Source organism: Rattus norvegicus, chromosome 1, assembly GCF_021556685.1.
Source record: "Rattus norvegicus strain SHRSP/BbbUtx chromosome 1, alternate assembly SHRSP_T2T, whole genome shotgun sequence".
Classification (NCBI taxonomy): Eukaryota; Metazoa; Chordata; class Mammalia; order Rodentia; family Muridae; genus Rattus; species Rattus norvegicus.
In genome coordinates, this window is record NC_141534.1 from 215,565,922 (window position 1) to 215,814,011 (window position 248,090).

The 248,090-nt window shown below is 49.7% G+C and overlaps 18 protein-coding genes, 1 long non-coding RNA gene and 1 pseudogene across 95 annotated transcripts; 10 read left to right on the top strand and 10 right to left on the bottom strand.

The window, feature by feature from the left end:
• Positions 1–417: 417 nt before the first annotated feature.
• Sart1 (spliceosome associated factor 1, recruiter of U4/U6.U5 tri-snRNP) lies at positions 418–9,082 on the bottom strand. 2 transcript variants are annotated; one of them, XM_087551785.1, is made up of 19 exons: positions 8,712–9,064; positions 6,499–6,556; positions 6,113–6,168; positions 5,357–5,524; positions 5,152–5,257; positions 4,781–4,858; positions 4,576–4,675; positions 4,344–4,486; positions 4,023–4,229; positions 3,532–3,659; positions 3,178–3,451; positions 2,648–2,821; positions 2,422–2,532; positions 2,129–2,216; positions 1,712–1,802; positions 1,472–1,607; positions 798–887; positions 581–702; positions 418–490 (listed from the first exon to the last, which is right to left on the bottom strand). In XM_087551785.1, the coding sequence occupies exons 4-19, from the start codon at positions 5,434–5,436 to the stop codon at positions 472–474; spliced, it is 1,947 nt and encodes a 648-aa protein (XP_087407911.1). In that variant the 5' UTR covers positions 5,437–5,524; positions 6,113–6,168; positions 6,499–6,556; positions 8,712–9,064; the 3' UTR covers positions 418–471.
• Positions 9,083–9,155: 73 nt separating this feature from the next.
• LOC147997030 (uncharacterized) lies at positions 9,156–11,677 on the top strand. Its single transcript, XR_015652813.1, has 2 exons — positions 9,156–9,589; positions 9,718–11,677. It is a non-coding gene; the product is annotated as an uncharacterized LOC147997030 (long non-coding RNA).
• Positions 10,518–24,749, bottom strand: Tsga10ip (testis specific 10 interacting protein). Of its 11 annotated transcripts, none has more exons than XM_087574101.1 (9): positions 24,413–24,749; positions 22,699–22,838; positions 21,923–22,617; positions 21,604–21,751; positions 20,797–20,847; positions 16,655–16,825; positions 11,388–11,487; positions 11,081–11,199; positions 10,518–10,653 (listed from the first exon to the last, which is right to left on the bottom strand). In XM_087574101.1, the coding sequence occupies exons 1-9, from the start codon at positions 24,605–24,607 to the stop codon at positions 10,545–10,547; spliced, it is 1,728 nt and encodes a 575-aa protein (XP_087430227.1). In that variant the 5' UTR covers positions 24,608–24,749; the 3' UTR covers positions 10,518–10,544. The 11 variants fall into 11 exon arrangements, with proteins under 11 accessions (XP_087430227.1, XP_087430209.1, XP_087430200.1 ...); XM_087574083.1 differs by having other exon boundaries at positions 11,081–11,160; positions 24,404–24,640; XM_087574074.1 differs by having other exon boundaries at positions 24,404–24,627.
• Positions 24,750–41,702: 16,953 nt separating this feature from the next.
• On the bottom strand, positions 41,703–44,379 carry Drap1 (Dr1 associated protein 1). Of its 2 annotated transcripts, none has more exons than XM_087548156.1 (7): positions 44,112–44,379; positions 43,808–43,880; positions 43,629–43,722; positions 43,230–43,349; positions 43,017–43,131; positions 42,788–42,876; positions 41,703–42,409 (listed from the first exon to the last, which is right to left on the bottom strand). In XM_087548156.1, the coding sequence occupies exons 1-7, from the start codon at positions 44,151–44,153 to the stop codon at positions 42,304–42,306; spliced, it is 639 nt and encodes a 212-aa protein (XP_087404282.1). In that variant the 5' UTR covers positions 44,154–44,379; the 3' UTR covers positions 41,703–42,303. The 2 variants fall into 2 exon arrangements, with proteins under 2 accessions (XP_087404282.1, NP_001071136.1); NM_001077668.2 differs by having other exon boundaries at positions 41,708–42,409; positions 43,017–43,110; positions 44,112–44,358.
• Positions 44,380–44,487: 108 nt separating this feature from the next.
• On the top strand, positions 44,488–46,742 carry Bles03 (basophilic leukemia expressed protein BLES03). Of its 2 annotated transcripts, none has more exons than NM_001243534.1 (2): positions 44,488–44,718; positions 45,361–46,742. In NM_001243534.1, the coding sequence occupies exons 1-2, from the start codon at positions 44,597–44,599 to the stop codon at positions 45,764–45,766; spliced, it is 528 nt and encodes a 175-aa protein (NP_001230463.1). In that variant the 5' UTR covers positions 44,488–44,596; the 3' UTR covers positions 45,767–46,742. The 2 variants fall into 2 exon arrangements, with proteins under 2 accessions (NP_001230463.1, NP_001019404.2); NM_001024233.2 differs by having other exon boundaries at positions 45,375–46,742.
• A 17,736-nt stretch (positions 46,743–64,478) lies between these two features.
• Positions 64,479–72,992, top strand: Fosl1 (FOS like 1, AP-1 transcription factor subunit). Its single transcript, NM_012953.2, has 4 exons — positions 64,479–64,807; positions 67,166–67,363; positions 71,476–71,583; positions 71,965–72,992. Exons 1-4 carry the CDS (start codon positions 64,703–64,705, stop codon positions 72,379–72,381), a joined length of 828 nt encoding a protein of 275 aa, NP_037085.1. The 5' UTR covers positions 64,479–64,702; the 3' UTR covers positions 72,382–72,992.
• A 587-nt stretch (positions 72,993–73,579) lies between these two features.
• On the bottom strand, positions 73,580–74,595 carry Ccdc85b (coiled-coil domain containing 85B). Of its 2 annotated transcripts, NM_001400780.1 has the most exons (2): positions 74,373–74,595; positions 73,580–74,217 (listed from the first exon to the last, which is right to left on the bottom strand). In NM_001400780.1, the coding sequence occupies exons 1-2, from the start codon at positions 74,428–74,430 to the stop codon at positions 74,018–74,020; spliced, it is 258 nt and encodes an 85-aa protein (NP_001387709.1). In that variant the 5' UTR covers positions 74,431–74,595; the 3' UTR covers positions 73,580–74,017. The 2 variants fall into 2 exon arrangements, with proteins under 2 accessions (NP_001387709.1, NP_001387708.1); NM_001400779.1 differs by having other exon boundaries at positions 73,580–74,595.
• Positions 74,596–78,010: 3,415 nt separating this feature from the next.
• On the top strand, positions 78,011–82,333 carry Fibp (FGF1 intracellular binding protein). 2 transcript variants are annotated; one of them, XM_087643217.1, is made up of 10 exons: positions 78,011–78,174; positions 78,347–78,545; positions 78,748–78,874; positions 79,770–79,870; positions 80,520–80,674; positions 80,968–81,076; positions 81,152–81,215; positions 81,498–81,584; positions 81,675–81,772; positions 82,206–82,333. In XM_087643217.1, exons 1-10 carry the CDS (start codon positions 78,090–78,092, stop codon positions 82,273–82,275), a joined length of 1,095 nt encoding a protein of 364 aa, XP_087499343.1. In that variant the 5' UTR covers positions 78,011–78,089; the 3' UTR covers positions 82,276–82,333. The 2 variants fall into 2 exon arrangements, with proteins under 2 accessions (XP_087499343.1, NP_758837.2); NM_172334.3 differs by having other exon boundaries at positions 78,013–78,174; positions 80,520–80,653.
• A 171-nt stretch (positions 82,334–82,504) lies between these two features.
• Positions 82,505–85,905, bottom strand: Ctsw (cathepsin W). 2 transcript variants are annotated; one of them, NM_001024242.1, is made up of 10 exons: positions 85,810–85,895; positions 85,195–85,279; positions 84,372–84,485; positions 83,886–84,040; positions 83,692–83,788; positions 83,534–83,614; positions 83,327–83,452; positions 83,093–83,157; positions 82,818–83,018; positions 82,505–82,739 (listed from the first exon to the last, which is right to left on the bottom strand). In NM_001024242.1, the coding sequence occupies exons 1-10, from the start codon at positions 85,888–85,890 to the stop codon at positions 82,629–82,631; spliced, it is 1,116 nt and encodes a 371-aa protein (NP_001019413.1). In that variant the 5' UTR covers positions 85,891–85,895; the 3' UTR covers positions 82,505–82,628. The 2 variants fall into 2 exon arrangements, 1 of the variants encoding a protein (NP_001019413.1); XR_015619521.1 differs by lacking the exon at positions 83,093–83,157 and having other exon boundaries at positions 85,810–85,905.
• Positions 85,906–91,610: 5,705 nt separating this feature from the next.
• Efemp2 (EGF-like fibulin extracellular matrix protein 2) lies at positions 91,611–99,337 on the top strand. 9 transcript variants are annotated; one of them, XM_087548216.1, is made up of 11 exons: positions 91,611–92,108; positions 92,705–92,822; positions 93,053–93,101; positions 93,741–93,947; positions 95,171–95,293; positions 95,534–95,650; positions 95,762–95,881; positions 97,557–97,676; positions 97,761–97,887; positions 98,075–98,270; positions 99,039–99,336. In XM_087548216.1, exons 2-11 carry the CDS (start codon positions 92,712–92,714, stop codon positions 99,198–99,200), a joined length of 1,332 nt encoding a protein of 443 aa, XP_087404342.1. In that variant the 5' UTR covers positions 91,611–92,108; positions 92,705–92,711; the 3' UTR covers positions 99,201–99,336. The 9 variants fall into 9 exon arrangements, with proteins under 9 accessions (XP_087404342.1, XP_087404350.1, NP_001264270.1 ...); NM_001277341.1 differs by lacking the exon at positions 91,611–92,108 and adding an exon at positions 92,319–92,415 and having other exon boundaries at positions 99,039–99,337; XM_087548220.1 differs by lacking the exon at positions 91,611–92,108 and adding an exon at positions 92,343–92,584.
• Positions 99,338–100,390: 1,053 nt separating this feature from the next.
• On the bottom strand, positions 100,391–106,505 carry Mus81 (MUS81 structure-specific endonuclease subunit). 12 transcript variants are annotated; one of them, XR_015619541.1, is made up of 16 exons: positions 105,400–106,505; positions 105,175–105,304; positions 104,486–104,547; positions 104,008–104,109; positions 103,806–103,874; positions 103,586–103,671; positions 103,033–103,170; positions 102,807–102,902; positions 102,588–102,709; positions 102,408–102,505; positions 101,796–101,912; positions 101,613–101,708; positions 101,319–101,349; positions 101,139–101,242; positions 100,646–100,729; positions 100,391–100,567 (listed from the first exon to the last, which is right to left on the bottom strand). XR_015619541.1 is itself a non-coding variant. In XM_087548264.1 (16 exons), exons 1-16 carry the CDS (start codon positions 105,532–105,534, stop codon positions 100,501–100,503), a joined length of 1,635 nt encoding a protein of 544 aa, XP_087404390.1. In that variant the 5' UTR covers positions 105,535–106,505; the 3' UTR covers positions 100,391–100,500.
• Positions 106,506–107,721: 1,216 nt separating this feature from the next.
• Cfl1 (cofilin 1) lies at positions 107,722–111,254 on the top strand. The gene is made up of 4 exons (NM_017147.3): positions 107,722–107,801; positions 109,671–109,978; positions 110,343–110,419; positions 110,615–111,254. Exons 1-4 carry the CDS (start codon positions 107,799–107,801, stop codon positions 110,725–110,727), a joined length of 501 nt encoding a protein of 166 aa, NP_058843.1. The 5' UTR covers positions 107,722–107,798; the 3' UTR covers positions 110,728–111,254.
• Positions 111,255–111,988: 734 nt separating this feature from the next.
• On the bottom strand, positions 111,989–128,685 carry Snx32 (sorting nexin 32). Of its 29 annotated transcripts, none has more exons than XM_087574206.1 (13): positions 128,503–128,685; positions 115,799–115,903; positions 115,359–115,421; positions 115,148–115,269; positions 114,865–114,988; positions 114,609–114,713; positions 114,384–114,489; positions 114,227–114,302; positions 114,004–114,043; positions 113,367–113,453; positions 113,112–113,271; positions 112,952–113,037; positions 111,989–112,247 (listed from the first exon to the last, which is right to left on the bottom strand). In XM_087574206.1, the coding sequence occupies exons 1-13, from the start codon at positions 128,560–128,562 to the stop codon at positions 112,185–112,187; spliced, it is 1,197 nt and encodes a 398-aa protein (XP_087430332.1). In that variant the 5' UTR covers positions 128,563–128,685; the 3' UTR covers positions 111,989–112,184. The 29 variants fall into 29 exon arrangements, with proteins under 29 accessions (XP_087430332.1, XP_087430404.1, XP_087430321.1 ...); XM_087574278.1 differs by having other exon boundaries at positions 115,375–115,445; XM_087574195.1 differs by having other exon boundaries at positions 115,359–115,445.
• Mageb10 (MAGE family member B10) lies at positions 120,002–121,009 on the bottom strand. The gene has a single exon (NM_001409280.1). It carries the CDS (start codon positions 120,957–120,959, stop codon positions 120,102–120,104), a length of 858 nt encoding a protein of 285 aa, NP_001396209.1. The 5' UTR covers positions 120,960–121,009; the 3' UTR covers positions 120,002–120,101.
• Positions 128,686–129,096: 411 nt separating the features above from the next.
• Rpl37-ps2 (ribosomal protein L37, pseudogene 2) lies at positions 129,097–166,475 on the top strand (annotated as a pseudogene). 2 transcript variants are annotated; one of them, NR_203089.1, is given in 4 exon segments: positions 129,097–131,302; positions 136,228–136,267; positions 149,195–149,313; positions 165,759–166,475. The product of NR_203089.1 is annotated as a ribosomal protein L37, pseudogene 2, transcript variant 1 (transcript).
• Positions 165,199–176,709, bottom strand: Ovol1 (ovo like transcriptional repressor 1). 2 transcript variants are annotated; one of them, XM_087562940.1, is made up of 4 exons: positions 176,299–176,709; positions 169,283–169,515; positions 167,634–167,823; positions 165,199–167,380 (listed from the first exon to the last, which is right to left on the bottom strand). In XM_087562940.1, the coding sequence occupies exons 1-4, from the start codon at positions 176,396–176,398 to the stop codon at positions 167,085–167,087; spliced, it is 819 nt and encodes a 272-aa protein (XP_087419066.1). In that variant the 5' UTR covers positions 176,399–176,709; the 3' UTR covers positions 165,199–167,084. The 2 variants fall into 2 exon arrangements, with proteins under 2 accessions (XP_087419066.1, NP_001101042.1); NM_001107572.1 differs by having other exon boundaries at positions 165,207–167,380; positions 169,283–169,500.
• Positions 176,710–186,204: 9,495 nt separating this feature from the next.
• Positions 186,205–190,236, top strand: Ap5b1 (adaptor related protein complex 5 subunit beta 1). The gene is made up of 3 exons (NM_001271032.1): positions 186,205–186,263; positions 186,642–186,812; positions 186,916–190,236. The coding sequence occupies exons 2-3, from the start codon at positions 186,663–186,665 to the stop codon at positions 189,394–189,396; spliced, it is 2,631 nt and encodes an 876-aa protein (NP_001257961.1). The 5' UTR covers positions 186,205–186,263; positions 186,642–186,662; the 3' UTR covers positions 189,397–190,236.
• Positions 190,237–204,548: 14,312 nt separating this feature from the next.
• Rnaseh2c (ribonuclease H2, subunit C) lies at positions 204,549–205,598 on the top strand. Its single transcript, NM_001401703.1, has 4 exons — positions 204,549–204,738; positions 204,852–205,033; positions 205,109–205,228; positions 205,483–205,598. The coding sequence occupies exons 1-4, from the start codon at positions 204,567–204,569 to the stop codon at positions 205,507–205,509; spliced, it is 501 nt and encodes a 166-aa protein (NP_001388632.1). The 5' UTR covers positions 204,549–204,566; the 3' UTR covers positions 205,510–205,598.
• Positions 205,599–205,675: 77 nt separating this feature from the next.
• Positions 205,676–212,991, bottom strand: Kat5 (lysine acetyltransferase 5). Of its 10 annotated transcripts, none has more exons than XR_015655394.1 (14): positions 212,964–212,991; positions 212,798–212,864; positions 212,409–212,477; positions 212,184–212,320; positions 211,742–211,897; positions 211,578–211,652; positions 211,220–211,294; positions 210,594–210,842; positions 210,429–210,518; positions 208,479–209,504; positions 208,312–208,405; positions 206,492–206,651; positions 206,299–206,380; positions 205,676–206,211 (listed from the first exon to the last, which is right to left on the bottom strand). XR_015655394.1 is itself a non-coding variant. In XM_087610341.1 (14 exons), the coding sequence occupies exons 1-14, from the start codon at positions 212,973–212,975 to the stop codon at positions 206,077–206,079; spliced, it is 1,569 nt and encodes a 522-aa protein (XP_087466467.1). In that variant the 5' UTR covers positions 212,976–212,991; the 3' UTR covers positions 205,676–206,076. The 10 variants fall into 10 exon arrangements, 7 of the variants coding, with proteins under 7 accessions (XP_087466467.1, NP_001005872.1, XP_087466515.1 ...); XR_015655391.1 differs by having other exon boundaries at positions 211,742–211,924; XM_087610341.1 differs by having other exon boundaries at positions 208,479–208,619; positions 211,742–211,924.
• A 21,945-nt stretch (positions 212,992–234,936) lies between these two features.
• Rela (RELA proto-oncogene, NF-kB subunit) lies at positions 234,937–245,416 on the top strand. Of its 2 annotated transcripts, NM_199267.2 has the most exons (11): positions 234,937–235,004; positions 235,591–235,617; positions 235,709–235,860; positions 236,016–236,164; positions 237,037–237,128; positions 237,455–237,586; positions 238,293–238,397; positions 238,580–238,792; positions 242,725–242,805; positions 242,913–242,987; positions 244,068–245,416. In NM_199267.2, exons 1-11 carry the CDS (start codon positions 234,998–235,000, stop codon positions 244,685–244,687), a joined length of 1,653 nt encoding a protein of 550 aa, NP_954888.1. In that variant the 5' UTR covers positions 234,937–234,997; the 3' UTR covers positions 244,688–245,416. The 2 variants fall into 2 exon arrangements, with proteins under 2 accessions (NP_954888.1, XP_087419085.1); XM_087562959.1 differs by lacking the exons at positions 234,937–235,004; positions 235,591–235,617 and adding an exon at positions 235,097–235,309 and having other exon boundaries at positions 235,680–235,860.
• Positions 245,417–248,090: the final 2,674 nt, after the last annotated feature.

Here is a 248,090-nt window from a genome sequence, read left to right on the forward strand (position 1 = left end):
GTGACCAGTCTAAAAAGAGCAATGACTTGGGAGCAAGAAGGCAATCTGATGAGAGTATGACAGGGCCCACACCACCGGGTGGAGGGGCTTCTGTTAGAACAGTCAGCTCACAGGCATGTCCTTTGAGGCCATGCTGGTGTCTTCTTACCTCCTCTGTTCATTAAACGGCCAGTCTTACAAGCAGGGATCAGACCTTAAATCATACAGGTTCAAGGGTCAGCCCCATCTTGCTCCTGTATAACCACTGAATGTGAATCAAAGAACGCACAGGCGCCTCACATGAAGCAGGTGTTCTGACTGCTCGAATGGCAATGCTGAGGGGCTGGAAGAGGCTCAATGACTTGCCAGAAGGCAGAACTGACCATGAACTGAGACCTTGATCCTAGGTCAAGCCTTAGACTGCAGCACAACCAAGAGGAAAAAATAAGGCGGGAACTTTATTTAACATTACATCTGGGACAGGGAGGTGCTTCATTTGGTGATGGTGTTCCTGCAGGAAGAGGGCAATGAGAGATGTGAGACTGGAGAGAAGGGGTACAGTCCTCCGTCCGCCCCAGCCCCAGGCAGGCCTCCTACTCACGCATTCATGCTCTTGCCACTGCCACTGAGCACGATGTACGGTGTCTTTTGGGCCTTCTGCTTCTCCTGGAGCAGTGCCACGGTTCCCAGGGGCGTGTCACTGGAACTCATTTTCTTTAGGAGCTGTGGGGCCACAGTAGGTCAGAACAGGGGAGCAGACCCAACTTATCACACAACACCCAAAAATGCAGCACCCCCACTCCCCTCCCAAGACCCACCGCCTCCTCATCCAGCTTCTTCATCCGCCGCTCAGTCTTCATCTTCCCTGAGCCCTTCCCATGGAAGCGGTGGGACAGCTGCCGGAATGCCTGGGGACACAGAATGCGCAGAAGCATCAGAAGTGCCAGGCCAGCCAGAGCCACATGTCTGTCCACTGAGAGCTTTGCAACAGTGTCTAGGAGTGCTGAGTCACCCAACCCAGGATTAGACTCCACAAATGGTAGACAGAGAAGAGGATGGGACAAGGATCCAGACCTGCACACCTTCAGGATGGCCCTGGGATACATGGGTCATGTGTGCAACCTGTGTGCTAAGAATCCAGGGTGAGCCTGCCTCTGGGAGCTGGGGCTAAACCCAGTAAATGTGGAACTGGCATATATAGTAGAGATGGGAGGCATCAGCGGAGTCTGGATGTTGCCCCCAAGGATGGACACCCTCAAGGCACAGGGCTTCAGCTCTGGCAGTCAGCTCAGGTGTATAACCTTCCTGACAGCCTGTAGAAACTGCTGTTCTATGCCCACCAAAGTCAGCAACAGAGGCAGAGTTCACAAGGCTCTAACTGATGGGCAGTAAGGCCCCTGTACTCCTACCTCCCTGGAGGGGGAAGAGTGTCTTTGGCTGTACCCTGACCTAGTCACCTGTGGTCTGACCATCTCCACAAGACCCTGCTCACCTCCTTGGGAGTCAGTTTCCTGCCCGTCTCATCCACATATTCAATCTTAACATCGGGCTTGTAGCCATCCTTCTCCTTGAAGTCCTGGGTGAAGCCCCTGTACTCCTCACGTCGGCTGTACTTGTCATCAATGGCCCTAGACCAAGGCAGAGGGGCTGGGGGTGAGCTGCCTACTACCTACCCTGTGTTCACAGCTTTGCTCACAGCCGCCCCTGCTTCATGTCCCCAGGCCACACTTACATCTTATCCTCGATGCAGTACACTGCTGAAGGCAGTGACTTATTGGGAGCCTTTACCCGGGCCACCTTTTGTACCGTGGTCTCCAACAGTCCTAGGGACAAAGAAGTTGTGATGCCCAGCTTCATGCAGGTGGGTCCCTCAGAGCCCTGCTCAGGAGGTGTGGACCCCAGGGTATTTGTTCAGGTTAGCCCACATCAAGGACTTAGAGCCTTAGAGGCAAAGAAGAGGGACAGACCTTCTACCCCACAGCAGAGAGAAGCAGAGAGAGGCTCTGGGTCTAGGAAGCTGCTCACAGCACTGAGACTGAGGGGAGGGGCAGCAGTGGAAACCCAAGACCGTGCAGCACCCATGGGCACCTATCCAGCCCTTCCCTGCTATAGAACCCACCCTGCCCAGGCTCCCGCCCTGAGCCCACACCTTTGTTCTGACACAGGAGCAGGGCAGCCGCCAGCCCTCTGTTCACAATGGGCTCTTCATCCAGGATGGTGGTAGAGGAAGCGGAGAACTGGAGATGAGAAAAAAGTGTGAGCAGCTGCCCCATCTCCTCTATCCAGTGGTCCTCCCCACAGGGCACTAGGCTGTGGGCCCAGTTTTAATGGATTCCGCAGCTGGCTCTTGAAGGGTTGGTGCCCCTTCTATGGATAGGTGGAGGCTCTCGAGCACTGGACAACTGGCTTGCGTCCCCACACCCATGCCCCATTGCTGCTCACATCCTGATGTTGCTTCTCCTCATCCAGGTTGACGGTGCTCCAGCCAATGTTCTCTTCGCCATCTGATTCAGAGCCACCATTGGCCGAGCGCTCTTCATCCCTTTCAAAGTCCTGGGACCAGAAGTCATTGTAAGGATGGGCAGGCTCAACCCTCCCTGCTACCTTTAAGTACTAGGACCAGAAGTCACCAGCCTAAGACCGCACGCCAGGGTAACAGTTGACCTACCATGAGCTCCTCCTGCTCCTCTCGGTTGCCAGCTAATCCGTAAGTGGGGATTTCCCCCAGAGTGCGACAGAACTCAGAAGTGGCATTGAACACGATGGTCCCCTTCCGCTCAGGATCCTCTTCCTCTTCCCAGCCACGTTGGCGAGACTCCAGTTTCTTCACAATCTCCAGCACCTGGGGGAGGCAGTGGCTGTGGGCAGACCCGAAGTTTCTGGGGTGATACCACAGAGACTCAAGAACCCACAGATCTTCCCTCATAGCAATAAATAAGCAATTCCCACAACCCACAATGGAGCTTCCAACTGGGCTCTATTTCCACTCTGGCCTCTGTAGGTCCACTCTGTCCAAACCCACAAATGGCTGCCTACTGCCCAGGGAATCAGTCCCGCACAGAGATGCTGATGAAATCTAGAAACCTGGTCCTAACCTGCTGTGAAGCAAAGGCGCCCTCTGCGGGAACGTGGACACTGCTGGTGATGACAGCGTCACATGCTCAGACAGGTCCCACACCATCCTCCATGCTCACTCACCTTCTCACCGCTGTCCCGCAGCTGCTGCAGTTGCTGCAGCTGCCGCAGCCGGCGCCCCTTCTCCAGCTGCTTCTGCAGCTCCAGCTCCGCTTCGTCCTCCTCCAGCTCTGGGGGCCCCGAGGGAAGAGCCCCCCCATCCTCCTCATCACTGATGTCCATGTTCTCTACGCGAGTGTCATCTGATGGTGGCGGCTGGGCCACAGGGTCCTTCTCTTCATCCTCAAGGGCCTCCTCCTCCACTTCAGGAACTCGGCGCCGACCCCGGCCCCGAAGCCTAGGAGAATGACACGCTTTCAGTAACTGTCTCTCCTAAGCTGGCCCAGCCCTCATACCCACCACTGTGTCCAAGCCAACCTGGATCCAAAGTCCCCGTCCTGAGTCTGGTCTTCGCCAAGGGGCAGCAAGTCATCTGCCCGCATTATTACCTCCTTCTCCTTCTTTCGGATTTTCTTCACTCTCCGTTTGGTCTTTTTGAAAGTCACCTTCAGAGAAGAGCAGAGGACTGTGGAGCATACAACGCCACCTCCATGTTCCTATCCCTCGCAGCGAGCCTCCCAAGGTGGCTGCTGGTATCATCGTTCCACACGGGTGCCCCAAGCTCAGTTCAGTGCTCACCCAAGGCCCAAGCTGGCGTGGGAACAGAACTGGGACATAAACAGGTCCATCTGGCTCAGCGGCCCCTGTTCATCGGCACTAGCCTACTTCCTTGGGCTGCCATTTACTGCTCACCCAGGAACTGAGCACTGTGTTAACACTCAGCTCCCACCACCCCCAAGCGCATGCATGTCAGCAGCTTTGACCTGAAGTGGCAGAACTGTCCCATCACAAAGCAAAGAGAGACTCACCATCTCCTCCGGACTGAGGTACTCAGAGGCAAGCCGGGGCCCTACAGTGTTCAGAGACTGAGCCTGCAGCCGTAGCTTGGTCCGGATTTCTTCGAGCTCTCGTTCTCTCAGGCCATCGGCCATGCCACCCTGCTCTAAACGGAAGGAATGTGGCCGCTCGCCCTCCAGTTCCTCATCATATTTGGCCAGGATAGAGCGAGGTTTTTGCTGTAAGACAAGAGGAAGCCATCCTCTAAGACCTTGGCCAACTCATGAGAAGCCATGAAACTCTGGATTTCTTAGCAAACACCATCTGCCCCAGCTGCTGCCCCTCAGGCAAACCTGTGCCAAGTCATCCACACTCTCATCCTCCGCATAGGGCAGGTAGTCAGGCTTCTTCTTCCGAAGTTCCACGTTCTTGTCTGCTCGCTCCTTGTCCACCATGTTCACATTCACCAGCACATCCTCCCCCTCCTGCAGAACCCCTGAGACAGCAGAGCAGAGCCAGCGTCACCACCTCAACAGTGTCCCAGCTCAAAAGTGTCTTGTCCCACAGAGTAACCAGCTCAGTCACCTTTGTCCTTGAGAGTGAGGACCACAGTCTCCCCTTCTCGAAAGGAATCGATTGCATGTTCCACGGTGAGGCCTTGCAAGTCCCGGGCGCTGTACAGGTCCTACGGGGAGAGAATGAGCCAAGTCAGAAGCAGAAGCCACCCAACCCCGGGACAGCCACAGTTAAGCTGTGTCTACCAGGTGTTCTCTGGAAGCTGGAGCCTCACCTGTCGCCTCTGCTCAAACTCCTCCTCCACTAAAGTGCTCACACCAAACTCTTGGTCCATCTCTTCTAGCAGCTTGGCCTGTGGCAAAAGAAGGCATGACCAGTGACCTCATCATCAGTGTCCCAAAACACCCAAGATGCTACCAAGTAGCTACACAAAAGGACAAGCTCTGCAGTGAACCACGGAGAGCACATATATGCCTAAGCACAGACCCCTCCCCACAACTGCACTTGAGCACAGACCACCCCCCCCCGACCCCCGACAACTGCCCCTGAGCACAGACCCTCCCCTGGCATTTACCACTGAGCACAGACACCCCTGGCAACTGCCCCTGAGCACAGAAGGGGCCCTACAGTGCCAGGTACTCTCACCCGCTTCTCCGCCAAGTCCTTCTCTTTCTGTAGCTGCCGGCTCCTCTCTATCCAGGCTGCAGTGTCATCAAGCCAGGGGTCATCCTCCCCCAGTGTCTTTATTTTCCTGAGGAGGAAGACACTTAGGAGGGAGCCCAGATGTGTCCTCTCAGCCCAACCCAGGAATTAGGAAGCAAGCCTCTGTCCTTGACCAGGAAACCCTCACCCCAATTTTTGGTTCAGCAAGCGCTTTTCCTTGGCAGCTGCCAGCTTCTCCCGTAGTTCTTCACGCTGTCGCAAGGCCATGGGGTTGATAACATCGGCTGCCACGGGCTCCTCCTTGGTGCCCGCCTCTGGAAGGGGGGCCCAGACGTGAGGCTATGCTTGCCCATGGCTGGTGGGGAGAGGAGGGAGCCACTCACCCTGCTCCTTCCAGCTGGGGGGCCAGAAGGGGCCAGGAGAGGGCAAAGAACCCTTTCACCCCCCCTTCCTACCTCATCCTCCCACTTTTATCACTCTATATCATATGACAGGAACTTCCCCATGCTGCCCAAAGCTTCTCAGATCATGTGGGGTTTTTCCTTGTTTTCTGGCATGTACATTTGCTTTTAAAAAACAAACTAGGGGCTGGGGATTTAGCTCAGTGGTAGAGCGCTTACCTAGGAAGCGCAAGGCCCTGGGTTCGGTCCCCAGCTCCGAAAAAAAGAACCAAAAAAAAAGAAAAAAAAAAAAAAAAAAAAAAAAAAAACTAACACCATTCAGACAGACTACAGCAACTGTGCAGATCCCTTAGCCTGTCTACAGCCAGGATGCAGGACCCAGAGAAATCTCCTCTCAGATCCCCACTAAAATACAATTGAGCATCTTGGCCTCTGACAAAATACACATAAGGCCACTAAATGAGGTTGCCTCTGCATGCTAAGACCCACGTTCTTCCCACTTAGAAGCCCCAGCTCAGCCCTAGTTTCCGACTTGCACTCACCTTTCTTAACAGCATTGACTTCCAAGGGCTTCAACCCCAACTTTGCTCGGAGTTTACTGAAGACAAGAGATAGAAGTATTAGGATCTGAGAAATGGGGCATCAAGTGCAGCAGTGGATAGGTAGAAGAAGAGAACAAGGTGAGACTGGAGGTCCTGAGGACACCAGGCTCAGCCCCTCATCCAGCAGCCGAGGGCTTCCAGATCAGGGAACACCTAATTGGGGAGATTCTCCTTCCTCTTGAGGCTTTAGCTCCACTGGTTGGGTACCTTACTCATCTGGCCCTTCCAACTCCTAACTGGCTCCCTTCCTAAGGAAAAGGTTTCTGTTGGCTGCCCAGGTGCACCCTGTCTCAGAGGAAAACAGAGCATAAGGAGGTAGCACTCACTTGGTCTCCTCGATGCTGAGTGATGAGGCATCTCCAGAGCTGGCTTTGGAGCTGGCAGCTAGAACAATAAGGAGAATGGCTTAAGGGACCCATGAACCTGGGACCAAGAAGCAACAGTGCTGGTCCAGCTGCAAGGTCAAAGACAAGGGCCCCTCACCAGCACCTGGGTAAACGACAGGAGAAAACAACAGCCTTCTTTTCTAAAGCTCCCTAACAGCTCCTACCCAGGCCCTGCACTGGCAGGACCGCCTCTTCCAATACCCAAAAGCCCAACCTTCTGCGTCCCTCACTGTGCCACTCCAACCTCCACACTCTACCTTCAGCCTCCACTGTCCTTTCTGCTCTTGTTATGATAAAATTCTACCAAAAACCAAGGACTACTGCCCCCATGAATCCCTGTTCAATTACTAACCAGAATTAAAACTCTGTCTTCAACTGCACAGCACCGTCCATCATTTCTGGCACTTTCTGCTCACGGCAGGGGTCTGTGCCAGGTGTGTACGTAAGTAAACAAGTACACAAATAAATAAATAAATAAGCAAGTGCCCTGGATCTGCTCTATCCATCCCACAAACAGAAGAGAACTTCAACAAACACCTTACAGTGGAAGATGCATCAAATTTAGCTCTCCAACCAGGCCCCACCAGGAGGGCATCTTCTTGAAAATCTCCCTCTTTTTTAAACCCAACAGTCCCTTTCTCCTCCACCTAGGTGCCACCCCACTTTCTGTATGAATTCTCAAGTCTCCCTTTTTCCAACTAGCAATTATTTTCAAGAAAAGTTCTGATCTGGAGACTAACTGGAGAGATGTCTCGGTGGTAAGAGCACTTGCTGTTCTTACAAAGGGCCCAGGTTTGGGTCTCAGAATCCATATGGTTAACTCACAGCCATCCAGTTCAGTTCCAGGAGATCCAGTGCCTTCTTCTGACCTCCACAAGCACAGGCACATGAAGGTAAGATACTCAAATGCATAAAATAAAAATAATCCTTTGTTTAAAAAATCTGGTTTTGGGCTGGAGAGATGGCTCAGCGGTTAAGAGCACTGACTGCTCTTCCAGAGGTCCTGAGTTCAAATCCCAGCAACCACATGGTGGCTCACAACCATCTGTAATGAGATCTGATGCCCTCTTCTGGTGTGTCTGAAGACAGCTACAGTGTACTTACATATAATAAATAAATCTTTTAAAAAAAAAATCTGGTTTTGCTTAATGTCCTACTGTGTGTGACACTGTTCAGCAGTCATCGCTTTGCATAGATCTATGATCCGACTGTGGGTTTCCTGCCACTGGCTATTACTTATGTTCCTCAACATGTTCCTCTGTTCACAATCGAGCTTCTGGAATTTATCAGGTTCTATTCCTGACCCTAGTTCTCATTCCACGTGTTCTAAGGCACTTCTTTGGTTTCCTGAATACGCACCAGCCCAAAGTCACTCTATCCTACTTAAACTGTCAGGTTTCCCATACACATCAACCACAGAGTTCTCCCAAAACCTGTGTCATTCTCCCCTGCCTCAAATCTGCTTCTCTTCCAAACTCAGTGCCAAGAGATAACACCACCATTCACCAGGCCACTCAGGCAGAAACTCAAAAGGAACTTTCTCTACTTCTCATCCGTCACATCCTCAGTCCAGACACTAAAATTGTTAGTTCCAACTTCCTAAATACCTACTCAACCTGTCCACTACTCTCCACCCTACTGCATGGAGAAACATGCATACTATTAGCCCTTACCTGTTTGATTAGACCTCCTTCCTCATCTCTGGCCCTACTTTTTACAAACTCTCAGCCCACTCATCTTCATAAAATATCAAGCAAATCAAGTCACTTCCTTACTCAAATCCTTGGCTCCCTACTACCCTTCCTCATAACAAAGCCCAAATTTCTCAACAGAGCTTACAGCACAGTCCATTGGTGTTCAGACACAGCCTATCTTACTGCTTCATGTCTCTGCAATGAACCCAACACCATTCGTCTGTGCATGCTCGTTCCACCTCATTCATCCACAGGATGCATTACTGTGAAATGCCAGAAGGACAGGGGAAAAGAAGACTGTTTTCTTGAAGCTAAAGGTGGAAAAGTCTATGTTTAATCCCAAACACCCGGAGAAAGTCTTTTAACACGAGAGACATAAGCCCTCGAGGTCATACTGCACCCTCCATCCTGCGCGCACCCCAAGATCCTGCCCCGCCCCCGGCTCCGCCCCTCCCTCACCGGCCTCATAGCCTTCATCGCGTTTCTCCCGCTTCACGCGCCGCTCCGAGGGTTCCGCTTGGCTTCGTTCACGACCATGCGCGCCGCTGCGGGCCTCGGCTTCGGCCCCGCGCCTCCCGCTCCCGCGCTCGGCCCCACGCTCGCGGCTCCGCTTCCGTCGTTCGCCGCCGCTGCTGCCGCCGCCGCTGCTCCGATGCTTGTGTTTCTTGTGCTCTCGATGCCGTGGCGGCTGCTCGGTAGTGCCCCCGGTACCGGCCGCAGCCGTAGTCCCGGCTGCCTCCTTCTCTCCACGGTGCTTCTTTGACGACCCCATGATTAGTGCGTCCGCCTGGAGCCGGGCCGCCACCCGAACCCAGACGACGCAAAATGGGAACACTTCCGGGTCGCGCGACCGCCCCCTTCCTGTTGCCGGAAACTAAGAGGGGCTGTTTCCGGGGCCTGCCTGGGAACCTCCAAAGGCTCATGGGAGGGACCGATTGAGAGTGCGCGTTCCCACCTGCCAGGTACTGATCTCTGGGCACGCGCGCCTGTAGAGACTGCGAAATCAAGATTCTCGCACGGGTTAGACAGTAGTCTTGTAAGTAGAGTTGTAAGAACCTTGGAATGTTACTATTCCACCATCTCCGGAGCTAGAAGCTTTCCCTGCCTCTTTCTCCACACTGATAGCCTCGTGGTGCTCTGTACCTCAAGTCTCTCCGTGGGCAGCCCCCTCTCCAGTGATTTTCCTAGTAGGCTCCCCGGGCCGGGGCTCCATCCGGTGTTGGAAAATACTTTGTTTTCTTCTTGCTCGAGATGCCAGCTCCAAAGGCCAAGCCTTGCAACCCCTTTAAGGCAGAATTGCCAGCGAACACTACCGTCATCCCGTGTCCCCTGGACTGGTGGATTGGGCCTTTTTCTTTTTTTTTTTTTTTTTTTTTTTTTTTTTTTTTTTTTTTCGGAGCTGGGGACCGAACCCAGGGCCTTGCGCTTCCTAGGTAAGCGCTCTACCACTGAGCTAAATCCCCAGCCCCTGGATTGGGCCTTTTTAACTGGGCTCTGTAGTACTAAGGAATGCTCCATGAATTTGTGCCTATAAACACGGTGATATTGAATGCTGGTTTATTATTATTGTTTCTAGTTATCTTTTTTAAAGGTAATTCTATATATCCCTGGTTGACCTAGTACTTGTTAGTTAGCCCTGGCTGGCCTCAAACCCTCCATAGCCCCTCTGTCAGCCTGCCATGTGCTAGAATTTCAGGCGTGCATGGCTACTCTAGGCTAGAGAGCAAATTCGGCACATTTGTGCATGCACGGATGTTTTACCTCTCTTTTTTTTTCCTTTCAGACTGGCCCATTAACTATGTAGCCCAGGCTGGGATTACAGGCATAAGCCACAATGCTTTTCCAGCCTTTTTTAGGGTTTCTGTTTGATTGCTTGTTTGGTTTGGGTCTTAAGGAGAGGATGTTTTAGGGTAAGGGTTCAGACACTTCTGATAGTCGTTGCTACTCTGGGCTTCCTGTGTAGCATATCTCTGGTGTGTTTTGGTGTGGGGGATGGGCTCCTTTAAAGTTCCGCTCCAAGACTGTTCAGAAGCAATGTCCTGTTCTAAGATTTCTAGGTGTGTGTCTACCCCCCCCCCCCCCCCCCCGTGTGTTGGAGAAAACATGGGAAAGTCTCGGCGGATTCCTTTCAGGTGTCCCACTCCTCAGAAGCAGAAACCGCATGTTTGCTGAGGATAAGGTGTAGCCTGGGTTTCCAGAGTATGGGGTAAACAGCTCAAACAACTCAGCCCACAGCCAGCTCGCCTCAGAAATCTTACTCTGTACTTGGCCATAAAGCATTTAATTTTTCTCTCAGTCCAGGGTTGGGGAAGGGTGTCTTCCAGGCTGGCTGCTGGTTGGCTCTGTCTTTGGGGGACTCTGAGGAGAGGACTCCATTTCTACTCCAAATGACCGGTAGCTCCTTAAAGACACAGATGGAGGCCAATGGTCTCCACAGCACCCTATTCCATGCCCAGTGCAAACTTCTACCCTGTGGGTCTAAATCTAAGTCCTATGCTTGGTTGCTGTGTGACACTGGAGAGGGACACCCCGTCCTGCAGTCTCAGTGGTTTGGGGGTTGGTTGGTTGTTTTACTGTGAAGTGAATCTTACAGTCCCTGCTCTGTACCAGATTACTTACCCTAAGGGGTAAGGGACACCCTGAAAGGTGACAGAACGACACCAGCTGCTGGCGCAAGGGTGATTGCTCAGAGTCCAGGACTAGCTTTACTGCTTACTCCTGTGTCAAGTAAGGTCCTACTCTGGTCTCATTGGAAGGTGGGGACAGTAGCCCTGGCTCACCTTCCTGAGTGACATGGAGAACTGGAAGGGTACCTTGTCCCATCTCACCTGTGTTTCCGGGGGATGCCCTCTGCATTGCCTGCCTCAGCCAGCAGCTGTTCCTCATCCACTCCCAATGCTGACAGCACCTGGGAGAAGCGCCGGTTTGCTGTGAGCCTGGCATTGGTCTGATGGGAGAAAAAAAGGGTTCCTACCCTTCACCAAGGCTGCCGGGGTCACTGTGGGGCTCAGATTATTAAGAAGGGGTCCCAGGCCTTCTGGGGGGACAGATAGGACCCCACTCCACCTTTGTTTCGATACACACTTGTGGAAGCAGCTCTTTGGTGGTGGTGGTGGGCCTGTATTGTGCCCTCACCTGCATGGCCTGCTGGAACAGGAAGGGCCGGGCCTGCACTCTATGCTGGATGCCCTGGAGCTCTGCTTGGTACTCGGCAAAACGCTGTCGCTCCTTGCGCCTGTGAAGGAGACAAGACAGGCCTCTGGGCAGCCGAACATAGACACTCCCCAGGCTGGAGCCTCCTGGTCTTCCTTGAAGCTTATTAACTTAAAAGTTTCCCCTGACACTTACAAAGCCAGTATATTCCCAGTCCAGCTCTGTATTTCTTGGGTGGGATTACCAGGGTGGGGGTTATTTGCCCCATTTTACCGCTGGCCCAAAAAGGTGGTGGGGACTTTCCCTAGGTTGCAGGATTGAGCCACCTGTCCCAGGTTAGGCTGTGCATCCAGGGCTTGCCCACCTTCTGACCACAGCCAAAGGAGGGAGCCTGTCCTCCTGCCTTTTGACCTCCTGCTTCCACAGCCTCTCCATTTGTAAACCTCCCTTATCTCCGGCTACTGCCCTTTGAGGATGCTATGGAGCGTGTGGCCTGCAGAGCCTTAGCTCTGAGTCCAGTTTTCTTCACTACAGCAGGCGTTGGACAGCGCTCCCAGGTACCCTATGCCTTCTCTGTGTGTGGAGACAGACAGCTTAGAAGACAACAGAGGAACCAACGAAGACTATTGCAAAAAAAAAGAACATCTCCCAAAGCTGGGTCTGGTGGCTAACATTTGAGAAGCTGAGGCAGGAAGATTGCCTAAACTCAAAGACAACCTGGGCTACAGAGTAAATTATAGGCCAGTCTGGATTGCAGAATGAGACTATAGGAAACAGACAAACAAAGATGTGGGCTGCACTGGAGAAAGATTTCCTGTTTATGGAAATCAGTTTGAGGATGTTTAGACGGCTCAGCAGGTAAAGGTGCTTGCCACACTCAAGGCTAGCAGGCAAGCTCCATTTAAGATCCGGCTCCTACAGAGTTGTCCATTAACCTCCGTGTAGTGCTGTAGCATGAGCTCCTGCTCCCTCCGTGTGACACCTCACATGCCTGCAATCCCAGCACTCATCAGACACAAGTAGGAAGATCAGAAATGATCCTCTGCTGCGTAGTTCTAGGCCAACCTGGGCTACCTGAGGCAACATGGCTGCTCAACTAGCCCAGTGTTAACACTGCCTTCTGACCTCCTTGTAGGACAGGCCTGAGGTATGTCCAGGATGGAGTGGCAGAGCCCACAGACAAGATGAAGGGGATAACCAGACAACAACTCTCAGGCATGTCTGTTGGACCCCTGTGGGATAGCATGGGAACGTGCTTGGCCAGCTACCAGGGAAGGAAGCTTCCTCCCTGGAGAAGAAAACAAACAAACATGCACTGGGAAAACCATGCCAGGATCACAAGCTCCACTAAGAAGAGTTTTCACCAGTCCTGAGAGACTTTCCCAGGTTACAAGTGTAGTGGCAGTCATGAGCTGGTGTTAGGACTCTGCCTTTTGCATGATGTATTTTTTTTCCTTTTGTTTCAAGACAGCTGTGCAGTTGTTACCGTACAGCTCTGCCCGGCCTGACCTGGCCTAAATTTACTGTGTAGACTGGGCTGGCTTTGAACTCATAGGGTCCTGCCTCCTGAGTGCTGGGATTAAAGGCATGTGCCACCACACCCAGCTAAGATTTTTTTTTTTTTCCGGAGCTGGGGACCGAACCCAGGGCCTTGAGCTTGCTAAGCAAGTGCTCTACCACTGAGCTAAATCCCCAACCCCCAAGATTTATTTATTTTATGTATGTGAGTACACTGTCACTGTCTTCAGACACACCAGACGAGGGGATCAGATCCCATTACAGATGGTTGTGAGCCACCATGTGGTTGCTGGGATTTGAACTCAGGACCTCTGGAAGAGCATTTAGTGCTCTTAACCGCTGAGCCATCTCTCCAGCCCATGCAAGATAGTATTTTTCTTACTGTATAGTTTTTGTTTTGTTTTGTTTTGAGATAAGGTCTCACGATGTAGACCAGGCTAGCCTGGAATTCTCTCCCAAGAGGTAGGACTAAAGGTGAGTGTGCCACTGTGCTAGGCATTTTACTCATTTAGACGAGGTCTTTCACTGAACCTGGAGCTCACCAGTTTGACTAGACTGGCTGGCCAGCAAGCCTCTCAGGCACCGGAATTATGGTTGAACACAGTTGCACCTGGGTTCGCTTTGTTGATGTTTTTAATTTAAAAAACAAATGGGTGCTAAGGAGTCAGCTCTGGTCCTCATGCACCAAGCACATCGCTGTCTAGGCCATCTCTCAGGCCCCTATTTATTTAGGTTTTGGAGACTGGATTGTGTGCTGTAGTCCAGGCTGGCCCCAAATGCACAATCCTCCTGCCTCAGCCTCCTAAATACCAGGAAAATAGGCACATGCCTGCATGCCAAGCTTGTTTTTGAGACAGGCTGTATAGCCCAGGCTAGACTCAAATTCCAGGCCTCAAGCTGTCTTCCTGCTCAGCCCTGCAAGTAGCAAGGATTACATATGCACCATTGTGCCCAACATCTTACTGGATATCTTGTTATCTCTGTTAGGACGCCTGTGTCTTGAACTTCATGCCAAAAAAAAAAACAAAAAACAAACCTGGTGCCAATGGTACCAGCCCTGTCATTCTAAAGTAGGATGGGATGACATTTTTCCCTGCCACAGTGTTCCCAGTGTCCCCTCTACTGTGCCTCTCCTCCCAGGCAACACCCGAGTCTTGGTTGGTAAAGTTGAACAAACCTTCTCATGGAGAAGAGAGTTTCTGGCATCTGTCCTAGCCAGACTGGAAGACTGCCAGGAAAGGTCTGCCTGTGTCTTCTTCACCTGAAGTCAGATTCTAGCATTCCTCTCATGCACCCCACAGCTGGAGAACGGGCCTTACACTTTCCTCTTGTAAAGACCTAATAATAGCAGGGACTAATGGTGGCAACTGTTTGCAATCCCCGTGCTTGGGAGGCTGGGGCAGGCAGATGGCCACAGATCTGAGCAGCCTGAGCTATAGAATGAGACTTAAAGGAAAAAATGTGGGTGGGGTGAGGGTGCTTCCCGATGACTCAAGTGAGTTAAGGTGCCAGCTGTTCTGCCTGAGGAGCTGAGTTCCATCCCCAGGACCCACTTGGTGAGAGGAGAGAACTGACTTGCAAGTCCTCATCTGACCTACATACACACACTTAAAAAAAAAAAAAAGGTTAAAGAACAGTGCCCTGAAAAAAAAATAAATAAATAAAAAAATAAAAAATAAAATAAAAAAAGCTTGGGGGGTTGGGGATTTAGCTCAGTGGTAGAGCGCTTGCCTAGGAAGCGCAAGGCCCTGGGTTCGGTCCCCAGCTCCGGGGGAAAAAAAAAAAAAAAAAAAAAAAAAACAGTGCCCTGCAAGCAGAACTGTGTCCCCAGAAGACACTGTTCTGTAAAATTACCTATGAAGTTGAGCTAGCCAGGGGCGGTGGCACATCTCTTAAATCCTAGTACTCGGGAGGCAGAGACAGAAGGATCTCTATGAGTTTGAGGTCAGCTTAGTCTACATAGTGAGTCTAGGGCACCAAGAACTACATTGGGAGATTCTGCCTCAAAATATAACTAATAATTTTAAAATAAAGTTGAGATACAATTGATTCTGTATGGATGATCTGAGTCCTGCCAAGACCATGATGCCATACTGCAGCCCATGAAACCTCTTCCCACACATCATGAGCCAGAGGAAGGTGGGAATGGATAGATAGGAACCCATAGGTGTTCGAGTCAAGGCTTAAGTCTCTTTGTCTGATTTGGTTTTTTCTGTAGTAAGGTTTCTCTGCATAGCCCTGGCCCCCAAAACTCACTCTACAAACCAGGCTGGCATCGAACTCACAAAGATCCACCTTCCTCTGCCTCCCAAGTGCTGAGATGTGTTTGCCACCCCTGCCTGCCCTCAAGTCAATAGCTTAAGTGACTGTACTTAAACATGCTATCTATGTCATAAGGTTGAGCCATTGCAAGGACTGTCATGTGTCCTTTCACTGAAGAAGAAGCACTAAAACATCTAGGCAATGTGGCAGGTAATCCAACAGCTTCCAGGGCTTCCTTCAGATGTTGGCAGATCGTTTAAGCTCTCTGCTTTCTGGGCCTTAGTTCTTCCTCTGTGGTTCTAGGCGGATATTGGTACTACCTCACTCATGGCCCATTAGGAAGTGTTGTTTGACTCATGAATTTGCTTCCAAGAAAAATAGTCTTGAGAGTGGTGGCCCGGACCTGGAATCAGCACTTGGGGATAGATAGATGACCATGCATTTGCAGCCAGCTTGATCTGTACAGTGAGTTCCAAGACAGCCTGGACTATCAAGAGGAGTCCATATCTCAAGAGAAAGAGCTGGGCATAGCGCTGCCTTGGAGGGATCTCTGGGAAAACCTGGTGTTACAGGCCAGCAAGGGGTACATAAAGAGACCCCAGCTCAAAAAAAGGGGAGAGGGATTATACATCTGGAAAGCCAGTGAAACACGTAATTCCAGCCGACCATGCTTCCTACTTGTCTCCAGGAGTGGAGCCCCTGGGACTATTTACAGAGCGCATCAACTGTTTCTGAAATCCTCGACATTTTACATCTGTATTTTTACTTTCTATGTATGAGTGTTTAGTCTGCATGTGTGTAAGTGCACGTGTACCACATCTGTGCCTAGTGTTCACAGAGGCTAGAAGAGGGTGTTGGATTCCTTGGAACTGGAGTTATAAATGGTTATGAGTCACCATGTGGAACTGAATCCAGGTCCTTTGTAAGAACAACAGGTGTGGGGTTGGGGATTTAGCTCAGTGGTAGAGCGCTTGCCTAGGAAGCGCAAGGCCCTGGGTTCGGTTCCCAGCTCTGCAAAAAAAAAAAAAAAAGAACAACAGGTGTTCTTAGCCACCGAGCCATCTCTCCAACACCTCAACAATTTGTTTTTGAACAGGGTCTCCTTCAATGGCTTCAAACTCACAACAATCTACCTACCTGCCTTTGCCTCCAGAGTGCTGGGATTAAAGGTGTTTACCACCATGTCCAGATGTCTCAGTCTTTATAATAAGCACATAACACCATGAAACCAAAAAATAAGATTTAAAATCGTGACTGTGTGCAGAATACACAGGATGCACTATCTGAAGGGGTTACTATTAATAACTGAATGATCTTGGCCCAGCCCCTTCTCCAGGGGCCTCCACGTCTTCATTTGTAAGATGCAGCTAGGTGGTCTGGCTTGCCTGCTGTGAGGTCCTGCAGCTTGACTCCCAGCACAGTGTCCCTGCCCTGCCCCCAGCCAGGCCCTCCAAAGCCTGGCTTCCTACCTCAGCTCCTCTAGTTTGCGCTGAGGACCCAGGGTCCCTCTGTTCCCTCCTGGCGTGTAGGCCGCCAGACACCGGGCCACCTGCTGCTGCACTTGCTGCTCCCGAGCCCTGCGCATCTCCGCCTGCTGCTTCTCCTTCAGCTGCTGCTGTTCCCAGGCCTGCAGCAGGTTTCTGGTGAGAAAGGGGGGATGTCCATGGGGATCAGGAGCTCGAGGAAGGCCAAGGTAGCATGGAGGAGCATGTGGTCCAGAGGTGAGGGACTGTGGGAAGAAGTACGTGTCTCTAAGAGCCCAAGTCCTGGGAAATAAATGGCATTTGTCATGGAAGCAGGTTTTATGCAGCAACCAGCCTTAGGCCTGTCCCTACTTACTACTCAGGTTCCTTGTTTGTTTGTTTGGTTTGGTTTTTTGTTTGTTGTTTGGTTGGTTTAGTTGTTGTTGTTGTTTGTTTGTTTTGTTTTGAGACAGAGCTTCTCTGTGTAGCCCTAGCTGGACTGGAACTCTTCTGTAGACCAGGTTGGCCTCAAACTCAGATTCACCTTATTCTGCCTCTTGAGTGCTGAGAGCAAAGGCATGCGCCACCGCCTCCCAGCTGATGGCCAGGTCTTAACGTTGGGCCCAGGCCTCCTGAATGTCTAGAGCGCAGCCTAGGACTGCGGAGCCCCGAGGAGCTCAGTGCACAGCCTGGGACCCTTTGCACTGCTCACATTCCCTTCCCAGCAGCTGGCTGTGAGGAAAGCCAGACCTCTAACCACTCTACTTTAGTGCCTAACAGGATGAGGATGAGACACATTCAGACAGACAGTCAGACAGATAAATGTGTGGGAAAGAATTAAAAGGTTAGAGAACTTCATCTATGAAAGAAGAGGTGGGCAAGGGTGGGTAACTGAACAGCAACTAGACAAACCTGGGATACTCTCCCCCAGATGCCATGGTTCATCGGTCACCTGTTGAAATGTCATTTCTCACAGAGAGACATTCCCTGGCTACCCCACCTCCTTTTTAGGGACCCCCATCTCTAGCTACATACTTTGTTCATTTCACCTCTTTTGTATCCCTGGCTGGCCTCAAACGCTCCATGTAGCTGAGAATGACCTGAAACTTGACTCCTACCCTGACCTGCAAGGTGCTGGGATTACAAACTGCACCACCACACTGGACTTTAAATCTTCTTAACAGAAAGAAGAACTGGAAATATCACATGCCCTGATTTCCTAAACCATCAATCAGTAATCAGAACATGACACTGAGGTAAAAATGCAGACGATGGACTAACAGGCCAGAATGCAAAGCTCAAACAGCACATTGATTTTCCAGAGGGAAAGGAAGGTTTCCTCATAAGTGTGTGGGAAAACTGGCTATCTCTGTTAAAAGAATTACAGTAGACTATTGTTCCATACAACATGCCAACACCAACTCAAGTGGGCAAAGCATTTAAACTGAAAACCTGAAACTAAAAGTTCTCACAGAGCTCACGTGGTGACACATGCTTAGTTCCAGCCCTCACAAGGCAAAGGCAGGCAGATCTCTCTGAATTCAAGACCAGCCTGGTGTACAGAGTGAATTCCTAGACAGCCAGGACTGCACAGAGAAACCTTATCTCAAAAGAACAACAGAAAAGTGATCGAAATGAAAGGGGAACTCCACGATGTTGGACTGGACAGTGATTTCTTTTTTCTTTTTTTCGGAGCTGGGGACCGAACCCAGGGCCTAGCAAGCGCTCTACCACTGAGCTAAATCCCCAACCCCATGATTTTTTTTTTTAGTATTTTTGGTATATATGTAGGAAATTAAGTCTCTACATAGCAAAGGAAACAAAGAACATCTGCAAACAAAACACTAAAAACAGGTAACAGCTGACCTCAACACCAGTAAGAAAATACAAATTGAAAATGGCGACTGGGAGGTGGGAGGCAGTTAAAAGCCTGGCCACACCCGCCTGAGTTCAAGCCTTAGGGCCCAAGAAAAAGCCAGGTGTGGATTTGCACATCTATAATCCCAGCGCTCCTATGTGAGAAGTGTGGCAAAGACAGGTTTGACTCACAGGCCAGGGAGCCTATAGTACACAGAATTCTGGCAGAAATGAGACACCTTTCCTCAAAGTGGTGGAAGAAAACCAACTCCTGCCATTATACATAACGATGCCCATACTCACACAAAATACATTTAAAAAAGAAAATGGTCAACAGATCAGGCATGGTGATACAAACCTGTAATCCTGAGACCTGGGAGGCTGAGGCAGGAGGATTACAGAAAGTTCAGTGCCAGTTAGTACATACATAGCAAGTACCAGACATGGTAGTTCTAGTTAAATAGCAAGGATTTTCCTAAACAAAACAACCAACAAAAGATAGCCGCTGTCGATAAGGGTATGGAGAAGCTGGGCCCTTATACATAGTGGGAATATAAAAACGGGCTGGCAAGATGGCTCGGGGCTTTAGAGCACTTGTTGCTCTTCTAGAGACCCAGGTTCAATTCCAGTACCCACATGAGGTCACAGCCATCTGCAACTCCAGTTCAAGGGAACAAATGCCTTCTTCTGACCTCCCTGTGTATGAAGCACGATCATGATGCATACACCAGACATTCACGTGGTGCACAGACATACATGTAGCTAAAACAACTATACACATAAAATCAAAATAATCTGAGTATGGTGGTACATGACTTTGATCCCAGCACTAGAGAGGCAGAGACAGACAGATCTCTGTGAGTTTGAGTTTGAGGACAGCCTGGTCTACAAAGTGAGTTCCAGGACAGCCAGGACTACAAAGAGAAACCCTGTCTAAAAAAAAAAAGAAAAGAAAGAAAGAAAAGAGAAAAGGAATCTGATAACCAAGGGTGGTGGTGCAGGGCTGTAAGCCCAGTACCTGCACAGAAACAGAGTCAGAATTCAAGGTTGTTGGAGATTGCTTTGATTCAATCAGGAATCTTCATGTCCAGACATTGAAGGTTCTTTTCCCCAATTGGTTTTTGATTGATCAATAAAAATGCCAATGGCGGGGTTGGGGATTTAGCTCAGTGGTAGAGCGCTTGCCTAGCAAGCGCAAGGCCCTGGGTTCGGTCCCCAGCTCCGAAAAACAGAAAAAAGAAAAAGAAGAAAAAAAAATGCCAATGGCCAGGCTGGAGAGGTGGCTCAGCGGTTAGGAGCACTGACTGCTCTTCCAGAGGTCCTGAGTTCAATTCCCAGCAACCACGTGATGGCTCACAACCATCTGTAATGGGATCTGATGCCCTCTTCTGGTGTGTCTGAGAAACAACTATAGTGTACTTATATACAAAGTAAATAAATAAAACTTCAAAAAAATTGCCAATGGCCAATGGCTGGATGCGGGGCAGGACACTTAGAGCTGCACTAGTAGGCTGCAGAGAGGAACAGGAGAATCATCATGACTTGGGGCAGAAGGATGGGATGCAGGAGTGGCAGGGGATAAAGCCAACCAGCCCTGTGAGGTAGCAGAGGAAGGCCTAGGAGTGCCAGCCTTTGAGGTAGCCAAGGCATTTAAAATAAATTGGTGTGTGTGGTGTGTGGTGTGTGGTGTGTGGTGTGTGTGTGTGGTGTGTGTGTGTGGTGTGTGTGTGTGGTGTGTGTGTGTGGTGTGTGTGTGTGGTGTGTGTGTGTGGTGTGTGTGTGTGGTGTGTGTGTGTGGTGTGTGTGTGTGGTGTGTGTGTGTGGTGTGTGTGTGTGGTGTGTGGTGTGTGTGTGGTGTGTATGTGTGGTGTGTGTGTGTGTGTGTGTGTGTGTGTGTGTGGTATGTGTGTGTGTGTGGTGTGTGTGTGTGTGTGCCTTTCATTTGTGGATCCAAGACAGCTCTTGGGCAGGTGCTCCAGTGCATCAGCTGGGAGCCAAAGGGTGTAGAAAACTCCTGCTACACCAGGTAGCTTGAGTCACTTGGTAAGGTCAAGGCCAGCCAGAGATACAGGAGACCATGCCTTAACCACCTTCCCTCATCAGAAAAAAAAAATAATGCTGAATGAATTTGCCCCTCCCTCACATACCACTTTTAATTAGTCCTCAAGGAGCATTAAGTTGGATTCTAATAATCTCAGGGCTGGGCCAGCAAGTTGGCTCAGCATTTGCTGCCAAGCCTTACAACCTAAGTTCAAAACCCCCAACCAACATGGGAGAGGGCAAGAACTAACTTCCTCAAGCTGTCTTCTGAGCTTCGCACCTGTGCTGTAGTACTCACATGCCTGCACAAATAGAAAATGATTTTTGTAAGGTCTCAGGGCCGAGACCACAGCTCAGTAGCAGAGCACTTGCTTAACATTCCCAAGACCCTGCTTGACCTCCAGTACCACACACACACACATACTCGGGAGTGGGTACCCTTCTCTCCACCCGTACTGGCACACCAGCATCCCTTGGCTGCCAGTTGCTTTTCTGAGCTCATGGTCTCTTGTTCTAGCCCAAGTGTGGTAACTGTGAAACCAACCAGACATTGGCCACCCATCCTCTTTTATAGACCTTGAACTTCTTAGGACTGACCCAAATCCTCCCTCCTATCCCGAGGACGTACAAGTAGACACTCAATACGTGTTCCATTGGTGGGTTGGTGGAGGAATGGACAGGAGATAGAAAGTAGTGAAAAGTGGTGTGTGTCAGGTGGGCAGTGGTGGCGCAGGCCTTTAATCCTACTGCTTGGGAGGTAAAGGCAGAGGACCTCTGAGTTCAAGGCCAGTCTGGTCCACAGAGTGAGTTCCAGGACAGCCAGGGCTACATAAACCCTGTCTTCAAAAAGGAAGGAAGAAAGAAAAGAAGGAAGGAGGAAGGAAGAAAAGTGGCATGTGCTAGTAGAGTGGAACAGTGTTATCAGAGATAGACGGTGGGTGGTCAGAAAGCCTGATGACTGGGTAGAGAACGAACGAGCTGGGAAGACTGTCATTTATAAAACTGGCCCCTCTCTACTCTCCCCTCACTTCTTGCTCCCCTTCCTTTTTTGTCCTCACCTGGTGGCCTCCTGTCGTTTATGGAAGGTACGATTAGGGAAGTTGGCAGTCAAGAAACTTTCCTCTTCTCCCGTGACGGGGGTCTTCCTGTTTCTGGCAGAGGCCTGGACAGCTGCCCGCAACGCCTTCCAGGTCTGCTTCTGGGGACCTTTCCATGGGAAGCAAGTCTGGGTCACACCCCTTCCTGGATCCCTGGGCAGCTCCATCCAGCATCCACACAAGTCCTAGCCCACCCCAGCCTCTACCACCAACCCCACCCCTCTGTCTGAGCACAGGCCTCTCAGGCTTGTGGCACCGCAGGCCTCCCCGCAGTACTAACCACTTTCCAATTCCTCCTGTAACTGCCTGTGGAGCCGCTCCAGGTCCCAGGGCCCCTTGAATTCCTTGGCCCCTGAGGTCCCCTTTGGTGACTTTCGGAGGCTGTTGGAGTTAGAGCTGCTTCCCTGGTTGTGGCTCTGCAGCTCCCCTTCTTCTGAGCCCTTCTCTCCAGAATTCCTCCCCTTGTTGACAGAACTGCCCTTTCTCCTGTTGTGTTCCTCCTCCTCCATCACCTCTGAGATCAACTCCTCCTCCAAGGTCAAACCTTGCCCTGGGAGCTGGGGCAGTTCCCCAGTGCTGAGACTTTTCTCAGCCTCGTCAGCATTCTGGCCTTCTACCTCTGAGACATCCTCACACTCTGACCCTGACCCTTTCCCTGTTGACCAGAAGGTGGGTCGCTCTAGCCCTTGGCTCTCAGCCTTGCCCAGAGGCAGGGAAAGGTTGGCCCAGGCCCCAGGCTGATATCTCCTTCCCAGGTTTTGCACTTCCGACTTGTGGCAGGCTCGAAGGTCTTCTGAGAGGTTGGCTACTGACTTGTGCCTGGTCTTGCACTGGGGGGCTGCTGGAGGGAAGAGCAAGGATCGATGGCCCACGGCCACAGAGGAGCCTGACTGAAGCAGAGCCTGGCCATCTATGATGAAGCTCTCCCAGGCCCACTGGAAAGGGAAGGAAGGCTTCCGAGGTGAACTGAAGAGACTGAAGAAGGAGGAGAAAAAAGTCAGAATGGGGGTCCTCCTGGTCCCCAGTGCACCTTCTAGTCCACCCCCAACTGCTTACTCCTCTGCCTCAGCTGAGCCACGTCCTTTCTTGTTGCGCCTCCGGGGTTTTCGTTCTTTCTTTGTTGTCTGCCCTGCGCTGTAAGACCTTTGCTGCTGGCAGCTCTGACTCTGGAGACTGTCTCCGCTCCCAAGGCGGCCCTGGGCAGGGACAGGGAAGAGGGTGGCTCTGACCACTTCACCTCCTGGGGCCTTCCTCAGTTTACACTCTGTCCAGGCTGGGGCCGCCTCTAAAACTTACTGAACATTCACCTGTCTACTGTTAAGACAGCAAGAGCTGCAGGCCTGGGTTCACGACAACCTGAGTTCAATCAATCCCTGGGAAGCAACTCCTGCCTGTTGTTCTCTGATCTCCACATGTACCCCCCCCCCCCAAACACACACACATTTCATCTTCCCAAAGAAACACCAAAGAAACTCATGCACTTGGAAGAGCAGAGGTGTCATAGCTGATGAGCGGTGGGACTGAGACCCATACGTCACTGTTTGAAGATCCCAAATTTGCCACCACTGAACTCTGCCATGGGAAGTGTTCAAATGTCCCCAACACACAGATGGCAATTGCTCTGATTGATCATTATGTATACGAGATTACCATCCTGTTGCCATCCATATATGTATATTACGTTATTAGTTTTTGTTGTTTTCTTAAGAGAGTGTCTCGTGTAGCTGGGGATGGTCTCAAACTCACTGTGTAGCTGAAGATAGCTTTTGTTGGGGGTGGGGTGGAGGGGGAAGGACAGGAGTTTTCTGTGTAGCCCTGGCTTTCTTGGAACTCACTTTGTAGACCAGGATGGCCTCCAACTCAGAGATCCACCTGCCTCTGACTCCCAAGAGCTGGGATTAAAGGTGTGTGCCACTACAGCATGGCTGAGGAAAGCTTTGAACTACTAATCCTTCTGCCTCCACGTCCCAATGTTGGGATGACAGACTACCCCAACATGCCTGGTCTGAACTTTTTTTTTTTTTTTTGTTCTTTTTTTTGGAGCTGGGGACCGAACCCAGGGCCTTGTGCTTCCTAGGTAAGCGCTCTACCACTGAGCTAAATCCCCAGCCCCTGGTCTGGACTTTTTAAAAGATTTATTTGTTCATTATATACATATAAGTGCACTGTAGCTGTCCTCAGACACACCAGAAGGGGGCATCAGATCTCATTACAGATGGTTGTGAGCCACCATGTGGTTGCTGGGATTTGAACTCAGGACCTCTGGAAGAGCAGTCAGTGCTCTTAAATGCAGTGCCACCTCTCCAGCCCTGGATGTCTTTAAATTTAGAAAAATGTCTGGGTATGATGACAAATAGCTGTAACCCCAGATACTCAGGAAACTGTGAGAGGAGAATTGTGAGTTCTAGGACAGCCCAAATCAGATAATTGGGTAGGAGACTGCAAAACAAACAAACCATCACCACCACCCCAAAATACCAGCCAAACCACCCTCAACAAAAACTCACGTTCTCCTAGATGTCACCCAGGGCTCTGGACTTAGAAGTGGAAGGAAGAAGGGTTTTTATTTCCCCAAACTCCTCTCCTCCCTGCAGTGTTCCCAAACTGCTCCATCTGTCCTCTATGGTACCTGTCCCAGGCCTTCCTAACTGTTACCAGGACCTGAGCTCTAGTCTTATGTTTCTTCAAGAGCCTTAGTCAGGGCTGCCCTCTTTTGACCTAAGATGCCCCTGGGCGGTTGAGGTTCTCCAACTGCACCCACCTCCCTCACCTGCTCCTCCGGAGAGATGTTTGATAGAAGGCTGAACAGTCCTGTAGGTGTCCCTGGAACCAAGGGCTCTGTGCTCTTCCTTGGTCTCTCCGATATGGCCCTAACCAACAGTTGGTCAGTGTTCAGCATATTGGCATGTTGTCCTCTCCCACCCCTACCTGCCAGCTCTGGAACTGCCCTCTCTGCCATCTCCATGACAACCAGGCTGTGACCAGTCTGAATGACTCCAGCAAAAAATACTAGGTAGGGATCAGCCAGGGCGTGTTATACTGGTCTCCTTTTAGAGACTGTGTTCAACTGGACCCAGGACTGCCTCGTGCCTTGCCTCTGCCCCTGTGACCTGACTTGGTGAAAGCTCCCTACTTCTCTAGGCCTATGTTTGTCCTCTGCTTCTGAAGGGAATTCAGAGCTTGTCCTCTCAAACGACCCTCAGGTCCTGTGGAAATGCCCTCTTGGTGCCTGAAGCAGGTCATGGCCTTTAGCTTGCCTTCAGCCCGCTGGCAGGGCCTGGCTGCAGGATACTGTGCTCCTCAGAGAGGCAGCAGGCCGCTTGACTGAGAATGACAGTGCTTCAGCCTTACTTGTTTTCTGTGCCTAACTGTATATTTGTACTTTGACTGGTTTTGTTTTGAGTGTTTTATGGATTTTGTTTTGTTTTACTTTAGACAGTGTCTCACATGTAGCCTACTGAGCTGGCCTAAAAGTCACTCTGTTGACCAGGCTGTTCTTGAACAGACCAATCTCTGCCTGTCTCTGCTTCAAGAGCACTGGACTTAATGGCACGTGCTAAGCATTTTCTGTGTGGATGCAGGGAATCGAACTCAGGTCTTGATGTATAGCAATGGAAGCATCTCCACAACCTCGCCCCGTTTGCTTTGGTTTGGTTTGCTTTGGTTTGGTTTGGTTTGGTTTGGTTTGGTTCTGGGACTGGAACACAGAGCCTCAGGACTACTGAATGAACATTCACCACTGAGCCCTGCCCCAGCCTCTCCGCCCAGCCCCAACCCTTCCACCGAGATTTTGTCTTTTGCGTACGCTTTGTAGGTGGTTTTTGTTTCTTTAAGCAGTGTTTCATATAGCCCAGGGTGGCCCAAGCTCTACATTAGCTGAGGATGACTTTGAACTTGGTCTTCCTGCCTTCCCTCCCAAGTGCTGGGATAATTGGCCTGCACCACCATGCCTAACACCGAATCTTAGATTACACCTTTCCTTTACTGGCTTTGGATCTGTTGAACTTTGTGCTGTCGTGTGCCAATTTAGGCAGCCCACGTCTTTCTAGAAATGTTTCCACCTCATTTAAAATTTTATTTGTGATATTCTTTGGCATGTGAATATTTTTTTTTCTTTTTTCTTTTTTTCGGAGCTGGGGACCGAACCCAGGGCCTTGTGCTTCCTAGGCAAGCGCTCTACCACTGAGCTAAATCCCCAACCCCAGCATGTGAATATTTTAAACCCCTCTAGACTCAGGGGTCAAGCCATGTAGGGCCTATTGGATCTGAGAACTCTCCCAGTTCACTTCATAATTGGGAGAACACATGACAAGTTGTTGGAAGTTGCCACTGAGCCACTGAGGCTTAAAGAGAAGAAGAACACAGAATCACCAAATGAGTAGCCACTGGCCAAAATGCAATTTTAATTTTCAATTAAAAGAATAAGCCTGGGGCTGGTGAGATGGCTCAGTGGTTAAAAGCAGTGACTGTTCTCCCAGAGGTCCTGAGTTCAATTCCCAGCACCCTCATGGCGGCTCACAACCATCTGTAATGGGATCTGATACCCTCTTCTGGTGTGTCTGAGGACAGCTACAGTGTACTCATATATACAATAAAAATAATAAAAAAAGGAAAGAAAAAACAGGAAAAAGAATAAGCTAGTCATCCTAATGTTTCTATTGCTACAATAAAACACCACCATGACCAGAAAGCCAAGTTGGGGAGGAAAGGGTCTTACTTGGGTTATACTTCCACATCACTGTTCATCATCCAAGGAAGTCAGGATAGGAACTCAAGCAGGGCAGGAACCTGATGGCAGGAGCTGATGCAGAACCATAGAGGGGTGCTGCTTACTGTGTTGCTCCCCATGGCTTGTTCTGCTTGCTTTCTTATAGAACCCAGGACCACTTGCCCAGGGATGACCCCACCCACAATGGGCTGGGCCCTTCTTCCACACCAATCATTAATTAAACTTGCCCGCAGCCCGATCTGATGGAGGCATTTTCTCTCTTTTTTTCTTTTCTTTTTCTTTTTCTTTTTTTTTTTTTTTTCCAGAGCTGGGGATGGAGGCATTTTCTCAATGGAGGTTTCCCCTCTCAGATGACTTTAGTTTGTGTCAAGTTAATATAAAACTACGAGGCACACCTGTATTAGTATTCTTCGGTGAGGCAGAATAAACAGTGCATGTAGATGTATAGGGCAGGAGACTTACTCGTGGAGTTAACTCATGTAACTATGATGGCTAAGTTGCCCCTATAGGTCATCTGTCTGGGTGCTAGGGATCCCGAGATAGCAGAAGCAGCATGGCTTCAGAAACCGTTGAGGACCTTAGAACCAGGGAACTAGTCTTTTTTTTTTTTTTTTTTTTTTTTTTGGTTCTTTTTTTCAGAGCTGGGGACCGAACCCAGGGCCTTGCGCTTCCTAGGCAAGCGCTCTACCACTGAGCTAAATCCCCAACCCCCAGGGAACTAGTCTTATAACTTTCACTTCGTGGTTAAATGCCTGAGAACTCCAGGCTCCCTGGTGCAAAGGCCAGAGAGACCTGAGTTCTTTTAATTTATTAATTGTAAATGTTATTGTGTGTGTATCTGGGCGGGGGCTGGGGGGAAACCAATGTGCCACAGCATGCATTTGGAGGTCAGAAGACAGCAACACTTGGGGAGTCTTCCCTGAGGATCAGGCTTGTCAGCAAGTGCCTTTACCTGCTAAGCGACCACCTGGCCACCTAGGAGCCTGGAATTCTGGTGGCAGCAGAGGTTGCATGAGCTCCTGGAGAGCCCAATATACTCCGTGCGTCTGCCCTGTCTGCTCCTGCCAGCTGGATGATGTTCACAATGGCCAGGGTTCTAGTTTCTGGAGGCGTCTGTGCTCACTTGAATCCTTAATCTGGTGAAACTGACACCCAAAATTAACCATCATAGAAACTATTCTATTTCTTAAAGGCAAGGTCTTTTTTTTTTTTTTTTTCCGGAGCTGGGGACCGAACCCAGGGCCTTGCACTTGCTAGGCAAGCGCTCTACCACTGAGCTAAATCCCCAACCCCAAGGTCTTATGTTTTGAAGACTTGCCTCAAGCTATATGTAGCAGAGGATGGATTTGAACTCTTCACCTCCTGCTCCACCTCTCATATATTGGAATTACAGGCAGAATTTTCCACGCCCACCCCATTTTTGTCTGAGACAGGTTTGTTTAGAGGGGGGGGTTGTTTGGTTTGTTTGGTTTTTTTTTTTCCACGACAGAGCCTCACTATGTAGCCCTGGCTGTCCTGGAACTCACTCCGTTGACTAGACTGGTCTCCAATGCACAGAGATCTGCCTGTCTCTGTCTTGGAAGTGCTGGGTTTAAAGGTGTGTGCCACATGGTGGCTCACAACCATCTGTAAAGAGATCCGATGCCCTCTTCTGGTGTATCTGAAGACAGCTACAGTGTACTTATATATAATAAATAAATAAATCTTAAAAAAAAAAATAAATAAAGGTGTGTGCCACCAAGCCCAGTTCTTGAGATGTGTTGTTGGTGTGCAGACCAGGCTGGCTTTGAGTTCTTGATCCTCCTGTCCAGGGTCCAAGCACCGAACTGTAAGTGTGTGCCACATTTTAATTATTTTTAAAGTTTTTAAAAGATTGACATTTTTACTTTATATGTATGGGTGTTTTGCCTGCAAGTATGTCCATGGATCACATGAATTCAGTGCCTGCTGAGGTCAGAAGAGAGCAAAAGGATCTGAAAAGGAGTTACAGTTGTGAGCTGCCTGGTGGGTGCTGGGAACCAACACCAGTCCTCTGGAAGAGCATCAGTGCTCTATCCTTGGAGCTGTCTCTCCAGCCCCAACATGATCCACAGTTTGCCACTTTTGAAACCCTTATCCTTGTCAGAAATATGAATGGATTAAAGTTGGATTTACTTGCTTATCTATTTGAGAAAGGGTCTTAGGTAGCCCAGGCTAGCTTTGAACTTGCTATGCAGACAAAAATAAACTTCAACTTCTGATCCTTCTGCCTCTACCTCTCTAGCATGGAGATCACAGATGCTCACCACAATACCCAGTTTATTTGGTGCTAAACATTGAACTCAAGGCTTCAGGCATTCTAGGCAATTACTTTACCTACTGAAATATGCTCCCCCGGTCCAAGGGCAGATTTATCAAGCTTTTACACTTATTGGTCTGTTATGTGTACAGGGTGGGGTATGTGGTCTGGGATGCATGTGACCATCAGATCATTAGTCAGGTCTCCCCTCCTACTGTGGCGGTCTCAGCAGTCGAACTTAGGTTATCCAGTTTGGTGGCGACCATCTTTACCTGCTGGGCCAGGCTCTGTCTTGAAATCCCCCCCTCCAAACAAACCGGTCTCAGGCAAAAATGGGGTGGGCGTGGAAAATTCTGCCTGTAATTCCAATATATGAGAGGTGGAGCAGGAGGTGAAGAGTTCTCACCAGCCTCTGGGGTGAATTTTGAGAGAGTGAGTTGGTCAAGACATCAATCTGGAAACAGCTGGTATCCTAGTGGGGACTCAAACCTGAATCGAGTGAACTGTCTCCTTTTCCCTCTTCTTCCTATCCTCCTCCTCCTTCTCCTTGTCTTCCTCTTTCTCCTTCTCCTCCTTCTTTTTTATGTTTTTTTTTCCCAAGACATGATTTCTCTGTGTTACCTTGACTGGCCTGGAACTCACTCTGTAGACCAGGCTGGGCTCGAACTCAGAAATTCACCTGCTTCTGCTGTGCACTGGGACTAAATGTGTGTCCCATGCCTGACTGGTGAGTTGTCTTCTAATTCCAACTCCGGTACTACATGCTTCAAAGAAGCTCAAGAGGCTTTCGGATGTGGTGGTCCCAGTGGGTCAGTAGTACAGTGACCTCCAGTAATGATATGACTTGGCAGTGGGGACTGACTGACCCTCAGGTAAAAATGAATCCTGTGAAGGGAGCCCAATAAAATGGGCCTTTGCATGCCAGAAGGAAGAAAACCAGAGCAACCAGAGCATGGGTGCTGCCGTTTGCTGAGGTTGGGGTTGATCTGGAAAGGTGACCCAGAAAACCAGACAGCACCCACAGACAAGAACAGCTTTCTTCTTTTTTTAAAGATTTATTTATTCATTTATTATATATAAGTACACTGTAGCTTTCTTCAGACACACCAGAAGAGGGTACCAGACCTGATTATAGATGGTTGTGAGCCACCATGTGGTTGCTGGGAACTGAACTCAGGACCCCTGGAAGAGCAGTGGGGTGCTCTTAACCATTGAGCCACCTCTCCAGCCCAGCTTTCTTCTTTTTAAACTCTTTAAACATGTATGGGTGTTTTGCTTGAGTGTACGTTCATGAAGCACATGCCCAGAGAGGCCAGAAGAGGGTGCCGGCCACTGAAGCTAAAGGCACAGACGGTTATGAGCCACTTGTGTGGGCACTGGACACCGAACCCAGCTCCTCGGTGGGGCTGGACACTCTCCCTCCCGGCTGTGAGCGCCTCTCCTTGCTGCAGCAGCTTTTCCAGCCAGCCAGGCCCAGGCCTCCTTCACCACCTTCCTCCTCCACCCCTTACAGCAGGAGAGCAGGAGACTGGGATAGAGGATGAGGACAGGAAGATCGGCTGCCTCTGTCCTTGATGGTAGAGGCTCCACTGGCCAGGAGAGCAGTGACTGTCATTCTAAACCAAGTTCAGAGGCAAAACACAAAGTCAAGCTCAGAAATCTGACGGCGACATAAAACCAGTCACTTTATTTTAAATCACTCATTCACTTGTTGCATTTGTTTTTATTATTATTGTGTGTGCATTTGTGGAGGTCAGAAGACAATTTTGTGGAGTCATCTCTCTTGCCACATTTTTGTGGATTCTGGGAATCGAACTCATGTCATCCCGCTTGCACAGAAAGCATTTTCCTCTTGAGCCATCTCACTACTCCCTATTTATGTTTTGGAGTCACCTCTACCACCTCACTCTGCAGCTCAGGCTAGCCTCAAATTTCCTTAAAGGTGTACACCTCCATACCAGGCCAGCAGCCATGCCTTTAGTGACCCGAGGTGACCCCAACACTGGCTGCTAATGGGAAGTTAAATGGGAGGGTCCAGGGAAGACACTTGTCAGGGAGTCTGTTATATTCTTGAGCTGAGCTGAGAGAAGAAAGCAGAAGTCAGGATGCTTTGGGGTCAGGAGAGGCTGTGGAGACCAGGTTAAAGTGGCCAGCACAAAGACTGTGGCTGGTCGAGGTGGCACAAACTTTTTTTTTTTTTTTTAAGATTTATTCATTTATTATATATAAGTACACTGTAGCTGTCTTCAGATACACCAGAAGAGGGCATCGGGTCTCTTTACAGAGAGCCACCATGTGGTTGCTGGGGATTGAACTCATAACCTCTGGAAGAGCAGTCGGTGCTCTTAACCGCTGAGCCATCTCTCCAGCGCCCCCAAGGTGGCACAAACTTTTAATCCTAGCACTTGAGGGCAGAGGCAGGAGGATCTCTGTTGTGAATTCAGGACCAGCCTGGTCTATATAGTGAATTCTAGGACACTCAGGACTGTGTAGAGAGACCCTGTCTCAAAATAAACAACAACAAAAGAGTGAAGTCTGCTGGGTAAGTAAGGGCTCCCAGCCAAAGGCAGAAAGTATTTCAACAAGAAGGAAGTGACTAACTGTGACAAGAGCCACTGAGAGGTCAAGGCAAGGACAAAATTAACAAGTGAACTTGGCAACCTTACTTGCTCCCTAGACCTGTTCTCTAAGGCTTTGTGTAGCGGGCTCGTTTCAGATTCTAGCTAGGCAGAGTTAGAATGTGGCTGGGACTCACTGGCTACTGAGGGTGCTTACTACTAAGCCTGATGACCTGACTTTGACCCCCACATAGAAGAAGGGCCCACGTGGTAGGAGAGGACAGATTCAAGTCCTTTGACTTCCACAAGTGCACCATGACACCTACAGTTCCATGCTTTCCTTTTTTGTGGCATGTTGTTGTATGACATCATTCCTGGGGAGCTAAGAAGAAACATCCTCTCACCCCGATAGAGAACCAACGTCATGCCAAAATAAGATACCAGAATGGGGGAGGGGTTACTTAAAAGAGCAGAAACGGATTCCAAACAGCTGCATTAACAAAGCTCTTCCCTGCAGGAGTGGCTGCTCAGCAGAGCTGGGAATTCACTGCCCAGCCTGCAGGCAGCTCTGCAGTTTAGGAAGGGCACCTTTCAGACTCAGTACCTCACTGGGTACCCCTGCCTGGCCTGGAACTCAGGTCCATGTCCCTCCCTGAGAGCGCTGGGTAAAGTTGTGTGCCACCGTATCAGGCAAAAATGTAATTCTTCACCAGAAAGAAAAACATCTGTCCCTAAAGCAAGCCTAGTGAGTAGCAGTCTCCACGAAACAGTCCTGCTGAGAAGGCCCTATCCAAACCTTAGTTGGCAGGCTGGTGGGATGGTGCAGTGGATGAAGGCGCTTGCAGACAAGGCTGGCGACTCAAACTCCATCCCAGGAACCCGCAGGGTAGACAGGGAGAGCTGACTCTCTGAGGGTGTCCTGAACTCCGCACTTGTGCATACTCCCCAACACTCACAAGACACAAGGGGGGGAAAGTACCTCAGCTGTCTTTCTGGGTCTCCATAAGCTGACCATAAAGTTCATATGGAAGTCCAAAGGACCCAGGATAGCCAACCTTGAAACAAAACAAGGTCGGGTAACTTATTTTACATTTTCCCATTTGAAAGTCTTGGTAAAAGCTTCAGTCATCAGACAGCGTGGACCTAGTGTAAAGACAAACCTTAAAGAACAGGAAGATCAACACGATGGAAGGAAGGGCTCAGCAGTAAGATCCCTCACACTGGTGGGAAGGGGCTCACCTGTAAGGCCAGCATTCATTCAGGAGGTGGCAGAAACTTCAGGAGTTCAAGGTCACCCTTTCTACATAGTGAGTTTGAAACCAACCCAAGCTATGAAAGATCCTGTTTCTAAAAATGGGGGTAGAGGGAGAAACCAGAGAGATGGTACAGTGGTTGGGAGCACTGTCTGCCCTTGCAAAGGACCTGGGTTTGTTCCCCAGCATGTGACAGTTCACAACCTTCTGTAACTCAAGTTCCAGAGGACCCAGGGCACTATTCCACAGCACCCATCTGTTGCACAGACATATATGCAGGGAAACACCCACACACAGAGAGATAAGTACAATTAAGTAGTTAATGTGTGCTAGTTACTGTTCTATTTCCGTGAAAAGACACCATGGCCAAGGCAGCTTATCAAAGGCAGCATTTACTTGGGGGCTGGCTTACAGTTTCAGAGGCTTACTTACAGTCTGTGGCCACCATGGCAAGGGCCAAGGCAAGAGGCCGGCAGGGATGGTGTTGGAGTGCCATCTGAGAGCTGGTATCCTGGTCCTCAAGCAGAGAGAAAGTGCAAGACCAGGTCTGGCATGGGACCCTTACTCACACCCGACTGCAGCGAGGCCATGCCTCCTAATCATGCCGGTCCATCTGGTAAACAAGTCATTTAAATCTGTGAGCCTGTGGGAGCCATTTTCATCCAAAGCACCACACCATGGTACAATTCCACTGCAGTGTTAATATACCAAGGATCAAAAGCAGAGAGTTCAACAGTTCAGAGTAGCTTTATTCACAGTATCCAGAAGGTGGAGGCAGAGAGAGGCCATCTTAGCAAGTTCCAGGCCAGACAGTGCTACACAGTGAGACCCTGTTTCAAAGAAAAAAGTGTGGTGTGTGGAGAAAGCAAGTCTAAGAAACCAAGCACTGCACACCAAGTTAGATGGTGGGTAAAGGGGAACTGTGGCTGGAGCAGGGACCACTGCCTCACCCCAGGAATTGGCACTTGGGTCCTTCACCAACAGCATCCTTTGGTTCCCCGCATGAAAGGTGGAGCTGGGAGCTTTCTCTCCCTCCAGTCCTGGTGTCACTTTCTGCCCAGCACTGGACACCAAGCATTAAGTGTTGCCTATTTGTCTAGCTCTGCTCATCAGCCCTGTCCCACCCATGTGTCATACAGGCAGGACAGCAGCTGTGTCTGACTCATCTCCAGGAACAGGAGCTGGGCAGGTGAACCAAGTAGGTGCTCAGTAAATACGCTGAGGGATGGAAAGAAGACAGGCCCCAAAGAGCACCCTGCCTGCATAGGAGGCTTGGCTAACTCAGCAAGGTTCTCTTTGCAATTCTCTGATTGCTGACACGGTTCAGGAATAGTGCTTATTTGTCTCTGTTGGTTTGTTTAGCATTTTGAGATGGGGTTTTACTATGCAGCCTTGGCTATCCTGGAATTCATTATGTAGACCAGGCTGGCCCAGAAGTCATAGAAATTAGGTGTGTATTACTATGTCCAGCTATTATTCAGTTTTAAAAATAACATTTGAGGGACTGGAGAGATTGCTCAACTGGCTGCTCTTCCAGAGAACCCAGGTTAAGGGGTTGGGAATTTAGCTCAGTGGTAGAGCGCAAGTGCAAGGCCCTGGGTTCAGTCCTCAGCTCCAGGAAAAAAAAAAAAGACAAAATAACAGAGAACCCAGGTTAAATTCCCAATGCCCACGTGAGAATTCTCAACCACTTGTGACTCCAGTTCCGGTGGGCCCTTCAAACCTCCTCGGGCACCTGCACGCACACGACGCACAGACACTTGCACAGGCAAAAACTGCCCATACAAATGAATTGTTTAAAAAATTAGATGACACTTGAGTAGGACATGGTGGCATCTAACTTTAACCACCAGTATTTGGAAGGCAGAAGCAGGCAGATCTCTGTTCAAGGCTAGCCTGGATTAGACTACAGAGAAAGTTCCAGATTATCTAGTGGAGTTGGTTGTGGGGCAGGGGTTGAGGGAGGGCTAGGAGCCAGGTACAATTTAGTTTTAAAAAAGGCCATTTGCACACACATGACCGTCTACCCACACAGTAAGAAGAGCTGTGATTTGGGAATGTGAAGATAGCTCCCACGATGGGAGGTGGCCATGGGGCCCTGTACACTCAACAGCTCTAAGGAGTCCCTGAGGAGGTGCAGATCTACCGTTACCAAAGATCCTGCACCAAGGAGCAGTGACATCATCCCGGAGGAGAGTACTAACCCAAGTGCTCTTCCCCAGCCAGGGTACACGCCCATTACCACCAAGTGTAGGCACTTGGTCACATCTGAGTCCCACAGCTTTGTTTCCTGCTCCAAAGACATGGGTCTGGGGACAATGGCAACTCTGTTCCTCTATGTGCCAGTCTACTCATGAGCTGTATTAAGCCCCCATTGGCAACTGTGCCAGTGGGAAAACTTGGTGCTCACCTCTGTTCCTCATCTGTAGGCTGGGAATGGTAAGGACACTTCTTCTAGAGGGTGGCTCTGAAGGACAGACCTCCAACAGTGGACTTGGACCTAACAATCCTGGTACCTGAGAGGCTGTAACACCTTCCCACTAGAGGTGGAAGGTGATACCAAGAGAAGGGAAATGTCCTCCAGGCTTGGAAGTCATACTCAAGGAATGTGGGTGAGATCTCTCAGACTCACAACTCTCTTCCCACTGCCCTTCCCCCTGGCCTCTGACGCTCGGCCAAGCAGTACCCTAGGCAAATGAGCTGTAAAGTATCCCATGACACTAAGATCACCCCTCAACGTCTGGGCCAGGAGAACTGCCAGCAGCCATAAGGACTATGGCTGATGGGACTGAGTCAGGCTTCAGGCAGTGGCTGAGGAAGTGGAGGCTGGGAAAGAAAGGGAACTGAACAACACCCAATATATACTCCTGTCCTCCCTGCTGAGCCTTTCCCGCAGAGCTGTCTGCTCACTCCCTACTCACTAGGATTTACTCAGATCTAACCTTATTCAAGTTCTTTCCACTACTGGTGCAGAATTCTAGGTCACCCTCTTCCTGCCCCGGGCAGCTCCCACTCCTCCCTATGTTCTCAACAATACGAATCGCCATCTGACATGCTATTTCTGGACGTTATCATCTGTGTCCTCTTCAGATATAAACTCCAAGAACATTTTGTTTGCAGAATTACACCATCTAGAACACTCAGTGCTGAGGATAGAGAGGTTCTTAGGATCTTTTTTACTTTTAGAAATGTATTTGTTGTTTTGTAGTTTTGAGATGGGAACTGTGTGTTTCTGGCTGGCCTCAAAATCAGAGATCTGCCTGCATGTGCCTCCAAAGTGCGAAGATTAGAGATGTGCCCATACTAGACCGAGACTACTACTACTACTACTACTACTACTACTACTACTACTACTACTACTACTACTACTACTACTTCTACTTCTACTTCTTCTTCTTCTTCTTCTTCTTCTTCTTCTTCTTCTTCTTCTTCTTCTTCTTTTTTCTTTTTTTTTTTTTTCGGCGCTGGGGATCGAACCCAGGGCCTTGCGCTTCCTAGGCAAGCGCTCTACCACTGAGCTAAATCCCCAACCCCTAGACTTCTTTTTTTTTTTTTTTTTTGGTTCTTTTTTTTGGAGCTGGGGACCGAACCCAGGGCCTTGCGCTTCCTAGGTAAGCGCTCTACCACTGAGCTAAATCCCCAGCCCCCCTAGACTTCTTTATGTGCCAGTATGTGCATGCTTGTGTGCATTCGGGGCTCAGAGGCCAGTTAAGGGCCTCAGTTCCCTTGAAGCTGGAGTTGTAGGCAATGGTGAGTTGCCTAATGTGGGTGCTAGGAACCAAACTCAAGACCTCTGGAAGAGCAGCAAGCACTTTTAACTGAGCTAGTCCAACCTATACCCACGGATTGACAGATAGATTAAATTATGAGGAGGCTGGAGAGATGGCTCAGTGGTTAAGAGCACTGACTGCTCTTCCAGAGGTCCTGAGTTCAGCTCCCAGCAACCACATGGTGGCTCATACCATCTGTAAAGGGATCTGATGCCCTCTTCTGGTGTGTCTGAAGACAGAGACAGTGTACTCACATACATAAAATAAATCTTTTAAAAAGATGTTTATGAGGATATCATAAAATGTACAGATCTTAAATGTAGCTCAATGTGCCTTTGTATGTGACCAACATGGAGTTAGCAGCTGTATCTGTCAGCCAATCCCCACCCCTAATGGGCATGCTAACTTCTATCAGTTCTGCTAGTCTTGTGTTTGAACAGTCTCTCACTTTGTAGCCCAGTAGCCTTGAACCTGGGATTCTCCTGTCTCTGAGTAGCAGGATCACAGGTGTGTGCTGCAATTCCTGGCCCATGAACTTTTTAATTTAAGTCCATTACATCATCCAGTGTACTTTTTTGGCTTCTGTTGCTTGGCATGATCTATAAGGTTTCCCTATTGTGTGTAACAAGGGTTTGCTTTTTTAAGTAGGGTCTCACCATGTGACTCTAGGTGGTTTCAACTTGCTCTGTAGATCAGGCTGGCCTTCCATTTACAGACATCCTTCTGCCTCTGCCTCCTGAGGGCTGGAATTAAAGGCGTGCACCACACCCAGCCCTTTTCACTATTTAATGTCTGTCACACACGTGCTAATGTTTATCCATGTAGTCATGTATGCCCTGGGTATAGGCATCAGGCTGTTTCCATTGGAGACTATAAAAGCATCTTTTTAAAATTTTTATTTATGTTTTATTTTTATTTGTCTAGGGACCACATGCATGCCTGGTGCCTAAGGATGACAGAAGAGCCATCAGATCCCCTGGAACTAGAGTTACAATTGTGAGCCACCATGTGGTTGCTGGGAATCAAATTTGGGTCCTCTGGAAGAGCATCCAACATTCTTTTTTTTTTTTCCAGAGCTGAGGACCGAACCCAGGGCCTTGCTCTACCACTGAGCTAAATCCCCAACCCCAGCATCCAACATTCTTAACTGCTGAACCATTTCTCCAGCTCCCTTTTAAAGGTGTTTTGTTTCACTTGCTGTGTAGCTGAAAGTGTCCTTGAACTTCTGGTCAGGCTGTTTCCATCTGGGTTTCCCTCCTCTCCCTGCCACGCCCAAATGCGAATACTCTTCACGTCTTTTGGAGGACACGTGCCTAGATTTCTCTTGGAAAGTGGCCTAAGATGGGATCATTGGTGAAATGGTATGGCAGTGGAGTAGATGAGCAGCTACTAAATGATTTTCCAAAGAGGGTCCCCAGTGACATGGCCATCAGCAGGGTATGACTTCTGCATTTACACATGGTCTCTAGCACCAGGTGAAGTCAGACCTTCCTCAGGCTCCCTTCTGATGGGTACCTGGAAGCCTATCTTTCCTCTGTGTGCTCCCTTAACAAATCCTGCAGTGAGCTGCAGGCTCCTTTCCCGTTGACAGGGAGTCCTAGTCTTTAGCTGACACTAGCTATGCCACACCCAGGGCTAAGGTAGTCACATATTATGGCTCCTGGTAAAGGTCAACAGGCCAGTAAGACAGTAATATCAACTGCCTCCCCTTGATGTTCGGTGGTACATGATCTGGGCCCACCCCAGCTGCACTGCCCTTTTAAGGCTTGTGTCCTCTGATGAGGATTCCAGCCCTTGTTCTGAGGCCATGTGATAGAAAATAGCTGATGTGAGGCTGGGGAGATGGCTCAGTGGTTAGGAATGCATACTGTTCTTCCTCAGGGCCTGAGTTTGGTTGCCAGTGCTCACAACAAATGCTCACAGCTTCCTGTAACTCTAGCTCCTGGGAAATACACCACCTCCCATGAGCTAGGGCACCTGTGGTACACACACACACTCCTGCACTCACTCATTAGCCTTTGACAAGCTCCGTAGCTTCTCTGCCTTATTTCTCAGCTGTAATGTGGGTCTCATTATTTTGTTAGCTGTGTGTACACATGCATGCACACTTTCTCTCTCACACACACAAAGTTAAAAGTCAGTCCTACCTACTTTTAGAATTATTTTTCCTCATCAGGTATAGAGCTTTAATCCCAGCACTCTGGAGGAAAAGGCACCTGTATCTCTGTGAGTTCAAGGCCAACCTGGTCTACATAGTGAGTTTCAGGAAAACCAGAGTCACATAGAGAGACCTTGTCTCAAAAAACAACAAAAACAATTATTAGTTCTTTGAAAAAAACATATCTTTAAAAAATAGCTAATGGTCACCTAGGTTGGTTTGAGTAGACTTTGTGGACAATTTTAACAAGGTGTGGAAGAGCATCTATGTTTCCGTCGCTTGGGAGCTGCAGGGCAGGAGGACTGTTGCTATGACCTGAAGCCTGGGCTCCGAAGCTTGTACCAGACAGTTGGGGTCATATAACAAGACCTTGTCTCAAAAGAGAAAAGTTTAATTCCAACAGAGGGAGGGCAGCCTGGTCTACAAATCTAGCTCCAGCCAATCAGAGTTACTAATGAGACCGTCTCAAAAACACAAACTCTCGGGGGCTCTCACACCCCTGTTCTAGTGTCAGGGGCTGAGGATGGTGGGGCCACGAGGCCCTCAAAGCGTTAACGACCAGATAAAGCTCATTATGACTATGAACCTTAGGTGAGCAAGAGACAAACTCTATATTTGAGCATTTGGGTACGATGGGGTTTTGTTTTGGGCTTGTTTTTTGTTTGTTTTTTGAGACAGGGTTTCCCTGAGTAGCCTTGCCTGTCTCGGCCTCCTGGGTGCTGAGAGTAAAGATGCGCTCTGGGGTTTTATTGGATCAAGGTTGCCCACAGAGGTGTAACTAGTGTAGAACTCAGCTAACACAGAAAATAACGTGACCCACATTACAGCTGAGAAATAAGGCAGAGAAGCTACAGAGCTTGTCAAAGGCCAGTGAGTGAGTGCAGGTGATGGGCGCCAAGGGCCTGGCGGTGGAGGCCCCGGCTCTAGACCCTACGTGAGCTGAAGGCCCAGTGTTGGTAGGCACCACCTTACAGCCACCTGAGCTTCCTCAGGTCTTCTGCCCAGTAACCCAGGCTTCCTCGCCTTCCCATCATCCTCTCAACCCTGAGTTCAGAACTGATCTTCTGTTCTTGGGACTCAGAGCTGTAGTGTGCTGCCCTGGCCAACCTTAAACTTGAGATTCTTCTGCCTCTACTGGGGTTACAGGTACCACTACACCTGCTCCGGATCCCGTTTTTTTTTTTTTTTCCGGAGCTGGGGACCGAACCCAGGGCCTAAATCCCCAACCCCCCCATTTTTTAAAAAAATATTTTATGTATGTTTGCCTGCATGTATGTGTGACAATGTATGTGCATTGAGAGGGCTTCGGGTCTCCTGGAACTGAAGCTACCGATGGTTGAGCCGTCAAGTGGGTGCCGAAAAGCAAACCAGGGTCCTCTACAAGAGCAAGCAAGTGCTCTTAACCGCTGAACCATGTCTCCAGGCCCAGAATCCTCTACTTGGATAAACATCAGTGATAGGCTCTTAGGAGCCTCTTCCTCCTCTGACTCAATCCTCGGCCTTTGCTATGGTGTCCATCTATTTGCCTTCCCTGGGTCTGTCCCCATCTGTTACTAAAAAACATTGCTCCTAGGAATCACACCCTACGCACAGTCCCCATGCTACCCAGAGTTCTTTTAGGTATAAGTAGTATGAAGTGGAAAGAAGCCTCCCAGCTCATGTGACTAGAAAACACTGCACACCAGGTACCAGGGTTCCAGTGTACTCAGGCTCTAGCTCCTGCATTGGTTTCCTCCTCAACTTTTAGAGTGGATAAGACGTTTCCAGTCCCCAGCTCTCCTTCTACCAGCATCACTAGCTCAGGGGTGCTGGGGTCTACCCCAACCTTATAGCAGCTAGCACAGCCAGAGTGTGGCACTGACTGACCAGGCCGCATCATGCCTGTCCCTCAATCTGAGAAGTGGAGTCAGCTCCCCACATCTCATGCTGGGGTGGAGGACTCACAGGAGCACTATAATGAAACTGGGAGTAGAAGGAAGGCAGACAGCACCCTTGAAGGTCTATCTCCAGCACCCAGGCATTCTTAAATCATGTCTCAAGTCTTCCCACTGTTCTAACCACTGCCCTAGCCTACCTTCTTCCCTTACATAGCACAGGCACTTTACCTCCTGCTTCACAATTCAGTCTCCGTTAAACTACTGGCTCTTCAATGCTCCCCACAAAACCCCTTTGTCCACCCTCTCCCTTCTTATGCTGGCGTTGGCCACAGGTCCAACCTTCATCTACCCGCTCTGCCATCTCCTTCCTGCCCCTTTACCCCCTCTTCTCTGGAAACCTAAGTTTCTGCCATTTTTAAATCCTTTTTGTTCCAGTGCCGGGGCACCAACCTTTAAACAGGGGGCTAGAGACATGCTCAGCAGTTAAGAGTACTTGCTGCTCTTCCAAAAGATCAGGGTTCAGACTCTTAGGACTCACTAGGTGGCTGGCAACCATCTCTATATAACTCTGGTTCCAGGGGATTCAATGCCCTTTTCTGGCCTCTGTTCATGCCAGGCACACATGCAGTGCACAATGCAGGAAAAACACCCACACATGTAAGACAATCTTCTAAAAGTAAAGGCAAACATACCGTGTGCGTTTTAGACCCTTCTTAGCCCCAGCATGTTCTCAGCTTCCCACTCCCTCACTAAGTGCTGAAGCAGGGGTTCAGAGGCTCTTCCTTCGGGGATACTTGGGCAGCTGTCCTCTCCCTTCTACCAGACCATATGGGTTGCACAGGACCCCGCAGCTCCTGTCTGGTGCCTTCCCCTCCATCCACACACCTGTCTCTAGGCCTCAACTCTCACAAGACCAATCCAGTGTCAAGAGCACCCCAAATTCATCACAGCCAAACTTGAGATCATCAAGCTAAATCTTGTCTTTTCCTCCTGTGTCCCTCAGCTGGAAAGGAGTCCCAAAGAGCAGAAGAAAATGAGAAAAGGTGCAAAGGTGATATCCTCCCTTGGTCCTTTGCAGCTTATCTTCAAGCCTAAGGCCTACCCTGAGTCTCCCCAGACTACAGCCACCATTGTCCGCACCCACACACCTAGCACATTCCCTAAGGGTCTCTGAATGCCTCCATCAGGAAGAAGCTGGTAAGCTTGTTGACAGATGACTTACCATCCCCTCTAGGGCTTTTACACTTGGGAACCCCACATGGCTGCTGCTCCCTGAAGGTGTACCTCTTGCCTTTGGCACACAGGTTGCCCAGGCTGTTCAGATACAGTTGGCAGACTGCTTGGCTCCAAAGATGCTTCGCAGACCCTCTGCTATCTCAGGTACCCGTCTCTTCACTGTGCCGAGCCCGTCACTGCACTGGCTGCAGAACACTATACTTTTCTTTTTTTTTTTTTAAAAAGATTTATTCATGTATTATATATAAGTACACTGTAGCTGTCTTCAGACACACCAGAAGAGGGCATCGGATCCCATTACAGATGGCTGCGAGCCACCATGTGGTTGCTGGGATTTGAACTCAGGACCTCTGGAAGAGCAGTCAGTGCTCTTAACCGCTGAGCCATCTCTCCAGCCCAACACTATACTTTTCAAGGCCCCGTCTCAGTACTGATTCCATCTGTCCCTTCTCAGCAGTCCAGAGAGGGGAAGAAGGTGCCCAAGGTCCCACACAATGAGAGGTCACCCCTTAGCATGTGGCAACTCAGTCCCTAGACCACATTCCTTTCTTCAGTGCCCCAGACTCCTGTCAGACTCCCTGTTTTAACTCAATCACTGGCTGCCCCAACAATGTTCCTTCCTGCTGCCCCCATGTGGGGAGGTGGGGGGATGGGCAATACAGCCACGAAGCCCTGGACACAGGATGAAAAGAAACCAAAATCCTTTTTTTTTTTTAATAAATTTAAGAACAGTTCCATCTTTCTCTTCTCCCCAAAGCAACTAATACTAACTAAAAGAGCATATGGCCAGGGTTAAAGGGCGCTAGGAGTCATAATCCTCTTCGTCCTCTGCCTCAGGTGCTGAGGGGCCGGGAGGTGCTGGGGGTAAAGGCAGAGGAGAGGTGAAGGGCATGAAGGGAGTTGGAGGGCTGCAGGACAGAAAATGGAGAAAATCAGAGCTTGGAACTGTGCTGTGCCCAACCCACAGGCCCACCCCCATTCTCCAGAGACAGAAGCAGGTGTAGTCAAAGCCACCCATTACATCATGGAGACAACCCCCCTAGGAGGGAAGGTCCCAGCAAAGACCATTCTCCAGACTCTCTCCCCGACCCACTACCATGGAGGCAAGGCCTTCTCAGAACAATCTCTTGTGTTTAATAGTGTTCTCTCCCCTCCATTCCCTAAAGTCAGCCGCCGCCACCGCCGCCACCACCACCACCACCACCACCACCAATGGCTAGGGAAGTAAAACTAACTGGCTCTGGGGAGTTTGTTGTGCCTCTTTCTGGTATCCCTGGGGTGCTCACCTCTGAAAGTGGGCAGGGGGGTGACTGGCTTGGGGTGGGGCCTGTGGTGTCTCTTCTTCCCCATCTGTATCTGTGTCCTCAGACTCATCCTGTGAGCACAGCAAGGGTCAGGTTAATGAGAAGGTCTGGGCCCTTCTCTGGGGAGCCCAGAACCCTGGTAAGGCAATGGAGTTAGATACAAAGGCTGTAACAAGGATGAGACCAGGCCTTCCCCACCGGCCTCACTCACCTCCTGTTCTGAGTCTGTCCCGGACAGCTTTTTGTCTTTGCTTTTGCTTCCTGTGCCTCCATTCTTCCTGCCACTGCTGCCTGGTTTCCGGCCCCTTCGGGAAGGTACAGGCCATCTGCACAGAGGACTCTCTCCCCTTCTTCACCCCCCAGCCACCCCCAACCCTTGTGGCCTTGGCCTTTCCCACTTATATACCTGGTTTTGGTTACCCACCTTCGAGGACCCTTGTCCCCATCCGTGTGGTTGTCTTCCCCATCACCCTGCATGTCAGGCACAGATGCCACCAAGTCTTTCAAGAAGTCAAATTGCTGTTCAAGCTCAATGCACTGCTTCCTGTAGAAGTGGGAGAGGAAGGTGTTCAAAAAGGGCCCCCAAAACACTGATGTTCCGGAATCATAGAAACAACCTTTTCGTGTCAGTACAGTGGAACACCCCTCCCCACTTCCACCAGGCCTCCCGGGCGGGCGGCTTGGCTCTGGTTGTTCCCTCCACCTGAAACACCTTATCTCTCCTACATCAGTCCAAACCCACAAAGCTGGCCTCCCTCAGCAGCGCACCACTCCCCCTGTCAGAACACTGCCTCCTCAAAAGCCCAGCTTAGCGGCCACTCACAGGTGGGACGTGGTCATGGTTTTGGCATTTCGAGACTGGGTCACCTGGCAAGCCTTCTTCAACAGAGACTCCAGGAAGAGCTCAAGTGCCCGGGCTGAGGACGTCAAGGAGAATCCAAAAAGGGGAGTGCCGCAGTCCCGCCCCACGCCCCTCAGCCCAGCCAGCCCCTAGTAGGATACAGATGATGACAGGCACAGCTGCCGCCACCTTCCCAATCTCTTCGTCTGTCTGCATGATCTTCTTGATCCGCGCCTGCCGAGGGGAAGGGGACAGAGCTCGTCTCCTGCGTCTCTACAGGGGAGCTGAGTGAACCGGGGGGTATCCCAGGAGAAGAGGGCGGGGGGCACTAAGCCAGGAGGGCATGGAAGGGGCGGGGCGTCAGGCCATGAACACCTAAAAGCACCCGTCCCCCCACCAGCAGGACCTGGGCCCAAGCCTCCCAGGAACCTAGCCTGCAGAGGCCCATCCCGGCCACGTGCTCACCGGCGGAAACCGCGCGTTATACTTCTTCTTCTTGCTTGGCATCTCGGGGCCTCTCACGCTGCGCCGGGCCCAGCGCCGCCGCCCGCAGCCTCCAGGCCCCGGGCCTGTTCGCCGCCAGCCGGCCGCGGTTCCCCCCGGTCCTGGTGCCGCCTACTCCGCCCACACCACTTCTCGCAGGGTCCTAGTGCCGTTCGTAGAAAAGCAGCTCCCAAAACCCAAGCGCTGGGCTTTGGATCCTCTAGGGCGGTGCGCGTCCTTCTCAGGGATCGCCCGCCACGCCCACCCGCCCTCCAAGCTAAAGTACGAACGTTAGCTCCGCCTCCTGAAGACCTGCACCTCCCGGGATTCTCGCGCTGGCTCCGCCCCTGAACTCAGCCCGCCCCTTCCCCTGGAGCCCCCGCCCCTAGCCTTCTGGTTCCGCCTCTGGCCCCGCCCCGTGACTGTGTTTGTCTATAAAGTTGTTGTTGAGGTGGCGGGACCCTAAGATGGCGGCGGCGGCGGCGGCCGTGGCAGGGGCGGGGCGCGGCGGGGGTGGCGGCGCAGACCCCGGGCAGGAACGGAGCCGGGCCCGAAGTTGGGTTGGCGCGGAGCGGAGTGAAGGCCGGAGGTGACTGTGGGGCGACGAGAGGGCAGCCCGGGGGTGGAGGCAACCCTTACCTGTGAACACTAATGGCGGCGGGTGTGGTAAGGCTGGAGCCTGGTCCTCGCGCAGACTCTGTCCTATCAGGTTCGAGTCCGGATGTTGCCCATTGACCCCCAGATGGGCCGCTGTCCTCTCTGGGTCTCAGAGTCTTGGTGTTGATAAGTGTGCCCCAAATAGTTCACCATGGGAGGCCTGGCCCCTCTCCAGCCAGCCTCTGAGATTGGCGAACCTGCGTTTTGCCTACGTCCATTAAATTGCAGCGCCGCGCTACCTGCGAGACTCTAGTCCTGTGGTGTAGCAGAGTCCTGTGCCAGTTAACACTTAAGCTTTAACGGTCTTTACAGACATGACCTTGGGCAAGCCCCTTTTCTCAGAGTTTCAATTTCCTTGTTTTTAAGCAGTGAAAGTAGTACTGACAATAGCGACTCCACCTCAGGCATTTTATTCTAGAGACAAATCTAGACAGGATCAGTTGTTATCCCATTGTGAAGATGAAGCAACTGAGGCACAGACATTAAGACTTGCCCAAGGCCACAGTTAAAAGCAGTGCCTGGCACCCTCTAGGACCCAGTACTTTTTATTTACTGTCTCAAACTTCTGACTCAGTTCCCTCACAACAGGATGGAACCAAATGAAGAGCTGGAAGAGGAGGACTCTCCAGGTGGTCGTGAGGATGGCTTCACTGCTGAGCACCTGGCTGCAGAGGCCATGGCAGCTGACATGGACCCCTGGCTGGTATTTGATGCCCGTACTACACCTGCCACAGAGCTGGATGCCTGGTTGGCCAAGTACCCACCATCTCAAGTTACTCGCTATGGGGACCCAGGTTCACCCAACTCTGAACCTGTGGGCTGGATTGCAGCCTATGGGCAGGGTTACACCCCCAATTCAGGGGATGTACAAGGGCTGCAGGCAGCCTGGGAGGCTCTGCAGACCAGTGGGCGACCCATCACACCAGGTACCCTGCGCCAGCTGGCCATCACCCACCATGTGCTCTCCGGCAAGTGGCTGATTCACCTGGCACCTGGCTTCAAGCTGGACCATGCCTGGGCTGGCATTGCCCGGGCTGTAGTTGAGGGCCGTCTTCAGGTGGCCAAGGTGAGCCCACGGGCCAAGGAGGGTGGGCGCCAGGTCATCTGTGTTTACACGGATGACTTCACGGACCGCTTGGGAGTACTGGAGGCAGATTCTGCCATCCGTGCTGCAGGCATTAAGTGCTTGCTCACTTACAAACCTGATGTCTACACCTACCTGGGCATCTACCGAGCCAATCGCTGGCACCTTTGTCCCACTCTCTATGAGAGCCGTTTCCAGCTTGGAGGCAATGCCCGTGGCTCTCGAGTGCTGGATCGTGCCAACAATGTAGAACTGACCTAATGGGGCCAAGTAGGAGAGACCACCTTTTGCTTCCCAGCTGGGGATGGATCCTTCTTTCTTCTCTTCCTTGTCCCAAGAAGGCTGAGCTCCCTAGCTCTGAGGACTCATTGACTTGGGAACTGCCTGCACTCAGTCCCTTTGAACCTCTGTGCAGGGCCAACTCCAACCTCCACAGGTTTGGGGCTCTGGCTCTCTGAGGGCCAGGCCCTTGGCTGCCTCTTTGATGCTGCTCCCCACCACTGCCCAGGACCACAGCTTGGGTGCAGATACTCAAGAAAGTCTGCCCTGGCCACCTCTGTCCCTACTATACTTAGCCTGCATTCTTCCTTTTCTTTCCTCCCTCAGAAGGGAGAAAACTTAGTGCTTCCAGTCCCTGCCCTTGGAGCCATCATGGCCCAGGTGGCAGGACCCTTACAGGACTCAGCATGCTATTGGGACCCTAACGTGTTCTGGCCAAGAGGAGATGCAGGGTCGGACATGAGGTCTGCTCCTCCCTGCACACTCATAGCCTGCATCACCAATATTCCTTCCCTGGCTCCCTTGACATGTGCCTGCTCCTGGCATTTCAATAAAACCCAGCTTGGGTCTGTGTCTTGAGTGTTTTTTAAAAATACTGTCCTGATGGTTACCTGCATTGTCTCTCGAGAAAGACCAAGCTAGCCTTTTCCTCCCTCAGCAGTGAAGATGGTATGCTGCTTTGCAGAGGCCAGGCTCCACAGCTGAGAACCTCTTTAAAGCTGTTCTCCCTCTGTAACCCATGGATCAAAATCAGTTTCTTAGGTCTTTCCAGGGAGGCCAAGGGGGATATTCTTTTGGTCCCAAGGTATATTTATTTGTCATTTTATTTTATTAAGAAAAGGTCTCTTGGGTTCGGTCCCCAGCTCCGAAAAAAAGAAAAAAGAAAAGAAAAAAAAAAGAAAAAAGAAAAGGTCTCACTGTGTAGCCTCGGCTGGCCTGGAACTTACTATGTACCCTAGGCTGGCCAGTAACTCAGAAATTCATTTGTCTCTGCCTACCAAAAGTTCTGGGTTTAAAATCCTGCACCACCATCTCCAGCTTTTAGGTTTTAAAAAATTCTATTCATAGTGCCTTTAACCCCAACACTTGGGAGGCAGAGGCAGGTGGATCTTTATGAGTTCAAGGCCAGCCTGTTTAACAAGGTGAGTTCCAGGACAGGACAACCAGGGCTACCTACGTAAAAAGACCCTCATTAAAAAAAAATTCATAGCCTTTAATCCCAGCACTTGGGAGGTGGAGGCAGGTGGTTCTCTCTGAGTTCCAGGCTAGACTGGACTATACAATGAGACTCTATCTCAAAAGAGGTATGGGGGTGGGGCTGTCGACTGATTGAGCAATTAAGAGCAAGAATTATTCTTCCAGAGAGACCTTTATTTTGATTCCCACAATTCACATGGTGATTAGTAACAACCTCTGACTCTAGTTCCAGGGGATAAAATGACCTCTTCTGGCCTGTGCAGGCACTGCACACATGCTGCTCTGACATGCATACAGGCAAAACTCCCATTCATGGAAAAATGAATCTTTACAATTGAAAACAATAAAGCATACTTGGGGGTGTATGGAGGTTGTTTCGTCTCACATATTTGGGGGTCAGAGGACCATTAGAAGTCAGTTTCCGGGGGTTGGGGATTTGGCTCAGTGGTAGAGCGCTTGCCTAGGAAGCGCAAGGCCCTGGGTTCGGTCCCCAGCTCCAGAAAAAAAAAAACAAAAAAACAAAAAACAACAAAAAAAAAAAAAAAAAAAGAAGTCAGTTTCCGGGGTTGGGGATTTAGCTCAGTGGTAGAGCGCTTGCCTAGCAAGCGCAAGGCCCTGGGTTTGGTCCCCAGCTCCGGGGGGGAAAAAAAAAAAAAAAGTCAGTTTCCTCCATTGTATGGGAACCGAACATCCAGCAAGCAAGCACCTTTATCATCTGAACCACCTCAGTTGTTCAGACTTTTCCTTTTGTTTTTGTCCTTTTTTTTTTTTTTTTTTTTTTGGTTCTTTTTTTCGGAGCTGGGGACCGAACCCAGGGCCTTGCGCTTCCTAGGCAAGCGCTCTACCACTGAGCTAAATCCCAACCCCTTGTTTTTGTCTTTTGAGACAGGGTTTCTCTCTGTAGTTCTGACTGGCTTGGAACTCAAGACTTTCGCCTGCCTCTACCTCCTGAGTGCTGGGATTAAAGGTGGGCACCACCACCGATCAGTTTGTCTTTTCATGTTTTCTTTATATGGCTCTGGCTGACCTGGAACTTGTTATGTAAACCAAGTTGGCCTTGGACTCAAGGCCTGACTCTGCCTCCCATGTGTTCATCTTGACTTAATATCCTCTGCTTACACTCTCTGAGTATTAGGGCTGCATGTGTGCACCATCACACCCAAGTTTATATAGTGCTGTCGTGGTTTATACAGGGACCAAGATTAAGCCCAGTGCCTGCTAGGCATTCTGCCAATGTAGCTGCATCCGCAGGCCCTCTCCTACAACTTTGGCCTTTTGAAACAGGGTTTTGTTGTGTAGCACAACTTGAGTTCTGATCTTCCTGCCACGGCTTCTTGAGTGCTGGGATTAACAGGTCTGATCCACCAAGTGTGTTTTGCAGGATTTAGATAAAGGCACTCTCCTTGCAGTTCCAGGTGGTACACATAGATTTCTAAAAAGATATGGGCTGGATTTCAGCATCCAGGGCTGGAGCAACCTAGCCAGTGACCAGCTTGAATATGCATGGACAGTTTTTCCAGAAGCCACTCAACAGTTTATAAAGAACTTTACACATGCCGTCCTCAGTTCTCAGGACCTCTTTAAGGAGATGCTGGCCACATCCTGCTGTCAAGGAACTGCTACCGTGTGGTGGTATAAGCCTTTAATTCCAGAACCAGCAGACAGAAGCAAACGAACCTCTGGGAGTTAGAGGACAGCCTGGTCTACACAGCAAGTTCAATGATAGTCCTAGCTACAAGTCCATCTCAATAAGGGAGGTGGGGGAGGGAAATTGAGGCCAAGAGGAGAAGGGATGATCTGGGTGATGGAGTTGGAGAGTAGAGCTGGGACTTGGCTCTGATCCTTCCCTTCTCAGGCAGTGTGGTCCTTGACCCTTGTTCTTGTCTTGACAAACACAACCCACAGAGCAGGATACTCATGTGATCTTTTCTCTTAGCCATCCTCTTCTCCATGACTGCTAGAGTTTCAAGGGCCCGGCTTGTGCACTGTCCTGTCTCCTCAGACCAGTGCCTTCCCAGGCCTTGGTCAAGGGCCAGAGGTGTTGGCAGAGAACTTGAGATGTTGCTCTCGTGCTGTGCCAGCGCTGAATCAGCCTCCAGCAGCCTCACTGAGTTGGAATTTGGAGCAGAGGAGCGGAGATGCCACTGGGGTGACTGGGTGGAAGTGGCTGAGTCATGAGTGCTAGCTTAACCCCCTCCCCAGCTGCCTCCCTATCCTGAGCCTCCCCAGGATTGAGTCCACCTCAGCCCAAACTTGGGAAATCCCCAGAGCTCAGAGTTGGAGCCAAGTGCCCTGCCTGCCTGATTGTCAGTGCTTTGTACTTGACAAAAGTGGGTCAACTCTCCCTAGGCAGAGGAGTGGCATCCTGGCAAAGCCTTGTGTTCTCACAAAGATGTCTATGTGGTATGGAAAGCCCAGGTTTTCTTTCTTTACAAAGTGACACATCCCTCTTCTGTATTTCTTTGGCCTTGCCTGGCCCCTTGCCCTTTCTCATTTTCTCTCAAACCACAACAACAGCCACTAACTTGGTTCTTCCACCCCACATCTCTGTCCTATCCCATAAGCCAGGTTCACAGATTCTACCATAGAGATGCCCACATTCCTGTCCTATTGGGATTCTACAGCAACTAAAAACAAGGTCTACTGTCCTGGGCTGGCATTGACCATGCCCCCAATAGCTTTCTCTGCTGTCCTTAGGCACATCTTCCTGTCTCTGCACCCAACTGAAGCCAACTGGAACATCTTTTTCCACCTTGGCATGGAGCCTCGGGCCTCAGGCTTTCTTTGTCCTTGAACACCTGCTGTGTGGTACCAATCACAGAATCTGCTGTTACTTAGCAATTGCCACTGGTCCCCAAACTACTGAGCCACAGACCCAGATTGTACTCTACTAAGGCAGGAGCACTGTCTACATTTCATCTCCCAGTGTAGAATAACGGCTTCAGAGATTATTAAACGAAAGAATTGCCTCAGATCCAGATACTGTGAATCCCACCTGTTGGATCTCTCCACTGTATCTTTCTTTGTTCATCTTTGCTCTAGAACACAGCTCTCCTGCCCATGTTCTGTCTTTTCCCACTTCAATGCCCTTGTTGATGGGTAGCCTCTGTTGGCATGCCCGACACCATCACCGCTAACTAATGGTACATCTCAGACCCACTAGTTCTCTAACCATGTGGCTCTCCCATGGGTGCCCTTCAACTATATGTCTGGAGACTCTTAGGGACAATAACTGGTTTATCCTCAGGGCACCTTCAGCATCCAGGTCAGAGTCAAGCTTGGTGCAATCACCAAATAACATTCTTGAATCCAAGGTGATTGTATGGAAGCCATACATTATCTAAGCTCCATTTAGTTCTTTTATTTTTAAATTATTTTATATGTATGGATGTTGTTCCTTTGACTATGCCTGTGTGCCACATGCGTTCTTATCCAGGGAAGTCAGAAGAGGATGTTGGATTCCCTACACTAGAGTTACACATGGTTTTGATCTGCATGTGGATGCTTGGAACCAAACTCGCCTCCTCTGGAACAGCCAGTGCTTAACTCCTGTGTGCCTTCTCTCCAGCCTCTAGCTCTGGTATTCTTACCATTTTTGCAGAAAGGGAAACAGAGTTCCAGAGAATTCCAGTTAATTGTCTCAAGGTTGCACAGCAAGCATATGGCAGAGCCAAGATTTGAACTCAGATCATTCAACTCTAGAGTACCTACTACATGGTTAAGTCTTGCTACTGAATGTGCTCTGAGGGTAGGGGTGCTACAAGAAGAAATATTGCCCTGCAAGGATATAAGATTCACTTGGGAAGTACACAAGGTAGGTTCTCAGAATTACTTGGAAGATAGGCTGGGCCCAAACACAGATTCCTTCGACAAGCTAAGGGTTTCCCAAAACCCTGGCTAGCAGGGCTTCTCTTGCATAGCTAGTTCCTGCCTACATGGAATTATGGAAACACTGGGTTGTGTAGGGGCTGGCCAAACTTGGGCAAGCCCCTCTGTCTGCTCCATTAATAAAACAGAGAGCTATGACTGAGGCTTGAGAGACAGAAAGACATACCCTGCTATGCATTCCTCAAACCCCTGGGACAAAGGGATATTCTAGGAGGGGGAGATTCTATTTGACCCCCAACTCCAGCTAGGACCTGGGGCAGAATTCGGGAATACAGGAAACAGCTGAATTGGGAGATGCTTCAACCAAAGCTTTGGCAGGATTTGGGGGATTTTCCTAGTAGGCCAGCTGCACCCCGCTCCTGCTGACTGGGAGGGGCCTTGGCAGGGATGAAGATTGGGTCACACGGCTGATTCACTGAGGAGGGAAACTCCCCACTTCTGTGACGTACATGCCCTAGGCACTGAAGGGTAAAGCTAAGGGCACTAGTCTGACAAACACTTTACCTGGTGTTTCTTTGGCCACTGGCCTCCTAGGAGGGTATAGGAAACCTGAGGTTGGGCAGGATGAGAAGGCAGGGGGCAGGTTTGTGAAGACAGCTTTCCAGGAAAGGAAACCAGAGATTGTGACTGGAATGAAGCCAGGTGTCCTTTCTTGTCTATTTTATGAATGAAACAACCAAGGCTCATCGTAAGAGCAAACATGTACACAGGCCTGCTCTGCATAGCACACACTGGCCACCTTACATTCCTCAGCTCACCTCACCCCCTCAACACTCCTTTATTAATGTGAAAACTGAGATCAAAAGATGCTAAGATGGGCTGGAGAGATGGCTCAGTGGTTAAGAGCACTGACTGCTCTTCCAGAGGTCCTGAGCTTAATCACAGCAACCACATTGTGGCTCACAGCCATCTGTAATGAGATCTGATGCCCTCTTCTGATGTGTCTGAAGACAGCTACAGTGTACTTATATACATAAGATAAATAAATAAATCTTTAAAAAAAAAAAGATGCTGGGGCTGGAGAGATGGCTCAGCGGTTAAGAGCACTGACTGCTCTTCCAGAGATCTTGAGTTCAATTCCCAGCAACCACATGGTGGCTCACAACCATCTGTAATGGAATATGATTCCCTCTCCTGGTGTGTCTGAAGACAGCTACAATGTACTCATATACATAAGATAAATAAATAAATCTTTAAAAAAAGATGCTAAGATGATCAAAGATAATCCAGGCAACTGAGAGGCAGAGGCAGAAAGGTTAGGAGTTCAAATCCACCTTTAGTTACACAGTGAGTGTGAGGCCAGCCTAGACTACATGAGATCCTGTCTCAAAACAAACGAGAAAGTGAAAATTGTCCAAAGCCAGGCTACCAATGCTCTTATAGCCCACACGACTAAGTATGTCTCCTACACTAGGGCATCAGGGCACTCTGTCTCTGGTCCTGGAGCAATTCTAGCTCCCAGAGTTAGAGGCCTCTTTAAGATGAAGTCTGAGGGGTTGGGGATTTAGCTCAGTGGTAGAGCGCTTGCCTAGGAAGCGCAAGGCCCTGGGTTCGGTCCCCAGCTCCGGGGGAAAAAAAAGAACCCCCCCAAAAAAAAAATGAAGTCTGATTGGTTTCTGTGGGTCTTCTACCATTGGGCCCAACTCTGCCTGTTGGGGAATCTGGAGAATAGCCAGGTCCTTCCTATATCAGGCCCTGGTTCCTCCTCTGTGGCTCCTGAAGGGGACAAAAACTGGCTGCCACAAAAAAAAAAAAAAAAAAAAAAAAAAAAAATCAGCCAAACATTCAGAGGCCAGGAGAGGGCAGTGAAGTTCCTGTCAGAATCTCTCCAGAGTTTTGACTTTTGACCAAACCCCAATCCAGAGCTTCCCTGCTTCCCTTTCCTGTATTGATGCTCACCCTCCTGCATCGTGTGCACACATGCACATAGACACAGCCTCCCCCACACACACAGATGTACATGCACAGAAACAGACACACAAGTGTACACATGCACACGGGCAGGCACACACACAAGCAGACACACAGTGAAAGTCCAGCTTTATTGCCCCAGATGGTCCTGATCCTCTCTGCCTGTAGGTACCCAAGGGGGCCTAAAAGCTGTGGATTCATGAGGTGTGGCAAGCTGCCCTCCTGTAGACGAGCTTTGCCCCACTTGGCTCTCTCACAGGCTACATGACTCACTCCCTTGCCCCCCATGACTCAGTTTACACCAGTGCCTGGAGGTCCTCACAGCTCGGGTGGGGCAGTTTATGGGTGCAGCCCAGGCTCGCCAGCCTTTCATCCCAGGATGAGCGTTTCATCCCACTCCTGGCCCAGAGCAGAAGCTGGCACCCCTGGGATCAGTAGTGCAAGCTCCTGGAAGCCTGGGGACAGGAAGTGTCCATGGGGGAGGGGAGTCCTAGGTCTGGGCTTTAGAAAGCTGAAAAACTGTGAGACAGACACCAGCCCTCCTGAGCGTGGGTTTAAATGGAACAGGAGCCACTCTGTGGTTCAAGCTAATTGGGCAGAACCATTGTGGACCTACAGAAAAAGAAATGGGCCACAGGGGTTGGGGATTTAGCTCAGTGGTAGAGCGCTTGCCTAGGAAGCGCAAGGCCCTGGGTCCGGTCCCCAGCTCCGGAAAAAAAAAGAACCAAAAAAAAAAAAAAGAAAAGAAAAGAAAAAAAAGAAATGGGCCACATGGCACCCATCTTACCTGCATTTCTGGGAATCTCCCTCTGAGCATTACCCATGGTTTACCCTCTCCACTCCCCCGAGCATCCCCAGAAACAAATGAAGATCAAGCCATAGACCTTGAAGGAACTGCTGGCATTACCTGTCAGGCAGTTTCCACCGTGATAAAGGAGGTTTTGCAGAGAGGGAATAAGCTGATGCCCTATCTGCCTTAAGGACGGTTGCCACGTGGTTTTGTATATGCGTTTGCTCTTACAGTGAGCCTCTTATTTATACACTGGGTGAGAAAGGACATCTGACACATCCTGGCCAGCCTAGTGGAGACATCTAGCTCCAGCCATAGTCTCCCTTCTCTAGGGGAGCTGTTCCCACAGCCTGATACCCTGCTAGGCCCTCCCCTGCCTCCCCAGCTGAGTGGGTTGAAGTGGGACTGAGAGGCCCAGTGTTTGCCTCTACCCTTAGATCTCCTAGGTCCAGGAACTCCGTATGTGATGGGTCCCCAGCTCTGGGGGGGGGGGGGGGAGAACACTGCTGCTCTTGCAGAGAACAGAGGTTCGGTTCTCAGCACCGGAGCCTCTTCTGCCTCCTTGGGTACCGGTATTCACGTGCTCACGTCCACAGGCACAGGTACCGAGGCCTATTTTAAAATCAAATAAATTAAAAAAATTAAAGACACTTAAAGGACACCACTGAGGGTCCCAGAGGAAAACAGAGCGTCGTGGTCTAGTGACTCGTATGGCCCAGCAGGGACAAGTCAGTTCTTGGATTCTGGAAAGTGACTGGCATGGTGACAGGGACTCTCTATAAGACTGAGGACACCACAGCTGCCCCTGACACCCTGTGGCATTTACCCTGGTCCCCGTCACCTCTTTGCTGTGCTTCACAGCGGTGTGGCCTGGGTGAAGCAGATGATGTGGCACATGTGAATGCGGGGGCCGGGGGTGTTCTGGAGGAAGGCGCCATGCACACAGCAGGAGCCCCCAACCCCTGCTGGAGCTTCACTCTCCTTGCCTCTCCTTCTTCCACAGTCTGCCCATCAAATGGCTTGGTCTGAACCTTGGGAGTCAGCAGGGGTCTCAATCCCTTTCCCAGACCCCAGCCATATCCCTCTTCAAATATCTACCCCAGACATTTTGTCCCCAAGGTCCGGCTCTTCAGCCTGCTGTCTCAGCCTTGGCTAAGGCCTTGCCAGCCCACCTTCCTGTTCATTCCCCTCAACACACATTCTGCTGTGTACCCTGATCACGGCCAACACGGGCCTTCCCTGCTGCCCACCCACAGATTTTTGCACTCACTGCCTCCAACCCTAGGAATTCTCCCTTGACCTTCAGCCCTTTTCTGCCAGGAACCCTTTTCCCACTGGCCCCCACCCCAGCTGCAAAGAATGCTTCCTTCCTGGGGACTCCGCAAAGCCCCAGATGCTCTCAGGCTCCTGCCCCCATGCTGTTGTTCTAGCCCCACGACTGTTTCCCTTGTACTCTGATCACCTCTCTAGGTTGTCAGTGTCTTGTTTCTAATCAGCCCTTCCTCCCTGACAACTGACTCCATTCTACTTCCTCTAATGTAGTCCAGGCTGGCCTTGAACTAGCTACTAGACTAAGGTGGTGTTGAACGTCCAGGGATCCTCCTCCCTGAGTTGTGGGATCGCACTATACCACAATCCATTCAACCTTTAGCGCAGTTCGCTTGGGTTGCAACCACGGGATACTACACAGTCATAAAAGAGTCCAAGGTAGCCACACCCACTGTGAAGGGACTGCAGAGTCAAGATAATGAGAGTCGGAGCCAGAACTGAAAGCCTATGCACTGTGACTAATCTATGGCCATGGAAGTGAGGCTGACTGCAGAGGGGCAGGAGGGCCTTGGGGAGTGCAGATGTGTGCTATCTTGGCTGAAAGATGGCTACATAAGTCAACACACATAGCCGATACACAGGAAAAGTGCAAGTTGTATTAAATGTCAAACACACCTCAAACACGTGGTTTTTTTGTTTTTGTTTTTGTTTTTGTTTTTCGGAGCTGGGGACCGAACCCAGGGCCTTGCGCTTGCTAGGCAAGTGCTCTACCACTGAGCTAAATCCCCAACCCTTTTTTTTTTTTTTTTAAAGAAAGGATTTGCTATGCTGCTCAGGTTGGCCCCAGCTGCTAACGCAATCCTCTGGCCACAGATGCCAGAGTAGCTGGGACTACAGGTGTGTTCCACCCCCACCCAGTCCCCAAGAACCCCTTCTAAAAAATAAGACACATAAACATACTCAAAGTAAGCCTTCCCGAGAGAAGAGGGTAGCCAGGCAGTGGCACAGACTTTCATTCCCAGGGTGTGGGAAGTAGAAGCAAGTGGACTGTGTGAGTCAGTGTCAGCCTGACCAACATAGTGAGATCCTGCCTCAGAAAAAACAAACAACAGGGGTTGGGGATTTGGCTCAGTGGTAGAGCGCTTGCCTAGCAAGCCCAAGGCCCTGGGTTCGGTCCCCAGCTCCGAAAAAAGAAAAGAAAAAACAAACAAACAACAAAATGGGGCCGGAGAGGTGGATAATGGGATAAGAACACTATCTGGCCAAAATCAATAAAGTTTAAAAGTAAATAAGCACAAAAAAGTTGTGGAGGGTGGCTTCTACCTATAATCCTAGCACTTGGGAAGCTGAGACCGGAAGACTGCATGAATTTGAGAACAGCTTGACCCTGGCCTATAAGGTGAGACCCCAGCTCAACAAAGCAAACTAACGATTAAAACAAAAAATAAAATCATTAAAATAATCTCTTCCCCATAGCCCTTTTTATGTCCCCTTACTTGGGAGATATAGATAGGCACAAACGCAGATGTAGGCACATACATAAACTTCTCCCAATTACCACATTTTTAGAAAGCATTCTGGGAAGGAGGTTTGTTTGTTTGTTTGTTTGTTTTCAGTGAAATTGTTCATAGAATTGGAGAAACAAACTGTATTTCATGAGGGATTTGGATTTGACCCAGAATGGTGTGACCAATCTTTTGTTACTTTGTGGATTCTTCTCTCTCTCTCTCTCTCTCTCTCTCTCTCTCTCTCTCTCTCTCTCTCTTCCACCTTTTCCCACCCTTTTTCTGCCACCATTTCAACCCCTAACACTAGACAGGAGAGAAAAGGGATAGAGGGAAGAGGAAAGAGATCCCTGAATAAAGCCAGGGGTGGGAAAGAAGGCAATGTTATTGCTAGGCTACTTCATGATGATTGGGGGCATTGAGTTCCTTGGGCAAGTTTGACTTTCACAATCAGGATATCTAATTTCTTCTTGTTGTCTCTTTGTGCACACTACTTAACAAACCGAGGCCAACAATGACCAACCAACACTCCATCTCTCAGGGTCCTAGCATTTACATAGTCTCTGAAAAGTCCCCAGAGCTCCACATGTCACACAATCACAATTATCTGCAGCTGGCAAAAAACCATGCTCCTGCCAGAGCATGGGGCAAATCATAGTCTGCTGCTATGAACATTCTGGGATATGGATCATCCCACACCTGGGATTAAAATGAAAACATATTCTTATAATATTTCTGTGTTTTTTAAAGAAACAAAAATTCCAGAATTGTCACTACAGAATGAGTCTGGGGAAATTGAGTGGTGCAGGATGGCGTGGCAGTGAGGAGAAGGGAGAACACAGAGCAGAGAGACCCGTCTGAGAGACTAAAGAGGCTCACAGTACAGCAGGGCAGCCAGGGCGGAGGAAGCCCAGTGTACAGGAAGGTTTAGCTCCCTGGAGTGACACATGACAAGGACACAGGCAACCTCTGCATTTGGGAGGTGGTGGGAGGAGGATCAGGGAATCAAGGCTAGCCTCAGCTACACAACAAATTTGAGGCTAGCCTGGGGTATATGAGACTGTTTCAAAACAGGGGTTGGAGAGACAGATCAGCAGTTAGGAGCAGAAGCTACTCTTGCAGAGGACTGGAGCTGGGTTCTAGCACGCACACAATGGCTATCTACGATCTCCAGTTCCAGGGGATTTGATACCCTCCTCTGGCCTCCCTAAGCACTGCACACATGTGGTCCACAGACATACATGCAGAACAAACACTCACACACATAAAACAAAGATAAATAAATAATTTAATATAAGTGAGCCAAAGCCAACAGAAGTAACCAGAAGATGACCTTTGGAGAGCAATTGGTGGAAATCCATGGAAGCCAAATAAAGGCTTACTCTCTGGGCCCAGCATTCCCTCCAAGGAAATGACAGTAACCAGCCACCAAAGGATATAACAGGTATGTTTCTGACCGCCTTCTTCCCCATGCCCTCGTCCTCTAAATTGGAAGCATCCCCAAGCCATCAGCAGTGAAATAGGAGGAGTTTTTGAGGACTATTCATGGAATACCACTCCATTTGATATGGGTGACAGCTACAAGGGGCTGTGTATATATGTTAAAAACAAAGTCTGAACTAGCCAGGCAGTGGTGGCACAGGCCTTTAGTCCCATCATTTGGGAGGCAGAGGCAGGTGGATCTCTATGAGTTAAGGTCTACAGAGCAAGTTCCAGGACAGCAGAGCTACACAGTGAGTCCCTGTCTGGAAAAACCAACCAACCAAATACACAACAACAACAACAAAAGCGGCGGTGAGCCAAACACATCAGGTGTTGTCCTCCTTAAGTTTCTTTTTCATCTAAGAGCTAAGTTGATAAAACACTTAAAGAAAAGCAGAACGGCTTCTTGACTTTGAATTGAACAAATGACTTAGACTTTATATTAGATTACATTTTGTTTGTTTTGTTTCTCTGTGTACCTTTGGCTGTCCAGAAACTACTCACTTTGTAGACCAGGCTGGCCTCAAATTCAGAGTTCACCTGCCTCGGCCTCCTGAGTGCTAGGATTAAAGGTGTGTGCCACCATTGCCTGGCTGACTCTTAGATTTATCATCAGAAACATCAACAAGGGGGTTGGGGATTTAGCTCAGTGGTAGAGCGCTTGCCTAGGAAGTGCAAGGCCCTGGGTTCGGTCCCCAGCTCCGAAAAAAAAAGAACCAAAAAAAAAAAAAAAAAAAAAAAGAAACGTCAACAAATGAAAAAATACATAAATTTGTTTAAACAAAATTTTTAAATTTTTGTGAATTGAAAGGACATTATTGCTGGGCATGGTGGCTCCCAGCAAGCCACAACTACGTGGTAAGACCCTGTAGCCAAAACAGGACAGAAGGACAACAGCAAGCTGAGTGTCAGAAGCAGGGCTGTAATCTCAACATTTGGAGACTGAGGCAGGAGTGTTCAAGGCCAGCCTCTGCTATACAGCATGTTTGAGGCTAGTCCAAGCTGCATGAGACCCAGTCTCCAAATGAAACAAACAGTAGCAAAAGAACATTATCCCCAGGCACAGTATAACTATACACACATAGTTATACATGCGTGCAATCCTAGCACTCCAGAGCCCCAGGCAGGAGAATCTGAGTTCCAGAAAATCTGGTACTTTATAAACAGATCTATCTAAAAAACACCAAGGGCTAAAACCATCATCTACACACACACACACACACACACACACACACACACACACACACACACACACTTTCACTCTATAGCCCAGACTGGCCTGGAACTTACTATATAGACCAGGCTGGCCCCTCAAACTCAGAGATCTTCCTGCTTCTGCTTCCTGAGTCCTGGGATTAAAGGTATTTACCACCACATCCAGTGTGTGTGTGTGTGTGTGTGTGTGGTTGTTCATGCAATCATGTAGGAGTTCAAATGCTGGAGTCCATGTCTGTGTTTAAAGGAAGGGTGATGTGACAGCTTAGCAGATAAAGGAGCCTGCTTCTGTGCCTGAAGACCTTTGTTCAATCGATCCCTTGGATCCACATGGATCCAGTGGAAAGCAAGAAGGGAGAGTCTACTCTCTCAGGTTGTTTTCTGACCTCCACACAACAGTGATGCCCACAAAATAAATCAAATGTAATAAAAAGATGTGAAGACAGCTAAAAGCCAGATATCATGGGGTAAGCCTGTACTATAATCACTGGAGAGGGGATTATGAATCAAAGGCTAGCCTGGGCTACATATCAAGACTCTGCCTTTCAACAAAAACAATAGAATGAGAAATAAACATTTGTAAATCATAAGTGTTAATAGTCATAATATACAAAAACTATTCTATACATCTCACTAAAAAAGAAAAGAGAAAAAGAAAAACCAAGTGTGGTGTCCCACAGCTGTGACCCCAGCACTTGGGAAGCAGAAGCAGGAGGATCAGATGTTCAAGATCCTTCTTACCTACATAGAAAATTGTAGGCCAGCCTGGGCTACATAAGATCCTGTTTTACAAAAAGAAAAAAAACCCTCCAATCTCAGAAACAAAGGACTGGAATAGATATTGTATATAAGAGGCCGACAAGCCAGGAAGTGGTACCACACTTGGGAGGCAGAGGCAGGTGAATCTCTGAGTTTGAGGCTAGCCTAGTCTATACAGCAAGCTCCAGGATGGTCAGTGCTTCACAAAGAAACCTTGTCTAGAAAAAAAAATATCAAAGAAAAACAAAAAACAAAGCCAAAAAAATAGAACAATGAGGTGACACTGTGTATCCTCCCGTCTTTAATTCTTTTCTTTAATTTTAGGTATTTATTTTATGTGTTGGGTGTGTTTTGTCTGCATGTGTGTACACCACATGAGTGTCTAGTGCTCTTGAATTCTCTGGGTGCTGGTTATTGAACTTGGGTCCTTTGGAAGACCAGCTGGTGCTTTTACGTGCTGAGGCATCTCTGCAGCCTGTAGTCTTACTACAACTTCCCCAACTGCAAACTAACGAGGGTTAGCCATGTTGAAGAAATCCAAGCCCTCAAACCCCACTTTGGAAGATTCACAGTACACAGTCCCTTTGGAAAACTGCCTGGAGGCTCCTGAGGGAGACACACCATTTCCATCCAAATACCTGAGAGAAAAGAAAGCCTTCGTCCTCCCCAAAACTGGTGCTCTGGTCTCCATCAAAATGCTGTTTGTATCTGGCCCAAAGTGAGCAACGCCAGTCCAGGGACTTATGGATAAGCTGTAACACATACACAGCACAGAATATTACTCAGTCCCCAAAAGGTACAAATTATCAAATCCATGAGAGGACATGAATGAACCTTGAAAATCTTTATGTTGAGTTAAAGAAGCCAGACAGAAAAGGTCACATGTTGTGTGAGTCCATTTCCGTGAAATGGTCAGATTGGGCAAAGCCGCATCCACAGAAAGTCGATTAGTGGCTAGCAGGGGATGGGGCAAGGGGTAAATTGGAGTGATTACTTAATGGACACAGGGTGTTTTTCTAGACCAATAAAGTTGTGAAAGCAGAGAGAGGTGGTGGTTACACAACGCGTGAGTACATGAAAGAGGTGGAACTGTACAGTTAAAATGGTGTGTTGTGTGAACTTCACCTGAATCAAAAAGTAAACCAATTTAACAAGAGAAGGGGAACTGTAGAACATAGACATCACCTCCAGCTCCCTGGTGACCCTGAGAAACCACTAGATGCCAGACTTTCTTCCTTCACCTCCTTTGGCCTCACTGCATCTCAAGAGGTTGGGATTCTCTGGGCTCAGAGGCAGGAAGGCATTGAACCTAGAGCACACAGCAACCAAGGGACAATGGCAGAACTTCCCAGCAGTCTGCAGCCCCTGGGGTTCTCCTCTGGCTCCCTAGCCACAAGCTGGTGAGGTCAGGCATAGGGAACGTCTGTGCAACCGCAAGGCAGGAGTTAATGACTGATGCGCTTGGAATGTGCTGGTTTTGAAAAGGCCTCTTGTGGCTCCACAGTTACAGCAGGAAGGGACTTTCAAAGTCACGTACACACACTCCACTGGAGACCTGGGCCCGGCTCAGCTGCCACAGTGTGAGGAGGGGGTCGGACCATCCTTTTTGCAGCAGGAAGATGAATGCTGACAGGGTGGACTGAAATTCTCCCATGGGCCACCACCTGACTGCCTATGTCACCTGTCTAACACTGGTCAGCCCAAGAGTTCAAACACCAAACACCAATCTCTCTCTCTCTCTCTCTCTCTCTCTCTCTCTCTCTCTCTCTCTCTCTCTCTCTCTCTCTGTGTGTGTGTGTGTCTGTGTGTTTGTGCGCGTGCGCACCCACGGGTACATGCATGCGTGCTTGTGCGTGTGTTCTCCATTTGCTCATGCTGGAGCGTGAGTGTGTTCATGTGCAAGAGTGCACGTACAACACTCATAAGGACATCATGGGACAGTGTTTGGGAATCAGTTCTCTCCAGACATCATATGCTCCAGGGATTAAACTCAGGTAGTCTGGCCTGTTGTAGCGAGCACTTTGACCTGCTGAGACAGCTCTGCGGCCCTGTTTGGTTTTCTTTGAGACAGTGTCATGTAGCCCAGGCTGGCCTTGATTAAGCTCATTGTGTAGCAGATGTTGAGCTTAAACACCACCGCTCCTCCCGCTTCCCCTCTAGCACTCTGGGACCTTAGTGCTCAGCGCCAGGCTTGCCCCTGTGACATTACGGTGTGCATATCTCCAGCAATTCTCAGATGTAGCTGTCACTGTGTCTCCAGCTCACAAATGCGGAAACAGGAGCTCACAGATTGAGTGAATCATCCTGGATTCACAGTTGATGGTCAGTGCATCCAGAATTCAAACCTAGAACCCAGAACATTCTGAGCATAACATGTATCTATGTGTATTCTTTCTACGGATTCACTACCACCAAGACTCTTCTCCCTCTCTCCCCTAACCCCCAACACACATACCTGCATTTCTTTTTTTTTTTTTTTTCTTTTTTCTTTTTTTCAGAGCTGGGGACCGAACCCAGGGCCTTGCGCTTGCTAGGCAAGTGCTCTACCGCTGAGCTAAATCCCCAACCCCTCATGCCTGCATTTCTCTTCCTGGCAAACTGCTGTTATTTCTCTCAGGGTTTCCAAGCACCAGGGCAAGGGAGGGGCACTAGGCTGGGGATTTTCTGAGGATGCTTCAACAGCCATGCACTTTCACATCTGTGGTCTCCTTTGATCTCAGAGCAGCCCTGTGAGATCAACAGTGAGGCCCAACACGGACTCGGAAAGGTGACCTGCCTGGGCCACATGGACACAAAGTATATAGTTCTATGACTAGAAACCCAGGGTCACTCTGGCCTCCAGGCCTGAGTCTAAACCATAGAACCCTAGCCTTTGTTCCCAAGGAAGACAACCCAGGACCCTGCTTCCCTGAAGGCAAGTCTCTTCAGTCTCTATTGAAATGGAAGGAATCAGAGAAAGAGTTTGGGGACTCATGAGCTCCCTGTCTGCCATTCTTCATGTACGTGCAATATAAAGGTATGAAGCTCATGGCCTGACTTGGTCACCAGACTCAGCCACTTACTCAGTGGCCTTAAGCAACTCATTTCAATACCTGTCAGCCTCAGTTTTCCCCATCTGTTAAATGGGGGTTATGATGGCATCTACCTCCCCAGTAAACCTGGCCAGGTCTTCACACTTATGAAGACCTTTCACATACTTCCAAAGTAGGCTGCTGACACACAGTACTGGAGAAGTGCCTCCAGTCAAAACGCCAGTCAAGAAGCCTTACTTAATGTGTCTCAAGATACCTGTGTCCTTCTGTAGGCTCTCTGTCTGTAGAGGCCTGGATTAAAGCTTGTGATAGTTCTAGAGATGGTCTCAAACATGTAGTGCATTCTATCTGTGGGTACCTTAAATGTCACTTCATTTAGTATTAAAATATGACAACATTTTGTAACCCTGATTTGTTACAACCTTTTGCTCTATCAGAAGCCTTGACAGCAGTTGAAACTGGGTGTGTGGCGCACTCTTGTAATGTCTGCCCTCCACTCCGGAAGAGAAAGCAAGAATTCCAGGTTATCCTTAGCTACCTAAGGAGCTCAAAACCAGCCTGCACTACACTACATAAGACCCTAGCTACAAAAGCCAGGTATGACAGTTGCACATTCCAGCACTTGAGAGGTGAAGGAAGGATCAGGAGTTCAAGGCCAGTCTCAACTAGATACCTGAGACCTCCATCTCAATTGACCTTCCTCCACAAACATCAAGTAAAGCAAGCTCAACTAAACAGACCTCACACCTCCTTCCAGAGCGGTCTTAAGACAGGACAGCAGGGTTGGGGATTTAGCTCAGTGGTAGAGCGCTTGCCTAGCAAGCGCAGGCACTGGGTTCGGTCCCCATCTCCGAGGGGAAAAAAAAAAAAGACAGGACAGCAGACTTGGGTGACAGTTGGAATGATTCCTGCCAGGTAAATGGTGGTGGTGGTGGTGGTGATGATGATGATGATATTATAAATAACCCATATTTATAATTCACAGTTTTCAGACACTTTTCCGTTTCTTCTTTCTAAGTCTCAGCGCGAGACCTGGCGTCTACAGGATTGTTTCGCCTTGTTCTGTGGCTTGGGAACCTTGACTAGTCTGGACGGGGCGGGGCGCAGCTACAAGCCCCAACCTCTGCTAGGTGCGTCAAGGGGAATCCTCGCTGCACCTGGGCGCGGCAAGGAAATTGCACCATGTATGGGCAGCTGCGTCAGAGGGGGCGTGGCCACCGCGGATGCTAGGGGACGCCAAGTCGGTCGCTTTTTCCCAGTAGAGGCGGCTTGCCACCAGAACTGGGGGTCGTGAAGTTCCGAGCGGACGGGTCCACGGAGGTTCATCTGGAGAGGTGGGTCCCCTGCGAGGTGAAAGGCGCCGCTGCGACACACCCCCACCCCCCGCGGTGCAGTGGTTCAGCCCAAGAACTTTTCATTCATAAAAAAGACCAGACTCTGCGAGGCGCGAGTGAGTCAGAACCGCAGCCGCCGACGCGGACCCTACCGAACATCCAGCCCAGGGCATGTACCGAGACTTCGGGGAACCGGGACCGAGTTCCGGGGCTGGCAGCGCGTACGGTCGCCCCGCGCAGCCCCAGCAAGCGCAGACACAGACAGTCCAGCAGCAGGTGAGTCTGGCCGAATCCCCCGGGGGATCTGAGTTTGGACAGCATTGGGGATGCTAGAGTTAGTCTAGTATGCCCGGGATTAGGACTGGGGGTCCCTGAGCAGCAGCTAACTCTAATGGTCGCGACTGAGGATCCTGCACATTCTGCGTGGTCCGGGAACCCATGTACCGGGTCGCCAAGGGGAGGCGCGCGGCGGGAAGCGCGAAGATCTGCTAATTCCCCTTCTCGCTCCCCCTGGCTGACTGTCAATCTGCCCCTCCATCTCGGTTACGGTCTTTAATTTTCTCATGTCTGCCCCCTAAATACGCTGTTCCCCCAAATACCTGTCCCATCCCAGACTGGACAGGATCAGAGGACTCCATCTCCAATTGATATCTGGGACCTGGAGTCTGGGCACATAGGAGACTGGGTCCATGAGAACCCAGTCGGGACAGCGAATTCTTAGCAGCCTGTCGTCAGTGGCTGTTCGTGTGTCGCTCTAATTGTCCGTGTCCCTTTACGCGGTCAAGTCCTCATCTTTTTGTGTGCTGTATAGATAGAGCTCATGGGCCCCAGGCAGTGGCTCTGAGGGGTTCCTGGAGACCACGAAGTGTTGAGACGTGCGCGGGGGTCATCTGCCCGGCAACTTTCGCGCTCCATATTCTCGGCACTCGACGTCTCCCACTGCTGGATAGGGGCACTTGTGAGGTTGCAGGTGCCCATTTCCTGTCGAGGGGCCGCAAGCACGTGTCGCCAGGGGAGGGAAGAGCTGCGTCCGTTTCGCCGAGTCACAGCGGCCGAGTCACTGAGGCTGAGTCACCCTGGGTGCCCCTCCCTTCCTGGCCCCAAACGGCCCCTAGGACCGACGACCTGGGAGCGAGAGATGCCCCTGGCAATGCTTCTAACCCAGAACTGGGGGTCACTGAGCTGCTGCATCCCCCAGTATTGGGCTGGGGACATAAGATGTCCAAACTTGTCTAGGCATGTGAGGTGCTTCCTGGACTGAAGGGGCCCCACACCCTTAGCTCACAGAACTTGAACCCAGTTTTCTCTCCCAGGACACTCAGCCCCCACTCCCACTGCCACCACCACTCAATCCCAACACATGCCTCAGATTTCTGGAAGAAAAAGAACGGAAGAATGTCAGGCCCCTTATGGGAGACTTTTACTCTCTTTACCTTATTTCATGGACTCAAAACCCCATCAATTTTGAACCTTCAAGTTTTTGAATCGACAGTGGGGCATGCATTGAATCCCAGCATTCAGGAAGCAGAAGCAGGCAGATCTCTGGAAGTTTGAGGCCAATTTATTCTACAAAGTGAGTTCCAGGCCAGCCAGAGCTACATAATAGAGAGACCCTGTCTCAAAACCAAAATAAAATTCAAAATTAAAGAGCCGATTAAACTGATTTCTGAGCTATGAGAGCCGGCTTTCTCAGCAGCAATGAAATGTTGAATGATATTAATAAGAATGATATTAAGGGAAACTGAGGCAACACAGGCTAAATAATGTGCCTCAGTCTCAAAGCCAGCCATTGGCCAAGTTGATGCTTGAAACAAGACTCCCAAGTTATGGTGCTGCACATCTATAGTCTGGGTGCCTGGGAAGTGGAGGCAGAAGAATTAAGAGTTTAGGTCTGGGGGCTGGGGATTTAGCTCAGTGGTAGAGCGCTTACCTAGGAAGCGCAAGGCCCTGGGTTCGGTCCCCAGCTCCGAAAAAAAAAGAACCAAAAAAAAAAAAAAAAGAGTTTAGGTCTAGGGTTGGGGATTTAGCTCAGTGGTAGAGCGCTTGCCTAGCAAGAGCAAGGCCCTGGGTTCGGTCCCCAGCTCCGAAAAAAAGAAAAAAAAAAAGAGTTTAGGTCTAGCCTAAGCTACATGATTACCTTCCCCCCGACCCCCAACAACAAATTCTCTTACTTGATTCTCAAAGTTGCCTTGGGAGCTCGAAGCTGAAAGTATGTTCGTCTTCGAGGATGGTGTAGGAATGAGTGAGCCCCTGCCATTTTAGGCTCAAATCTCAGTTTCTACTTATTAGCTGTGGGTCTATGGGCAACTGTTCTCCTGTCTGAAAAGGAGGATATGGCAGCTGTCTGAGTCACTGTTTGTTCAGTAGTTGGAACAGTATTGAACAGTCCATACTTGATTTACAAAAAAAGAACAAAACTATCTCTGATGGGGAAACAGGTAGAGAGACATCTTGTGACCGGCCCAAAGTCACACAGCTCCTGAACAAGTAAGTTTCTGATTGACAAATTGTGGTTCCTTGTGGTCTCCCAGAACCAGTATCCATACTGATGTTAAGGGAGACAGAAGTCCAGCTTCTGTACCCTGGAAGCCCCTCAATTCACACAGACCTTATCATTCCCTCCTTGTTTCTCAGAAGTTCCACCTTGTGCCAAGCATCAACGCTGTCAGTGGCAGCCAGGAATTGCAGTGGATGGTGCAGCCTCATTTCCTGGGACCCAGCGGCTATCCCCGACCTCTGACCTATCCCCAGTACAGTCCCCCTCAGCCCCGACCAGGAGTCATACGAGCCCTAGGGCCACCTCCAGGGGTGCGACGCAGGCCCTGTGAGCAGGTAAGGAACAGAGATGTTGCACTTTCAATAGCCCTTAGGGGTCCTACTAGACAGGGGCTGGATCTTGCTATGAGGGAATTTCTATTCCGCATAGGAGTCCCTGGGACACCAAGAAAGAGGTAAAAGGTCACCTTCGAGTCAAGGGAAGCTTCCTGGAGAAGGCTACATGTTAACCTAGACCACTGATAGGATTTGTGTATGGAAAGCTGAAAAGAATCTTCTTGGGATAGAGTTGAAGGCACAAGAATCGAGGTGGAGGGGACAGAGTGTAAAGTTGCTCACATGTCTCCACTGTCTCGTGCACAGGGTGGAGGGAAGGCTGATGCTGTCCCTTGGGTCAAGGGAAGAGTAGGAATGAGTGTTCTTTTCAACATTCTCTGACTCTCAGCCTCCCTATTTCTTTTAACTACCACAACAAGTGAGTAGGCAGTGGTGGTGAACGCCTTAACTCTGAGCACTGGGGAGGCGGAAGCAGGCAGATCTGTAAGTTCGAGGCCAGCCTGGTCTACAGAGTGAGTTCTAGGACAGCCAAGGCTACAGAGAGAAGCCCTGCCTCAAGAAAGAAAGAAAAAGTGAATGGGAAGTGTATTTCAGGTTTTCCGTCTTCCAGCAGAGGAAGTGAAGCATAGAGAGACACTCACTCATTCAAATTCATGTGAACGTGAGGAATGAGACAGTTCTGGCCTTGGCCTCAGCTCTATCAACTCCCAAAGTTAGAGCTTAATGAGCCATTCTCAACCAGAGCTCCCAGAAGGTTGCAGACAGAGTGAGCTGAGAACTTTTCCTCACTGAACTCCTTTCTAAAATAAATAAGGTCATGTTTTGGTCGGTTTGTTTGAGGTAGGGTCCTGAGATCCTCCTGTCTTCCCAAATGCTAAGATTACAGGTGTGCTAGAAGCCTGGCAGGGATGAAAGACCTTTTAGGTCTTGACACTTCTTTTCCTCCCCCTGAAGTACTGAGATGAGTCTATTGCAGGGAGCTCTCTTATTCAAAGCTAGTGTGCTAGGCCTGTGATCCCAGGACTTGGAAAGTAGGGACAGGAGGAGCCATTCACGTCCACTCTCAGGAACATGGAGTGTTTAAGGTCAGCCTGCGATACATAAACTCTGTCTCTGATAACCAAACAGTAAACTCGACTTAAATGTTAAGTAAGAAAATATGATGTAAGAAACAAGCCTGGTTGGGGGGGGCGGTTACCTGTGGTGAAGACCCTGCTTCAAGCCTGAAACCCTGGACACAATCCCCAGTGTATACACATTCCCAAGTGAAGGCACACCCTTGACATGATGTCTCGGTAGAGGACGGAGAGGGAGGGCAAGACCCTGGGAGATATGTGAGAGTGGCCAGAGAAGAGCCAGCAGCAGGCTTCCCAGCAACTGAATCACTTACTTCTGTGATCAGCTGGGGCATGAGCAAGAGGCAAGCCCAGGGGCTGGAGAGATGGCTCAGAGGTTAAGAGCATGCTCTGCTCTTCCAGAGGTCCTGAGTTCAAATCCCAGCAACCACATGGTGGCTCACAACCATCTGTAATGAGATCTGATGCCCTCTTCTGGTATGTCTGAAGACAGCTACAGTGTACTTATATATAATAAATAAAATCTTAAAAAAAAAAAAAAAGAGGCAAGCCCAGGGTGAGCAGTGAGCTGAGGGTAGATGGCTCCATCAAACAGCCTTCCACTCAGTGTGAACTGAGTGGATATAGAATCGTACTCTGGAACTCTAACAAATTAGTCATCCTTCCTGAGCTTCAATTCCTTACATGTGAGTATATAGAGGTCTGCAGAGATGACTCAGCAGAAGCTCTGGCTGCTCTTGTGCAGGACCCAGGTTCCATTCCCAGCATGTAGCAACTCTGTCCATATTCCCCCACAGCTTCTCATGCCCTCTTCTGCCCTCCACCAGCACTGCATGCATGTGCTGTGCATTCCACACACAGACAAAGCACTCACACACAGAATGTCCTTGATTTTTTTTTTTTTTTTTTTTTTGAGACAGGGTTTCTCTGTGCAGCCCTTGCTATCCTGGAACTCACTCTGTAGCTGACTTCAAACTCACAGAAGTCTGCTTGTCTCTGCTTCCCGAGTGCTGGGACTAAAGGTGTGCGCCATCACCACAAGCCGTTTTTTTGTTTTGTTTTGTTTTTGTTTTTGTTTTTGGTAAATTTTATGAACGAGTGTTTGTGTGTATACCTGCATACCAGAAGAAGGCATCGGATCCTCTTATAGATGGTTGTGCTGGGATTTGAGCTCAGGACCTCTGAAACAGCAGCTAGTGCTCTTAACTGCTAAAACATCTTTCGAGCCCCAAGCTCATTTTTAATTAAAAAATTATATATATATATATATATATATATATATATATATATATATATATACATATATATATTTTTTTTTTGGTTCTTTTTTTCTGGAGCTGGGGACCGAACCCAGGGCCTTGCTCTTCCTAGGCAAGCGCTCTACCACTGAGCTAAATCCCCAACCCTATTTATATTTTTTTATGTGAGTACACTGTCGCTGTCTTCAGACACATCAGAAGAGGGCATCAGATCCCATTACAGATGGTTTTGAGCCATTATGTGGTTGCTAGGAATTGAACTCTGGAAGGGCAGTCAGTGCTCTTAAGCATTGGGTCATCTCTCCTGTCCCAAATTTTTTTAATCTTTTTAAAAAAAAGGGGGGGGGGCTTAGGCAGTGAATCTCTGTGAGTTTGAGGACAGCCTGGTCCAGGACAGCCAGGGCTACACAGAGAAACCCTCTCAAAAACCAAACAATCTATGTAGGGGAGCCTGTGAGATGGCTCAGTGGGTAAAGGTGCTTGATGCCAAGCCTAATTACCTGAGTTCCATCCTTGAAAGGAGAGAACCAACCTCTCAAAAGTTGTCCTCAGATCTCCACAGGTGCTATGGCACACTTACACACACACACACACACACACACACACACACACACACACACACACACACAGAGGACTATATATATGAATATTATGACTCTAGCCAGGCATAGTGTGAAACATGCCTTTAATCACAGCACTTGGGATGGGTGAAGTTTGAGGCCAGCCTGGTCTACAGAGTGAGTTCCATGACAGTCAGAGCTATGAAAAGAAACCCTGCTTTAAAAACAAAGCAAACAACAACAAAAAGAATCTACACAGGGAAGACCAAAGGGATGGGGGACGGAGGCTGACACAAGGCTCCTAACACTTAGGAGGTGGAGGTCGAGGAATGGGGGTCTGAGGCCAGTCTTGCCTACATGTTGAGTTTAAGGCCAGCCTGGGACACATGCCAGATGTGGCAGCACACATCTTCACCTGGGTGGTAGAGGCAGGTGGGTCTCTGTGGGTCCCAGGCTAGCCTGGTCTATAAATCAACTTCAAGGCCAGGCAGGGCTACTCAGAGATTCTGTCTAAAGTACAAAGAAACAAAACTGAAAAGCAGGAAAAAAAAAACCTATGTAAGGGCTGTAACTCAGTGGTAGAGCATTTGCTAGCCTGCACCAGGCCATGGGTTTGATCCCTAGCACTAAACGAAAGTCCTAGAAATTGCTTTGCTAGTAACTTTTGGCACTCAAGGGCACCTTCTACCATTCATAGCTCCTGTGGGGAAAGAAATCTCATCTTCCACAGATGAGAAGGCTGAGAGAGTTCTGTAAAAAGAGATAATCGGGGTTGGGGATTTAGCTCAGTGGTAGAGCGCTTGCCTAGGAAGCGCAAGGCCCTGGGTTCGGTCCCCAGCTCCGGGAAAAAAAAGAACCAAAAAAAAAAAAAAAAAAAAAAAAAAAAAAAAAGAGATAATCATGTCTCACACACTCAGGAGGGATGACTACTTCAGCCTGAGAGATGAGAAGGCCTCCTGGGGTCCCAACATCTTAGTCCAGTCCTAAGATGAGGAAGGTCAAAGTTTATGGAGAGGGAAAGCATTACAGGAAAGAAACCAGCAGTAAAGCCAGGTGTGGCTGGGAATGTCATCTATGAGGTGACCAGCCGCTGGTACACAGAAACAACTGTGGAGTGTGGGTACCTAAACTACAGGCTGAAGGAAAGTTGGATGGCCAGCTCAGGGCAGCTGGTGGCTCAGGGTCAGCCTCATTGTCCCCCTTCTCTCCCAACCTAGATCAGCCCGGAGGAGGAAGAGCGCCGCAGGGTGAGACGAGAGCGGAACAAGCTAGCAGCTGCTAAGTGCAGAAACCGAAGAAAGGAATTGACAGACTTCCTGCAGGCGGTGAGCATCATCTGATACAGAGGGTCCCCAGGCCCGGAACCACCGAGCCTAAGAGGGGCCTCGGCTCCCAGGAACATAAGAGACCCAATAAGTTACTCTTCCACACTCTGCCTTCCTCCCTGTCCGAGGGGAAGTCCTGGAAAAAGGATAAGGGAAAGTGGCTTAACTATTGTTTGTCTTGGGCTTCAATGCAGAGTCCTAGTTGGTAGGCAAATCTCCTAAGACGCTTGGGCCTGATGGGAGTCATGCCCATTTTCTCCCAGGGGCTCATGGGAGTTGCAGTCCAGACTTGTTGGGGATTCCAGGCACAATCCCTACTCCAGCCTGAGGCTTGGAGATCTTTAGCCTTCATTTTCCTAACTTTCTGCTAATCCTGTAAAGGAGACCGACAAGTTGGAGGATGAGAAATCGGGGCTGCAGCGTGAGATCGAAGAGCTGCAGAAGCAGAAGGAACGCCTTGAGCTGGTGCTGGAAGCCCATCGCCCCATCTGCAAAATCCCAGAAGAAGACAAGAAGGACACAGGTGGTACCAGCAGCACGAGTGGGGCGGGTAGCCCACCGGGCCCCTGCCGCCCAGTGCCTTGTATCTCCCTTTCTCCAGGACCCGTACTTGAACCGGAAGCACTGCATACCCCCACGCTCATGACCACACCCTCTCTGACTCCTTTTACTCCGAGTCTGGTTTTCACCTATCCTAGCACACCAGAGCCTTGTTCCTCAGCCCATCGAAAGAGTAGCAGCAGCAGTGGTGACCCCTCCTCCGACCCCCTAGGTTCTCCCACACTCCTGGCTTTGTGAGGCACCCAGCCACACCCCTTGCAGGTGCTACCCGTTGTCATCTCCTTTCCCTGTTCATCCAGCAGGCCTGGACCATACCCATGCCCCAAACCAGCAGGTCTTTTATCTCTTTCAAGTAGAACAAACATGTTATGCTTTGATATAGAGCCAGCTTGGGGGTCCCCAAAGCTGCTCACTGTTTCTCTAGAGCTGGCCTATCATAATTTGCATACAGAGAAAATATGTCCCCTCTGCCAGAGTAAGCCTGGCAGCTCTGACTTTGTAGATCCCCAGTGGTCCTTTGATGCCTTGCAGACCACTTTCCCACACCATGTCACTTTCTTCATGTTATCCAGCCTACTCTAAGCCTAGATAGAAGGTGCCCTTTAACTAGCCTAGAACACTAACTCACACAGCACCAACAGCCAGCAGCACCAGGACACCCTGTAGGCTCCTCCTGATCAGGAGGCACCAACAGCTTCTGTGATGAGCTGAGCTGTACTCCCTAGCTCTGAGAAGCTTTTAGCTCTGGGGTATCCAAGCCTCCACAGCAAGGGCAGCTGCTATTTATTTTCCTAAAGAGACTATTTTTATACAAACCTTCCAAAATGGAATAAAAGGCTTGAAGCTCTAGTCTGAGTTGTCATGTTGGATCCAGAGGCTAAAGGAAACCATTTGGAACAGGAGCTCCAGGTTCCAGTCTTAGCTGTGACCTTGAAGAAACTGCCATATATGTTTTTGGACTTCAATATTCTCACCTGAAGAATGGGGCTACCTCTGTTCTGCCTGTACTGAGAGATTGAGAATGCTTTGGAGTGCAAGCAAAGAAGATTATCAATTATTTTCCCCATGGGAACCCACATTACTTCTGTCTTAAGGACTGGGGGCAGGGAAGGACGGCAGTATATCCTTCCACCATCTGACCAGGCGGGCTCAGTGGGCTTTAGGCCCCCAACACCTGCTTCCTGTCCCATTGTTTTGGACAGGAAGGAGCCTGGAAGGGAGCTGGAGCCACTTCAGTGGCCGGATTTCGGCCTGTCTTGGCGCCCATCGGGGGAGTTAGTGATCTACCACAGTCTCAAATCCCACCCCAAATCCAGGTGATGGGGAGTCAGCCCTAGCTCTGCAGCACCGCCGATGGGAACTGCACCGCATCTCTGGGTTTCCGCCCTCTTCCCAACCCCGGCGAGTTCCAGACACAAGCTGGCAGGCTTCAGGCTCTGCTTCCTTCCCAGTTTATTAGTCCCCACCCAACCACCCAGCAAGTCCCTCCACTTCAGTCTCCATTCCCCTGCTGCTCTGCCAGCAAGAGCGAGGGGCCCTCCTCAGTGCCAGGGCTTTTTCAGTCCATGCCAGCGCCCTGGTGCTCAGCCGAAGCTGCGACCAGGTCTGGAGGTCCACGGCATTCCCCGCGCTCAGAGAGCAATCCAGGCAGGCATTGGCGTGGAAAATGCGGCGCCCTCAGTCATCAGGAGAGCAGGCTAGGGGCAACTGATCCGGGCTGCCCACACTGCCAGTGCTGGAACTTCCATCGCCTAGGTCGCGGGGCCCGCACGGTGGCAGGGCGAGCTCGGGTGTGGGCCCAGCACCTGAGCCCACTGCGCCGCCGGGGCCACCACGGGGGCCCCACTCTTCGCCCAGTGCTAGGCAAAGCTCCTTAAGGGCCAGATTTTCCCGCAGCAGCTCCTCCTGGCGGCCTTCCAGCTCGGCTAGCTTCTGCCAACAACCACCCAGGTCCTCGCGCACCGCCCGGGATGCTTGGGTCCCAAAGAGCTGCCACTGGCGCGCCGCACGCCGTCCTCGTTGGCGCTCTGAGTCCAGGAAGCAGCAGAGGTCGCGCAGCTCCCGGTTCTCCGCCTGCAGACGCCGGTTGAGCTGTTTGAGCTCACGGATCTCACCCAGGTGACCCTGCAGCTGCCGATTCACCTCCTGCATCAGGCGGCCGCGCTGCACCAGCGCTGCCAGGCGCGCCGCCTCCTCCCGCCGTAGGCGCCGCACCAGCTCCTCCTTACCCAGCGCCGCCATCTCCTCGTCCGTCAGCTCCTCCAGGCCGCCTGCCTCGGCCTCCATAGTTGATCAGGCAGCTGCAGCATCGCCCGCCCACGGCCGCGGCTCTGAAGCCCCTCCTCGGGCCGGTTGCCGCTCAGGCTCCGGCCCGGGTCTGGCTCCGAGGACCGTAGGCAGTGAACGAGGCAGCGTAGGCTGCAGCGGCTACTTTGGGGTGGGCACGAGGCAGGGCGCGCGCCGGGGCGGGGCCTCGTGATGTTGCCGAAGAAGAGCCAATCCAGAAAGCCTCCTGGGAAGGGGCGGAGCCTAAGCCTGGAGCTTTTTTTTTTCTCGCCCACTCCGGACCTGGATGTCACGACCCTCAAACAGCAGGGACCTTCTCTCTCCTTTCCTTCTATGGTCATCTCAGCTGGACTTGAAGGCGTTGCAGGACTCCATGTTCCAAAACCTCCTCAAGCACTTTTTGAGAACTGATATTCAGGTGTCTGCCTTTGACTCCTGCCCACCCCTCAACAGAAGCTAAACAGATGTCTTACTGGGCTTTTTTCCCCTTTGCTGGAACTCTGAAGCATCACTCCCAGCTACTCCAAATCTAGAGTCAAAGGTCCTGGCTCATTCTCAACCAACCCTCCCTCCCAGAGACCGTTTCCTGTCCGCAGGATGAGCCATCCAAAGGATTTGATTGTTTAATAAACCTTTGTTGTGTGAAAGGTCCGTTCATAAATAAACTTAACGAGAATCCTGTACTTGACCAAAAAGGTCAAAATCTGACAGAAGAAGCCAAGGCTACACAGAAACCTTGTCCTTTTTTGGGGGGGGGGAGAATGAGAGAAAGAGAGAATGAGAGAATCTTTTGGGGGAAGAGTGAGAGAGGGCACGAAAGCTCACACCGAGCATATGGCTCAATGATAAAGCACTTACCTAGCACGTGGAAGGCCCCGATTCATTCTTAGACCATAAAAGAAGGATGTGATACAGAAGTAGTCCCTGAGATCCCCCAAAGTATTTTTCCAAATATCTGAGGGGCCCTTAAAAATACATAAGATGCCAGCAGAGAGTTTCAGGATAGATAGGGCTATGTAGAGAGACCCTGTCATCAAAAAACAAAAGACTGCCAAGAGAGGAAAAAGTGTGTAAGAGAAAGCAAGCAGTGTAGGAAAAGTCACTGATGCCCTGGGGAGTCAGCTCCTTTAGGGTTAAGTGAAAGGCTACTTCTGAGTTTGGTAAGTGTGGGTATGTAGAGAGTGGTTAGAGGAGGAGGCTTTGAAGAGCTGGGTATATTGGTGCCACCTCTCCTGCAATCCCAGTGCTTGGGAGGTTGATGTTGGAAGACTGCTGTGAGTTTACACTAGCCTAGAAGTAAGACCTTGTCTCAACAAACAAAGCGAAAAAGGGAGGTATGCTTCAATGGTGGATAGATGTTGGGTTCTTAAGGACCTGCAATGCTAGAATAGAGGGTTTCCAAAGGCCAGTAAGAAGTTTAAACTTACTGGAGAGATGGCTTAGTGGTTAATAGCACTGACTGCTCTTCCAGAGGTCCTGAGTTCAAATCCGAGCAACCACATGGTGGCTCACAACCATCTGTAATGAGATCTGATGCCCTCTTTTGGTGTGAATGGAGACAGCTACAGTGTACTCATATCTAATAAATAAATCTTTTTTTAAAAAAGAATTTTAAACAGGGAAATAACATTTCAAAATGTTTTGTGTGAGCAGGATACATTCACACACACACACACACACACACACACACACACACACACACACACACACACACACATATATATCCTGGAGAGCCCGAAAGTAGACCAGGGTGGCCTCCAATTCATGGAGATTCTCTGGCTTCTGTGTAGGAATGCAGAACCACCACACCCAAGAAAATATACATTTTAAAAAGTCTTTTCAGAAGCCAGTTGTGTGGGCATAAGCCAGTAATCCCAGCACTTGGTAGGGGGAGCAGGAGCTTCAGGAATTCAAGGTCATCCTCCCACAGCAAATTTAAGACCTGAGCTGTAGGAGACTTCATCCCCGATTCCAACCCCCACCCCCACGTCTCCAAATGTGCTGTGTGGGGTGGACTTTGGTGGCAGGGTGTTCTCTAGATTAATAACACTGTGTCAGTGAACAAAGAGCTGTGCACAGAAGGACGAGGCTGGCTCTGAGTCAGTGGGCGGGGAGTAAGACACAGAGCGGCTCGAAGCAGCAAGCACATCCACAGCTCTGAACGCCTCACAAGAGCAACTTGGAGACAGCCCAGGTTTCCAGAACTGGATGGCTGCTGGGGCTGCCACTGAGATAAGGTTACAGGAAAACGGACAGGAGCGAGAGGGATCTCTCTAGGAACCCTAAAATGTGCTCCGCCTAGGGATCAGAGGTGGAGCGGGAGACCTTACCTTACTAACCATGACAGTCAGGATTTCCTCCTGTCTTTTCAGTGCACTGAGATAAACTGGCTTCTGTAGAACTTTTTTTTTTTGAGCTGAGGACCGAACCCAGGGCCTTGTGCTTGCTAGGCAAGCGCTCTACCACTGAGCTAAATCCCCAACCCCTCTTTTCAGTTTTTTGAGACAGGGTTTCTCTGTGTAGCCCTGGCTGTCCTGAAACTTACTCTGTAGACCAGGCTAACTTCAAATTCAGATATCTGCCTGTCTCCCGGGTGCTGGGATTAACAGTTATTCGGGGTTTATGTTTTGGTAATTATAAACAGTAAGTTACAGTGTATGCAGGAATACAGCAGACCTATGCAGAGGTCAGATGGTAAGAGCTGGGTACATAGGAGGTTCCTATCCTGTGATCTCAGTGCTTGGGATGTTGAAGTTGGGAGACTGCTGCCAATTTAGACTAGCCTGGACTACAAAGTAAGACCTAAACAAACAAAACGAAAAACGGAGATAGTCCTTTCCTTACACAATATGGGTGCTGGAGACCGAACTCACGCTTGGTGGCTCCTGCGTAAGCTTTTAATGCCTTACGAGAAGACAGAGACAGTGGAAAGCCTTAGGAGATAAGTGCCCTTACAGATGCCCCATCCAGGCAGAGCTCGGAAAGACTTTAAGAGAAGTCACTAGCTTGTATGTGGGTGTAGTACGTGTTGAAAAACTGGGGCTGGAGAGAAATCTAAGTGGTTAGGAGCAAGGAACTGCTCTTGTACAGGAATTAAGTTCTGTTCCCCACAACCATGTGGGCAACTCATATTTGCCTGTAAATCTAACTCCAGGGACTCCTCCTCTGGTCTCGAAGGGCATTTACACTCACACACCCTCTCCCCAAATACACATAATTCAAAATAATAAAAATAAAATACGTGCTGGGAACAAGAAAAATGCTCATTTGTCTGTCTGATGGACTATGGAAGTAGGGACACACACACCTAGCGATTTAGGATAGAGCCCCGGAAACATTCTAATTTAGGTTAGGATACGGGTCAAAATTGGGAGGCTCTGAGAGAACTGAGAAGATGGAGAGACAGAAGGAGGTAGTGGGAGAATCTGCAAGGCGGGAGACTGGGAAATGGCTATCCCAAGGTCTTCCGAAAAAACGGCTCACAGTGCTCAGTAAAGAGCGGAGCAGTTTCTCACCAGCTCCGTCCCGGAAGTGGTCCTTCATTGGCTCCCGGTGCCCGGAGCAAAATCTCCGAACTCCCGGAAGTGGCTCTGCGGCTACTAGCCCGGCCCCCGGCCGTGCAAGCTCCAGCTTCGGGCGAACCCGGCCCGGGCATCGTCATGACTAGCGAACTAGACATTTTCGTGGGCAACACGACCCTTATAGATGAAGACGTGTATCGCCTCTGGCTGGATGGTTACTCAGGTCTGTGTAGCGTCCTCCCGGGAAGCTGTTGTTTTGGGTGAGAGGGGGCGTGGCTAGGACTTAGGCTTGGTTTAGGGAAGTGGACAGACTGCGGGGAGTCAGGGAAGTGTGAGGATTGGAGGTGGAAGCCCTGGAGGGCCTCTGGGGTCTTATGGTAGCACCTGCTCCTCAGTGAACGATGCAGTGGCTCTGCGAGTACGCTCCGGAATCCTGGAGCAGACGGGAGCCACCACAGGAGTACTGCAGAGCGACACCATGGACCACTACCGCACCTTTCACATGCTTGAGCGTCTGCTTCACGCGCCGCCGAAGCTGCTGCACCAGCTCATCTTCCAGATTCCTCCCTCCCGACAGGCACTCCTCATCGAGAGGTGCTCACCATGGAGGAGGGGAGGGTGGCTGGGATGTCAATCAATTTGACTTATACCCATTTTGTAGGCTGAAACTGAGGCTCAGGGAGGGATTGGGACGTACTCAGGAAATTAAAAAGTCGAGAACAAAAGAAACCAATTCCAAACTCCCTTCTCCTTCATTAATGGATCACCAATAATGCCCTGTGCCTGCCTCCACAAGGTACTACACCTTTGACGAGGCCTTTGTTCGGGAGGTCTTGGGCAAGAAGCTGTCCAAGGGTACCAAGAAAGACCTTGATGACATCAGCACCAAAACCGGAATTACTCTCAAGAGCTGCCGGAGGCAGGTGGGTTCCACACATACGCCACTACCCATGTAGCCCAGCCCTTGATCCTTCTGCTTCCACCCCAGCTCCATTCCAGCCTAGGATTGTGGAGCCAGCTTCTTCACACGAACCCTTTCTCCCTCCATCTGGCCAGAGTGACCTTTTATAGGCTCGATCTGACCGGTGGCTTTCCTTTGCTTATTTTCATTGATTCCCACTGCCCTTGACCTTCAGACTCGGGTTGGATCCCTGTAGGCCTCTCTGGGCTTACATCTCTTGAGCCCCAGGTTTGTTTTTGTTCATGGTACTCCTGCCTAGAAGATGCTGTTCTTGGCCATGTCTACCCCATGAGATCTACAAGGGAACTAGAGACTACCTTATCCATGAGCTTTGACTTCACAGGAGAAGTACCAGGGTGTAAGTTGGCTCAGACGGTCCTGGGTGCCTTTGTGTCTCTCTTGAGTTCTCCCGTGTATGCAACTTAGTTCATTTCAGGTTGCTCAGGAGAGTCCATTCTAATTCAGGCTCTTGAAGAGCCAGAGATCATGATGCTAAATTGAACTTAAGGACAGGAGCAAATAAGTGTTCTTTTAAGGGAAATGCCAAAAGCTGGCAAATAGTAGTCAAATGATGGCACTCCTTAATACCTAGTTGTGCAGTGTGTGGTGGCGGCGTACGCCTTTAATCCCGGTACTCAGGAGGTAGACAGATCTCTGAGTTTGAGGTCAGCCTGGTCTACAGAGTGAGTTCTAGGACAGCCAAAGCTACACAGAGAAACACTGTCTCAAAACAAACAAACAAAAACCTAGTCATTAATTGAAGTGTTAGTGCTAACCGGATAGGTGGACAGGAGAGAGGTCCTCTAGCATCTCATGCATGAACATCTTTTGACCAGTCTTCTTTAATTGCCTTACAGTTTGACAACTTCAAGCGAGTCTTCAAGGTGGTGGAAGAAATGCGGGGCTCCCTGGTGGATAACATCCAGCAACACTTTCTCCTCTCTGACCGATTAGCCAGGTGAGGGGCCAGCCACCTCCCTTCCTACATGAAGCTTCCTTCGGCCGTTAGCCTGGTCCACCTTCCCTATCCTCACCCTTTTACCTCTGACTGTTCTGGAGGAATGACTATTCTATTGGTAATCTGTAAACTGCATCAGATTGCCGAGGTGAAGGCATTTGTAAGGCACTGAAGAAGTGCTCAGTGACGCAGTGTGGCCTGCCATTCTGTTCCTTAGGAAGACTGGCTGGATCTTCCCTTTGCAGAGATGGGAGGTTGGTAAGGAAATGGTCTATGGTTGGTCACTTGGTGAGTTAGAGCAGAAACAGACAAGAACTAAAACACTTAGTGAAGGTTGCAGGTGGGAGCTACCTGCTAAGAGGGATTTAAAACAATAAAGAATTTCTTCAAGAATGGTTCCTGGGGCACTGGAGAGATGGCTCAGTGGTTAAGACTGCTCTTCTTAGAGGTCCTGAATTCAAATCCCAGCAACCACATGGTAGCTCACAACCACCATGGGATCTGATGCCCTCTTCTGGTGTCTGAAGACAGCTTCAGTGTACTCGTATATAATAAATAAATGAATTTAAAAACAAACAAAGAATGGTTCCTAAGTAAGCTCACCAATCAGACCCTGTTGTCCTAAGACAGCCACTGTCCCTGTCTGCAGAGACTATGCAGCCATCGTCTTCTTTGCCAACAACCGGTTTGAAACAGGCAAGAAAAAGCTGCAGTATCTGAGCTTTGGCGACTTTGCCTTCTGTGCTGAGCTTATGATCCAGAACTGGACCCTTGGAGCCGTCGGTGAGGCCCCCACCGACCCAGGTGCCTGGACTCCCTACCCTCTGGGGACTGCTGTCAGTTCGTCCTGATGTATATATATAGCTTCTACAGTACCCAGCACCCTTCCTCCTCAGCCCTCAGCCCCTTGCTACATATAGTTCCCTTGCTCCACACACACTTGTCTGCAGGCCAAGGGCTCACTACTACTGTGTGGCCTGGGGCGTGACATTCCACCTTCCGTCTCTGAGAATTCCAGTGAGGTAGCGGTGAAGAAGGTTCAGTACCTCATAAGATGTTCTCTCATCCACTCACAACTTCTTTCGTGGCCTTCGCAGACTCTCAGATGGATGACATGGATGTGGACTTAGATAAGGAGTTTCTCCAAGACTTGAAGGAGCTCAAGGTTCTAGTAGCTGACAAGGACCTTCTAGACTTGCACAAGAGGTAACTATGGGGGCCCATGAGACAGGGTATAAAATTGTCTTAGATGGTGATAGGCATGACCATATCTTCCTACAGCCTGGTGTGTACTGCCCTCCGGGGGAAGCTGGGTGTCTTCTCTGAGATGGAAACCAACTTCAAGGTCTGTCACCCTGTGCAGACCCTTCCCCCTAAAGTGTCAGGAGCTTCCTTCTGTGCTCTACCCCCTGCCAGGCGACTCTGCTCATGCTTGAAGTTGACCAGCAGGTGGCACTGCTGTTCCTTCTCTGTCTGCCTGTGAGGGGGTCCCAATCATAACAAAAGGGACTTGATTTTTTGAGGGAGGTAGATATATTTGGGGAGGGGCCTGGCCCTCCCTCAGCCTCAGTGCTCAGCCTCCAACTCCTGGAGCAGAAGACAGAACTCCTGAGATCCTTGCCCACAGAATCTGTCCCGGGGGCTGGTGAACGTGGCTGCCAAGCTGACCCACAATAAGGATGTCAGAGACCTGTTTGTGGACCTTGTGGAGAAGGTGAGCAGTCCTGTCCCACACCTCATGGTCCCCAGCCTTTCCTGTGTCTGAGCAGTACTGGTTATGCTACTTGTCCCCTTGGCCCCACAGTTTGTGGAACCCTGCCGCTCTGACCACTGGCCACTGAGTGACGTGAGGCTCTTCCTCAACCAGTATTCAGCGTCTGTCCACTCCTTGGATGGCTTCCGGTGAGAGGTGCCAGGCCTGCGGCCAGCTTCCCTATCCTCCCATAGACTCAGGGTTCCCTGTTGAACCACCCTGTAGGTAGAAGTCCCGCCTCGTTGTTGTGGCCTTGGGCAAGTTACTCTGTGCTTTAGCTTTTGTAAATGTAAACTGAGGATACAGCCAGAAGACTGCTAAGACTTGATGCAGACTAAACAGTCCTCAGACCAGTCCTCAGCAGGGGTGGAGCACAGAGAGAAGGAAGCTGGGCATAATGGCTCAGGTTTATAATCCTAGCGCTTTGGAAGCTGGGGCATGCGGAGTGTTTCCCAGGCCAGCCTGGGCTACAGAGTGAGTCTCTGTCTCAAAAAAGGAGGAGCCTAGCGAGAGCACTCATAGCGGTGTATTGGGCATGGCAGCAGTGGACATCAGCTATCACTCTTGTCATCTTTGTTGCAGGCACCAGGCCCTCTGGGACCGCTACATGGGCACCCTCCGTGGCTGCCTTCTGCGCCTTTATCATGATTAAAGCCCCTTTCCTTCCTCCCTCCGACATACCCCGAGAATAAAGTTGCCATAAGTTTGCAGACTGGTCCTTGTTCCAGGTTTGAGAGCTCTTAGGGACTTCCACAGTGCACACGTGTGCTCAGGTGCCCTCACTCGTAAGGATGTGTGTACTAGCACCTCAGGGACCGGACCATGGCACAGACCCACCCCCACCTCCCCTCTCCACACCCCAGCTGGATCCACTCAGAAGCCATGGAGCATGTCTCGGTTTATGAAGCCATACAGACAGGATGGGAAAGTCAGGCAGAAGCTCAGGGCGGGGCTGACAAGGAGGGCAGTGGCCATGTAGGAGAGGCTGAAGAGTGGCTGCTGGCCTCAAGGTGGACAAGAGACTGGGGCTTTCTTAACTGGTCGGTCCACTCGAGCTGTGATCGGGTACTTGGCGATTCCACAGGTGTTGTTCCCACGGTAGAGCCTGAAGTAACCCTAGGAAGTCGCGGGTATCAGGGCCAGAAGATAAAGAAGACATCGTAGTCTGTCCCCTTTCCGTTTCACTCCACTCACCTTCTCGCCCCACTCAGCTCCCCAGGAGTTCTTCAGGATCCAGTAGGGGGTGGAGCGGCGAGGTTTGCGAGAATGGGACAAGAGTGTCCCTGTCTGCATGCCCCCTTTCTCCTTGCCAAAACCCACCAGCAAGACAGAATGGTTCACAAGGTGTGGGTCACAGGTACTGGGTGTAGCCTTGATCACACCCTTCTGGTAATACTGCGGGGGTGGGGACAGAAGAGCTGAGTCTAGAGCATCTCTATACGCCCCTCACTCTTTCCCGATCCACCCACCTGCAGTAGCTTCATGTTGATGGTCACCGTGATAGGGCCATGGATAGCCAGGTAGCCGGCAATTACTGGAAAGAGGTAATTACTAGAGACTTGAGGGTGCCATCAAGCCCTGCCTGCCCTGCGGTTGCTGCTCTTCTCACAGGGGAATGGAGTTTAATTGGGTCTCCCGTAGCCAGGCTGTCTGCCTCCTTCCTGTTTCTCTGCCCCCAGCCTCCCTGTCTACCCTGGCCATACCCTGCTCATTACTGGACAACATGGTGAAGTCCTGGATCCAGGCCACCTTCCTATACTTGTCCGCCAGACACCTGTGGGGCTTCTGGTGCCCCTGGAATGGGTAATCCTCTTCGCTGGCCAGGCCACCTGAAGACAAGACCAGGAAGGAGCCTGGGGTACTGAACACTCACCATCCCTGCTGTCCTCCCACAAGGCCCTGTACTCAACTGTTATTCAGGACAGTTATATATGCGTCCCACACGAAGCCACCATTGCAGCCATTTCCACAGCGGTCACAGTCCAGCAGCTCTGGGACAGAAAGGGACAACATAGGTGAGCAGGCCCCTAGGCAACTTTCCCTGTCACATGGCCACTCCCTGTCATACCCTGCACAGAGACGTCCACAAACTGTTGTGTTTTGATGCGCCACAGAGTCTGGATGTTGTCTGCTGCTGCTATGGCCCAGCAGCACCTGCAGTTTCCCTGAGTGGATAGGGTGGGACAGGGTAAAGTGTCAATACCTTGACCTCACCTCCTACTCCTTGTGGTAGATTGGGCCAAACTGGGTGGGGACAGATACCTGGTTCTTGATCGATGAGATGATGTTCTTTACTTTACGCCAGTCACAGGTAGGGGGCACAGATTCCCCCCACCTTTCAGACTTCACCTTTTTGGCCATGTTGAGGATCCTTTCCGGTGCCCTCTGGTGCCCGTATAACTGGCCAAACTCTTCCTCTAGGGACAGACCGCCAGAGAAGTCATGGGTTTGGCACCTTTCTCTTCCATATTCTCTTTCTGGCTGGCACTGTCTTGGCTCTTCCTGTCCCTATGATACTTTTGAAGGCATCGGGTGGGATACTGAGGCCTAGAGAGGTCCAGCTTGTGCTTGTGCAGTCTCTATACCTGCTGCTGGCCTGAGAGCCAAGCAGGACACAGGCCACAGAAGTCATGTCTCATGCTCTAGGATTTAGGACAGTCACCCACGCTGACCTTGAAAGGGGAGATTTACCCTGCCCATTTGCCAGTTACCCTACCCACCACTTACAGGCTAGGAAGCCTCTGGTACCTGTGAGGTCACTGAATGGAGTCTGTCCAAACTCAGCTGTACCCAGGTCTTCTTCCTGTAGCCGTTGTGCCTGAGCCAGGTTGTGGGCAAAGATACCCAGACGGCGAGTGTACTCTAGACCAAAGAAGAGTTGTCACAGGCCAGTCCCAGGGCAGGAAGTGGCCATTGTCTGGCCACTCACACCCACTCAGGTAGTTGTTATCACTTTCCGTCACTACAACTTCAGTGCAAGAAAGTGATTATCCAGCCCACATGAGGTTAGAATTTCCCCCCAAGACACTAATAGGCCCACCCTAGGGGGAAGCTGAGCAAGGCCTTTAGAGGCGGTAACTCAGAAAAAAAGTGACTGGAGGTTGGTTTCCTGCTCCTGTGGCTGCACCTTCTCTGTCTCCTCTTCACACATCTGACCACAGGTTTGGAGGATGGGCAGGTGGGGTGAGGGGATGGGACATAGCACGCACACACACATACCAACAGAGAGAGAGAGAGAGAGAGGGAGAGGGAGAGAGAGAGAGAGAGAGAGAGAGAGAGAGAGAGAGAGAGAGAGAGAGAGAGAGAGAATGAGAATGCCCTTTGTGTTAGCTTGGGACTGAGTTTGCCACCTTGGAGACCGGTATCTTCTGATTGAAAATGTGACTATGGTGGTCCTCCACGCCCTGCCTGGAGTCACAGCTAAGTGGCTATAGACCAAGCTAAGGAGTGCACTATGCATCCTGTTTCCCACTCAACCGCCTGGACCAGGTCTATTTCCCATCTGAAACCATAAGTTCATCTCTTAGGTGGACAGAGAGAGTCGGACCGGAAACATCTGTGCCCATGATACCTGCTGGGTTTGAGTAACTTCGGTTGAACTGGATCTGGAACAGCTTGAAGACTTCTTTCAGCTCCAGTGGTCGGGGACCTGCATCCTGGCAAGGAGCCAAAAGTAGGGGGAGTCATGGGGAAGAATCATTGTGTGCCCAATCTTATCTCTAAGGTACAAAGACAGGGCTAAGAGGTCATCCTGCACTCCTCTCTGTTCCAAACGTGAGCATCCACACAGTACCAACTGCGCCCTCTGAGAAACAGAAAAGATAAAGCTAGACAGGGCAGCTCACCCCTCTAGGTGAATGCTCATTCCAGCATTCAAGAGGCTGAGGCAGGAGGACAACTGAGTCTTAAGCCAGTGAAGCCACCCTGGGCTCACAGTTAAAAGCTAACCTGAGCTACAAAGTGAGACCTTTGTCATTTTTTTAAAGACAAGGTCTCTCTTCATAGCCCTGTCCTCAAACTCACTATGTAGACCAAGCTCGCAGAGATCCTCCTTCTACCATGTCCTTTGAGACCCCGTCTTAAGAAAATTTAAAAGAAAGATGAAAAATGTGCCAGTTCATAAAGTTAAGACCCCAGACATGGAGCAGGCATGGAAGGGCATGGAAAGCAAGTTAGAAACATTTACCTTGGTGAGGAGGGAGTCACTGAGGCCTTGGCCTGCTAACAACAGGGCCAGAAAGTAGAAGAGGTGGGCTGTCAGTGTCATGGTGCAGCCACAAGTGCTGGGGGCAGGAAGCTGTGTAGACTTAAGTTGGAAAGGGCGGAGCTGGAGAAACCACGAGGGGAAACCAGGCTTAGGGAGGAGGGTCGGCCTTCCATCTGCCTGCCTGCCTGCCCGCCTGCCTGGCTAACCCCCACCCACTTATTTTCGATAGCAACTCTTGGCTACTATACTCCAGACCATTCTGGGATATAAAGACATATCTGTCCCTAAGGAGACAGGAAGACAAATGTCAGTGGACAAAGATGCTATTGGTATCAACGCCATGACGGAAAACCTAGCAAGGACAAGCCACAGGTGCCTGGTGTCCAGTCAGTGATGAGCGGGTCAGGATTCCTTAGGGACTCTCTCTTGCTTTATTTGTGAAACAACTTAAGGGCCTCTTTCTTTAAGAAACCTTCCCTGCTTAAGAGCCCAACCTCGAGCATTAACTGTTCATAGCCCCTGGAGCCCTGGACACACCGTTGTCCATTCATCTCCCTCCCAACCACAAAGGTGTCTGATCTGTCTGTGTCTAGATAATCTGGAGATGTGGGGCAGGTTGGTGAGGATTAGTTCAGGCTGTTTAGTTTCTTTGTTGTTATTGATACAGGGACTAAGTAACCCTGGCTGGTCCAACTCTCCAGCTAGATAGACCAGGCTTTTATTCACAGATGTTTGCTGGCCTCTGCCTGAGTTCCGGGACTAAAGGCAGGTGCTACTAGACCAGGCAGTTTGGGGCTTCTTTTGTGAGAGAAGGAAGTGGATCCCATGGAGCCTTAAATTCCTTAGGTAGTTGGGGAAGACTGAATTCCTGACACTCCTGCTTAGACCTGAATACTCCTATTAGAGACACCAGTATGTTTTGGGTGACTGAAAACTTGTAGTCAGCTTCTGCCCCATTTCTTCTCCTCAACATGGTCTACGAATGAGGACAAAGACAAGAGAAAGTATCCTAGAAAAAACAAGCCCTGGCTAGAGAGATGGCGCAGCGGTTAAGAACACTGACTGCTCTTCCAGAGGTCCTGAGTTCAATTCCCAGCAACCACATGGTGGCTCACAACCATCTGTAATGGGATCTGATGCCCTCTTCTGGTGTGTCTGAAGACAGCTACAGTGTATTCATATACATTAAATCAATAAATCTTTTTTTAAAAAGGGGGGGGGCGCGTTGGGGATTTAGCTCAGTGGTAGAGCACTTGCCTAGCAAGCGCAAGGCTCTGGGTTAGGTTCTCAGCCCTGGAAGAAAAAAATGAAAAAAGAAAAAACAAGCCCAAAGGCTGTGTGGTCTGGGGATAGGCAGCACCTGACATCTGTGGACTCCTGTCTCCATTCTAAGTGGGTCCTGGGTCTAAAGAAGCTCCCACCCCACCACTGACGTTCAGCCTGGGAAACAGCCACCATGACCAGAGATAGGTGCAAAGACTTGGCTTTCCAGGGTTCATGCTTGGGGCAAAGGGGGGGGGTCTAATCCTGGAGTCATCCACTTACATGCTCTCTACCTCACATCTACATTAGGGGCTGTCTTAGGAAGCTATGCTCCATTCAACTCCACCCCTATCTCTCCCTGGGACAGTAAGCCAAGGGACCTCTCTATTTAAAAAATGCTACTCTCTTTAAGACAAAGAGGACAGACTGTCCATAGGTGCCTAGCCCAGTTTCCCCCAGCCCAAATATGTACCCCAAGTTGATCTTGTGCTGTGTGGGCTGAATGTAGGTGACATGTCATTTGTGCTCTCTTGTGGAAGGCTAAAAGGAAGGACTGGGGACTTTACTCCTGGTTCCTTCCATCCCTCAAACGTGAACTCTGCAAGGACAGGTTCTGATGGTGTTTTGGACAGCACTGTGTCCTTGGTCCTGGCACATTCTGATCAGCAGTGGCCACTCAGAAAACACTTAAATGAATGGGTGACTCCCCTGATCACTCGGTCCCTCCCTTATCCTATAGCTCCTGCCCAGCCACCAACCAGTCAGGGCCGGGCTGTGAGTCCAGGAACCTCACTGTCTTTGAGGAAAGAGAACACTCTACAATTTGTCCCAGGTGTCACCAACATAATGAGAACAAAGTTAGAACTCAGATCCTGCTATTCTAAGACTGAACCTTGTTCCCATGAAGAACAAGAAGGAGCCATGAATGAATACCTGGCCAGGCTCTTCAAGTCCCACACCACCACTCAGAGCTGCTGTTGTCACTTACAGCACCAAGATCCAGACAGAGAGGACTCAGAAACACAGTGGAGGACTCAAACTTGAGCAGGAACTTCCAATTTTGTACCAGTAAGCTCAAGTCATCCTGCCCCTGCCTTCCTGACAGCCTCCTCTGACCTCTGCCACCCTGGTGACTTTACCTAACTTCCCTGGATTGGCATCATCCCTGGGAAGCTTCCCATTTGGTTGCTTCCCAATCTCTCAGCCTTCCCATCTGTGAAGGGAGTAGCAATGGAATCCCATCTCTGGCTTGGCAAGATTGCAGTGTATCCCTGCAAGTGTCTGGGATGGTTAGATCTTGATCATCAGGAGTTTTACTTCACGTCATTAACATCTTAATAGTTGGTTATGGTGGCTCACGCCTGTAATTCTAGCACCTAGGAGACTGAGAGGAGAGGCTGGCCAGAAGTTCAAGACTAGCCTGGTTTCTTAAAATGTTCCAGACTTGGCTGGAGAGATGGCTCAGTGGCTAAGAGCACTGACTGCTCTTCCAGAGGTCCTGAGTTCAAATCTCTTTTTTTCTTTCTTTTTTTTTTTGGAGCTGGGGACCGAACCCAGGGCCTTGCGCTTCCTAGGCAAGCGCTCTACCGCTGAGCTAAATCCCCAACCCCTGAGTTCAAATCTCAACAACCACATAGTGGCTCACAACCATCTGTAATGAGATCTGATGCCCTCTTCTGGTGTGTCTGAGGACAGCAACAGTGTACTCATATATAATAAATAAATAGATCTTTAAAAAAAAAAAGTTCCAGACTAGCCTGGTCTATATGAGATCCTGTTTCAAACAGCAACAACAGATTAACTGAGATGTAAGTTGCTTACTATGCAATTTACCTTTGTGGTTTTTTTGGTTTTTTTTTTTGTTTTGGTTCTTTTTTTCGGAGCTGGGGACCGAACCCAGGGCCTTGTGTTTCCTAGGTAAGCGCTCTACCACTGAGCTAAATCCCCAGCCCCGTGGTTTTTTCATTTATTATATATAAGTACACTGTAGCTGTCTTCAGACACACCAGAAGAGGGCATCGGATCTCTCTACTGATGGTTGTGAGCCACTATGTGGTTGCTGGGAATTGAACTCAGGACCTCTGGAAGAGCAGTCGGGTGCTCTTAACCGCTGAGCCTTCTCTCCAGCCCACCTTTGTGGTTTTTTTGTTTGTTTGTTTCTTGTCTTCTTGTTTTCAAGACAGGGTCTCACTGTGTAGCTCTAGCTGTCCTGGAACTCACTATGTAGACCAGGCTGGACTCAAATTCACAGAGATCCACCTGCCTCTGCCTCTTTCAGGCGGAGATAAACGATGTAAGCCCCCACTGCGCAGCTGCAACTCACCTCTTAAGAAAATAATGGATGTAAGCCAGTGTGGTGGTGCGCACCTTTAGTCCTAGCACTTAAGAAGCAGAAGCAGTTGGATCTCTGATTTGGAGAATAGTGTGGTCTATAGAGAGAGTTCCAGGACAGCCAGGGTATGTAAAGAAACCCTATCTCAAACACCAAGACCCCCCCCCAAAAAAAACCCAAGGATTATATGTATATTTGAAACAGTGTCTCTCAATGTAGCTGGAATTCTCTATGGAGACCAATCTGGTCTCAAACTCAGAGATCCACCTGCCTCAGGTTCTGGGATTAAAGCCATGTGCCACTAGGTCAGGGACACTTTTCCCCTTGTGTTTCTCTCTCTCTCTCTCTCTCTCTCTCTCTCTCTCTCTCTCTCTCTCTCTCTCCTCTCATCTCCCTCCCTCCCTCCCTCCACCCTCCCTCCCCCAATCAGGCTTTGAGATTGGCTTGATTGGGCAATGGGGAATGGAGAAAGAACAGACAGGCATGAAGAAAATCCAGGGATCTGGTGGGCCGTGTGTTCTGAGGGAGACATCAGCAGCCTGGAAACTCAGCTGATTTATTATAGGAGCTGGAAGAACAGAGTTAGCTAATCTCCTTAGGGGATCTCTGCAGGGAAGCAGTCTCAGGCTGCAGTCATCTGGGCTTTCAAAATACACACACTGTCAGCATCTGTGCTCATGGAAGGCCTTGGCAGTTCTCTGAGCCTGACTTGGAGAAGGCCTTGCCCTTCCCACAGGTCCGAGTGGTTGGGTCCTATATTAATGGGATCCATGTTTGCTCAGGACTTCATCTGCTCCCCATACTTTTTTTTGCCTCTGTGGGCTTTGTTCTACATCAGAATTCCAACACACATTCACACTCATGCACACTCATACATTTTCACACACTTACATACTTTCACACATATACAGACATTCACACATATTTACACACATTTACACACTCACACATACATTCACACAGTCATACACATACATTCACATACAGTCACGTACATTCACACATACACACACTCATGTACAGACACTCTAGTGTGTCAGGAGTTACTGGGATTAAACTTTGGATCTTGGTAATGCCAAGCAAGCAGGATGCTACTGAGCTACACCCCTAACCCTTTATTGTTTAAAAAAAAAAAAGTCAGTGTTGTAGAAATGACTCTAGTATTCCTCTTCCAGACGACCTGAGATTGGTTCCCACGTCAGGCAGCTAACAACTTCCTGTAACTCCAGATCCACACTCTGTGCACACCTGCACTCGGGTGTACATACCTCTACACAGATGCACACACATATGCATCTTTAAAAGTTAATAAAAAAAATTTTTTTTTCCAGAGCTGAGGACTGAACCCAGGGCTTTGCGCTTGCTAAAGCGCTCTACCACTGAGCTAAATCCCCAACCCCAATACAAATTTTCTAATCAAGATAATGGAAGTTGAGGAGATGGCTTACTGGGTAAAATGCTTGCTACACAGCATGAGGGTCTGGGTTCTGATCCCCAGCTCTACCATAAAGACCAGCTGTAGTGGTGATGCATGTCTGTAACCCCTAGAGGGTCAGGGAGGTGGGGACTGAGAGCACACTAGCCAGCCAACCAATCTATCTAAAATAGTAAGTTCCAGACTCAGTGACAAACCCTGTCTTTTTTTTTTTTTTTTTTTTTTTTTTTTTGACAAACACTGTCTTAGGGTGGAGAGCGATAGTCTCCATTAGTACATAGGCACACACGCACATACCACACACATTACCACTCAGACAATTAAATGAAATGAAGCAGAATTTTTATTTCCGTCACAGCAGAGCGGAACATGGTAGTGCACGCCTTTCATCCCAGAACCTAGGAGGCAGAGACAGGCAGATCTTTGTGAGTTCGAAGCCTCATCTACTTAGTGAGTTTCAGAACAGTCAGAGCTACAGTTTGAGACTCTGTCGCAAAAAGACAAAACAAAAACAAACAAAAAAAGATGGAAAGAGGTTGGGAAAGGGAAAGGAAGGAAGGAAGGCCGGGTTATTGCCGCTAGCGGTCTGGGCCAAGCACGGGAGCCCTGGACACGCAACCCTTTCCCGTCTAGACCCGCCCTGAGACGTGGGCAACGCGAAGTCCCGCCCATTTACCCCTTCCTGGGCGCCAGAGGCACCCAGACTCCGCCTCCAAGGCATGATCTCCGCTGGGGGCGGAGGCGGAAACTGGGTGGGGGACTTGGATGGGAAGAGGGTCGGGAAAGGGCTGGCACTGGGCCCTAGTGTCCTCCGCGACCAAGTTCAAGCTTGCCCGCCTTCTCAGGGGCTTCCATTCATTTCGGGCCAAGACTACTGCTGCCCTCGCCCCCATACTATTGTAGCGTTGCGCAGGCAGGGCTTGGGGAAGCAGTGCCCTGAGTAAAGAGACCACCTGGGGGTGGTGGAGGTGGATACAGAGGGAATTGGACAATTAATTGTATGCCTGGACGAGGATCAGGAAACCTTGGATGAAGTTTTAGGACCATCTAAGAGTGTAACACTGGATAAAATCCTGAAAGTGGTAGCATTTGGAGATCTGAGGATTAAATAAATGTTTGTTAGGTTCTGGGAAGCGCAGAATCCGGTTACACGGAGGTGCGAGTGCACAGAGGGATTCCGGAGGCACAGGTTAGATAGGGTTTAGGTGGACAGAATAATCATTTTGAGTGAGGGCCTGGGGTCCCCAGGTGAGTTTGGGTGCCAAGCATCAAGGTCAATGGTCTAAGGACCCAAACATTGGGAAACTGACTAGGCGTCCACAGGCGACTCCAGGCAGCGCCGCGGGGGACCGGGTGGGGGCCTGTGGCCGGCCGGGGCGGAGAAGCCGGGGGGTCGGGGTCCCTCCCCCTGGCGCGGGCTCAGGAATCCGCCGAAGGGCGGGCGGAGGCGCCGGGGTGGGCCGCGGCGGGCGGGCGGGGGGCGCTTCCTGGGGCCGCGCGTCCAGTGAGCTGCGCGGTCCGTCCGTCCGCCCGCAGGCACTGCTGGAGTCAACGCGTGAGTGGCCTCCAGCGGAGGGAGGGCGCGGGCCGTGTTGCGGCCGAGTATATGCTGCGCGGAGCGGAGAGGCCTGCGCTTCATGACTCGTGGGGCGGGGGCGGGGCGGTCCAAGATTGCGGCCCTGAGCCCCAGGCCTGCGAAGGGACTCGGTCCCCAGCCCTGGAAGGTTTCGGTGCTCCCAGAACAGTCCTGGGACGAGATAGCTGGGACCCAGCCTCCCCTTCCAGATGGAGGGAATGGGGGGTGTCGTGGCAGAAACCCCTGACTTCTGCCCACCCCCTCTCAGCCCCAGGATGCTCCCATTTGCCTCCTGCCTCCCCGGGTCTTTACTGCTCTGGGCGTTTCTGCTGTTGCTCTTGGGAGCAGCGTCCCCACAGGATTCCGAAGAGCCGGACAGCTACACGGTGGGGACCTTGGGGTCACCAGCTTGGGATGGGATGGGAAGGACAGCGAGTGAGGCAGGATCCTGGGGAGGCTGCTTCTGGGAATGATTCTCCCCTGCTTGGTTGGTGGAAAGCTGGAGGCCATTGTGTGGAGCTGACCTGAGCATGACTGAGCTCAAGCCCTGGTCTTGGCCTGGCTAGTTGGAGGAGACAGCCAGGGTGGTCACTGGCCACATCGGGTTCCCTTCCAGGAATGCACAGATGGCTATGAGTGGGATGCAGACAGCCAGCATTGCCGGGGTGAGTATGTCTGGGGTACTAGCCATCTTCAGGAACTGGGAAGGGGATTACTTCTGTTTCCCAGGGACACCTTATCTCCCAGAGCTGCAGCAGGAACTTGATGGCCTTCCCACTGTCCACCCTGGTAGCCAGCCATCTGGTAGGCAGCCATGCTTCTCTTGTGCCACTCAATTAGGAGCCCTACCCCTTCAAGAGGGTGAACAAACTCTGCCTCTGTCCTGCAGGAGGCAAGAGAGCACCTGGCTATTGCCCAGAAAGAAGGAAATACGTACACCTTCCCTGAACTGCACTGCACTCTCCCAGCCCAGCTCTATCCCAGTGCACCCTGGGAGGGCAGTACAAGCTCTGTGGGTCAGGAGGCCTGCAAATTACTCTTGGGCAAAGGTAGAGGCAGGGATTTGAAGAGAAACGGAAACTCACATGGAGGCAGGAGAATGGGGGTAACAGTGTGAAATAGGGGGCCACACACCCAGTCCTGCAAATGCCTGGGAGGGGTTCTGGGTCGGCAGCCTTTGCTGAGCAGAGAGAAAGCCTTGCTGTGTTGCTCAGTTTAGAGAAGGCCAAGTTGGGCTTCTGCCTCCCACTACCTCCAGGGCCAGCCCAGGTGACTGGCTGTGCCCAGCAGGCCCCTCTCTGCAGATGTCAATGAGTGCCTGACCATCCCCGAGGCTTGCAAGGGTGAAATGAAATGCATCAACCACTACGGGGGCTATTTGTGTCTGCCTCGCTCTGCTGCCGTCATCAGTGATCTCCACAGTGAAGGACCTCCACCACCAGCAGCCTCTGCTCAACACCCAAATCCTTGCCCTCCGGGCTATGAACCTGATGAACAGGAGAGCTGTGTGGGTAAGTGGGGGCCATGCTGGCACCTAGGCTTCCAGGCCTTTTATAAACTTTTTTTAAAAAAAACTAACTTTGGGGGTTGGGGATTTGGCTCAGTGTAGAGCGCTTGCCTAGCAAGCTCAAGGCCCTGGGTTCGATCCCCAGCTTCCAAAAAAAAAAAAAAAAAAAAAAAAGAATAGAAAAAAACACTAACTTTGTATTTACTGTTCAAAGTAATGTGTTTTATCATGGTGCCATCTCGGCATATATCATTCTTGTTTCTTTTAATCCTCCAGTAGAGTTATTTTAGTCCTCCTTAGTTTGTTTCTTTGTTTTTGATTTTTGAGAGAGGGTTTCTCTGTGTAGCCTTGGCCATCCTAGAACTCAGACTCAGAGATCCACCTGCCTCTGTACCCCACCATCCAGCTATGTACTTTGGGTTTTGAGATCGTTTCTGGATTTGATTCCTGGCACCACAAAAAAAACACAAAAAACAAGTGTGGTAGCGCACACCTGTAACCCACCAGTGGGGAGAGAGCAAAAAGATCCGAAAGTACAGGTTATCCTCAGCTGCGTAAGAACTTTTGAGGACCACCTGAGGCTGCCCGAGATCTTACCTCAAAACAATTAATTAACAAAATAATAAAGTAATTTTCCCTATTTAATACCCCAGACCTCATGCTCCTTCCGTCTGGCTGCTCAGAGAAATATCCAAGTTTTCATCTACTGCAGGCTCAGTGCATGGTCTGCAGGCCCAGGATGTCCCTAGCAGCCTCAGTTCCTGGACAGACATGTGAGAGCTCTGCTCCCAGCCTCTGCCAGCTTTTTGATCTGGAGTCAGGTCTGGGAGGAGGAGAGATCCTGGCCCTGCAGTCAGCTGCGGGGTATAAATGGACAGGGCTTTATTTGTCTGTTTACTTATGTATTTATTTTTAAGACAGTGTCTCACTCTGTAGCCCTAGCTACAACTAGCTTGGCACTCACAGAGGTCCTCTTGCCTCTCTTCCCCCGCAGTGGTGGAATTGAAGGTGTGTGCCACCAGTTCCCACAAGACCCTATTTTAGTATGTTCTCCTAATGGGTACTTTTCCTGGTAATTCCTTGGTGGACTCTTTTTTGGACTATTGGGATGATCTCAATTAAATGTTCATGATTTGATGCCAACTACCCATGTGCATGGGCCCCCTCCTCACACGGTCCTTAGCATATGGGGGACTCCAGGCAAAGGCTGAATGGTGTCTCCCACAGATGTGGATGAGTGTACCCAGGCTATACATGACTGTCGCCCTAGCCAGGACTGCCATAACCTTCCTGGCTCCTATCAGTGCACCTGCCCCGATGGTTACCGAAAAATTGGGCCCGAATGTGTAGGTGAGTTCGGTGGCTTTCCTAAGTTCCTGCTCTGTGACCTTGGTCTGCTTCTTGATCTAATACCTTACGTCACCCCAGCCCTCTGCTGCTGGTGCACTCCTGTCACCAGACCCACTAGACATGTGGGCGACTCAACTCAGCTCCCCGACAAAGGCAGGGGTGAACGTGGGTGCTGAGGTGAGCTGGCTCAGGCCCCACCTAGCTTGTGTTCTACTTTCCGTCTCCTGCCTCCCATCTCAGACATAGATGAGTGTCGCTACCGCTACTGCCAGCACCGATGCGTGAACCTGCCAGGCTCTTTCCGATGCCAGTGTGAGCCCGGCTTCCAGTTGGGACCTAACAACCGCTCTTGTGTGGGTGAGGCTGTGCCAGACCAGGTTCTGGGATCCTGGGTAGAGATGGGTGAGGTAGGGGCAGGATCTCCTTCCTGAGCCCAAGTCGAGTGGGTGTTTGTCCTTGCACCCTCAGATGTGAACGAGTGTGACATGGGAGCCCCGTGTGAGCAGCGCTGCTTCAACTCCTATGGGACCTTCCTGTGTCGCTGTAACCAGGGCTATGAGCTACACCGGGATGGCTTCTCCTGCAGTGGTGAGAGTCCACTTGTGCTACTGGATACTGCATTGGTACCCCCCCCCCCCCCGCACTTGCAACGTATTGGACCAACTCCAGTCACACAGTCATTTGTTTGAGGCTTCGATGTCTCGCTCTCTGCACCCGCAGGCCTTCATGAACTCCATCTTGAGCTGGTTGTTTGGCACTCCCAGCTTGGGGGGTTGGTACGATAGGTGCTTCTGAAGCTTGCTGGAGAGACAGAGAGGGATGGAGGTGCCCGTCTTCCTGAAAGTTGAGTTGACTTGCATTGGAATCCTGCACTAGGAAAGTCTCTTCTTCCTGGGCACATTTCTAAGGCAGATGGGCTATTTGGAGAGTTAGGGACAGTGACTGACAGGCTTCATCAAGTCTCAGGCAGAAAAAGTAGGTGCCATGCGTTTATAACTTAAATTTTCAGTCTCGTTTTATCTGGTCAGTGATGATTTACTTTTGTAAACAGAACATTAAAGGTGTGTTGGTGGAACTGTAGAAAGTAAGCAGAACGTTGAGAGACAGTGGTGACTTTCATCTTTCCCCTTACAGAGATGAAGTGACCTGTCCAAGTTCAGATGGGAAGGATGAGGCGGGGCTTGGGCTTACCCCAGGCATCTCAGCATGTCACCCGGCACACCCTCATTGTTGTGTGCTCTGTGAGGCACAGCATCATTGGTGTTTAGCGGTGTGAAAGGAGCAAGAGCAGACAGATAGGATGCTGCATGTGGGTCACACGCTCAGCCAATCTGGGCATTCTGACTGCAAATCGCAAGACTTACAGAAAAGAATAGAGCAGGTTAGCCCCTCAGGACACCTCTAGTCTAACCTACTCATTTAACTGGCTCAACGTGGACCAACGTGGCTCAATGTGGTACCCCCAAGCCTCTAGACTGGTGTTGCTTTTTAAGACAGAGCCTATATTACCGTGGCTGTTGTAAAGCTCTCTGTATAGATCAGGCTAGCCTACAGAGATCTGCTGAGTCGTGCTAGAATCAGAGGCACAGGCCACCATGTTAGGCTAGTGCTTTGTTCCGTATTCTTAAAGTCCTGGGAGAGAGGTGCTCTATATGCTTGAAGGTCTGCTGTTGTTTTGAGACAGGGTCTCATTGTGTAGCCCTGGCTGGCCTGGAGTCTCTTATGTAGACCAGGCTGCCTCACACTGACCTGCTTGCTTCCGCCTCTGCCTCCCAGATGTTGTGATCAGACACCCCATTGTTTGCTTTTCAAGGCACGATCCATCTTGTTATGTAGTCCTGGCTGGTTTTGATCTTAATATAATCCTGGTGGGGCTCCCCATGTGGATCAGGCTGACCTTGAACTTGGTATAATCCTCCTGCCTCTACCTCGCAAATGCTGGGATTGTAGACTATAGCACCATGCCAAGCTTCAAACCTTTCTATTCTTTGTCTTTTCTTTTTCCTCTCCCTTTCCTTGCTGGGATGGAACCTAGAGCTTCAAGCGTGTTAGGCAAGTACTCTACCACCGAGCTATATCCCCAGCCCTCTAACCTTCCTCTGAAACCTTCAGTCCCCCTTTTGAGCATTATGGGTTTACTTCACTCCCTCTCTCTTCCCACATCCAGCCTTATGGGGGGGCTGGGCTCTCTCGGTAAAGGTCTGTGGGACTTGGTTGTGAGGACTACCCTCGGCCCAGGGTCCTCATCCCCACCCTCCCTCAGATATCGATGAGTGCAGCTACTCCAGTTACCTCTGCCAGTACCGCTGTGTCAATGAGCCAGGTCGCTTCTCCTGTCACTGCCCACAAGGCTACCAACTGCTGGCCACAAGGCTCTGCCAAGGTACAGGTGCTTGGGTGGGCAGGAGTTGAGAGGCTGGCAGCTTACTGTCAGTCCTAGAGTCCAATTCCACCTCCCTTGGCACAGACATTGACGAGTGCGAAACAGGTGCACACCAGTGTTCGGAGGCCCAAACCTGCGTCAACTTCCATGGGGGTTACCGCTGTGTGGACACCAACCGTTGTGTGGAGCCCTATGTCCAAGTGTCGGACAAGTGAGTCAACCTGGTGGCAGTTTGCTGTGGTAACTACAATTTCCAGAGGTCTGTGGGGCTAACTGGTTTAGTCAGGCTGGTGAGTACCCATGACATCTCATGGGAATGAGTCGGGTTTTCCTCTTTAGGAAGTAGGTATTGGGGAATGGGCCTAGCCCTCACTGCTGTTTCGTGTTGGGGTCTCTAGCCGCTGCCTCTGTCCTGCCTCCAACCCCCTTTGTCGAGAGCAACCGTCATCCATCGTGCACCGCTACATGAGCATCACCTCAGAGCGAAGTGTGCCTGCCGACGTGTTTCAGATCCAGGCAACCTCTGTCTACCCTGGCGCCTACAATGCCTTTCAGATCCGTGCTGGGAACACACAGGGGGACTTCTACATTAGGGTAAGGTGCTTCTCTATTCAGACCCAACTGACTTATCTAAAATAGAATGCCTCAAATCACTTAAGTGGGAGCTGCCCTGCCTCCTCTCTCAGAGCCCTGTCCTAGGAAGCAGGGGTCACGGCAGAAGTCAGAGATGGTCCATATTCCTAGTGAACATGCTACAGGCAGTTCTAAGGAGTAGTTGGTTAGGGGGTGAGTCCCAGTACTGCTCTCTCCTGCCTGGCTTTGATTTCCTTATCCATTAAACAAGAACAGTTCCTGCAGGGCTGGGGTCAGGGACTCCAGTGTGCTGGCAAGGGGAAGTTAGGGAGGCTGGCGGAGGTGTGGGGCATCTTGGACGTGGGTCCTTATGCTGCCTTCAGCACTGAGGTGTTTGGCTTCAAAACCTCTTTGGGGCTGACATCACAGCTCCATGGCAGCTCCACTCAGTAGGCCCTCAGTTCTTCCCCAGCACTAGAGTGATGACAGAACTGAATACTTTGGAGGGGAAATGGGACACTCTTGGTCACCAAAGGCCCATCATCCCTGAAACTCGAGCCATCAGGTAGTCATGATGGAGGGAAACGCAGGGTGGATAGGGTCAGGATGGAGCTGATGAGGAGAGCCAGTGGCAGGGACTCATACTGACGTCAGAGCTGGGGAAGGATCTGCAGTGGTCTTATCAGACTTTCCTGACCTCAGGACAGGAGGGAGGGGTGATCCTGGAGTAGGGTCCTGGCTCATAGGCTAACACCATCTCTATGTTCTGCCATCCACTGTGCCCTGCAGCAAATCAACAATGTCAGCGCCATGCTGGTCCTTGCCAGACCGGTGACAGGACCCCGGGAGTACGTCCTGGACCTCGAGATGGTCACCATGAACTCCCTTATGAGTTACCGGGCCAGCTCTGTACTGAGACTCACCGTCTTTGTGGGAGCCTATACCTTCTGAAGAAGACCCTCAGGGAAGGGTCATGTTGGGGGGCCCCTTCCCCCCTCCCATAGCTTAAGAAGCCCTGGGGGCTGAAGGATGACTGTTCTGTTTAAAGGGACTATGATGTGAAGGACAATAAAGGGAGAAAGAAGGAGTCCTGGCTGAGGTGGGTGAATAACCTCAGCCTGGGAAGGGGCTGGCTTGTGAGAGGCAGGCAAATTCCACACAGGAATCCTCTCTACATTCAGGCTGAGGAGATGCCAGAATCAGCCTGAGCTGGGCGTTCTCCAGAGTGTATACTTCAGGCCCTATTCAAGAGCTTGGCTGATACTGGACCCAGAAACCATGTTCAGGTCAGTGCTAGGAGTTTGGGGTGACTGTCTTAGCCCTACCCAAGCTGTGCAATTGGACAAGCCCTATTGTCCAATCACTAAGATGAGGCAAATGGATGGAGAACACTGTTCTCAAACTATTTGACCAGGGCCGTCTAATTACACTCAAAAATACAGTACCCTATTGACTCCATCTCCCTGACCAGGGCATTCCTAACTCTTTTTTTTTTTTTTTTAAGATTTATTTTATTTATTATATATAAGTACACTGTAGCTGTCTCCAGATACACCAGAAGGGGGCATCAGTTCTCTTTACAGATGGTTGTGAGCCACCATGTGGTTGCTGGGAATTGAACTCATGACCTCTGGAAGAGCAGTCGGGTGCTCTTAACCGCTGAGCCATCTCTCCAGCCCCATTCCTAACTCTTAAGGAGTGTTTATCTACCGTCCGTCCGTCCGTCCGTCCGTCCATCCATCCATCCATCCATCCATCCATCCATCCATCCTTCCTTAGGGTCTCTGGCTTGGTGTAAGTTAAGTTCTTATTATAGCTGTGCACAGCCATGTTTAGCCTAGGAGCTGGCCTTGAAAAGAACCATGGTATAATGGCCACACCTTTAATTCTAGGATCTGGCAGGTAGGCCAGGGAAATTGGGAGTTCTAGGCCAGCCTGGGTTATATAGCAAGTTCTAGACCAAGCTGGTTTTAGGAGTGGGTAAGGAGACACTGTACAAGGCTGCAGGTCGTTGCTATGTGGAAGAGGAATTGCCTGGCACGTGTGAGGCTGTGGGTTCCACCGCTGGCACTACCTACCACACAATTGGATCTCCCGCAGTCTTCCAGTTCCTGCACATTTCATAAGGACCTTGGCATTGCTTCCTTAACACCACACACATTTGGATTTTTATTAAAGCCCAGAGGACCTGTTAAAAGGCTAGCCTTGGTAGAGATGAAGATGGGTGCTGGGGAGCATTTCCAGGTATAGCTCAGGTCAAAGGGCTGTGGCTGCAATACAGCTGGTACAGGGTCCTGCTCAGAGCAGGTCCCAGATTTCTGCAAGAAAAGTCAGGAGAAGGTCAGCCTGGTGCCTCAGGCAACCCAGTCTTCTCTCCAGATTGTAAGTGCCCATACCTCTGCAGACGCCCACACTTGACGGTGCTCAGCAGCATCTCCTGCTCCTTGGTGGTGGCACAGGCATCATAGGCAGCCAGGAGACTGGGGGTGAGGCACATAGAGGCTGATTATCTGGGCAAGCATTGCGAGACATGAGAGCTAAGGCAGGAGGGGTTGAGCCCAGAGTGGAGGAGTTTTTTTTTTTTTTTTTTCTTTTTTCTTTTTTTCGGAGCTGGGGACCGAACCCAGGGCCTTGCGTTTGCTAGGCAAGCGCTCTACCACTGAGCTAAATCCCCAGCCCCAGAGTGGAAGAATCTTAAATGCTACACATTTCCTGTTTCTGAGGTTAGAGCTCCTGTTCCATCCTGCCTGCCCTCCCTGGGAAACACTGGGACAGAGCCTGCCAAGGTTCCCGTGTAGAGCCAAGCTCACTCTCCGGGAGCACTGTTTATGTTGAACTCCATGCAGGAAGGAAGGGCAGAGGAACCCTCAGCAGCTCTCTGGGGTGTACCTGGCAGGGGTGCTGTATCGATCCACCAGGGCTGCTGCCTTCTCCCCACTCAGTCCACGCACCTGCATCAGCTGCCGGGCAAATACCTCTCGCACAGACTGGGCCTGGGGTTGGGGTAGGACTGTGTTAGGGGTGACCTCGGCCTAGGTCACCTGAGCAGAGGCGAGGCAGGGGTGGTACCTTGTTCTTGACAGCTTCTGCATTGAAGTCACTGAAGGTGAGGAGTGAGCAGAGAGGGTTTGTGGAAGGCTTTGCTTCTGATTCAGCATCCCCTGGGGTTCCCCAAGGGCGGCTGTGTAGGGTGTGGCCCTGATGGAAGAGGGGACTGAGGCCAGGGTAGGCGCTAAAGACTAACCCCAGCTAATCCTTTCCCAGGCCCCAGTGGGAAGCCTGAAGAACTGGGATCCCACCCTTCCTTGCTTGGGCAGTAAACACCAGGCAAGGGTCCAGTACTGGGTAGAGGCACCTGCTCACCTGGTACAGTCTTTCCAGGCCCTTTGTCAAAAGCGCCAGGTAGCCAGCTGACTCCTTAATATCCATGGTACGCTTCACAAAAAAGCCATCAATGACCTGGAGAAGAGGACATAAGGAAGGTAGCTCCTGGCCTGAGCCATGGGCTATAAAGTCTGCCAGCCTGGTCCTGCCCTCCCAGCTCACCTGGGTGTTTGTGACAGCCTGCAGCAATGTACTCTCAGGAAGGCTAAGGTTTTGGACAGACCCATGTTCCTCTACCAAGTATATCCGGTGCCCCAGGCCACAGCGCTTCAGGCGGAACTAGGAAAGCAGGCAGAAGTAGCGTGGGTCAGGCCCAAATGCCCACGTCTAGGGCAGTCATCAGTTAAGAGACCTTGTCCCTACAGTCTCATCTTCACTGGCTCCTATTGTATCTTGAAAGCAACACCACACTAGGCTCTCGCTAGGACTCCTCGGAAAGCCCCGAACCTCTGGACATTATGCTTTCTCCAAGCCTCCCTTGGCCTATTGGGCTCTGTGGCCTCTAGGGTCAGCCCTGCTGCTGGGACGTGGGTATAGACCCTGCATTTCCAATCCTAGAGGTTTTCCTCTTGTTTATCTGAGAGCTCTAGGGCTAGGTACTCGAGGGCTCTTTAAGTTTCTCCAGCCAGCAGAGAGAGCCTTATTTTCCAGCTGTGCCCCTGTATGACTTGAAAAGGGCTCAAAGTGGGTGTGGCTGGAGGCTCTGCTTCGGGGCCACCCAGGAGCTTTTCTAGGTTGAGGTAAGCAAGGAGTGAGGCAGGCTGACTAAGGCACCTTCTGCTCTCGAAAGCGGCCGTCAATGATGCTGCTGCACAGGTCATCTAGCCGCTTGCGTTCCACAATGTGGTCCAGGACTAACTCCCCAGGTCTTTCTGCCAAGAAACCAAGAAGAGGTTTACTGTCTTCGCTCTATCTATCCTGGGTAGCCTCCCATGCCTGTCCATGGCCCTTTACCTGGGTCTCTGGGCCTGGTCTCCTGTGCCACCCACACAAAGTCCCCAACATGCAGTTTGCGAACTGTATGGGGCACACGCAGTCTTTGTAACTCTCGGAGCATTTCTGGCCTGTGTCCTGCCCTGATTTCAAGAAAGAAGGCCAAAGTCAGGGTGAACCAGCACTTAACCACATTCCAGCATTCTCAAGTCATTCTCAAGGTTTCCCCTACTCCCTTACCCTCTGGTTTCGCCAATGTCCACACACAACAGCACTCTGTACTCGCTAGGCCTTAGCTCCAGTGGTCTCTGTTGGACGCCCACCTCAGTAGTGCCACTACAATGGAGTGGAGGCTGTGCATAAGGCCAGAACCTTCAGTGCCAGAGTAGTTCCCATGACTCATGGGGCATTGGGCTCAGTTATAAGTCTCTGAGATAAAGGTATGGTTGCCCCATTTCTCTCTTACGGTTCTGACAAGATGGCTTCTGGAACTGGTGACTCTTCATGATGCTCCTCTGGCTGAAAGGCAGTGTTCAGAGTGCTCAGGCCTTCTGCCTCAGCCAGCTTCTGGGCCAGCTCCAGGCCCTCTGGTGTCAGTGCATACCTAGGAGGTGAGGGACACATGAAGTTTTTAATCTTCTTTATCCCTGACATGCTCTCCTTCCCTCAACTAGGTGAGCCTTACCCTCTTTGGTATAAGTTCAATGGCTCCCCATCTCCTCTGTCTCCTTGTCCCTCAGGTCAGCTTCTTCAGGACCTCCCTTAATGGTGTCTCAGCTTTGCAATGCGTGTCTCCCAACTCCTTCCCCTGTCTTCACTCATCATACTGTCCTCCCTCCCCTCAGAGGCTCATACTCCCCAGGTCTTCCAGTATCAGGCTTTTTAGCAGGTAGGCTGGCCTTCCCCAGCCTCAGCAGCACCAGGTCTAAGACTTGTTGGGTCATTAGAGAGGCTAAGAATGCCCTAACTCCTGCATGTGTCCCATCCCTGCCTCATGTGCTCCCCGTTCCTTGCCCAACCTGGCTGGCCGATGAGTTCTGAGGACTAGGTTCCTGTGGAGGAGCCCTCGGAGGGCAGGCCAGGGTCTTGAACTTTCAGGCACTACCTGTGAAAGGGAAGGAGACCCTCAGAGAGGCCCCTGACCATACGCCACATTTGGATCAGGTTTACCCCAAGGGTGTCTGCCATGAAGGGAAAACTGCAGTGGGCTCTACCCGCCCACTCTCGGCGGATGCTCACCCTGGGGGTCTTCTGGGCACATTTCTGCAGCAGCTCCTCTTTGGTTAGAAAGCTGTGGCCATCAGAATTCTGAAACAGTGGTAGAGATGAGGTAGGTTCAGGTCCAGGGCTCCTCACCCTGACATGGAGTGGCCAGTACACACTACCCAGGCACTTCTGTGACCATCCTGCTGCATCCCACCCATGAGCCTGACTGGCTTACCAGGTGCTCCCTGTAGAGCTGCAGCAGGATCTCTCGAGCACCTGAGTTCTGAGCTGGCCAATAGCCAGCATTGGTGCTTCCTGCTTGAGGCTGGGTGGGAACCTGAGAGTCACAGGGGAGGGAGATGAAGCTATAAACGCTTGCAAATCTGGAATGTGATGGTGGGAGAGCAGCAGCAAAAGTTGGAGGTATGTGCCAGGCCCAGTCCCCAGCTACAACTATGGAAGAATAACATGGTAGATGTCCCACAGCTTTCTGGGCTAGATCTTTTAGCAGCTCCCTTTGGAACTCTGTATACAGTAGTGTCAATAATCCTACTTAGGAATTAAGATCGAGCCTCTCACAGAGGGTAGAAGACTGGCCTGCGCCAATCTCAGTCAAACCAAGAAGTCTTACTCTCAACGCCCCTGCCCCCATTCCCACCTCCCTTTAGCTTTCTTCCTTTCCCAATCCTCACTGGCATGGAAGAGCCCTGGACCTGGGCAGGTGGCCCTTTGCTGGCTCTCTTCTTTCCAGATGGTGAGCTGGGGGCATGGTCACCTGTAGAGATCAGAAGAAAGTCAGTCCTGCACACCATTCGGCTCCCAGGAGGAGCCTAGATGTAGTCTGCTCACTTTGTGAATTTGAGTGTCGTATTTTAAAACTTTTTTGTGTTTTATTGTATGTATGTGAGTGTTTCACCTGTGTATGTCTGTGTATCACTTGCATGCAATACTAGAAGAGGCCAGAAGTGGGGGCTGGATCCCCCGCAACTGGGGTTTTGGTTTGGAGACAGGGTCTCACTGAGTGAAGCCCTGGCTGGCCTCTAACTCGCCAAGATTTTCCTGCCTCTGCTTCCTTTGAGTGTTGAGATTAAAAGCATGAATCACTATGCCCAACCCATGTCATTTTTTGGAGATAGCCTCAGATAGCCCAGGCTAGCTTTGAAGTCACTATGAAATTGAGAATGCTTCTGACTCTTCTACCTTCATGGTCTTGTTTCACAACTCCACCCACCCACCCTGTCTCAGTGAGCTAGCTTTGTTCGTGAGAACTAGGAGGTTTACAGAGCATCAATCACTAGCCCTGGGTGGAACAGCAACCACATTGTGAGGGGGATATTTGAAGTTAAAGTGGACACAGCCAGCACCTAAGAAGTTTAGATCACCAACTCCCAGAGGTGCTCACCGCCTGATGCTAGGTGCTCCTTCAGCCTTTCGTCCAGCATGCGACAGAGCCTGTCTCCGAAGTGCTGGAGTATCTTGGCTTCTTTCCCGTTGCGCAATGGTAGCGGGTACCGCTGGAGGGAGCGCAGTGCCTGGCGAGCACAAGGGAGAAGGGAACTCATCAAACTAGGATTCATGATCACCTGGCTCTGCCAGAGCCTGTCACTAGAAAACAGCTGGGACTCACCTTTTGAAACACAAAGCGCGTGTGGCGCCCTCTGCTGGCTGCCTCGTCCCGCCACTCGGTTAGCCAACGAACGAAGAGCGGGTTGGGGCAAACAGGCAGCGGACGCTTCCGGCCCAAGCGGACCGGCTCCGCCATAAGATCTACACTGGTTCTTTCGGAGTCTCAAAAAACCCTGAGACTGGGATCTCGACGGTTCAATTGGTATAAGGACACTTGTTTGAGGGTAGGACCTCTCCAGCCTAGTAGGGCACTAGATCAAGGATTGCCCTCCCTTCCCCATGTACTATGCAGCAAGAGGCTTGTAAGTTCGGCATGCATCTCCTTGCTCTTAGGACCGCCCCCATTCGCCGCCAGCACCAGCCTTTTGGACAGGCCCCACCCAGGCCACCGAGCTTTGACCCACCCTTTCCTCTCACCCAAAAATTCGAGAGCAGAGTCGTTTTTTAGGCTGACTGTTAAAAGAGCGGACAGCGCCCCTTGTGACTGGGAGGGCTGGCTGGCGGCGGGGAGTGGGGTGGGGGTGGGGGTGGGGGTACGCTCAGAAACCTGAACTTGCCTGCTTGCTTCAAGGTCTCAAGGCTATTTCAGGCTCACTATCGTAGAAGAGGCTAGAAAAAGGCTTGAGAAAAGTGGGGGGAGAAGGACGGACACAAGCCCAAGAACATTTGTGAGAGAGACATCTATGATGGGGTGCAAGGGATGAAATAAAGGTAAGGCAGGAGTGGCAGTAAGATCTCGAAATGTGCGAAGTCGGGGATGGGCACAGAAGTCTCAGGCTAGGTGAATGACGAGGATGTGTATCGCAAGGGCAAGGAGAAATAAAAGGTGTGTCCTGGCAGGTGGGGAGTTCGAACATGGGCTCAAGGCTGGATTCCGGGAAAGCTGGTAGACACTTTGCTTTTGTGGCTCATTAAAGGTGAAGGAGCCTCAGGGAGGATAAAGATGGGAACCTTGCTGAGGGAAGGATGACTCAGACTGAGGGACACAAGGCTCAATAGAGCACAGTGGTCCCTTTAGGGTTTGGAACAACGCACGGTCTTCAGCTGTCATGCCGGAAGTCGCTGGGCGCCCAATTCGCAGACCCTCGTCTCAATCTAGCTTTCCGCACCCGCCTCCTCCCTCAAGCAGCCTTATAAGGAGCCTGCAGCTGGCGCTTGGGCTGGGCACGCCCTCTGGAGGCTCATGCCCTAATAAGGACATCTAGGGCATCCCGCGGCCGGGGGCGGAAGAAGCGCGTCTCCAGGGTAACTGCGTAGCCCCTCCCCCCGTTGCTCTGGGAAACTGCGAGTCTCGTTTAAGGCGGAGCTCGTCTTCTCTTTAGCCTCGGCACTTGGGATAGGAGGGGGTCAAGCTTTGGCCTCCACTTGGAGCTCCTGCAGCTTAGACCCTTCGTGCAGCAGAAAGCCCCTGACTACAACCCCCGGCATCCTCTGCGTGTTGCCTTGCTCCTGGGGTAGCTCCTCATTTACACCCTTTATTCCGCTTGGGGAAGTCAAGGCCCCTATTTCGTCTGCCTCTGACTTGTTTGTGACCTTGCCCTCTTTTTCTGCAGAGTGTGACTCCATGGTCATTGTTTGAGGTCAGAGAAATCTTGCTGGATTTCCCACCCCAGTTTATTTTAAACTCTTGCTTTCATAGAGAGTCTTTGTGTTAAAATAATCATAAATCTATCAACTCGGGAACTAAGTTGAAGTATTCCTTTTCTTGTATCCTAGTAAATGAAATATAAAGTCTTTAATGCACAATTCTTCACCCTTTCCCTACGAATTACCCATTGACTTAAGAATTTGCCAAATGTCTTTTAAAAAAGCCGAAGTTCTCAAACTATATTGTAGCATTTCCCGTTTTAAAAAATCCTATTTGTTGAAATTTCACTCCACGGAAGCATTTCTATGGGCTTAAAGACACCGTTATACTTGCGATTCTCTTTTCTTTGGGAGAAGATCCCAAGCCGATGATTCAGAAAAGAAAAATCTTGGTTTTTAGGAACCATAAAGAACAAAAAAAACACCACTTCTGAGATAAAGGTTCAAGTAGAGAATTATTTTCAGGTCATTTTTATCAAGCGATAGGCCTCTTGGCTTAGAGCGTGCTCTGGTCCATTGCACCAATGGGTTCATTCTCCGTGCAACAGCCCACGCCTCTCGGCCTCCGCCTACTCTGCGCCTCAAGCTCTGCGGAACTGGGTAGCAGCTAGTTCTATTTCGGTGCAAAGTCCTCGGACTTCACTTCCCGTCGGCCCGCGCGGCGAGCGCCGGAAGGCCGCCCCGCCCCTCATTGTGCGGCTCCTACTAAACGGAAGGGGCCGGGAGAGGCCGCGTTCAGTCGGATCCCGGCAGCAGCTGCGGCGGCTCTGTTCTTCTGTAGCTCTTTTCTGTCTCCCTTTCGTTTCCGGAAACATGGTGAGCACTAGGCCACTGCGCCTAAGGGAAGCGGTTTCGTGATCCGTCGCTTGCGCGCCGGGTGGGGTGGGGGCGGCAGAGAAGCGTTCTTAGTATCCCATCCCCCAGCACCCCGAGCGAGATTAAGGGTCTCATTGAAGGGCAGGCTGCGCGTGCGCGCCTGTGGGCGCTGGGAAGGGCCGATTCGGACGTCGCTCGTGCGCCCCCTGGCTCCTTTCCCTTCCCCCATTCTGCTTTTGCGCCAGCGCGAACACTGGCCGTGGGGGAGGGGTCCAGTGTGCGGAGCCTCGGGCAACGCTCTCTGGTTCTCGATGGCGCGCGCTGGACCAGAGCACGCGGCATCCAAACCCTGCCCTGGGGCCACTAGAGAAAAGCGCGCGAGGTGTCTGCGCGCGCCCCACCCTAAGGCTGTTCCTTCCCCACATCATCCCTCTGCGGATAGGTTGGTCTCCACAGCAGGTGGCAGGGATTCCGCCGTCTGGGAGGGGCGGGGGCGGCGTGGCTCTCCGAGATGCTGAGGCATCAGGGAACCTGATTGAGTAGCCGGCTCCTGAGACTCCTTTCAACACGGGTTTACAGGCTATCTCCCCCTTTCTAGAAAGAACGATTACACACCCTCTTCTCTATTCAGTGTACTTCGGTTAGAGCTAGAACAGCGCGTGCGCACATGCTTGGGCCCTGCCATCCCGGCCGCAGCTCTACACGAGCTAAGGCCTTTTGCTGCTGTGCCGGATGGAGCCGAGGGTGGAGCCGCGTTTAGGGAAGTGACCGAGGCGGGTACCGCCCGGAAGCCACCCAGCTTTTATGCTTAGCCTGAGGGCATGGAAAACTGTTGTGTGGACTGACTGGCCCAAGCTACCTCTCAAACTGACTGGGCTCACGCCTATTCCTAAAGGCGATTACTAGGCGTTGAGACAACTGAAGTCTCGCCGCCTGGCTGCCTCCGGGAGACAGTGTCTCTTGGGGAGGCCCTGAACCTAGCCCAATCTTTCTCCGCCTACTCCGGAAGCGGGTGAATCACGTGCATAGCTTCCTCTGCAGTTCCATGGTGGTGGTGGGGAGGGTTGGTTGTAGATTTCTGATTGGGTCGTCCCCCAGGGCCATACAAAGCAGAAAGTTTTAGACGATTTGGGACACTACGGTTGACCTATTAGTCTTTTTTTTTTTTTTTAAGGACTCTTAGTACTCTTGGATGACACGGAGTTGTCCAGCAGGGCTTTAATTAAAGGTTGTAATTCTTGTGTTCGGGAGATCTCTGCAGGAAAGAGTGTCGTTTATACAATGACTTCATTTGAAGGCTGTGATGGGCCTAATGAGCAGCTGTTGGTGTCTTGTGAATTTCTGATGTTCTGATTCTCTTTTTCGTGGAGATGAGACCATGCCCCAGGAGTTTGGTCTTTTGTATCTGTCCTAAGTCAGCATTTTAATCAGTAACTTTCCGGTCCTTTGAATCTCGTGTTCACAACTCAGCAGAGGTGGGGGGGGGTTAGAGATAGGATTTCTCTGTGTTGCCCCTGTTGTCCTGGAACTCATTCTATAGCTCAGACTGGCTTGAAACTCAGAGAAAGGCATGCTCTACCACTCTTGACTAGGTTTTCTTTTTAATAAGTACTGTTTCTAACATTTATGGGAATGTTGAACTAGATAATTGAACCTCTCCCTTGCAGGGAGTTTGTCCCAACTAGTTCTTAGATGATGAATTGGATAGGGAAAAAAACATTGTCATTCATCTACAGGGATCTTACTAATTTGTGTGGGGCTGAGAGGTATGCTATACCCTTTGTTATCCTGACTGAGGTTTCCTGTAACTGGAAAGAATACCCCAGAATCCTTTCCCTTACAAGGCATATTATTTGACTTGTCCCTCAGGCCTCTGGTGTGGCTGTCTCTGATGGAGTCATCAAGGTGTTCAATGACATGAAAGTTCGCAAGTCTTCAACGCCAGAAGAAGTGAAGAAACGCAAGAAGGCAGTGCTCTTTTGCCTGAGTGAGGACAAGAAGAACATCATCCTGGAGGAGGGCAAGGAGATTCTGGTAGGAGATGTGGGGCAGACTGTGGACGACCCCTACACCACTTTTGTCAAGATGCTGCCAGACAAGGACTGCCGCTATGCTCTCTATGACGCAACCTATGAGACCAAGGAGAGCAAGAAGGAGGACCTGGTATTCATTTTCTGGTGAGCGCCTTACCTCCTTATCCTAGCTCTTTTGCCTGCCTCCTGTTCCCTACCTCAGAGCTTAACAGAAATTGTCCCAGATCTTGGTGGGGAGGGTTAGGGTTGTAACAAAACCCTCCCAGAGAGGAGCTAGGCATAGTGGTGTCGGTACCCAGGTTGAGGGAGGCAGAGGGAAGCAGATGTCTGTTGACTTGGAGACTAGCCTGGTCTGCAGGAAAACCCTGTTTTTCAAAAACAACCACCACCAAAACCAGTGGGGAACTTGGGAAAAGAAAATCCCCACTGTTGAGTATCCTAAAGGTTTCTTCTCCGGAGTCTTCTCTTCCTGGAGGTAGCTGCATCCTTTTCCTCGCTTTGTCTTCAGGGCCCCCGAGAGTGCACCCCTTAAGAGCAAAATGATCTATGCCAGCTCCAAGGATGCCATCAAGAAGAAACTGACAGGTAAGGATCCCTTCCTTTGTATGCACTTCTGTGTGAGCCATGATGGCAGTTTGGAATACATGACAATACTGGGGTCCTCCGTTGTCCTGACAGCTGGGGTACCTTCTTCCTGTCCTCTGTTCTGATGGCTCCTTCCTAGATAAAGCCTCCCCAGTCCAGTGCTTCCTGTTCACTGCTCTCCTTTTTACCCCATAGGAATCAAGCACGAATTACAAGCTAACTGCTACGAGGAGGTCAAGGACCGCTGCACCCTGGCAGAGAAACTAGGTGGCAGCGCCGTCATTTCCCTGGAGGGCAAGCCTTTGTGAGCCACCTCCAGCCCCCTGCCTGGAGCATCTAGCAGCCCCAGACCTGCTCTTGGGTGTTGCAGGCTGCCCTTTTCCTGCCAGACCGGAGGGGCTGGGGGGGTTCCAGCAGGGGGAGGGTTTTCCCTTCACCCCAGTTGCCAAACATCCCTCCCACCCCCTGGACCGTCCTTTTCCCTCCATCCCTGACGGTTCTGGCCTTCCCAAACTGCTTTTGATCTTCTGATTCCTCTTGGGTTGAAGCAGACCAAGTCCCGTCCTAGGCACCCAGTTTGGGGGGAGCCTGTATTTTTTTTTTTAACGACACCCCTACTCCTCATCTGTCCCATCCCATGCTGCCAACTTCTAACCACAATAGTGACTCTGTGCTTGTCTGTTTAGTTCTGTGTGTAAATGAACTGTGGAAATGACCCTCCCTGCACCAGCTGGTTGCCCTCCCCTTTCCCTTGATCTTGGCCACTCATGGAAGCAGGACCAGTAAGGGACCTTCAATTTAAAAAAAAAAAAACACAATAAAAAGGCTAATTAACAATGTGGCTTTTGGGTTTGGGATCTTGGAGACCCTGTGATAAGAGATGGATCGGTTGTTTTCCGGTGCTTCACCCCCAGCTCGGCCCCTGGCAAATGTACCTCCTTTTTGCGGTGGGGTGCTACGGTTAGCGCCAAGGTAGTTGAATAGGGCAGTTGGGCCCACAGTGTATCACACCTGAAACTGCTTGCTAATGGGCCTTTATAGTGGACAGTGAGGTGCCCTGAGCCCCTTTCTACCTGTGGGCTAAATACAGTTCACTCCGGTGATCTATTGAGTTTTAAGGTTCCCTTAGATCTCTCCCTCTGGTGTTGGCTTACCCTTCTGCCAGGTTCAGTGGTGCTACGAGCTGCTAAATTGAGCCTTTGGCCTCCTGTACTTGGGGCTGGAGTCCATTTAGGGTGGGTCAGCAGGTGGAGTCTGGGACTTCAGACCCAGGTGTCTTGCCCCACCTACTGTTTCCCCAGCTAGAGCCCTGACTGAGCCTTTAGCTTGGATTCTGTGGATTCTGGCCTAAGGGCTGGAAAAGCTGGTACTCTAGGGCAGGAGAGCCCAATTCCTTACCTGGCCCCAATTTTGGGAGGGTTGCAGGAAGGGACTGTTCTCTTTTGATAGCAAGGGTGAAGGGAATTCTTTTTTTGTTTTTTAAACAGGGTTTCTCTGTAGGTCAGGCTGGGCTTGAACTGGATCAGCCTGTCTCTGCCTCCTGAGTGCCGGGATTAAAGGTGTTCGTTATCACTGCCTTTTTCTTTATTGAGGTTTTATGTTACATGTTGCTTTGATTTCTTACGAAGACCACAGAGCCATTAAGGCTGGCCCATTTTATGCTGTTTGGTATAAGAAGACAGACAGGAAGGACACTAGTTTTTCTGTGGTGCTGGGCGCTGAGCCCAGGGCCTTCTGCATGGTCGTCAAGCATACTACCTCTGAGCTATAACAGATTGGGAAACTCCTTGCAAGGACTGAGGGTGATGCAAATCCCAGAAGCATGGACCTGCCATTTAATAGAGGAGAGGTCATGTGGTTTCCAGGTCTTGTGGGGAAGTAAAGGCAAGTGGACTCCTGGCAGGAAAACAGAGCTGTTTATTTGTAAGGAGCAGGTGGGGATGCCAGTGAACTCTTCAAAAACCAGTGGCTGGATGGAGGTGTGAAGCTTTGACTCAGTCTGCCTGTGGGGAGGGCTAGGTCCCTCCCGAGGGTCCCATGTGTCCCCCGTGCTGCCCTGTCAGGCAAAGGCAACTAACTGCCTTTGGGCCTGGATTTGCCCAAGGAAGAGTAAGGGTGTGGATAGTGGCCACCATGGGAGGGAAGGGGGCTCTTTTGCAAGGAGTGGGTAGGAGACTGAGGACAGCTGCCATTGGAGAGCAGCAGCTGATTTCACTAAGGCTCTCCTTTAAGGGCAACAAGGGTGTTCTGGAGAAGCAGGGTGCTGGCCTGGAGGAAAAAAGACCTCAGTTCCCTGAGGGCTGGTACTATTGTATACATTCCTCAGCCTTTAAGCTCCCCCTCCTACCACCCAAGGAAGAGAAGGGAAAAACACTGGCCTCAGGAGAGGAGCGCATTGCCTTGACCCCAGGTCTGGCTGGACAATGCTGCCCCTTGCCACTGCTCGAGTGTACACGCATACACGTGCCCCCCCCCCCCCATCTTGGGGAAAGAGGGGGAGAGCAAAAGAGCTCATGGGCAGTGAGCACTCACCCGGGCGTGCTTGAGCTCCAGCTCTGCCAACTCGATGAGATTCTTCCGGAAAGAGGAGACCCGGCGAGACTGGAAGTCCATGAGCTCTGCAGAGAAACAGAAAGGAGTAAGGGCAAGGGTGGCTGTTTACTGTGGGGTGATGCCAGCCTTCGGGGCTCACCCCGTTTGGCGGAGTCAGAGAGGCGCTCGAAGCGCTGGCAGCACAGCTGTTGGTGGCTCTCTGCCGGCTGCACCTCCCGGTTCCTAGTCCGAGCTTTGTCCAGTGCCTTGTTAGCATTCTCATAGTCAGCCAGTGCCCGAAGCCGCCGGTACAACAGGTCCTAAGGCCATCAGCACAAGATGACGGTTGTCATGGATTTGCTGCCAGCCCTCCACATGGCCTTCATCCCTGAAAGTATCTAGGGCTACCTCTCACCTTGGCTGCCTGTGAGTCTCGCATGTAGTACCTCAGCATGTCAGACAGCTTCAGGTCCTCATCAGAGGCTATCCTGCCTTCCAGCTTCTATATCACGAAGGTGAGACCGGGAAGGGGGCTTGAGAAAGAGGGAACCTAAAGGGTTGGAGGTCTCTCCTCTACATACCCAGATGAGAACTTCTTGATAATTATTACACATGGGGCTCTGGGTTTCAGAAGGCAGGCCAGGGAAGTGGGTGCAAGCCTAGTGAACCATATGTTCAGTAGGGTACAGAGCCAAAACAGAGTAGGCTGCCTATGACCAGATCACAAAAGGCCTAAAGGACCAGCTAAGGGCTTTGTATGTTGGGTTCTGGAGTGGACAAGGCCCTGCAGGCCCTTGAGCACATTTCTTAGCTTGGCATGTGGCTTGCTTCCTTGGGAAGATGTTGGGTGGGATGTATGCGTCTCAACAGAATGATGGGCTCAAGACAGTCTTCCAGAGCATACCCTGTGCCTTGCTCCCACTCCCACCCCTCACCGTCTGACTGGCACGCTTTTTACATGTCTTCATGTCTTTGGAAGCCAGTCTAGAGTGGGAACCACCAAGCACACCTATCAGCTCTAGAGAAGACTGAGTGCAGAAGGCAGTACTTACTCTCAGTCGTTCGAAGAGCTCTGCCAGCTTCAGGAAGCTCCTGGAATGTGGAGGGCAAGGATCTGGGGCAGCTCAAGGCCTCCCTTCCCTCAAACCCTCCTTGGAATCTTTTCTCCCCTAACTCCTTCAGAAGCTTCTGCACAGCCCCCCCAACCCCTGGATCTCTATAGAATGCACACCCCTGTGAGCACACACAAGTACAGGCCCGGAGGTAAAGCCTCACCTCTTCAGTTGGTTGACCGCCTGGGTTCCGAGACTGCTCAGTGCAGCAGAGAGAGGGATGTAGTTGTCTGCCAGGCCTGTTGGGAAGCAACCTCAGTTAGAGCCCCTAGATCTGCACGCCAAGCCCCACCCACGGTGTGAACCCTCAACTCTCGTACACTTGTGGGAGTGCATAACACGGTCGGCCCTCTGGCAGGTGTCCCGGATTCGGGTGTGGTATTCTACCAGGAAGGTCCTCTCATGCTCAAAGAAGTCATCTACCTCCTAAGGGTTGGAAACAGAACACTTATCCAGGTACCAGGAGCATGGCAGTATAAGCATCCCGTGTGTCACTTTCCTGGCAGCCCACACCATTAATGGGTCTCCCACAGCCAAAGGGTCACCTTGAGCCCTGATATGCCGGTGATGAGGACTTCATCTGCAGACCTGACGATGCTCTTCAGGAACCCTCCCAAGACCTCCTTCCTGTTCTTCTCTCGAACGCTCAGCTAAGCACAGGGGAGGGTGAGATGCTCCGGTGGGGCACTTGTACCTTCTACCCTGGTCAAATGCCGCCCACACTGGAAGCAGACTGGGTGACATTATCAGGCCTGATTACCCCCACCTTGGTCTCAGATCCACCATGCTCAACCAGCTTACATCCTGACTATATTCCAAGAAGACAGAGAGGTTGTGGTCCCGACGCAGGGTGGGATGGGCTGCCAGGCGCTGCAGGAAGATTTCATGCATCGCAACAGTCTTCTTAAAGATGGCCAAGTACTCCCTGTGGGAACATGGACAGCTTGACCTCCACACTGGGCTCCATCATGATAATTACCCCCTCAACAGACCTGGCGCAGAGGTCCCGGTCTCAGGACATCTACCATAGCTGGGGAAGACACTCTGGAGCCCTGGGGGGATGGGTTGGGGTTTGGATACTCACGCTTCTAGCTCCTGCTTCATCCTGGCGAATTCTTCCCGGGTGATGGAGCTGTTCCCCTCACCCAACTTCTGCAACTTTTCCCGTGAAGCCTCAAAGTCTGGCCTGGGAGGGGCTGGGGGAATCTGCTCAAAGGAAGGATGCATTGCCAAGGGGCTGTCACAGCCTTCTGTCTGGGAGTTCCCGTCCCAGCCCAGCCCTGCCCCCTCCTCACGATGAGGCCGGCGTACTCTTCATTCTCCACATAGGTGTCGTGTAGCCAGATGAACTCTTCGTGCTGCCGAACCACTGAGAACTCAGGCTGGGCAAAGTGAGGGAGACCACTCTGGAAGCCCAGAGACCTGCATGAGACCCCATCTTCCCCCAGCCTGCCGTCACCGAACCTGCTGAGCACCCATTTTTTGGCATTCCCATCCCAAACCCCATTTGAGACCTGTTTGTCAATGGGCACTCAGGGATGACGCTTTTTTTTTTTTGGTTCTTTTTTTCGGAGGTGGGGACTGAACCCAGGGCCTTGCGCTTGCTAGGCAAGCGCTCTACCACTGAGCTAAATCCCCAACCCCGGATGACGCTTTCTAAGGGGCTAAAAGTTGCGCTGGCTCTGCCTCCCACCCCAGGCTAGCTGTCCACCTCCTGACCAACAAGCCACCTTACCTTGGTTTGCACAGTGAACTTCACCTTGTCCCGCTCACTCACTGCATCAGAAATCTCCACCTGTAAGGGACTGTCCCCCTGCAGATCGACTGACGTGGAGGAAGGCTGTGGAGCAGAGAGGGCAAGTTGGTTGATTGAAGCCCCTGTGTCTTGCCTCCTCTCTGGAGATGCTGCTCAGAGTGTACCATTACCGACCAAAGCTTTTCCTCAGCTCCCATCCTCAGGCAGGCAGAATGCCTGCTCAGTCCCTACTTCTGCTGTGTCTAAGAGAACCAAGAGTTCAAGGCTAGCCAATGTCTGACAGTTTTTCCTTTGGTCATGTGAGCAGAGGTGGTACAGGAAGGCGTGGCAGTAGCACGTGGGTTTTTAACTTTTGTTGCCCACTGAGCAATAGTTTATGCTTTATCAGGGATTCTTCTCCAAACAGCATCTTACTACATAGGTCTGACTGGCCTGGAACTTGATATATTGATCAGCCCAGTCTTCTGTCCTATTAGTCCTTCTGTCTTGGCCTTTATATCAGAATTATTAGTTCCCACATTATATTATTACTGTTATTACTATCATCATCATCATCACCACCACCACCATCATCACCTTTCCTGTAGTGCTGGGCATGGCTGGATTCATGCCTGACACTTGTGAAGCAAGTGTTCTGCCATTGAGCTAAACTTTAGCCCAAGCTATTTTATTATTTTTTTTACATATTTACGTATTTACTTATTTATTTATAAATGAGACAGAGTATCTCTGTGTAGCCCCCTGGCTGCCTGGGACTCTGTAGACCAGGTTGGCATCAAACTCACAGAGATCTCCTTCCCTCTGCCTCCCCAGTGCTGGGATTAAAAGTGTGTGCTACTATACCTGGCTCTAGGCTCTGCTTATTTTTTTGAATATTAATTTTTATTTATATATTAGTTTATGAATAGTAAAGGCACAGGAGAGGAAGCTAGTATTGTTTAAAATATATTCGTCTTTAAATCTTTATATCTTCATTCCTATTAACTATTTAAAAACAACAATGCGAGGTATACCTAAATAAACCTGAACCCACAGATTTCTGGTGGCTGAAACAAAAAGAGAGACAGACCAGTCTGGATTATACAGAGAGATGCTGCCTCAATAAATAAAACCTTTCAAAACAAGAACAGCACTCTACATATGAAAGTCATTGGTGTCTCTTCTTCATATCGCTGCTATAGTTCCAGAAAATATTTGAAAAACCTCTTGATGAAAGTGCTCTGAAGATGATTGTGATTTTCCTGATGCAAATATTTAAATTAATTCTGTCATGAGGTACTTTATTAAGGCAGAATGTTAGCTTGAGATTAAGCTCAAGAGATCCTTTATCATCTGCATCAAATGTATCTGCTGAGTTGTGGCTCTGCTTGTTCTTATAAGTCATCACAATACTTTGTTGTGGTTTGAATATGCTTGGCCCAGGGAGTGGCACAATTAGGAGTGCCACAGCCCTGTTGGAGTAGGTATGACCTTGTTGGAGGAAGAATGTCTAGCTGTCTAAAAAATAGTAATCTGTTCTTGGCTTTCTTTGGATGAAGATGTGCAACTTTCAGCTCCTCCTGCACCATGCCTGCCTGGATGCTGCCATGCTCCCACCTTGATGATAATGGACTCAATCTCTGAACCCGTAAGCCATCCCCAATTAAACGTTGTCCTTTATAAGAGTTGCTTTGGTCATGGTGTCAGTTCACAGCAATTGAAACCCTAAGACACTTGCTAAATTTGCCATTAGTTTTTAGACTCTTTTAGGTTTAGTACTTACATAAACCTATAACTTTTAAGTTTTACTCTTTCTTTCCAGCCTTCGTGTCTTTGTTTCCTGCGTCTGTCTTACTGTCCTCTATGACTGCATAAGCGACAGATAGTGTGGGCGATAAAGGAAGCCCTTGGCCATTTATGATCATAGACAATGACTTCCCAGCTGGGTGTGGCAGTGCAAACCCTCACTCGGGAGGTGTGGGCAGGAAGATCAAGACTTTAAGCCCGTAATTACTTCAAGAGATTGTAGGCAGAGTTCAAGGCCAGATTTGACTATTATAGTCAGTTCAAGGCCAGTCTGACCCACACGACACTGCCTCACTAAAGGAAAAGAGAGCTGGAGGGTTGGTGAGACAGCTCAGCTGGTAATGTTCCCTGCAGCCCAGCAGGATGACTCCAATGTGACCTACCGTAGAAGTCTAGAATTGAGTCCCTTCAATTTTCCTCTGACTTCCACATATTTGTCTTGGTACAATCACCCCCACATTTTTTAAAAAAGTGTAACTACGAGGAAAATAGGGGCTGAAGAGATGGGTCAGTGATCTCAACACCCACATGCTTACAACCGTCTGTAACTCCGGTTCCAAGGACCTGATACCCTCTTCTGACCTCCTGAGGGCACCAGACAGGCACATGATACACATATCTACACGAAAGCAAAATACTCAAACACATAGAATAAAATCATCAACATCAACAACAACAACAACAACAACCAGAGTTCAAAGAAAAAATGCTTTCAAAATTCAATGCTGGGCCCAGCAAGAAGGCTAGGCAGTTACAGCATTTGTTTTGAAAGCTTAATGGGACTACCTAAAGGAGGCAGGAAAGATAAGTTTACAAAGCTGTCCTCTGACCACCCTGTTGTGACACTCACACGCGAATGTACACACACACCCACACACACCCACACACTCACATACACTTTCACACACACAGAACAAATTTTTAAAACACAAAGTTCAAAGAGGTATTTTCCATGTCTTTTATCATATTAATGAAGCTCCTTAGATGGCTGCTGATTTGTATCAGATTTCTCTCCCTTTCTCAGGATAAATCTGCTCGTCCCTGTTATTCTGCTTTAACATTTTTATGCAGAGGTTCATGAGATGACTCAGCAGTTAAGGGAAGGTCTCTTGCAGAGGTCTGGGGTCAACCCCACAGGCTACAACCATCTGGAACTCCAGCCCCATGTGATCCTAAGTCTTCTGCACCAGATGTGATCACTGTACAGACAGACTTGCAGACAAAGCACCCATAGACATAAAATTAAAAATAAAAGAGAGGGGTTGGGGATTTAGCTCAGTGGTAGAGCGCTTGCCTAGCAACCGAAAGGCCCTGGGTTCAGTTCCCAGCTCCGGGGGAAAAAAAAAGAAAAAAAAAAATAAAAGAGAACTGGGGTTCCAGCATCTATTAACTGACTGTAACTCCAGTTCCAGAAGACCCAACAACCTCTCCTGGCATTTGAAGGTACCTACACTCATATGCATATACACGCACGCAGATACAGAATTTAAAAATTAAAATATTTAAAATAAAATGGTTTATTTTTTTATTTTGTGAGGCAGAGTATTTCCATGTAGCTCAGGCTGGCCCAAAGATATATAGCTCAGGCTAGCTTCCATCTTTAATTTTCCTACTTCTGCTTCCAGGGTGCTGGAATTGCAGGTACACCATCACCATGCCTGGCTTTTTGCAGCACTCAGGACGGGGCGGATAAGAAGTTTGAGACAAGCCTGGGTTACATAAGACTCTTGCTTAAGGGCTGGAGAGATGGCTCAGCGGTTAAGAGCACTGGTTGTTCTTCCAGAGGTCCTGAGTTCAATTCCCAGCAACTACATCGTGGCTCACAACCATCTGTAATGGGATCTGATCCCCTCTTCTGGTGTGTCTGAAGACAGCTACAGTGTGCTTATATATAAAATAAATAATTTAAAAAGACTCTTGCTTAAAAACAACTAAAAACCCCAGGTGGTGCTGGCGCACACCGTTATTCTCAGCACTGGGGAAGTAGGAGGAGGCAGATTTCTGTGAGTTCAAGATCAGCCTGGTCTACAGAGTAAGTTCCAGGGCACAGAGAAACACACAACTAAAAACAAAAAAACAAAACCAAAAAACAAGTATCAGCAGATGATGTGACTCAGTGAGTGTGGGTGCCTGATCAGGTTCTCACTTCACAGTGTGACACGAGCCCCCATACACTGTCCTCAGACCCCTACATGTGCATGGCACACGTGTGCATGTGTTTCTAACACAATTCTTTTACTTTTGTTTTTGTAGGGTTTTTGTTTGTTTTTCGAGACAGGGTTTCTCTGTGTAGCCCAGGCTGTCCTGGAACTCACCCTGGAGACCACCCTGGCCTTGAACACAGAGATTCACCTCCCACCATTCTATAAGGAAAAAAACCCTGAAACACACCTTAAATACACCTTAAAATACATTTTAATTGTTGTGGAAATATGCTCCTTCCACACCCACATTCCCTATTCTTCCGGCGTGAGCGTGAGAATCTAGGACATTTACTTCAAGAGGTTGGGACTGGACCACTTGGCTCAGGTCTGAGCCTACGCTGCTCATCTGCCAAGGCTTCACAGTATTGAGTGGGCCAGTCCTTGGGATCTTGATTGTGGATTTTAGCTACAAATTTCAGGACTTTCATCTTGCTGGTTTCCAGATTTGCTCGTGGACCCCACTGGAGCTCACAGTCCACAGGATCTGTGTGGGGTATCCGCCGGGACTCCAGGTAACGCTGTCTCACGAAGTCTTCAGTAATGAGTTTCTTCGGATCCCCGAAAACTGAATGCTTCTTGGTGGGGCACACCCCCAAACGACGTAGAAAATCCCAGACATCGGCTTCTGGGATGCTGTGGCCATTCATAAAGATGAGCCCTAAAATAATCATCAGGAGACCGGTGGTGGGCGTTCCCTGGTAGCCTCTCAATTCACCATCCTCCTCCACTGGCTCCAGGGCATTGATGAGGATGTAGGCGTTGCTCTTGGGTTCCAGTTCCACCAGCTTGTACCCGAACACATAATGGAGCCGTTCAGCAGCCAGCTTAAGCAGGTCCGGGAAGATGTCTTTGTAGTCTCTGATGACATGTTTCAGGATGCCGGACCGCTTGATGGGAATCTTCTTCTGGTCCTTAATCAGCAAGAACTGCACCAGCTCTGCCACCTTAAGCTCCAGCTGCTTCTGGGTCCGGAGCTCCCGGGTGGAGGTGGCCTGAGCCTGAGAGCTCAGCGACCGGGCGCCTAGGGTGTCCAGAGAGGCATCCGGGTGTCCAGCCACGCTCGGGATCTCTCCTGAGACACTCGGGCAGCAGCCACTGCCGCCCCCTAGCTGGGCACCAGGATGGCTCCTGCTCCTCGTTTTTTGCAACATGTGACCAGGTGGAGAGATGCTCCTGTAACCGGTCACACCGGATGACTAGGAGTCACCTGCACGGGGCGCCCGCGCGGTGGGTGGGCGGGAGTGGGGGTGGGGGAGAGGAGTGGGGCGTGGAGACAAACCATGCTTCCAAGTTGAATTTGTGCTGGATCTTATTGGCTGCTTTCAAATGCCTAGCACCTCGCATTCCCAGAAGTTGTCTTGCAATTTTCCATTCTGACAGAACTACCATCCTGGCATAATATCTTCCTAATTTAACTTGATCATATTTTATGGTTTGTGGATTGATTTGTCCTTCTCCTTTTTCTTGTAGTGCTGTGGATGGAACCCAAGGCCCCTGCACATGCTAGCAAGCAGCTATCAGCAAGGCTTGGTTTTATGAGGGCAACACGTGGCAGTCAGAGGGAGTTGGTTCCCACCTTCCACCAAGTGGAATGACTAATTGAACTCAAGTCATCAGGATTGGCAGTAAACTGCCACTGGGCCAAACTGGCTGTCCTGTCTTGTTCTCTGGAGTGTCTGGTACCGGTTGGAACCATCCATCACATTTGGCCTCTTTTCCCTTAATGTTTCTGATAACTTTGGGAGTAGGGTGATAAAATACATGTACATTTTTGTTCGTTGGAGAGGATGCCTATGCAGCTGATGATGCCCTCAAACTCTTCACGTTGCCTCCATCTGCCAAGTGTTGACAAAACTTTGTCAAATACACCTAATTTAGACTATCCCATTTGAGGGCCAACAAGATGGCTCTGTAGATAAAAGCACTTGTTGGACAAACTTGGTGACCTGAGATTGCTTTCTGGAATCCATTGGGGAAGAGGGAACAGAATCCCAAAGGTCATCATCCTCTGATCTCCACACATCTCCCCGGGTAGGTTTTCTCTACACTCAGCCCCCCCCCCCCCCGCCCCAGTAATAATATATAAAACAAAGACTAAAACCAGGAGCTGGAGGGGTGGTTCAGCGGTTAGGAGCATGCACTTGCTCTTCCAGAGGCCCCGTAACCACTTGTAATTCCAGCTCCAAGGACTCCATGCCACTGAGAGCACCTGAACTCTTGTGTACACACAGACACACACACAGACATATACACAGAGACACACATTTAAAAACTGAACCTTAATTTTTTTTAAAAATTTAAGTGGAACAGTGGTGGTGCACACATTTAATCCCAACACTCAGGAGGCAGAGGCAAGAAGATCTTTGAGTTGGAGGCCAGTCTGGTTTACAGAGTGAATTCCAGGACAGCAGAGGCATCACAGAAACCTGCCTTGAAAATCAAAACAAACAAACAACAACAACAAATTTTAATTAAAATTTTTTTAAAGATTTATTTATTTCATGTACATGAGTACACTATTGCTGTCTTCAGACTTACAGATGGTTGTGAGCCACCATGTGGTTGCTGGGAATTGAACTCAGGACCTCTGGAAGAGCAATCAGTGCTCTTAACCTCTGAGCCATCTCTCCAGCCCCAATTTAAAAAAATTTAAAGCAGTAAGAATTCTCACTGGAGCCATCATCTTGAGGTAAGGCCACTGGCACTCGGGATATTCCTGCTGTGTGGCTGTCACCAACACTCATCTCTCCTCTTGACAGATGGCTAGAGAGAAATAAGCTAGGAGTTGTTCTTCTGTTTCTGTTTTTCAATAATTTGTGGGGCTGGAAAGATGGGTCAGGGGTTAAGAGCACTGGCTGCTTTTCCAGAGGACCTGAGTTCAGTTCCCAGCATCCACATGGCAACTCTGACACCCTCTTCTCCTCCATGTACACAAAGCATGAATGTGGTGTGCATACATACATGAAAATACCCAGATACATAAAAAGGAAACATTAAGGCTGGGCAGTGGTGGCCCACGCCTTTAATCCAAAAACTCAGGAGGCAGAGGCAGGTGGATGGATCTCTGAGTTCCAGGCCAGCCAGGGATAAAAAGAGAAACTCTGTCACAAAAACCAAACCACCACCACCAACAACAAAGACAGTATCTTCATAAACAAATTAAACAAAACAAACAAAAAGTCTAAAACATTAAAAAAAAATTATAGGACAAGAATGGTGGTCCACATCTTTAATCAGAGGCAGATCTCTGTGAGTTCAAGGCCAGCCTGAACTTCTGGACTCCACAGGCATGTACATATACTCAGACACAGAGACATTCACATAAATAATAGAAATGAATCTTTATTACAAAATTAGAAAGGAGAGGGGGTTGGGGATTTAGCTCAGTGGTAGAGCGCTTACCTAGGAAGCGCAAGGCCCTGGGTTCGGTCCCCAGCTCCGGAAAAAAAAAAAGAAAGAAAGAAAGGAGACAAATGAATGACACACTGACCGTGGTGTAGAGCCATCAATGCTGTAATCACAGCATTCAGAAGGCTGAGGAGGGAGGGTTATGAAGAATTCAAGGTAATCTGGCCTACGCAGTGAGGCTGGGCTACCTCATGAGGAAGGAGAGTAGGGGCTGGAGAGCTGGCTCAGCATTAACAGGAACTTGCTGCTCTTCCAGAACAACTGCAGTTCCCAGCACCATCGTGGTTTATAACCCTTTGTAACTCCAGCTCCAGGGGATCTGATACCTCTAGCTCCTGAGGGCACCGGCACTCATCTACACATACCACAGGCAAGCATACACCTATACACAGTTAAAAATACTTTAAGATCCTAAAAACCAACCAACCAAACAAACCAAAAAACCCCGAACAGGTGGGAAGCTGGGGAGATAGGTAAAGTGTCTGCTTGCTATATAAACAGAAGGCAGGCCTTGGGATCCCCAGAACTCAGGTAAAAGCCAGGTAGGCTTGGTATAGAATTTATAACCCTAGCTTATGACAGGGAGAGATTGAATATCTAGAGCAGACTGGCTCAAACGGCAAACTCTGGCTTCAATGAAGAGACAGCAACAAGGAACCAGAGGGATGGCTGAGCAGTTAAGAGCATTGGACTGCTCTTCCAGAGGACCAGGGTCAGTTCCTGGTACCTGTATTGTGGCTAAAACTGTGGTTAACAACTGTGTTACAGGGAATCCTGACTTCCTTCAGCGCTGCTTGCACACAGTGTGTAGACATACGGACAGACAAAACACATGAAATAAGAGTAAATATTTTCTTTTTTCTTTTCTTTTCTTCGGAGCTGGGGACTGAACCCAGGGCCTTGCGCTTGCTAGGCAACCGCTCTACCACTGAGCCAAATCCCCAACTCCCAAGAGTAAATATTTTCAAAAAACGGCACATTAGCCTCAGGGCTCACATGCACAGACAATATACCTTCAAATACATACACTCACCACATACACACACATAGGCCAAAAAATGGGATGAGATAACACAAAGTAAGATTGTAAGTTTTTAGTGTACTATGTGGGTAATTTCAATAATTGTGAATGGTCTAAATGGTTCAATTAAAAGTCAAACGTTCCAGCTGGGTATGGTGGCTTAAATATGTGATTTCAGCATTTAGGAGGCTGAAGCAGGGTGACTAAAATATGAGGCAAACAAGATTGTAAAGATCTTATCTCAAGGGCTGGAGAGATGGCTCAGCAGTTAAGAGCACCCGACTGCTCTTCCAGAGGTCCTGAGTTCAATTCCCAGCAACCACATGGTGGCTCACAACCATCTGTAATGAGATCTGATGCCCTCTTCTGGTGTGTCTGAAGACAGCTACAGTGTACTTACATATAATAAATGAATAAATCTTTAAAAAAAAAAAAGATCGTATCTCAAGAACACAAAACCGACATTCTGCACTTTAAAATAAGCTAATGGCTTTTCTTTATATTAAAAAAAACTATTATATGGTTTGCCTGTATGTATGTCTGTGAATCATGTATGTACCTGTGGAGAACATACAGAGGTCATCTGATGTTTGCGCTCTCTCTCTCTCTCTCTCTCTCTCTCTCTCTCTCTCTCTCTCTCACATCTAGATAGACAGATAAACATAATAAAAGTTTTAAAATAAACATACTTGTGGCACATGTCTTTAATCCCAGCACTCAGGAGGCAGAGACAGGAGGATGGATCTCTGGGTTCTAGGTCATCCTGGTGTACGGATCGAGTTCCAGGACAGCCAGGGCTATGCAGAGAGACCCTGTCTCAATAGAAGTAGCAGCAGCAGCAGCGGTAGTGGTAGTAATGGATCTAATAATAATAATAATGGGCCCAGTGTCTTCTTAAACAAGTTTAGTCCAAATAGATTAGGTAATTTTCAAGGCTTAGATAAATTCCTTGAAAAAATTGCAACATTATCAAAAATGAAACAAGCATCTGTTGAGGTGCTTACAGGAAGTGAATGTGCAACTGGAAACCTCTCCAAAGTTATCTCTAAATGTAGATATGTCCACAGCTAAACATCTCTTTATTTTACACTTATTACACCTATCTGTGTGCATACGTGTGCTGGCACAAGTGTGCCAAGGTAGCATATGGAGGTTGGAGTCTCTCCTCCTATCATGTTGGTCTTGGGATCAAATTTAAGTTGTCAAGCTTGTTAGCAAGGGCCTTGACCCAAAGAGCCATCTCACTGGCCAGAAACATCTTTTCTAGTTTCTTTGAATTGACACATTTTTTTTTTTTTTTTTTTTTTTTTTTTTTTTTTTTTAGCTGAGGACCGAATCCAGGGCCTTGCGCTTGCTAGGCAAGCGCTCTACCACTGAGCTAAATCCCCAACTCCGAATTGACACTTTTTTTTTTTTTTGGTTCTTTTTTTCGGAGCTGGGGACCGAACCCAGGGCCTTGCGCTTCCTAGGTAAGTGCTCTACCACTGAGCTAAATCCCCAGCCCCGAATTGACACATTTTTATATCTTTGTAGGTACAATGATGATAATTTGGTATGTGTGTATAATGAGAAACAGTCCGATCAGAGGAATTAGCATCTTCCTCCACTTCCTCTTCCTCCTCTTCTTCCTCCCCCTCTTCTCCCCCCCCCCCACCTCTTTTCTGAGGCAGGGTTTCTCTGTGTAGCCCTGGCTGTCCTGGAACTCCATTTGTAGACCAGGCTGGCCTTGAACTCACAGAGCTCGCCTGCTGCCTCTGCCTGCAAGTGCTGGGATTAGGTGAGAGCCACCACTGCCTATAGCATTTCATTTTCTTTTTTTTTTTTCCTATTCTTTTTTTTCGGAGCTAGGGATCGAACCCAGGGCCTTGCGCTTGCTAGGCAAGCGCTCTACCACTGAGCCAAATCCCCAACCCCGCATTTCATCTTCTTAAAGACTCATCATCTGTGTGGTGAAAACTTCCAGGCTCTCTTTTAAGTTATCTCTGTTGTTCTGTTTTGCTCTTTGTCTCACTTTGAGCCAGGGCCTCCCTATGTGTAGAAGGCTGGCTTCTACCTCGACACGAAGCTGAGGATGACCTTGAACTCTTCACGATCCTCCTGGACCCAGCTCCTAAGTCTTGGCTCCAGTGTGACATCAGCATATGTACACCCATCCTCAGATGTGCATCATCTCTTTGTCCTGGTGTGTCTCATCTTTTTATATTTTTCTTGCCTTTAGTAAGATTATCAAATATACACACATTCTCCTCCCCTATTATTTTCTTACTCATATATCATCATCATCATCGTCACTACCATCACCATCATCATTATTTTTTTGCAGTGCTAAGGCTCAAACTGGGTTCCTTGCTAGGCAAGTAATATCCCACTAAAACACACGTTCCAAGTCCTTTATGTTCCTTTTAATATTTCTACATTTAATTTAAAATTTGTATTCATGTATTATGTGTGTGCACAGGAGTATGCACATTTGAGTGCAAGGACCCATGAAGTCCAGAAGAGGGCATCAGAGCCCCAGTAGCTGGAGTTACAGGCAGTTGGGAGACTCCTAATTTGGGTGCTGAGAACCAATTTGGGTGCAAGAGTAGCAAGAATTCTTAATGACTAGGCTATCTCTCCTGCTTTGTCTTTAAAATTGAAAGATGCGGGGTTGGGGATTTAGCTCAGCGGTAGAGCGCTTGCCTAGCGAGCGCAAGGCCCTAGGTTCGGTCCCCAGCTCTGAAAAAAAGAAAAAAAAATTGAAAGATGCCCTTTGTGAAGGCAGTATTTAACCTAGAGGATGAATATAAAAAAGAATTTTCAGAAAATGTTGCCTGTACAAATCCGGGCATACTCATCAGTTTAATAATTCAATACACTTTCAGTAACCCATATGATAATGGCACCCACAACAATACCAATAGGTAACATTTATATTTGGTCTTATAATATATTAGGCATTGTTCTAATAAATAAGTTTATGTATTTATGACAGAGTCTTGCATTGTAGTTCCAGTGGGCCTTAAATTCATGGAAATCTTCCTGCCTCACCCTTATAAGTGCTGAGATTACATCTGGATTCTAATCACTTTAAAAACATGTTCTAAGCATATATCTATATATATCTATATACACACATATACATCTATATGTATATACATCCTTTTACTTTTGAGACAAGATCTCACTATATGGTCCTGACTTGCCTACAACACTCTATGTAGACCAAGCTGGCCTGGAATTCATAATTCATAGAGGTCTTCCCGCCCCCACCCCCGCCCCTGGAGTTCCAGGATTAAAGGTGTGTCTCACTATGCCTAGTGCTCTCTCGCTCTCTCTCTCTCTCTCTCTCTCTCTCTCTCCATATATATATATGTATATATATGATTTGTTTATTTATTGTATATGCATACACTGTCTCTCTGTCCTCAGACACACCAGAAGAGAACAGATGGTTGTGAGCCACCATGTGGGTACTAGGATTTGAACTCAGGTCCTCTGGGAGAGTAGTCAGTGCTCTTAACCACTGAGCAATCTCCCCAACCCATATATATATATAATATGAACATATATAAACAGAAAGCCATGGTCGGCCTGCCTTATCCCTCCAAATTCCACTTGAATCCCACGTGCTACTTGGATTCTCTGGCACTCCCAAGGCAGGCGTTCTGCCCTCACCTCCACCTTCAAATACAGGCAGACTAGCTGTTTCCTGCAGTCAGGCCCCTTGTCCCTGGTTTCCTTCCTAATATCTATCTCTATTCTGACCCACTCTGCTGGGTAGCTGCTTGAGGAAGATGTGACTTCCAGAATAGACCACAGCAGTTCCATTCCCTATCTCTGTCCCAGCTCACTACGCTGCTATCTCAAGTGTGAATTTATGCAAATCCCAAAACAATGAAGACCCCCAATAACTATTGAATGTGGCTGAAGGAAATAAATGAAGAATGGATGGCGTAATTACAAATATATGAACACACATACACAGGCGAGCCTGTAAACTCAACGGGACTCTCACCCTTCTCAGTACTTGCAGACTGCTTTGTTCTCCCCATCAAGACAGTACTGGGTTGATTGGGGGAGGGGGCAGAGGTGGGACAGTGACAGGTCCGATTCCATCTATGCAGGCTGGGAAAAAAAATCCTGATTATCTTTGCATCCTCAACCTGCCCCTATGCAGGGGCCTTATAGAAGCGCCGCGTTCCCTTGCTCGGGTCTCTCTCCCTGCTTGATATGGTATGATGAAGTGAGGTGGAGTAGGAAGAGGTTTTATTTCCTTCCTTTACCTTACTCTCTTTCCCAGCTTCCTGTTGATGCTCCTCCATGATTCTCCTTAGCTGGGACATACAAGAATCCTACGACAGGTCACGGCCCGCGCGTTCCAAGAGGTTGGATGAGGGAATCTTGTAGGGATGCTATCCGCTGACATTGACACTAGCTGCCGCCTCCCTGGGTGGTTCCTATTGCCCACAGCTGCTCCTTCTGACTGGGCATCAATTTTACCACATGAGCCTCTATTGGCTGAGAGACCTGTCAATCTTACGTGAGCTTTTAGGCGGTACCAGAGAGCTGGCCCAGGATAGGCCAGGGCCTGAGGGGCTCTAGGGTCACAGAGGTCACGTACGGGTCCAGCGAGTGGACCCCAGAAACCCGGCCGTTCCGGGCCCCGCCTTCTTCTAACGGGCACGAGCAGAAGTGCACAGGCGCACTAGGGCAGCTTGGCGCCACCAGGCGGTGGGCGGGGCGGGGAGTCCGGAGGGGGGAGAGGGTTGGGAGGGAGGTTTGGGTTGGGAGGAATGGGGAACCAGAGTGGGTCAGGGGGTTTAAGGGTGAGGGCAGGCTGCAATGTCTGTGGAGAAAGAGCTTCCGTTACTGTTTTCACACCCGGGCTGGAAAGAATGGAGGAAACAGCTTACAGAGCCGCGGGGACGCAGTAAGGCCGGGATACCGGGCGCCCATAGGAAGCCCCGCCCGGACCTAAGGCGATCGTCACCGGAGTCACACTCCAAGAAGGCGCAAGTGCGAGAGAAAGAGAAGGTGTGGGTACCCTGGAATGGACTCATCGTGATTGGGAAGAGAGTGGAACTCTTGGACAGAAACGTGCTAAAGTCTAACCCAAAGTTGGAATCTGAATACTGGAAGCTGGAGGGCACAGGGAAGAGGCTCTCAAAAGAGAAATCGACGCTGCAGCAGGAGACAGTGGAGGTGAAGCTCCTGAACAGTGTAAGAAGGACGGTGCAGGCTCCAGTAGGTTTGGAGGATGACATCCCAGAGGAGGCTTGGAGAAAGCTGGAGGGCAGACTCAAAGCTGGTGTATCTAAGAGTAAAGAGATGACTGCAGGGCATGAAGAAAACTTGAAGTCTACATCCAGGGGCAAGTTGAGAACCACTGAAGAGGACTTGAGGTCCAGAGGGGATCAACTGAGGCAAAATGCGGAGTTGGAGTCGAGTGGAGAGAACTTGATGTCCAAGAGAGAGAAACGGGTGTCCATTGGAGAGAAGGTGATAGGCAGGGGAGAGAAGCGGAGGTCTGCTGATGAAAAAATGGACAGTAGGGAGAAGCGGGTGTCTGTTGTAGAGAAGATGGACAGTAGAGAGAGGCGGGGGTCCATCAGAGAGAAGGTGTCAGACAGTGGAGAGAAGCGGGGATCTATCAGAGAGAAGGTGTCAGACAGTGGAGAGAAGCGGGGATCCATCAGAGAGAAGGTGTCAGACAGTGGAGAGAAGCGGGGATCCATCAGAGAGAAGGTGTCAGACAGTGGAGAGAAGCGGGGATCTATCAGAGAGAAGGTGTCAGACAGTGGAGAGAAGCGGGGGTCCATCAGAGAGAAGGTGTCAGACACTAGAGAGAAGCGGGGATCCATCAGAGAGAAGGTGTCAGACACTAGAGAGAAGCGGGGATCTATCAGAGAGAAGGTGTCAGACAGTGGAGAGAAGCGGGGATCCATCAGAGAGAAGGTGTCAGACAGTGGAGAGAAGCGGGGATCCATCAGAGAGAAGGTGTCAGACAGTGGAGAGAAGCGGGGATCCATCAGAGAGAAGGTGTCAGATAGTGGAGAGAGGCGTGGGTCCAGAGAGAAGGCAAAGTTGGGAAGAGAGAAACTTAGGCCCAGTAGAGAGAAGCTGAGGACTGGTGATAGAAATTTGAGATCCACTGAAGATATACTGGAGTCAAATATTGAGGAACTGGAGTCTGATGAGGTGAAACTAGAAGAGCCTTCAAGAGCAGGAAGTGCGACCGAAGAAACTATTGAAAGAGTGATAAATGTCACTGGTGATGGAAGCTTGATGGAAAATATGAGTCAGGAAATGCAAATTCCTTCTGACAGTGTGGAAGCAATAGACGACCAAGAAGGGGCAGAGAAAGGGGTGGACGTTGATAGTCATGTCTTGCATGGAGTAGGAGATACTGCTGATAAATCTGTTCCTATGGAAGAGAAAGACACACTCGGAGAAAGCTCCAGGGAACCGGGTGACTGAAAAGATGGAGGTGAAGAAGGAGACTGGAGTATTGAACATCAAGGAGAAGCTGGAGTCAAGGACTTCGTTGGTCATGAAAGGGCAAATGTGAGTGAGGAGTCTGGGCCTCATAGGAGCATGAAGAGCCACTGGACATGGAGGCCAAGCCAGCCTCAATGGACGTGAAGAGTGGGAAAGAGGACAATGGAAGCATTTTAAGGAGACAGAAACGATTTGGGAGTGAATGCTACATAGAAGGATACTGACTGTTTTCTGCTTAAAGAACTGTTTGAGAGCGCAAGGCCCTGGGTTCGGTCCCCAGCTCCGAAAAAAAGAACCAAAAAAAAAAAAAAAAAAAAAAAGAACCGTTTGAGAAAAGGGTCTGGAGGTAGAGGTAGCTGGATTTTGACAGACATGGACATGGTCAGGGCTACGAGATGTAGGTGGTCAAAAACAGATTATAGCAGGATAAAGGTTTGACATCAAAGGCCGTGGAGAAGCAGCAAAGAAGGAGGTGCCTGAAGCAGACACCAGCAGAGGGGCTCCAGCTGGGAGAAGCGAAGAGGAAAGCATCGACTGAATAAAAGGTGAAGGAGATGAGAGGCCGCACCCTGCCACAGCGCTTAGGTTTGTTGGTTTTTTGTTTTTTGTTTTTTATTTATTTATTTTTTTTTTAGTTTTTTGAGATAGGGTCTCTCTGTGTAGCCCTGGCTATCCTGGAACTTGCTCTGTAGACCAGGCTAGCCTCCAACTCACTTGCCTCTGCCTCCTGAGTGCTGGATTAAAGGCGTGCATCGAATTTTAAACTGATTTCCTTTACTGTTTCTATACATTCCATGCAGTCTGTATTGACAGTCCTCTTACAGAGCCCTGTGGGTCTGAACCAAACTCGGCATCACTGGTCACTAATCTCATTTTCCCAGGCTCACCGCTCCTGATGTCAGATTTGAAGTGCCTGGATTTAATGTGAAGTTTTAATGTGAAGTTTTTCTTTGTACCTGGATTCTCTCTCTCTCTCTCTCTCTCTCTCTCTCTCTCTCTCTCTCTCTCTCTCTCTCTCTCTCTCTCTCTCTCCAGGGTTTCTCTATGTAGCCCAGGCTGTCCTGGAACTCAGAGATCCACCTGCCTCCACTAGGGTTTTTTTTTTTTTTTTTTTTTTTCTGGAGCTGGGGACCGAACCCAGGGCCTTACGCTTGCTAGGCAAGCGCTCTACCACTGAGCTAAATCCCCAACCCTCCACTAGGGTTAAAGATGTGGGCCACCACAACCTGACTATATCTTTCACTTTTAATATTCATCCAGTTACCTGGTTTTTTGTGTTTTTGTTCGTCTGTCTGGTTTGGTTTTGATGATGGGTTAGAGATGTACACCTGACTGGCCTGGAACTATATGTAGACCAGGCTGCTCTCTCAAATACAAATATTTACCTGCCTCTGTCTCCCAAGGACTGGAATATCTGTTTCTTCTTAGCTCAGGCTGCATCAGAGTCTCAATCCTCCTGATTTCTGGTATTGCAGGCTTGTACACTTGACTCACGCCTTGTTCATAATCTTCCCTCATCCCAAGGACCAGAAAAGGGCTCAAGTATCTATTGTCAAGACTCCATGGGGTTGGGGATTTAGCTCAGTGGTAGAGTGCTTGCCTAGGAAGCGCAAGGCCCTGGGTTCGGTCCCCAGCTCCGAAAAAAAGAAAAAGGGAAAAAAAAAAAAAAGACTCCATGATCAGGCTGGAGAGTGGGCTCACTGGTTAAGGGCATTTGTTGTTCTTGAGAAAGACCCGGGTTCTATTCCCAGAACTAAACTGGAGGTTTACTACTTCCTCGGACACACACACACACACACACACACACACACACACACACACACCCCAAAACAAACAAAAAACAAAAACCTAAAAAACAAACAAACAAAGTGCCATTATTAAGATAGGTTCCTATGGTAGAGTAGTAGAGTGGATAGAATAGAATATTTCACCAAGCCTGAGGTGGTGGCACATTTAATTCCAGCACTCTGAAGGCAGAAGCAGGCAGATCTCTTTGAGATCAAGGCCAGCCTGATCTACAGAACAATTTCTAAGACAGCCTGTCTTTTTTAAAAAAAAAAAAAAAAAAAAAAAAAGATATTTCACCCCCATTTTCCTCTGACTATTCTTTTTTTTTTTTTTTTTTTTTTTTTTTGGTTCTTTTTTTCGGAGCTGGGGACCGAACCCAGGGCCTTGTGCTTCCTAGGTAAGTGCTCTACCACTGGGCTGGAGAGATGGCTCAGTGGTTAAGAGCACCTGACTGCTCTTCCAGAGGTCATGAGTTCAATTCCCAGCAACCACATGGTGGCTCACAACCATCTGTAAAGAGATCTGATGCCCTCTTCTGGTGTATCTGAAGACAGCTACAGTGTACTTATATATAATAAATGAGTAAATAAAAAAATTTAAAAAAAAAAAGTGCTCTACCACTGAGCTAAATCCCTAGCCTCTTTATTTTTCTTTCTTTCTTTTTTTTTTTTTTTCGGAGCTGGGGACCGAACCCAGGGCCTTGCGCTGGGCCTAGCTACATCCCCAACCCCCTAATTGTTTTTTAATTGTTGTTGTTGTTGGTGGTGGTGGTGGTGGTGGTGGTGGTGGTGGTGGTGGTGGTGGTGATAGTGGTGTGTGTGTTTGAAACAGAGTCTTCTGTAGCCCAGGCTGGCTTCAAATTCTCAAATTCAATATGTGGCTAACAATGACCTTGACTTTCTTACCCTCCTCACTCCACCTCCAGAGTTGTGAGGTCTCAGGTGCGAACCACCATACTCAATTTATGTGGTGCTGAGAATGGAGCCCAGGGCTTGTGCACGAGGCAAGCACTCTGACAGCACCAAAAATCTCCAGCCTTCATTTGTTTTGGCAAGGTCTCAGGCTATAGCCCACCCTTGCCTACAACTCGAAGTGCAGCCCAGGCTGGCCTCAAATGCATAGCTGCCTCAGCTGGAATCAGAAATGCCAGGCATGGGGCTGGGGATTTAGCTCAGTGGTAGAGCGCTTACCTAGGAAGCGCAAGGCCCTGGGTTCGGTTCCCAGCTCCGAAAAAAAAGAACCAAAAAAAAAAAAAAGAAAAAAAAAGAAAAAAAAAAAAAAAGAAATGCCAGGCACTGCATTTGGCTGTCTCATACTTTTTCATTGTTTTCCAAAGATTTTTAAGCCCTTTGCTATATTTCCGTGTGCACGGTGAACCCTTAGATAGTTTCCCTATCCCTCTTTTCCTTATTTTGGTCCGTTACATCATCTGGTAGATGCCACAGAAAGTGACCATAGGAGTCAAACATTGTTTCAGTTCCCTGCCCCTCCCACCTTGAGACAAGTCTTCCTATGTTACCCTCAATCATGTTTTAGCCTACTGAGTGTTAGACTTACAAACCACACTGTGCCTGTAGTAGTTATTAATCATCTCCCTGTCCTCTCCAGCATGTAAGCTGTACGAGAACAGAAATGTGTGTCTGTGTGGGGCCTGCGGTAGTCCACTAAGTGTGTACTCACGGAATCCATCTTGCATTCATTGACTCTACCCTTCTCAGAACCATTTGACATCAAGGGATAAATCATTGCAGTGGTTTTCCTGCATGACTGTCTCTGTGGTGCTCACAGAGGTCTTTGTTCCACACTTGACCCTGAGGTTTGTCTGGGCACAGAATGCGTGCGGAGCACTCGCCGATGTGCTTTGTTTTCCTCCATAGTGGCCACTGGGACTGTAGATCTATTTTTACGCTGGAGCCAATTACACAGCCAGTCAGTCTGTGGCTGTGGCCTGTTTTCTGCTCTCTGACCCTGATGTTTCTGCTCCTTCCTCGGCCATAAACTGATTGCTCCCTCTTTCTTCCATTTTCTGAGAACTCTGACCCTGTGGTTGGCCAATCAAGGCGAGATAGTGGACGTGGAACCCTGTAAAGATAAGCTCCTGCTGCCTCAGGCCTACCAGCAGGGTGCTTTTTTTGTGTTCGTTTCAAAAGAAATTTAAAGAGATTTCTTCTGACATGTATGAGTGTTTTTGCTTGCACGTATGTCTATGCACCACATGGGTGCTGTGCCCATGCAGCCCAGAAGAGGGTGTTGGATCTTTTGGAACCGGAGTTGTGAGCCAGGTCTTTGCAAAGTCAGCAAGTGTTCTCAATCACTGAGTCATTTCTCCGGTACATTTGTGTGTTTGTTTGTTTTGAGGTAAGGTCTTGCCTTACCCCGAGCTTGAACTTGTTATGTAGCCCCAGCTGACCTCAACCTCTCGATCCTGTCTCAGTGTCCTAAATGCTGACATTGCAAATATGCAAGGCCATTCTGCCCTCCTCCTCTTCTTCCTCCTCCTCCTCCTCTTCTTCAAGATTTTTTATTTATTTATTTTAGATGAGTACACTGTAGCCGTTTTCATGCACACCAGAAAAGGGAATCAGATATCATTACAGATGGTTGTGAGCCACCATGTGGTTGTGGGAATTGAACTCAGAACCTCTGGAAGAACAGTCAGTGCTCTTAACCACTGAGCCATCTCACCAGCCCTTCTTCAAGATTTTTAAGTGTATCTGAGTTCACTGCAGCTGTCTTCAGACACACAGGAGGAGGGCATTGGATCTCATTACAGATGGTTGTGAGCCACAAGTGATTGCTGGGAACTGAACTCAGGACCTCTGGAAGAGCAGTCAGTGCTCTTAACCATTGAGCCATCTCTCCAGCCCCATTCCTGCCTTTCTTTGGTCATAAGATCTTGTGGTGGTGAATGACACTGATCGTCTGGCTTCTTGATATGAGCAGTTAAGTTGGACAGGTCCAGACCAAGCACTATACATGTTCTCTATCATTTAACCCATTGCTCAGTTCTCTGCAATGGGCACCATTCCTCTACCAAGTCTACCCACTCAGAACTGCCAGAGCCAGGCTGTACCTCAGCCAGCCTGACCTCAGAGCCACCCTCTTCTGCTACACATCACTCTCTATTGTCCCTGGACCAGCTGACTTCATTTACTAGCTTGCCAAAGCAGGCTCTGCCTGGAGTAAGGGGGAGGCAGATAAACAACCCTTCCATTCAGTTAGCAAAGTTTGCAAAAGGATCACTTCAGTGGCAATTTTGTGAATATAAATGCAGGGGCTCTGGGTACAGCTCAACCGTTCAGGGCACTGGCTGCTCTTTCAGGAGATTGGGTGGGGTTCAAGCACAGCACCCACATGGTGGCTCACAACCATCTGTACTTTCAGTTCAGATGCCCTCTTCTGACTTCCTCAGGCACTGCACACACGTGGGGTATGGATGTGTGCGTATATAAAATACTCATATACATAAAAACGTCTTTTAAAGAAAGGACATAAGGGGCTGGGGAGATGGCTCAGTGGTTAAGAGCACTGACTGCTCTTCCAGAGGTCCTGAGTTCAACTCCAGCAACCACATGATGGCTCACAACCATCTGTAAGGGGATCTGATGCCCTCTTCTGGTGTGTCTGTGTCATTGTGCTCACATACATTGAATAAATAATTTAAAAAAAAAAAAGAAAGGACATAAATTCAAAAAAGTACTAATGTTTCTTTTCTTCTTCAGGCCTATGCGTACCTGAGACCGTCGTCTGAAGACTCCTCTGGTGAGTCTGCGAGTGAAGTGTTGTCCTCTCTTTGAGGCGTCTTCTTAGGCACAAGGAGAAGACTCAGCGTTTGCCCTTGTATGGGAAATGGCCTACACTTGAGGAAGTGTGGACTCTGATGAGTCACCGGGTTTCTGTTGCGCGGAGGCTGGATGACTCACCCGAGATATCAGATGCATTCCACCAGCCCCCACAAACCAGCGACAGTCAAGCTGGACAAGTGTCACCTGCCTCGTCAGTGAGCTGTCGACGGGTGTCACCTGCCTCGTCAGTGAGCTGTGTTGGGTTGTCTAGGTTTGTTTGTTTACTGAGTTTATTGTTTCACTATGTAGCTCAGGCTGGCCTGGAACTTCTATGTAGACCAGGCTGGCTCTGAACTCACAGAGATCCCCTTGCTTCTGCCTCCAAGCTGCTGGGATTAAAAAGTGTACATTCTACACCCAGCCCTTATTTTATTTGGAAGGCTCTTGCTATGTTGCCTAGTTTGGCACTTAACTCATGACTGTCAGCCTCAGCTTCCCAAGCGGCTGAGATAACAGGGCCATAACATTTCATCTGGATGGGTTTGTGTATATAATACCCTATTCTGCTAAAGTCAGCCGAAATTCACACATTTGGGGATTAAGGACTTCCGAGTGATTTTATGTGTTTCTGATTTTTTTTCCTTTTGAATATTTCCAGTGATCTGGTTTCTTTTTCTTTCTTTCTTTTCTTCAAGACAAGGTCTCAGTATGTGGCTCAGGACTGAAGTTACAAGGGTAAGAAGGGCCAGCCGTAGTAGCACCCAGGAGGCAGAGGCAGGTGGATCTCTGTGAAATGAAGACCAGTCTGGTTTACTTGGAGAGTTCTAGGCCAGCCAGGGCTTTGTAGTGAGACCCTGACTTTGAGAAAATAATGAAGAATAAAAAGGAGCAGGGACCATACAGGTGACCATGGAGGACAGATTGTCTAGGCAGAAAGAGTGTGCTGATGCCCGCCTGTGATGGGAGCCCAGTGGATTTCGGGAACGGGCATGGAGAGGATCTGGTACAGCCACAGCAGGAGCGATGTTGTCCGGGCCCAGCAGATGTTGACATGGGAAGAGCCTTGATGAGAGGACTTAGACTTTGTTCTGTCGGTGACAGGGAGTGTGACAGCGGCAGACCTGTATTTCACTGATGGAATTGACTAAGCCTAGAGATGGAACCTCCTGGGCCCAGGGGAGGGGCCACTCAAAGTAGGAAATCAGATCTTTGTAGTGGTCCAGGGTGGAGAGGGCAGGGCGTGGACTAAGGCAAGACCGGGAATAAAAAGAAGAGAGGTTTTGAACAGGTTTAAAAATCCTATTCAGGGGCTGGAGAGGTGGCTCAGAGGTTAAGAGCACCCGACTACTCTTCCAGAGGTCCTGAGTTCAATTCCCAGCAACCACATGGTGGCTCACAACCATCTGTAAAGAGATCTGATGCCCTCTTCTGGTGTGTCTGAAGACAGCTACAGTGTACTCATATATAATAAATAAATAAATCTTTAAAAAAAAAAATCCTATTCAGGGTTGGGGATTTAGCTCAGTGGTAGAGCGCTTGCTAGGCAAAGGGCCTGGGTTCGGTTCTCAGCTCCGAAAAAAAGAAAAAAGAAGAATCCTATTCAAAGCCAGGCAGTGGTGACACACACCTTTAATGTCAGCACTGGGGAGGCGAAGACTGGCAGGTCTCTGAGTTTGAGGCCAGCCTGGTCTACAGAATGAGTTCCTGGACAGCCAGTGCTACACAAAGAAACCCTGTTTCAACAGCCCCCAACCCTCCCAAAACAAACACCAAAACCAAAACAAACAAACAAACAAACAAATACCAAAACCAAAGTATTCAAGCAAGCCTTGCTCATTCATTGTGGATAAGTGGTGAGGGAGGAGGCACCCAGCTCACAGGCTGGCTGATGCGCACCTCAGGGCGGCCTCAAGAGACAGCCTTGGGGAGAGATTGTGGGGTTTAATTTACTTAGGTGTGTGTGTGTGTGTGTGTGTGTGTGTGTGTGTGTGTGTGTGTGTGTGTATGAGAGAGAGAGAGAGTCACAGGAGGTATGGCTGTCAAGAGGACAGCTCTTGGGGGTGGATCACTGCTTTACACCTCGTTGTAGCAGGGTTCTTGTCTCCACTGGGCTATGACCTTCAGGGTTGTTGGCTCTCAGCCTTTCAGGAGACTTCCTATCTCAGCTTGTTATCTCTGTAGGAGTGTTAGGATTACAGGTGTGTGCTGTGGCTTCTGGCTTTCTTTTGTTTCCAGCTGGGTTTTTTTGGTTGGTTGGTTGGTTAGATGGTTGGTTAGTTGGTTGCTTGGTTGGTTAGTTGGTTGCTTGGTTGGTTAGATGTTTTTTTTCACAGCCCTGGCTGTCTTGGAACTCACTCTGTAGCCCAGGCTAGCTCTGCTTCCTAAGTGCTGGGATTAATGGTGTGCACTACACTTTCTGGCTCTGAATAGGATTTTTTTTTTCTTTTCTTTTTTTCAGAGCTGGGGACCGAACCCAGGGCCTTGCACTTGCTAGGCAAACACTCTACCACTGAGCTAAATCCCCAACCCCCTGAATAGGATTTTTAAACCTGTTCAGGGCCTCTTCTTTTTATCCCCGGTCAGGTCAGCTCCCAGGGAAGCAGTTAGAAACTGTGTGGTGGAACCTGTAATCTCAGCACTCAGGAGCTGAAGGAAGGATAAGGGGTTTAAAGTCATCCTTGGATAGGTAATGAATTTGAGTCTAGCCTATATGAGATCTTGTCTTAAAAAACACAAACAAACAACAACAACAAAACATAAAGTAGAGGGGAAGGGAGAGAAGCAGCTGCAACATTTAATGCTTGGTAGATAGGCCTAGAGCTGTTCGCTGAGCCCAAACGCATACAGCCAGGCTCTTGGGTAGTAGTTCTAGTCACAGACATGTTATATGGGGATCATTTTCAGGAACTAATTAACTTTTAACAATTAAAATTTAAAAACTTTTATATTTTAAAATAATTAAAATTTATAGACAAACAAAACAAAAATTTAGAAATTCACAGTAAAATTTAGGTTTCTGGATTTCCTGGAGAAAACAGATACTTGGCCGCATCAGACCCATGCAACAGATGTAGACAACTGTCTGGTCCCTTCACCTGGATGCTCCAGCCCCCCTGGGTCCCTGCCCACCTCTGCCGTGTTTGCACCAGTGTTCCACAGTTAGAGGAACCTGAGTGTGGCTTAGATGTCAGTCTGCACTTTAATCAGTGTTGGGCCTAGGCCCGCCTTCCTGCCTCAGCATCCTTTCTGAGTTTGAGTGAATGTGAGACCAGACCCATGCTTTGTTTGTTTTGTTCCCCTTTTCCTTCATGCTGTGAGAACTGAAAGAAAAAAAAAGGGGGGGGGGGAGTGTTCAGTACTCATGTGGAGCAGGGTTATGACAGCTACTTCAGAACAAAAGGGAATGAATGGCCGTCGTTCCTGAGGTCAGCACTGATCAAAAGCAGCAGAGGCCCAAAGTGACCATTGCACACCTTTAGTCCCAGCACTTGGGAGACAGAGGCAGGTGAATCTCTGTGAGTTTGAGGTCAGCCTGGGCAAGACCCGCTCAGTGTGAAAAAAATGTTTTTAAACTACAATATAGCAACAGGCAGATTGGTTCATGCTGTGATCCCCCCGGGCTCTTGGAGACTGAGGGAGGGAAACTCACTGAGTTCTAGACCAGCCTGGTGTATCTAGGAAGACCCTGTCTCAAAATCCAAACGAAAGAAGAGAAACAAATGTAGCTAGGCATGGAAAATGGCAAAAGGAGGGGCAGACAATTGTGGTGAGATTGTTGTCCTTGCTGTTTGTTTCTTTGTTTGTGATGGATCATCTTCTAGGTTTTGAGCTGTAGACTGGCTATTTTCTAAGGAAGTTTTGGGGGGACGGACTTGTATAGATGTACATGATGGTGCCTTCCACAGTTCAGACAGCTGAACATTTTCTTTAGAGACCCAATTTCAACATGTTCTTAAGAAGTTTTATATTTTACTTAACCTTGGCAACATGTTCCTGCATATGGAGTGAAAGTTCAAGATCCAGGTTGGCAAACAGATAATTTTGTCAAGCTAGATACTTTATTATTATGAAGTTTTTAAAAATTACTGTTCAGCAAAAAAACAAAAAAAATTACTGTTCAGATTATTTTATTTTATGTGTATGAGTGTTTTGCCTGCATCTATGTCTGTGAGCATGTCTGGTGCCCTCAGAGTCAGAAAAGGGCATTAGATCTCTAGGAACTGGAGTTACAAATGGTTGTGAATCACAGTGTGAGGGGCTGAGTGCCTGACCTGCAGGCGTTCTTGTGGACCTTGATCCCTCTGGCTCCTACAGTCCTTCCCACCTTCTGCAGGATTCCCCTGGCTCTGCCGAGTGTTCGGCTGTGGGTGTCTCTAACTGCTCCCATTGATTGCCTCTCTGCTGGCAGTCGGGTTGGGCACTGATCTATGAGTATAGCAGAGTATATCGTTAAGCAGTCATTTCATTGCCTTCCCCCTCTTCCCCTCCCCCAAGTCCTTTTTGGTTCTACCCTGGGTCTCTAGACTGCCCAGCTCTGGTTCCTGACCCTCGCTCCGCACAGTGTCAGTCACCGACTCCCTCTCATGTGGGCCTCAAGTTGGACCAATCATTGCTTGGCCACTCCCACCAGTTCTGGGCCACCATTGCCCCAGCACATCTTGCAGGCAGGACAGATTGTAGGCTGAAGGTTTTGTGGCTGTATTGATGTCTCAATCCCACTGTGGGAAGTCCTTGCCTCGTTATAGAAAATGGCTGGTTCAGGCTTCATATCCCCAATTACTAGGATCTATGAGGGTCACCCTCATAGACTCCTGGGAGTTCCCACTGCACTGGGTTTTCACATAGCCCTCCAAATGCCCCCCAGTTCCAGTCTTCCCTCCCAGTACTCTCTCCCTCCATCCCTCCTGCCCCCAGTCCACTTGCAAAATCTATTTCTCCTTCCCAGGGAGATCCCTGAGTCCCCCACCTCGAGCCCTTCTTGTTACTTAGCCTCTCTTGGTCTGTGGATTGTAGCATGATTGTCCTTTAGTAACAGCTAATGCCCACTTATAAGTGTGTGCACATCATGTTTGTCATGGGTCTGGGTTTCCTCACTCGGGATGATTTTTTTTTTTTTTCTACTTCCATCCATTTGCCTGCAGATTTCATGATGTCATTGTCTTTAACAGTTGAATCGCACTGCATTGTGTGACTATAACACATTTTCTTTATTCATTCTTTGGTTGAGGGACATCTAGGTTGTATCCAGTTTCTGGCTATTATGAATAAAGCTGCTATGAGAAGTGTGGTGGTGGCTCATGCCTTTAACCCCAACACTCAGGAGGCAGAGGCAGGTGGATCTCTGAGTTTGAGGCTAGCCTGGTCTACAGATTGAGTTCCAGGACAGCCAGGACTACACAGGGAAAGCCTGTCTGCAAAAAACAAATAACAAACAAACAAACAAACAAAAAAGCAGCTATGAACAGTTGAACAAGTGTCCTGTGGTAGGATGGAGCCTCCTCTGGGTGTGCCCAAGAATGGTATAGCTGGGTCTTGAGGCAGATCAATTCTCAATTTCTGAGAAAATGCTATTTTGATTTCCAAAGTAGCTGTACAAGTTTGCAGGCCCACCAACCATGGAGGAGCGTTCTCCTTGCTCCACATCCTCACCAGCATTAACTGTCACTTGTGTTATTGATCTTAGCCATTCGGATAGATATAAGACAGAATGTCAAGATAATTTTAATTTGCATTTCCCTAATAGCTAAGGATGCTGAACATTTTTTTTCAGTCATTTTGGTGTCCTCTATCAAGAATTCTGTTGGGGTTGGGGACTTAGCTCAGCGGTAGAGCGCTTGCCTAGCAAGCGCAAGGCCCTGGGTTCGGTCCCCAGCTCCGAAAAAAAAAAAAAAAAAAAGAAAGAATTCTGTTTAAATCTGTACTCCATATTTAACTGGATTATTTGTTTTCTTGACATCTAGTTTCTTGAGTTTCTTTATATATATCTTGATATTTGTCCTCTGTCAGATGTGGGGTTGGTGAAAATCTTTTCCCATTCTGTAGGCTGCCATTTTGTCCTATTGACGGTATCTGTTGCCTGACAGAAGCTTTCTGGTTTCATGAGCTTGAGTGTTTTAAAGTGTAGCAGGGACACCACACTCAGGCCACAGTCAGCTGGAGAGATGGTCATGTTTTCCTCCTTGTGTGAGTTTGCCTGCTCCCGGGGAGCTGCCCTGAGGCAGGCAGACTGGAGCAGATGCGAGTTCAGCCGACACTAGAGTACAGGGGCTTGTTCTCCCAGATTCTGGTCTCGTAGTGGCTGTGTAGCTCTGAGACTGCAGAAGAGGTCACTGGCCTTGATTTTGGGGTCCCCTGTGTCTCAGAGGCTTATTTTGTATCCCACAATGGTTATCTCCCCTGTTGCAATATATCACTCAACCTCTAGAGGCCTGCCCTGCAAGCTTTCCCCTGGGACAAACTGAGGCCCATGTCGGTTGGGTGTCAGGGAGCATCTCTGTCCAGATTACAAGGGTTTTGTGAGACCTTACCCCTCCTCGCTGGACTCTGAAGCCTCTCCAGTGTCTATGTCCTGCTCATCTCTTGTGATGCCCTGACTGCTAGGGTCATTCCTACGCTGTTCTTGGGAGAGTTCTCTCCTCACTCCCTTGTTGTCTCACAGATCCAGATCAGAGCCTGACATGAGGAGGTTAATACACCCACAGAGCTGAGGACAGCAGGAGCCCAAGCCAGGACTGAACCCGGCAGAGCTGGGTTTCAGTCTCCATAGCTGGATATTTGGTTTGTTTGATTGTTGGTTGGTTTTGTTTTGTTTTGTTTTGTTTGTTTGTTTGTTTGTTTGGCAGTTTGTTTGTGTAGCCCTGGCTGCCCTAGAACTCATGCTGTAGACTAGGCTGGCCTCAAACTCAGAGATCTATCTGCCTCTGCCTTCCGAGTGCTGGGACTAAAGGTGTGTGACATCGTCGCCTGGCTTTTGTCATTATTTGCTGTTTACTTTTGAATCTCAGTGACATTTTGTGTTGGGGGTGTTTCATCAAAAATACAGCCCCTCTTAAAGGTCTTGGCAGGTCCATGGCAAAGCTCTCTCCATGTATTTAACAAGAATTCATCCTGTGTCATCTGGCACCACTAGGCATGTCAGGATACTCATAGAACTAGAACCAGATGGACAAACAGCCCAGTTCTGCTGAAATCATTTCGGGCAGCATCAGGTTGGGGAGCTGGCTCAGTGGTTAAAACAGAAGCAAGCTGATCTCTGAGTTCAGGGACAACCTGGTCTACAAAGTGAGTTCAGGACAGCCAGGGATATGCAGAAAATGTCTTGAAAAACAAAACAAAACATCCCAAAGAACATTTGCTGCTTATGCCAAGGACTAGAGTTTGGTTCCCAGCATCCACATGGTGGCTCACAACTGTTTGTAGTTCCAGTTCCAGGGGTCCAACACCCTCTTCACATCTCCTTGTATACTAGGCACGCATGATGCACAAAGACAAGGCAGGCAGACACCCACACATATAACATAAGAGAAAAAAATGTAATGTTAATGCATTTAAGTCCTAGCACTTAGGAGGCAGAGGCAGACAAATGTTTGTGACTTTGAGGCCAGCCTGGTCTACAAGTCAAGCAGCTCTAGGACAGCCAAGGCTACATAAAAAGTCTATACCTGGGCTGGGGATTTAGCTCAGTGGTAGAGCGCTTACCTAGGAAGCACAAGGCCCTGGGTTCGGTCCCCAGCTCCGAAAAAAAGAACCAAAAAAAAAAAAGTCTATACCTTAAAAACAAAAACAAAGCAATCCAAGAGGCAAACAAAAAATCAAGCAGCCTAAAGGGTGAAGGGGAGGAAGATTGTTCTTAGGAAGAGCTTTCTGATGAATGACTTGTCACTGAGCAGACTGAGAAAGAAATGGGGGCGGCGGGCAGCCCGTGTGGGGCATTTGACAGGGTGTGTGTCTGGGCTCACTGGGATTATCACACGTTACCTATTTCCCGTGTGCACTTGTGGTGTGCTGGAGGGATTCTCTTCAGTAAACCATTTGTGTAAACCACGAGGCTGCAGGAGAGCCGTGCTGTTCATGCAGACTTCCTCAAGGACTTGTAATGTCTACTGGTCAAAGATCATAATTATTACATTACAATCCTGTCCTTTCATTTTTTATTATTGATGTGGAGTTCATGTAACATATAATTAGCGTTTTAAAGCTACAGTCTCGTGGCAGTTAGTGCATTTGCTGTGTTGTGAAACTAGCACCTCGCGGGTTCAAAATATGTTTCAAACTCTAGTTCAAGATGAAAGGCCTGCTCCCCTGCTCTGTCTGTTTGCTTTGAGACTGAACATATGGCGTCACACATGCTGTCCAGTGCTCAACCTCGAAGATGCCTCCCAGCCCCATATTAAAATGCATTACTGGGGCTGGGGATTTAGCTCAGTGGTAGAGCGCTTACCTAGGAAGCGCAAGGCCCTGGGTTCCGTCCCCAGCTCCGAAAAAAAGAACCAAAAAAAAAAAAATGCATTACTAGTGTGTATGTTTACACACGTGGAGGTGAGGGCATATTATGTGTGCCGCAGCCTGCGTGTATCGTGGTGCACATGAGGAAGTCAGATGACAACTTTTCGGAGTCAGTCCTCCCCTTCCGCTGTGGGTGTCAGGAGCCAGAGATTGAAATGAAGTTCTTAGGCTTGTACAACTAGAGCTTGTAACTGCTGAGCCATCTCCTCAGCCCCTCATGGAGCTGGGGTAGCATATGCTGCGGGAGACAGGGTCTCACCGTGTAACTCTGGCCGGCCTAGAACCCACCATGTAGCCCAGGCTGACCACACAGAGTTCTACCTGCTTCAGCCTTTCAAGTGCAGGAATGAAAAACACATGCCACTGTAGCGCCTCTCCTGAGATAGAATTCCTCCTCCCAGGCTGTGGGACCTTGTTACTTCCATTTCCGGCTGTCATATTCCAGTTCCTATGATTCATCGACGCTTGATTCAACAGATATTTTACCAAACACCTACATACTGCTCCCCTGGGCACTGTGGTATGTAGGTTCTAAGGATACAGCAATGACTGTTTATCCAGGACATGGAGAGGCTAGTAGGAGTTTTATACACCGAGCGTATAGTTGACAGCAAGTTAAACTATGCTGTACACTTGTGGGAAAGGCTGGGGGCCGGGGATGGAGCCCAGTTGGCAGAGTGCCTGGGTGCAGTCCCCACTCTGGTAAATTCGGTGAGGTAGAGCATGCCGATAGTTCCAGCACTGAGGTGTGGGCGCAGGAGGATGAGAGGTTTAAAGTCGTGTTGCCTACATGGTCATGTGATACATGATAGCAAGGCCAGCCTGGGATACAGGAGGCCCTGGGAATAGGGAAGGAAGGAAAGAGGGAAAGAAGAAAATTGTGTTATACCCATGGGAGCCAGTACAATGGCTCAGGAGGTAAAATGTTCCATTCCTGAAACCCACAGAGTGGAGGGAGACAGCGGATTCCTGCAGAGCTACACCAGAGAGCCTCCCCACACACAGATAAATAGTGTAACGCAGTTTATTTTACTTTATGTGTATGAGTTTTGACTGTGTGTTTGTCTGTGAATTATGTGAGTGCCTGGTGCCCGTGGAGGCCAGAAGAGGAAATCTGACATTTTAGAACTAGAGTTATAGATGGTTGTGAGCCACCTTGTGGTTCTGAGAACCAAACCTGTGCTTTCTGCAAGAGCAGCAAGTGTTCTTAACTGTTGGCTCATCTGTCCAAAAAAATTAAAAAAAAAATACTTTTGACCCAGCATGGTGATGCAGGCCTGTAATCCGTGCTACCCAGGAGACTGATGTGGGTGAGTTCCAGACCTGCCTATCTCGGGGAGAAGAGGGAAGTTGGGAAGTTAGGAGAGCCAGACTGCTCTCCTAACATTTGCTAGCCCTGGGATGGAAGAAGTGAAGGTCAATTTGTGAACAAGACAGCTGAAATTATTATTTTTAAAGATTTTTTTCTTTCCTTTTTTTGGACCTGGGGACCGAACCCAGGGCCTTGCGTTTGCTAAGCAAGCGCTCTACCACTGAGCTAAATCCCCAACCCCAAGGTTTTTTTTGTTTGTTTGTTTGTTTTTTTATTATGTGCTCTGTAGCTGTCCTCAGATGCAACAGAAAAGGGCACCAGATCCCATTACGAATGGTTGTGAGCCACCATGTGATTGCTGGGATTTGAACTCAGGACCTCTAGACAAGCAGTCAGTGCACTTAACCACTGAGCCATCTCTCCAGCCCCCAATAACTGAAATTCTTATAGGCTGTGACTGATTTTTTTTGTTTTTGTTTTTGTTTTTTTAAAACACTTTTTATTTATTCACTTTTTATTTTGAGTACAACACTGTAGCTGTCTTCAGACATACCAGAAGAGGGCATCGGATCCCATTACAGATGGTTGTGAGCCACCATGTGGTTGCTGGGAATTGAACTCGGGACCTCTGGAAGAGCAGTCAATGCTCTTAAACCACTGAGCCATCCCACCAGCCCTTGTTTTGTTTTTGTTTTTTGTTTTTTTTTGATGGACACTGGGGAGAAAGATCTTCCAAGGAAATGAGCCGGACCATGTGAGGGTGGAAACAGAAAGTCATGAGCATTTTCTTTTGCCCTGGAGAACAGCCCCAAACATAAACTGGGGTCAAGAGTGTGACCACCATTACCATTGTCTGGATGTGGACGTGATACCTCCCACCTCCCCTACCAGATATTCCTAACACCACTTGTATTCTAAGGCCTGGTGAAGGTAGAAAGCATTTTTGTCCAACAGAGGGCAGGCTGAGAAGGAAAACTTCCAGCCTCAGGTGTGGTCGCAGTCGACCAGCAGAGGGCGCTGCGGAACCGTCTTGACTCTACCAGATGCAGTGCTCCGGTCCCTGCCCCCCCACACCCACTAGGACTCCAGTACTCCTGACCCAGCAAGCTTTCAGCGCCTGGGGCTTTTTCTTGCACACTAGTGCCCTCTTATGTTTTCCTAGCTGCTTGTTAATCAAAGTGTGGAATAACAAACCAGGGCAAGTCACTGAAGTCACTTCAAACAGTGAGCCAGTGACCACAGACACTCGGACCTGCCTCATTCAGTCCCCGTGCCCGATGCCCAGCCAAAGAGCGACGCAGATTGCCGACTGGTTGTTGCCTCTGTGCCTTGGCTGCACGTCTCTCATGTAGGCACAATCTTGGGTTTCTCCAGGCAGGATGACCTGGCAACTGTTGCACCCCACCCACCGCTGGTTTCGCTTTCCTAATGGTAGAGGTGCCACTAACCGAGGGAGGGTGGTGGAACAGGTTTCAGCGTTTTCCCTATTTTTTTTTTAATATGTTCATTTGTTTAAGAGTTCTTCTTTCTAGTGAGTTCCTCCCCTTTCTCAAAAGATGCCCAGAACGCCCTCTTTGGCATTTGTTCAAAGTCCAGGTTCTAATAGCTTTTAGCTAGTTTAATTTTAACCATAAAGCCGTCTTTTGGAATAATTACTTTTTAATCCGGAAAGAGCCAGTTTGATACAAGACCATAAGACTTTCCTCCTGCTCAGAGCTAGCAGATGTGGAGAAAATTCATTTCCTGCTAACTCATCTCCTAAGTGAGGGAGCCAATGGAACTGAGAATGCAAAGTGTAGATAAATTGCTTGGCTTTACCTGTTTCAGTATCTGCTCTAATGAACCTGGTGTCCAAGGAGAAAATAGGCTGGAGAGAGAGAGAGCAAGGGGGGACAACATGAAGACCTTTGTCTGAGCTGCAGGTGGCAAAGGATGGCCTTTTCTCGGAGCTGTCCTGTGCAGAACCAGGTGCCCTCTGATTTCTGGGACAGTCTCTGTTTCTCAGACAGAAGACACAATGGCCTTTGTTAGATCACCTATCAGTTGTCAATTCTAAAACTGTAGGCATCTCAGAGACCTGTCAGCAACCACAAGCCTTTCCCTTCGGACTGGCTGGCAAGGGTGGGCTGGCAGAGACGGGAGTCCCCAGAGTGCTCCACGGCCAGCTTTTGATTCCATTTCTTCCCTTATAACCCCAACCCTTTGTAGTAATTACTTGTGTTTATAAAACCTTAAAGGATTTTTGATGTATCAGGGGAGAAATCAGTCTTCCTTTTTGTTGTTGAGGTGGCAAACTTTTTATTTGGCAATAAAAGAAAAATCAAAGATGAGAATGAGAGGAAAAGGAGCTGTGTGTGGTGGGGACCAGTCTGGAAAGAGTGCCCTGCTCCTGCTGGATTCTGCTGAGGCAAGCAAGCTCAGGAGAGCACTGTCAGAGAATTCAACTTTACGGTGGCCCATGCTGGGCCTACTCACCCGTGTGAGGGCTCTCCGGCCAGCACTGGGGAAGAGGGATAAAGTAAGGCTGAGTGCCTGCTACCAGTGGCAAGTCTTGACCAAAAATATCAAGGGTCTTCTAATCTAACTGGAGATGAGCCTTTTGGGGTCAAGGGGCCACTTGTGGTAAATCATATTGTGCAATCTCAGCTCCAGAGAGGTGGAGACAATTAGTTTAGGAGTTCGAGGCCATCCTTGGCTCTGTAGGGAGTTTGAGATCATCCTGGGTTACATGTGATTCTGTTTTGAAAAGATAACCAAGCAGTCCCTCTCCCAAATAAGGGCAGATGCCAGAAGCCAGTGTGGACTGTGGATCCCAACATGCTGAGAGAGCATCTGTAGTGCTCTTTACGTGTATCTGGTGTCTACAAACAGAGCAGTCCACCCACTGGCCCATTGACCCATCTGACCTAAGGTGGGACAAGTCAGAGCCTGGTGCTCTCCTCTGAGAAAAGGATGGGAAAAGGGTACGTGTGAGTGTCACAAACTCAAAAAAACCCAAAAAACCAAAACATATATATATGCGTGCTATGAGGATGAGTCTGAAGGAAGGGTAGTCTGAATTTCAACTGTTTCTCTTTTGTCCTTTAGTTCCTAAGACTTCTAGACCAGACCTGCTCGACAGGCGTTCTCCTGACACCCTTCCGCACTTGCACCTGGCCTCTTACATCACAGAGCACCCTTTCCTGAGGCCTTCCTCTGAATCAAAGGTAGGGGTTGAGGTGGCACTCTCTCCTGGAGGGGCTGTCACCTCTAGGCTGTTGTTGGGAGGAGGAAACACAGATCCTAGTTGCCTGTCTCATGGAGTCATGCCATCTTACAGAAGGGACAAATGTGATTCAACTGGTTCAGGGATGGGGGTGAGGAACTTTTGTGTCATGAATTTTTAGCATGTCCTGATGGTTTTCCAAAATCCAGTGCATATAAGATTAGGTCTTCTCTTTATCAAATAATTAATAGTCTCTCTCTCTCTCTCTTTCTCTCTCTCTCTCTCTCTGTGTATCTGTGTGTCTGTGTGTGTGTATCTGTGTGTCTGTGTGTGTGTGTGTATCTGTGTGTGTGTCTGTGTCTGTGTGTGTTTGTGTATATGTGTGTATCTGTGTGTCTGTGTGTGTGTCTGTGTGTGTGTCTGTGTGTGTCTGTGTGTGTGTCTGTGTGTGTCTGTGTATATGTGTGTGTATGTGTGTGTCTGTGTGTGTGTGTCTGTGTATGTATGTGTGTGTGTCTGTGTGTGTGTGTCTGTGTGTCTGTGTGTGTGTCTGTGTCTATGTGTGTGTGTGTCTGTGTGTGTGTGTATGTGTGTGTGTCTGTGTGTGTGTGTATGTGTATGTGCATGCATTGGGCAAAGGAAAACAAGCAGGAGTCCAATCTCTCCTTTCACCATTCGGGCCCTGGAGATTGAATTTACCATGGCATCAGGCTTGGTGGCAGGCATTTTTACCTACTGAATGTTTTTCTGGTCCCTAGGTTCTACTTTTGAAGGCACAGGGAGTCCAATATGAACAACAGAGTTTGGAAAGCAGAAAAACAAAAGGTCACAGGAAAAGCTTGGATATTGGGGCAGATGCCACAAGTCCTAGACTGTCAGGGTTGGTTTAGACAGGTTAAGGAGTCCACTTGGTGTGTGAGAAATTGCACTGTTGGATCATTGAGAAATTCTCTCTTGATGCTCAAATCCTGGAGAGAAAGGAATGGAGCCAAAGTCTCAAATCAGTACATGTAGCTGACCTGATTATAATGTTGCCTGACTGTTTAATTAGTAGATAGTTGTATGGTGTGGGACAGCAAGGTCACCCATAGCTCTGAAAAGAGTGTTCATCTGGAGATCCGTTCTGCCTCTGCTTCTAGGTTAGCATGGATCAGAAGTAGAGGGAGGCAGAGAAACAGACCCAATCTTAAATCTGGGGAAGAAAATGCAAGGGAAGATCAGGAAATCCAACTGTGGCCAGGGAAGCCACAGACAAGTTGCCTCACCTACTGCAACCTCAAGAGGAGCCCCAGAGGCTGTGACAAACTCAAGTCACGTGTGGAACAGTTGCTATAGGGTGTTTCCTGCCCTAGACTCACCCTGTCAGCAAGATGCTGTACACCTCTATTCAGCTCCCTCACCACTTAAAAACAATATAGAAAGGAAACGCTGGAAAGGAACCAGAAGTGCACAATGGCTTAAACTAGAGCTCTTGGAACTCCGGATCGGAGAGCCAGGGCGAGCTGATGAATCTAACTCAGATGTGCTCTTCTCCTGTGAGAGGATAGGAGGTTGGCAGGGTGCCAGTGCCTTGTGAGACTCTTGGTCAGGTGAAGGAGGGAGGAAAGGGAAGGCTAAGACAGCAGACAACTTGTCCAGAGTCCTTTCCTCCTTCACCAACGTTGGAGGTTGGATTGTCTGGGCCAGTCAGCTAACTGGGCAGAAGAATACTCTGAGGGAGAAGCTGCATATAGGCTGGAGGAAGTGGTCAGGGCGGAATACCATGCAGTAGGCCTTTGATGCTGAGATGCTTGAACCCTAGACCTCACTATAAGATGTGAAGAGTCACTCCAAGTTTATAAGCTCATTAAACGACGTGTATTTTTGACTGGCTACATGTTTGGCTTAGCGAAAATACACAGAGTACTTCAAGCCACACCTAACCCTTCTCGGAGCTCTTGGCCAGCAGTTTCTTCTAATTACTCCAGCGAGCGTCCCTGTTATTTACAGTTCATAGAAGGCAGGGCGGAGTGATTTCTGGCTTGGTATCTTTTGGGCCACAGGATGGGGGAGTGGTTCAAGTTCAGCCAAAGTCTTGACATCAGTCTGAACCATAAGAGACTGCTGGCGTTAGGAGTTGAACCTTACCCTATACACACACACACACACTCACTCACACACATAGACACACACATACTCTCACACTCATTCACACACTTTCTGTTTCTCACAGACACACAGACACACACACATAGACACACACTCACACACATAGACACACATTCACACACACACACTCAATACACACACTCACACACATAGACACACACTCACACATTCACACACACACTCACACACATAGACACACACTCACACACACACTCACACACACACTCACACACATAGACACACACACTCACACACACTCACACACATAGACACATACACATTCAGACACACACACACTCACTCACACACATAGACACACACTCACATATTCACACACACATTAACACACATTCACACACATTTACACACTCACACACATAGACACACACTCACGTATTCACACACACATTAACAACACATTCACACACATTTACACACACACATAGACACACACTCACGTATTCACACACACTCACACACATTTACACACACACTCACACACATAGACACACACTCACGTATTCACACACACGTTAACAACACATTCACACACATTTACACACACTCACTCACACACATAGACACACACTCACACATTCACACACACATTAACACACATTCACACACATTTACACACATATTCACACTCGTTCACATAAGTCACACTCTTTCTCTCTCTCTCTCACACACGCGCACACACACACACACACACACATTCATGTTGTCTTTGGCGGCGGAGCCAGGAACAGGGTTTTATTTGTACTTCATCCTGCCTTCACAGTAGCAGGAGGCTGGCTCACCCGTTCCTCCTGGTTCTCTAACTGTGTGTGAGGATGTGGTGTAGCTGTGGGCATGTGTGCCACAGCACAGATGTGGAGGCCAGAGGACACTGGCCAGGGGCAGTTCTTTTATTCTGCCATGCGGGTCCCAAGGATAGAACTCAGGTCATCAGTCTTAGCAGCAAGCGCCTTTCCCTGGGAAGCCTTCTATTTATTTATTTCTATTATTTAATAAATATGCCATAATCAGTATATGGGTTTTTTTTTTCTTTTCTTTTCTTTTCTTTTCTTTTTTTTTTCTTTTCGGAGCTGGGAACTGAACCCAGGGCCTTGTGCTTGCTAGGCAAGTGCTCTACCACTGAGCTAAATCCCCAACCCCGCAGTATATGTCTATATAATGTTATCTATCTATTTAGACAGAGTCTTCCTCTGTAACTCAAGTTGGCCTTAAATTCACTACGTAGTCAGGCTGACTTTCAGTCTTGGTGGTTTTTCTGGTTCAGTCTCCCAAGCACTGAGATTATAGGCATGTGTATCCATTCCTACATTCCTCACTCCCAACTTCTGTTCCTCCCTCCCTTCCTCCTTCTGTTTCTCCCTCCCTTCTTCCTTTTGTTCCTCCCTCCCTCCCTCCCTCCCTTCCTCTTGCATCCTTCCTTCCTCCCTCCTAACCGTCCTTGCTTCCTTTCTATGGAGTCTTATGTAGTCCAGACTGGCGTCAGACTCACTGTGTAGCAAGGGGGTGACCCTCAACCTCTGGTCCTCCTGACTCTGCCCGTCAAGCACTGAGATTATAGGCGTGAAGCCTTATGTACGGATTTACAAGGTCAGGATCAAACCCGTGCTTTGTGCGTGCTAGGATGGGAGCACTTTGCCAGTTGAGCTATGTCACAATGGCCTGAGACTGTCGGCCGCCCTCCTGCCTTGATGTCCCGTGTGCTAGCATTGCGAGACATACGCTACCATGCCCAGCCCCGTTCCCTTATGTGGGAAACAAGAAGAGTTTTGCTCTCTTCCTTCTCCTCTCTCTTCTCTTCTCCCTCCCTCCCTCCCTCCCTCCCTCCTTCCCTTGGATATTTTCAGGTCTACGTAGAGGTTAGCAATCATCCTGTGGATTACTTCAAGCAGGCTGTAGCAGGCTCACCATCATACCTAGGTCTCCTCACAACCCCTCCCCGCTGTCTAGATTTTCCATCTTCTGGCTTGGGGACGGTGCTCAAGACAAGTATGACATGGTACCCAGTTGCTACAAATGGTCCTGTGTCAGAGTTGGTTTTTCCTGACTTGATGTCAACAGCCTTATCTTCAAAAGGCAAAGCACTTCTGCCACTTTTGCTCTTCTCCATCTCTGAGGTAAACGAGCTTCCGCCTGTCTCAGGAGCTAATGATAGGTGGGATCAGAAGCCTGTTTCCTCTGACACACCTTTATGAGATGTTTTCAAAGGGGAGGCAGCAGGGAAATGGTTAACCTCTTCACCCCACACCCTAGTGAGGCACAAATCCCTCTTTCCAAGACAGCCAGGAGTCCAGGAACACGAAGGCATCCACGAGCCTTAACCACCATGGCACTGGGCTTTGTGGGTGAGGCTGCCTGACCAACAGCACAGACAGACACATGGCCTTTGGCAGGCCTCGCTATACTAGCCCTCCATTCAGCTTGTGACGTGTAAGGCCTGTCAAATGTCTCCTTCACCTGAGTACCTCAGGGGTAGTAAAGGACCTGCACTTAGAAATATTTTAAGTTTTAGCTGCATGTTTGTGTATGTGCATGCGAATGCAAGCACTGCATGGCTGTGCACTGTGAGTGCAGGGACCGCAGAGCATGGAGCCTTGACATCCCTTTGGTCTTGGAGCTTCGGGTAGTTGTGAGCTGTCCAACATGGGCTAGGAGCTGAGCCAGGTCCACTCAGCAGCAGTGTAATGTAGTCTTTTAACCCTGATCCTCAAGAGCCACTGGCCTAATCACACACATGTACACTCTCTCTCTCACCACCCCAATCACACACATGTACACTCTCTCACCACCACCCCAATCACACACATGTTCACTCTCTCACCACCACCCCAATCACACACATGTTCACTCTCTCTCTCACCACCCCAATCACACACATGTACACTCTCTCACCACCACCCCAATCACACACATGTTCACTCTCTCATCACCCCAATCACACACATGTTCACTCTCTCTCTCTCATCAGTACTTGGATTCACTCTAGGGCAAGGGACACACTATGTAAGCAACATCCCAGACTTCTTTGTTGTTACATTTAAAAAAATGTGTGTGGCCTGGAGAGGTGGCTCCTGGTTAAGGGCATTTATTGATTTTGTAGAGGACCCCAGCTCAGTTCCCAGTACACACACGATGGCTGGCAATCATCTGTAACTGCAGTTCCATGGGATCCGATGCCACTTTCTGACCTCCCTGGCCCCAAGCACTTACATGTATTAAAGGCAAAACACTACACAGAAGGAAATAATAAATCTAAAAACATTTTTAAAAGATGTGTGTATGTGTGTGTGTTAATCACATGTGTGGTCAGAGTACAACTTGGGGGAGTAGTTTTCTTTCTACTATGTAGATTCTGGGGTCGTCACACTTTGCAGCAAGCGCTGCTGAGTAGGTGAAGACCCTTTGAGTCACCTCACAGGCCTGGCTCCCCTCCTTTACTTAGTTATTTTCTTAGAAACTAAGGGTCTCTCTCTCTCTCTCTCTCTCTCTCTCTCTCTCTCTCTCTCTCTCCCTCTCTTTCCCTCCCTCCCCCCCTTTCTTCCCTATATGTGTTGTGCCAGCACAGATGTCTGCGACTCACATGTGTGCATGGTGGTAAGGGATCTTCTTCAGTTTTGTGTATGTGTAGAAGCCAGAGACTAATACTGAGTGTCTTCTATTCATCCCTAATTATAATGTTTTATTTTTTATTTTGCTTTGTTTTTGTTTTAGACAAATTATCATGTATCCCTCTCTGGCCTAGAACCCTCTATTTGGATGAGGATGACTTTGAATTTCGGATCTTCTTGCCTCTGCTTGCCAAGTGCTAGACTGATTAAAGATGTGCACCCCCATGCCTGGGTTTTCTTTTTTTTTTTATTTTCTTTTTGTGGGGCACTAGAGCCTCATGCATGCCAGGCAATTAATGCGTAGCAGAGGTACACGCCAGTGTATTATTATTTTTGTGGTGCTGAAGATTGGCCCTGGGATCTGGGTGTGCTAGGCCAGTACTCATGGATCTATGCTTCCAGGATACTGGGGGAGGGTTTAGTCAAGAACAATAACCAGTAATTCCCCCAAAGCCCTAGTCCAGGAAGATGAGGGCCACGCTGTCTCCCCTGTCTTTCCATGTGTCTCTTCCTTCTTTGCAATTACCATGAGACACCCTTGGGCCAAGAATGGACCTTACCTTTTCACTTGGACACTTGCCTCTCCTGGAAAGCCAGGCCCTTGTCATGGAGGGTATGTGTATGTGCACATAGGTATGTAGGGGGTGGGGCTAGAATGTTGCTCCCCTGAAGTGGTCACTGCCAGACAACTGGGTGCTTTGGACTCAGGACTCAGCCAAGTGAAGCAAGAGTGATACCCTGTACTAGGACAAACTTGCCATGGCGTCCGTGTCCACCATTGATATCCAGGAAGAGAGAAGAAAGCCTAAATCCCAGTCAGCAGCATTTGCCTGGGTGAGAGGGGCAGGAACCTCCAGGATAGCCAGATGGCCATTTTGTCTACCATGTTTTCATTTGCACAAAAGACCTGGCTCTTTGAGGAAGATACAGAAGCAAGGCTCTGAGCAGGGTAGAGGTTGTTTCCAGCTATAGAGTGAGTTCGAGGCCGGTCTCAACTTTATGAGACTCTGACTCAAAATAACCAAACAAAAAAAGAGGTTGAATGGAGTCTGTGGCTAGAACACAGATGTGGAGGTGATCCTCTCACCCTGGACTCGCCCTCAGGGTCCTCACTTGTGGAGAATAGCAAGACCCTCAGCCACAGGACAGGCAGCACATGAGAGTCAGACCAGGTTTATAATTTCTCCAGAGTAGGCACTACTCCTGGGGATAAGTCTAAAAATGGGACATGCTAAGCCACAGGTGGGAAACTAAAAGGCAGAATTGCTGTCATTAGACATCATGGAAGAGGATCTGGTCACTACCAGGAGAGGATCCCCTGGTGTAGACAACCTGAAGCTGTGGCTCCAGGAGAGGAACATGACCAGGCTGCTCTCTGCCCTCCAGCCAGTCCTTGGTCTTTGCTCAAACCTACCTGGTTTTCCTTCTGAGAACAGGAGCTAGGGAATAAGGCTGTCTGTCTAGATGCTGCTTGTAGGATGAGTGTATACACAGGAGTGTCCTCAGGGCCTGGTGCCAGGCCAATCCCACCTAACACCTCTACTCCTCATTCAGGAGTGCTGTGATCAGCACTGATTCAAACCTGGGAGGGACTGGGAAACCCCTCTGGCAGGAGATTTCGAAATAAGATTTGGATTAGAAAAAAAACATAGTGGGTAGGGTTCTAAGGCACAAAAGAGACAGGAAGAACTCCCATCCTGCCCAGGTCTCACATGCCATGGGATATGGGGGAGGGGGAAGGTAAACAGGAAAGCCTGGACCAGAGAGGCAGCAGCTGAACCAGAAGAACCCAGCAAAGCTGACCCTTGCTGCCTGTGTCCACCTTTGAGAGCAGCATCCTGCGCTGTTCAGTTCACTTGCTACAGAGTGCGCTTTCAGTCCAGGCCATGTCAGCACTAGCCAGGGGGAGATAAAACCCAGGACTCCCACGGGACAGAGAGCAGTGGGGGAGTGGGGAGAGCTGACAGGTAAACTGGGAGAAAAGTGTAGTCTCACTGGGTGAACTGGGAAATGGAGTGACCAATGGAGGGAGGGTACTCGGTCTTGGTGGCCCCAGACAAAAAGGCTGGGTAGCTCCTCACCCTGAGTTCCCTGTGCTTGAACTCAGAATACCTGGCATGAGAAGGCTCTGGGTTGCAGGTGCCTGTGGCAGGAAGAGCCTCAGGGACCAGATCTGGCTGGAGAGAGAGGAGGGAGAAGGGAAATGAGGTAGGGGAAACTGAGGAATGATTAAAAGAATTCACAACTAGGAAAAGGTGGATGGGGCGTCATTGAAAGAGCCAAAGGTAAAAGGAAGTCTCATTCGATGTGTGGTAATGCGTGCTTTTAATCTGACCACTCAGGGCAGAGACGAGGCTTGCCACACATTCAAATCCAGAGGAACCACAGGGAGACGTTCTAAAGATAAAGAATCCCAGTTAAAGGATAATTGAGTTGCTGCTCATGCTTCTCTTTTAAGAGTGCCACAGTTGAGAGTCTCTAATTGTGGCCGTGGCAAATCCATTTCAGTTAGGCAGTCTGAGGTCAGCATTAGAAGGCTGTTCAGGACCATGCCGTGAAAGCTGAGAGTGGGCCGTCAGAACCCGATGAGCGGCTCTGAACAAGAGGGGCTTATGATTCACCTGCCTACCTGCCTCGTGCAGGGTGGGGACCCATCTAACCGGAATCACCGCCCAGCCTCTCCCAGACTCCTTAGATGACAAGCCTTGGCATCCTTGGTCCACCCAACTCAGCCCCCAAGCATTTTGCCAAAGCATCAGTAAACAAGTCTGGGTGAAGGAGGCCACCGGTCTGTATTTCGTCTTGCTTTTCTTCTCCTGTGCCCAGTACTTGGCTACTTGGGCTGTCTCATCAGGGCCTTTAACACTTTCCTCGAGGCTGCCAATCACTGTCTTTTGAGCTCAGGGTGAGCGTCCTCCTTTGTATTATTTTGGACCTGGGGATTCAGGAATCTGCTTGAACTGTATGTGGAAGAATCTGCCCTCACTCCCAGCTGCTCCCATAAATGTGACCTCACCAGCTTGCTTGTCGTTCTTGCCAGACATAAATAAAAATAGAATGTCTTCGGTTGTAACATTCAATGTGTTTAGGTGTTTGTAGTTCCAAAGCCGTGAACTTTAGTCAGCTCTCTGGGCACAGTAGTTTACGGATGCCGAGACTCGGAAAGTGAAGCTCCTTCTCGAAAGTCAACCTTGATGAAGCTGTGGCTTGGTGCAGCCTAGTACTTATTTACTTTTGAAACAGAGTCTCGAGGTACCCCAGGCTAACCCGGGACTCACACTCACTCGTCATTCCTCATGGTTTAGCCTGGGATTGCAGTCACCGACCAAAGCCAATCCCGTTACTGTTCTGTTGTTGGGTTTCAGCCCAGGTTGGTCTTAAACTCCCTCCTGTTGAGGACCTCTTGAGCCGCTCCTCTCCACCTGTCAAGTGCTGATACATAAGCAGCTTTTTGTTTGGTTTTGCTCAGTTCTCCTTTTTGTTTTTCTTGAGCTAATGTCTCATGAGGTAGCTCAGGCTGGCCTCGTGGCAGCCAGTTCTTCCTCCCTCCTCCTGGGATTACAAGCACACATCACTACACTCCTTTTATTAACAGCATATGTATACTTCTCTTATAAAATGTATAAGCTGACGTCTTGCACAGACCTTTTCCCAGCACACAGAAGGCAGAGGCAGGTGTAGCTTTGTGAGTTCAGGGCCAGCCAAGACCACAGAGTATGAAACTCTAAACGTCTCCAAAATACAAAACAAAACAACAAAAAACCAAACCGTCTTCTGTTCTCTTTGGCTTCGGTGGCAGAAGCAAGATGACAAAAGGAACATCATCCTTTGGAAATCGTCGCAATAAGACGCACATTCTGTGCCTCCGCTGCTGTGGCTCTAAGGCCTACCACCTTCAGAAGTTGACTTGTGGCAACCGTGGTTGCCCTGCCAAGTGCAACAGACAGGATAACTGGAGCGCCAAGCTAAGAGAGGAAACGCTACCGGGCTGGGCTGGTGAGGTATCCAAAGATTGTCTACCACAGATTCAGACACGGGTTCCGTGAAGGAACAACACCTAAACCTAAGAGGGCAGCTGTTGCAGCAACCAGTTCTTCTTGAGGATTCGATCAGTCATAAAATAAATGTTCTGGTTTAAAAATAATAGTTTACTCGATTTGCTGGCTTGCTTGCTTGCTTTCTTCCTTCCTTCCTTCCTTCCTTCTTTTCTTTCCTTCTTTCTTTCTTTCTTTTCTTTCTTTCTTTCAAGGTATGGTCTCACTATGTAGCCTTGGCAGGCTCAAAACTTGCTGGGTAGACCAGGCTAACCTCAGACTCTCAGACACATTTCCCTCTGTCTCCTGAGCTCTGGGATTAAAGGCCTGTTCCACCACACTTAGTTTTGGTTTCTTTATTTTTTTATCACTGATTGATTGTATTTTTTGAGATATGTAGCCCAGGCCGGTTGCTAAACCCACTACATAGCTGAGGGTGGCCTTGAATAATTCTGATCCTTCTCCCTCCACTCCCAAGGCTGGGATGCAATTGTGAGCTGCCATGTGTGGTTTGTGTGTGTGTGTGTGTGTGTGTGTGTGTGTGTGTGTGTGTGTGTGTGTTATTTTCCTTATGGCTATGTGAAAACTTCCCATCCCAACCTGTACTAGGGGATTTTATCTACTTGCCATCTTTTTTTGTCCAAGAACTTGTCATATTCAGTATGATAACCAAGTGGATTGGAGACCTGACTTAATCCTGGTCTCCAGGAAAAACAAACAACAACATTAAATCTGCCTGATGTTAAAGCACTTAGAGGCAGAGGCAGGCAGATCTCTGTGAGTTCAAGGCCAGCCTCTGCTACATAATCAAGTCCCAGGCCAGCCAGGATTACATAGTAAGACCCTGTCTTAAAAGACAGAAATGAAAAAGGTACGTGGTAGAGATACATGTTGATGTCCCATTCTAGACCCCATCCATCAGTTATACAGGTACTGGTTCTAACAGGAACCTCTTCGAACTCCCCAGGGAGTGTAGAAGTATAGGGCTATTTTATTTTTATGAAATGAAACAGAGACCCCCTGTCTGCAGGGCCCTCTTGCTTCTGGGCGAGGCCCTAAGTGGCAGGGTTGTGTTTGCGCAGGCTGGGGGTGGCCAGCCTGCACTCTTCTTCCCTGAGTCCCAGGTGGGCCCGGTCCTTTGCTCTGTTATTACCGCTGGCAGACTGTGCCGCTGGCAGAAGGGACTCAAGTCTTTCCAGTTCTCCTGGTCTCTTCCAGCGACTCATCCCTCATCCGACTCACCTGCTGATGCTCGTGGGGAGTGGGAGGCGCCTGAGCCTGTTACCTAGAGTCCCCGGGAGCAGAGGAGGCAGGAAGAGGGCTGGGCGAGAGCCGGCTGGACTGGCAGAGCTGAGGAAGTGAGTCTCTAACACGGCTGTGGAGAAGTAGGGCTGTAGGGAGGAGGTCAGGGTATGTTGGGGGTGGATGCTGGGAGTTCACTAGGGCTCTGATACGACTTTGGAACATTCTGACCTACTCTGCCCCTCCCAAGCAGTTTCCCTCTGCTATTCTGTCGTCCAGAGGTGGACCAAGTAGCAGAGCTTCGGTCGCTGCCTTAGACAGCTGCACCAGGTTCCCCTGGTCTCCTTCCAGGTCTTTGGCTTTCCCCTGCAGGAGGTTCCTTGTCTGCACTGCCCTTTGTCACATCTGCACACCTCCAAGGAAGCCTGTGCTCTAGAGAGAGCACACACACTCTGCGTGCTAACCTGGGCTGTTTTCTTGATCTTGGTAGACCCGTCTCTCTGTGTCTGTAAAGTGACACTAACCTCCTCAGGGTAGGGGAGCTCAGTAAGATGCCAGGTGTGACAGGGGCGCCAATGGAGGGATGGTCAGGAGGATTACTGGACCTGCCTGTGCTTCCTCATTCTCCTCAGTGTCCACATGGAGTGACACGGACGCTGGAGGCCAGTGACCATAGGGGACTGAATGTCATGCCCTGGGCCCATAATAAAATACATAAAAGTCAGCACACCTGCTGGCTTTCTGCTCACCACAGGTGAACCCATTCCTTCTGTTGTGCATGGTTTGAGATGTTTTTCCCAAGAGATGTGAACTTCGGGGGTGGGGTGGTCTGATTCACCTTTGGACCCCCAAAGCTTCTGCACTACACTTGTTACAGTGCTCGGTGGCCCCAGAACCGTCAGAAGAAAACAGAAAGGACCTCTTTGTTTCAGAAACAAGAGTCAAACTTTGGAGTACAGCAGGCCCAGCTCAGATTTGTGCACACGTGAGTGTGACCGAGAGCAAGATGGCGCATCTCCCTGAGCCTCAGTTCTTTGTCTAAAAATAGCCATAATAATAACCACCTCTGCGGGTTGTTTGAGGGATTAGAGATGATGTCAGACACAAACCCCAGCACCCCGAGGCCCCGTGCATAGTAGGAGCTCAATAAATGGAGGTAGTGATTACCTGTGGTCACAGGACTGTTTGTGCTATGTGTGAACTCTTGAGTTCATAGCAAGTGACACACAGCTTCCCTTGGTGACGCGGGAACTCCTTCACATGAATGTTGGGGTCTCACAATGGTTTCTACGGTTGTGTTGACAGCATCTTTTTTTTTTTTTTTTTTTTTGGTTCTTTTTTTTGGAGCTGGGGACCGAACCCAGGGCCTTGCGCTTCCTAGGCAAGCGCTCTACCACTGAGCCAAATCCCCAACCCCGACAGCATCTTTTAGTAGCCTGGGTACTCAATGGCCCTCACCTGCCATCCACTGTGGGCAGCTACTGCCTGGGTTTCTTGTCTGATGACAAGAGGGGTTGGGGGAGAGATTGGAAGGGTCCGTGTCCACTATCAGCTCTCCCTCAAGTCTGCTGTTGAAGGGAAATTGGTGTTTGGGTTGGCGCAGACAGCATAGTGACCTGGCTGCTACGGCTCCCAACGAACACTCGTCACCTTTAAGATTCCTGTTGATGTTCCAAGACAAAGTCTCATTGCATTTTAAAAATTTGATTTGGACAGGAATAAATGCAGCCATTTTAGAGAAGGCCCTCTGTCTAGGGGTCATGGTTTCAGGTACCAAGTCCACATCAGTCCAAAAATACTGTATTATGGGTATTGAGATGGAGGAGGAGGGGGAAGGACAGCAAGCACACAATCATCCAGCTTTATAGACGAGGAGAAAACTGGCTAACAAATGCTAGGGACCCAAAGAAAGCTAGGAAGACCTGATGTGTTGTGGCTTTAGAATTACATTTATTTATCTTTATTTATTTATTTATTTATTTATTTATTTATTTATTTATGGTGCACACACATGCACACATGCATGCATCACAGTGCACACATGGAGGTCAGAGGACACCTTGCAAGGGCCAGACCTCTCCTTCCATTGTATTTGTCCCAGGGATTGAACTCAGTGCCTCACCATGTTGAATCATTCCACTGACTCGAGGGAGATCTCGTGTGTTTCGTACTTGCTGTCCCCAGCCTGGGTCTCCATACTTGACTCAATTAATCCTCTGGCTCTGATTCTGTTATGGCCCCCTTCTGTCCCCAAGGGGAGCTGCAGGAGGGGGTAGGGTACACAAGGCAGTATAAAACACATCAATGGGTCAGAAGAGCCAGTATGGCCCTTCCTGTCTGAAAGCCTGGGCAGGAGCACAGGTATCCAAACAGAATCCAGTAATGTGGGGAGGGCTGGCAGGGTGAGAAGGATGTCTGCTGTCACCGGGGGGAGTAGACCCAGAGGATGGGTCATGGAACCCCTGCCTGCAGAGAGCCAGGCTTTCACTGCCCAAACACGAGCCAGGCACAGCCTCCCAGCTGACCCACACATTCTGCTGTTTGCTCTTCATTCCGTCCATTCTTCAGTAGGTCCTTCCAGCTCTGCCTTTTTAGGGATGGCCTTTAGGCCTAGAAGTAATGGCCACAGTACTTTTACCCAGTCTCAGGGAACTGTGCGTAAAGGAGCCTTGGAGATTCTTTTTGCCCTGCCTGAACTCAGGATTGAAACCTTGTAGTGACGCCCGGCAGTGGTTCCCATGCTTCCTCAGTCAGCAGTCCTGTGGGCACCATTCCTCCCTCCCTTGGTTAGGCCATGTCAGGACTGGGAAGTCCTTAAGTTTTTCAGCACCCATCTAACCCTGGCCTCTCACTGCCCAGCTGAGGAAAGGACAAATTCAATGGAAGGAGACAACTGGTCCTTGCAAGGTGTCCTCTGACCTCCATGTGTGCACTGTGATGCATGTATGTATGCATGTGATGTGGCAGGAAGGGCCACATTGGGCTGGCAAGATGACTCAGGATAAAGGCATTTGTCACCAAGTCTGAATATCCCTTTGATGTCCTGGACCTATAGCATGGTAGAAAGGAATGACTGGCCCCTAAAAGTTATCCTCAGCCCTCAGTGTGCTTCCTGTGAACATACATGCATGCATGCATGCATGCGTGTACACACACACACACACACACACACACACACATTAAACTATAATGAAAATCCGGGAGTCGTGGCACACACCTTTAGTCCCAGCACTTGGGAGGCAGAGGCAGGCAGATCTCTGTACGTTTGAGGCCAGCCTGGTCTACAGAGCTGGTTCCAGGATTACCAGGCTATACAAAGAAATCCTGTCTTGAAAAACAAAGCAATAGTAATTTGTTTTTAAAGAAACTTTCCTTCCTCCTAGGCTGTAACTTCTCCCTGGCCTTCCTCTCCTCAGGGGCTTTCAGCCAGCCTCGGCAAACTTATCTCCACTGTAGTTTGTTAAGATGCTTCTTCAGAGGGATCTTGAAGTGAGGCCTCCGACTCTTCAGAGCAGGAAGGGACTTTCCAACTTAGGACCCACATGTTTTATAGATGAGGAAACCGAGAAGTTGCCTAGCATCTCGAAGGCAGTGGGCGAGGCCTAGGCCCAGCCCTGGCTCTGGATTAGGCCCTGCTCTTTTGATGCCACCCACTGACCTTGGGGACCAGCTGGGACGAGCGGGGAGTGAAAGGAGGCCTTGGTCGCTGTGTCGGCGACGCTTCACCATCTTGTTTGCTGGTTTGCTTTCTGAGAGCCGGGCTCAGCCCTCAAACTGCTCCGTACTTTGCATCCTTCCTTCCCATTCTGCTCTTGGCCAGCATTTCCCTCTGCTCTGCCAGCTCAGGGGACCCTTAGACCTGGAAGCCATGGCCTACTTTCACATCAAAGGATTCAGTTTCAGGACCTGCTCTCTCCCACTCAACCTGCCACCCAGGCTGGCCTCCAATTCCGAATCCCCCTGCCTCAGCCTCCAAGTGTCTGGGTTATGGTGTGTGCCACTGAGACCACACTTTTAAAACGGCATTGTCATTTTTAGTGGGGCACCCACATCGCCTCACTCACATACTGAATGTTGCCTAAAGTGTGCCATGTGTAGCTGTCTGCCGGCAGTATGCAGGGCTTCGGGCACAGACCAAGTTGGGCTAGATAATGCTAATCTGACCCTACTCCTAACTGTGGGACTCCCTTTTTTGGGCTTGGGGACAATGACAGAGTTTGGCTGGAGAATCAGGTGTGCTCGTCTGTGAAAAGTGCTTCCAGAGTGCCAGGGACCCACAAGTACTGTGTGTGTGGTCTTCTCTAGGACCTGACTGGAAAGGATATTTTGTGTCCCATCTCTGGGTGTGGTTCCTTTCCCTTTGGTCCAACCCTGGCAAGGTTCTAGAAAGAGGATAAGTGCCCAATGAAGGCCCTAAGCCCACAGAGGGCCTCAGTGGAAGGGTTAAGCATTAGGGAGATGAAGAAATCCCAAGAAAGGCCCCTTCCTCCCATCCTCTAGAGTACAGTAGGCTGCACCGGGGTCAGCATCCTCCATCTAGTTGGGGCGAGTATTTTTGGGTCTGGATTTCACATCACTGTACATCTTGGACTGACCTTCAGCTTCTCATCCACCTGTTTAAGGAATTACAGTTTGTTTTACAATTCGCAGCCTAAGACAGGGCAGGGTCTATGTAGCCCTGGCTGGCCTAGAACACACTCTGTAGACCAGGCTAGCCTCGAACTCAGAGATCCATCTGCACCTCTGCCTTCTGAGTGCAGGGATTAAAGGTGTTTGTCTCCATGCCCAGCTTAGATCAGGGTCTTGTCTTGACATAAACCCAGGCAGCTGAGAAGGGAAAAGGTTTGGCAAGAAACAGCAGTTGTTTTAATGAATTTCTTTGCATGAAGAAAAAAGGTCCAAGGGGAAAACACAAACAACAAAAACCCAGAAGTACAGAAAATATTAGTTCTCTCACTTTACTGGCTGGCTAGGAGCTTATAAAACAAGACAGACAACACAAAGCTTATGACAGCCCCAGATTGGCAATGAGCTAACAGACACAGATCTAACACAGTGCTTCCAGTCGTGGTGACTTTTACATTCGAGAACTTAAGAGCGCAGTAGCCCAGACACGCTGAGGAAACATTAAACAAGTCTTCAGATCAGTCCACACGGAGTTCAGAGATAGCCTAGGAAGACTTGACTTCGTTCTCTTGAGAGCCCGTGCTGGGGTCAGATCCTGTGTCATCTGTGTGCTACACACATAAGGCAGGGAGGTCGGACTGTTGGGCATTCAAGGGCTTCCCAGCCCGCCATGTTCCGGGTCTGCGTCTCTTAACCCCTGCAGGTCGGCTATAACTCCTTGGGTGCGTGAGACATACACCCTTTGACCCACAACCCTTGTTTGGTCTCAGCAGGATACCCAGAAACACCAGTGGACAAAGGCCTACTTCCTCAGGGGAGCCACTCGGCCCAAAGGCATTTGGGAAACAGAAGAAAGACAACAGAGAAGCTTTATTAGCCGCCTACATGCTCCCTCTCAAAGTCTCTGGTATGTGGATTATTATTCTGTCTCAAATTTTGCTGCTACTCAAGAATTTTTGACTTAGCGAAGAAATAAACCTAGACTCCCAGCCTGTTCTTGCCCTTACCTTAGAACCTCAGATGTGGACTTGGACTTGGTGTCAAATCGCCATCCCATCTGCTTGAAGACCATCAGTAGGACCCACCCTCAGCCTTGGGCCACACCCAGTCAGGGCTCATCAGGCTTAGCAGGAAAACTGAGGCCCTGAGAAGGATGTGGAGCCAGGGAGGGGGGAAAGAGGCGAGACTCTGTCCAGGGGAAGGACAGGAGGGACAGTCCATCTGTCCATCTGCTGGGCGGAGCAGGAGGAAGGTCTTTAATGAAACATCTCAGAGAACAGGGTGGGTCTGCATAACCACCCCAGAACCAAGGCACAGAGGAGGTTTGAAATGTCCAGGATAAATAGAACCAATGGGGGTGGAGAGAAAGCCAGCTCCTCCCCCTTTTAATCTTACTAAACAGTCTTACTGTGGGCACCAAAAATATATTAATATCTGTACATTTGTCATCTTTAAAAAAAAAAAGGAAATAAAACCTCCTTGGCACCTTGTGTTGGCTTCTTACGAATGAGGTGATATGTGGGAAGAACAGGAGTGCACACACACACGTGAAGAGATCACAGAGAGCAGTGTGACACACACACACACACACACACACACACACACACACACGCACGGCTGTTCACAGGTGGGCCTCTGATGCAGGGGAGAGAGCCCCTGGAACCCTGAGCGCTAGCCCTGCGAGCATGAGGGCTGCGGCCAGCACCACCACTGCAGTTGTTTGCCAGGTGCTCTCTGCTGGTGTCTCGATTCTGCTCTCCATGGGCGTCCGTCGTCCATCTTGTCCTCGGGATCCCCTCTCAGCACATCTGCAAAGTCCTGCTGCAGTGAAATGGCCTGTGTCTATCCGCAGCTCTTTTTACTTTCTCGGCCTCACCCCTGCCTGGACACAGGCACCCACGGTCCCAAGCTCAGAGTGGGCTCTGCCCGAAAGACAGACTTCCCAAACCTAGCGGAAGTCAGTGCCTAATTGTGCGAGTGTGCCTGGAGTGAGGCGGTGGAGCACTGGTCCCGATCACTGGTGTTCTAGCAAGAGGTTGCAGGAAGGCGAATGGCTGAGCAGCAGGAAGTGAACCTGGTCCTTCCAGAGCCTGTGCTGCTCAGAGATGGGGGCTGCCTTGCAGCAGGGATGTGACAGTGTTCTGCAGAGCCACAGCCACCTTCTTGGAGGTCTTGCGCAGCAGTGGGCTGTCAGGGTGGTGTTCCTTGAGGTGCAGGACATGGCCCTCCTGACTCTCAGAAGTGCAGCCACACTCCTCACACACATACAGCTTGGCCCGGCGCTCCTTATATGCATACTTCTGCTGCACACCATGGATCTTCTTGAGGTGAGACTCCAGAGAGCAGCGCTGGGTGAAGGCCTTGTCACACAGACTGCACTTGTAGGGCCTCACACCTGTGGACAACAGGGGTCAGCGTCAGGACCTAATAGAGATTATGGAGCCTGTCTGAAGCATCCACACACAGAGAGGTCAGGACACTTGACTGGCAAAGTGACCAAGGCTAAACCGGCTAAATGACAATTTCCTGAGTGACTCTGGAATCAAGGAGTCTTTGCCTATGAATTCAGGACTCTGCCCTAAGCTCCAGGGTGTGCCTTCAGGTCCCAGGGGGGTCTGAGGCATCCTCTGGCCACAGACTTTACTTACCAGTGTGGGTTCGGACATGTCTCTTGAGGTCAAAGGTGTCATTGAAACCCTTCCCACAGTAAGTGCAGAGATGCCTCTTGACATCATTGTGACACTTCATGTGTCGGTTCAGCATGCGCTGGTAGGTGAAGGACTTCTGGCAGATGTGACAGGTAAAAAGGTCTCCATTTGGACTGTCCCCCAAGGTCACCTGTGAGTGAAGACATTATTTGTGGCATAGATCCAGAAATCGGGACCACAACACTCTAGAGAAAAGCAGGGCCACCATCCAGAGGTCATAGCCTGTGACATCTGCCAGGAGGAGCTGTGGAGGACCCCAGGTTATTGGTCCAACTTCCTAGTGGGTTCCCAAAACCCCTTTTCGAGGCTGTCGTCCCGAACTTTTGATCCTCCTGCCTTTACCTCCCAAGTTCTAGGTTACAGGAGTATACACCATCATGCCTGGTTGATTTTTTTTTAATTATGGAAAATTTCAAGTTCATGCAGTGGTGGGAAGACTAACGTCACAATGCCTTGCCCGTTGCAGGTGTTACTGCATATCTACCGCCCTCCTCTTTGTCTGGGTCAAGTGATGAAACCCTGGTGACATTCCCTAGTGCTGTTTGCAGTGGCTGCTGCAGCATTCTAGGTGTGACCATAAAGATATGGCCAAGTGGCCAGGCCTTTTCCTTAACTCTGTTCACATCCAGTGATGGCCTGGTCCCTGTCAGGGGCCTGCCACCAGCCAGTCACCTGAGATCCTGGGCACCTGTCACACCACACTTCCTTTGGGCGCCCTTCCCTCTATAAGCCTGCTTTTGACATTCTAGGGAATTCCCTGTCTCTTGCCAGTTAAGATCCTTTGGAACAGGACCCAGTCTTCTGTCTCTGCTGCCTGTGTTGTTTTCCATAACTGTAGAGGTCTGAGGGGCACAGAAAGGGCTGGCAGAGAGGATGGGTGCAGCTTAAAAGGCTATAAGAGCCCTAGTGGCTGTGACCAATCATAGCCCCTAGTCATCTATTATCTAAGTCTGTTCCTCCCCACAACCCCCATCATTCACCCCTGTTCTTTGCAGGTATGAAGGGAAGGGACAGCACCCTCCTTCCAGCTATATCTAGCCTTTTGTCATGAGGGTTGGCCCTAGAGTTTTTGGTAGTGTTGACCCAGCCATGTCAGCTAGCTGCTTCCTTTCCTCCACACCAGGCCATCTGAACTGTCTCATGCGGTGGTACTGAGCATGGCTGAGGGTGGGATAGGGGTTGCTCCTGCCCTGTGCACTGCCGGGTCACTGCCACGTGCTTTAAGGAATGCTAATTACCCCCCTGATTCAGACCTCTTGCTCCATGCAGCCCATATAGGATTCTGCAGGATGCAGCTGGGCCTGGCTCTAGCCCTTCACCTTGGGACCTCATGTAAAGAGGTGGCTCTTCTTTGCCCTCCTGTCTTTCGTGGCCAGAAATGAGGCTTGATCGGGTGCTGATCTAGACTCTGAAGGGCTACATGCTGTCATTTCATATCTCCTTCTTTCTACCCTGGGCTGCGGCTAAGTGAGTCTCTGCAAAAGTCAAAATCCAGGGCTCAGCTCTGTCCCTCCTGTGTCATATCCGTGGGTTAGACACAGGTCTCTGCACATCCCCCTTGGACCTCAAGAAGGAATGAAAGTTGTCACCTTCATCTTGGTTCGTAGGAAGCCCTGGTCTCTGCTCTGGGGATCCGTCAGATGGTTCACATCCTCAGGGGGCAGCTGAGCCACCTCGCAGGGTCCTGAGGCCACACCATAGCTGGAGTCTCGAAGGCTCATGTCCAAAGCCAGGGGGCAAGAAGGGGGCTCGGCCACTGACGCCTCTGGTTCGAGGTAGGGCTGCGGTGGGCAGAAGCCGAGGCTGACTGGAGGGAGAACAGCTGGGTGAGGGTGGGTGGAGAAAAGGCCTATCAGGGTTCCAGGAAAATTCCCAAGCAAGGAAAACCTGGCATTTCTGCCTCCCTTCCTCCAGTTGCAGGCATGTGGCGGAGCAGGGCGGGCCCCTAGGCCATCAGATGTGGCACCTCCCTCCTGCCCCATTAAGGTAATTACAGGTGATGCCAGCCAAGAGTCACTGCCCCCTGAGTAACTTGTCTTAGCGGAACTGGGAGGACTGAGTTGCCCTGCCAATTGTTATGTGGCGAAGTGTCCGCCTGCCCCACCTGGGCTAGTCGCTCTGGATTCCAGCATGTCCTTACTCTAGGGACAAAGGGCACCATTGGAGGCCCTGGCCAGGGAACGCTCCTTCAGGCTCATTCTAGTCCTTGAAGGGTCCTTGGCACTCTGGACCTCTTCTATAAGGCAGACCTTTTGGTTGGGTGGTCCCAGCCTTTCCTTCCCTGACCTGGCCAGTCATGCCACTGTACTGTAGCCCACCAGGACTCCTTGGCTCAGGCTGGGCACAACTCTGTCAGCAAACAGGCCAGGTGGGTGGAGAGGGAGGAGGTCAGGGAGCAGCAGGTGGATGCTCGTAACAGTCTCTGGGCACCGTGCCCAGCTCTTACACAACCCTCCCCCACTACGGGACCGCTCACTGTGGCAGTCAGGCTAGGCGCCCTCCGGCAGTGCCGTGGCATCACCGATACCTGGCAGCCCTTTGACAAGGCCGCTCCCCTCAACAAACACCTTGAACTAAACGGGCCGGGACTGCAAGGCTGGGCTGGAACCCTGAGTTTCAATCTTATAGGACAGACAAAGAAACAGAGGCAATACGTCTCAAGGCCAACAGAGCTCAGACAAGTCTAATTTTCCAATTAGCCAATACAACCCAAGCTCTGTGCTTTAAAAGCATAAAAATTAGGAAGTCTCCTAGTTTCAAAAGGAAAAGTCAAGAGGGGCCCAGTACAAAAAGGATGAATGGGTCCAACTGGGATAGACTTGAGGTTTCAGAATACTCTATTCCAAGCCGGAGGCGTCAGTGGGTGGGGGTGGGGTAAGGACCTAGGCTCAGGCTACTGCCTTCCTCTTCTAGAGGACCGCCAGGGCTGTGGGGGAAGATAAACATAAAAGTGCTTGAGTTTCGGGAGAGGCCCAGTTCTCGCCCCCTCAAAACACAACAAAGGTCTGACAGAGGAAGAATGCGCCCGCCTGCCGCCCAGAACCCGTTCTTCTAGCGCTGGCGTCCGTCTGTCCGGGGGCTGAGGGGGGACCTTAATGAGACACCTCATTCCAGGAGTTGATTCACCAGCTCCTGGCCCTGGTCTGCCACCGGAGCTGGCGTCCCACCTCTCTCTGAGCCATGTTGACTGGTGTTTGGCTCAAGCTTTGAGGCCAGCTTTCAGAGAGGGGTCTGCCTATACCTGTGTGACAGACGTAGGCAGTAGCAGTGGTGGCTCTCATACCCACTCACCTGACAGACCCTAGATGAAAGTCCAAAGCTAGATGACAATTTCCACTTTCTTTTCACTTTTGTTTTATTTTGTTTTGTTTTGTTTTTTGAGACAGGATTTCTCTGTCTAATAGCCCTGGGTGTCCTGGACTTGCACTTGCTTTGTAGACCAGGCTGGTCTTGAACTCACAGAGATCTTCCTACTTCTGCCTCCCAGGCGCTGGGATTAAAGGCATGCACCATCACACCTGGCTGGCAATTTCCACTTCTCAACCCAAGTTGAGAAAAATGGAACTCTCTACCATCCTCAGTCTGCCATTCGAGCTGGTACAGATGGGTGAGACTTTTGAAAAACAGCCCAGCTACATGCCCTGGATATGGTATGAGCAGAAGGTAGAGTGACAGCCTGTGAGGTGAGGTGTCATACTTGGCTCCTTGGCTCTATGAACGGAAGCTGAGTTAGGAGTTCGAGGATCCACCGTAGAGGAGGAGCCCTTGCCTACCCTTGTTCTTCTGCACAAACCTGGAAAGGCTGCTGAGGACAGAGCTGGCTGGATGAGCACTCTGTGCTGTGTCTACCTAGAGCAAAGGGCCACTAGTAAGTCTGCCAGGGTGGGGATGTTTGCCTCAACTTACCCACCCCACCAAACCTGTCTCCCTGCCACCCCCACACATGTGTCTCTGCCAGGGCTGCACGCACAGGGAGGATTCAGTCGTGTGCTATCCGCCTATCCTGAGTATCACTGGATGGCAGGAGGCAAAACTGGTTGGGTGTTGCTGGCACTCCTGTCTCCTAATTAGATGTTTCCGGCAAGGCAGTGACCACTGTAGCTACTACTCATCGCCTCCCTCCGCCCACAGCCACTGAGTGTGGCAAGGACAGCCCAGCTAGCCCTCTTCCTCCTCCCTCAGGGGCTTCGAAGTTCTCTCCTGTTGCCTTTACCTGGGAGATGTCACAGAGCTGGCCTGAAGCAGCCGGCCAGATTTGAAAAGGCAGCCTGTCCAATGGCCATCTCCCACCTTTTCCTCCACAGGGCTTTCTTTCAACCACGGGCCCAAGTGACTGGCAAGTCTTAGCCCATAAAAGGCCTCAAGGTAGGGATGCCTGTGAGGCCTGCCTGAATCCCCAGCTTTCTGGGGAGAGCAAGCTAAGTTGATGTGCAGATGCATGAACTTTTGGGTCCCCAGATGATCAACCATGTAGACCAACTGTGTTCTTTTTTTTTTCTTCTTCTTCTTTTTTCTTTTTTTCGGAGCTGGGGACTGAACCCAGGGCCTTGCGCTTGCTAGGCAAGCACTCTACCACTGAGCTAAATCCCCAACCCCGACCAACTGTGTTCTTTTTTTTTTTTCTTTTTTTTTCTTTTTTCGGAGCTAGGGATCGAACCCAGGGCCTTGCGCTTGCTAGGCAAGCGCTCTACCACTGAGCTAAATCCCCAACCCCGACCAACTGTGTTCTTTTTTTTTTTTCTTTTTTTTTCTTTTTTCGGAGCTAGGGATCGAACCCAGGGCCTTGCGCTTGCTAGGCAAGCGCTCTACCACTGAGCTAAATCCCCAACCCCCAACTCTGTTCTAAATGTAGGTCTGTTGTAGGCTGCCTTGCACGCTGATCTGGAGAGGCTGGGTCCCCAGTGCTCAGCTCCCTCAGACCTGCAGGGCAGCTAGCAATTACCTGAAAGGAACAGCAGCAGCCAGCTGCAGATGCTGCAGCAGGACAGGCCCACCTCTCAGCCTTTTGTGGCCCTTCTATTTAATGTCAGCATTCTCCAGGCAGGATTTGTCCCTTTTCCCAACTGCCTTCACTTCACTCAGTGCCTATGCTGAAGTTAGACTGAACTCTTGGTTCTCACGGCAACAAGGGGGCTGGCTCTGATGGGATGAGAACTGTCCTTCCTGTGGCAACCCTTCAGCCTCTCAGCCAGCACCGGCCAAGCTCCCCCTGCCTGTCATACGTTGTGTGCCGAAAATGAACAGTGATACGAACTCTGACAACGGTTACTCCCTCTTCGCCACAGGCCTGGAACACTGTTCTCGCCATCTTTTCTAGGACAGTTTGACAGCTTCTGCTTTACTACATCCATGCTTGGGCAAATATCTTAGCAGCTTGGGTGATAGTGTCTTAAGACAGGTGAGAACCTAGCTGACCCCTTCACTGCCCAGTGTCCTCAGCCGCTGGTAGAACGACCCTGAAAGCAGCTTGGCCTTCCCACAACGCTACACGAAGCAGCAGCTCATGGCTGACTTTTCAGCTGGTCCCACTCAGCCTGGCAAGAGGTCAGAGGCAGGCAGGTCTCTGAGTTCAAGGCCAGCCTGGTCTACAAAAGAGTATCAGGACAGCCAAGACTACACAGAGAAACCGTGTCTTGACAGTAGATCTTTGAGTTCCAGGACTGCCTGGTCTGAAGTGTGTTCCAGGACCACACAGTAAGACTCTGTCTCAGACAATGAAAGAAGTGGTTAAGTTCCTACATTATCTAGCAGCAGTGTCAGGCTGGGCCACCTTAGCTGGAGGAGCCCTGTCTCCTGCATTTCAGCCTGGGCTTTAGCTTGTATGTTTGTTTGTTTGAGACAGCGTCTCAGACAGCCAAGGCTGGCCTCAAGGCTGTTATGTATCTGAAGCTGTCCTGCTTTCACCTTCCAAGTATGGTGATTTCAGGTGTGTGCACCACGCCTAGCTTCAGAGCTTAGGACATGTGCCACCGGAACACACCAGCAAGCTGGGTTATTAGCCGGGGGGGGGGGAGGTGTGTAAGTGGGGGGACTGCATCTGCAATTCTCCTGGAGTTCCAGCGCTCAGGCTTAGTCTGTCCCTAAGTCCTTCCTGTGACTTCAGTCAGCAAGGACCAGCTTTAGAGGAATGGCTGCAAGGTGAGTCCCTGAACCCTTCCCTTCCATAGTGTGGGAATGGTATTCGCCCCAGCTACAAGGGCCTATTTCATCTAAATAAATAAATAAATAAATAAATAAATAAATAAATAAAATCCACCATCCTTCCTGTCAGCAGAGAACACCCAACCAAATAAAGTGGGTGGTGGAAAGGAGCCAAGCAAACCCCTAAACTGTGCTGTCTCAGGTAGAGAATAGAATCATGTCCTCACTCGCCTGCCTTCTGGTGCAGGCTACCAGCTCTCAGCTCTCGGCAAAGCTGAAGGAATGACAATGACTGCCGTGGGAGAAGATTCTAGAAGCTTGTGAGGAGGATAGTTGAAGGGATTGTGAAGGGTCTCTCTAGGTCAGGCCCAATAACCCAGCATCCTCAGTATATGGTAAACCTTCCCCTCTAGGTGGTCTTCATGATGCTTTGAGGTTCTCAGAGAGCCCTTGAGGGAAGGTCAGAACTCATGCACTCCCATATTCCCAGCCCTACCACTGGAAATGGGGTTGCTGCTTAGCTGGTCAAAACATGCTCCAAGAGTCTGTGAAGTGGAGTGACAGAAACGTGCCCAGCCAGCTCCTGGGGTCATGGTTGGCTGCTGGTGGAATGGCTCAGCCCGGAGACAAAACATACCCTCTGTACTCCAGCCATCCGAGGCATCCGAGCATAGAACAAACGGGTCCATTCCCTTTTTTATTTCCAAAACTGTGGGAAAAACTGTAGCTCCAGGGGCCCACCTGACATGTAGGGAAAATTAAGTCCTGTAACTTCTACCCACAGGACTCAGCAATGAGGGGGATTCTTACAAGAGCTTTATTTCCCACCCTGGGCAGCCCTGAGGGAGGGAAGCACCTACCGGCATGCCTCCTCCTTAGGACAGCAGTCATGGGTGGTAGTGACCACCCAGAGGCCTCCTATCTACCTAATGGGACAGGCCATGGGACCAGATCTCTGGTCTTCATGTCCCTCAGATCTGTACTGGGGAAAATCTCTGGAACCCAAGGAAGTCTTAATGATTTGAACTAGCAGAATGTCTTTGTCCTTTGTAAAAGTCAACGTCTGGTCTGGGATGTGAAATAAAACAAAAACAACAGCACTCTGAGCCTGGCTCAAGACAAGCTCACCTTTCACACAGTCCAAGGTCAGTTATCAGATCCTAAGGAGCACCTAAGCAGCAAGTCAAACACAGGCTGGGGAGGAGGCTGGAGCAAGGAGCAGGCTGTGTCCCTCACCAGCCCTTCTGGAGGTGGAGCACTGGCCGGCACATACAGCCAGGCACAAATCACAAAATCCCAAGCCCACACCTCAGGTTCGGAGGCTCCCTTCCCTTTTTGCCTCCTGTTCCTCCACAACTGGAAATTCTAGGGCCTTCTGGCCCATTCCCTCGTTTAAGAAGCCTTCAGAGTTGCCGTACAGACCCTTAAGTAAGGTTAATGTAAAACATCCTACCAGCCACCGGATCCTGGAAGGTCTGGCACAAAACACCATTACGCCCAAGAGGGAAATTGAGGCAAGAACCCACACAGGGCCCCTCACTCACCACCCTCATTTCCCCACTTTCTTAAAAGCCTGGGTGGAGCCAGAGAACCTACAGATCAAGGGTCAAAGTCGGTTGGTTAATTACCACCTCCCCCCCCCCCCCTTGGAGGCACAGGGCAGTAGGCTCCTGCCCCACCCCCAAGACGGAGGAAGGGGAGTTTTGTATTTGGACAGAAGGGGCAGAAGTTTTCTAGGGTCTCAGAGGAAGATGCTGCTGGAGGAAGAGACAACTCCAGGTACTCAATTCTAAGTTGACGTGCAGGCTGTCAAGGCGTCCTCCCTAAATAAACTAGGCATACCGGCTTCCTGGAGTATGTACCTTACGGCTCCAGAACCATCTTTTGCTTAGTGTTCTCTGAGACTGAACCGAGGTGGGATCATCTCAAGGGCAAGCAAGGTGCATTAGGTTTAATTTCCCAACAGCTCCTGGACGGTCAGGTCAGGCAGGAGTCCAGGGAAATTCGGTGGGCCTGAATCTTGACCCTCTTATCTCAACCCCACCAATGTTAATTGGGCGACTAAAGCTCCAAGTTTTCTTTTACAATGTAGCCCAAGTTTCAGCGGAAACTCCAGCTCCGCTCCTTTCCATTCCCCGGCCCTCCCCTCCAAAGTGGCATCGCTCCAGTGCTCTTCTCCTGCCTCATGAAAGCCCAGGTTTTCTCGATTTACGACGCGAGAGCCGGAGGTCGCCCGAGCGGTGACACACCCCGCTGCGTCCCCTGTAGCGCGGCGCGGGCAGGAGATCCCGGGCCTGAGAACAGCAGAGCCTCGGTTTGGAGTCCCCTTCCCCCACCCGCGCGCCCCTTCTGCGCCGGGGGTCGATCCATGGCGAGAATCTGCGTCCCCACGCGCGACTGACGGGCGCCGACCGCTGGCCCGTGCGCCCCGCCCTCCCGGGGCCCGGAGCCTGGGGCGCCTCACCTGGCACGTAGATCTCCCCGCGCTCCTCGTCCGGGAGCTCGCTCCAGTTCCTCTTGCACGTGGAGACGCATGGCTTCTTCACCAGGAACGCGCGGGGCATCTTCAATTCCTCCTGGCCCGGCGCGGTTCGCTCCCGTAAGTCGAGTTCGGGTAGTCGTCCCACCTTCTCTTCCACTGGATCGGGGTTGAGGCGCCGGAATAGGGACAGTTCAAGGAAAGAGTCGCCGAGGCGTGTCCACGTTCTGAGGACAGAGCGTACCAGGGACCACGCGTGGCGTTTCCAACTACGCCGAAGGTCGCCGGTGTCCGCCGAGCGGGTGCAGTCAGGTGCACCGGGATCGGAGAAGCGCTAAGCGAGCGTCTTTCAGCTAGACTGGCGTCCCCGCGGCTGCTCGCGAAGTCTTCAAGTGCGAGCTGGACGGACGGGTTCAAGCTTTATTGGCTCGCGGCGGTGTGTGTTGGTGGCTCGGGCGGGGGTGGGGTAGGGGTGTTGATCTGATCTAATTAGCTTGGAGTGGCCGAGAGAGCGATGGCGCATGCGTTGGGAAATAACGGTGACAACCCACCTATTTGTTACCTGTCGAACCGGTTTCCATTCCGCTGCGGGTGAGGTGGCCTCGCGGCCAGGGCGGGGTGGCCCGACGGGGGCAGGGTTGGGGGGCGTGCTCTGGTCCCCACACCCAGAATCACCAGGCCCGCCCCGTACCTCCCCTGCCCGGCGTGCTCACGTTTGCAAACTAGAGTTTCGGAGGGAGCGGGCACGGGAAGGGAGGGGAGGGCAACGTTATTTGCACCGGCGCTCGCACGCTCTGTGGGCGATGGCACAAAACTGGCCCAACAGGCCCGGGCCCAGCCCGGCGCCCCCGGGCGCCGGGAGAGGCACAAAGCCGCGGAGCGGGAACCTGCGGTCCGGGCCCGAACCCAGCAGCCAGGTATCCCCAAGGCCTGGGTGAGCAATTCTTGGTTCAGTCGAGAGGTATTTGCTGGGCACCCGATTCCTGCGGAAAGGCACGCGAGGCGAGAGGAGCGCGTGGACCGGGAGGCTCTGATGCGCCTGTGAATCCAAAGCTCGAGCCTGCCTTCCGGTTGCGAGGGCGTTTAAACTGCCCTAAGTCCAACCTAATCGAGGCTAGCACCTTGGCATATGGGTGGACGTATTCGCCAAGACTCTTCTGGTCAAAAACAGCCGGATTTCAGGTTCTGAAAATCTGGAAGACTCTAGGATGAGGACCCTAGCTGAGTGAGATCTGATGCGGTCCTCTTCTGCCGGTTGCAACCCGTGTCCTCCCTGGCTGGGAGTTCAGCAAGCAGCTCCCCATTCACCCTGCTGTGTTCTTCAGCAAGCCTAGTTCGGGCAACGCCCCACCCCCACTGAACTGCCCGAGAGTGTTCCGTGGCCTTCGTGTGAGCCACTTCACTATGACACTTTGGCCGTGGCTGGGTTTCTTTTACTGGCTGACCTATTAAAGGCAGGGATGGGACCTGCAGTTAAAGGCTACTAATATTTTAGATTCCAGACTTCAGTACACCTGTCTCACATAGTGTTAAATGTTTGCTGGAACAGACTGTTGAGGAAATTAGTTTGATAAATGAATTAACACAGTTCAAAAGTCAGGAGTCACAGGTGGATACGGTTCATGCTTGTGATCCCAGCACGTGGGAAGCTGAGGTAGGAAAACCGAGTTAGAGGCCAGCCTATGTTTTTCATCGTGAATTCCTGTCTCAAACAAATAAAAGAATTAAAAGAAAGGCTGTCGGATATGGCTCAGGAGGTATTTGTCACCAAGTGGGAAGACCTGAGTTCAACTCCCAGGACCCACAGAGTGGAGGGAGAAAACTGATCCCACAACTTGCTCTCTGACCCGTGGCACACCATGGAACTGGTGCGTGCTGTCACACACACATACACAGCAATAGTTAAAAGGAGGGGGAAGTCGTTAATACGGTTTCTGAGGCATTCGGTTACAGAGGACATTTCAAAAGTGGGAGTACTTATAGAGACCCCATACATTTTCCCAGGATTTTTGTGAATTCCCCTGGGTGGATGAGGAGAGAGTATAATTCGGGGCAGCCCTGCAGAAACACTCCTCACTGAGCAGGAAGTAGACTGAGTTTGCCCAGGGCCTTAAGTCTTTTATTCCTGGAGACTCCTCTATCACCCACCTCACAGGTCTACTGGGAAGGTGATAGGACACTTGTTCTGAGCCATTAAGGTTTGCCACTTCCCTTTGCTGTCCCCAGAGGGCTGTCTGTCATAGTCCACACTTCCTGCCGGTATCCTCCTTTCACTCTGAACTTGGACTTTGCTGAGCAACTAACATTAGTTGAGCACCTACTGTATGCTTATCTTTAGCAATAAATCCTGGGGTATCAACACTGATTGTCTGGGAGGCAGCTGAACTTGGTGTTGTTTTTTTTTTTCTTTATTGAGACAGGGTTTCCTCTGTGTATCCCTGGCTGTCCTGAAATTGGCTCTGTAGATCAGGGTGGCCTTCAACTCAAAGATCCATCTGCCTCTGCTTCCAGAGTGCTTGGATAAAAGGTGTTCCCAGGGCTGGCGAGATGGCTCAGTGGTTAAGAGATACTGACTGCTCTTCCAGAGGTCCTGAGTTCAATTTCCAGCAACCACATGGTGGCTCACAACCATCTGTAATGGGATCTGATGCCCTCTTCTGGTGTGTCTGAAGACAGCTACAGTGTACTTATATATAATAAATAAATAAATCTTAAAAAAAGAAGAAGAGCACTTATCAGAATGAAGGCCTGAGAAATTGGAAGGACAGAAGTAGAATGGCCTTCAGGAGCTAAAGCGGGGAAAGACATTGTAAAAAAAAAAAAAAAAAAAAAAAAAAAAAGGTGTTTCCAGCTTGGCTTACTTATTTCAGTCTGTCTGATTTTCTTTTCCCCTGTGAAACCCATTTCTCTCTCTCTCTCTCTCTCTCTCTCTCTCTCTCTCTCTCTCTCTCTCTGTGTGTGTGTGTGTGTGTGTGTCAACACAGGGTATCTCTGTGCAGCCCTGTCTGCCCTGGAACTCTGTGTAGTCCAGGCTGGCCTTGAACTCACAGATATATACCTGCCTCAGCTTCCCAAGTGCAGGGATTAAAGGCGTGTCAGGTTTACATAGTACTTCTTGTGTGCTCCTTTGTGTGCAATTTCATGGCAGGCTGGTCCTAGTGAGTGCCCAAGAAGAGTCTATGGTGAAGTTGGAGTCCCTGGACACAAAGTCAGCTCCCCCCTCCCTTTTTTTTAACCGGAGAGCAGTTTGAATGTCCAGAAAGTCAGGTGGGGAACTCAAATGGGTGAACCAGCCAGCTCAGTGACTGTGCTGGTCTAGAGAGTCATAGTGAATAGAGCAAGGTCCAGGAGAGAGGACGCCTGGTCTGTGCTGTCTGTGCTGTCTGTCTACCTGTTGCTGCGGGCTCCAGTGAGAGATCCAGGTATGGAATGAACGAACAGTTATTACGTTTTTGTTTATTTTATATGTGTGTGTTTTGCCTGTATTCATACATGTCTGTGTCTCACATGCACTCCTGGTTTTTGAGGGGCCAGAAGTTGGCCTCAAATGCAGTGAGAGTGGAGTTGTAGATGGGGTGAGCAGCCATGAGTGCTGGGAACTGACCTCAGGCCCTCTGGACGTGCTAGCAACAAGTGCTTTTGACTGGCAAGCTATCTCTACAGCTATTCCACCTAATTTTTTCAAAGACAGTGTAACTCCGTCAGGGGCAGGGTGGTGGGGGTGGTACACACCTTTAATTCCAGCTCTTGGGAGGCAGAGGCAGGTTAGCTCTGAGTTTGAGGACAACCTGGCCTATGTAGTGAGATCCTGCCTCAAAAGAAAAAAAAAAGGAAGGAAGAAAGAAAGAGAGAGAGAGAGAAAGAAAGGAAGGAAGGAAAGAAAAAAGACAGGGTTCCATTGGAGTAGAACTCTGGCTGAGCGTGAGCTCCAGTGATCTTCCTGTCTCCATCCTGCAGCGCAGGTGCACATAGGTGTCGGGATCTGAACCCAGGTCCTTGTGCTTGCTCAGCAAACATTTTCCCATTGAGCCATATGCTAGCCCACAGAATAGGTCAAACAAAATGCTCTTGAGGGTTAGGTTTGACCCACAGGTTGCCAGTGTCTGTGAGCTTTGGATCGTTGGCACCCTGGAGATAGACAAGGCATGAGCACCGTGAGGAGATGCTTCTGCTCTGTCACCGTTTGCTAAACACCATTTACTTCTATCTCTTAATTCATCTCCCAGATATTTCTTGAGTGACCACTAGGGATTAGCTCTGGGGATTTTACTGCTCTAAGGATGGATTGACTAGGGTGACAGGATGGTGGCAGGTGGACTTGCTGAGGTCTGGATGAGAGGTGGGAGCCAGCTGGACAAGGTGGCAAAGAGAGTAAGTGGAAGGACAAACTGGGGCCAAGGCTTATGATAGAGAAGCAATCTAGAGCGTGCACATCGCTTCCAGCAGCCATGCTGAGAGGTAGGGAAGCCGAAGGCTGGGCCATGGCATGACCCAGAGTGTGATAGGGGCAGGGAGGGGGCAGTAAAGAGACCAGGACTATGTTGGAACTACTGTGATGTTCCAAGTAAGAGATGGTGGGTTGAGTCACAGAGAAAACCAAGCCATGAGTCATGTATCTTGAATGACATCACCTGCAGGTATGGAGGGCAGGAGAAGGGATGAGGGGTCACAGCAGGCAAGGACCAGTATAGTATGCCCCTGCATGCTTTCCTGACTGGTGCTCAGTTTTCATCCCAAGGAGACTTAGCTCAGTGGTAGAGCGCTTGCCAGCAAGGCCAAGGCCCTGGGTTCGGTCCCCAGCTCAAAAAAAAAAAAGTGTTTAGAATTACCCTTCCTGTTCTCATGGAAGTCCTTAGAAGAGCCAGGGAAGGCTTTGTGAACCTGGAGTTTTCAAGCACAAAAGATCATGGGAGATACATGCTAAGAAGACACAGAAAAGAATCCAGCTGCGGTTAGTGCCTCTGGATCTTGGCCAAGTCATCTACCCTCTCAGGGTCCCAGTTTCCCCAGTTGTAACATGGGGCTTCTAACTCTAGCTCTGACTTCTGGGAGTTAAGAGACTGACTTTTGCCTGGGAGCACAGCAGCCCTACAGTAGACACAGACCCTCAGAGCAGGCTGATGGGCTCCTTTGTCAACCGTGTGAGTCATACCCCGGCCCTCCCTCAATTGAGAGAGATGTCATATAGTCCAGGATGGCCTCTAACTCATGTGGTTGACGATGATGTTGAACTTTGGTTTCTCCATCTCCAAAGTCCTGAGATTACCAGCCTGTGCCACCATACCCTGCCCAGAAAGAAGCTCCCTTTCCAGTCCGGTTTGGTATTGGGCCCATAGAAAATGTGAAGCCCCCAGAATAACCCGTGAAGCGCTATAGGTAACACAGACCCCCTCCATTTAGGGAGTTTCTACCTGGGGCTGCTCAGCTCGCTGCCGAGGGGGCTACCCCAGCCGTATGGCAAAATGCCGGGACCATAGGCAGAGGATGGTTTGTGGAGTGGAGTTGGTTTTTCTTGGCAGGTACCCAAGAGGGGTGAGATTCCACCACAGGAGCCACGGGTTCCCTGTGCTAGGGTCAGAGGAGCCCTGTTCCCCTCTGCTAGGCTTCTACCCAGCTCACAGTCTCCACATTCTTTCTGTCTCAGACGTTGGAGACATCAGCCTCCAAGTATCACAGCCCCACAGCCCGAAGCCACTGCCTCTCTCTTCTCCAACCCCTCCTCCCCTAGTTGCTTCATAGGTCAAGTCCTTGCCATATTTCACCTGGCCCACAACCAGCCATAGGTGTTGTGGGAACCCATGTCCCCCACTGTGTCTCCCTTCAATAGAGAGCACATCCCCAGGCCAATGTCCTGATCCTGAGGACCTGTGCCTCCCTGCAGCTTCCCTGTGCACTCACTGCTCTCCTCCACCCAAGATCTCCGTCTTCAGCTTAGCCTCTTCTGCAGCTGGGAACTGGCTACCTCCCATTCAGTCTTCAGATGAATGTCCCTTCTTCCTACAGCTGATGTCCTAGCTAAATTCTTGTCCTCATTGTCACCTCTACCACCAGATTTTGTTATCTTTGAATTATCTTTCAGGGTGACATTTTGTTTTTTTTTTTTTTATTTTTTTTAAAAGTCTTTATTTTATTTATATGAGTACACTGTAGCTGTCTTTGAACACACCAGAAGAGGACATCAGATCTCATTAGAGATGGCTGTGAGCCACCATGTGGTTGCTGGGAATTGAACTCAGGACCTCTGGAAGAGCAGTCAGTGCCCTTAACCGCTGAGCCATCTCTCCAGCCCGTGACATTTTGTTTTATGTTTGCCATTGCCTTTCATCAGTATCAGGTTTTCTAGGAACTTGTTTGGTTTTTTCCTCCATCTATTTATTTACTTTACATCCCGATCATAGCTCCCCCCTTCTTGGTCAATCTGTGTGTTTTTATCTTTTATTTTTGTACGTGTGCATGCATACGTCAAGTGTGCATGTCTGTGGAGACCAAGAGTTAAAGTCTTCTTCAATTGTGCTCCATGCATATCTTTTTCCTGCCTCTCCTCCCTCCCTCCTTCCTTGCTTCTCCCTCTCCTACCCCTACCTCCCCTTACCCCCCCCCTCCTGGGCCTCTCACTGAGCCTGCAGCGTATTGATCTCCCAGGATCCTCTTGCTCCAGCTTCCCTAGCACTAGGATTATAGGTGTGCACGACTGCACTCAGCTTTTATGTAGGCGTTGGGGTATTCAAACTAGGGTCCTCGTATTTGTGCAGCAAGCACTTTACTGACAGCCATCTCCCTGGCCCCAAGGGACCCTATTTACAACACAATTTTTAAAATCAACTGTCTTACTATAGTAGGTACTAGGCTTTGTACACGATAAGCAAGCCCTCTACCTCTAATGTGTACCCATTTCTCTTTTTGCTTTCTGAGACAGTAGGGCATTGCTAAGTTGATCAAGTTGACCTTGATCTCTATAGACAGACCATGAAGTTTCTGCCTGTTTCTTGAATACTGGGACTACAGACTAAAAATAACACCTTTTTGTTTGTTTTGCTGCCTCTCTATACTGCCTGCCCAGAACTCATTATGTAGACCAGGCTAGCCTGAAACTCAGCGATCCACCTCTGCATCCTGAGTACTGCAATGGAACGTGTGCGCCACCACGGCTGGCCCGACTAATGCCGTTTGTAACAGTTCTGCAACACCCATTGTCACAAAATGTACAGTTCGGGGGGTTTTAGTCTTCAGGGCTTCTTGTCTTAGTTTGCGTTATTATTGCTATGAGGAAACACCGTGATGAAAGAGCAGGTCGGAGGCGGGATGGATTTATTTGGTTTACACTGAAAGAAGTCAGAGCAGGAACCTGGAAGCGGGAGCTGACACAGAGGTGATGGAGGGGTGCTGCTAACAGGCTTGCTCCTCATGGCTTGCTCAGCCTGCTTTCCTCTACAGCCCTGGAGTGGTACCACCCACAAGGGGCTGGGCCCTCCGCCATCAGTTACTAATTAAGAACACACCTCACAGCAGGGTCTTATGGAGGCATTTTCCCAACCGAGTTTCCTTCCCTCCTTTTAGATAACTCTAACTCATGTCAAGTTGACATAAAACTAGCCAGCAGTTTTCACCTTGCAAAAGAAAACTCTGTGCACATTAGAAGCAACCCTCCTGTCCACAGCCCCTGCCCTGATACCTACTATGCTTGTTTGGTCCATGGACTCCTTTTGTGAACATCCCTGTATCCACAGTATCCAGTGCTATGGGTATGGGGTTGTTGTAGGTCCCATTTTTATGGATAAGAAAGTCAAGGCCCAGGGCCCCTCAAGGAAGGATTAACTTTTTCTTTTTTAGCCTAATGTCTAGGGTTTCCCAAGAACTCAGCTGCATGGAAAGGGGTGGAAATGCAGAAGAGGAGGGAAGAGATGAGGGAAATGCCTGTTTCCTTACACCAAACAGGTCATTCTCTCAAGAGGGCCTGACGAGGAGCTGAGGGCACTTCTTTTCTGCCTGGTCTGTCGCCAGGACAAAGCAAACATTGCCTCTCCTAAGAGGATACTTGGGCAGGCAGATGAGAACAGGGCCCATTTGGTGGACTTGGACATCAAGAGCGCTGAGGGTAGCAGATGGAGCATGTAGTAGAAACCTAGTCTTACTTACAAGAGGCTGAGGAGCTTTGTGCAAACGACTCTGCCTTGTCTGAGCTTCTGAAAGTCCATGTGAGACAGGTACCCACCCTCAGTACCCAGGGCTGGCCATGAGCCCTGGTAAGTTCAGGAAGATAAATCCATCACAGTTCTGGAAACCACACATGCCACCTCAAAGAACCAAAGCCCAGGGAGGCTGGAGATTGGCAAAGGCTACAGCATCAGAAGCTTGGGACACAGCCAGAGTTGGACTCCCTGACCCCTGGAAGCCTCTCTCCTCAACTGTAACAGGATTTAATAATCCTTTCTGGCTCCCGGAGAGCTGGGAGACCAGACCTGCAGTTATCAGAGCCCTCTGGGCCTCAGACAGGCCAACCAGACAGGCTCCTACTCCAACCTCCCTTCCCAGCCCAGGGGCTCTCACCCTGGCCCCTTTCATCTTGGGCCTAATTAGCCAGGCGCCCCACCCCAAAGCTTCTTGAACAGTAGTCATCACTCCCAATTTATAGATGGGGAAACTGAGGCACCTAGAGGGAAGTGGTTTAGAGCTGTCGCCTGTGAGTCAGCTGTGGTGCCAGAACCCAGAGAAGCCAAAGCCGAGGCCAGGTCTTCTAGCTGCTCTTGCTCTATCCCGCCCGACCCCCCCCCCTTCCCCCGCGCCGTCTTCATCCTCTCTTCTACTTCCCCTGTTCTGGTGTCCCAGGCAACCGTCCTTTTAGGACTCTACCTCACCACTCTCATATGCAGCCAGGTCAGTATAGGGGCCAGAAGCTAGCAATGGGGGCTTAGGTGTTTCACCTTCAAAGTGACTAGCAGGAGGCTTTATAGGACTGTGAGCATGAGATTTAGACTCCAGAAGGTCTGTGCCCCCGGAAACTAGCAGGCCAGTGGGCACCCTCAGCTTGGAACTCCTGAGCCACAGGCCCAGATGCAGCCCTCTGGACTCCGATAGGCAGTGTGTATGTACTATTTGGCCCCAGGTATCTGGCAGCCCGGCCGTTGTCTTCTCAAGCCTTGGTTTTTCCGTTCATATTAGGTGTGTTACGAGCTGAGTGACCCTCCAGGCCCCGCCAACACGCACTCCCAGAGTCAGACTCCCGTTGTTTTTCGACTTCGCGGCTTCTTAAGACCCCGCCCCCGCACGCTGTACTCTAGAGCCCGCCCGACCCCTGTTGGCAATCCGTGCGACTTCGGGCAAAGGTCAACAGCTACCATCCGGTTGCGACTCTGGCGCCGGCTCCTCACCCCCAAGCAGAGCAAGGTGTCCCCCCGACGCCCGGTCAGCGTTGAGGACGCCAAGCCAAGCCCTGCGGCGCCGGTTTGACCGGTCCCGCAGTGACCCACGCCTTGCTCTTCCTGCTCTGCCCAGGGACTCCGCCTCGCGCGCCTCCCAGCGGCGGACCGAAGACCCGCACTCAAGCAGCCCGGCCGTAGCGTGCGGTCCCGCGACCCGGGCGGGACGACTGGGGGACGCGCTGGCCATCTTCCCGATCTGCCCAAGCCGCTGTTCTGCTCCAGGGCCTGGGAACGCAGTTCAATCGGGGAGCGGACCCAGAGCCCGGCCCACCAAACTCCGCCCCTGCCCGTGCCTGCGGCGGTTTCGGGGCAGGGGGCCTGCACGGCGAGACAGTTACTCAGACCTGGCGAAACCAGCGAGTCGGCACCTGCCGGCCTGGCGGGCGTGGCAGGCGGAGGCTCCGTTACGCCCCGCCCCTGGGCTCGCCCCGTCCCGGCCGCCCACGCGCCGCGCGCCCCGCCCCGGCCCGCGCCGCCAGCCTGCCAGCCCGGAAGGAGCCGACCGAGCGCCTGCGGCAGCTGACTCAAGCGGTGAGAGAGGCCGACCCGTTACCACGGGCGCCAGGGACCCGAGCGACGCTGTGGTTTCGATGCCCTTCGTAGGCGGAAGGCTTAATGAGCTCTCAGCACGCACCTCCCGGGCACCCCCACCCGGATCGCTGCGGGTCCTATCCTGTAGAGGCCTGGGCTGTTGCTTCCGGCATCATCTCCGAAGCCTCCAGATTTCATCTTGGGACCTGGGCATTGCGGGGAGGGGTGGCGTCTTTGCTGGGGTCTGCAAGACGGCCCTAGGGTGACAGCCGCCCCTCAGGGAAGGCGGAGGACTTGGGCGCCCTCTAGCGGCCGTAAAGGCCTGCGCTCCTTCGCCTCGGTGTCTGTGACCGAAGGATCTGCTCCTTCTTTCCGCAGAGATTAAGTGGATGATTGACCATGGGTCCCCTGAGTCGAGAAGCCTGGGCCCAGCGCCTGGGGTCTTTCCGAGCCAGCCCATCCGCCTTTCTAGCAGGTGCTGAAGGTGAGGATTTGGGTCACGACCTGTTGAGTGACCTAAGGAGTGAAAAGCTAAGCGAGCTGATCAAGGTAGGTCCTAGGTCCTGCCCGCGTGCCTTGCCATGGTCCACATGGTTACTTCATACTACTGCGTGCTGAATTTAATGAGTTCCTCTTAAATCCTCCCTCTCAGGTTTCCTTACTGACACTGAGCTTGGAGTACTCTGACAAACTTTGGCCTGATGCCCTTGCCGCGGAGGCTGCTGCCACTTCCTTGTTGGACACGCTTGTCCTCTTGCCCTCAAAACCTTCAGCTCTCCGGAGGCTCCTGTTGTTAGCAGCCACTACAGCCCTGGTGTCAGGTGGTGCTCTCGGACCCACTTCGGAAGCTTCCAGCCGGCTCCTGCCCTTACTTCTTGGCTTAGCTTCTGGCCAAGACATGGGACGAAGCTTTGGAACCACCTCAGAGCAGCGCCATCTACAGGCCACAGCGTGTGAATGCCTTGGAGAACTTGAGCGCTGTAAACCTGGGTTGCTGGCCGGCGCTCTGGGGGTGCTGCGGAGCCTCCTAGGGCAAAAGGGTCCCATCCAGCCTGTCAGCCTGCTTCTCGCCCTTGTTCTGCATAACACCTTGGTGGTACAGTCCAGGTTTGGGGCTGGCCTGCAAGGCCTGCTTGTGGCTAAGGACTCCTCCCCTGGGAGTTGTCCCTGGGACTGGACACTGGCTGAAGAATGGGATGACCATCTTAAGCCCCAGGCGCACGGCTGGCCCACAGCTGGGGAGGAGGAACGTGACTTTCCAATTCTGGATCCCAACCCTGAGGACACTCGAGAGCTGAAGGCTGCGGTGGCCCAGCTTCTGGACACTTCCTATCTGCTCACTCCCGTGGCTCAGGCCCAACTTGTGTGGCTGTTGGGCTGGGCCCTTCAGGGTCTTCGGGGACAGCCACCAGTGCTTTTCAAGCCACAGCTAGTTCGGCTGCTGGGCACAGCACAGCTTACACTGTTACACTCAGTTCTATCTCTCAAGGCAGCCTTCGGTGAGGCCCTGTTCACTGCTCAGGATGAAGCGCTCCTGCTCCGTAGGCTTACCCTGGTGGCCCAGCACCCAGCCTTACCCTCGCCCACACACCTCTTTTACCTGCACTGCATCCTGAGCTTCCCTGAGAATTGTCCATTAGGTCCAGAAGGGGAAGAGGCTGCCCCACTGCTGTTGGGGCCCCAGTTACGCCGGGGCCTCATGCCCAGTCTCCTTCATGACCCAATGGTCCTCCTGGCCCGCCTGCATTTGCTATGCCTGCTTTGTGCTGATGATGAGGAAGAGGAGAAAGGCCAGCTTCAGGGCCCACAGTGGTTCCTGCAGGAGCTGCTGGCCGGTCTTCAGCAGAGGGCAGCCGTGGATGGCGGTCCCCGAGCCTTGGCCACTCTCTGTTTCCAGGCCTCATACCTCGTTACCAGCTGCCTGACCAGACAGCCCACAGTCCAGACATCTCTGGTCCATGGGCTGGCCCAACTGTACCGAGCCCGACCTTCCCTGGCTCCCCACTTTGTGGACCTCTTAGATGAGGTAAGCCCTGAGCTGAGAGAGCCCCTCAGGAAGGTGCTGCTACGAGAGGTGGTAGCCAGGCCAGGCAAGAACGAAGCACTTCGCTGGCACCTGCAGATGCTGGCAAAGGTGGCAGAGGGAGCCACTCAGAGTGCCATCCTTGGCTTTCTACAGGCTGCAGCCATACACTGCACCGACTGGGGCCTACACCAGGCCCTACTGCGGGTGTGCCGTGCTCTGCTCCGGACGGGTGGGGGAGAGGGGCTGGCAGACCTGTTGCAGGAACTGGCCAGACAGCTGGAGAACGCTGATGGGCGGGACCATGCCCGACTGTACTATGTCCTCTTGTCCCATCTGTCAAGTTCTAAGTTGGGGATGGCACTGGGCCCCTCACTGGCTGCCCCTGCGCTGGCCTCGTCACTGATGGCTGAGAACCAGGGCTTCGCATCAGCACTGATGGTGCAGGAGACCTCAGCTCCAATTCAGTTGAGTGTGGGGCCTCAGAAGGCCAAAGGCCCACTCCCGGTGCTGCATCTGCAGGTGCAGGCACTGGATACTCCTGTGTACTCTCTGGAGCTGCGCTTTCGTGTAGAAGGACAACTGTACGAGCCTGTGGAGGCTGTCCACATACCCTCTGTGCGTCCAGGACAACCTGCCCATCCTCTGCACCTGCCTTTGCAGCCCCGTAGCCCAGCCCCCGCCCGCCTGCATGTCCGGGCCCTTTACACCACACCGGCCGGCCTCACGTGCCATGCCCACCTACCACCCCTGTCTGTGAACTTTGCTGACCTCTTCCTGCCTTTCCCCCAGCTCCCCAAGGGCTCTGAGTTGTGTTTCTTTGATGAGCTCTGGAACTCCTGCCTGCCAAAGGGTGTAGAAAGTCGTGTGTGGTGTCCACTTGGGCCACAGGGCCTGGAGGCCTTGGTGTCCCAACACCTAGAGCCCTTTGTCGTGGTGGCGCAGCCCCCTACCACCTACCTCATAGCTGTCCGCTTGCCTCCTCACTCCATGCTGCTGCTGCGCCTGGAGAAAGCTCAGGTGCACGGTGTGCCTGTGGCCCTCAGGACTGATGACTGGGCTGTGCTGCCCCTGGTGGGGGACTACCTCCGAGGGCTTGCAGCCCACTGAGCAATGCCAGGTGAGACTGTACTTGTGGCTGGTGTGAGAGCCTGCCAAAGGAGCACGTTCTTGTAGCTGCTGCCCCATAAACGCCCATTCACTGACAACTCCTGCTGGCTTGTTTTCTTTTGGACCCCTGTTAGGAGCAAGCTACAGACTTCCATAATTCTTGCCCAGATAGTCCGAACATGTTTCTCACTGGGTCTGACCTGGCCCAAGAGCCCTGTGCAACTTCTCATGAAGGTTGGAGCTTGAGGTTGGGCCTCCCAACTCTGCTCCAGCTGAGCTCACACGGTGAGCGAGCAGCCTGGAGCAGGGGTGACTACATAGCCCCTTCCTGGGTAGAGCTGGTTGGACCTAACTGTACAGGGTGTGCCAGAAAGGTTCAGTTCTGAGCAAATGGAGGGCCCACATGATCTGGTTCAAAACAACCCCCCAAACTTAGCTTTTAATGGCAGCTCTTAGGAGATCCAGTCTGCTTAGGAATCTCCTCAGATTCCTGTTCTCAGGCAGGTGTTGGTGGTACACCTTCCTCCCAATACTTGGAAGGCAGAGGCAGGTGGATTGATTGCTGCGTTTGATGCCAGCCTGGCCTACAGAGTGAGTTCTAAGACAGCCAGAGCTACACAGAGAAACCCTGTCTCAAAAACAAAGAACTTGGGGCTGGAGAGATGGCTCAGCGGTTAAGAGCACTGACTGCTCTTCCAGAGGTCCTGAGTTCAATTCCCAGCAACCACATGGTGGCTCACAACCATCTATAAAGAGATCCGATGCCCTCTTCTGGTGTATCTGAAGACAGCTACAGTGTACTCATATGTAATAAATGAATAAATTTAAAAAAAAAAAAAACAAAGAACTTGAGAATGTCTCCAGGTCCTTTCTCCAAATGTGCAAGACACCGAGGACGCAGATACATCGAGGCCATCACTGTTGGCAGGCACCAGGCTGGTATTCCACATATAATTACCTCATGTCATCCTTGAAACATTGCTGCAGGTCTCCCCCCACAGCCGAGGAAGTAGCCAGCTGAAGGAGTTAAGTGACTTCCTGAGGTCAGGCTGGGAGGGAATAGGATTTGGTCACCCCATGGCAGGTCACCATTGCCTCACTCAACAGAGCTCTGCAGTAGCCACAGTTCCCAGCCCTCAGCCCTGAGAAGACCCCAGCAGGATGCACAGACACAGTTCCCAGCCCTCAGCCCTGAGAAGACCCCAACAGGACGCACAGACACAGTCCCCAGCCCTCAGCCCCGAGAAGACCCCAGCAGGATGCACAGGAGAAGCTATTGGTTACCGCTGAGTGATAGAATGACCTTGGGCCTCAGTTGTTCTGGGGAGGGGATTTTTTTGGAGGGGACACCCCTGATCTTACAGGGTTTCTTACAAGTCAGTCTAGGAGAGAAAGAGAAAAGGCTTAGGCCAGTTTGTGGCAAAAGGCCAGGTTCTGGTGTGAGCTGTGGCGATGAATTATTCCTGTTGAGTAATTTTACACTCCAGAGGTAGACGTTGGCATCTACAACAGGCCAAAGAAGAAAATTCCATTCAAGTCTAGCTAGTGAGCCAGTGAGTGGACTGGAGTTGCTTCCAAGAGTTTGGTCACTCAGATCTAGCTGTGTCACCAAAAAGGCCATTCCAGCTCAGGTGACCACTCGGGGAAGCCGCTGTAGCATTATGGGCCATGTGGCCAGGTCCACCTGAGATTCCTCACCTGAAACTGCTGACAACTTTTATAATGTGCGGGATGGGCCTTGCCAGCCACTGAAAGCTCAGTGACTTTCTGAGCTTCCGGATCCTCAAGTTTCCCGAGACTTTTGAGCCTGGAGAGATTTCAATGAGAAAGAAGCAGCTACATAGCACTCACCCTGAAAGCCACTGCCAGATCAGGAAGCTGGCCATTCTAGAAACTTCTCCAGCTGGTCTGAGTAGAGAAGGGATGTAGGTCAGTTCCTTACACAATTGTTAGGGAAGCTAGAGAGCAGGTTCCACAGAAGCCACCGCTGGAGCTACTGCCTGGCCGGGCAAGCTCTCTTGTCTGCAGTGCTCTGAGATGGTGGGTGCTGCCAGTGTGTCCCCATGCCCACGAAGCCTACTGCTGCTAGAGAGCGCCGTGACACCTTTATGTCTAACTGAGAGCATCTCAGTAGTCGTCCGGCTCCATCGCTAGAGTAGGGAGAGGACACGAAAAACATTCTGTTCTCACAAATGCAAGAAGTGCATTGAGCCGTAGTCCAAGATGAAGAGACTAGGCGTCAGAGGCTGGGGAGGTGACTCAGTAAAGTACCGAGAGCCCCAGCAACCATGTAAAGCCAGGCAAGGCCTCCTCTTCTCAGCACATGGCTGGGAGGCAAAAACAAAATAGTAAGAGGGTCTCTGGAAGTCGGTTTTTTGTTTGTTTGGGTTTTGTTTTTCCAAAACAGTTTCTCTGTGTAGTCCTGGTTGTCCCGGAACTCACTTTGTAGACCAGGTTGGCATCAAACTATTTACTCGTTTCTCCCTCCCCAGTGCAGCGCTTAAAGGTGGGTGCTACCCCATCCTCCCCCCCCCCCAGCATATTTGCAAGTAGTGTAGCTGAGTCAGCAAACCCTAAGTTCAGAGAGAGACCCTGCCTCAGAAAGGTGAAGTGCAGTCAGACACCCAGTGTCCACCTCTGGCATACTACACACATTCACACAGGACCACAGACACAAGCGCACACACAAAGGGATAATTAGCCCATGAAATGATGAACCAGTCCATGAACCTCTGTTTTATCCCTCCACTCCTTCAGTGCTGGACACCAGATGAACGCCCACCAAAACAAGTTATGTGTTCTGTGGCACAGTTCATATACCAATGACAAGCCCCAAGTTGTGGCCTATGCATTCTGACCAACAGGCTGTATATCAAGGTCTCCACAACCACGTGTCTAGGTTTGGTAGTTTCTAAGGGACACTCTACTTACTGTCCCCTGCTTATTAGAAGAGATATTACACTGCCTGCCAGCTTTGGTGGTCCATGCCTATAATCCTAACAGTTCAAAGCCAGCTAGTGCCTTCAGAGTGAGTCTGTCTTGACAAGCCAAAGTGTTATTATTACAGGGAAGTAGAGAGAGTTCAGCTCCCATCACCCTCGTCCAATAGCTCATGACCAACTGTAACAAGCTCCACGGGAACCCACACCCTTGTCTGGCCCCCACAGCTACCTGCTGCCATGCATACATTCCATGTAGAAACACACACAAACACACAGTTTAAGAAAGATTACAAAAGACACAGATAAATAACCAAATGGAAAGGACACATGGACAAAGTGTGTGGTGGGCAGTGCAGAGTTTCCTTGTCCTCTCTGGGATGCGATACCCTCCAGGCACCTCCAGAAACCTCCAGCTACCTGAACAGGGATTTTTAAGGAAGCCTCATCACGTAGGCATGATTGAATTCCTTACATTATTGGCACTTCTCTTCCTGAAGCATGGGAGGCGGAGCTAGGGCTCCAGGCGGTTGTGGTCCACATAATCTGGGCTGGGATCCAGGCGCTGATCCTCGTAAGACCGCAGTGTGTGCTTTTAACCACCACACCATCTCTCTGACACCCACATTTTTTTTTTAAATTGTTTGGTTTTGTTTTGGAGACAGGGTTTCTCTGTGTAGTCCTAGCTGTCCTGGAACCTACTCTGTAGCCCAGGCTAGACTTGAACTCTGCCTCTGCCACTGCTGCCCAGGACAATGTCTTTTTTTTTTTTTTTTTTTTTTTGGAGCTGGGGACTGAACCCAGGGCCTTGCGCTTCCTAGGCAAGCGCTCTACCACTGAGTTAAATCCCCAACCCCAGGACAATGTCTTTTAAATGTTAAACCAGTTTATCAAACCTGGAATAAATCACACTTCCTCATGTCATATACTTCTTGTGTGTGTGTGTGAATGTGTGCTTGTGCGTGTGCATGTGTGTGCACATGTGTCTGTATATGTGTGTGTGCATGTGTGTCTATGTATGCATGTGTGCCTCTGTGTGTGCCTGTGTGTCTGTGTGTGTGCCTGTGTGTCTGTGTGCGTGCGTGGTTAGACTCCATTTATTCACTCACTGTGTGCATGGTGCTGGTTTTTATGAGATAAGGTCTGTCCTTGAATCTATGGTTCTCTGACCTCATCCTCAAGTGCTGCGCTTACCAGCAGGCATTTGTGACGCACACAACTCAAATCTAGGGTCTTCTGATTGCTCTGCCAGCACTTTACTGCCAAGTTATAACCCTATCTCTTTCTTTGACAAATTTCGTCATGGATCTCTGCAACTATGCTCACGACAGACACTGTTCTGTGGATTTTTTGCCTGTATGTATTTTTTTTTTCGGAGCTGGGGACCGAGCCCAGGGCCTTGCGCTTGCTAGGCAAGCACTCTACCACTGAGCTAAATTCCCAACCCCTGTTCTGTGGATTTTTAAAAAAAAATAATGTCCTTATTTGGTTTGGGTGAGGTGATGCAGGCCTAAGAGAATGGGTAGAGAAGTGGGCCCCTTACTTCTAACTTCTGGAAGAGACTTGAGAGAATTGGTATACTTTGTACCCTAAATGTTTTCGTTAAGCTCACAAGTAAGATTAGATCCGGTCCTTTATGAACTGGAAGATTACAGGTTGTCACTGTCTATGTACTGGTGTCTTCCACCCCAATTCATATATTGAGATGTCTTTTTCCTGAAGATTCTTATCCTGAAGAATGAATTTATTTTTCTCTCATAAAATTCATCCCAATCGGGGTTGGGGATTTGGCTCAGTGGTAGAGCGCTTGCCTAGCAACCGCAAGGCCCTGGGTTCGGTCCCCAGCTCCGAAAAAAAAAATATTCATCCCAATCAAAACTTCCTGCCTCCACGTCCTCTGTCCCCCAGTTCCAGTCCCTACTTCCGTCTCCCACCAAGAAAAGAGCAGGCCTACCAAGGACATCACCCGAACTCCGTAAGACCAGGCACAAACTCTCACATTAAGGCTGGGTGAGGCAGCCCAATAGTAAGAAAAGACTCCCAAAAGCAGGCAAAGTAATCAGACACACCCCCATTTCCACTGTCATGATTCCCCCTAAAACACCGAGCCTACAACCATAACATTTGCTGAGGACCTAGGACAGATCCATGCAGGCTCTGTGATTGGTCGCCTCTTTAGTCTCAGTGCATTTTCCTAGTTGTTCTTGAGGTGGGAGATACAAGTTTCCAACCTGGATCTTGGCATAGAGATCTTGAGGCATAGTGGCTATGAATCCCAGCAGACTAAAGCAAGATCTCTGAGTTCAAGGTCAGCCTTGGACAAAACAAGTCCCAGATCCAGGCGTGGTGGTACCCACCTTTAATCTGGGCCACACCTTCTGCTGGAGACTTGTGTAAGGACATTGGAAGAAGGAAGAGTCGTTCTTCTTTTCCTGCTTGCATTTCCTCGCCAGCACATCTGTTGGAATCTACTAGCCTTGTGGGACTGAGCAACTACTACATCCTTGGACCTCCCATTCACAGTTCTCCACAGCTGCCCATTGTTGGGAGTTGGACTACAGACTGTAAGTCATCAGCAAATTCCCTGACCATATAGAGACTGCCCATAAATTCTGTGACTCTGAGAACCCTGACTAATGCCCTCGGGAAGCCCCATGAACCTGCCTCGTTGATTCCGAGGGTTGTATTCTCCCAGTGTCCTTGACCCTGCTGGCTCCCACAGTTCTTCCTCTCCCTCTTCCTTGGGGTTCCCTGAGCTCTGAGGAGAGGGACCCGATGGTGACCTCCAATCTGGACCCTCCCTCTCTGCCTAACTCTTGGCTGTGGGTATCTGCCTCTGCTCCTGTCAGCACTAGAGGCAGCCTCTCGGGTGATGACTGGTAGGCACTGATCTGTGAGCATAGCAGAGGATCATTAAGAGTCATCTCATTGTTTAGTTTGTTGATTTTATTTTTGATTTCTGTCCTGTCCTGTTCGGTTCTCTAGGCTATCTAGCTTCTGGTTTCCAGCCCACCAGGCAGGGTTGGGCATGGGCTCCCTCTTGTGGTGTGGGCTTCAAATCAGGCCAGTCGTTAGTTGGCCTCTCCCAGAAGTTCTGTGCTACCATTGCCCCAGCACGTGGCAAGTTTGATGCTTCCATGGCCCCTGGGAAGCCATGTTGGTCTTCAGTGTCTGGGTGACTTCACTCTGGATGATTTCTATAGTTCCATTCATTTAATTTGTCTGGTATTTGGTTGGTGTTTTCAAGACAGGGCTTCTCTGTGTAGCCCTAGCTGTCCTAGAACTTACTCTATAAGATCATGTTGGCCTCAAACTCACTGAGATCCACCTGCCTCTGCCTCCTGAGTGCCGGGATTAAAGACATTTCCCAGCTCCCTGCAAATTTACTCTCAATCTCTCTCTCTCTCTCTCTCTCTCTCTCTCTCTCTCTCTCTCTCTCTCTCTCCACACACACACACACACACACACACACACACACACACACACACACACACACACACACACAGATCTTCACTTCCTCCAGATTATCAATTCTACTGCTGCTACCCAGACTCCAGCCTCTTAGGTCTTTCATCCAGGACTCAGCACTGACAGCTCTCCAGGAAACTGCAGGCTGTCAACACCAGAGTGGTGTTGCGGAAGGAGATGCCGAGCTTTGTGGAGTGACCAAGTCCTCTGCTTCCTCAGCATGCAGGGAGTAAGTGTCGGGTAATCTGGATCCTTTAATCAGGTACAGAGGCCGATGAGAGAGAATGCCTATCTCTCTCATTTAATATTTTGTTTTTAATTATGTATGCATGTGTGTATGTGTGTGTATGTGTGTGGTGTGTGTGTATGTGTGTGTGTGGTGTGTGTGTGTGGTGTGTGTGTATGTGTGTGTGTGTGTGGTGTGTGTGTATGTGTTGTGGTGTGTGTGTGTGGTGTGTGTGTATGTGTGTGTGTGTATGTGTTGTGGTGTGTGTGTGTGGTGTGTGTTTGGTGTGTGTGTGTGTGGTGTGTGTGTATGTGTGTGTGTATGTGTTGTGGTGTGTGAGTGTGTGGTGTGTGTTTGGTGTGTGTGTGTGGGGTGTGTGTGTATGTGTTGTGGTGTGTGTGTGTGTGGTGTGTGTGTATGTGTGTGTGTGTATGTGTTGTGGTGTGTGTGTATGTGGTGTGGTGTGTGTGTATGTGGTGTGGTGTGTGTGTGTTTGGTGTGTGTGTGTGGGGTGTGTGTGTATGTGTTGTGGTGTGTGTGTGTGGTGTGTGTGTATGTGTGTGTGTGTATGTGTTGTGGTGTGTGTGTATGTGGTGTGTGTGTGTGTGGTGTGTGTTTGGTGTGTGTGTATGTGTGTGTGTGTATGTGTTGTGGGTTGTGGTGTGTGTGTGTATGTGTTGTGGTGTGTGTGTGGTGTGTGTTTGGTGTGTGTGTTTGTGTGTATGGTATGTGTGGGGGGTGTGTGTGTGTGGGGTGTGTGTGTGTGTGTGTGTGTGTGTGTGTGTGTGTGATGTTGCGGTGTGCTCCCATGCATGTGCAGATGCCTGAGGATGCTAGAGGTGTTGGGCTCCTTGGATTTAGAGGAACAGGCATTGTGGCTGCCTATCATAGGTGCTAGGAACTGAACTCACATCCTCTGAAAGGACAGTACACTCTCTTAGCTGCTGGACTCAAGAGTTCCAGTCTCAAAAACCAGATGGATGGTTTCCATAGGAACGCCACCTGGGTTGAAATGTTGATCACCTACACACACTCACACAAAAATCTAACATGACTCTCTGATCAACATAAACAAGGAAAAAAAACTGACAGAACAAAAACCATACCTCAAAAGCATAACTTGTGTGTGTGTGCACGCGCGCATGCACAGGTTAAATGGCATACCTGTAATGTCTGAGATTTTTCTGGAAGTGCTAGTTAGGACAGTTAGAAAAGAAACTTCAGGGTGTAATAAGAGGCAAAATTATCATTCAAAAGGGAAAAGACTGATTCTGGGAAATCCAAGAACACAAAATGAAAATCATCAAAAGCAGCAAAAGAATTTGGCAGATACCCAGAGAAAATTAATGTATCATCATCAACAACAACAACAACAGTGTTACTGTAGAGAAGGGTCTACATATTTCCTCTGATGGGCTCATCGAGCCCACTGCCTGCTTCTGCAAACGCTGTTTTACTGGAACACAGCTATGCACGCTCACTCATTTGTGACTGGGTTTTTCTTTGTTTGGTTTATTTTGTTTGCTTGTTTTGTCCAGACAGGATTTCCTCCTGTGTGGCCCTGACTGAACTTACACCCTTTAAAAACTATAATATTTTATATATATAATATTATAATATATATATATACTTTTTTTATAGTATGCTCACTGGTGTTTTGCCTGCATGTATGTCTGTATGAGGGTGTCAGAAGCCCTGGAACTGGCGTTCCAGACAGGTGTGCACTGTCATGTGGTTGCTGGGAACTGAACTTCAGTCTCTAGAGGAGCAGCCAGTTCTCTTTACCACCAAACCATCTCTCTAGTCCCCCCACCTCCAACCTTCAACTCTTCATCCTCCTGCCTCTACTTTTCTTAGTGCTTGTATTACAGGCTTACACCACCACATCTTGCCTGTTTTATTTTTGACCAAAAACTAAAACAGCCCTTCCTATAAATTAACCAGCTGCTGCCCACCAACTCCTTTAGTTGGCCAAACTAAATATACACTATTGCTCTATGGCAGATCTTAGTAAGGGTGTTGGAAAGGGTTTTAGAAGGGCTAGAGAGATGGCCTAGTTGTTGAGAACACTTGCTGTTCTTGCAGAGGATCTAAGTTCAGTTCGCAGCACCCACGATGGACAGCTCACAGCCACTATAACTCCAGCTCTAAGCAGCCCTATGTCTTTTTCTGGTCTCTCAGTGCACCCCACATGCACATAAAAAGGAAATCTTTTTTTTTTCCTTTCTTTTTTTCGGAGCTGGGGATCGAACCCAGGGCCTTGTGCTTGCTAGGCAAGCTCTCTACCACTGAGCTAAATCCCCAACCCCAAAAAGGAAATCTTAAAAGGCTCATGGTATTTGTATTTGTTTAGTGATTTAGGGAAGGATTTAAGGAAGCAGGGCTTATGTCTGAGTTGGAATGCCTTCCGAAGCAGGGGATTTCTGATAATTAATTAATTAATTAATTAATTATTTTTGAGATAGGGTCTTACCATATAGCTCTGCCTGTCTGGGAACTCATTAGGTGGATTGAGCTGGCCTTGAACTCACAGAGATCTGCTTGCCTCTGCCTCTCAAGTGTTGGGACTAAAGGCGTGTGCCCCTATGTGCCCCTATGCCTGGCTGTTTTAGTTTTCTTAGGTATAAATGTTGAGTAAGTGCACTGCATGCCTACCAGGTGTCTGAGGAGGCCAGAAGAGGACCTCAAATCCCCTGGAACTGGAAATACAGATGGTTGTGAGCTACCATGTGGGGGCTGGCATCAAACTCAGGCCTCTGAGCCTTCTCATGAGGCCCTGTGAGAGAATGTCTCAACAACTCGTACCTGAGCAGGCGACTAGATGCAAGTGAATGCTGTGGTTAGTAAAGAGGCATCACCCACTGTCACTAGAAAGAGAAGCCTGCTTGTGTTTGTGATTTGGACACTGCTCATATGGGGCCAGTGTTCAAGTATGACTGAGGAATGGGTCCATTTGTGTTTGTCCTCTGAAAACCAGAAAGTGGCTTTATCCACTGTTGATATTTGGTGAACTTATATATGCTGAACTGAATAGCGGTGCTGTTATCGAAAATGTACAAGTGTAATAAAGCAAACTCCTTACTATTTGAAAGACAAGAGCCAAGAAAATGAAGATTACTAGAAACAGTAAATATCACTCCAGGTTTTTGGGTAAACCACTAAAATTTAAACTTAACGTTTGTATAGAGTACTTGGCTGTGTGGCAAGGCTTCTCTTTTAGGTCTATAATGCACTGGACCAACATTTCTAGTTTTATTTTGTTTTGGGAACAAAATAGACAACACGTATCAATGTTGGGTGTCTGAACCAATAAAAGGTGTAGAAGAGGTGAAAGCATGTTAAAAAAACAACAGACGAGACCATGTGGAGAATCTGACTACAGGAGGCTGGCAAGCTAGCTCGCCAGGAGGAGGTGCTGGTGCCCATCTTGACGATCTGACTTTGAGAAGCCAGAACCTGAATGGTGGAAGGGGAAAAGCTTCATAGCGCTCTATGACACACTCCTCCCCCAAAGAAAGACAGCCGAGCATGGCGGTGTGCACCTTTATGACCAGCACTTGGGAGGCAGAAGCAGGCAGATCTTGAGGCCAGCCTGGTCTACAGAGTGAGTTCCAGGACAGCCAGGGCCACACAGAGAATCCATGTTTCCAAAACCAAAAATAAAACTGCAACAAAACAATAACAAAATCAAAAGAAGCTGTAATACAAAAAGTGTTCTTTCCAGCAAGAACCACTATACATATACAAAGCTATGCAGGACAAGTCTCATAGGGAAAAATGCATTGAGAAAGAAATGTATTGATGGCCATTATTTTAAAAACAAATAACCTGGTCTGGGATTTAAGTGTTTTTCCAGCACAAAGATATCTTGGCAATCAGGAGCCAGCAAATACCACAAAGTCACACTACACAACAAAGCTCACAAAATAGATTTATTGGGGAGAAAAATAGAATAGCAGCTGCCTCTGAACAGGAAGAGAGTGTGGGGCAAGGGAAGGCTTTTTAGGGTTTGTAGAGCATATGCAGTGAGTTAGTGGGGCACGTGCAGTGTGAGCTGGTGTAGAGCATGTGCAGTGTGAGCTGGTGGGGCATGTGCAGTGTGAGCTGGTGGGGCACGTGCAATGAGCACAGCTGGAAGTGCTGATTGGTCACCAATCAGTTGGTGTTTTGGCAGGTAACACTGAGACCTGGGGGGTGGGATTTTCCAAGTCTTGGGGCTCACAGACAGTCCAGGGGCGAGGTGCTCTTTCCTTGGCCCATTTTCCCTACATTCCTATTTACCATTGGTAACTAAAATCAGGGGTTGAGGAAGAGGCTGACCACATTAAACTACTTCCTGCTGTATAGGGAGGGGCGGGCACCGAAGTCCATGGGCAAACCTGATCTTCACGAGCAGGTATACACTCAGGAGTCTCAGGCGTCTAGTTCTGTAGCCAGGGGCTGATAATCTGTAATGACAACTGATTAAAGGTCTGCTTAAAAAATCCTTTGAATTTGTTGAAGAAATGCAGGCAAGAAGTTTGTAAGACAGGGCACAATTAGTAGGTCTAGGGAAAGGAGGAGAAAGCGGGTGGCAAAGGTGTATCCAGCTCCATACTGGATAGCCAAGGAGCTGCCGGCCAGAGGCGTTGAGCTGTCTGTTTCTGGAGATCTGTCTGGCCTTATTGGACGTCTTTCACTGTACTCCATAGGTTGACATAGAAGCAACTTTTCTCCCTGAAGAGGTGAAGGCCACCCATGTCTGCTGTTAGTAAATCTAAGCCTCACTGACGTCGTAGCACCTCAGTGGTGACAAGTCGTTGTAAAAATATAAAAAACGAGAGGGTATCTTTTATTCCCCACTTGGTTGGGTACCATAGTGCCCCAAGATATCTGCTAGATATCTTAAGTGTCAGTCAGTAAAGCCTCTCACCTTAACCCTAACCCTAACCCTAACCCTATTTCAAGGCAGCCAGGGCCACACAGAAAAACCCTGTGTCAAAAAAAAAAAAAACCCACCCAAATTTAAAATATATATATATGTATACATGGTGAGTGGCAGAAAGCCAGCAGAAACAAACAATTCATACATAGCTTAGCAGAGTCAAGTCAGCAGCTCGAGTCACATCAGAAGCTTGTGAGAGCAGCTGAGTCCCTTTGATAGTGGAAGGGCTGGCTCACAACCATCTGTAATGGGATCAGATGCCCTCCTCTGGTGTGTCTGAGGACAGTGACAGAGTGACAGTATACTCACATACATACATAAAATAAATAGAGAGAGAGAGAGAGAGAGAGAGAGAGAGAGAGAGAGAGAGATATGCTTGGACATAGGGAATCTCTTTCTGTTTCCCTGTTCACACGCACTAGTGGTAAAGGCCCTGAATCATATGGATCTAAGGTGCTATCAGGTGGTTATCTAAATTTTATCACAAAAGCAAATAAATTTGAGGCCCTTCAGGTCAGGTGCCAGGCAAAGAGGCTGGAAGTTTTAGGCATTGCAACAGGATGAAGGTATGGACGCCATTGTTCCTGAGGATGGGGGTCAGGTCCCAGAAGCCTAGAGTGGAGGATATGCCCAGGACTCAGAGAGGACCAAAGAGGACCAAGCCACTTAGCCATTTACTGGATCATCACTGAGATCCACTCATTCTATTTTAGAACAGGCAGCCATATTGGGCCTTAAGCTTAAATTACTCAGACCTCTCAGCGACTGCCCCAACATCTGGCCAGGGGCTTACAACAGGAAAAAGTCCAAATAAGGTAACCCTCTCTCCCTTGAGGGTTACCTTAATATCCCATACCATAAGCTGAACTAATCCTGGTGAAGATGATCCAGTTGCAACTGGAAAACCCCTAACTGGCTTTCAAGGGGGCCTGTGAGCTTCCCTCTGGGTCACCATTTTGCTTGGATGAGCCCTGCATGCTGGCTGTTTCTGCAGAGTATACATTTGTTGTCTTTTCATACTACCTGAGTCTGGGGTTTTCCTTCAGCAAGTCTCATACCTTACAATCACCATGCTTAATAGAGGGCAAGGCTGAACGCCAGAGGACTGGTGCCTGGTTACCAGGGCTTTCCAGGAGGCCTGAAGGTTTGCCAGAAGGCAATGAAAAAAAGGTTCATGAATGAGGTCTCATCCACTGGAAAATGCAGGAACAGGATCCCCTAGGATCATAAAAACACTGAAGAGATCGATGGCTCAGTGGTCACTGAGTGCTCTTCCAGAGGTCCTGAGTTCAAATCCCAGCCCCACACAGTGACTCACAACTATCTTTAACCAAGGTATCTAATACCCTTTTCTGGCACCTGTGTGATGCATAGACAGACATGCAGGTAAGATACCCATACATAGAAAATAAAAATAAAAAATAAATTGTGGGGCTGGAGAGATGGCTTAGTAGTTAAGAGCATCAGTTACTTTCCCAGAGGACCTGGGTTCAATTCCCAGCACCCACATGACAGCTCACAACTGTCTGTAACTCTAGTTCCAGGGGATCCAACACCCTTCTACAGACATATATGCACATTAATGAACATAAATTTAAAAATCATTTTTTAAAAGTCATAAGGGGGGGTTGGGGATTTAGCTCAGTGGTAGAGCACTTGCCTAGGAAGCACAAGGCCCTGGGTTCGGTCCCCAGCTCCGAAAAAAAGAACCAAAAAAAAAAAAAAGTCATAAGGAACAGGGAACCTGTGCTTTTCAGGAAAGCTCTGAGGTGGCGGTAGAAAGGGACTGGGGATGAAAGAGTTACAGTAACCCAGTTGGAGCTAAAGAAGCTGCAGCAGGAGGGGGAGTGTCAGTGAAGAGGGCCAGCCATAGCTGTGAAGACCTGGCTGGGGCTACTTCTACCTCCAAGAATACCAGAGGGGTGCTGGATGCCCAACAATCATTTCCTCAGACTCAGGGAAGCATTTACTCGGACCAAAGGGAGAACTTACTGAATTGCCACTGTTGGATGAGATGCCAAGTGATTGGTAAAGCAGAAGGTGAATCTGTTATAGGTAGACTGGAGATAGGGTCCCAGTGGGGCTCTGACCTTGAGAGGGAGACAGGCATAGGCCTATCTGAGCCACAAAAACAAGCAGTTTTTTAGCACAATTATATCTTGGCTATCAGGAACCAAGGAATATCATAAAGTCACACCACACAACAAACTTCACACAAGAGGTTTGCTGGGGAATAACACAGCATAACCGCTACCTCTGAACAGGAAGAGAGACATTAGAGGGCTGGGCAGTGGGAAGGCTTTTATAGGGTTTTAAAAACATGTGCAGTGAGCTGGTGGAGCATGTGCAGTGTGAGCTGGTGGAGCATGTGTAGTGTGAGCTGGTGTGGAGCATGTGCAGTGTGAGCTGGTGGGGCATGTGCAGTGTGAGCTGGTGGAGTATGTGCAGTGTGAGCTGGTGGAGAATGTGCAGTGTGAGCTGGTGTAGAGCATGTTCAGTGTGAGCTGGTGTAGAGCATGTGCAGTGTGAGCTGGTGTAGAGCATGTGCAGTGTGAGCTGGTGTAGAGCATGTGCAGTGTGAGCTGGTGTAGAGCATGTGCAGTGTGCTAGTGAAAAAAATACAACCCAGCTAGAAGTACTGCTTGAAGACAAACTTTGAAACATTGTTTGCTGTCAAAGGGGCTGGGATTTCCAAGTCTTAGAGCATGGAGACAGGCCAGGGGCAGGGTGTTTCCCTTGAGTTTTGAGCAGCTAGGCCCTGCCCCCAAGACTTCTCTTGTCATTATGTCCAGCACCACTGGAAAGTAGCCAGACTATGCCTTACAGATTGAAAACCAAAACAACAAAACCCATCCAAGATCAAGCCGCAATCCCTGAGCTTGCCCGAATATCAGGTCACAAAATCCCTCATTCTCAGACCACTTGGGATAGTTCTGCCCCACCTCCAAAAACCGTACATAAAGCCTGCCTCCTGCTCAGTTCTTTGCTGCTTCTCCTCTGAGCAGAGATAGCCACCCTCCCTCCCATGTCTTTCCCAATAACTCTCCTGTGTGAGGTTTGTTGTGTAGTATGACTTTGTGGTATTTTTTGGTTCCCAACTGCCAGGATCCTTTCTCCCCAGAGCTGTAACTCTTGCACTGGTCTTAGAAGTTAGGGGCTGGGTGTTCCTTTTTTGGTTCTTCTCCCCTACAGGATGGTAGTTCTAGAGCACGCACTTAATATGCGCAATACGTTGAATCCAATCCGCATCATCATCAAAAATAGTTTATCAGGCAACCTTTATAAATAGGACTCTTCTAGCAGTCCGTTTAGTTTTTGTTGTTGTTGTTGTTGTTGTTGTTGTTGTTGTTGTTTGTTTTGTTTTCAAACGACAAGATCCATAAGAACTGGGAGGTATGGTGGCGTAAGCTAAACCCCAGGACCGGGGAAGTAGAGATACAAAGATGAGATCACACTTATAAAGACTTCATCACAGGCAGAAGTATCCTTACAGAGAGCAGCCAGAGAAAAAGACTACGATTCCCATAGGGCTCTGCATCTAGTGTGCTCGGTCTCCCGACAGGCCCTGCGCGTCTCACCCGCCAGCTTTTGCCTGAACCTACAAGCATCCGAGATGAAGAACCCGGAGGAAGCTGGGGACGATAAACAGCGTATTCACCTGCGCCCTGGCTCACTGCGTGGCGCCGCACCAGCTAAGCTGCACCTCCTGCCATGTGACGTTCTGGTCAGCCGGCCCGCCCCGGTTGAACGCTTCTTCACGCCCGCCGTCCGCCACGGTGCAGACGGTGAGTCCGGGCAGGCCCCGTGGCTCTCGGGCTTCGTGGTCCGCGGGAGAGGCCGCCGATTCATTCTCCGGGGGCCAGGCCCAGTCTTATGGCTTTGCATGTCCCTCCTGCAGGACTGCAGGTGTCGTTTCGCGGTCGTGGCCTGCGGGGCGAAGATGTAGCTGTCCCGCCAGGGTTTGCGGGATTCGTGATGGTGACAGAAGAGATGGGAGAGGGGCTGATAGGGAAGCTGAACTTCTCAGGGGACGCGGAGGACAAAGCGGACGAGGCACAGGAGCCGCTGGAGCGGGACTTTGTGAGCAGAGGGAGATGGTAGGTTTGGGGTGAGGGCAATAGCTGCCGTCCCTATTCTGAACCCAGCTTTTTCCAGGACCGCTTTATCGGAGCCACCGGCAGCTTCAGTCACTTCACCTTGTGGGGTCTGGAAACGGTCCCTGGTCCAGATGCCAAAGTGCATAGGGCCCTAGGTTGGCCCAGCCTTGCTGCAGCGGTACGTATACTCAAGGGCTCTTTTCCCCTCAGGCTTGGTCGCACTTAGCACTAGCTTTGAATCGTGTCTCTAGTATTTGGGGTTCTAGGGGCAAATAAGCACCACAGGGATCATGGCTCCAGAGGTCCAGACTAGGGACTGGTGGGAGGCATTCCCCACTTTTCTCTTAGAAGGGGCTGTCACCCTGAGCAGCTGGGTTCCCACCCAACTGCTGTGTATTATAAATCACAAAGCAGAAGTGACTCCTGTTGCAGATTCACGCACAGGTGCCAGAGGACTGAGAGCCAGAGCATGAAAATGAAAGTCACAGAGCCCTTCACACCACTTTGGAGCCACTGTTTCTATCCCAATAAATGAGATCTTCACAACACCTGAGTCTGTGGGCACCTTACCACCCTGAAGCTGGCATTGCATGGCACCCAGTCTGGCAAGAACTCCTGATCGCTCTGCCTATAAAAACAATTTATTTCTGGGGGCAGGGAGGGCCAGAACTTTGCAACCAGCGCCCACCCCACCCTCCAGCTCCTCCTTTACAAAAGAAATTTTTACAGTCACCAGTCCTGTACAGATGCTCCCCACCCGCCTTAGTGTACACAGCTGCCTGGGTCCCCCTGGTCCCTGTGTTCAGAGCGGACCTGAGCCAACAAGCCAGCTATCCTTGGAGTCGGCCTAGACCTGAGCTCGCTTTGGTACTGGCCACTAGTTGGCCCCTCCTAGGCCTCTTCTTCTTTTGGGTCTGTCCTTTGGCCTGTCTCCCTTTGCATGACTCTTCGAAGCTCGAATGGGATACGACAGGATGACAGCCGTGTTCAGCTGGCTTTCGCGGTGTTGCAGTGAGAGTGTGTGTGTCACCACTTTCCTCTCTTGCTCCAGTCTTTGGGAGTGAAGTGCAGACACTTGGAGTCAATTCGAAGGAGCCGCTTGAGCATAGCCCGCTCATGCCCATCCACGATGTCTTCTGACAGAGTGAGGATATACTGGCCCTGAGCAAAAGACAGACCCAGCTCATGGTCAGTCGCAGAGCCTGCATCCTGGTACCCCTCACCTATCCCCTAAGCACGCCTCCTGACCTTGTAGTAATTGATGAGATTGAGATACTGCAGTGTGGAAATGACATCTTCTTTCTTGATACTAGTGATTTCACTGATCTCACTGGGGAGGGGGAGGGTGAAAGTTAAGTCCCCGAGGGTATTCATCTGTCCCCAGAAACCCCAGGGACAGACAGGCCATACCACAAACCCCCAGGTGGACATTTGGGCTCACTTGATGGTGATCTGTGGTCTCTCCCCACTCTCCGACTTCAGCCCCATCAGGATCTCCAAGATGGTTTGGGACCAGTAACTTCGGTAGGATAGAAGGCCAAGATCTGACAGGGGTTTCTCAGGAGTTCCTGTCTTCCCTTCTACTTTCGAGAGTTCATAGCCTAAAGCAACGAATGGAGCACAAGAGGAGGAGTAAGTGGTGTGTACACAGCAGCATGTAAGAGGGACTGTGGAGCTGGGCTGCCTGGGTGCCTGTCTCACACTTACTCTTGTTGATGGATCAGCAGCTTCCCTGCTGGCTGTGTAGGGGAGCCAGCCAAAGGCAGCTAGAACAGCAGCTATGACTGGGTACTTGTCAGCCAGTGGAAGCTGATGGATGGAGTGCTATGTTCTCCACTGCCCTGCCAGCCTGTGTCTGGGTGTATGGTGGTAGTGAGGGAGCCCTTTGTGGTTTGAGGCCATGGGGACCTTTTCAGTGTCACCAGTTTAACTAGCTGTGATCCTGGGCATGTCAGCTGCTCTCAGCAGAATGGGCTGGGTGCTTAAAGACATAATAGGAAAGGGCCTCCTCAGAGCCAGGCACCTGACCCTTAGTGGCCCTTTCCCTTGCTGGTGTTGCTTGTGTCTGGCACTGCCAGACAGTTCCTGAGACTGTTAGGCCCTGCAGAGCTGACAATGCTTTGTCAGGGCTCTGGGGATGTCCCTATTAGTTTGGAGATACCCTTCCTTACTCTTGGGTATACAGGCCTCATGATGCTCCCCACACTTTCTGCTCCTAGCTACATCTCTCTTGGTGGTCCCGTCCTCTTTGCTCAAGCACCCGTGGACAAAAAGGGCGGGAAAGGCTGGTGTCTGGAAAGCAGCAGCCCAGAAGGGGAGAGAGCTACTGGATCCCCACAGTAAGCACTCCCATGAATCCCCAGGATGCCATATACCTCTATAGTCAGGAGCCCTGTTCAATGATTGCTCCCACCCTTTTATCAATCTGTTGGCATTTCTGTGTCCTACTAGGCAAAAGTAGGTATATCTCGTTTGCCCTTTGAGTTTCCTCTCGCCTGCTCTAATCAGTGAGGTACTCCAAAGAGACCCGACTCTGAACAAGTTAGACACCTGTGTTTTCACCAGCAGAAAAGCGAAAGCTTCTTCCCTGACTCCTGAGCCAGAGAACAGTTCAATGAACAGAACAGGACTGGGTGGACTAACAGCAGGAAACGATGAGACTGCAGAGTTAAGAGTCTGTGTCCTCAAAAAGGAAAAAAAAAAAAAAAAGCCTTAAGGTTGGGGATTTAGCTCAGCGGTAGAGCGCTTGCCTAGCGAGCGCAAGGCCCTGGGTTCGGTCCCCAGCTCTGGAAAAAAAAAAGAAAAAAGAAAAAAAAAAAAAAAAGAGTCCGTGTCCTCAAAAGGGGCCAGAGCCCGCTTGGGTTTTAAAAGACTAGCCTTACAAAGAAGCAGGACAGGAGTCTGTCTTTTAGTGGCCGTATACCTTTTTGAACCTACTGCCTGCAAGGCTCGCTTAGGGCATGCCTAGTAACAGAACCACTGGTCCTTGACCAGACTTTTTAGGTTGCTCAGAGCTCCAGATGAGAACACACGATTCCAATTTGGGAAAAATTTGGTGGCTTGTAGGCCTTTAGCCAAAGAGAAGTAGATGCTGGGAACTTATTCCAGGAAACAGGGCAGTCAACTGAGGAAAGGCCTTGGTGGAGTATCCCTTTATTTCTGGCAGCTCTCCTGGTGACTGGTTTGTCTGCGTGCAAAGGAACACCCACATAGGCCTGGCCTGCCAGCCTACCAGACACCGGATCAGGCAGCCATACTCACTGAACTCAATAAGCAGCTTTCCATAGCCCCGGCGCTGATAAGGTGGCAGAGTCAAGATGCAGGCCACATTGTAATCTTCTGTGGACTCCTTTTCCTGGAAAAAGTAGGTGGGTTAAAGAAGGCCAGGCTCAGGGCAGGGCTGAGGGACAGCCTTTGTGAGTGCTGACCTTGGAGAAGTAGCCCACGATGTGGAAGCCCTTGCAGTCATACTCCGTCATTACATAGAAAAGGAAGGGGTCTGTGTCATAGTACAATGTCTTGTGGTCGAGGAAACACTTGGCCAGAAGACACAGGTTTTGTGAGTAACTCTATAAAGGAAAAGACCTCACAGTCAATACTCTGGGATACTGTTTTTAAACAGTTAATTTACTATGCCACATGTGCCTGTACACAACATGCACACGCATGGGAGTCCATTCCCCTTCCACCATAGGTTCTACAGAGTAAACTCGGGTGGCCAGGCTTGTGTGACAAGCCCTTCCATGCACTGAGCCATCTCAAGGGCTCTGAGGAGCACTTCTTCCTGCTGTTCCAGTTGAGAGGGTTGAACTTCCCGCCCAGGACCCTGGCCCATCCCACCAGTCAGATTAGCACCACTGCTTAGAAGCACTACTTAAGTGACCAGGAGCCTACAAACTAACGTCCAACTGCCTGCCCTGCCCCTGGTGAGCTGTAGAGCTTCCACATCCCCAGCAAAGCCTGCCCTGGGCCTGCATTGTCCTCTTTTCCACTTAAAGTTTCCAAGCCAGGAATGCCTGTAACCTCCACTCTTAGGAGGCAGAGGGAAATACAAGTTTGAAGTCAGTCAGCTAGGGATACATAGTGAGTTATTAAGTTTCCAAATGGACTAGTCATCAGGAGAGACATTCTACCCATGTGGCTGTAGGTGTCAGAACCTGAACGCTCTAGCTGGTGACCCTTCCTGGGAACTGGTCTGCAATTCTGTGGAGGTTTAAGGAACTGCCAGCCTTAGGGATTTTTCCCTACAACTCTGGACTGGTTGTCTTATCACATGTGACTTCTAGAAGAATTTCAGACAGCTTTGCAACTGCTGGTCATCTACTTGAACACCACACTTAATATACAACAATGTGAAACTTTGTACTTTCCTCTTGAAGAAGTAGCTCCTCTTCAAGGTGAGCTCCCAAACCAATCCAGAAATCTGCCTCTCTCTCCATCCATACCCTGGAGGCCTTAAAAAGTGTGTATTTCAAGGACCTCCATACTTGTCACTTAAAGAAACCCTAACCTGTTCCTCCCCACTGATCTTGTTCCTGACACCTGACCTTTGACCTTGCCTCACCACCTCTCCCTTTCTTTTTACTTTTTGCATGCACTGTCCTGGTACATTGGTGGCTGCATCTCTGAACCCAACTGCTTACAACTGTTTAAATATGTTCTCTTTGCTATGTCCAGGCTCACAGGTTAACCTGCAAACTGTTTCAAAACAGATCTGACTCTAGCCCTGGCTGGCCTACAACTCCCCATAGACCAGTAGAGACCTGCCTGCCTCTGCTTCCGGAGTGCTAGGAATAAAGGATGTACCAGCACACCCAACCAAAGATCCTTTTTAACTCAGCTTTAGAAAGGATCCTACTGTGTAGTTCAGACTGGCTCTGAATGTCAGCTCCTAGCATCAGCTTCCGGGATGCTGGGCCACACTGTTCTTTAACTGCCTCCAATTTTACACTTAACCTTTGCTGTCTTACAGGTTTTTGCTTTGGTTCCCTGAGATAGGTCTTTCTTATTTTATAGCTCAGGTTGGCTTGGAACTCATATCAGACTAATCTTGAACTCAGAGTTCTCTGAGTGCTGGAATTCTAGGCATACACACCTCCAAGCTCCTGACAGCTTCCTCTGAACTCTGCTAACCCAGCCTTTGTTTCCGATACTCCTCACACTGGGATCTGAATAGCTGGTATGTCTACTTCTGCCATGGACAGTGACCTCTCCGGGAAGAGAATGTATCTAAATGCCAGTGTTCTGTGCATTCCCCAGCTCTACGTCAGGCATTCAATAAAAACAGTGAACTAATCTATAGCCAGAGTGGTCAACTGTTCTGAGCAGGAAAAGGTTGTTCATATGATGTATTCCAGCCCCATGCACAAGCCACTGACCTTGTTTTTCCGCCCATCAATCTCAAAAAAGGAGATGGTGCCCTTGCGGTAAATTTCATTGCCTGGAGGGTGTCGAAGATCACATTTGGTCTAAGGACAAAAGGAGGATCAGGTGGGGACTGGTGAGGGTACACTGGGTAGGCAGCCTCCCAAGACCCTTCATACCAAGTGGCGCTGCAGACACTTGAGGCTACGGCCATATTTGAGGCAAAATTCGCACAGGTAGAGGACAGGTAGCGTGGTAAGCTCTTGAGGGTACGGGGAGAAGTACCACGGCTTGAGGCGGTGCCGGCCAAGCTCAATACACTCAATGTTCTTCATCCGGGTGACAATGTCGTCGTGGCTCCGGTCAGACACCAAACTGCCAGTCATGCGTGGTGCTGACGGTATTCCATCTGAGCTGTCCTGAGAATCCTGCCCAGGGCAAATGGAAAATACCAGATAACAGCAGGTAAGCAGAACATGGCTCACAACACTGCCGTAGGTTTCTTCCTTCAAGTCTACCATCAACTAAGGGGCAAGCATCATAATCTCCACTTTCCAAAATAAACCAAGAACCAGAAATTGGTATGGTAAAAAAACAAAACAAAACAAAACAAACAAACAAACAAACAAAATAGCCCAATGCTTCATCTGCTTGGCTCCCAACCAACACCCTCACTGCCCAACCAACACCCTCACTGCCTAACTAACACCTTGTTTGCTTTAAATTGGTCACTGAATGAACTCTCCATGCCCAAGTCCACTCCCTGTTTCCCAGCTTCCCTCTTCCTCTGCTCCTTGATACCCACCTCATCAGTGCCCAGGCAATTAGATTTCCGCTTCCGTCCTGGCTGTGCTGCCACTGCCCTACGGGCTGATCCATTCTGTGGATGACAGAAGAAAAAGGGTGACCATGAGATGATCCTGGAGGAGGATGCTAGACAGAAGAGGGGGGAAGACCAGACGGGCTGTTGGGGTGGCTTAGTGGTTAAGAATCCCGCTCTTCCAGAGGTCATGGGTTCCTTTCCCAGCACCCACATGGGGCTCACACAACTCTAGTTCAGTGCATCCAATGCCCTCTTCTGGCCATTGCACCCGGCATGCAAGTAGAACATATGACTATCACAGACAAAACCTTCATACATGTAAAAAGACTGGAAGACTCACCTGGGGGAAAACTGAAGCTGGGGCTGTCTCGCTGGGCACTGGAGTTGCTGGTGAAACCACCTCCACCTTCCGTTTCTGCAGAGAGAAACCAGGAAAGGTGGGTCAGAAGGTAGAGAAGGTGGGACCTGAGAAGAAAGCAAGGTCCCTGGAATTGCTGAGGGTACCGTTGAGCGGTGGTTGGGTTGCAGGCAGGAGCTGGAGGAGAGCGGCTGGTCAGGCTCGCCACCTGGAATGGCCTCCCGCTCCTTGGGCAGGTTGAAGCGGAGTGTGATCTGGACCGGGATTGGCAAGGTCTTCCCGCTGGCCTGGGCGGAGGCCGGCTGTAGAGATAGGTCCAGGGTCTTCCTCTGGGGTGGGGATGGTGGTGGGATGGCGAAGGGGAGGATGGGCCCCTCAGCATGGAGTGATCAAATCCCACCCTCTGCCTTCTCTAAAGCAAGGCAATACTGGACTCTGGAAGCTACACCTGCAATTTGGTCCCCATCCTTTGCAAGCTGAAGCCATGGCAAAAGAATGCTGCCTCCTGCCCATTCAGGAACCCCTGAGGCCAAGAGATGCAAGAAGGAAGAGGCAGGAGAGAAAAGATGAAATGGGGGACCTACTCACCACCTCTCTTTCGGGAGAGCCGGGGCGGGACCCAGGAAGTCCGTTCTTGGTAGGTGTCTTGGCTTCTTTCTTGGGAAATTGGATCTTCTTTAAGTCCAGCCGCTCGTGAGTCACCCATTCATCCAGACGTTTGTTGACTGCAGCAGTGAAAATGGCTCAGGAGGGATGCCAGAGGCTGCCCTCAACCCTATCCAGCAACCCACTTTTTCCAGGCCCAGAACTCACAATCAATGTAATGGACATAGAAAAGCTTCCGGCCACTGATGTCCTTCACGCTCAGGATCTCAGCCAGGGCTAAGGGAACAACACAGACAGGGGGTCTTAATCAAGGCAGATCATGAGACTCCACCCTTCGACCTGAATTCCACCTCTAGGCTGGATGTCTACGTCCCAGCACTTAGAAGGGCTAGTTCAAGACCCCTTTAGTCACCAAGTGACACCTCTCTCCAAGCCCCGCCCGGATCATCTCCGTACGTCCAAAAGTCACGCCCCTCCTTCCGAGTATCTGCGACCGCCCCAGGATTGCAGAAGCCCCTCCCCCTCCCGTGTGATCGTTGACTCCCTCCCGCCCCTCGCCCTCAGGTTCCTTGGACCCGCCCCCCGACGTCACTCACGCCACTCATCTTCGTTGTCCTGGTTGCGCCGCAGCACGGGCAGGCGGCAGCCCTCGATTATCTCCCCCTGGGGAGACAGCGCGGCGCCAGGGTCGGCTACTGGGGGGCCTCGGGCTCTACCCACCTCCCCTGGCTCCCTCCGCCCCGCCCCGGGCACCGGACTCACCACCTCCGCCATCTTCCCTCCCTCCACTGCCACTTCCGGCCCCTCTGGGAAACGTCACTTCCGGAGCTGAGTGCGCTATAGGCCCGAGCCCCTCGAAACTGCTTGAGAGGAAAACACTTGAGAGTCACTGCCAGCTGGTTGGTAGTAAAAAGCGGGCCCGGTTGAGGAATGGAACAACAGGGCGTTGTAAGCCTGAGGCCAAGTACTAGATGGAATCCCTACTATTCGCACAGCGATTGGAGGAACGCCGAGTCTGTCACGTGACGCCCACCGGGTGCGACGCCGGTCACTCAGATCAAGTGTTTATGCTTTGTCTGGCCGCAGTGTTCCGGCGAGCCTCATAGTGGCAGTGTGAGGTGTCACCCTGAGTAGGAGGCTAAGGAGTTGGGTTTTGGACCCCGGGGAATCAGTAGAACCGAAGGAATTTAAAATTCTAGCCAGGTGTCTGCATATTATTGCACAGGCTTGGGGACTTAGCAAGATTTTTTAGTTCTTTGGTCTTTTTTTTTTTTTTTTTTTTGGTTCTTTTTTTCGGAGCTGGGGACCGAACCCAGGGCCTTGCGCTTCCTAGGCAAGCGCTCTACCACTGAGCTAAATCCCCAACCCCTGATTTTTTAGTTCTTAATATTGGATTTTTATTTTTAAAATAGTATATATGTGGCTCTATAAATGGAAAGGTTCAAAATTCCAGTAGTCATTCAGTCAACGAGAGTGGATGTCTCAGTTGATCTTCATTGTACATCAGAATCCCAAAGAAGATAATGACAGTGAAGGAGTGGAGTTGCCAATGAGAGTGAGAACAGGTAGGCAAAGAGTAAAAGCAGCTTGGCGGTAGTGGCAGAGACAGCCGAATCTCTTGAGTTGAGGCCAGCCTAGTCTACAGAGTCAGTTCCAGGACAGGCAGGGCTACACAGAGAGACCCTGCTCTGGGGGGTGGCAGGGAGAAAAAGCTTCATGTCTTTACATTAGTTTCCACCAGAAGGTGTATCTTCTGACTTTGAGTAACAAGAATAAAGGTGTGTTCTCCCACCTCAAAGATCTGGATTACAAGTGGGTCTTCCACCAAGCAGTCTTCCAGCATGGGGGAGGCAGAGGCAGGCAGATCTCTTGAGTTCGAGGCTAGCCTGGTCTACAGAGCAAATTCCAAGACAGCCCGGGCTACACTGAGAAATCCTGTCTCCAAAACAAAATAACAACAAAAACCAGTGGGTCTTCCTGCTTCAGACTTGGCAAAAATTGTTCACATGTGTGTTTTTCCATTTTTGGGTTTTAGTTAAATCCAGATGTAGTCAAATGGACAACCAAGAATAACTATCACAGATATTTTTTAAAAGATTTATTTATTTTATGTATGTGAGTACACTGTAGCTGTCTTCAGACATACCAGAAGAGGGCATCAGATCCCGTTACAGATGGTTGTGAGCCACCATGTGGTTGCTGGGAATTGAACTCAGGACCTCTGGAAGAGCAGTGAGTGCTCTTAACCACTGAGCTATCTCTCCAGCCCCACTATCACAGATAGTAATAAAGTGCCTAGGGCGGGGGAGACCCTTTGACCTTTGTTCTAAATGTTACCAGTTTAAATGGTTCTGGGTCCATTCGGCCACTCTGAGAAGAGTTTATATGCAGAAGTAAAGGAGGGGTCTCGGTTGCATCACAGGAGCATTAATAACAGCACTGGGATTTGATATCTGTGTAGACTGTGTTCAGCATAGAAGTACTGAAAAACCAGTAGACCTTTTGTTATTGTTTGCTTTGAGATGAAGTCGGACTTTGTAGCCCTGCTTGGCCTGTAACTTGTCATGAGGATGACAACAGGCATGTACAAGCACACAGTATTTGCCATCTTTTAGAACATCCTGTCTTCCCCTGAGGAACTAAAACATCACTGGTGTTACTTACTACAGCCTCACATACATGGGACCTGGTGTTGATTTCTTGCTTTGGTTCCATGAGGTTTTTTCCTTTAGTGTTTAAAGGCTGTTTACCTGGATATGTGCATGCATCAGTTACACGTGGTGCCTGTGAAGGCCAGAAGGGGGCATTGGACCACCTAGAAATGGAGTTGTGGACAATTGTGAGCCACCCTGTGGTTGCTAGGAACTGAAGCCCGGTCTTATTCTTATGTAAGAGTAGCAAGTGCTCTTAACCGTGAAGCCTTTGCTCCAGCCCTTGTGTTTTAATCTGTAATTGTGTGCATATGTATGTATCCAAGTGTGGTTTTGTTCATCTGAGTGCAAGTGCCCTGGAGCCTAGAAAAGGGTGTTGGATCTCCTGGAGCTGGGGTTACGGATGGTTGTAAACCTCCCAGAGTGAGTGCTGAGAGTACAGTCTCCATCACTGAGTCATTTCTCCAGCCCTTCTAGCACATCCATTCCTCCTTCTTCGTACGTACTTCTCTCTACTTTCTCTAAGTCCAGGTCACTCTTTAAAATCATAAGTTCCCCCACTGTGGGAATTTGTTTGTTTGCTGCTGTCTCCTCAGCCCCACTAGCTAAGTACCTAGCTAGTTTTTAATGACTACAACAGGCTCAGGGACTATTGAATGGGGGCTGGGGATTTAGCTCAGTGGTAGAGCACTTGCCTAGCAAGCACAAGGCCCTGGGTTCGGTCCTCAGCTCCGAGAAAAAAAAAAAGAAAAAAAAAAGAACTATTGAATGAGCAGGGGAAAGCTGGATGCCCAGTTGATTTCCAGAGCAAAGCTACTGGGACACATTAAAAAGGTTTTTTAATTCTACATGCCTGGGTGTTTTGCCTCATGTATGTCTGTGCATTGCATGCCTGCCTGGTGCCAGCAGAGGGAGACTGGATTTAAAGAGAGTTGTAAGCCAGTATATGGATGCTGGAAATAAAACCTGGGTCATCTGGAAGAGTCAGTGCCCATAACCACTCAGCTGTCTCCAGCACCAAGGACTCCTTGTAAAAGTAGCTGAGAGCACCATCCTGTCCAAGCTGAAAGCTTGGAGTCAAAGGGAGGTCCAGAAAAATAGACACACCCCCAAGGCTCCTCCCAGCACCTCGTGGTCCTAGTCCTGACAGCTACAGTTGAGGAGGTAGCTTTTCACCTTCCTTTTCTATTCCTTTGTTCTTTAATCTCAGGCTGGCCTCAAACACATGATCTTTTTGCCTCAGCCTCCCAAGAGCTGTAATTATAGGAGCATATTTCTGGTATCAGACTGTCTTACATAGGGTTTCCATTGCTGTGATAAACACTGCGACCAAAAGCACCATGGGGAGAAAGGATGTATTCCATCTTGCAGCTTGTTGTCCATCATCTAGAGAAGTTAGGGCAGGAATGAGGTTTACTGGTGTGTTCCCTGTAACTTGTGCAGTCTGTTTTCTTATGTACCCTGGGACCACTCTCACAGTGATCTGAGGCCTCCCACATTAATCACTAATTAAGAAAATGTTGCCTACAGACAAATCTTATGAAGGCATTTCCTCAATTCAGAGTACCTCTTCTCAAGTGGCTCTAGCATTTGTTTCTGTAGAGAAAATACGTTTAGTTTCCAGCACGCACAACCACCTGTCAGGACAGACAGCGCTGGGTTGCCTTCCCCTCCCCCCAATTAAGCTGTGTGCCTGGCATGTCACTTTTATCTGACCTACAGTGGTGTGATGTTAGTGGTACGATAAAGGTGGCTGTAATGTTAGATGCGGCGATAACATTTGAACAGTACCTTAACCTTTGGCACATAGCCCATCCCAATAAACATTGACTATTGTTACTGTGCTGGAGATGGGCCCAGAGGCTGGTTCCCAGAGCCCAGGAACTAAGGTGAATCACATGCAAAGGAAACCAACCACTCCGCAGGCACAAGGATGCTTGGCTGTGCTTCCTTTAAATACCAAAGTGAATTCTTCTGGTGTGATGTAATTTAGAGCTAGACATTTCCCCACCAGTATTGGGGGGGATATTCCAAGAGTCAGAAACTGATAGGTCGCTGGACTCTGAAGTTTTGTACCTAAAGACCGAGGCTTATAGGTTACAGGTCGGTCTCTCTCTCTCTCTCTCTCTCTCTCTCTCTCTCTCTCTCTCTCTCTTTCTCTCTCTCTCTCTGAATTTCGATTTAACTAAATTTGAACTATTATTGCTGGGTTTTTTTTGGGGGGGGGATACATTCCCTTGTTTTAATTATGTGTGTATCTACATGTGTTTAAGTGTGCGTGAGAGCAGGTGCCTTCAGAGGCCAGAAGAGGGCAGCATTAGATTCCCTGACACTGGTGTTACAGGTGGTTGTGGGTGCTGGAGACCAAACTAATTTCGGCTACAGAAACAGTATGTGCTGGTAACTGCTACACCATCCCCCCCAAACCCAGAATAGCTTTCTTTAGCTGTCAGTTGCTTGGCTACTAGGCATAAGAGTCTCAACAAAACTAAGCAGCAACCATGGGCTCCTTGGCAGAAACTTACTTTTGTCCTTGGTAGAAACATCCCTCACTACCACACACAACCAGGAGCAGTCAGTCACCCAGCAGAATTGAGAGCCATAAGCACAGGGAGCACAAGTTATCCAAGGCAGCCATTGAGAGTGGCAGCAGGCCTTTTTTCTATCTGACCACTTCAGTTCTCCACCCTGGGTCACTCCAGTGTCCTGTCAAGTCTGCAGCAGCAACTTTTGCTAGTGCTGTATGTGATGACACTAGTAGTTCCCCTAGTGACATGGTCATTGCCACCTTGTACTTCTGTAAAAACTAGTGTCCGTTTGGCAAAGCAGGGAAGCTTTCAAGAAAGCATGCAAGCGGGGCTGGGGATTTAGCTCAGTGGTAGAGCGCTTACCTAGGAAGCGCAAGGCCCTGGGTTCGGTCCCCAGCTCCGAAAAAAAAGAACCAAAAAAAAAAAAAAAAAAAAAAAAGAAAGCATGCAAGCAGGGAAGTTGAATTCATACCCTGCAGAATCCTTGTGTGGCTCTGGGGACTGACTTGACAAGAGTAGCAAGAGAATGAAGAAAAGACAACCCACAGACAGAAAATCTGGGATCAGGTGCTCTTGGCTCTCTGATGGAGAAGGGTCTGCACTGTGGAAGCCCAGAGTGTTTGTTGTATATAGTTGAACAGAGAAGTGGGGTTGCTGCCTACAGCTGAATCAAGGAGATGCTGTTTATGGTATGCTGCTCACAAAGCAGGTTTAGCTAATCTCCATAGGAGTAGTCTCTGCAGGAGAGCAATGTTAGACTGTAAATCTCTGAGAGGTGGGAAGAAGGCTGTGGTGGACATTTTCAGCATACACTGTGGACATGAACACATGGACCAGGGGAAGGCTTGGCATCCTCTGAGCCTCTCTATTGCAGGAAGACTTTTCCATTTTCCCATGGGTCTGAGGCAATGATCCTTGAAATGCCAATGCCCATGTCAACAGCACACATTATTCAGGGCTTCCTCCACTCCCCACATACCTGGAACCCACTGGTTCCAATATGAACTAATCACTGAGGCTCCATAGCAGAAGGGACCTCCAATGTAATAAACTTGACACCATCTGTAAGCAAGGGGCACCCATCATTAAGCCATACACACCCTGCATTGTGCAACTCTTATTATTTATTATATTACTGAACTTGTGGGCCAACTGTGCAACATTAGTGTGGACCCAAACGAAAGCTGGCCAACAGCCACAACATTAAAAGATGAGACTCAGGGGGCTGGGGATTTAGCTCAGTGGTAGAGCGCTTACCTAGGAAGCACAAGGCCCTGGGTTCGATCCCCAGCTCCGAAAAAAAGAACCAAAAAAAAAAAAAAAAAAAAAAGATGAGACTCAGACACACTTTGCCCACACTCTCCCAGGTCTACTTGCGTAGCTCTTCCCCATGTCCATCTGCCCCTAATCTCTCACTCTTGCCCTTTCACACAGACCCCTCTTCCAGGTCACATATTTCTCCCACACCAAGTGAATGGCTAAGTGTGTTGCTTGAAGTTTTGAACATTTCCTTCCTCTGTGCTGTATTTTACCCTGGGTGAGACTGAGAACGCAAGCAGACCATTTTTGGTTTCTTCTGCTTTCTACTGGCCCATCCTGAGTTTTTCTTCTCCATTAGTTGGTCATAGGAAACTCCCAAAAGTTAACGAAGAGGTGGAGGCAGCAGAGACAGGTGGGACTTAGGCCATGAGGTTATGAAACTTGTGTCTTTTGGATCTTCTCAAGCCTGATACACCACTTTGAACTTGGTAAGGCCAATAATTCATAGTTTGTGATGGTCAGGGGCACACTTTGTTCTTAATTGTATTACTGTCTGCTTCTTCCCTGTTCTGTGGTACCTTTCAGTCTATGCGGGAAATGTCAACTCTACTTTCTTTTATGTCACTACACTGACCTTCACCACTGGACAGATTCTACTCATCTCTGACAACCGCTGTGTCTTCCCATGGCAGGAGTACTACTTCACACAAGCTCTACGTGGCTGCCAAAGATGCCCAGAGGCCATGCTTGTGCCCAAGAAACCCTGGTTGGCACAGGGCAGAACAAACTAAAGTTGGGGAAGGGTCTGAGGCTGGGCCAGGGTCCCTGTCCACAGCTGCCAGTAGGCAAGTCCTCAGGCAAAAGAAATGCAAGTCCAAGGTCACAGATCTCTGGCACAGTTCTGGCAAAAATGCCCCATAGCTGGCAATAAGGCCATAGAGGGAAACTGAGACACCTTGCTTGGACTCCTACTGTATGACTTTGTATGCAGAGCCCCTCAGGGGAAGCAGCAGGTAAACAGAGCTTGACAAGTTGTGGGCACCTGCCTCTGCCTCTCAAGCGCTGGGATCAGAGGTATGGACAGACACAGGCACCAAGAAGGAGGAGGAGGGAGAGGAAGAGGAGAAAGAGAAAGAGGAGGAGGAGAAGAAAAGAAAGATAAGAAAAAACTAACAATATTTTGAGTCCAGCCTGATCTACATAACAAGTTCCAGGCTAGCCAGGGCTACACAGTGAGATCTTGTCTCAAAAATAAATAAAACAATTAAATAAATGAAAGAGAAAAGGATGAATTCAGAGGACATAACTTAGTGGTAGAGTGCTTGTTTAGCAAGGACTTGGGTTCTGTCCACAGCAGTGGGCGGGGCAGGCACAAAAGACAGGTAAGATTGGGAAACACAGGGACAGCTGGGTATAGCTCAGTTACATCAAAAACAATTTCTTGAGACAGGGTCTTGTGTCTTAGGGTGGTCCTGAACTCAATGTACAGCAGATGGCGACCTTGAATTTTATCTCTCAAGTCCAGGTTGCTCCACCAAGCCCTGTTTGTGTGGTGCTAGAGATGGGTCCAGTGCAGCTTCGTCCCAAATGGATCTCAGTGTAACCCAGGCTGTTGTCCCCAGTTCACTATGAGGCTGAAGGTGTCCTTGAACCTCTGGTGCTGAAATACAGGCGTGCCCTACCATGCTTCTTCATTCTTGAAACATGCTTGTGGGTATGATGTAGGTGCGCGCACGTGTGTGTGTGTGTGTGTGTGTGTGTGTGTGTGTGTGTGTGTGTGAGAGGTCAACACTGAGTATCTTCTGTCAGTCTGCACTTTATTTTCTTATTTGTTCCTTTTCCTTGTTTACTCTTTCTGTGTGTATTTGAGTGTGGTGTGGTGTGTGTGTCTGTATGTGTGTGTGTGTTCATATGTGTGGGCACGTGTCTGTGGGGCCCTGAGGTTGGTGTCCAGGATTGTAACTGCTTGTTCACGTTAGTCTGGTTATTTTGTTTGTGTGTTTGTTAAAATGTGCTTGTGTGTGTGGTACCCTTTGGGGCCAGAAGAGCACATCAGAGCCCCTGACTCTGGTCCTACACATGCAGTTGTGAGTGCCTCATGTGGGAGCTAGGAAAAGAGCTCTGATGCTCTGCAAGTTAAGTGCCCTTAGCTGATGAGCTGTCCCTCCAGCTTTTCCCCCTGATTCTTTGAGGTCGAAGTTCTGAAACAAATCCAGAACTTCTGAACACTAGCCAGCGTGACTTTAATTTTTTTCAAAACTGAGTTTTAATGATGGTTCTTTTTACATTTTTTTTTTCGTTTTTCTTTTTTTTTTTTTTTTTTTTTCCGGAGATGGGGACCGAACTCAGGGCCTTGCGCTTGCTAGGCAAGCGCTCTACCACTGAGCTAAATCCCCAACTTAATGATTGTTCTTAAATACTTTAACTTCCTTTGTAGCCCACCACCCACCAGAGGTAGTGGAAAAGAAAGGATGGGGGTGGGGAGAAGTGGGCCTGTTTAGAAAGGTTCTTTGGAGCAACTCCCATCTGTGTAGTCTGGAAATCGGCAGTTCAGTTCACAGGTCAGCAGCTCGATCCACTCGCAAACACTTCACAAATACACCAGCAGTCGAGTTTGGTAGAGTTGGGTTAGCAAGAGTGGTGACGTGACCTAGCAGAGACAGCCAGGCTTCAGCCTCGGTACAAGGCAGTAGGAGGCACCAGGAGGAACACTAGGAGAAGTTCTTGGCTGTGCCTCTCTCAGGGAGGCAAAGATCAGCAAAGACTAGAGGCCCATGATCACTGCATAGCTAGCTGTACCAGCCAAGCTCTGTCTCTGTCTCTCCGTGGAGTGGTGGAGTGCTTTTTATACCCTCCAAACATCACCTGTCCTCCACGTGCCTCAGTGTGGGTCTCCCCTTCTTAACACGCACATCCAATCAGCCCAAGTTCTCAGAATTAGCAAGAAACTGCAGCACACCACCAGAAGGTTTTTTCGTGTACTTCTCTCTGTAGAGTCCTGACAAATGCAGCTCAACTACACACTGAAATGCCTACCAGCACTTGTATGTTGTTAGCAAAGAACCATGTGCCCTTTCACGTGCTTGCTGTAGCAGAACATTCTGTGTCTGCTTCAGTGAAACATCACGGGTCTGCCTTAGCCTCTCACCTGCATCCACTTTAATGAAACGTTCCTTCACGTGTTTGCCCCAGCAAAACACCATCCAACTGACTTTCCAAAAAGCCCTTCAGTTTCCACTTCAAGCCAACTTTCTCCTGGAATACCCTGTCTCTTCCTCCCAAGGCTGTAACTGCAGATGACTTGCCACACACACCTGATAGTTCTTGGGTTCTGGAAATCATAACTCTGACCTTGCTCCATGCACAAACTTTAACCAAGCCATCTCCTCACCCCCTCTTCCTTTTTATTGAGACAGGGTCTCTTACTGAGCCTACTATTGACTGAGTTGGTTAAACAGTGGCCTCCTGGGATCCCCTCATCCCCTGTTAGTGCTGGGGTACAGGGGCTGCCATGTCCAGACTTCATATGGATCCTGGGCATCTAGCTAGGTTCCCATGCTTGCACAGCAAACTCTTTCCCTCAAATTGATTTTTAAGATTTATTTATTTTTATTTTATACGCAGGAGTGTTATGTTCTCACACACGACAGTACACCATGTAATAGTGCCTGGTACCTGTGGAGGCCAGAATAAGGCAGTGGCTCCCATGGGATCAGAGGTATAGATGGTTGTGAGCCACCATGTGGGTGCTGGGAATCAAACCTGAGCCCTCTGCAAGAGCTGCCAGTGCGCTCAACTGCTGGGCTGTTTCCCTGCTCCCCTTACATATTTATACAACCGTAAACCTGCAGCCATGTTATTTACAAATACAACAACAAACTTATAAGTCCCTCCTAAAATACCAATGAGTCAAATGAAATAGTGTGTTCAATACACTGTGATCCTAAGTGTATGAGGTGGGACAGTTTGTACTATTAGGAAATTAAGTCGTTCTTCACAGTAGCAGATACAGAAGAAAACCACATATCCTCTACAGATAAAGGGAAAGTGGGTAAGAAAACAGATACTCATCACAAACATTCTTAGTAAATAGGCTGGAGATGACGTTAACCTGATCATGGGCAGGGATGGACCCCACATTTAAACAATCTCCAGGAAAACTGTTAATCTGTATGACTGTTTAGGAAAGGTTGTCATCACACCACACACTTCGGAAAAAAATCAAGAGAATGTACAATCTTTTTTTTTTTCTTTTTTTCGGAGCTGGGGACCGAACCCAGGGCCTTGCGCTTGCTAGGCAAGTGCTCTACCGCTGAGCTAAATCCCCAACCCCATGTACAATCTTTAAAATCAGGATCCAGACTCCTTGTGGCAGACTGGTTACAATGGCCCCTAATCTTTTTCTTTTCTGTGGTTACATCCTTGCAAAAGGACTCTAGCTTCCTCCAGTGAGAAGTAGGCCAGTGAGATAGCTCAGCAGGAAAAGGTGCCTGCTGCCAAGCCTTCTACTCAAGGTCATCTCCAGGACATGCGCAGAACAAGAGACCCAGCTCCAGAAAGTTGTTCTCTTGACTTTCACACTCAGTCCATGTGAGGCATCCATGTGAGGCATCCATGTGAGGCATTTGATCACAGACAGACAGGCAGGCAGGCAGGCAGACAGATACACACATACACACACAGACACACTTAGAATGTAATTTTAAAAAGAAGCAGAATGAAGGGCATCCAGATGGCTCCACAGATAAAAGACTGTAGAAGATGTGCTCCCAGGACCCCACAATGGAGGCAGAGACCAACTCCTAAAAGTTGTCCCCTGATCTTCATATGCATGATGTAGTAGGTGCTTGCCCAGGATAATGCACACACAATGGTAACAAAGTTAAATTAACAGAAGATGCAGGATCAGGGCTGGGGCTGGGACTCAGATGTCAGAATGCTTGCCTAGCAAGCACACAGCTCTGGGTTCAGTCCTGAGAACCACACAGACTCTGCATGATGTCACGTGCCTATGATCTCAGTATTTAGGATGTAGAGACAGTAAATTGAGAAATTCAAGGTTATCATTGGTTACATAGTTGGAACAGTCTGTGCTGTAAGAGGACCCATCTCATAAACAAACAAACAAATAAACTTAAAAATGAGGCTGGGAATGTCATAGGCCCTATTTGGGAAATTTTTTTCGTTTGTTTGCATCCTCATCTGTCTTAGTCACTTTTCTACTGCTGCAAAAAGACACCATGACCAAGTTAACTCTTATAAAAGGAATCATTTAAGTGGGGGCTTGCTTATAGTTTCAGAGGATTACAGTTGGTGATTATCATGGTGGAGAATATGGCAGCCGACTGGCAGGCATGGTGCTGGAGCAGTAGCTAAGAACTTTACATCTTAATCTCCAGGCAGCACTCAGAGAGAGACGGGGACACAGGGCCTAGCATGGGCTTTTGAAGCCTCAAAGTGCATCCCTGGTGACATAACTGCTCCAACAAAAACAGACCTCTTTTATCCAAAACAATGCATGGACTGGGAACCAAATATTCAAATATATGGACCCATGGAGCCCATTCCCATTCAAACCACCATGAGGTCTCACTGTGCAGGGATGGCTGGCTTGCAGCTTGATATATGAGCAGGCAGGTCTCAAACTCACAGAACACTACCTGGCTCTGCCAACTAAGTGTTGGGATTAAAGGTATGTGCCAAGCACACATCACACACACTGTCTGATGTTGTTTTGTTAAATGGACATGATTTATTTGTCACAGTGCCTTCGAAGTATGTATGCTTATGCTCATAATTACTGCTGCTCTCCACTCTGATCAGAAGTGAATTTTTTAAAAACATTTGTGTGTGTGTGTATGTTTGTGTGTGTGTGTGTGTGTGTGTGTGTGTGTGTGTGTGTGTGTGTTGTAGTGGGTAGCTGTTGCTGCAGTTGAGACTGGGCACACTGAAAAGAATAAGTGTGACTTTAATGGCTAGCCCTAAATCTGATACCTATATCACCCCTCCAAGCTCAGGAACTCTCATAGAAGAGGATGTGGAAGGAAAGCAAGAGCTGGAGGAAGCTGGTGTGGGGCACTATCTTCCTGGTGTGACATGGCCATTGCATTTTAGAACTCCCAGCAGCTGTGATTCCTTGCACAAGACAGGCACAAGACTGAGACACTCAACATTCAGTTACAGAAGGAAGAGGGACTTAAGAGGTTCATTTTTCTATGAGGACTTACAAGCAGGGAATAGCTGCTGGGAGAAAGAGAATTTTCTTTCTTTTTTGTTTTTGTTTGGTTCCCAGCTGCCCCAGAACTTACTAGGTAGACCAGACTGGCCTTGAACTCAGAGATTTACCTGTCTCTGCCTCTGGAGTGCTGGGATTAAAGTTGTGCACCACCATGCCTTATAACACTTTTTTAAAAAAAGAGATTGCCTTGGTCATGGTGTTTTGTAATCGCAATACAAAAGTAACTAGTATAAAAGTTGGTACCAGGAGTGGGGAATTACTATGACAGGCCTAATCATGCTGGGGTTTGTTTGTTTGGTTGGTTGGTTTTTGAGTCTGGAAGACTTTGATGGTCCGTCATAACAGGAGCTTGAAAGACAGTAGTGCTGGGAGATACTCAAACTGCGGATGCCCCGCTCTAGAGGTTTCAGGGAGAATCAATGTTAGCAATTAGCCTAGTGACCATTCTTGTGATAATTTGGCAAAGATTATGGCTGCTTTCTGCTTAAGAGTTTACCTGCAGCTAACTTGAAAACTAATGGACCCTCACAATGGCTCACAATGGTTTGCAGTTCCATGTCTGGTGCTGCCTTCTGGCCTCCTTGGTTACCTGACATGCACACGCTAGACATGCATACACGCAGGCCAATAAAGAATAAATAAAAGTCTTTTCTAACAAAGCTTATGTGTATGAGTGTTTACCTACATGCCTACCTATGCATGGTGCTGCCTGATGCCCTTGGAGGAGAGAAGGGGGCATTGGATCCCCTAGAACTGGAGGTACAGACAGTTGTGAGTTTTCATGTGGGTGCTGGGAATCGAACCCAGGCCCTAATAATCTAAACTACTAAGGCATCCCTCAACCAACCTCTTTTGTTTGATTTTTATGTTCTGTTTTGTTTGTTCTTGTTTTTTGTTTTGTTTTGTTTTGCTTTGTTTTGGAGTCAGAGCCTTACTATGTAGCTCAGGCTGGGCTTGAACTCCTGATCTTCTGCCTACAACTTCACAGTGCTTCGATTACAGGCATGCACCACCATGCTGGGTTCTAGCTGACTCTTAGAACTTTGATATTTTACTGTTTGTCTATGCAGAAGGCATCCTTGTGATTGCTAGGCAGCAGAGGTGAGTCACAAGGCTCCAGACTCTCTAGCAGACTGCACTCCTCGGCTGTGATGTTGGATGTGCTGAGTGTTTCAAATGCATTTTTAAACATTATTTTATTATTTGTATCACACACACATATGTATACATATGGATCCTGGGTGTGTATGCATGTGCACTCTATGAATGCAAGTGGCCAAAGAGGCCAGTAGAGGACATCGAATCACCTGAAGCTGGAATACAGGCGGTTATGAGCCACCTGGTGTGGGTGCTGGGAACCTAACCCAAGTCGTCTGGAAGATAGGCAAGAGCTCTTAACTGCTGAGCCATCTATCTCCTCAGCACTAAATACATCTTTATAGTTTGGCTTAAAGTTGGTTTATCAGGACATGCCCTATTACAAGTGGAGGAGCATCTGTTTATAGAGATACAAGAAGAAGTTTATTTTAGGAATTGGCTTGATCGAAGCAGAGTTCCTTTGACTGTTTGAAGATGTCGCTGTTTATAACCAGCCCTTGAACTTCTGGAAAATCCTCCTGTCATTGCTTCTCATCTGAGTGCTGCATTTACGGGGACTAGTGCTAGCACAGGATCAAACACTCTACCTAGGAGGCATCTCCTGAGACACAGATGGACTGTATAGCACACATTTGTCTGAAACTTGATTTCCTTCTGCCTTGGTCTTCTGGGTGCTGGGATTCCAGGCAAGATGGAGGTGCACATATCTTTGAGTCCCCGCTTGCTGTCGTTGTTTTGTTTGTCTGTATCCAGAGTCAAATGGCTGCACCATATTGTAAGTCTGCTTAGCTTTTTCCAGGCGAGGTTCTTTTACCCCTCAGTGGCTACACCGTCTCTCACCTGCCATCTGCCATGGTTCAGCTCTCTAAATCCTTGTCGTAGCTTGTTATATAGTTTGGATGAGGCCATCCTCCTACTGGGCTTTCAAATTGTTTAGAGGTCTTCTTGTCAATATTAGGTCACTGCTTTTGGAATAGTGAACTGGAGAGACAGCTTAGTGGTTAAGAAAGAGCACATGTGGGGTTGGGGATTTAGCTCAGTGGTAGAGCGCTTGCCTAGCAACCGCAAGGCCCTGGGTTCAGTCCCCAGCTCCGGAAAAAAAAGAAAGAAAGAAAGAAAGAAAGAACACATGTTGCTCTCGAAGAGGACTGGGGTTCAGTTTCTAGCACTCATCTTCGGTAACTCCCAATGGCTGAGTATGAATTCTCACTGGACAGATGGTCTATATTGTGGGATGGAATCTCAGGGGACTCCTTATAGTCAAAACAACTTCAGAGAACAAATTTGGAGAAGTAACACTTCCTGATTTCAAAACTTACTACAGAGCAACAAGAGAGTGCAGTAGCATGAAGCGTGTGTGGTAGGATGGCTCTATGGTGTGGGCCTGCTCTCCTGCACAGGAGCCGAGTTCAGTTCCAATCACTCAAAAAAAATGGGTGACTCTCAGCTCCTTGAAACTCCAGCTCCAGGAGTTCTGCTGCTTCTGGCCAATGAGGGTACCTAAGTGTGCACACTCCCACACAAACACACCTGCACACACATTATTTTGTTTTTGAGACAGGGCCCACTGTGTAGCCTTGGCTGGCCTGGAACTCACAGAGATTGATCTACCCCCTCTGCTTGCCAAGTGCTATGACTAAAGGTGTATACCACTATGCCCAATAGTTAAAAGAAAGAAAGAAAGAAAGAGAGAAAGAGAGAAAGAAAGAAAGAAAGAAAGAAGGAAAGAAAGAAAGAAAGAAAGAAAGAAAGAAAGAAAGAAAGAAAGAAAGAAAGAAATTAAATCAAATCAGGGTGGTGTGGTGGTGCATACCTTTAATCCCAGGACTTGGCAGGCAGACATAGGAAGGTCTCTGTGAGTTTGAGGCCTGTCTAGCCTGCAGAGAGCATCCAGACCAGCAGGACTACAGATGTCTGACTATGTACATAGCTCTTTCTGGGCTGGTACTTACTGTATAGCAGAGACTGGCCTTGAACTTGCATTGGATTCTGCTTCAGCCTCCCACGTGCAGAAATTAAAGGTTTATACCACCACACCCGATTTTTTCTGTGAAGGAAAACTTACCTGTTTGTGCGTTTATGTCATAGCCAAGGACTAATTGCCAAGTTAATTAATTAATTAAATAAATTTGAATATTGTGTTAGTTCGGTTTCTGTTGCTATGATGAAGTGCCATGATCAAATACAACTTGGGGCAGTAAGGGTTTATTTCACCTTACAGCTTTTTGTCTGTCATCCAGAGAAGTCGGGGCAGGAACCTGGAGGCAGGAGCTGATGCAGAAGCCACGGAGAAACAGTGCTTACTGGCTTGCTTCTCGTTGATGCTTGCTCAGCCTGGTTCTGAAAGAACCCACATTGGGCTGGGCCCACCCACATTGCACCACAGACTTGCCAATAGGCCAACTTTATGATGGCATTTAATCGAAGCTCCCTATTCCCCAGCTATGTCTCTAGTCAGAACACATGTATGTGTGTGGTTTGTATGTATTGTATTCACATTCCCACATCTGTGGTGGGTGTGTGTATGCTTTCTTTCCAGCAGCTCCCAAGCCTGATCCTCTGCTTCCCTGAGGTTCCCTTTGCCCTGGACATCTAAAGTCCCGCCTCTGTCTCTCTGCCCAGCCATTGGCTGCCAGCAACCTTATTCACCAATCAAAGCCAACCGGGGGCAGGGACCCTCATCATCCAGAACCAATCCACAACACTATGCTTTGACTCCTGCTCTAATAGAAGCATGTATTTTCCAGCTGAAGACAATTTCTTCAGTTGTGTGACATTTGGAATTCTGGAACCTTTTCAAAGTGTATATAAATGCCAGGGCCCCAAGAGGTGTGGTGGGTGGTTGTCGATCATTCAGAGGACTGCAGTTTGTTAGTGCGCAAAGAAGAAGCAATAGGAGAGAAATTAGATTCAGGGATCTCTATCTCACATCTATCCTTTTTTTCTCTCCTATCTAGTGATAGGGGTGAAATAGGGGTGGGGATGGATGGGAATAAAAGTGGGGGGGGGGAGATCCCACAAAGTAGCAAAGACCAGCTACAAGTGGCAGCGCCCAAACATTGGACTTGAAAGTTAAGGATAAAAATGGGAAATTTTGGGGCTGGGGATTTAGCTCAGTGGTAGAGCGCTTACCTAGGAAGCACAAGGCCCTGGGTTCGGTCCCCAGCTCCGAAAAAAAAGAACCAAAAAAAAAAAATGGGAAATTTTATTTCAGATGCCTTAGAGAAAATGCCAGGAGTGGAGAGGTGGATAATGTCTTGTCAAGAGACCAGCAAAAATGCATTGTGCCTGCTACCACTCCAATACCCCCACTTTGCTCCCAAGAGGGATTTTCTGACTTGTCTTTTACTTTGTATATTCTGTTTCAAAAGAAAAAGTTTCCAAGAATGGCTGAGCAGTTGAAAAACTTGCAGGTGGAAATAGAGAGACCTGAGAAACAAACAAACAAAATGGCTGAGATGGGAAAACCAAGGGAGTGCTTTACTCTCTCATTTCTGACAGAGTTGCAGAATTGACTGTGCAATTGGAGAGGTCAAGGATGGGGATGGAAGCTCCTGGGAGTCACCAGAAAAGAAAACAAAAAGGCTCCATCCTGGTGGCTGAGTGAGAGAGCAGGAGTTTCCCACAGAAGGAAAGAGGGAAAGAAACTCCTGAAGGGCTGTCGGGTCAGATAAAAGCTGACAAATAGAAGGACAATCTGGTGAAACAGCTGTTTAGAAGGAAAGGGTTAATTTCCTGTGTTACCAGAATTAGAGGAAAGGCAGCCCAAGTTTATGAGACCACCTTCAGCTTCCCCAATAGTCATATAACCTGTGCCTGCTAATAGTGTGGAACAAGGTTATGATGAGACGGATGGCATTCTATAGAAATGACAGCTCTAGGGCCTTTTAAAGAGGCTATGATTTTATATGGGATGCATTCACCTTATGTGAAACAATTTCTAAAGAACTGGGCCACTCAAAATAGAATTATTTCCAAAGACTAGAATGGATTGGTGACAGCTGTACTAGAGGCTGGTCCACAGTTGCAATAGTCAACCTGGTGTAGGGAAGAAGCCTCAAATATTGAAGAGCAAAATAGATGAAGGGGAATGCATATAGTCAAAGACCAGCTTCTAGGTGAAGGGCAGTACTGAGATATACAAGAACAGACTCAATCTGATAACACTTGTATAGAACAGTAGTTTAGTAGGTTATAGTAGGTTAGTGGCTTTGAGAGCTTGGGGCAAAGTTGAGCCCAGGAAACAGTTCATCTCATTTACAAAAATTATACAAGATTCTGGAGAAGCAGGCTGCAGAGATGGTTCAGCGGTTAAGAACACCGACTGCGGGGTTGGGGATTTGGCTCAGTGGTAGAGCGCTTACTTAGGAAGCGCAAGGTCCTGGGTTCGGTCCCCAGCCCCGAGGGGGGAAAAAAAAAAAAGAACACCAACTGCTCTTCTAGAGGTCCTGAGTTCAATTCCCAGCAACCACATGGTGGCTCACAACCATCTGTAAAGAGATCTGATGCCCTCTTCTGGTGCATCTGAAGACAGCTACAGTGTACTTATATATAATAAATAAATAAAATCTTTAAAAAAAAGATTCTGGAGAAGCCTTCACTGGTTTTTGACAAAGATTAGGCTCAGCTGTGAATAAAGCCATAACAGACACTGATGTAAGGTATAGAGACCTTGGCGTTTGAAAATTCAAATACCAAATGTAAAAATGTTATTAGACCATTAAAGACTCAAGCAGCACCTACAGAAAAGGCATACAACTGATATTTATTCTAACATGTACCACACTAATACAATAGTTCAAGGTATAGTCTTCGATATCAGAACGCCCAGTGCTTCAGTTGTGGGAAATATGATCATTTGCAAAGAGACTGTGACTAAGTTGCTAAAGGTCTCAGATCTCAAAATGCCTGGTGTGTTAACTTTGAGAAGTACAGCACTTCATACAGAAAAAGGGAATGAGCCATTTATGGGGCAATAGTTCTCTTAAATCTCAATCAGAAACAATGCCCAAGCTTGCCTGGGTGTCTGTTCAATGCTTAAAGGTTGCCACTGGGTTCAGTGTAGATCCAAAAGAGATATTTAAGATCATTTCTTACAGTTGGGAAACAATTTCAGAGGCCTAGCCCAGGGGCCTGCAGCAAAAATTACAAGCCTTTCAGCCAGAGAGTAACATATAGACTGAAAGACCTCCATTCTATGTTAGAGAGCTAATGCATGCTAATGCGGGCAGTGCTCCTCTAGACTTGGCCATAGAGAAACATCTCACACTAGCCCCTAAAGTCAACATTATACAATGACTACTGGAGTGTATGGTCCCTTGCCCTCAGAGACAGTGGGATGAACTTAGAAAGGAGTGGATTGACTTCCCAAAGGACTCTTCGTGCATCCAGGAAGTGTAGATGAAGATTTTAAGTAGGAATTAAAATTATGGGCTATGTAAAAAGAGAGATGCAAACACAGGAGACAGGTTTGCTCGGCTGCTACTGTTACCCACATCAAAGGTAAAGCCACTACAGTAGAGAGAACAGGAGGGTTTGGAAGAACAGGAAAGAAGTGTTCTGGCAAACAGTTGTTAATGATCAGAGGACAAAATTAAAACTGCAAGCAAATGATAGTGAAATAGAAGGTTTGGTGGATACAGGAGTTGTGGCACTATTATCGTTTCACGAAGATCTTGGAATTCAGAATGGCCACTTCCAAAGGTTTATACCAGTTTCTAGGGCTTAGAAAGTTATCTCAGATAAAACAAAGTGTGTGGTGGGTTAAATGTGTGGGACCAGAAGGTCAAATGGGAAAGTTAAGGCATTATGTGGCTGACATAACCATAAATTTATGGGAAAGGGATCTTTTTGCAACAGTGGGACACTCAGATTAATACTCCTGTAATCCTAGAAACAGATGAAAGAAAGGGTAAAATGGTGGGTGCTCCTGAGGAAAATATCACTATATGTCATCAAAAACAACTTCAATGCTGGGCCAGTTGTCCAAACATGGGGCATAACAGAGATTGAGTCTCCAAATTTAAAAGGGAGACCACTGCTGAAGTACCAAAGGCCCTGCCTTAAAATGGTTTACTGATAAACCTAAGTAGAACAATGGCCCTTAACCATGCAGGCACATGAGCAGCCAAGAGACACTGGAGCATAGAAAAAACTGTGGAATTAAATCAACCTACATACTACAAGGATGTGTTAATGTTGGAATGGAAATCGGCAAGTTTTTTGCTGGGGACATGGGTTTGTTTATATTTCCACAGGAGGTAAAAAAAATCTGTGCATACCATCAAAATTGATAAAGATTAGAACTGAGCAGGAGAAGTCTCCTGAAAACCTTGGCCACCGATCTGAAAAGCGCTTATTTCATTGAAAACGTCTGTTTACAATTTCCTGATATACACAGAACAATTTAATGGCTTAAAACAGAAGAGGGGAAATGTAGTAATATTTTTGAGAATTCTGGAACTTTAGTTCTCTCTCTCTCTCTCTCTCTCTCTCTCTCTCTCTCTCTCTCTCTCTCGTGAGAGGGGGGTGAAATGAAGGGGATAAAGGATGTGAAAAAGAAGAACCTACAAAGTAGCAAAGACCAGCTACAGATCTCGCTGTGTTTTAGGCTAGCCTGGTCTACATATTGAGTTCTAGGACAGCCAAGACTATAGAAGGAAATCCTGTTTAAAAAAAAAAAAAACCCAAAAAAGAAAGGCATCTGTCATCAAGTCTGATGATCTCAGTTTGATCCCAGTACCCACTTAGTGAAAGGAAAGAAATGTATCTGGTAAGTTGCCCTCTGACCTCCACATGACAGTTGCAGTCTCCCACACAGATGCACACCAATGTGTATGTGGGTAGATTTTTCTTTAAAGGACAGAAATTTAAAGGATGGGAGGAGCCTGAACTCAAGGGATAACACGGCATGGACAGTGAGGAGGACATTTGTGGGGATGAGTGACATTAGTGTCCTATGCGTCCCCTCCATCTTCTTGACCTTTTTTTCTGGAGTACTGGGGCTAGAAACCAGAGTCTTCAGCATGCTAGGCAAATGAGGTAACTCTGAGCTATACTCCTACCCATCTTCCCCTTTGAGATAAAACTTCACTGTGTAGTCTCTGCTGGTCCAGAGCTCTCCATGTAAACAAAGCTCTACTGTTTTGTTTTGTTTTTTTAATTTGTTTTGAGACAGTGTCTATACAGTCCTGGCTGTCTAGCAACTCACTATGTATAGACTATGCTGACCTCGAACTAGGAGAGCACTTGACTCTGCCTCCAGAGTGCTGGGGTTAAAGGTCTGCACTACCAAGCCCAACTCATATTTAGCTTTAATTATGTATGAGCACATGTGAATGCAGATGCTCTCAAGAGCCCAGAACAGGGGATGAGGTCTTCTGAAGCTGCAGTTACAGTCACTGGTAACTGGCCTCTCTCTACAAGAGCAGTATTGACTCTTAGCTGATGGGCCATCTCTCCAGCCTGTAGCCATCTTTTTTTTTTTTTTTTTTTTTTAAGAGCATCTTCTGTTGCTCTGGATGGGTTCAAATTATGTAGAGGAAGATGACCTTGAACTTCTGACCCCATGAGTACTGGGATGACTGGAACATCCTAGACCTAGGAATCAAACCCAGAGCTTCCTTCAATGTTAAGAACTTTCCTGAGTTGCCATCTCTAGCCCTTATTTTTCAGTAAGTACACTCATGTTCATATTAATTAAATTGCAACTATATGTCAGTTTTTAAAAGTGGTTCGTGCGAGGATCAATGATGGCTGTGTGCCATTAATCGGAGACCATAATTCATTCTGTCACCTTGATGTCCGCCCCCGCAAAACATTAAACTGCTTTTTCTAATCTGCGCCAAGTGAGAAACTGAAATGAGTGGGAGGGGCGGTAACTATTTTCACTTTTGTCTTCCTGTTTTTTTCAGAGCCTGGGAAAGAAGTCAGAATTTCCAATCTTTTCCAATTCCCACATGATTTCCTAATTTAGAGAAAATAAGTCTTTCTCCATGTGCTAAAGCCTCCTCTGCCCCCCACCCCGCCTCCTCCTTCTGGCATTGTGGAGGGAGCCTGATGTGTTGATTCCTCCAGCCAGTGTCCCCAGACTCAATCTGCACACCCGCCCTTGGCTTAGATGGCAATTTTCTCTCCCTACAAAAGCTTTCATCACTGGAGCTCAGGCTCCTGGGAGGCCTTCAAGGAGATGCTCAAGTGGTGTGACCCTGGCTAGCTCCGGAGATCCCTAGGGATCTGAACCTTAGCAGACAGGACCTATCTGTGGAGGCGAAGCCCTGGAGCTCTTCCAGCATTCATTGCTCTCAGGGACTCTTAGAGGTACAGGTGTCTACCTCGGTCCCCTCTACACCAAGGCCTCAGTCAAGCCTTGATGAAGCATGCTTTGGGAAGCACTCCTGCGCGCAGCCGGATCTAGGTTGGGAGCATATGGCCTGTAACGCGCGGCGGTCCCCAGAAGGCCCTGCACGAGTAGGAAAACGTGTGGAATTCAGTCACTGTGCTCCGCGGAAGCAGCAGGCCTGAGCCTCTCCTTGTGCAGGGCGAATGGCCGCAGCCTGCCAGCAGCCCGGGCTCTGCTCCAGACCAGGCCAGGGTGACATCACCAAACTCTTGAGATCAGAGCGGGGCGGGGAACGGGACCCGAAATCCCCTAAAAACAGAGTGAGTAATCGCGGGCCCGCCCTCCAGGCGGGGCCCGGACACGGAGCGAACCGCGCTGCGTAGTCCGGGAGCGGCTTGCAGTCGGGCGGGCCTCAGGACGAATAGCCTCGGCGTCCTACCGCCGCGCTCCGGTGTCCCCGCCCGCGCGCCGCACACCTTCCGCGCCCAGCGTGAGTTGCGCACCTGCTCTCGGCCCCCACGCGCGTCGGTGGCGGCGGCGCAGCGCGCAGGCGCGGCCGGATTCCGGGCAGTGACGCGACGACGGGCGCGCGCCGCGCATTTCCGCCTCTGGCGAATGGCTTCGCTTTAGCGCGCCGTGGGCTCAGCTGCGACCCCGGCCCCGCCCCCGGGACCCTGGCCATGGACGGTGAGGCTGCCCTCTGGCCCGCGGGACGGCTGCCCTAGAGTTCCGGGACCTGCGGCGGGATCCCCCTCGCGCCGTCTTCCGCCCCTTTCTGCGCCGCGGGTTGCTGCGCAGGGAGCGGCAGGCCGGATGGTGGCACGGGGCGGGGCGGGCTGCGAGGGGTCTGACTCAGTTGCCCCTCTCAGTGGAGGGCGCCTTGACTCAATGTCCCTCCTGGGTGGGAGTACGGGTGAATCTTGACTCAGTTTCCTCCGGCTTCCCCCCCCCACCCACTGTGTCGATGCGATTAGTTCTGGCTTCCTTTCCGTGTAAGGGAGAAAGTATCTGACTCAGTATCCCCCGAAAAGGAGAGGGGGTAGAACCCTTCCTCAGTGTCACTTATGAACGTAAAACAGGCTCTGACTCAGTTTCCCCGGGCAAAGGAATACCTCTGTGCCCCTTTTCTCTAGTAGAGAGATGCTTTTGCCTTCTTTACCTGGCCTCTTTCAGGGCAGGTCTTAGGATCTTGGCTCAGTTTCCTTTGGAGGCATTCCCTGGTGAGGGTGGGTACTGGAGTTTATTGACAGTGTGCCTTGTCTTTCCCTTTCAGATCTGTTTCCCCTCATCTTTCCCTCAGGTAAGTGGACCATCCTTCCTCAGTAGGTAGGGGCTGTCCTGGAGTAGGGGCCATGGGGGCAGCACCTAATGGCTGACCGTATCACCCACAGAGCCAGCCCAGGCTTCTGGGCCATATGTGGAGATCATTGAGCAGCCCAAGCAGCGGGGCATGCGTTTCCGTTACAAGTGCGAGGGCCGCTCTGCAGGCAGTATTCCTGGGGAGAGAAGCACAGATACCACTAAGACGCACCCCACCATCAAGGTAAGCAAGAGCCCCCAGGGGTGTCGGGGTGGGGACACAGATGTGGTGGAAGGCACTGTGGAGCCCCAGCAGACTTGCCTCCTTGCCACCGCGCCCCGTGTCTAGGAGCCAGATTTGGGATTGCTGGCCTCTAAAGTACTCTGTACTTTGGACAGATCAATGGCTACACGGGACCAGGAACAGTTCGAATCTCCCTGGTCACCAAAGACCCACCTCACCGGCCTCATCCACATGAACTTGTGGGGAAGGACTGCCGGGATGGCTTCTATGAGGCTGAACTCTGCCCAGACCGATGCATCCACAGGTGAGTCTGAATAGATAGGCTGGGGGTAGTGTGAGGTCAGGGTAGGTAGGGGGCAGGGTAAGAGCAGGCTGGGCCAGGCAGCTGTTACAAAGTTACACTTTTCTAAACACTGGCAGAATCCAGAGTCCTTGCTCTGTCCCCAGGTCTGCAAACAGACCCCCTTTGTCTTAAATTCGCTAACAGATGGGAACTCTTTATCTTGGAGCGACAGATCCTTTATGACTGGATAGCCCAGTCCCTTAGGCTCTTGTATCAGAAAGTCCGTAATGGACTCTCCTAGAGCTTAAATACCAGTTGGTAAAACCAGGGGACAGTTGTACAAACAGATAGAAAAGATACTAGTGGAGAATTATAATTTCCATGATGAAAAGAAAACACAGTAATAAATTAGAAGGAGGAGGAGGCTGGTCTCGTGGCATAGGGACAGAGTCTCATATAGCTGAAGCTGGCCTTGCACTCATGAGGGTTCACCTACCTCCTCTTCTCAACTCCAAGGGTAATAGGCGCGTAGCACCATGTCCTGTTACGTAGGTCTCATGACTTTGGGTTGGAAGATTGCAGAAGGCCTCTGTGCTAACACTCAAATGGTGAGAAAAAGCAGACAAGCCCAAAAGAACATTGCATGCACAAGAAAGAAGTATGGTGACCTGGAAAAGGGACTAAGTTTAGTGTGCTCAGGGACGGGACAGGAAGGCCCTGTGGCTGAGGCTAGGACACTGACTTGGGGGCTGGTGTGGGCCAGGTCCCTCAGAGACTCGCCAGTGGGTAAGGAGTGGGTTCATTGTAGCACAGTGGGAAGCCTTGAGCTGTGAGCTGGGGAGTGGGAAGAGGGTGTTCTTTTGGAGACACAGAACTAATGCCTGAGGCCTCAGCTTCCAGAACCTGGGGATCCAGTGTGTGAAGAAGCGAGACCTGGAGCAAGCCATTAGCCAGCGCATCCAGACCAACAATAACCCCTTTCAAGGTAGGAGCAAGGGGCAGGACATAGCCTGCCTGTGGTGCACATTCTGCCACCTTCCCTGGGCCTCTGGCGCTCCTCACCCTCCATGACCAACCCAACAGTACAAGTGGAACCTCGCTGCCAGCATGGTACACACTCACATGCTACCGTTGAGAGTCAGGCCTAGAAAGGGGTGGTGTATTCAGGTCCCAGTAGAGCCGTGATGGGTCTAGGATTTTGTCTTCCTCCCCTTAGACTTCTGTTTTATATATCCTCAAATCACCTTCCTCTTCCCTCAGAGCTCCCTGCCCTCCCCATGCCTTCCACCACTTTTTTTTTTTTTTTGACAGTTCCCATAGAGGAGCAGCGCGGGGACTATGACTTGAATGCGGTCCGCCTCTGCTTCCAGGTGACAGTGCGGGACCCATCAGGCAGGCCCCTCCGCCTGACCCCTGTCCTCTCGCATCCGATTTTTGATAACCGTAAGTGGCCAGCTGCAGTAAGGGGAGAGGGTGGGCTTGGGAAGAGAATGGGGCTGGGGTGGGTGTGGCCTTGCTGCAGGGGGCAGGGCAGAGAAGACCCAGAGCTGCCTCTGTGGGAAGCTTGCAGGATGCCCTGGAGTTGGATGGGAAGTGACTGTTTTCCATATCTTGTGTTGAGATGCTGGTGTGCCAAGAACTGTGCTCATGACTTTAGGAAACCAGATAAGGCTAGACAGCAGTAAATGAACATTAGTAGCTCACAGGAAGCTCTGATGACCTGGGCTGACACTGATGGATTGCAGTCTTTAGCAAGCAGCAGAGCAAATGAAAATAGAAGGGCTTTAAAATCCTAAGGACTGGAAACCAGTATGAACTGGAAGTGAGGAGCAGAGGGCTCATTGCCAAGGCAGGGATGAACCAAAAGCTGAAACTCTGAAGCTCAGGTGGAAGGAGACAGATGTGGCCAGTGTCTCCTCTGGACTGGAAGGTCTGTGAGGGACGGAAATGCAGCCTTCCGTGTCCCTCTTACCTAGAGCCGAGCTACAAGCACTGCAGGGAGACTGTGGTGAACTGGCTGACCTGAAGAGCAGACAGCAGAAGGTCTGCAGAAGTGTAGTCACAGGCTGTGGGCGACCTTGACACACGGCTGGGCTGGGCGTGACTGTTACGGCTCCTTCGGGGTACCCTGAGACCTCTGATGTTTCAGGTGCCCCCAACACTGCCGAGCTCAAGATCTGCCGAGTAAACCGGAACTCTGGGAGCTGCCTTGGTGGGGATGAGATCTTCTTGCTGTGTGACAAAGTGCAGAAAGGTACACGTTGGACTCTGTGCACCGAGAGGGGAGGGGAGAGGCTGAGCAGGGGTGATGAGTGCCAGCTACCTCAGTGACTTCAGGGGAAGCGGGAGATGTCACAGGGAAAAGCATCAGGTGCTGAGGACAACAGTCTGTCGGGGGTCACACATACTAACCCGTACTGCTGCTGTCTCCTGCAGAAGACATTGAGGTGTATTTCACGGGACCTGGCTGGGAGGCACGAGGCTCCTTTTCTCAAGCCGATGTGCACCGGCAAGTGGCCATTGTGTTCCGAACTCCCCCATACGCTGACCCTAGCCTGCAGGCTCCTGTGCGAGTGTCCATGCAGCTTCGGCGGCCTTCTGATCGGGAGCTCAGTGAGCCCATGGAGTTCCAGTACTTGCCAGACACAGGTATGAGGCTGGGAGGCCGGTACCACAGCCACTGCCCAGCTAGGAGAACGCTCAGGGATGGATGTCTGGGGCCAGCACAGGATTGTACATGCTGTGGTTCAGAGCACGGATATTTCTGTCAAAGACAGACCACATATACCATGGTGGTCACATAAGACTACACTGGCTAATGACACAGGTGTCTCTGTGTGCATATTTCTGTAATAAGCTGGGTACTCCAGCAGCATGTGTAACCAGAGAACCCATGCATGAAGATAGATGGCTCTCGTTAACTGGCCAGTCAGCCTTGCTGATTCAAGGCATGGTGGCTGACCTTTAATCTCAGCACTTAGGAGGCAAAGGCAGGTAAATCTCTGTGAGTTTGAGACCAGCCTGGTCTACATAACAAGTTCCAGGCAAGCAAGGGCTACATAGTGAGATCTTGTCTCAAATGAATAAATACTTAAGTAGACAGACAGACAGACAGACAGACAGACAGACAGACAGGCAAGGTGGTTGGAGGTGGAGAGGTGGCTGAGTGGTTAGGAGTACTTGCTGTTCTTCCAGAGGACCCAGGTTTCATTCCTAGCACCCACACGGTGCCTGGCAACCGTCTCTAAGTCTATTTTCAGGGCGCCTAACATTTGAACTCTACAGGCACCGGGCATGCAGGTATTGCGCATAGACAGGAGCAGGTCAACGGTCATACGCTAAGTACATCTTGGAAACAATCAGGTGGGGAGTGGTAGAGGAAGACGCCCAGTATCAAGCTTTGACCTTGACAGCTCTTGCACACATCTGCACATACATGCATGCACCTCCATGAACACGGACACACACCACACACATACATACTATACTAAGACAGATGTTCCTACAATGACAGATGCCAAACAGCATGTCTAAAGATGTGTCCCCATTGTTAAAGAACATGTAAGTCATTATCCACTTATTTAACAGTGACACCCACCTTACTCAGCTCTGTCTGCTAGATCTGCCCTGGGAGAGCGCTTCCATAAAGGACTTAAGACTCTCAGCTCTTTAACAGGAAGATTTAGCTGAACTCACCAGCAGTTAGAGGCAGTGGCACATCCGAGCCAGGGTCACTTGACTCTGTGGATTTTTTGCCACTTTGTGTCTTGTCACTGCCATGTGACCCAGCTTCATTTTGCCCAATGCTTAATGAACAACCAGGGCCTGTCCCACGTGCTATACATAAGAAATCAAATGAGATAGGACCCGGAGAGACGGTTAAGAGCACGGTGAATGCATGTGGTGCACAGACGTGCTGACAAAACACCATACACAGTAGCAAAAGTAGTATCATTTCTTTTTTTTAAGATTTATTTTATGAATGTGAGTACACTGTAGTTGTCTTCAGACACACCAGAAGAGGGCATCGGATTCCATTACAGATGGTTGTGAGCCACCATATGGTTGTTGGGATTTGAACTCAGGACCTCTGGAAGAACAGTCAGTGCTCTTAACCGCTGAGCCACCTCTGCAGCCCTGTTTTGTTTGTTTAATGAGACAGATTCCCTACCCTTTACAAGCTCAGTTGGGAGACAGATTTGTAAATGATGTACCAACAAGAAGGGGCCGGGACAGGGAGCTGAAGTTGGCGATGGTGTCATTTACCTGGGAGGAAAACCCAAAGTGCATTTTTCATGCTAGTGGCCTAGTCCTAGAAGGACAGGGGTGTTGGGGAGTACACAGCTTGCTCAGGGACATCATGCTGGAAGCTGTCTTCAGGCAGTGAGCAAGCACAGACGGGGTGGTCCTGTTGGGCTTAGGCATGTCTGAGGCTTCATTCTGAAAGCAGCAGGGATGCATTTAAGATTCTTTCCTTCTTTTTTTTCAAAAGATTTATTTATTTATAGAGTACTCTGTAGCTGTCATCAGATCCTGTTACAGATGACTGGATTGCTGGGAATTGAACTTAGGACCTCTGGAAGAGCAGTCAGTGCTCCTAACCGATGAGCCATCTCTCCAGCTCACATTTAAGATGTCTAAGCAGAGAGTTGATGTGAGCAAATCTGGAAGCTTAGTCTGGCCCCTCTGAGCAGAGTTTTAGAGGTGGAGAGGGGCAGGGATATAGCCTAATGAGGGCCTGCCCTGCCTAGCAAGCACGAGGCCTTGGATTCAATCCCCGGTAACCCCCAAGCCAGGCGTGGTGCTGACACTTGTGACCCAGCATTGGGGAGGTGGAGACAGGAGGATCAGAAGTTCAGGGTCAGTCTCTGCTACACAGTAAGTTTGATGCCGTCCAAGGCCACATGAGATCTTGTCTCAGAAAAGACGTAGAGACTTGACAAGATGCTGTGAGTAAAGACAGACAACTGATCTGAGCACCTCTGGTTAACCCACACGATCAAAGGAGACAATTGACTCTCACACATTCTCCGACCTCTTGCTGCAACACGTAAATGTAATAAACTAGTTTTTCCCCTGTGGGGGAGTGGGAAGGTTGAGAAGCTTCACCAGCTCTAAGGTTGGACATGGGGATCCTGGCACTTTCTGTTGTTTTTGTTTTGTTTTTGAGACAAGGTTTCTCTGAATCCTGGTACCTTTTTTTTTTTTTTCCTTGTCTCAAGTTTATTTGTAAAAACAGCATAGGACACTGGTCATCTGCAGATAGTGTGTAGGTGGGTGTGTCACAGCAGTCCATCTGTCTTCACACTGGCAGGAGCCTGTTCTATGGGGCCTTCACAGGGGCCTGGGCACCCTTGGGAGCCTGGGCTGGAGCTTTGGCCTCTGCCTTGGTTTGAACCTTGGGCTTTGGTTGGCAGAGCCTACGACCCTTGGCCATGTAGCTTCGTTCGAATCTTCTTCCCAAGCTTGAGGTGAGCGATGAAAGCCAGACGGCTGAGTTTGCGGCTGGAGCCCTTTGGCATCTTGGGCTTGACAGCCTGAGGCTTCACGAGGGCCTTGATGGCCTCTGCTCGTGCACTCACGGCCTTGGCATTGTTGGCCTGCATCTTCTTCAGACCTTTCTTGTTGTGCTTCTTGGCAAAGCGCATGTTCCTCAGAAACTTGGGGTCGACCCCCTTAAGAGATTGGTATCTTTGTGACCGGGGTTTCTTGATGCCATTTCTGTGCCATTTGCAGGACTGGTTGTGTGTGGTGTGGTTCTTGGACTTGGCCATGTCTGCACAGTAAGCCCCGGCTCCCCCTGGTACCTTTTAAGGTCACCTTTTTGATAATTAAATCTCACGTGTGCTTACTCAACCCCACCTCCCTCCAGCGGCCAGGAGGAAAGCCAGCACATAGTAGGTGCTTGGCAAGCTGTGTTGAGTTAGGATTGGAGGATTGAAGGGAAAAAATGATAGCTCCAGTTTCCAGTTTTGGTGCCAGGACAGACGGGGAGACACAGGAAAAAACTAGTAGTTTGGTATGAAGTTCGCTTAGGAGGCATGCAGCTGGGGCGTTCTACATAATTCTGAAGTTTCAAACTAAAAGAAGACGCCATTAACTGCAATGAGTCTGGAGTCTTAGGCTACCCTGTGATGCCCTGCCCACAGTGCTTCCCTCTCTGCCTAGGTAGATACTTAGGTGAGCAGCTCGAATGGCACTCTCAGGCTCTTGTGCCCCAGAGCAGGGCTCCTCTACTCAGCAACCCCAGGAGTCAAGACCAACCAACAAGGCCGGGTGTGGTGGCGCACGCCTTTAGTCACAGCACTTTGGAGGCAAAGGCAGGTGAATCTCAGTGAGTTTGAAGTCAGCCTGGTCTAGTCTCCATAGTTCCAGGACAGCCAGGAGTGAGACTGTCTCAAAAAACAAAGCAGGGAAGAAAATTGAGCCGACAGACCCTTCTCCAAAAGTCACGCATCTTTTTAAGTGGTTGGGAGATGAGGTCTTAGACAAATATGACCCCACTACTCTCCTGAAGAGCCCATGGGAGAACCGCAGCCCAGCTAACAAGAGTAAACCCACCGTCCATATTGCTTTCCCAGACGATCGCCACCGGATTGAAGAAAAACGCAAAAGGACCTACGAGACCTTCAAGAGCATCATGAAGAAGAGTCCTTTCAATGGTGAGATGGGGAGAGCCTGAGGGAGAAAAGTGGGCAGGTGGGCCAAGCTCCAGAATCAGTGAGAGGAGACCTAGGATCTGAAAGCTGACCTAGCTTTTGCCCTGTAGGACCAACTGAACCCCGGCCTCCACCCCGACGTATTGCTGTGCCTTCCCGAGGCCCAACTTCTGTCCCCAAGCCAGGTAAGGAAGTCCTTTTGTCCTTCTAGAATGAGGGTCTCGTTTATTCAGACTGAAGTATCTTCTAGAAGGGAACAGAACAGACACTAGTCTCACCTGCAGAGTTCTGAAACCTGCTCTCTATGGGGCCTGTGCTTCTCGGGGTGAGGCCTGGGTCTCTGCCAGGACCATCCAGGGAGCGGTGCAGATGTGGACTCTTGGGCTCTGTCACAGACTGATAAACTCAAGGCTTTGAAAGTGGGGCACAAGAACTAGCCATTTCCTGAGGGTGCTATTGGCTCCAGTTAAACCCTGAGCCCTTTATTCCCTGCTACTCAGGAGAGTGTGGCAAGAGGGTCACGGGTTCAAGGCCATCCTGGACTACAAGGTTATTAAATTTAAGGTCAGTCTGAAGAACCCTGTCTCAAGTTTAAAAGTAAAAGCAGGATAAGAACAGCTCAGAGGTAGAGGCCTTGCCTGGCACAGAGGCCCCAGATTCAATACTTGGTACCAAGGGATTAAATAATCCCTGCAGATACAGACATCGGAAATGTCTCTGCCCTCAGCTCTCTATTGAATTTAGAAAGAAGAAATCACCTCTAAAGTAATAAGTTGTGGGGCTGGAGAGATGGCTCAATTAAGGGCGCTTGGTTTCTGTTCTCAGCACCTGCTTGCCGGCCCCAGCTGCAGCGCTAGGGGAGCCAGTGCCTCCTTTGGTCTCTGAGGGCACTGCATGCAGTGCATACAGAAAAGCAGGAAGGCACACACAGACAAAGACTTTTTAACAAGTCATGGGCTGTGAGTGCTGGCAAGTGGCTCAGAAAAGTAGCACATGCCCATCACCAAGCCCACGTTCCATGCTTTACCCTCAGCTGGCCTTGCCGCTGTAATACGAGAACATTAAAAGGTCAGGAGTGAGAGCTTTAGACCGCTGGTAGTTAGGGAACACCTCAGTGTGTCCCCTACAGGCCTGGTCAGTTTGGTTCCCTAGAGAGGGAGGGATTGTAAGCACCAGAGAGCCGGGCTAGGTGGAGGCAGAGGGGCTGTGCAAGTCTCTCTCTCTCCCTCGCTGTTTCTGATCCTTGTTCCTTGCTTTTTCTCCAGCACCCCAGCCCTATGCCTTTTCAACATCCCTCAGCACCATCAACTTTGATGAGTTTTCCCCCATGGTGTTACCACCTGGGCAGATCTCAAACCAGGCCTTGGCCCTGGCACCATCCTCTGCCCCAGTCCTGGCCCAGACCATGGTCCCCTCCTCAGCCATGGTACCAAGTCTGGCTCAGCCCCCAGCTCCTGTCCCAGTTCTAGCCCCAGGTCCTCCCCAATCCCTGTCTGCACCTGTTCCAAAGAGCACCCAGGCAGGGGAAGGCACCCTGTCTGAAGCCCTGCTACACCTGCAGTTCGATGCTGATGAAGACTTGGGGGCCTTGCTTGGCAACAACACAGACCCAGGAGTGTTCACAGACCTGGCATCTGTCGACAACTCAGAGTTTCAGCAGCTTCTGAACCAGGGTGTGGCCATGTCCCACTCCACAGCTGAGCCCATGCTGATGGAGTACCCTGAAGCTATAACTCGCCTGGTGACAGGATCCCAGAGGCCCCCTGATCCAGCTCCTGCAACCCTGGGGACCTCAGGGCTTCCCAATGGCCTCTCAGGGGATGAAGACTTCTCCTCCATTGCGGACATGGACTTCTCAGCTCTTCTGAGTCAGATCAGCTCCTAAGGCACTGATGGTGACCCTGCTCAGAGTGGGGCACTGAAGCCTTCCTGAAGCATGTACAGATTCTGGGGAGTGTGCACCAACTGCCCCCAACTTCTTTGGGTGATATCTCCTGGGGGTGGCACATTTTATTCTTTTATCAGCAATATCTCACTCTCTTTTTGGAGGTGCTTAAGCAGAAGCATTAACTTCCCTGAAGTGGAGCTAGGAGGACTCGGGCTCTTCCCCTGTACGATAGTCGGCTCTTCTTTTGGTAGGGAACTCTTGAGACCCTGCTTCCATCCTCCAGCTTCTAGCACTCTCCTAGAGAGGGGCAGACTGGAGCTGTGGCCTTCAGGCCGTAAAGCCTTATATCCAGTGTCTTCCTCGACATGGATCCCTGCACACCTTGATCCAAAGCAACGCTCCTAGGAGCAGCCCCCATGAGGTCTGCCTGACACCAGCATTTGAGGGGCCACTTTTCTGTCCTGTGGAGCTCCTGCCCTGCCAACTCTCCATGCTGAGCAGTGGCTGAGGGGACCAGGAGGGGACATTGCTGGCTGCCTTCAGGACCGTGAGGCTGTTTGGTTTGAGACATCCCTGCTTCCCCTTTCTCAAGTGCCTTAATAGCAGGGCAAATTGAGTAGAGTCAGGAGGGCAGACCAGACCTCAGCCATAAGACAGTCTTTACTCAAAAAGCTATTGGACTCTTGCTCTTTCTAGCTCTGAACTAATAAATGTATTACCACGCTGGCCAGAGAGTAGCCGTCTTTCAGCAAACACTGAACTCATTGCTGGTCACTTTGGGTTGGATGATGGTGAAAGAATTGACTGGACTGTCATCCGGGAACCTGGGACCTGAGGATGCCTGCAAACCCTTGATTCCCATCTGACAAATGTTACAGCAACTAGGGCAGGGGTCCTGCTGCAAAAGGCCCAGTAGGGGTGGAGTTCTTTAATTTTTAAAGATTTATTTATTTATTATGATTAAGAATACCAGAAGAGGGCACCAGATCTCATTATAGATGGTTGTGAGCCACCATGTGGTTACTGGGATTTGAACTCAGGACCTCTGGAAGAGCACACAGTGCTCTTAACCGCTGAGCCATCTCTCCAGCCCAGAGGTGGAGTTCTTTCACATAATCTAGAGCCTTCTTACTCCAGGAGTTAGGTCAGCAGAGACATGGAACAGCCTGGTAGGAGAGGTGACAGTGAAACTATCCTGGGAGTGATGAAGGACACTGCATAGCGGTTGGGAAGGTTTGCCATTAGCTCAGGTTGAAAACAGCCATTTTGCATCTCTAGTGATCAAGGTCGGTTTGAGAGCTTACTGAGTTTGAGACCAGCCTGAGTTATGTGCCACACTGTCTCAAAACAGCTGTTCATATCCCCACTCCCAAAAAGCGTGGCGTGGTGGTTCATGCCTTTGATCCTAGCCCTCCAGAGGCAAAGGCACAAAGATATGTCAAGACCTTGTCTATTCAGGAAGATCCTGTCTCAGAAAAACAAAACAAAAACCCGTCTGCCCCAGTACTTTTGATACCGTGTACCAGGAGGATACCTAAAACCTTAACTCACAGCCTCAGGAACCTAAACAAAGACCAAGTGTAGCTCATTTGCTAAAGCTGGACATACTTCCGGTTTTGTCTTGTACAAGCTAAATAGGCCAGGCTTCTCAGATGCGCATGCGCCCTGCGAGCACTCAGCGCTGGGGGCGCTGCAACGCGGTGGGGAACCCCCTATGCTGAGAGGTCTGTAAGTGCATAGAGGGCAAGCTGCAATAGTTAGACCCTTGGGAATAGGCCCTCGTGCCGAGCCCAATAGATATTCTCTGAGGGAGAAGATGCGGTGAGACAGCAAACGTTGGGGAAGTGGAAGACGCTCATGGTCTCCTAACAAATCCTGGGTGAACATGCTTAGGGGGCGGGCCTAGAGGCGGGTCTGAAGCAAGGGCTGTATAATACCTGAGGACCCAGCTAAACTCAGCTCCAGATTGGGCAGAACCCGATCTCTCCTTGGCTCATTTTGGAATCAGACCCAGGCAACCTTGCATTCGAGCTGTGCTACGAGCAAGGACCCCCTGAAAGTGAGGCAGCTTGAAGCCCAAGGGCATCCTTCAGCGGTGCTTAGTACAGATTCTTAGCCTCGGTTTAGGCAGTGCCTTGCTCTTGACTTTCCCAGTGTCCTGCAGTGGCTGGCCTCTGATGACCCCCGGAAGCCCTCTTTTAGTCCTTCCCACACTCCCTCAATGACCTCACCATACTAATGGCTCATCCATCCTAAATCTTTGTCTGTAGCCCAGACTTCTGTCCCCTGGGCACTAGCTACTGGACAGTTCGACTTTGACGTCTCTCAAACTCACAGTGGCCACAGTCATCCCAGGCTGTTCCTCCTCCTCCCTGACTCCACTATTTCCCTCCCACCCACCAGCGGCTGCAGCTGGAAACTTGGCCATCACTGTGGATACCACCTCTTCTTCCTTACCAACAACGTGCATCCAGTCTTTCACAAGGTCCTGGGAATCTGCTCACTCCCTCCCATGGTCAACCCTCTGTCCTCCCTCCAGGACCGCTGCTACAGCTTCCTTCCGCACTAGCCTACCTGCAACCAAAAAGCTGATACCTAGACCTTCCTTACCACTCTCTGTAAACATCTATCAAGCACGGTCAGATCCCAGGTCTCTGCAGACACATCCCCAGAGTGACCAGGGCCTTCCCTCCTTCCACACTGCCCCATGACTGCTACCACAGTCCCTGGGATGATTAGGCTTCGTTGACAATTTGTCTGGATATCAGATGCCTAGAAGAAAGGCATCTGGGATGCTTGTGAGGGACTCCAAAGCGGTTTAGCCAATGAAGACTATGAGTGCCATGAATCCCTACTGCCCATACTGAATAAAAAGGGAGGGCAAAAGTAGCTGAGGAGAGCGTGGATTTTTCTGTTTCCAGACTGGATACAATGTATCTGCTCCCACTCGGGACTTCTCCACTATCATGTACAGACTCTCCTCAAACCAGATCCAAAATAAAAACCCTCTTCATTATGCACAGTTTGGGGTTTTTGTTTTGTTTCGCTTGTTGTTCTGTATTTTATCCTAGCAATAAGAATGTTCAACCAGGAAAAGCTAGGTCACATGGAGATCCTGCTGATTCGAGATCCCTAGTGTACCTTCCATGACCCTTTTTGACTCAGTTCAAGTCTCTTTAACCCTGGATTTCTTTGTGTACCCTAATTTCAGCCCAGTGGCCCCTAGAGTGGTCTTCCTGGGATACCTGAGACATCTGCTGGTGAACTCAACTTTCAAAACTCAGTCCTATTAAACCTCCTCAGAGGCTACCTTGTTCTCATGTCCCCCACCGTGACCCAGCCACACTTATCCTGTCCTCCCTCAGGGTCTGGGGTTCAGAGGAAGCCCTGAGCAGAGGCT

Coding starts and splice junctions, on each gene's coding strand:
- Sart1 (XM_087551785.1), bottom strand. CDS start 5,436: ATGGCCTTGCGACAGCGTGAAGAACTACGGGAGAAGCTGGCAGCTGCC. Junction 4,676..4,780: donor AGTTTGAGCAGAGGCGACAG/GTGAGGCTCCAG, acceptor CTCTCCCCGTAG/GACCTGTACAGCGCCCGGGA. Junction 888..1,471: donor GGAAACTGACTCCCAAGGAG/GTGAGCAGGGTC, acceptor CTGTGTCCCCAG/GCATTCCGGCAGCTGTCCCA.
- Tsga10ip (XM_087574074.1), bottom strand. CDS start 24,607: ATGGAGATGGCAGAGAGGGCAGTTCCAGAGCTGGCAGGTAGGGGTGGG. Junction 11,488..16,654: donor CGCAAACTAGAGGAGCTGAG/GTAGGAAGCCAG, acceptor TCTCCTTCACAG/GCGCAAGGAGCGACAGCGTT. Junction 11,200..11,387: donor TGTTCCAGCAGGCCATGCAG/GTGAGGGCACAA, acceptor TTCTCCCATCAG/ACCAATGCCAGGCTCACAGC.
- Drap1 (XM_087548156.1), bottom strand. CDS start 44,153: ATGCCAAGCAAGAAGAAGAAGTATAACGCGCGGTTTCCGCCG. Junction 43,881..44,111: donor ATAACGCGCGGTTTCCGCCG/GTGAGCACGTGG, acceptor TCCCCTCGGCAG/GCGCGGATCAAGAAGATCAT. Junction 42,410..42,787: donor CCCCCTGCCCACTTTCAGAG/GTGAGCACCCCA, acceptor TCTGTCCTGCAG/CCCTCCAACTCCCTTCATGC.
- Bles03 (NM_001024233.2), top strand. CDS start 44,597: ATGGCGGCGGCGGCGGCGGCCGTGGCAGGGGCGGGGCGCGGCGGGGGT. Junction 44,719..45,374: donor GAGCGGAGTGAAGGCCGGAG/GTGACTGTGGGG, acceptor CCCTCACAACAG/GATGGAACCAAATGAAGAGC.
- Fosl1 (NM_012953.2), top strand. CDS start 64,703: ATGTACCGAGACTTCGGGGAACCGGGACCGAGTTCCGGGGCTGGCAGC. Junction 64,808..67,165: donor CACAGACAGTCCAGCAGCAG/GTGAGTCTGGCC, acceptor CTTGTTTCTCAG/AAGTTCCACCTTGTGCCAAG. Junction 67,364..71,475: donor GACGCAGGCCCTGTGAGCAG/GTAAGGAACAGA, acceptor CTCCCAACCTAG/ATCAGCCCGGAGGAGGAAGA.
- Ccdc85b (NM_001400779.1), bottom strand. CDS start 74,430: ATGGAGGCCGAGGCAGGCGGCCTGGAGGAGCTGACGGACGAGGAGATG.
- Fibp (XM_087643217.1), top strand. CDS start 78,090: ATGACTAGCGAACTAGACATTTTCGTGGGCAACACGACCCTTATAGAT. Junction 78,175..78,346: donor CTGGCTGGATGGTTACTCAG/GTCTGTGTAGCG, acceptor CCTGCTCCTCAG/TGAACGATGCAGTGGCTCTG. Junction 78,875..79,769: donor TCAAGAGCTGCCGGAGGCAG/GTGGGTTCCACA, acceptor ATTGCCTTACAG/TTTGACAACTTCAAGCGAGT.
- Ctsw (NM_001024242.1), bottom strand. CDS start 85,890: ATGACACTGACAGCCCACCTCTTCTACTTTCTGGCCCTGTTGTTAGCA. Junction 83,453..83,533: donor TATAACTGTCCTGAATAACA/GTTGAGTACAGG, acceptor TCTTGTCTTCAG/GTGGCCTGGCCAGCGAAGAG. Junction 82,740..82,817: donor GAGCTGAGTGGGGCGAGAAG/GTGAGTGGAGTG, acceptor GCGACTTCCTAG/GGTTACTTCAGGCTCTACCG.
- Efemp2 (XM_087548209.1), top strand. CDS start 92,646: ATGGAGGGAATGGGGGGTGTCGTGGCAGAAACCCCTGACTTCTGCCCA. Junction 92,823..93,052: donor AAGAGCCGGACAGCTACACG/GTGGGGACCTTG, acceptor GTTCCCTTCCAG/GAATGCACAGATGGCTATGA. Junction 93,102..93,740: donor AGACAGCCAGCATTGCCGGG/GTGAGTATGTCT, acceptor CCCTCTCTGCAG/ATGTCAATGAGTGCCTGACC.
- Mus81 (XM_087548253.1), bottom strand. CDS start 105,534: ATGGCGGAGCCGGTCCGCTTGGGCCGGAAGCGTCCGCTGCCTGTTTGC. Junction 104,548..105,174: donor GGAGCACCTAGCATCAGGCG/GTGAGCACCTCT, acceptor TGATCTCTACAG/GTGACCATGCCCCCAGCTCA. Junction 102,939..103,032: donor GAAGCCATCTTGTCAGAACC/GTAAGAGAGAAA, acceptor CTGGCACTGAAG/GTTCTGGCCTTATGCACAGC.
- Cfl1 (NM_017147.3), top strand. Junction 109,979..110,342: donor GACCTGGTATTCATTTTCTG/GTGAGCGCCTTA, acceptor CTTTGTCTTCAG/GGCCCCCGAGAGTGCACCCC. Junction 110,420..110,614: donor CATCAAGAAGAAACTGACAG/GTAAGGATCCCT, acceptor TTTACCCCATAG/GAATCAAGCACGAATTACAA.
- Mageb10 (NM_001409280.1), bottom strand. CDS start 120,959: ATGTTGCAAAAAACGAGGAGCAGGAGCCATCCTGGTGCCCAGCTAGGG.
- Snx32 (XM_087574158.1), bottom strand. CDS start 128,562: ATGTCCCAGCTAAGGAGAATCATGGAGGAGCATCAACAGGAAGCTGGG. Junction 114,714..114,864: donor TCTTGGAATATAGTCAGGAT/GTAAGCTGGTTG, acceptor CCCTGTGCTTAG/CTGAGCGTTCGAGAGAAGAA. Junction 113,272..113,366: donor GAGACTCACAGGCAGCCAAG/GTGAGAGGTAGC, acceptor TGATGGCCTTAG/GACCTGTTGTACCGGCGGCT.
- Ovol1 (XM_087562940.1), bottom strand. CDS start 176,398: ATGCCCCGCGCGTTCCTGGTGAAGAAGCCATGCGTCTCCACGTGCAAG. Junction 169,516..176,298: donor CGGGGAGATCTACGTGCCAG/GTGAGGCGCCCC, acceptor ACCCTCACCCAG/CTGTTCTCCCTCCAGTCAGC. Junction 167,824..169,282: donor TCCTACGAACCAAGATGAAG/GTGACAACTTTC, acceptor CTTCACTCACAG/GTGACCTTGGGGGACAGTCC.
- Ap5b1 (NM_001271032.1), top strand. CDS start 186,663: ATGGGTCCCCTGAGTCGAGAAGCCTGGGCCCAGCGCCTGGGGTCTTTC. Junction 186,813..186,915: donor AGCTAAGCGAGCTGATCAAG/GTAGGTCCTAGG, acceptor CCTCCCTCTCAG/GTTTCCTTACTGACACTGAG.
- Rnaseh2c (NM_001401703.1), top strand. CDS start 204,567: ATGAAGAACCCGGAGGAAGCTGGGGACGATAAACAGCGTATTCACCTG. Junction 205,034..205,108: donor AGCCGCTGGAGCGGGACTTT/GTGAGCAGAGGG, acceptor AGCTTTTTCCAG/GACCGCTTTATCGGAGCCAC. Junction 205,229..205,482: donor GGCCCAGCCTTGCTGCAGCG/GTACGTATACTC, acceptor CTCCTGTTGCAG/ATTCACGCACAGGTGCCAGA.
- Kat5 (XM_087610304.1), bottom strand. CDS start 212,975: ATGGCGGAGGTGGTGAGTCCGGTGCCCGGGGCGGGGCGGAGGGAGCCA. Junction 212,478..212,797: donor GGACAACGAAGATGAGTGGC/GTGAGTGACGTC, acceptor TTGTTCCCTTAG/CCCTGGCTGAGATCCTGAGC. Junction 211,898..212,183: donor GCTCTCCCGAAAGAGAGGTG/GTGAGTAGGTCC, acceptor CTATCTCTACAG/CCGGCCTCCGCCCAGGCCAG.
- Rela (NM_199267.2), top strand. Junction 236,165..237,036: donor CCAGACCGATGCATCCACAG/GTGAGTCTGAAT, acceptor CTGAGGCCTCAG/CTTCCAGAACCTGGGGATCC. Junction 238,398..238,579: donor GTGTGACAAAGTGCAGAAAG/GTACACGTTGGA, acceptor TGTCTCCTGCAG/AAGACATTGAGGTGTATTTC.